We start from the raw sequence: 288,358 nt of genomic DNA, 5'->3' as shown, positions 1-288,358 counted from the left end.
ACCAAAGTCTCTGGGCAATTTGATAACAAATGAGCCACAGTTTGTTTGACCCCCTCTTCACATAGATCACATATACTAGATGGAAAAGCAATAAGGTCTCTGATATGCATAATTTCCCTGGTCCAAACCAAGTTCAATTGAAATCTCAAGAACTCCGATCTAATCCTTGGGTTAATACCTTTTGCCAGATAAGCTGCAATATTTGCTTTAGGCTTATCCAGCTACGACCAGTACGAGGATAATTTTAACTTTCTCATCTTAGATAACGTCCTGATCCAATCCATTCTTTTTATTACCTTTAACCAGATTTTGGATCAGAGTCTCCAAAGGGCAATCAGCTTGCTCCAAGATTTTCCTACAGTTATCAGAGAGAGTCGTCAGAAACAGATTGTTATTCAATTTCATTTGCACAGATACCTCTTCATAGAGTGACTTTTTGGGAGGCTCCAAAATAAGCCTAAATTGACTAAGCCATTTTCACTCAACTGTTTTCACTAGCGAACCTAGGCATAGCTCGAAACGAACACTTACAATGGGAATTGAGGACGGGAGGACCAATACATCTTCCACAGTTTGCCTTCCATTCTATCCCATTTGACATTGAAAGACTGTATATGAGATTCTAGGCCATACGTAAAACTGGGCACCACCTTTCCCACAAAGTACTTTATTAACATCAGCATTGAAAACTGGAAGTGTTTAGAATAAATTCTCTTCATATGCACACCCAGTTTTCCCGAGCCTTCCCTCAACCATGACTACAAAGTGCGTCTCGGTAGAGAAGGCTTCAATCTGGGAGCCCAAATACGTTACTTCCTTTACAACCAGGATTTTCATGTTATTCAATGTCCGTACATAAGGTTTAGTTCATTTTAGCGGACGCTTAAAACTCACAATAAACAATGTGTTTGGATTAATTGACAGATCATTCAAGACTGCATAGTCTGCAAGTGCACTTAGTAGTCTCTGCAAGCTGACCTGAGAGTGGGCCATAACCACAATATCATGGGCATAGGCCGGCCACTTAACTTTTCTGCCTCCTAGTTTAGGGGCTACCAAACCCTTTCATTTTACCTTACTAGAGAATAAATGTGCAAACATTTAAAAACATTAAATCTGAGTACTTGTATAGCTGAACAAAGAAGCAACAGATGTTTAGTTGTCTCCTGCTGGGCCTTATCTTGACAAAACCTAGAAAAAACATGCTACTCTTTTTCCACTCCATACCATAGCAAGATCTCTTTAGTATGAATTAAGTTCCATCAAAACCTAAGAAACAAACAATGTGTGCACCGGTCTGGATAGATTGATAAGAAAGGTGCTACAATACCTTGGCCCTCATTACAAGTCAGGCGTTAAGGGTTTAACGGTGCCGTCGGCGCTGTTAACCCTTAACGCCTGATTCACACTTTAACGCCTGCTTTTTGCTGGCGTTAAAGTCCAAGGCGCTAAGCGACCTTGGTGCTAATTACGGCACCGTAATTTACGGTGCCGTAATTAGCGCCTTCCCCATCCCCATTATGCCCTATGGGGCAAAAATGGGAATGGGGAAGGGCAAATGCTGAATGGGGAATTACCGCCCCACTCACCTTGGAATGGGGCGGTAATTCCCCCATCCCCCATGGCGGAATCCGGCATGGACCATGGTGCTAATAGCACCATGGTCCACTGCCTGAGTTGTAATGAGGGCCCTTGTCTCTTATGATCCCCCCACAGGTGATACAGAGAGGTGTAATGATGGAAGCCACTCACTTTGTGGACCCAATCCAGGACATATAGTGCATATTATACTTTTGGTGGGTTTCCTATCAGTGCAAGACAGTTGAACCACATTCTACTAAAAGAGAGCAGCATAATCCCTCAAGCTCCTGCAGAACCACTGAACAATTTCCCTGCGTTATTTCCCTAAGGTCCATAAATAAAGAACCTTCAATGGGAACCAATTTGTTCCTATATAAAAGAGAGATACCTCCACTGAGCCCTAGCTTTTAGAGAGATTAAACCAAGCTTGTAGCAAATAGCTAAAAGTGGTATTGAGCCAGGAACACACAAGACCTTTCTCCAAAATAGGGCTTCTAGAGCAGACAAATAATCAACTGTTGAAAGAGCACAAACTTCTATACCATAAAGAATCTTTGTCACTATTTTCCCCTCGTGAAAACGGATAAAGGGTAGAAGGGAGAATCTACCATAACGAGAATTCACTCTGCACAGCTGGTTTGAGAGGGCAATTGCTCATGAGCATAATCAAAGCCGAATCTCAGTTTTATTATTTTTAGCACTCATAAAGAAGCCCAGATAAATGAGGGAGTCAATGGTGGTAACTGCCTCTGATTGTATCCGCCACCGAAAAGTCACTTTCTTTCTAGAGCTAGTCAAGTGCATTGCTTTATTTTTATTGGGATTGATTGATAAAGAGTGAACCTCAACAAAGTTAGAGAAACCCTCCAGCAGGCGTTGCAGACCTATAGGAGTTGAGTCAAAGATCAAAAATTGTCCGCGTAAGCGAGCCATAGGGTTCTCAGGTTATGAGGTTTCAGGGTTACTAGTGCTTTAGACTTTAGGTACCCTCCAAGTTTGGCCATATACAAGTTACATAAGCAAGGGGCCAAAGCACAGCCCTGCCTGACCTCCCCCTTAGAGTGGAAATCGGGCGGTATAGCAGGCCTTGTTGGTTTAGATGAACTTGTATTGTAGAGTGATCATATAGACCAATTCACCTCAGGAGACCAAGCGGAATACCCCAATTATGAAGTTTACACCACAATACTTCACAGTCTACCGCATCAAAGGCAGATCTGAGGTCAACGGAAGCAAAGCAGATGGAATTGCTTCCCTTCTCCCAATCCAGACTTTGTAATCATTTTATCAACAGACCATTCATTGAGGTGCACATGATCTTCCCGCAACCAATTTGCCACTTCTCAATTCTTCCCTGGCCCACAGACCACAATTCTAGATATTGCATCAAGAAACCAGCAAATGCAATACTATCAGAATCCAGAATTGCATTAGGCCTATAGTTGGTAGGGTCTGATCGTGCTCCCTTCTTATAGATAGGGACAACATGCGCCAAAGACCACGAAGGTGGAAAAGATTCCAACCATATTAAGTTGGTAAATGGATAAGTTAAGATACATTCTCAGGTAGTCGGATCAGATGTAAACAAATAATTCAAGAGTGTGTTCGGTCCTGGAGCCCGGGAAGCACTAATACTATTAATTATCTCCAAAACGACTTCATAATTAATATCAATTTTATATGTCATGTCAGCAGGATCGGAGAGATCAGGCAAACTTGGAGAAGGACTAACTGGATGGGCATATAAAGACTGGAAGTGTGAAACCAAATCCTCCTCAGATGCACTATTCAGTTGGCTACCTGTCAGAAATTAATCTGTATCACCCATAAACTTCCAAAAAACCTGGGAGTTTTTATTGCTCAATGCTGTCATCATTGCCTCAGCATCATCCTGATTTCACTTGCGGCTAGTACCACGTAACCTACTTTTATAAGATTGACAAATGTTCCCAATCTGAGCCTGTTTCTCTAAGTTAGAATACAAATTATTGCTCTGAGTCTGTATAACAAGCTGTCTCATCTCTCTCTACCTAAGGACCAAGTCATTACTGTAGGCATGAGGGTGCTTCTTAATTCTTAGACCTGGAGTCCTTTTCCGCAGTTGAATATCCTCAATTGTGTCGTACACCAAAACATTAAAAATTATCAATGGTGAAGGTGTCAGATTTCCACTCATGTGATGTCAAAGCAATCCATTGATTAAGACTGGCATTGACTCTGACCATGACATTCTGGTGCCACCTTTATTTACAGTTATTTCTGTCAAACCCACCTCATGATCATTCCGAGGACTTCCCAATACCAAATTATCAAAGTTTACCAATAGCAAGGAATGATCACTAAGGTTGGTACTTGTTATTAGCATCCCAGAACGTTTCTCAGAAAGCCAACTGTCAACAAAAACATAATCAATGATGGAGTAGACCAACCAATTAGTCAAGGTTGGACGCGCGGCAATGTATCAAACATCCGTCCCATTTAAAGGAAACAAGCTCAGACCTTTAAGCCTCTTCAGCCAACTTCTCCCATTTGCCAACATCAAATGTGGCTGGCTATTGCCTTCTCCCATCTCCAATAAAGTATTGCATTGGATAGAATCAGAATTCAGATTACCCGCTAATGCAACATGTCCTCCAGAATCAGATTAGACCATTCATTCACAAAAAACATTATGAGGTCAAGTTCATTGTCCAAAGATCTTATTCCTGAATGCCAGTACACATTGAGGATCAGAATGTTTAAACACGTACTCCTCCGAATCTCAAGATGCATTGCCACAATACCAAAACCAACCTCAAAACAGGCCACACCCTGACCTCAGGGCACGATCTCAGCAAGATCAATGAGCCACAAAAAGGGTGCCCGAAGTCTCTTTTCCATGCTTCCTCAAGATACACTGCATACCCATCCAAGGAAGGCAAAGACCTCAGCCATGTTTCCTGATGAATAATGATTGTGTGGTTCTTAAACTCATTACATAGCACAGGATTATTAAAAAGATGATTATGGCCATGCATATTCAAAGAGACAATTGCCAAAGAGGGAAAGCCAACACTTGGAATTGAAGGGGAAGTCTTTGGGTGATCTCAATTCGATGCCCCCAAGAGCCAAGACCAATCTCGACTTTCCTCAGAGGCCAAGATCTTTCTCTTCAAAAAGATAACTTGTTGATCCAACACTGCACCTCCCCCCAGTGTTTTAGCTGGGTTTGTTATACTCAATAACTTCTTATCATTTGTATTGCACTCCCTGAAAGACCTACTGTCACTAAATGACAAAAGGTCAAAATCTAGCATTCAAAGGTTATCAACTTCTTTCAGGATTATATCGTACACAATCTTACTGATCGATCCATTTTAAAGTGGTCTAAGAAATCAATTCTTTCCAAATCCTCAGAGTCAATATGTGCCAAGGAAGGAATCTCTTTCAAGAAGGTTAATATGGCCTTACAATTAAATACAACTGGACGTGTTTCAGTAATAACGCTTTCAATAAGAACCGTACAAATTGGATTAGAAGCAAAGCATACTGGGGATATAAGGTATTTACAGATCCAGATGGACTGAGCCACCATGGACCAACGGGAAATCATTCATGTGTACCACCTGACTGGATACTGTTACCAAAAGGGGAACCTCAATTAGCAGCAGGGGACCCAGTATTACTAGCCAGTAAGCGACTCAGAAGAGCCGTAGGATGGGAGGACTGCAATGAATTCCGCACTATGTCAGTGTAAATAGGTGCATGGATCAATGGTTGATCCTGACGGGGCAGAGTAACCAGTAGATCTGGGCTAGTGAGAAGGCACACAAGTCTTGATTACATCCAATAACAGAGGACAGTCTAATAAATTGACAAATGCCCCCTCCGAGATAATCTGTGATGATTCCACAGCTGGAGCTGATGCTTCAATATTTTTCACTGCGACTTCCATCACAGATACCTTCATGTCAACTGGCCAATTGCTGACACTTGACCCAGCAGAATCTGCTGGACAGCTAAATGCAGAGAACTAGACAAGCCTTCGCTTCTGGCTGTACAAAAATAGAAAAGAAATGGGCGCGAGGTCTGCTTGTTTAGCTGTTTAGATGTGTTATTTTTGGCTTCTTAGCCAGAGTGACCTGCTTCTTGTGGGCAAATTATGGTTTTAAAGAAGTTTCCACCATTGTAGTAGGGTCAGAATCTACGCCTTCTACAACGATTCCACATCTTCACAAATAACAACTGCATATATTGTAGGGTCAACATGATGTGATAAAGAAGGCCCAAGAGACCCAGCTGGCTGCCTTGAAGAGTCAGGCAAGTAAATAGCAGCCTGGAGGGCCGCCAAGTCTATCCAATGTGAAGCAACTGGGGTTAGTAGTTCACTATCAGCATCACAGGCCACTAACACATCATCTTGCAAAGGAGGCCACTCACCCCTCACTGAGGGCCTCATTACGACCCAGGCGGTAAGTTACCGCCTGGGCCGTGACTTTACCACCATGGCGTAAACTACGTTTACGCCATGGTGGTTGGCGGACTTACCGCCCCATTCCGACCTTGGCGGGGCGGTAAGTCCCCAATCCCCATTTACCCTTCCCCATTCCCATTTTTGCCCCATAGGGCATAATGGGAGTGGGGAAGGCGTTAATTACGCCACCGTAAATTACGGTGGCGTAATTAACTCCATGGTCCCTTAGCGCCATGGATTTTAACACCTGCTAAAAGCAGGTGTTAAAAGCGCCATGGCGCTAGGGGACCTCGTAATTGGCGGTAAGGGGTCGGTGCAGCTAACGCTGGCGTAAACCCCTTACCGCCAGGGTCGTAATGAGGCCCTGAGTCTGTAAACCCCACTCCCACCTGATTTTGATTTTCAGATAGATTGTCCTTTCTTTTAGAATTCTTTGTAGAGAGTCCATCTGTAGAGACTTTCATGTGGTGGGAATAAACATCCTTTTGCTGCCACATGGAGATTAATATGATTGAATTTAAATATTAATGACTCTAGCAAAACATAATTAGCTTTGGTTTCTCTTTGTAGGCCCTCATAAAGTGAAACCAATATGCATAGCAATTGATTGGTTTTGGTAAAGAACCCATTCTGATCCTCACTTGGTCCACCTTCAAGATTTCTCAAAGCCATCAAAACCATTGAAGAGGTGGTGAAATGGGCGAGGAATGAGATGAGGATAGAAACGAGTCAGACTCTAGAGAGAGGTTCAGTTTATGAGTAGATAGATTAGACCCCAGTGATAAGACCGGAGGAGTGTCAACGGGACTTAGATCTATAGAGGCCCTGTATGCTGTCTGAGTAGGGGACTAGGTCAAACAACCCAACAGAGCCAGCTTTTCAGCAGGAGCACCAAACAAGCTGCTCACCAAGGTCATGCTGTCAACAGAATTAGATATGAAATGAGAGTCTTTCTGTTGCTCAGAAACAGGAAAATAAATGGCGTTATCATCTTGTTTGTTAATTTAGCCTCCAGTGAGTGAGAGGACAAGGGAGGCTCCATTGCCACTCCCATGGGCAGTATTGATATGCCCTCACCAGGTGACAGGGTGAGGGGTAAATTCACAGTAGCCGCCAGCATCTCAGCATCCGAGATCAGGAGATTAAGGGAGGTCATCACTTTACCACCACTCCTGAGATCATACATTGGCTTGGCAGACGTAAAGGGCATCTGGTCTTTCCATCGAAAGAGTTTCCAACAAATCCCTTTCCATGGAATGTTTTGCAACAAATTTATTTTCATTTAATGTATGTGTGTTGGATAAAGGGTTAATTTTGTTTGGGGTGGGTTTTTAAAGGTAAAAAACGGGGGGTTTGGTGGGTTGACCCTCCCAGAAAAAAATACTAAAAATGCTTTTATCCCAAACACATACAATGCGATGGAAAAAAATGCGTTGCACATCTTTCGATGGAAAGGGCTTTGTTGGAAACTCTTACGATGGAAAGACCATAAACAGACGTACAGACCACAGATGCGACTGATTGGAAGAAAACTGTGCGTTCACCAGAGCAGCAAAAAGGTTCACTACACTGCTCACACAGGCAGGACAGGAGCTTAGGCTGATTACTCCCACTAAAGCACTCACTGTCGTGAAATGTTCGGTGTCCAGCAATGCTGTAGCTGAGGGCTCGGAATAAGACCCCACTGTTCAGGTTCCGAACAACTCCAAATACTCAAAACACACTGCTTCGCACACCGCACCGTGCTCCGCGCTGTAGTCAGATATTAGTAGTGATTGCTCCTCCTCATGATAGACAGTGAAAACACACTCCTGCAAAGGCAATACGGCTCCTGCAACACTGCAAGCTCAAAACGCAGTGCTTCGCATACCACGAAATATTTGGGAAATGCATATGTACTACAGGTTGTGTTTTCAGTTTAAAGCTTTTGTCTGTATTTTGACATACTACACATTCTCCTATTTCTATTTCCATACCTCTATTAAAGCTGGGCCATTGATACTCGGCCTGCAATAACTGTTTTGTCCTAGTGACACAGATGTGTCCTTCATGGGCTAAATGGGTGAACCTCTGCCTTACACTCACAGGCACCACAGCCTTACCCCTTTGGAACAAGAAACCTCCTTCAACACTGAGTTCCTCGTTGACACTCCAATAGTCGCATGGTCTTTCAGTAAGGTTGGTCTTTTCAGGAAAACGCCTTCAACAAATTGATGTACTGCTTGCAGCTCATCACCACGTGCACATTCTGACCTCCAAGTCTACAACTAATTAGAAATGTGTTAAGGCACCAACAACATGACACAGTAAAGTTTAAAAACGTTCTCACAGTACTGCTGTCAGGATTGGCGAATGTGTAGGCAGGTGAGGCTACCTGCACTACTGTAAGGTTTCACCAACCACTGTAAACCCATTAAATGTAAAGTGCTAAACATTCTATAACGAGCCCATTAATTCAAAGGACAATTACCTAGAAACAATCTAACGCCATGGATTAAAAATGCAGATTAAAAGAGATGAAATCCACCTGCTGGTTCCTCCCTTCCATCCACTAGTGCATATGTGGTTCCTCGTATCCTGGCCAGGGAACTGCATTTAGGACCATAGGCTTCTGAATATGCTTTGCCCAGCCTTGCTGCACACCAAACAAACCTAACAAAAAAAGGCATAAAATGATTGCCAAAAAGGCTTAATTCAGCATTAAAATATACAAGCAGGCGAAAAACTAAAATGTGGAAAAATTGGCATAATGGTAATCTTAGTCCCAGAAAGCAGATTTACACTGCTCTGGTAAATGCATTAGAATATATGATGCTTATTATTGCCAAAGTCAGTCAGGAATTCTAGCCTGATGTTTCAGTGCAGCCTAACAACTCTGCTGCCCTCCATAGCATCTGCTCACCAGGAGCTTTGTGTGTCAGATCTTCTTTTGAGCTTTGCTTTATAGACCAAAATCGGGCTTATCTAAGCACCTCTTCATTTCCTAAGCGCCAATGCTGAGCTGGGGCCGTCTGTGTCTCACTCTTAGTTCTGATATTTTGAAATAGCTAGCATGTCCCTTTTCCATTGACTTTCCATCGACTTCAAAAATGAACAGTGAGCACGCTAATCAGGGTGATGTCATTTCTTGTTCATCATCTGAGGGTTGCTTTCTTTTTTGTTGATGTCATCTCTTCTTTCCTTTGTACCTCGGATGCCTTTTTCCCTCTCTCTTCCATTTTCTCAGCTGAATGCACGTTTGACGGCGATGCATGCACAGCTGCTTGTCTTCCGAATGGACCAGATACACTTGGGGCAGATGAGGCTTGTTCTGCACAGAAGAGATCAGAGTCTAATGGCTGATCGGCATAGCCTGCACAGACCCACCGTCCATCTTGGTTTCTCTGACGCGAACAGTCAATCCCCTAACTCGTTTGTGTACTCAAGCAAAACCGGACATTTATTCACCTCTGTACTACAAGAAGCAAACTGCCCACCACTGCTTTGGTGCGCCGATCCACCTGCAATATGTGCCTTTCCCTAAGATTTCTTTGAATACTTTTCCACCTACAGAATTCTCTTGTACCTAAGACTGCAGTCACTCCCACACCTATAATATGTGTGCATTAGACTGCCTTGGCATACTCTCCTGCCTACAAAACGCATGCATCCCAAGATCCCTTTGGCACATTCTCCTGCCTTTAAAACGTATGTCTCCCTAAGACTACTTTAACGTACTCCCCACCTACAAAATGAATGTACACCTAATACTGCTCTGCTCTACTCCTCTGCCTAAAATGTTCATATTGCCTCAGATTGCCTTGGCATACTATCCAACCTACATATTGACATGTACCTAAAACTGGTTTGGCGTACTCTGCCACCTAAACAATGATTGTGGAGCTCTCACTACTATTGCCTTCTCCAGGTTTGATGCACTCCCTCTCCAGACATTAATCATGTGTCCCCAACCTGTGCTAAAGTATTAAACGCATGTCCTAGCTCTACCTAGGCCCTGGTATACATGTAATACTTCTCTACAACTAATCCCAACTACACGATAACTTCCCAATTTCCTTCCACAACTATTCAGAACTTGGCAATATTGCTCCCTCCACTACAAAAGCCAACAACCAAATGTCCTGAGTTTCTGCCCACCTTCCTTTATACCTTTATTTGCATGCAAGTTTAAAGTTGCTAGAACCTCATTGCTCGAACTTCAGGAAAAACCTGAAAGGTTCGACCTCATTGAACCCATGTCATTTCTACAGTTCGCGTGCTGTGTAATCCGTCCCACCTATGTTTAGTCTAGCTCCACCTAAAGTGCCAGTAATGGCACCCGCAGTTTTAGCAATTGTAATGATACCACCAAGCCCTGCTAAAGTCCACAGGATTTAAGAATGGGGAGTGGCCATTACTCCTATTCTGTTAACAACCAGTGGTAACATAAATGCAGTTTGACAGTATGAGCACTTCTAATAACACCAAACTTGCCATTAGGCCCATTAGGTCTAATTAGCAAGAGGAAGCTATTTTGTGGGTACAACTCGGAACCAGGAAAAGTCCAAAAAAGGGAAAGCGTGACTCCAAAGATTTACACTCCAGGTGGAAGTGTCCCATTTTACAAGTAACCAGCAAGCTACTGTTCCACTGAGAGGATTTGCAAGCAGCCCAGGATCTGTAATATTGATCTTTTTACAAACAAAACAGGCCTCTGAGCCTAGGCTTAATATTCCTATGTGACTATTGGTGCACGGGGCCCCTACAATTGCCGCTTCATCATTACTGTTACAAGCGATATCATGGAACCTCATTTGGCTTTAGATTAATGTGGAGGTCAGGAACAGACTAATAACACCTACTATTCACGTTTTTCTTCAAATCCAATTATTTGATAAGGATCCATTAACAAAGATGATAACAATTGTTTGAATGTCTAGAAATTACTTTATATCACCTTGAAAAGCCGCTTCAGTTCAAAACAGTAGCACTATGTTAGGTTTGTTGTGACTTTTTTGCTGACGATAATTCTTGTAATGACACATTTTTATAGTAAATGAAATAGCAATAGAAATAGATTTTGACTGCAATTATACAAAGTAGGAGTTATCGCAAGATGCCTTTCCCTGTTAGGAGGGCACCTTTATTTCTTATAACTAGGAACCCTCCATAGATCAGGGGCCACACCTGTTAGAGTGAGACTGAAAAGAGGCAATGACCATTTCTCGAGAGTGGGACTCAAGCGAAAGGGGAAAAACCTGTCAGAGGGGACATTGAATAGAAAAAAGTAATAAAGAACCCTAAAACAGAGTCCAGGGAACCTGTAATTAGGGTCACAGACCTGCTATCAACTTGTTAGAGGAGAGAGCAGGGTAGTAGTCCTGGGATGAGAGGATGACAGAGAGGGCAGCGATAAGGGGAAGCAGAGGGGTAGACAGAGGGAGAAGGAGAGGCATGGATAGAAATGCATGTAGGGGTCTATATCTCAGACATCGAGAAGGAGGGAAATTCCAAGTGCCTACTGGTGGCTAGTTTCTAGGCACTGGGAATATGCTTGATTCCAAGAAAAGCCAGAGAAAGCCTTGGTCCAAAACAGCAACCTATAACTGGTGGGTTCCAATAACACACTGCCTGACAAAAACCCTAAGCAAGAGGGAGAAATACTTATTGGTGAGAGAGTGTATAATGGTATATCCATTGGCCCGGGGGATGACCTATGGCTAGATGATGAAAAAGCAAAGGGAGAATATTATTTGCTGGTAAGCCAAGATGGAAGCTGGGTGTTATAACCCTGAGACTGTGAAACCAACAAGCAAACTGGGAATTATAATGTTGAGACTGTAAATTGAGCGAAGAAAAGTATGGGGCGCTATAATACTGAGAACTTACTTAGTTGGGAATCTTAGGGAAGATTATCATTCCCCTAGTTATGACCTGGTATCACATATAGCTAGCTAACTCATCTTAGGGGAGAAGGGATAGTGCAGGGGCAAAACATTTGTCTTTGAAGCAAGACAATGCAGCTCAACATAGGTTTGAATCCTGATCCTGTGCTTAGAAACCACTCCCTATTAAGCGTGTTAGAAAAGAACAATTATAATCTGGATGCCTTCAATAGCAGTATCCTCTATTGTTTCTAGTGTCATTCCCCAATAGTCTAGGGGGTCTGCAAACTGTGGCTCCCCAGATGTTTTGAACTATGGCTACCATGATCCCTGATCCTTGACTATGTTGGCTAGGGCTGATGAAGGTTGTAGTGCAAAATATCTGGGGAGTCAAAAGTTGCAGGCCGATTCCCTTGTCCAACTCCAGGCCTCATCGACCAGATCCATGCTGGGTTTTCTGATACCCCATATTAATATTTATGAGATAAATTTGCATACAATGATTCTAAATGTATGCACATGTTTCCTCATGAATATTAATGATGATATCCTGAAAACCTGTCAGGATTCTGGCTCTCGAGACCCGGAGTTGGACATCCTTGCTAGACCTTATACAAGTGGCGCCCATCCAACCTGTTCTTCTTAATAAAACTGTGTGAACATCCCTTGCAACTTGCATCTGTTCTGTTGATTCTTGGTCACAGAATATACATTTCAATGATTGTTGGGGGTAATCTGCTGAGGGCATTTGTGTCATTTTAAATATGGTTGCTGAGAGTAGTTGAGTATTGGTTGGCTATTTGTGGTTGATCTCTAAGGTATATTATCCTTATTTACAGTCATGTTTGTTTACTTTGTAGTAGGTTTGATGTATGTGACGTGTTTGATGATTCAAGTTTGGATAAGAGGAACAGCCAGATGTTATCTCAGTATTCCTGTGGTATGTTTCTTGTGCCCCCTTCTGCCTGAGAGTCACTTATTTTATTTTTTTGCTTTTTTCTTTGTGTGTCAAGGATGTATTCTATTATGCTATTTTTGCATGTAACATGTAGGTATGGTTCATGGATGTGAAGATGGAAATGTTTTCCTGGGTTTTAGTTGAAATCTACCAGTGAGAGTGCAGGGTGGGTGTCTGCATTGCAGGATGTTTTAATCGGGTGACAACTAGTTCGGAGGGATTATCCACTCACCCCAAATCAGGCACACACAATGGGCCTCATTACAACCCAGGCGTTAAGGGTTTAACGGCGCCGTCGGCGCCGTTAACCCTTAACGCCTGATTACCATTTTAACGCCTGCTTTTAGCAGGTGTTAAAATGCAAGGCGCTAACCCGCCTTGGTGCTAATTATTAGCGCCTTCCCCACTCCCATTATGCCCTATGGGGCAAAAATGGGAATTGGGGAGGGTAAATGGGGAATGGGGACTTACCGCCCCACTCACCTTGGAATGGGGCGGTAAATCCGCCATGGTGGTAAAGTTGGGAATTTACCGCCTGGATTGTAATGAGGCCCAATGTTTATTTATTTAACAAAGTTATTTTTAGGAACCTGCGATATTCCAATCGAACAATATCAGTACCCTACAGTCTCCCTCCCCTTTTGGGACAAGAGACACACAGGTTTGCAGAGAAGGTATATTTATTAAAAATATAAATAATTAAATCAATCAAAATATCAATACACTGTACATCTGCGAAATCCTAATGCCAATGGCTACCACAATGATGAATTAGCCATGCACTGGTCATTGTAATGGCAAAATCTGTATTAATGTGAATGTAGACTGTTGAAAACATGCTTAGAAAAAACAAAAATACAAAAAACATATGCATGACGATATACACATTTGTTTTTGCCTAAGTGCACAGTCAGAATGCGCTGAAAAGTGTATGAGTGCTCAAGATAAAGCAGGCATTTGATAAAAAAATCAAAATAAATCAGAAACTCCCTGCCTCTCTATTTCTCAATAATTTCTCATAAATACGCCCCCCTCTAGTCAATAGACATGTGAGAATCTCAAACAGCATTGTAGTTAACTCAATTTACAAAACAGGCTACTTGATGTTCCCACATGTAAAACTCTTGCAAACTGAATAATGCTTGTTTAACCAGTATGTTTGCTAGATTCTCTTCAGTTGTGCTTCTATTCTATTAATGTGTAAACGTGTACATTTGTCATCAATGGGTAACTTAAAGGTGGGAAATTGGATAGCAGTTAATAACCCTTTCCCCTTTGTCTTGAGTAGTTCAGTACTAGTAACAATACTCTGCTTGGTGGTGTAACCAGTGAATGACTTTAATTACATTATTTTTCCAGGTAGGTACACAAAGAGATATAATTTTGACTCCCAAAATAATTCTTCTCTGCTTGTGCATTACACAGAGAACGAGTAAGTGGATCCCCTAATACACACACCATGGGACCTATTTTGTCAAATATATAATTTCAGAAGCATGTACGCTTCTCAAATACTAACTTCCCGGGATATGCAGTCAATTTATATACCCCGGCCCCTCAGACTTTCACAAATGAAAAGGGCTGGAATGTAATCTATTCCCATTTAAGGTATTGTAGAAGAGCAGTTACATGCCTCCCTGGCTCCTATATGTTGGAAGCCTGAGATTGTGCCATGCTTGACACCAGCTGTTGTGACCAAACCACAGTGAATATTCGAAAGAAGATACCCACTGAGAAAACCCTATCAAATGTATCCTGAAGAGATGAAATTCTGAGGGAGGAACTCCCTGAAGGAATATGAAAAAGAGTGAAAGAGAAGCCAGTGACGTCACAAGAAGCGAGCATGATGTCCTGAGGATATTGGCTGAAGAGAATGCATGGAACTTATAGAAATTGATGACGAAGTTAAGATTTGAGTAAACTTTCATATGCGAAAAGAGGATGCACATGTACACATGCTGTAACACAAGTACACTAAGTGATCATAGAAGCTGGCGATATGTAGTGAATAGAATGCAGGCGTAGCTGCCACTGTATAGAAACTGGACATTGGTGTCATGAATTTAGTAAGCCTGGACCCATGGAGAGGAAAGGTTGAGAGATGTGTTGCAGAAAGAATAAGTTGAGGTCGTAGAAATGAATTGCGAAGCCGTCAGTCCTGATGTTAAAGCTGAAGCAAGCCAAGGTTGGTTATCTATTCTTGAAAGCAGTGAACGTGAGAAGCGAAATCATCCCTTGTGAAGTTGCAAAGAAAGATCACCAAGCGTGCCACGTTTTATTCATTTAAGACATTTAAATGCAGCAAAATGGACCAAATCATGGTATCCTGTCACATGAGCCAAGGATGGAAATAGAGTTGAACATAGAGTCGTAGAACAGTGATAGTGAAGGCCTATACTCCCTTATATTCCCAAAGACAAGAACACTTTGCAAGGCCAAGTTCAAAGACAATCTTCATGGCAGAAGAAATAGGTAATGAGAGATGATGGGCTAATTGTGCAGGGAGGTAAAGTCAAGTTGGCCTCATGGCACCAGGGTCTGAGCTTACGTGCTGCTAAGTGAACCGAATGTTCCAGACATGGCACAAGTGTGCCAACCAATTGTAGAGGGCTGCATAACAAAGGGCCTTATAGTTTCAAGACCAATGATATACTGTGTACTTAATAGTGTTGAAGAGGACATGTTTTAGAGGTAGGCATAAGTTGTCTACCTGACAGTAGACAGCCAATCACAATCTCACCCCTTATGGAACGTATACTTAGATGTTCCCCTTGAATGTAGCACAAACCCTCATAGGCTTTTCTTATTTGCCACATAGTATGATGTCACATCTGATGTCGGTTTTGTAAATAAGGTTGTTTTTATGCAAAATTCACTGAGAGCTTGAGCGAACGTCCATTGATGTCCGTTGTAACTCCCTGTTTTAGATAATTGTTATTAAAACAGAAACCTTTGCCATCTTCCTGAGTTGGTTTGATTACTTGGTGTCAGAGTTATTCTGCATCCCCATCCATTTTAACAGATTTTTTTTTAGCCCTATCTCCAATACATATCATGCCCATTAGATCCCTCTCCACTGAGCTAACAATGAGCCAAGAACCAGACCGGTATACAGGAAATATATTGGCATTTATTTAAATCAACAGTGATAGAAATGAGTGCGAAAATTTCAAAACACCACTTTATCCGAGGCACAACACAATCAACTTCTAAAACTTAAAAAGAAGACAATGACAATTCTTAATTTCTGGAAATTTCACTTCACAAAATAATTACACTGATCAATAACAAAGACACTTACATAATGTTGTGCGATTTTGATTTTCCTGCAGGCTTGAAAGGGTAGCAGTAGGGTTTCAAGATTGGTAATTAGGATTTCACCCACACTTAAAAAAAAAATAAACACAGGGTGATTTCTCCGTTTGTTTTTGAGACCCCCCCTTGCTTTGGTCTATGTTGGGAAGTCAGACAGAAAAATCGGAATGCTTTGGGGAATTTTGGATTTCAGACCTCCCTTACTGAAAGGCCTGTGTCGGCGTCAGCTGGACAACAAGGATTACCCAATTAATTTATAGGCTATAGTTTTCAGCACACACTAGGAAGTGAGTTTTGTTAGTTTTTTAATAGAATTCACCCCGTAGTGTTTTACGAAATGGGGAATTAATTTAATTAATATATTTGGTTACATAGGCTAAGGATCTACACAGATTGCGCCCTCTCCACCAACTATAAACAGAAAGGATTCAAGGCAAGCAGACTCCCCCACCTTTTGGTTTCCCAGGGCTCAGTTCTACTTACATAGCAAGCCTCTGTTTAAGGTTCAGGATAGCAAGACGCATCTCTGGACACTCTGGAAAGATAGGGCAGGGGTCTGGTCACTCCACTCTCAAAGATGGCCTTTGAGGACTTCCTAGAAATAGACAGTTCCACCCAGATGCACTCTAAGCAAACTCCTCTGATGTCTCCTTAAAGCTGTCAGATGGGAAGTTTCAGCAGCCTTCTTGATGGTCTGTCTCTTCTCTCTGTCCTCCTGTCTTTCTCCCCTTTTCTGTCTTCCTGTCCTAGTGCAGTCCCCCTTATATAAGAACGATGACACTACCAACTTTACAATATTGGGGCGGTACCCTGTAATAATTCCTGCCACTAGGATTGGACAGTTACCTTTCTCTCCCCTCCCAAATCCACCCTTCAAGTAAGGATTGGTTTAGGGGTCTGGAGCAATCACCCTTTTGCAATCACCCTTTTGTTCTCCTTTCAATTTTTTGCCTAAAACTAGTTATGTATCATAACTTCATAATTTTACTAGCAACTGTCATACTAAACATATTTTCTGTTTCAGCTACTCATGGGGAATTAGTTAAGCTGACCACCAAATCTGTATCATGTAGCAAGGCCATGTGGCACCTTTCTGACCTTTCCATAGAAAGCACAGCAGTTATGAATATGTCAGTTATTCAGCATATCCCTTATTTAATGTTCCACCCGCTCACCAACTCTCACATTTGGAACATGTTCAGATCAGCCAGAAACACATCTTAGATAGGCATTAAAGTTCCATGAGTCGCACGTGGATGAAATAAAAATCCCCCAAATCACCTGGAAATTACTTGAAAAATGGTAGATAGATGAAATCCATCCGCCTTATGATTTCTGAGATAAAGGCCTATATGATTATAGTCCTTTTAAATTAATTGTGAATTTTTAATTGCCCTGACTCTTTCCTTCCGGTAATTTGTTTTCACTGGGTCAGCCTGTGCCTATATCATTCTCCTTTGTGTAGGAATCTCTCATGTGACAGGGACTTCTGCCTCCTCCTTCTTTTGTAAATAAAAATGCTGCTTAACCATTGATAATGACAGGTAGGCCCCTTTCCACATGGTTCTTCAATTTTACTTGAAAAACAAAAACAAATGCCAGGCCATTTTTGTTTCAGAGTTTAAAATCCTGCAATTCATGTGAAAGGGATTTCTATTTGGGGCCCTTAAATGCACCCCACAACTGCGTGTAATCCAAAATGGTTCCAAAGGAAAGCAATGCATTCAATTATCTTTCTCCTGTTGTCAATTCTCTGTTATCTCCCTCTTCCTGTCAGTCAGTCCATCCCAATCAGTGAGTGGGCTTTTAATATTTAGAAATCCCTCCCTTTATAGGTGGGTATTATTTCTCTAACCTAATTGGTGAGTGTGTGTGATTGGCTAATGTTCCAAAAGTGACATCACACTAAACCACCCCCTTTGTACTCATTGGCATATTACTGATGTGAGCAGTCTAATCACAGTAACTTTTCAACCCAATCTCCCTCACATTTGATGTGATGTCATTTTGGATATTTCTACATTAAACAATTGTAGTTTTCTGAAACATCATGCTCCAATGATGCTAGTCTGATTTCTGCATGATGTGATGGGTGTGCCACAGATTTGTGCTTTTCATTTTTTCATTATCTGATACTTTTATACAACAATCCTATTTCCAGCTCAACATAACACCCTTACCGGCACGGAGGCTGGGGTATGTTAACCACTAATGTGCAGCGTTTCTGTGCAAAAATATCTACATTGCACTAATTCGCATATTTAAAGAAATATTTTACAGTCAGCTGATAGAGCTTTTTACTCTGAATAATTATTTAAAGAGTACGCTCCTATGACATTTACCTCAAATTTATAAACAAAATGTGTTCCCATATTTAAAATGTATATAATGCATGTTTTTCTGTACATATAATGGGATGAATCACAATATGAAATGGCAAACCATCCCATGCCTGTCAGCAGAGCATTTGTTGTAATTCTCTTTGAAGCTCAGATCTGCCCTTTTATGACTCCTGAAAATGGTGTTGTCATAGGACTCTTTGGGCCTCATTACGACCCCGGTGCTAAACCATGGTGCTATTAGCACCATGGTCCATGCCGGGGTCCGCATTGGTGAATGGCGTAATTACCGCCCCATTCCAAGGTTGGCGGGGCGGTAATTCCCCATTCACCATGGGCCCTTCCCCATTCCCATTTTTGCCCCATAGGGCTCAATGGGAATGGGGAAGGTGCTAAGTACGGTGCCGCAAATTGTGGCACCGTACTTAGCACCAAGGTCCCGTTGCGTCACCCTACTTTAACGGCTGGTTTTACCAGCCGTTAAGGTCGGGTCCCTCAAAGGGACCTCGTAATCAGGCCTTTTACGGCGCCGTTAAACCCTTAACGCCAGGGTCGTAATGAGGCCCTTTGTTAAAAGGCACTTTGAAATGCGGCTACCATTTAGTGACATAGTTCTGCGGTCTTGAGTGATTCCACCATCTGCTGTCCCATTTGTCAGTCTCCAGGTCTCCAAAGGTGTGAATCGCATCCTCCTGGAACGACCTGGCTGATGGGAAGATTTGATTACAGGGGGGCAGACTACTGCTCAGAATCTATTACTTTTATTGATTGGGCCTTTTTTGTTCCTCTGTAAGATCTGTTCTCAGAACAAAGAGATAATCTGGCCCTTTGCTGACTCCAGGATTGTGTCATAAGGTTTTATAGTTCAGCTTCAAAGGCACTGAATTAATTTCTCCTGAGAAAGCCACTCCCATCCTGTATCTGTTGGGAAAGGAATGTAATTTTACTGTTGTTCGCCAATGTATCATTGCTTTTCCAAATTTCCAACTATAATTGCCACTTTGAACAGGGAATCATTATAGCATTTTCTTTGTAATCAAAGTCCTGCCAAAATAGTACACTTCATGCCTCTGCATGTTTATTTAAACAAACCTGATTTTCCATCCTGTAAAGGAAAACACAATCCAAGCCCCAAATCATTTTTAGTGTTTTACTTTTCTACAAAATGCTGTGCTTTTTATCCCAGATTTGACCTTTCTTCCTTTAATAAAGGTGGTTGGGATTTTTCATGTAACTGAAACGATGTATTTGTGTGCCTTTGTCATTTATTGTCGACAAATACACTCTTGCGTTAAATAAGCTGCTGACATCATAACATTTCCTTGTCTGTGTCTTTTGCAGAATGTAGTTCACATGTTTTAAACCAGGTGTTTGCATCTGCATTCTTGTATATATTTTATTATAGTGTGTATATAACTTCTGTAAGGAATCTATTCCTATAACTCAAGACAGATTTCTTTTTTGCTACAATCCTTTTCTGCTACTCCGGAATATGGAACAATCATTGGGCACAAACTATTTGTGACTGCAACCAATCATCACCAAACCTTCACGAGGTCTTTTTAGTATTGGCTATTAAGAGATGCATTTACACCACTTACAAGCCCAAACTATAGCATTGGACTACTGAAAGGATGGAAATGGGAGGTGAGGAGGGACACATAGCTTGTGAGTGCTGTTTGTAATTTTTCCCACACATTAACAGCCCATGGCCATGCTAATCCCTATGGCCATTCACGCACGCTACCTGTCCCCATCCTCTATCTAAAACACAACTTCCTGGGAACTCATTGAGCTAATTTGATCATGTAGTAAGATCAGACTTCCTGATGTAGGGGGGCTGCTAGTGTTATTTCTAAGCAGTTGTCACAGAGTTGTTGGCTTAAATGCATTCGTAAAGACTTCATTTGGAGATAAAAATATATTAGCCAAGTGTGTCTTTGAACACTTGATTTATAAGCCAAATGTGTCTCCTTGCATCCCTTACTTGCACTGTACTCCTGTTATAAACAAGCATTGTCAAAGACACTCGTTTTGGCTGCTGTCTATGTAGTGAATAAGCATTTTCCAAGCGCTGACGTCATATGCACGGGTAATCACATCTATTTCCATCTGTTGCTTTTGTATGGACAGGTAGTACTCTCCTGGCAGTGCCTTGCGAATGCCTATATCATGGAGACACAAAAGCCAAATGTGTTTGCTTTGTCAGTGCTTGTTATACGTGTGGTCCCTCCAAAAAAAACAGCTGCAATTGCTATACATGCCACGATCTGGAGATGATGCTCCTGTGAAAACCACAGATCCAACAACTCGTATGCATGCATGGGTCTTAATGTTCTGGAAAGTACAGAGAACATCCTCACCGATTGTGGCCTTTACATGGAATTTGGAAAGGGCACCTTGATCTATAGCCCCAACCTACTTGGGGTGAGCACCTGGAACTACTATTCTGACCCTGTCCGCATCTAACCCATAACTGCACAAGCAGCAAAGTGTCTTATAGCTCTTAAATGAGATGAGTTGGACATTTGGAAAATAGAGTTAAGGTGTCCAGTGTTTTCTTGCTTGGTGTATCGGTGGTAGAGCTATTATTCTGTCTGTAATGAAGGGGCGAGGAACAGAGGTACAGAGGTTAAGATGGAGAAGTGAGTGTTTGCGGGTCCTTCACTCCACACCTCAGGCTATTTTCATATGGTCTTGGTGGTCAGTTGAGCATAATGGTTTGTGGAAATGCTGCCTCGGGCGCCACTGCTATCGGGCTGGTACTTGCGGGTTCATACTGTCGACAGCTTCAATGAGCTGGTGGAATGGGCAACAATACTGACACAGAGGTGGACGGTGAATCTGGTTGACTATAAATAAGTCCACATTGCTCACAAAATGAAGGTGTTCCCGCATTTACAAAATATGTAGTTACCCATAAAACCTTGCGGGACTGGTGTCACCATGTCAGACACATGTTGTCCATGCCAGGCAAACACAAGTTAATTCTTAAAGGTATATTTTGCCCCTCAGAATTCTGAAGAATTTCAAAGCTTAAGGCCTCCCATTGTAAGACTGGTGGTTGTGCCTATAGACACACGGTACTTCCTTGGTTGCGTTGTGTCTATCTAGGTTCCTCTGTAATGGGCGCAGGCTAACAATCTTGCGTCATAATTGTATGGAGAAAATAACATTCTGCCTTAGAAGTGCCCTTTTAAAACTGAAAGGATAGAATGTGTACTGAATAAGCTTGGCTCAAACATATCACCCACCCTACGCCCTTCACTCCGTATCTTTGGCCTAATGTTTTGTGTAAAAATAGTGCAGTCGGTGCAGCTGTAATTGGACAAACCCTCTGTAGCCAATAGGCCTCTGGCTGCCCCTGCTCCACCCTGTTTCACCACTTCAACATTAGCCAAGCAAATGCTTTATTTTCGCCCCACTTGGTCACTCCTTATTTCGCCATAATAGATAGCTGCACCCTTTTCCTTGATCTGCTTTACTTGCCACTTGATATTTGAGCAAAGGGCCCACACACGAATCAACGATTTGTCAGGCGTTGCTACAAACCGACAGCGGTTCTTTCAGATTGTCATTTTTTTCATCCACACCCAGGGGTGGACTGGCCTATAGGTAACTCTGCAGATTTCCCAGTAGGCCTCTGCACCCTGGGCCTCTCTTGTGGGGTGTTTCCAAATTTCCCTATAGGAAAAGCGCTGGGCTTGCTGAAAATATGCAATAGGCCACTTTGCAAATTAATTCCAAGGCCTTTTTTGGTTCCCAGTCCACACCTGTTCACACCTGATTGGATGAGGAGAATATCATGGGCCAATGGCACAGACTCGTTCCACAGATGCCTGATAGAAAGCGGAACATATTCCCGACCATGTTTCCCCTGCTGCTGCGCCTCTTCAGGCTGAAGGTGATGCGAATAACGTGGCAATAATTGGGGATTCCTGACAGTGCTAAAATACTGACCATTCGAGAAGGGGAACATATGCTGCAGGTGTATGATCAGCTGTGCAGGGCAGCTACCGTGTCTGCAAAATTACCGTCTGTGGTAAATGCTTCAACAATGGCGGTAATTATGATATGATGATATGATATGGCATTTATACCGCGCCTATACACAAGTGTTTCAAGGCGCGACGAGGCAAGGGAGGGGAACAAACGGAGGACGGACAGGGGAAGGGGGCAGGGAGTGTGCAGTACATAGATAATAACAATAAGTAAGTAACGGCCAGCATGTGGCAAGTGCAAGGGCAAATTGAATACATTCGCACAACCCACAGCCAGAGGCGACAGTCTGGAGCATGAGCACAGCGTGGTCAGCAGTCACTAAACACTCGTAATGATTTAGGGCCTTTTTTGTGATGAGTGGGGCCTATTCCTGTCGCAGACATTGAATTGAAACATATTCTGACAGAGGCGCTGAATTCATATTAAAAATAGCCCCAGCCAGTGGTATTTCATAAATGCAAACCTGCCAGGATTATCGCGTGGAGGAGGGGTGTTGCTAGGTCTGGAAAAGATCTGGGACTAAGCAAATTTCTGGACTGTCGTGACTCGGGGCTAGTTAGACTTTTGATTGAGGTGCCTTTTGGCTTACTGCACAAAAACCCAGACTCATATAAAAGTGGAAAAGGTCGCTTTAATGTGACAGGCCAAAGCTTACAATTCAAAATGCTTAACTGGCTCCAGTGGCCTAACAAACTAAATAAATATTTCAACAAACAATTAAATAATTAAACATTCTCCTTTTTCATTTTCATTTTTCCCAACAATTAAATAAATAACTCAGCTATCTCCTCCCTACTTACCCCTTGGAGCCTACCGTCTCCTTGCCCTTTTCCCAGGCGTCCCGCTTTCTCCCAGGGGCCATGCCCCTCCAGGCTCAATACCTGTTCCCCCGGGGTGACCTGCTTGTGCAAACAGCGCCACCCCATCCTTTCCCGTGTCATTCCCCATTGTGCTTCCCTCCCACCACATCAGAAGGGGCCATGCCCCGGCGCCCAGAACCACTTCAACCCCATTATACTCCCCTCTACACCAATCTCCCCCCTTCCTCTGACCTGCAGCCAGCCTGACCTGCCACATCAGCAACAGAAATTTACATCACATCTTCACAATGCCCCGACCTGTCACAAAAAACTACCACCCCTACCTCTAACAAAAACCCCCACAAAATGTACCCTGGACCCTCTCCCATGCTTGAAACAGACCTATGGCCTAAACCCAAAATGAAGGGGTGGGAGGGCGGGACAATCTTCAAGTCCTAACCGTCGCCTGGCTCCCGAACCTTCCCTGAGCCCCTTAAATACCCCGGGAGGCACTCTGCCTCCCACAGCCAATCGCTGGCCGTGTGCAGCGCCAAAAACTCCCCGGGGGGAAACGCTTCGCGCTCCCCCCGGGTCCCCCCTTTTGGCTTACTGCACAAAAACCCAGACTCATTTAAAAGTGGAAAAGGTCGCTTTAATGTGACAGGCCAAAGCTTACAATTCAAAATGCTTAACTGGCTCCAATGGCCTAACAAACTAAATAAATATTTCAACAAACAATTAAATAATTAAACATTCTCCTTTTTCATTTTCATTTTTCCCAACAATTAAATAAATAACTCAGCTATCTCCTCCCTACTTACCCCTTGGAGCCTACCGTCTCCTTGCCCTTTTCCCAGGCGTCCCGCTTTCTCCCAGGGGCCATGCCCCTCCAGGCTCAATACCTGTTCCCCCGGGGTGACCTGCTTGTGCAAACAGCGCCACCCCATCCTTTCCCGTGTCATTCCCCATTGTGCTTCCCTCCCCCCACATCAAAAGGGGCATGAGATGATGTTATGAATTTTCTCCTGAGGTGTATGGACAGGGGCTGGTCAAAGGCAGAAAAACCCTCCCCTGAGGAGTTCTTTCTGCCCCACTCCCCCCCCCCTCCTCTTTCCTACCTCCAACTTCTTACCCAGTCTCCCAGCCAGGAACTCAAGTCCGCCAGGTAATGATTATTCCCATACATGGACAAGTGTACTCCGTCCTCTCTAAAAATAAGGAGCCCTTCATACGTTATTTCTTTGTGGTCCATCACTTGTACCGCCACCGAGGCACAAAACTTAACCATTTCCCTGTTTATCCCTTTCCTAGTCCTCTCTATTGCTCCCTCATTTCTCGCCCCCCTCCAAACTCTCCGCGGCAACAACTTGGTCCAAACCACCTTTGCTTGAGGCCACATTTCCCTCATCCAAACTAAATCCCTCTTCATTTTCCTTCGCAGAGAGAGCCCCGTATCCTTCACCAGGTCATTCTCTCCTGTGTGAATAATCACCACCTCTGGAACCCCATAGCGTTCCCTCATCCCTGCTAATATAGGAAGCAGCTGATCCCAGCGCAGACCCCCCAAACCGTGCCATCTCACCACCACCTCCTTATAGCTACATCCCAGCTGCCTCCCAAGAACCCTTTTCTCCGCCTCTTTCCCAGCCCACTTAACAATTGAATGGCCAACAATCTTCACTTGCGCCAACTCCCCTTCGTTTCGCGCAGCATCTGAAAAAGAAATTAAAAATCACTGACAAGTCAAAAACATTACAATAAAAGCAGTCGTCCCAAAATCCTTTCCCTCCTTTCTTCAAACATTCCCCTTATCAAAATCCCTGACGTACCCCTTGTATTTCCCAGGCCTCCAACGCCCCAAGCTTTTCACTTTGTCTTCGGAAAATCCCAACCTACTGCCTTCAGATGCTGCGCCCATCCTAAAAGAATGAGTCCCAAAATCCTCTGCCTTTTCACCCACTGCCTCCAACCGCTTCCTCAATACCCCCAGCACATGTGCCGCTGCCACCGGCGATCCATCCTCATGCTGAAACACCAAGCCTGTCCTACCCCCACAACGCTCCTTCCACACCCTTCCTACCTGTACTGGACATAAATCCTTACTCCCCCTACCCAGTAGAACCCAAGAACCCCTCCCCTTCTGGTCAGTCTTGGATCTTCTGATCTTGATGTCCAGACCTTCTTCTGTAATTCGAACATCTTCCCATTGCAGTTCTCCTACCCCCCCTTTTCCCCCTACCAACTCAGAAACCCTGAAAGCCCCAAAAAATAACCAAGTAAAACAAGTCACAAACAATTCCCCTTCCCATACCGACCAGCAAACTCCCCCCACCACCTCGATCAGCCTCTGCAACAATTCCGCCGATATCGGCCTCCTCTTATCCTTGTCCCTCTTACTCTCCCTTGCCCATCCTTCCAACATCCTATTTGCCATTTCCCCCCCACTTGGTTGAAAACCCCAAAACCATTTCCCATAGAAAGCAATCCCTGCTAACTTCCCCGCAATTGTTGCCTTTGACCAGCCCCTGTCCATACACCTCAGGAGAAAATTCATAACATCATCTCTCCTCCTCTCTTCCGCGTCCCATCTACCCTTCCAACTACAAGCTCCCCCTCTAATAAAATCCTCCCAGGCCCTCCTATATGCCTCCTTAGATGCTGAGGCCAATGAACCCTCCACCAATGAAAGCGCTCTCAGCTTCCTATCTTCCACAGCTCCTCCGGAATCTGTTGCCCCTCCTGCTCTGTATCTGGAGCCAAGCCACGGAATTTCTGCCATTGAAAACGAGATAATGCATCAGCGATGCCATTATCCTTCCCCGGCACATGTGTTGCCTTAAACACCACATTCCATTCCATGCAGCGCAGAACAAATTCTCTCATCAGTCTCATCACCCTCTGATCCTTAGCTGACTGCCTGTTCACCACATGAACTACGCATTCATTGTCAACATTGAAATTCACCTTCTTGTTTTGCAAATCTTTCCCCCACAACTGCAATGCAACTAGTAGTGGAAAAAATTCAAGAAATGCTATACTCCTTCCTTCCTTCAACCACCGCAATGGCCATTTCTCCGCACACCACTTTCCTCCCCAGAAAACTCCGAAACCTCCCGCTCCTGCTGCATCAGAAAATATCTGTACTTCCCAAGTCACCGGGTCTCCCTGTAACCACATTGACACTCCGTTGAAACTCTCCAAAAAGCGCAGCCAAATTCTGCAATCCTCCCTCACTGTCCCTGACACTCTTATCCGATGATGTGGGCACTTCGCTCCCGCCATAGCCCTCGCCATGTTCCTGCAAAATGTCCGCCCTGGGGCCACCACCTTGCATGCAAAATTCAGATGCCCCACCAAACTCTGCATTTCAACCAGCATCATTTTCTTGGCCGCCACCGCTTTTTCCAACAAAACCACCAATTTGCTCACCTTGTCGTGCGACAAGCGTGAGGTCATGGCCACTGAATCCAGCTCAATTCCTAGAAATGTCAATACCACTGCCTCTGTTTTTTCTTCCGCTAAGGGCACCCCCAGCTCCTCCATCAGCTCCTGAAACGACTGTTGCATTTTTTCACAATCCTCCACTCTTTCTGCCCTGCTAATGAAAAGAAAATCATCCAAATAGTGCAGCACACTCTCCCAACCCAAACTGAATGAGAAGACCCACTGTAAGAAAGAGCTGAACCGCTCAAACAAAGCACAGGAAATTGCGCACCCCATTGGCAAGGCTTTGTCTATGTATATGCCTTCCTCAAACTGCAAACCCAACAACCAAAAATCCTCCGGGTGCACCGGCAATAACCTGAAAGCCACCTTGATATCACACTTGGCCATGAAGGCCCCTCGCCCCTCCTTCCTTATCAATTCCACCGCCTGGTCAACACCGGCATACACAACTCCACACTCTTCCTGGGCAATAAAATCATTAACTGACATACCCTCCGGCCATGACAAATGATGTATCAGTCTGAACTCCCCCGGAGCTTTCTTCGGCACCACCCCCAATGGGGATATAACTAAATCACCCGGCAGGTCATCAAATGGGCCCACTATCCTTCCTGCCGCTATTTCTTTGGTCAATTTATGTCTCACCACGTCAACATTTTCTCTTGCTGACTTCAAATTTTCAGCCCACCTGCGCACTCTTGGGCCCTGGTACCCTAATCTGAACCCCTGACAGAAACCCTCACTCAAAATCTTCGCCCCTTCCCTGTCCGGATAAAATTGCAACCATTTTTCGAGCACCCCTACTTTAATTGGAGTAAAAGCTTTTCCCCACAACCCCTCCCCTGTCCCCCTGTTGGAAACACTGAGTGAGAGGGTGTTTTCCACCACACTTGCTACACTCGTGCCTGAACCTACACAGGGTCCTTGCGCAGCCGTCCTTATTATACCCCCAGCACGCTGCTGATGACTGCCCCCTACCTCCTCCCCCGCCCCATTCATGGGCGGGGCGACCAAGAAAGGGCCGGAAAAGTACGGGCAGCCCGCTCGCCGTGTGCAGCGTCGGGGCAGGCCTCGTTGGAGCCATCCATTGCAACCAGAGATCCATGTCTATCTCCCCCCAGACCACCTGACTGTCCTCCGCCAATCTCGCTCTGAATTCCTCATCATACCTTACCCATGCAAAGCCCCCAAAACTCGTGAAAGCCTTCCTGATAACATCCATTTATTTGAGCAGGGCCACGCAACGCTCTGGAAATTTTTCACAATAAACACTGGCATAAATGATAAATGCCGACGTCCAATTCTCAATAGTCACCAGGACCCTTGGGCGCGACGCCAGTTCCCTTTCTTCTTCTTTAGACCCCTCTTTTGCTCTCACTTCCCTATGCAGCAATTTGAACACATCTACAAATTCCCCCGCCTGAATCTTCTCCCTTGTCGTTGCCATCAAGTGTGCCCCCAATGGTTTTGTTATCCCCATGTACGGCAATTTTTTCTCCTTTCCTTTCACTTCATTCTCTTTTTTATTTCCAGCTTGCACTTCAAGCACCAATGGCTCCATCGCCTTGTCCGTTTGGACCTCCACTGAGCAAATGCTCTTTTCAACCCCCAAGGCTCCAATGGCCTGCACACTAGCTTCTTTCCTTACCCCATGCAAATTCGCCCCTTCATTCCCCGTCACCCTTCTCGTGACCCCTCTCTGCCATGCAGATGACCATTCCCGTTCCTGCTCACCTCTTTCCACGCCCGCCGTCTGTGGTCTGGCGTCCACCCCGATGCTCCTCATCTCCTTTCTTAGAGGGCTCCTACTGCGGGGACAAAACATGTCAACAGACTCACCCAGCCAATAGTTTCCCCGACCCCCTACCCCCCAACCCCCCTGCACCTGCCTTTCCATATCCCACCTCAAGCTTCTTTTCTCCTCCCCCTTTCCCTTGCCGATCTATAACCTTCTACCTCCCATTGCCCCACATATTCCTCCAATCCAACTTCATCATCCCTTATATACCACTGCTGATGCGAGCTCATGCCCGAGTTGAGATGATCTTCTTCTTGCGAGCCCGGGGCGTACGCCCCATCACTCCTTTGACGTCCTACGGCGGGGCCGGGGGGACCCCTGCCTGGTCCTCTTCTCTCGGGCGAGGCGTTCCGTCCTCCACCCTGTAATCCTCATTGCTAGGGGCCGTGCTGCTCCCTCTAGGCTCTCCTTTTGCTGATCGAGGCGGGGCCGTACTAAAACCCTCAACCTCACTCTGACCAGCGGGGGCTGCGCAGCACCCTCCACCCTCCATCCTCCTACCCATGGGGGCCGTTCCGCGCCCCACTCTAACCTCCTCAATTGATGGGGACCTCTCCCGCCTTCTCCCTTCTGTACTCTTCTGCAAGTATTTACCCCCTCCTCCCCTCTGCCCTGCCATCCCCCTCTGTACCCCCTCACTCGCCCCGCTCGGGTTCCCAAGAGCCCTCTCCATCTGCGCACTCCTATCTTCCCTAGGGCTATTACTCACTCCCTCCCTCACTGGCTCCCCACCCGAAATCATCTCTCCCTCAGACACCCTCCTGTCTATCTCCCTTCTCAACCTCCTTCCCCTGGATTCCCATACCTCCCCTCTCCCCGCCGCGGGGGTGCAAGCCACCACTGCCGCGAGAGCCCCATCAGCCGCGGCTCTACGCTGCGGCCTGCCCCCCCCTACCTCCCTCACATCTGTGACCTCCCCCACCGCTCCCTCCAGCTGGGCCTTAGACGCCCGGCTTATAATTTCAAGGGCCTCCCTCAAAGCCCTAGCATCGAGCATACCCTTCTCACTAGCTCCCTGTCCCACCATGGTGCACTACTCCTCTTAGAGTGCACTAATATTCCGCCCTATGAAGCTAACTAGCTAAGCCCCCGAGCCAGAACCTACCCTTGGAATGTCCTTGTAAACTAGCAACCAATAAAATAAATTGCTATAAAGAAATAATAAAGAATTAAAAATACCTTATAATACTAAATAAGGATAATAAATAATTATTACCCCAAATATTTTTTTTTTTTTTTTTTTTTTAATAAACCCCTAATAACAATTGTCTAAATAGCACCACTTCACAAAAGGAACCACTGTACAAAGTTTGAACCAAAAATAAAACACCCAGATAAAATATACTTAGATATAAAATTTTTCACACTGCCCCCTGCTTGATACACAACCCTAAAGCACCCTATTAAAATTAAGACACGGTCCCTTTAAGGAAAGACCGTGCCTCTCGCTCAGGAGAACGCAACGCGTGCCGCTCCAGGCGAAGAAGCCGACGGCCCGAACCACAGCCGAACGCTGGGTCCCGAAGACAGACAAGCCCGCGAGAAATCCCGCTCCCCCCCAACACAGAGAAAAAGAAAATACGAATTCCTCCACCCACCCCCAAGCCATGCAGAGACGCTCGCCGGGCCCCCGAACACACAGAAAACGCTCCCGACCGTGACCCGCCCCAACACGCAGGTAAGAAACAGGGGTGTCTTATTTACGGCACCCCTGAATGAAAATAAATAATTTCTCTTTTTTTTTTTTTTTATAACTAAACCTAACCTACTAAACCCACTAAACCCTACCCTACCTCACCTGCACTATACTCGCCCACACAACTAGGCCTGGCTATCTCAGGGAAGGCTCGGGAGCAGGCGACCCGGACTGACAGCAATCTTCAAGTCCTAACCGTCGCCTGGCTCCCGAACCTTCCCTGAGCCCCTTAAATACCCCGGGAGGCGCTCTGCCTCCCACGGCCACTCGCTGGCCGTGTGCAGCGCCCCCGGGCCCTCCCTTTACCGGTCAGATAGCACATCGAGTAGAGGTTCACTTAGACATCCGCCGCAGGTTCGAATCCCGGCAGGGCTAAACTCAACCTTTCATCCTTCTGAGGTCGATAAAGGAGCACCACACACCGTGGGTAAATAATAAACAGCGCTCAGATGCCTGAGGGTTCGTAGTGGTATATAAATGCTAAATTATTATTATTGAAGCCCTTGAGCTTTTATCCGGGGCTACAACCAAAAGACCCAGGGCTATAGCCACCTCGGCCACCCCTAGCAACGGAGAACCATTTGTTTTACCCACTGTTTTTTTTTTCTCATTCTAGAGAATTTGCCGCGCGCGCTCACAATCTGAGTTGTCCCATATTAGCGGGTCAGCTCATCAAGTTATTTGGCGTGATAAATGGCAGCCCTCTGTCCTGCATCTTCAGTCTGGTGACTGGTGCCACTTATCCCTGTCAGCTCTCTGTCCCTCTGCCTCCAGCCTCTGATGTCTAATTGTCTCTCTGGCCCTCCTCTCCTCTCGTCTCGTCCCGTTTTCCTAATCTCGTTAGCGCGAGGCGTTCAGGCCTTGTTGACTGGGGAGAAAGGGACTCTGTATTCGGTTCAAGAGCCATTACTGTGCGCCTGTAATGCGGCGAGATCCTGTCCTTACGCTTGCTCACTGGATGATGCTGTCACAGCGCTGCCCTTGTCTTTTTCACTTCACATTTTGCACTGCGTAGAACACGTCCACGTGTGTTCTTCCATGAGCAATATCAAAAGCACACAGTGTTTGATTTGATACAGTACCCCACCGAGATACGCTAAATAATTAAACAAAGACTTGATAGAAGCAAAGGCCTCTGTTGTTTGGCACATTAGAGGCAAAGGGCCTGATTTACAAAAGTGTTTTCCAGTGAGAAAATCCCCCACCCGCAACCCCGTCGGGAAATTCTTTTAAAATCAAGCCCGAAACTTGGCTCCCTAAAATACAAAACGTGTTTTCTTTGCACAGTGTACTCATTGAAATGTAAGCCCAAATACTTCGATGTACTGCGAGTCAATTCTGCTCATGCACAAAATATCAGAGGCATGTGTTGTTTTGGTGTTTACGCTGTTCTTTGCATTTTGCATGTATAGGCACCAGGGTGCAAGGAGGAGAGTGTAACGTTTCAAAAGAGGATGTGCTTAGGGGCGCTGGGGTGCAGGTTAATGAGTAGGACGGAGAATAGAGCAAGGGAGGGAACGATTGAGAGAGGGAGCCATCGATGATGAGCAAGAGGAAAGATGAGCGAGAAAGGTGAAAAGTGAGAGGGAGGATGAGAGAGGGTAGAGAGTGGGGGTAGGGTGAATGGGTGGGTTGTAGAGAGGGTTGGGGGCATGGGGTAGAGAAAGGTGGGTGGGGCTAGAGAGAACGGGGGTAGGGTGGGTGGGGTTCGAGAGAGTGGGGGAAGTGGGTGAGGGGAGGGAGGGTGGGGTACGGTGGGACGTGATGGGTGAGTGGGTAGGGTTGGAGAGAGTGGGGGGGCAGTAGGCTGGTGATGGTAGCTGGTTGGGCCAAAAAATGTTAAGAACAAAGCAGCCTCAGGAGGACTTAGCAAAAGTAACCCAAACTATCCCAAACAAAACCCAACCAGCACACATAATCAGGGTGCAGTTGGTGGGTGGGCTAGAGGGAGTGGGAGTAGGGTGCGTTGGGGGGAAAGAGAGTGGGGGTAGAGAGAGTGGCCATGGGGTGGTGGATGTAAAAAGGCATTTGCAGGTGGACAAAAAACATCTGCTGCCAAACGTAGCCCAAAAATAGCCCAATTGTCCGCCCAATATGAAATCACTGCAGGAAATGGAAAGCCTGCGCCTGACTTGCTTCTTACAAAGCTGCAGATTGGAGCAAATAGTGTTAGCAAGCTTCTCATTGGGTAGTATGGCGGAGGAGTTTGGAAAAAGAGATTTTAGTGATTTGGCAGTTTCATGCCATGGCATTTCCCGTTGTTATGCCGACTGGAGACTGTCCGTTCAGGACCCCTATTCCCACTCTCGCTCTTCTGTAACAATGGCTTCAGCAATTTTGTGACGCAATTCGCAAAACCCAAAAAAGTAGCATGCGTGCACACTAGAGCCGTGACGTCCCTTCCTTTTGCTGGCAATGGCATTCATAATTCATTAACAAAGCCTGTGCTGAGGGAAAAGCGAAACGTATGCACTGCTCATCGTCATGTGATGGCCCCTATGGGCATGCCATCCATGCGCACATATCGTGCAGACCATCTTTGGGCATCAAATGCATCCTGTGAAACATCTCAGGCAGTCCCAAATCTTTTCTTATGTCGAGCCCACCTCCCCTTTGAGTAAAAATACTCTTGCCAACCCCTTCTCCTTCCCTCGCCCACTCCCAACGCCATAACAGCTCATATTTTCTCTTAAGGAACGTTGAAGTGCTCCCATTAGAAAGATCACGCACCCCACCCTGCGCGCGCATCCTGCGGTCCCTCCCATGGGATGCCGTGCAAGCTCCAGCCCCACAGTTTGAAGACTAACATGGGCCAGATTACAGAAACGATGCACCAATGCAAGTGCGAAGTTGCACGGTATTACCACTAGGGCAAAATTTGCCGTATTTCTAAAAACACTGGGACAGATTAGCAAACTATTGCACCATGACAAGTGCAGTTTGGCATGACATAAGCGCAAGGGCAAAAATTGCTTCCGGGCAAAAAAGATACAGTTTCACAGCATTATTGCAATATGACAAAGTTTGCCCTAGTGCTAATACGGAATGGTATTGGCACATGGGCAAACTTTGCCGTGGTGAAGAAAACACATAAAAAATGTATCTTTCTTGCACTACGGGAATTTTTTGCCCAGGTCCTTATGCCAAAGTGCACTTGTCATGGTGCAATGGTTTCTAATATGTCCGACTGTTTTTAAAAACGGGGCAAACTTTGCCCTATTGCTAATACCGTGCAATTTTGCACTTGCACATGTGCAAAGTTTCTGTAATCTGGCCTCAGAAGTTGCATTTCCGTATTTCGTGAGGCAAAGCTGCACACACGGTGGCAAGAGGAAGCACACTGGGTAAAGCTATACATAGACCAGTGCCTGCATCCAGTGCAGCGGCTGCACAGAGACCTCTAGCGCGTGCTTCATCACAGTCACCCCTGTGCGCACGCGCGCTTGGCGGACGTCTTTCAGACGCTGCCCTGTCAGCCTTGATGCGTGATATATCGAGTCTATCTTTTTAATGTAATTGTTTGAATGGGATGTCAGCGTTAACAAGTCATCTGTTACATTTAGCAGCAACACAGCTGTTCAGCATGCCGCGGATATCATATCGCCGTGATTTGCTGGGTGCTGCGTGATATGTAATAGGTGATAAATCTGCCTCACTAGCTGGTCCTTGTAATCCGAGGGGGATCCCGTCTGATTCATAGGTGGCGACTTTGATGCACTAAGTGGGGCCGCTGATTCAGGAGGCGATGCGTCTGGCACAGTAACAATTCATTAAAATCACTGCAGGGCTTTCTGGACACGTCGACGCGTGTGATGCTCGCGTGTGAGCGGCAGGGCGGGCCGGCGCGCGCTCTGTCAATAACAGGGGTTATGCGCACCTCTGCACAAATGGCGCATGTCTTTTGCCCCGCAAAGGACACACATGTGCATTCACCTCACAGCCATTTCTGTAATTCCCAACACCACTGTGCTGTGTTTGTGGGTGTGTATTCTGAAGTGCGCACTGTGCAAATAAGGGAAACTGATTGCACATGCGCATGCTTTGAATGAAGCGCACAGACAGTCAGGCACTGTGCTGTGCTGTGTTATGTCAGGCTTGACATTTACTCCGCTCGTTCTTGCTTGATGGTCCCTTGACGTTTAAGCTGCGTGGTGGCGGGGTGGAGCGGAGAGTCACGGGAGAGCGGAGGACAGCTAGGATTTGGTACCTCTGTCGCCCTTATAGAAATGGCACTTTGGACCATTTGCGCAGCAGCGGTTGCACATTTGCATTATTATTAATTGATGTGGGCCTGCATTTTTGTAGATGGCATTCCCTCACGTGCATGAGGGCACTGTGCAAACAAGAATCTGCACATTCTTTGAAATGTGAAAGCATGCGCATGGACAGTCAGGCACTGTGCTATGCAACATTAAAGCAATAGAACCCGAGGGGGGGCATTACCAGTTGGATAATGCCCCTGGAGTGATAGTTATTAGCCCAAGCTTTAACAGAGCTCGGGAGCATTATCTGACCGGTAATGCCCCCCACCCTCCTCGGATTCTATTGCTATTATTACCCTGGCAGGTTGTACCGGGGCGCTAGTATTTTCACTCCAGTTGGGAAACGGCGTGTCAACCGTTTCTCGACTCAAGCAAATAAAAACTATAAAAAAGGAAAGGAACTTCGCATGATTCAGTGCTCTGATCACAACGCAGCAGGTGAGTCCTTGTCAGCTGAGTAACGACCGTGCAACGGCCAATCAGATCGTTTGTAACAATCTGATTGTCCCTCGGCAGGTACTAATATGTTTGACTTTCTGCACAGCGAAGTTGCCCTGGCAGTCCGTTGGTGCTGATATTGTAAGGAGGCCAGGGAGTCAAGGGGAGGAAAGACTCATGGGAGAGCCGACAACAACCAGGTTTTTGATAAATCTTTTAAAAGAAAGATGTTCTGAGAGAGCACAGATGCAGACTGGGGGGTATTTCAGATGTGGGTGAGGACCAAAAAGAAGGATCTCCCTGGGATCTTGTATTTTTGACCTACAAACCTTCAACAGGAGAAGATTTAGGCGGGTGGAGCATACAGAGATGGAAAGAGAACCTTTTTAGAGCCCGCAATGTGCAAATTGATCTCATGCAACTGAGGATGAAATATTTTGAGATTTTCCAGAAAGGGAAAACCAGAGCTACAGCAGGCTCAGAGAGCCAAGCATACATATTTGACGAGAATCTGGTCTGCACCTTAATCTCAGTGAAATCTACCACCATGAGCCAGGAAGTGACCACACCCATAACCCTGCCCCTCTCCACCACCCTCATTTCTCAACTAACTCCTCACTACTAAAATCTTGCTTCCTTACACCTCCCACTCCTTCAGATGACCTCCTAGGTCTAGTGTACTTAACAGATTCAGACCCTGTCCATCGTTTATCAACAGCCATGCTGTAATGTTTGCACTCCACAATCCCAGGGCTGCCCATACGGCTAACCTGCTCAGCCGGTACCAACCACAAACAACACAGAGATGTTCATATCGACACACAGGCAACAGGTACTTCTGACCAGCAGCCATCAACACCAGAGGTTTCTGCATCCGCCTTCCCGCTATCTTACTAACTGGCCCTGCCCTTCTCTCTTACAGAGCCATGTGCAGCAAGGCCAACATTATTGTCAGAATGCGCCATCTAAGTCCACTTTATATTACATTACATTAAAACCAGTAACCAGTCGTTAACGGTTCTGAAATCCCCTGGTAAAAGATAGTGGTTCCCCATAAAGTGTATCCAGAGTGTCAGGCTGAGGTCAAGCTCTTGTGTGCAAGAAGATTGGAATATTTTTTTTATTTTTTTTTGTTTTTGGTTGGCTGAAATGAATCAACCTTTCAAAATTTCATATAACACATACTGATATTTCACTTTAATAAACATATATCACTTATACAATTAAAAAACAAATTACAATAAAATGAACTAAAATGAGACTAGAATGAAGCCAACATGAATATTGGAATATGCCTCACAGCCCAAGGAACCAGAAGACAAGAGATCCTTGAAGCGGAAAGTGCCAAACCTCCGGGGACTTTCCCTCCGGCCTATTTCAGGAAAAGCCTGTGCATGCATACAACTAATAACTCTAAACCCCTCTGATCTGGTGCCTATGACATATTGTTTGAATAGTAATAATGTTATCGCTACATCCTTCACTCAAATATATTTATAAACATGTACATAGACTTCCAATCCTCCTCAAAAAACCCTTAGCCAAAGATACCATGCTTCACCAAAGATACCATACTTCACCAAAGATACCATGCTTCACCAAAGATACCATACTTCACCAAAGATACCATACTTCACCAAAGATACCATGCTTCACCAAAGATACCATACTTCACCAAAGATACCATACTTCACCAAAGATACCATGCTTCACCAAAGATACCATGCTTCACCAAAGATACCATGCTTCACCAAAGATACCATACTTCACCAAAGATACCATGCTTCACCAAAGATACCATGCTTCACCAAAGATACCATACTTCACCAAAGATACCATGCTTCACCAAAGATACCATACTTCACCACTGTACACGAAGTGCAAACCCAATGAGTGGCAGTTTGCTTCTAAAAGCCTCGGAATCGATGCATTATTCACATTTCTTGCATGTTGTATAGTGTGGATTTGAGTCCATTTCTAACTGTATAGGTGACATGTATGTGAGATACAAATGTGGAATAGTGTCTTTTCAAAATGGTGTCACTTCGTTTGGACTGGCGGAGATACAGTTTGGAAAAGGCTTTTTTTCATGCGGTGCCAGACAATAAAAGTCAAAATATATGTTTAGAAAAAAGATATGCATTGAGGTGAATCTTGTAATGAACACATTATATAACTATTTGCATAATGAGGCATATAGCCTCCAAACCCTGGGGTTTTAGAGTTCCTAGTGGGGATACCGCTGCTCTTTTTTCCAGGCCCCACTCAAGGGTTGGTACTGCTGCAGCCATGCCTCATGGACATTTGCATGCATTTGAATCTAAAGCCGGGCCCGGGCCCAATCTCCTACATGGCAACCAGGTAGCAGGCCTGGACGGATACAGTGCAAAACAGGTAAACCTGAGCCCCATTCACCAAACAAACCAGATTTTTTAACTTACCAGTTCAGCTCGAGACATATGTAAAATAATGTATGCATTTGTGTAAAACATGGTTTGGCGGTTCTGATCTAAACAAGGGAGACTCGGCTTTCAATCGTTCACATGCCACTCTAAGGGTGTTGGTATTTGGTAGTCAAAAGGAGAGGATAAAATAAGCAAGGTATTTGCCAAGCGACCTGAAATGATATTAATGAGCGCTTCAATGGTCGAAGTAAATTATCAGAGAAAATCGAGGCAATCCTAGTCGCCTATCTCTTTTTCTTGCCTTCGTTCCTGTGGATGATTTCCCTTGAATAAAAACGGGAGAGAAAAGGTTAAACAAAGAACCCTGGGCGCGCGCGTCTTTCACACCAATGCGCCTTTCTGGCGCGAGAAGTCCCTGTGCAAATTGAGACCTTTGGTTTCCATGCGTGTGCCTGCCCTGTGACTCGGGGGGCTGTGTTTTCGCAGTGTGTCAATCAGAATAACACGTTTGACACTTTTAGCTACTACAAGAAAATATGACCCAGCTGTCATGTAGTTGAGGCATATGTTCGATCCGCGCCGCGAGGACTCAAGTTTGATAAGCAGCAGTTCCGCACAACTTGCTGCAAAATGGAAATGCATGGCAGGCCCCTGTCCACTAAGTGCGCGCATCCTTGAAATGCATCCGGGTGGCGTCTGAGGCATTGATTTGTACATTTTACCACTCGTCAGAGGCCAAAATATTCAAGTACGCATCATTAATGCGTTTATGGATAGTTTTTGCCTGGCAAAGGGGAGCAGGAGATGCCTGCACGCGCTTTGGCAAACTGACAGATTCGTTTCATATGCTCGGCAGGTTGCGTATCTGCTCAGTCAAACTCCAGCTACGCAGTTGAACTCACGCATGAAACATATATTTTCTAATTTAACTGACTTCTTTCTCTAGTCGCCTCTGCTTTAAGATGGAAAAAGGAAGTGCAAATTATAATGAACTCACGCATGCTGCCTTCAAGGAGGTCACAGCATGGTCCCGTCAGAAACAGGGTAGTACCAGCAGGCCAGTTTCTGGAAAAAGGCAAACCACCAGAATACGCGACCCTGCCCCCGCGTTGCTCCTGTACTGCTACCCCACACTGCAACCCTCTCCAAAATAATGTAATCAATGCCATTTAAATCCCGTTGTATTGACTTACACTTAAAATGAATAAGTAGATATTGTATACAGTAATATTTTAAACAGGAATTCATTTTCCATAATGTTTTTGTTCCTTGACTAAAGAAAGGCACTATGATGCTTCCGAAAAAAGCGTGTATTGATACTGGTGTAATCTGTTTTTTCCAACAGTTTCGCTCTCAATTGAAAGTTAGCAGAAGCCAATAGCTCTCTTCATTTGGTCAACACAGGGCTCAGAGGCCGTTCCAAATGCTCCGACCGGAAAATATATAATGGTTGTGAAATAAAGGGAAAGAGTTAGGCACCGGTGAAAACCAAGGCAGTTCCCAGCTATATTAAGTGAGCTTAGGTTATAAATAATTCCTTGGAACTACTTTCAAGCGCAATAGGGAAAGACCAGAAAATAGAATGGCTATGCAGTGAGTCATGCTACAATATGATCTGCGTATTTAGACAAAATATAACAATACTTGCCAAATAGTGCGACTGCTTGAGCATTTAAGGGAAAAAACGAGTATATGGTGATTATAGGTAGGCCAGATATGCAATAATACGCCATTTGGTAAATTAAGATCTTGGATTTGGCACTACTTTGAAACTCCTTAACAACATGATGTGTCTAAATGTTAGACCAGTAATTTGCACCATCTGCAAAGCAAACTTAAATAGGGGTAAACCTCAAAAATATAATTTTGGAAATTCAGCAATGTTAGCACATATGTGAAATAAACATGAGCAAATATGTTTAAAAAATGCTTATAAAAATAAAACAACCGAATAAAATTCAACAAAAAAAGCTAGTTCCATGACACTTAGTAAGACTAAAAAACAAAATAATAAAAGAAAACATATAGAAAGTGTAACTGTACAAAAAGGACATGTGCCTGTACCTTATAGAGTTCCCAAAACATAATGGGCCTGATTTCCAAAGTTTTCTGCGCGCTGAATAGTGACTTTGAGCACTAATCAGCGATTTATGGAACCGACGTTGGGTGTTTTTCCCGTCCTTTGCGGGGACTTCCCACAGGCCTGTCAAGTCATTGCATGCAGTCGAATCCCTTTGCGATAGACTCCACGCAAAGTGTGGTAAAGGCCTACGCAAGGAAATAAATAGGGGGCAGAACATGCATATTCCCCATTCTCCAGGCAGAATGAGGAAGAACAAGGCATTACATGGGTGTGTCGAGGGACGTCCAGCGTGAGGAAATTGCACACCCATAAATGCACGAAACTAAAGTATTCATGGATCTGACCGCGCAGCATCACATCAGGCAAATCAGCACACAAAGCTTGCGATCTCACTGCCACATGCATGCGTAAAGTCCCAATCGCATAGAAATCAACGCACAAAGGTAAGGTCTGATTGGGAATATAGGGGTGCAGGCACGCAGTTGGGGTGCCGATTGCAGTTAGGCGTGCACATATGCAGATTAGCGGGGTGCAGCCATAGTTTACAGTGGTTCACATGCAAATTTACTGGGGACCAATTTGAGTTACGTGCCATGCAATGCATATTGTCGGGTGCAGTTATGGGTTAGGGGGACCCTACGCAGTGTCGCCTGGGTGCTGCCTTAATTTTCGAGGAGACGGCACACAGTATTGCTGGGGTTCATGACTTTGTGGAGTACGACGTCCTTTCATCACGGTATGTTTTTTTCGCAGAGTTCTTTACCACACATTTTTTAATGAAAAAACCCATCACAATTTTTAGGGGGGGCTAGAAAATTATATATATGGGGTGTGGGTGTTTAGGAATACATAAACAATTAAAGTGAATGGGGGTTGGAGGGAACCCCCCAAAAATAATAAAAAAGAAATTGGTTGGGTTTTTTCATTAAAAAAAGCCCACAGTAAATAACCCAGTAAAAAAACATCCCGCAATGACATTACATGGAACCCTTTGTGGACGGGCATGGACATAGGTTGGTATATGTGGCAAAATCTGCAGGGGCATGTCCTGAGAGTGCCTAGAGTTACTTTGCGCTTAACTTTTCATGAATACACGGATCACACATAACCTGCCATGGCGCAGCCACACGCAGACTAGTGATACCTTGCAAGTGCTTTGTGGGGTCTATGCGCTTATTCTTATTCCCATCAAGTTGCTGATTTTGTGTCAGTTGCAAATTGGCCAGGTCTTGATCCAGAGTATGATTATTGTTTTTTAGGCTGCTTAAGATGTGGGACAAAAATTGCAGTTGGAGAAACAAATGCTGCTACTGAGCTGCAAAATTAAAGTATCATCAGTTAAGACATATTTTCAAAAGTAAATATTTATTCAAACTAGGTGTTTATTACAAAATAGTATTAATATAAAATATGTTTTTCAATGTTAAATTAATATTTTTTTGCATATTCATAAATGCCAGCCATTGATTTTTAATAAGAATAGATGTATTACAATAACATATGTGTATATTAATAATAATAAATATATTACAATACATGTGTGTATACACAAAGTGAAGAAAAATAAATAAATAATGAATACATTTCTAAAAATCATGATATTTGTAAGTTCTGTTTCAAAGAGAATCAACCAGAAACTATACAGCATTTGCTGATGGAATGCTCTGGGTTGATGAATCAATGGAACACGTACCTCAAACCTCATTTTCAAGAATACAGGAACTTGCCAGCGCCATGTCTGTGGTTGAAATTATTTCATACGAAGTCGACAAGGGTACAAATTGCAATGGTCAAATTTATTCACCGTTTACAACTTGAATAATTTCTAAGCTTGTAGTAAAAGAGAGCATTATCTTCAATCATTTGTGATGTTGAATCATCTGTGATACATTCAAAAACTGTAGAACATTGCGCTGATATTGTGTCTTCTTCTTTTATTGTACCCAAGATTATTGGATGAATGAAACATTTTAATTTGTACTCAGAATTGTTAAATTGTTAAATTGTTTAACTGTTCATTTCTCTTTTCTGTATTTTATGGAATATCTCAATCTTTAATTTCTCTTTTTTACTATTGTATACGTTTCTTTCCTTTTATACTATGTTATATCATGTTAAATATTGAAAGGTTGATGTATTCAGCTGTAACAATAAAAAAAAGAAAAATAAAAGAATTATAAAATAATATTTTTTTAAAATAAATATAAAACATGCATAAAGAAATTATATTTCAAAACTCTTGAAAAATACCTATTAGTTTTTAATAAAAATGTATATTAATACATAATTAAAATGATCTTCCATTCATATTTACTACATAAAATCATGCAATTAAATTTAGAAAATCATACAAACAAAACACATTTATATATTTTAATAAAAATATAACACAAACATATGCAGCTTTTCCATATAATTACTTATACTACATAAGTAAAATAATGTTCATTTATGCAATTAAAATGTAGTACATAATTGATGTATAATTTTAAACATTAATAAAAAATATACAACAAACACAAATACACTACATTTTTTCAAAACTATAAATATTACAAATTTATACAACTTATAGTACAACTTAAAATGTTTCTTTATACTGTATAAAACATACTAAAATGAAAAATTGTTTTTACTAATTAAAACAATTGAAATTTAAATACCAACACCAATAAAGCAAATACAAATTCAAAATATGTATTATTTTACTATTAATTATATGTAAGTCTACTTTTACATACTTCCTTAATTTCTTGGGATTTTTCATAATGATATCCAGAAAAAATTGAACAAGCATATACAATTATTCATATTGGAAAACCTTTCAATGGTATTTTTTTAATACGTGCTATACAGAAATTAAATCTAATTGGAATTGTTCCATTTGTTTTTTTATTTGACTCTTTTTCAAAAGTTCCAATTAACATTGGAACTAAGGGACACTTTAAGGGGTGATGTGGAGGTCATCACCAACATTGTATTTACATTTTCACAAGCATAAATAAGTACAATTTTACACAAACTACATACAAACCACAGTTGCAACACACATTCATATACTTTGATAAAATACACTATAACACATAATAGTTATCAAAATTAAATAATACTTTAAAACATTTTACATATAGCTTCACAATCTATATTATTTTATTATTAATTCCATGTAAGTTTACTTTTACATGCTTCCTCAATTTCTGGTGATTTTCGTAATGCTATTCAGACAAGATTAGACAAGCACATTGGTATTTTCATGAAGCTATTAAACATATATAAAATCTAAATAGAAGTTTTCAAATTTCAAATTTGGTATTTTTAATTTGAATTTTTGTCAAAGGTTTGTATTAGCATTGGAGACAAGGGATGGCTTTAAGGGGTGATATGGAGTATGTCACAAAAATGATATATACATTTTCACAAAAAATAATAATTAATTGCTCAGAACTGCCCAAAATCCATCCTGGAACCCATGATAGTACTGCACTCCCAGACCAGCATGAGTGTACGGCTAAACCGATCGGGTCTCCTATCAAACAAAATTTCAAAAGCAAGTGGAGTAAAACAAGGACGCCCAATGGCTCCGGCCCTGTTCAACTTCTTCCTGGCAAACATTAAGCAGCCACAGGCCTTGCTCAGATGTTTTCCAATAACTATAGCGGGGCGTCTTCCTAAACCGATTACTGTACGCCAACAACTTGGTCTTAATAGACCAAACTCCAGTGGGTCTTCAGTGACAGTCATACAGCCTCCAAAACTACATCGATATGAACGCCCTGGAAATAAATAAAGGAAACATTAAAATAAAATGCTTTGAAAGAACTAATCGGCATAAAGAAAACTTGAAATGGTTCCTCGGCCACACTTCTATCGAACAAGTCAAATCGTTCAAGTACCTCGGAATATGGTTTAATAATAGTGCAGTCGGAACCCCGATGGTGGACCATCTTCGAGAGAGAACTAAGACTCTGGCCAGCCAAGCAGTGGCACTGAACAGTAAATTTGGTCGATTATCAATACTGACAGTGGTAAACTATTACAAATCAAAGGTGGCCCCGTAGTTGACTTACGGTGCAGAGGTGATGCTAAATATTCCAAATAAAGTATGGGCTCAGCTAGAAGGACTCTTTTGGAAGTGAGTCCTGGGAGTCCTCATGTCAACACCCATCCAGATCATACACCAAGAGCTCGGCCTTCACTCGCTAAAAGCCACGGTAGAATGGAACAGCCTAGCTTTGCACCTAAAGGGCCTCTTACCCTCTTGGACCCTTATTGTGGACATCATCAATAAAGAACTGATGGTAGAGTTCAAGGTAGCTTTAAAAAATTGGACAAGAAACAACAGAGATAAACTAAGTGAAGTTGCGTATACCAAAGATGACCTAAAACTAAACCTGACAAGAGTAAAAAAAGCTAGGTGATAGTGACTGAGTAACTACCCTTGCAAGTGCCGCTTGCTACCAATCAACTGCACACCTGGCAGTGGAGACACGAAAACTAAATGCACTTCCAAGCTTCCTAGAATAGTTTCTGAATAGATTCTATCGTGACCAATTACTTAGAACATGTCTAAACCTCCTACCAACAAACAAAGTCCTTGCAATCAGCACTCAATTGAACTGGAACCAGTGCCGATTCTGTAGAGGAGAAGACAGTGTTGAAACATTGAAACACCTCTTGCTACACTGCCCCAGTTTAACCAGGGAGAGGACGAAACTACTCAGCCATCTGATGTCTAAGTTCCCCTCAATTGATGCAGAGGACTGGTGGGCTGTTCTGATTAGTGGAGAAAAGACACTTGTGATAGCAGTTGTCTCGTTTATGGACAAAATACTCCAACAAAAACTGAGGGACTAGACTTTTTACCTTGTTGTAGTTTTAAGCACTTTGCATTGTTTGTATTTTATTTCAAAATCGGATGGAAAGAATTTTGATACATTTTGCAAAAAAATTGTAATCAATTAAAGGAAATAAAAAAATATATACATTTATACATAAAATATTCAAATTTTACACTACATAAAAAACACAATTACAACAAACATTCAAATACTTCAATTGATATGATATATGATCGTTTATTTATATAGCGCCTATACACAATGTGTTTCAAAGCGCTTCAAGGCAAGGGAGGGAACAAGGGAAAATTCAACCACATTCTTACAGGCCATGAACAGTAAGGATGTGAAATTAACTATCGTACTCGGCCTGACGACATTTCAGATAGTGCAAGAGCTAAAATATAGATAAGGAAGGGAGGGGGAAAGTGGGAAGGAAATGGAAACAGACAGGCGACTACCGTACTAGGCCTGAAGACATTTCTGGTAGAGCCGGAGAAAAACAAAAGGTGAGGGAGAGGGGTGCAGAAAGGGAGGAGAGGAACAAAACAAGTGACTAACATACTAGGCCTGACGACATTTCAGATAGTGCTGGAGGGGTGGTGGGGAGGAAAAAAACAGTAAAGGGAGGGTGGAAGAAACAGACAAGGTTACTATCATATTAGGTCCAGGGACCATTATGATAGAGTAAGTGCATAGACGAAAGTAAGGGGAGGAGATAGGAAAAGGGAGAAGGGAAAGGAGGAGAGAAAAGAGAGTACGCAGTCAAAAAGAGTGGAGAAGCAAGAGTGGAGAGCGAATACAATTGCAGAAGTCAGTAGTAACACATGATGTTGCAAGCCAGGATACAAGATGAAGATGGGAACAGCATGATTCAGGGCCACCATGAGTACAAGATGCAAAGGAAGTCCAGCATGAGAGTTGAGAAAGAGTGACGCACCGTGAATGAAGTCCATAAAAGTCAAATCCAGCATTGGCCGCAATACAGTGATGGTGAAGGAAGGCACCAGGTGGGTGGGGCTTGCTAAGTGGTAAAAAAGAGCGCAGGCAGGAAGGAAGGCACCAGGTGGGCGGGGCTTAGGCCAGGTGACCTAGATCCACTTGCACCTGCTCCCCATTTGCAACGGAAAAGAAGTTGGAGGGCTCTGTAAGTAGGGAAACATAGCAGCAAGCAGGAAGGCACCAGCTGGGCGTGGCTTGCTAAGTGGTGAAAAAGAGAGGGAAGCAGGAAGGCACCAGGTGGGCGGGGCATGCTAAGTGGTGAAAAAGAATGGCAAGCACGAAGGCACCAGTTGGGCAGGGCTTGCTAAGTGGTGAAAAAGAGCGGCAGGCAGGAAGGCACCAGGTGGGCGGGGCTTAGGCCAGGTGACCTAGATCCACTTGCACCTGCTCCCCATCTGCAAAGGAAAAGAAGCTGGAGGGCTCCTTAAGTAGGGAACAGAGCGGCAAGCAGGAAGGCAACAGGTGGGCGTGGCTTGCTAAGCGGTGAAAAAGAGCGGGAAACAGGAAGGCACCAGGTGCGCGGGGCTTGCTATGTGGTGAAAAAGAGCGGCAGGCAGGAAGGTACCAGGTGGGCGGGGCTTAGGCCAGGTGACCTGGATCCACTTGCACCTGCTCCCCATCTGCAAAGGCACCAGGTGGAAGCTGGAGGGCTCCTTAAGTAGGGAAACAGATTAAATACATTAAATACATTATAACAATTAATAATTAATAAAATGACATAGTACTAAAACATTTTACATACAATTACAAAACCTTGAAAATCACAGGAGATTATCTGAAAAAATCATTTTTTACAAAAGAGTTCAAGTTAAACCAATACAAATAAAGTCTACAACCAAAATAATTCATAACATTAAGGTAACAACATAAAAATATATTATAAATATATATAAAAATATTAAGTTGAAATTAAATATCATGGTATCCTTGACTCTCCCATAAGCCTAAAACATAAATTATTATTATATGACAAATATCATTATATCCATACAAACTAATCATATTTTTAATTACGTGACAGTATTGAAAACTGAATTAAATGTACACCCGTTATACATCATCAAAGAAACAATTACATACTTTTATGATATAAAAATACTTCTTAATTAAAAACATATTACCCATATCATTTATATATACAACAATTCTTTAAAAAATGAAATACTCAGCACATATTTAAAAGCAAAATGTATGTTTAATATTAAAATAAACAAACTTGTAATACATCATCAAAGAAGCCATTACATACTTTTATAATATAAAAATACTACTTAATTAAAAACATATTACGCATATCATTTATATATACTGCAATTCTATTAAAACACATGAAAAAGTCAGCACATATTTAAAAGCAAAAAAGTATGTTTAATATTAAAATAAAAATGTATTATATACATAAACATTTACATTTTATAATTTGCATTACAAAATATAAATTACATTTTACAATTACAAATATATAATTCATTAACAATAAACATAAAATAAAATACAATATACAGTACACATAAACACAAAGCATGCACTATAGTAGACACTATTTAGTAACATTCATTTCAACAAATAACATCCATCTCCTATAGGCAAACACAAGGAAATACCATTAGGAGACATGACGTGCATGCAATGAAGAGAAAGCTCCATTATGGAATAACTGTTGTAGTACAACTGCAAAAATGCCTGTATCATACAGTCGCCATGGATGGGCACCAGAAGGCGATCTCACTAGAAGAAGCAATGACTGACAAAGTGTTAGAGGCATAGCCAGGATGTTTCTCCGCCAGATCAAACATGCATTCATGAGGTAAGGCACAAGACAACAGCACTTGGCTGAACTCCATTAAACCTTGGAGCATTCATGCAACCTATAGAAAACTGTGTCTAAGGCAGACACATCCCTCAAAACACTGCACACTTACCTATATTAAATGCTCAGAGAACTCAATACAAAATAGAGTTGTTTATTTAATTTGAAAAGATGCAACATGTGAGCCCACGTGTATTACACAGATGATGAATTTCATCCACAAGGGGCATTTTCAGATCAAGTGCACATAACATAAAGAAATATGTAAAATACAACCAATTGTGCCCTCATCCTACTTTTTCATCATAAGCTCAGCAACCTAAGCATGTGAACATAAAAGCAACTAGATGCATACAATGGAGGTTCCCTCATTTAGAAATGTTGCAATCTATGGAGAATGTAACTCTGTCAACCTTTTGGATCCATTGCATGCTTATAACAACTAACCCTATATTTGAAAGTTCCTGCCATATGCAGCAATCTATATATATAAAATGCATAGGTATGTTTCCCTGCTCAGCTGATGCAATCTTTCAGTGTTAGGTTGCCCTTTGCTGTCCAAATGGCAAAATGCACCCACTTCAACAACAGCTATCATTTCAACATACAGATGCAATTTATCACTGTTAGGTTGTCCTCTGCGGTCCAAATGGCAAAGTGCAATGACTTCCACAACAGCTTCCATTAAAAAAAACAGAATGAGCACGGTTCTACTCAACTTCACTTTCCACTATTACAAACATTCTGAAGTTACTTCTTTTCACACCCACTACTCTTCACACAGAGCACAGTGGTTCCAATGTCAATGAACAGTTAATTACCGGCTCAATGTTTCAGTCTCTAAAGAGCAAAATGCTGTGGATGAATGCCTCCTCATGAGCTAAAACTGAAAGTAAGTGTTGTAAATATGCTACTACGCAATCTTATGTCATCACGGGGACTCTGCAATCGAACAAGGTTTCCAATTACATGTCTACAAAGACACATCATAGATGCCCATGTGATTGATGGAACTTAGATACTGTTCTTATACCACCCATACCACTCATTCCATCTGATAGGTTTAGCCTTTTCAATGACCATTAGTAAGTCACAGGGACCTTTGCCCCCTTCCTAGAAGCGATCAGTGGTAATTCTGATATTTAAGAAGGGGGACAGAAGTGACCCTATGAATTACTGACTGATGTTGACCTTTAAGCTATGCTAGAACAGCGTATGTTACACCGGGAACAGCTAGTACAACAAGAACATCTCAATGCAAATAAATGATTTGATAAATAGGCTATGACTTCTAAGAAATGTACAGCCTTATGATATATATTCCAAGAACCTTTCAAGCAAAGTCTTTCTAAAGTGACAAGTAAAACACCATCCAAATGAAAATTGTGAATACATGTTTAACAATATCTCAAATGATTCATGATTTCTTACATAGATATTAATATTCTATATCCATAAATCATATCAAAACAATTTCAAATTCATCCTGCTTTACATGTATAAAGCAATAGTCACATATAATAATAACAAACGGACTGCCAAACATTAAAGATTAATTTTATATCTTTTTGGTCCTTAATTGGTAATTAATTAAAAATCCCGGGAGGATAGCTCAGCGGCAACATGCTCGCCTTGGAAGCAAGACGACACAAAGCAACACAGGGTCAATCCCCAGATCCGTGCTTAGAAACCTCTGGGTATTTAAGCACATTATAAATACGCAACTAAGACAAAAAAAACAATTACGCAACTAAAAATCAAACAAATCCTGTAACAGCACCTCGATGCCCGCGGGCTTTGTGAGCGCTTTAAACATGCAAAATAAATAAATAAATAAATAAAAATAAATATTGAATATAACTCAGAGGGCTAAATGATGATACTCAAATGACCAATGATAGCAGCATATCCATATTACTTTTGTTTGTAAACCTGATGATAAAACAGACCTATAAGATTCATATTAATGTGCAGATGTCACATAAATCATGACATGAAAAATCATTATTTCTTTGCAGCAACTGAATATCATGTAATTGTTACAAAATCAACAGAAATTGTAAACATATCTACAGCACGTTATCTTTATCATTTGTCAATAAAGTGGATGTAATGCTGATTTTCTAATCCATTTTTCACCCAAAAATATATGAAGCTCCTTGTCCAAATTTGCGACAATTCGGGAATTCAGTATTAAATTTCACAATTAATCTTGCCTTTCTTTGACTACGCAATAGTTCTGCATTTCCATCTATGATGTTTTCAAGTACCTGGTCATTTGTAAAAAAAAGAAAAATGCCATTTCTGTGGTCCCGATGATGTACTTCATTTAAGCGTTTTTTTAATGGGATAACTAAAATCGGAATTCCTGATTGCCCTTCTATGCTGCAATATTCTTGACTTCAAAGTGCACATGGTGCTTCCCGTATACCACCTTGATCAACATATATAATTTCACATGTAATCTGCTATGGGATTTTACATTTCTTAAAATTCAACCTGTCAATATATTCTGTAGTATTCACCTCTTTCTTATATGCTTTACATCTTGATGACTTAAACCTGTTTTACTAGTGTTCTTGGTGAGCCAATTCACCCCACACATGTAAGCCTTTGGTCTAGCCAAAGTCAAACTATCTGTCAGTAAGTAGGTCTTTAAATGACTTGTTTTCATGATAAGTAACATTCACATGTTTGCCTACTCTAACTGCCAGATCGCAATCAACTACCAACACATTCCACAATTTATTCAGAGAATTGTTAATCTCTTTGCATTCACTGTTAAAGGTAGTAATACAGCTAACATGATATGATATGATATTTTATTTGCACCTCACTCATACACAGGAGTTTCAGAGCGCGACGAGGCACGAGAGGGGAACAACGGAGGACACACCTGTGCTCTTACTAGGCCCAGGGACATTTTGCAGGGGAGAGGGAACGGGAAAGTGCAAGGGAAAGGGGCGAAATGGAAAGTGCATAGCATGGGATAAAACAACACCAAAGGCAGTGCAGAGCCAGCAAGGCGGCAAGTGCAGGTTTTGAGCACAGACAGGGGTGCCTGGTAAGTGCAGGTAAGGGGACTGTAGGGTAACAGATACAAACCCAAGTGCAAGGGTTGCCAGGGGCAGTGCGGCGAAGTGGCTGGGTGGGCATGGACCTGGGTCAGAAATCAGAGGGTAACCAGGTGCACTGTGCTGAAGCAGAACAGATCAGTAGGGGAGAGAGAAAGCGAAGGCAGAAGCAAAGAGGAGGGTCTTGAGGTGCTTTCGGAAACCAGAGATGGTTCTCCTCAAGTTTCAGAGTGGCAGGGAGGCAGTTCTAGAGGGAGGACCCTGCCAAGGAGAGAGATATTCCACCAACGTGTTGCTTGGGGAACGACTGACCCTGAGGGAGTTGGAGGTGGAGGAGCGAAGAGCTCTAGTAGGAAGGTATTTACGGAGGGAAAGTTGAAGGTATTTTGGACCCAGGCCCCAGAACGCCCTGTGGATAATGCAAAGGCTCTTGAATGTAATCCTTGCAGCCACTGGGAGCCAATGAGGTGATTTCACGGCTGAAGAGAAATGATCCCAGGGCTTGAGACCAAGGATAATCTTGCAGTCCTGTTCTGGATGAGTTAGAGAGGGCAGAGAGTAGAAGCAGGCAGATTTAGAAAGAGGTTGTTGCAGTAGTCCCGCCTGGAGAGAACCATAGATCTAGAAACAGTAAGATTCTGGGGGAATGAGAGGAAAGGAAGAATACCTCTGAGGAGGTGCAGTTGGTAGTTTGACTTCTTAGAGACGTCAGAGATGTGAGGAGAAAGGGAGAGTGTGGAGTCAAAGATGACCTCCCGGTTCTTCGCTTCGCAGGTGGACTCAGGAAGAGGGCCAAGGGGGGCCAGTCAGAGAGTGACAGAGAAGGAGGGTGCAGGTGTGCCGATGAGGAGAATCTCTGTCTTAACAGTGAATGTTTGTGATGTTCCTGCTTTCACCGATTTTTCCTTCAATTTCCAGAGCTCTGTTCTAAAACACGGTAAAGTCTGATTAAAGGCCTCCTCAATATCATTAGATGGTTATTTTCCAGCTTTGAACCTTAGTGTTAGTTTAGTTCTTTTATTAAGGACATCCCATCAGTCAAACCACATTTCCTACATCTAGTAAATTCTCCCTAGGGTATGCTCCATTTTAGTTAGGCAGGATTACTACTATTATCATGTAGCATGGAGACCTTACTGGTGCTTTGTCTATACAATGTGCTGTGAAAAACATTATCTTTGACCTATAGGTAAAGGTCAAAGTAATCAATTTCAAATTTATTATGTCTACTTGCTGGCCTCAGGTTCAATGCATTGTTTTTAAACATCTGGAAGTATGGATGAAGTTCTTGATCACTACGTTTCCATATAACAAAAAAAGGCTAGTCATGGAACAGACCTAAACAGCAATTCTATAAGTATTTGACTGTTCCTAAAGGTACAAACATAACCTTCCTCCCACTCAATAGTAAGGGTATCATAAGAGGGGGCACATGTAGTGCTTATTGTATTTTCTCTAGTTTGCAAAAACATCTCATTACCAAAGAAAAGTAGATTCTTATGCAGGCAGAGTCTTATTATTTTAAGTATCATGGCTGAATGCTGTAGCATGTTGAGATGGCTATTTGTAAGACAAATTTCTGCTGCCTTGATACCACACACATGCCTAATACTAGTATGAAGAGACACCACATGCATGGTAACTACCACATACTCTTTTTTCAATGGGATACTCTTTATTTTCATGAGAAGATCTTGGGAATTCCTAACATATGAGTTTGTGCCTGTCACAAATTGATTTAGAAGAACATCAAACAAGTTAGAGATCTTTTGAACCAAGGGGCCAGTACAAGAAACTGCTAGTCTACCAATACTTCTTAATGGTCTTATGAATCTTAAGAGGAAAATATATGATAGGTGTTATGGGGTATTTTGTTGTCAAGAATTCTAATTCATCAACATCAATCAATCCCATCGCATGCCATTCGGACAGCAAACGAATCTAAACAAAGCTTGGCATTAGGTGTGGGGTTCTCACTGATGGATGCATGTTAGAATATGTGATCCTAAGTTGCTATCCTCAATTACCACATTTTACAAAACATCAATGTTATTATTAATAAGCAATTGAGGAGTGAATTAAGACCTTTTATATGCATTCCACTAGTAGATATAGATACTAGTTGAGACTCCAAATGCTGTGTGGATGCTGCCCCCAATAGTTAATGTCAGTTCTGTAACATCTTGTTCAGGACTGTCAGGAGTCATATTTGAAAATGACACATGCGGTTGTGTTTTATACATACACGGTACTACAAGATTAGGTAAAGTTACGAATGCAGGGGTGTCTAAATATATGTTTAAAGGGCAACACAAAGTAATCAAATTTTCTAAAATGCTTCTCAACAGTTGAAGTTTTCAGTATATAAATGTAGATCTATCTGGGCTTGGGCATACATTGAAATTAGGCAGCACTCATGCCCTTTTCAATTCTGTCTATTTCTGCAGGAGTGAACTCATGTCTGAAATATTAATAATGTGTAGTTTCTCCTCAATGCTTTCCATCAATGCCACTGATTTGTCTGTTTGCTAGATTTGTCTTTCAGTCCGTGAATCAACTTTATTTCGGGACGACGCATAAAAGTAAAAGGAGCAATTTATCAAAAATGTGAAACAACACAATCACAAACTGTGAAAATGAACGATCGTGGTTATCAACATTGTACAGCCATAGAGGAATTACGTAAATGAGGAGTACAAAGATGAAGTGGCACATTTTCAGTCCGTGTCATTGCATTTAAGCGGATCTGCTGGAGCCTTCTTCTAGAAACTAAATACTACAAAGCTGGATTTGGTTTAGCATCCTTTCGGTGTCTGATCTATTTATAACATTTTTGCCTCCTTTGCCTTGTCTCGTCAGTCTATTGTTCAACTTGGCTGTCCTTGTCCTATGCCTTGAAGCTTTTCTCTTCCATCTTGATGCAACATCCTCATCTCTTCTTAAATATGTAATTTCCTTCCACCATCACCATCTGAGGACTCAACACCACTTCTGCGCACTATTTCTGTCTTCCTGTCTATGTCATTAACTATATTTACTATCTCAGTCTTCTTCCACACATTTTGTCATCTTGTAACTAATATGTATACTCTGCCGATCTGATAATCTTATTGATCACATAAAAATGTATGTTGATTTTTGGGCCTTGAGTTTTTGTTCATGCTGTGTGAGATCAACTTTCGTATCATCATTCAGCATCTCTGCTTCAACTGCACTCCGCCCATTGAAAACTTCATTTTACAGAGTTTGAATTTGCTCTAGAAGTCTCTCAGGATCAGCTTTGGCATACCTCACCAACACACTAAGCAATTGAAAACACAGGAAGTAGTTGTTGATGCTGCTCCACATTGTGCAAGCATGTTCTGGTCCAGATCTTGATACAAATGTTCTTTAAGAAAGTGGTTTCCCACCACTTATTCACGTCTCTTAACTTTGGACTTGCACTGGGCTTGTTTGTCTCTTTATAATATATGTGTGATGTTGGTGGTATCATTCTGGCACTTTGGAAAGCCTCTGTGGCACTAGCGTTGAGTACCCTCTGCAGTTTAGCATCCACTGGAAAAGGCTGATGTTGGTGTTGGGAGTTTGTCAATGTGATCCAACAGAGCAGCTGTCTTTTGTCGCCTGGTCTGGAGGATGCATGTAAATGAAGTGGGCCTTTTATTAACTGTTTGGATATAAGCCTAGGAGTGTACTGTGTGGCTTTGGTGTGCTTGAAATTACTCGCCTTGAGGAAAGGCTCAATTTTCCCGGATGTCAATTGGACAACATTTTCAAATCCCATCCTGAAAATGTCCCTGGAGACTTCAATTGTTGTTCTTATTGCTATGCCCTGTAAAACACGAGGCTCCATCTATTTAGAGAAGGATATAATACCTTACATGCAAATGTATCCTCCTCACAGGCTAAATATCCTATGCTGTATCCTTGCTGTAATGCACATATTTATGTAAATCTCAATTGTATCCTCTGCACAAGCCAAGTATCCATGTAACAGCGCCACAATGCCTCTGGGCCGCTGGCGCTTTATAAATCCGAATAAATAAAGAAGTACTCTACCAAGTCTCGTCTATATCTGCTATCCAATGGCATGTCATATATTGGACCAATGAAGCCTAAACCTAATTTCTCCAGTACCACATTCAGACATTCCAGGTTGTTAGCAATGAGTTGCTTGTACTTTCCAAGCACTCGTGGCAGTTTTGAACTACATTTTCTACGTCCACATCCATTTCTGGCCACTAGCAGATTTCTCTTATCGTTCTCTTGTAAGCGCTGTTCCCAGATGCCAGTCATACTCTGCCGAGACAATGAGGGCCTGGAGGCACTAGGTGTAATGATGTAACAACACTTTCAATGGAACGAGAGCTCATTCTGGGAAATTTAACAACACATCCCCAAACAAAATTCACACAATTCATAATTTGTATCCCTTTGTATGGACACAGGTAACCTCATTCTAATGGTCTCACACACCACCATCTCACGCCTACACTCCGGTATGAGAAAAGTGGTATTGTAACAATAATTCAATTTATTTGAAATAGTTCATTTGAATGAATTGCTGGTGGCACCCTACTATTAATATGAGGGAACCACCTGAAACACTGTGGAAAAAGACAAAAAGGATAGATGCTATCCTTAACAAATACAGTATGCCTGGTTCTAACTTTCTCTAACCAATTTGCAATGCAGTACTATTTGCAGTTTTTATTCTATCCAAACATACACGGTTCTTTAGATAGGTGGACTTTTTTTGTATGAGTCCAAACAAGATTACATGTAAAAAGACAAATTGGCAGCCCCATTTTCCATCAGTTTGTATCCAAAATGTATAGAAGCAAAGATACACATCACTTTGTAGATTTTACACCATCACAAGATAAGGTAATCAAAAACTGTCAAGGAATCAACAAGTTGGTCGCTTAGTGGTCTCAGATATTCAGCATTGGCAACACAACTTAACGTGTGTGCTGTTTTAAATTTAAATGCAATTAAAATGGGTCATTTGGGGGGGGGGCGGTGAAGGGGAGAAACCAACCCATCCCCAGATGTCTATTGGGATTCTGTTCCCCTTTCACAATCCCCTTTTCTAGTCCCTTTAAAAACCAGCAAATTCTTTCTGGATTTTTATTTCGTCTATGGTCATCACAGGGCAACATGTCTTTCAATCACTGTTAATCTGTAAGATTTGTTGGTCACCGTAACTCCCAGATATAATTTTACTTCTGCAAAAACCCCGGGCATTAATTAATTTCTATTTATCATAGGCACATGTGCCTAGAGCTATAGTAGATTCTATGGAAATATAAATGTAAATATTCTTTCATGGTATATATAAATTTACTTAATGGTGTATTTAGTGGACACAAGACAGCAGGACTCTGCTCAGACTGGACATGCTAATAGCTCCCTCTTACAAACCTCTCCTCACTGCCTGCACACCAGCAGGCCTTTCTGCGATCCCTCGGGACCAATGTCTGCTGCATGCAGTCTGGAATGGACCTCTACAAAATGGTTTAATGGCCCTATTTCCATGATGCTCCCTCCTCACTCCTACTCCTGTTGGAATCAGTCTCTATCCTTATCGGATCCCCAGCATTGTTCCTGGACCCTCTGTATGTCTACTCTGGATGGTTCCCAAATCTCTTTCTTCCTTTATGCCTCTTCATATGGTCGTGCCTTACACAGAGAATCACTGCTTACCCTATGATACCCTATGATACATTTACAATGATATTACTTTCTATTTTGATTGGATGCTCAGATTGTATGACACATAAAAACTCCGATTTGCCAAGAGAACAATACTATGTTGGGATGAGAAGGTTGTCCGCACATTGCAACCTGCCTTTTACTGGAGAGGAAATCAAATGTTCTATTTCGTCCGTCTTCTCAGCAAAATGGCTCCCCCAAGTAGATAATTTGGCAGAATAAGTATGAGGTTATTAGAATGGCATTCGCAACAACTCCACCATCTAAAAAATAACAGCATTGTACTTATCAAAGGGAGCTGTTTCCTGACAGCAATGCAACATGTTCTAGGACACACAGAAATGTATTTACATAGTAAGACATGGATGAATCACTATTCAACTAGCATATTCCTAAAGACCGCCTCTTGCAGATTATATGTACATCTTCAGTGTTCTTCTGTATCCCATGGCTCGGTAGTTATGCACCCTTTTTATATATGAACAAAACTGAATTTGTAATGTGCCTGTTTCAAATACCTTTTGCATCTTTAGAGTAGACCGGCAATCTGCTTGTACATTTGGCTTCCCTGGAATATGGTGCATATCAAATAACAACTCCTGGAGCTTGGCTGCAAGTCTGGCTAGGAAGGGGAGGCACATCCTTTCTCCCCTTAGGCTTAAAATGTGCACAAGAGGTTTTTGATCCATGTACAAGCTGAAATGACTGCCCCACATTTATACGATTTTGACACGAGAAGAACACACGTTGGCGGACATTGCTTCCTTCAATCCTTGAATACTGCTTTTCTGACTGAGATGGTGATTTAGAGGCAAAGGCAACTGTTTGTTGGCAGGATTGCTATTTTTCAGTAGAGTTGTGCCTATTCCGTAAACGCTGGCATCAGGGAGGGATGATCTTGATCACAAGGTTTCATGCAAAAAGCATGAATGATGTCATGTTTAATGGTTTTGAAGGCCCATTGGGCATCTTCTTCCCGTGTAAATTCTACTTCTGAAGTGTACACAACACCTTATCAAGTGTTATAGTATGCTCTTCTGTGGTCTCGCATTACAGCAAAATATCATCTTGAAAGTGTGCAACATTGGTGATGCCTGCCATCATGTAAACCCTCATCCTATGCAAAACAGATGACACTCGGTAAGGTCTAAATGGCTTTCTACTGTTCTCACACACTCTGAACAGAGTGATAAAGGATGTAAGAGACTTGAAATCGGCATGCAATCACATCAGATGGTAGGCGTGTCTGATGTGTTAAGAATTACAATTGGGCGTCACGCACTGGACCAGGACACTTGGTCTTAGCCTGGGATATGGTGCTCAGTAGGAATGCTTTTCTTTAATATCAATAAATTCAAATTGAGCCGGTACCCACCCCGTCTCACACCCCCTTTCACAAATACCCCGGGTCACAATGGACGATGAACCAGGCCGGTTGGTGAAAGTACAATATTTATTTATTTTTAAAATTCACAAAAATAACCTTCTAGTAGAACATATCCAAAGCACAAATGAATAGGAGCACTCTTTGAATTAGGATAGATAGCACCCTGGTTAAGGTTTCCCCTCCAATGTTCCCTCAGCCCACAAATAATCAAATTCTGAGTGTATAGAAAGAAGTAGCAGGTAGTCAGGAATAAGAGGCAGCAAACTGAATCAAAATCCGATCTAAACCCTTTGCAAAGGCCTAAAATGATACTCGAATTTTGTAAAATAATAATTATATGTGTGTTAAATAATGATATACATATGTTTTATCACCGTATTAGGGATGTTTTCTCACTATCAACCATCAGGCAAGGTATCACAAAAGCACACAGTTCACAAAACAGATTGAAATTGAAAACCCAGTGCAGCCTAATTCACACATGGAAAAGTAGAATTTTTTCTGGTTTGCAGTTTTAAATGCAAAAATGTTTTTAAAAAAAATAAACAGGTGAAAAACACTGCATCGGAATGTGGTTTTTGGCAGGGGAATAGATGCACAGCACAGGGACAATATAGAAGTGAAAGGAGAACTATAGCTGGAGAATTGAGAGAGATTTGGAAGGTAGAATAAGGTTCGTTTTTAGGAAACTAGAGCAGTGAAAAAGAGAAAATCGGTTAAAGTGAAAGGTAAATTTTACTTAAACTAAATTATTTAGACTATATTGTTAAAGAAAGCCATGGTCCGTTCAAAGATTGATTTGCGACGTCAAGCTTTTCCCGCCGTATTCTGATCAATGTGGGAATTAATTTAAATTACTCCAAATATTACGAATGAGTTACAATACGAGATGAAGGAAAAATTGCCCTAACACTAGGAAACAAGAACAGGGGCACAGAAAATTGGAACAGTCTATGTAATGGATAGGGTTGCTTAGAGAATGGCACAATGGCAAAAGTAAAGATGGGGTAGACTATGTGTAATGGGATTGGGGATACTCACAGTCCGCTCTTAAATTGGGGATTAGGAACAGTCAACCGGGTTCTGGACTACAGGGCTTGGGTCACCAGGTAGCGGCAGACTCTCCTAGCTGAACAACAGCTGGGCCTGTCTGGTCACCGGATAATCAGGACAGCTGGATGGCAGGGTTGCAGTGGGCATGCAGTTAGTGGGCAAAACGCCAGTCTGGTTTCAGGGTGCTTCACAAAAGAACACCACAGCGTTTCCCTTCGGTTATTGGGATTTGTTTAGTGGGATCTCTGGATTGAGGCCTTGCTAGGATGTTCAGCACTGCTTTGGCCTTGCGGTGGAGTCTGGAATCAGCTGTGCTTTGGCTCTGCAGTGGGACCTGGAATCAGCTATGCTTTGGCTTTGCAGTTGGATCTGGAATCTGGCAAGATGAATGTAGAAGATCAGGAACGCAGGCGCAGGAAATTCAGGAAAGAGTCTGTCTAGAGTTTTGTCAGCCACCCTTTTTATAGAGCATGGTGACATCATAGAATTATACGGCAGGGCAGGTTTAGCTAAGCATGCCTCTGAACAACTGGATTGGTCAAGGGAAATAGTTACCGCCTTCATCTGAGCTGGTTGGGTAATTCAGTTTTGTTAAAAATGGCACATTTGTACAGTTGAGGCCTTCTAACAAATGACCTAAGCAGGTTACATATTTTATGCAGAACGTGCCAGTCCAACTCTACAATTTGTAAGACATTGTTTTGCCCTTTTAATAACTTTTAGTCATTTTTAGTGTGAAATATTTGGCCTAAAATTCTATAACTTTACATGTGTGTATGGATTATCATCAGGAATGTCAGTATTGAATTTTACATTGCCATCATGTACACATTCCTTGCAATACCCCATCCTCTGCCATTTCTGTTCCCTATATGGCAGTGAAGGCTGCAACTTCTTAAATAAAAACCCACAAAATTACATTAAAACTGTGAACTTTTTACATTCCTGCAAATTTCTGTTGCAAAAATAACTGTCATCAAAGTTTCTTGATAAAATAGTCTTTTGAAACAAATGAGCATCCTTTGTCCTTCACTGGGACCATTTGTCTCTCTTCAGCTACCTCCAACTGTAGGGAGGGGTTTTCCCAGTTTGATTGAAGGTTTATGGCCGCTTCCACTTCACAGATTGGTGTCCTGGAACTTCCATTCTAATAGGCCTCAGCCCAGACGAAAGTCTACCAAATGTGTTCTAGCATCTACTGTGAGGGGCCTTCTGTTGCTGGCAACACCCAAGCAGAAACCTGTTTGGTCTGATTCCCGCCACTGCAACCAAGGCAATTGAATTCCTTATTTTATTTATTTTTGATATAAATCAGAATAAAGCCTGTTGAATAAAATCTGTTTCACCACACAAATCCCCTTCACATAGCTAGATACGGGCAGGGCCTTATCCAACATACACCTACAAACAAGTATTTTTCTTAGTTTGCAAAAGTACATTTTAAGCGTGTGGTGACTACATTGTCCTTGCAAAGTCGATTTTTCTCTTCCATCTGAATTCACACATTGTTTTGTAGCCCTAGTTAGCTTCTGGTATGCAGTAATGGGTTAAAACACAGATGCACTGAAATTGACATAGGCCCAGAAAGCCAGGGCCTTTTCGACACATTGATCCTTGACATTTTCTAGCCAAAAAGTAAAGAGTTTCCCGTGTAGCTGAAGTAAAGCTGCTTTTGATTTCTTCAGATCTGAACAACAGCCTGTCTTTCAGGAATACTGCTCTTGTCTGCTTAGAGCACAATGTGAATGTTGAGGGGCATGGCAAGGTCTCATTAATAAAAGTATTGTGATGAGGAACAGAGGGAAAAGAGCATCAAAGCGGCATCATTTTTCAATGTAAATATTTCCCCTTTTCAATGGGAACTTTGGGCTTGCAGCAAAGCAGTGCAGCTTTTTCACTCCCCTTCCTTTGTACATGTAAGAACACAGTGGCAAGCTTTCTCAGTGTGCCCCCTTGTTCCAGTCTGCCCAATATGTGCTTGACAAGATGGTGCAGCCATCTTTTTGTAGCTGAAAACGCAGTTGGGCAGTGAGGCAGTGGTGCTCCCAGGAGCCAGCGCAGCCATTTTTCTGCTTCTGCTGAAGTGCAATGGTTATGGAAGGGAGTGCAGCTGAGTGGGTAAATATATCCCACAAATTCCCCCCCCGACACTTCTGAGATTCCTCATCGAGGGAGAGTAGGACAAAGTGGGATTCATCGGTAGGGCAAAACGGGGTTCATCAGGTGGAAAAAACAGGGTTGATCAGCTGGGCAAAACGGTGTTCGTCAGGTGAAGTCCTTCCATTGTCTCTCGTTGTCGAGTGAAGCAACATCCGCAGCTTCCCCTTAGGTCTTTCTTTATGGTGTGGAGCGACAACCAGGGCTTTTCCATTGCTCTTTCCTTTCCCGGTCCCTGGGGAGGTCCTCCTTGGTGATGAATGGTCAGGACCAGTACGACGCTATTAAATAAAATAGAACCGGTTACTACATTTTCCCACTGACTACCCTCCAGGTGGTTGACAGCCGTGGGACACACATACATTTAATAATGACAGTACTTTGGTAATAATGGTAATTGATCAGTCCCAATCCACAGATAACAATGGATTTGGCTAGAATTTTGGGGAATCCCTTTTCCTAACAATGAAGAAACATATTCCCTATTAAAGAATTATACCTTTAAACCTATCTTTGCCCTTCTGGTTCTTCTTTGTCTGGTTCTCATTCTCCAGATGCCTCCTCTATTTGCTGCAAAGTATGCCTACGGTGACAACTTTTTTAATGGATTAATATGGACCCATTTTTATTCTGTCAATTCTCCTTTGAGGATGCGGATTCTGTAGGCAACAGGTGAAATTTTATCTACAATTTATAAAAGGTCTACACCAGCTAGGGAGAAACTTCCTCTCCTTGGTCTGGTTCCTTTGGAAATTGTACAAGTAGACCCTGTCTCCTACTTGGTATTCTTTTTGGTGGTTTTTAGGTCATATTGAGTCTTTATCCCCTCTGCAGATTTTTCCAGATTCCGCTGAGCATATGCAAAAGCATGTTGAAGGTGTTTTCTTAGATTCTCAACATATTCATGTGTTGTAGAGGTGTTTATCAGTGTCTGCTCTTGTGTTCTGTAGAGCAGATGCTGAGGTAGCACCATCCTTCATCCAATCATCAGCTCAAATGGAGACATCTTGGTCACAGAAGAAGGTGTGATCTGATGGTCATCAGGAAAAGCAGTAATCGAATGTACCAATTTGGCCCAGAATCTGCCACAATCATTTTTAGAATGCTCACAATTGTTTTATTGCACCTCTTAATTCGCCCACTAGATTGCATGGTATGCAATGTGAAGTTTCCTTTTTACCCCAAGTATCTCCCACATCTTTGTCATCACTTCGCTGGTGAAGCGACTACCTCGGTCTGACTCAATCCTTTGGGGTAGGCCAAAATGAGAGAAGATGTGGTTGATCATCATGGCAGCTGCTGTTTCTGCCTTGCAATCTTGGGGCGGGAAACATTCCACCCATTTGGTAAACAAGCATGTTACAGTTAACATGTACTTGTTCCCCCTAAAGGAGCGAATCACGGGCCCAATGAAATTTACTTGTAAATCTGACCAAGGCAGTGTCAACCCCCGTCTTCTGGAGGGGAGCTCGGTCTGTGAGTGAAGTTGGTCCTCAATGTATTCATAAAATATCCCAATAATTGGATCCCCTTTTTGTGCCATGATTAGATCAGAATCTGGGGTTTCCTTACTCCACTGGGCAGTTGAGAGTTCATTGTGAGCATTTGTTTGGGACCTAGTGATATCATTGACCTGGATTTCCCCCAACAAGGATTCAATCTCGAGGAGATCCCCCTGGATGGCTCCAGTTTTGGCCAACTGATCAGCTAGGTCGTTTCCGGTTTTGTCTGGCCCCTCTATTCTGGAAAGACCCTTGATCTTCTTCCAATAGATGGTCATCCCACTAGAGGAGACCAGATCATCAATATTTTGGATTAGCTTGCCATGTTCAAGAGGTTTGTTATTAGCACATAGCATGCTTCTGGTTTTCCAATTAACCAGGTGCTCCACGAACCCGTTCCAGACATAATCTGAATCTGTGAGTATGACAAGTTTGTGGAGTTGGTGTTGGACGGCAGTGAGGATGGCCTGATGAACTGCCATCAACTCCGCCACCTGACTACTCCGTGACCGATTTTGTAACCGGCGGAGGGTTCCATGGCATCATTCACCCAGGCATTCTCAACGCCGGCCACCAGTTACTTTTCCCCTTTTTTGTCAACATGGTAGGAACACCCGTCCACATAAACTGTGGGAACTCCCTCGCACTTGTCTTCTTCATAGACTTTGTGCGAGGAATTCCAGTACGCCTCCATGTGGTCCTGGGTTTTAAGACTTTCATCCTCGAGACAGTTTTCTCTGGCACAATCATGCAAGTCAGACAGACCTTGCACGAGGGGACTCTTCTTGTTTTGGCCATATCTGACCTCCACAGGAAAGCCTTGCATTGACAGAATCCTGGAAGCAATTCCGGAATTACTCACATTTCCGGCCCGGATTCTGTCACTTTGGAGGTATTGCAAATGCTGGTGTGGAGTCTCCACTATGATGTGTTCCCCCTGGATAAACGGGCGGTAATTCTTCAATGCCCACACTCTTGCCAGGAGTGCCTTCTCACAATCATTACATTTTTCCTCCACAGAGGATAAAGTCTTGCTTGCATAGGAGATGACTTTATTGACCTTGTCGTGCTTTTGATATACTACTGCTGTCAAGCATATATTCGGGAACCCTGTCTCCAAGAAGAACTCTTTGTTTTTGACAAGGTAAGTTAGACAAGGTGCTTGTGAGAAGCTTTGTTTGAGTTGCGTTACTGCCTTGGTTTGTTCTGAACCTCACTCCCACTTGACCCCCCTTCAACAGATGGATCAGGGGTCTTGTGATCTCTGCGTAATCCTCAAAGAACTTCCTGCTGTAATTAGTCAGTCCAAGGAGGTTTTTTAGCTCACGCAGAGTTGTGGGGTCTTTACGTTTTAGGAGTGCTTCCACTTTCTTCTCCTGGGGAAAGAGACCCTCAGGAGTTATTTCACGCCCCAAGAAGTTGACATGGGTTCTGCACCACTGCACCTTTTGAAAGGACAGTTTTGCTCCGGCAACCCTCAACTGGGTCAGAACATAACAGATTTCTGCTATGTGTTCCTCCACAGTTCAGCTTTTTATCAGGACATCATCCACATAGGCTAGGTTACCCTTTCACCCAGGTCAGGCATGGCCATATGTAGGAAGATGTTGAATTTGTTGCCGGAGTTTATGTATCCAAAGGGAGTCCGGGTCCAGGTGTACTGCTGCCCCCCGAAGGTAAAGTCTAGCTTGTATTGGTCCTCCCGACTGACGCGCATGGTCCAGTACCCATTGTTCAAGTCAATGGCAGTGTATACATTTGACCCCTGGATCTGGGCCAGCCCCTGGTCAATATAGGGAACAGGCCATCGGCACATGTGGACCTGTTTGTTTAGCTCCCTAAGGTCTGCGCAGAGTCTCCATTTGGTTTTAAAATCCCCAGCACCAGATTATTAAAGGTGCTGTGGACTGGACGAATTATCTCACGGGACTCAAGGTTTTTGATGATTTCCGTCAGGGACTCCATGGTTGCTAGAGGCAAGCGATATTGCTTCACAAAATCAGGAGTCATTCCAGGGCCCATGGGAATTGTTGTTGTATGGATTTAGGTGCGACCACAATCGTACGAGTCCACCGGAAAGAGATTTTGAAAATCTAAGAACACCTGTCTCAACTTTTGCTTTTGCTCCGGAGTCTCACAGGAATCAGCTAGGTTGACCCACTCTTCAACCATTTGCCTGAAGCCTGGAAAGACTTCCGGTTTTGCTATCTCCGTGGCCTCCTCCAGCTGGGTGGAGAGCTCTCTGGTTAGAGTATTGAGCTGGACAGATGGTTTCAGGTAGGTGAGGCAGTAATTGTGGACCTGGAATAAAACCTCATCTTGCCTGATGTCACAGGTCACCTCTTCCTCCCATAAGGGCAGGAAGAGTAAACCAGGAAATTCCCCTCTTGCCAGGAGAAGATCCTGTCTTGGTATGTCATTGTCACTGTCATTGTCCAAACAGTCATTGGGGATTGGTCCTATCAGTTAATTTCCTAGATCCATGGAAAAATGTCAGTCATCAACCGCCATTCCAATAATGGTGACTGCGCCCAGAGTGATACTCCTGAGATCGCTGTTATCCATCAATATTGGAATGGTTTTGTGTTCTACATTGCCTAATGGTGATGGGTTTAACCCGAACCCCTGCTTTTGGAGATGGGCATTGAGGTGCACACATGCATCAGGATTTTGCAGTTTCTGTCCTCTTTTAATTTTTTATTCAAGTGGGAATAGTCGTGTCCATCCTGGCAGCAATTGGGCTGACCAAAATGCTTTTTTTGAATCATCAAAGTCCTTGGGATTTCCCCCTAGTCATGACCAGGCTTTGTAATTGATCGGGTCCAAATTAATGGCAAACCAATTAAGAATGTCACTGCCTAAATAAAATGCAGAAGGGACATCTCGCACGACCCAACAATTATGTTCTATGTGCTATGCTTTTGTTACCTATAGAAATGCTTCCAGGCCCATTTCCCACTTATTGATCAATTTAAATGTGGGAATGGCTGGATCTTTTGGGAGCTGTCTCAACGTGGCTTCTCTGATGAAGCTCTTACCGTTTTTCACACACACTCGGACGAGAACAGACTCCTTCCCCTCATTTAACTGAACAGAGATGAACAACTGTTCTCTAATTTTCTGAATATCAGCTAAACTTTGAGCTGGTTTCACATCACTTTTGACTATCGGATTGGGGTTTTCAGATTGTGAATCGGTGTAAAATGTCAAAGTATTTCCTTCCAGTGTGGAATGCCACTTAAAACTGGAAGGAAGGTTGATTTTCAGGAATGGAGAGGAGTTCCCATCACCAGTTTGTTGTCCTACAGCAATTACTGTCATATCAGGTATTTGATTGTTTTGAAGATGAAACTCAATATGAACATGTTTTTGTCCAACCATTTGGCATGTGCCATTTAAACTAACATGGTTGACACTGTTATTGGCCTATTAGTCTGAGTCCAGAGGACCTTGTTCACACAGTCTATTAGGGGGGACACCCTGCACAGGATGTCATTCCCTAGTGGACAGGGTGTGCCCTTTGGAGTCACGACTATGACCGAGTGGTTCATCTTGTGTCGCCCTATTTTAATTTCCAGCTCTGCAGTCCCCTCGGCAGGAATTTCATTCCTGTCAAAATTCTGGAGTTGTCCAGGACGACAGGTGAGAGGGATCTGGTATATCTCCCCCTTCCTGAATCTAGCTGATCAAAGGCCCTTTTTGACAGAAGAGTGGCTTGGGATCCAGTGTCCACCAGTGCTGAAAATGTACATTGCCCTTGCACCTGGACAGGGGCATAACATCTACGGTCCTTCTCCTCAAGTGGGCAAAGGTAATGTGCATTTTGGGCAAGCTGGGTGGTCATTTTCTTTATTTTGGACTCTGACACAGAATTATGTCCAAAATACCCCTGTGTCGGGAATCTGAAAGCAAAATTTGGCATTCTGATATTTGGGGAGTTTCGGACTCCCCTTACTCTCTGGGTTCTGTGCTGTCCCCCCCTTTTCAGAGACAGTCCCCAGAATTGATCTGGACAGTTTGGGAATTCTCTTTTTCTGATTCTGGGCTGCCCGCCCTTCTTGGAGGCAGTCACCAGAATTGGTTTGGGACGTTTGGGAATCCTCTTGTGCTGGTTCTGGGCTGCTCCCCCTTTCTTGGAGGCAGTCACTAGAATTGATTTGAGAAGTTTGGGGATCCTCTTTTTCTGATTCTGGGCTGTCCCCCACCTTCTTGGGGACAGTCACCTGAATCGGTGTGTGAGGTTTGGGATCCCTCCTTTAATATTTGATTCTCTAAATACTAATTCTGGGGTTGAGGGATGGCCGATTGTGAATCAGTCCCCACACCCACCCCATCTTCATTTACATCTCTTAGGACCCATTTTTCTTTGGGAGGAGTTCCCCGTCCCTGAAGGAGAAGATTTTTTTTCACAGAATCCTCTGAGGATTCTTCCCCTTCAAACTGGAGGGCACTAGTTTCCTCCACAAAGTGGGTCTTTTTACTGGCTTTGTTGCTCCTACCCACCCTCTGTTCCCTGGGTTGCATATTTTCAGGGGCAGGAGATTTTTGTTCCGGTTCTGGGGTGTCCAGGGGCTTTTTACAGGTGAGGAAGGAAGCTTCCTCTAGGGTTTTACACCGCCTTACCCTGTGCCTCCTCCTCTGGAACCAGTGAATTGTTGGGGTTCTCTCCCCGTCATTGTTCTGGGGTGGCAGACTCTTGGTTTGTGGGGTTATGAGCAGCCATGTTCATCAGAGGGTTTTGTTGAGCCCTCAACATGTGACCCAGTGTCACGGGATGACACCCTGTAAAGAGAGGCACAGGACACCCAGTAAGGGTTTCGGGTGGTTGTGCCGAAGTAAGGTGGACAGATAAATACACACACAGCTGAAAGTAATGAGAACGAAGAGTAATCAAGTGTAGCAAGGAATAAAGTACTGCAGAATGGATTCCCTCTAGGGGTGTATGCAGATATAGGAAAAGAGTGTTCCACGGACCTTAGGAAAAACTCTAGCCTTCTGCACAGTTTGCTATAACAGAGGCCCACGCTGTTTGCTCATGGCTTGGAACAACAGCTATGGGTGTCTGTAACGTAGAAAAGAGACAAGGGAAGGGGCAGAGGTTGCCTGGTGGAAACCAACCAACAAGCTCTGTACAAAAGAGTCTGCAAACAGTACAAGAGAAGATACTTACAGACAAATCCAGGAAAAGGAAGTTGATAGCAAACTAGCAGAAGGAAATGAAGGGAAAGTCGTGTAACAGGATTGGATAGCAGAGGACAGTAAGGAACAAGGGTGAGAGCTCAGAGGAGCAGGAAAGCAATGAGCAAGCCCACAGGAGCAGGGCTGTAAGGTAGAGAGCCCAGAGGGAAAGGGCTTAGGGCAGCAGAGTAAAGCAGGCTGCACGGCAAGGAGCCCAGAAGGGCCGGGCAGCAAGGAGTGAGCCCTGGGGGGCAGGGCCGCTGACCGTAGAATGTTGCAGAGGACTGTAGAGGGCTGCTATGCTGAGAACCCAGCGTACAAAGGCTGTAGGTAGCAAGAAGCGGAGCGTGATCGGCTGCAGGGTAAGAAGCCCCGAGGTCAAGGGCTGTTGGCAGTGGAGAGAAGCGGGCTGCGCGGCAAGGAGCCAGAAGGACGGGCAGCAAGTAGTATGCCCAGAGGAGCAGGGCCGCTGACTGTATAAGGCTGCAGAGGACTGTAAGATGCAAGGTAGGAAGCCCAGAGGACAAGGGCTGTAGGCAGCCGGAGTGAGGCAGGCTGCAGAGCAGGGAGCCCGGAGGACAAGGCTGTAGGCAGCCGGAGTGGGGCAGGCTGCAGAGCAGGGAGCCCAGAGCAGAGGACAAGGGCTGTGGGCAGCCAGAGTGAGGCAGGCTGCAGGGCAGGAGCCTGGAAGACCAGCGCGGAAGGTAGCAGCTGATCATGATCGGCTGCAAGGCAGAAACCCGGCAGGGCAAGGGCGGAGGCTGGAAAACAGCAGAGCATGAATCAGCTGCAATGTAGAGAGCCCAGCAGGGCAAATCCGGAGGCTGGAAAACAGCAGAGCGTGAGCAGCTGCAATGTAGAGAGTCCGGCAGGGCACTGGATCCAAAGCCGGAGTAAGGAGGAACCGCATACAAGATCCGTAGCTCGAAGCAAAAAGGTGCCTGAAGGACTCTTAATGCAAGAGACTGAGCCCCTGCAGGCAGCAGCTTTTATACCGCCCTGCCCAGCACAGAGGCAGGCTAATTGGTTGCACCTGGCTCAGCACACTTGCAGACAATCGGCCACCTCCCTCTCTGTTCCTGAGCTGGTGGAAGCACAGCAAATCCCTACGGCTTCTGGGGATTGTAGTTCCGAAGATGACGAATAGGAATGGCCAGGAATAGATTGTTATAGCCAAGTGCATTGTGGTAAGTGTAGTTTGTTGGGAAAAATAGAAAAGCACCAAAGTCTCGCAAATGGAAAATAAAGTCCATATTGATCGTAAATCTATGTGCCCAGGGCGCAGGCATGACACCCAGATCCTGGGTAAGGTTCTGGACCTGGTGCTCCAGTTGGGACACCCGTGGTACGGGGGTCTCTGCTCATACCTTGGTTGTTCACAGGAAGGGTAACTATCCCTTCTTCCGTAGTACCCTGGAGATGGTGGATTTTGGTAGCCCTCCCCCCCTTGGCCTCCCCTCTCCTCCCCTGGATTGGCTTGTCTGGGCCCCTGAAAACGGGGTAAGAAAGGAGAGTTGCCCTGCAGGTTGGAGTTTTGAGGGTATTGGGGAAAGAAACTTAACCCAGGATTTGGGGGATTACTGTCCTCCTGAGGGAAGCAAGGAGGGAAGTTTCCTGGGGGAGTACTTACCTGTTGGGGATCCCCCCTTGGGCGGGAGGAGTCCATACATACCCCAATATGGGAAAGTTGCCCTTGTACCTGGGACTTATATAGTCAGGAGAATTAGGGGTCCCATTAGTGGAATTACCTCCCTGATTGCCACCTGTTTGTGATTGGCTCCCCCATTTCTAGATCTAAAATGGGGGCAACCTTCACCTCTGCTACCTTAGCAGCTGCAGGGGTGTTGGCGGCTTTGGGGTTTTTGGTCTGATTTTTATCTTCTGCAGGTTTTTGGACTTCATAAATGTGGGTTGCCGGCTCTATTACCCAGTTCAGAGGAGGTCTCTTATCGTGGAAATCCCTCACCAGCTGGGTCATAATATACTTTGGGAGCGCATAAAAGAAAGTAGTTATAAACTCCCTGCTGTCTGTGTGCACCCTCCAAGTGGTTTGTGCAAAGGCGCATTTTAGCAAATACACAAATTCTCGTGGAGCCTGATCTTCCCCGCATTGCAAATTGTAGGCCGCTTTGCGAGCCTCTTGGGGGTTTCTGTGGGCCGAAAAATGTTTCAAGATGGCTGCCCTGTAGGTGGAGCATCTTGAATGGTCCTCCAGCCCAGCAAAGAAGCTGGAGTACTCTGGAGAGAACATCCACTTAGCATATTCTGTGCAGTTCTGGTTGTCTTTAAGGTGAAAAGTGTCCATCATTTGCTCATAGAGTTCGAAATGTTCCCAGACAGAACATGTGGCTTTTTGGGGTATGAGGTTATGAAACTCCTAATTGCCTTAATCTGCCTAATGGGGTCTTTCGCCATAACTCTCTTTAGTTTATTTACAATCTTTGGCCTTGTCACCCAAGTCCATTCGCCCTCAGACTCAGAGGCACTACTGTTGGAGGACCCCTCCTGATCTTCTAGGTGCTCCCTGATTCTTTGAGCTCGAGAGGGGCTTGCAGAATGGTGGGGCCTAGTTTTTACTCCCCTGTGGCGCACAGGAGAGTAGTCTTCTGAGTCCTCGCTGCTTCGAGGGTTTGCGGAGGATCCCACCACTGCCCTGATTGGGTGGAGGTCTTCAAAATGCTCTTTTTGGGCCCCATTTAATTCGTTTTTTCTACAAATTGAATCAACTGGTCCCTTGGAAGGTAATATTTCTGTAGATCTAATTCCCTGACTTTCCTCTCGTAGGAGACTTCCTTGTCAGAGAAATCAGCTTTCATGTTTTGGTATCTATACTGGGACGCCCATCCATCAATTTCTGGGGGGCACTGACCTGTCATATCCATCATTCTAAACCTATTTAATCCTGCCGGCCTCATGGTTTCTGGTTCATTTGAACCAGCAGACAGGAAGTCAGCAGTGTCCAATGTATTAAATGGGTTTGAGTCCCTTAGTACAGAGGCCATCATACTATGATCAGGGGTTGCCCTGTCCCTGTCCCTCTCCACCTGTTAGGGGTCCCTCCAGTTCGTATAAGATCTAGAATACTCCTCCATCCTTGCCAGTTTTTCCTTCTTAGCCGCTATCTCTTGATAGTAGGCAAAGATCTCAGCCTTTTGCTTGTCTCTTAGGGTTTTACTGGCCTCTATGCCCGCTCTTGAGCTGCCACTTGTTTGTGGAGCCCGTCATTCTCTTCACAGAGGGCCACATTATCTGTTTGTGCTGCCTGTATTGTTTGGGCACCCTGAGCCAATTTTTGTTGTAGGAGGTGAGCTTCCCTTTCCTGCACATTTAGAGCCTCTATGGCCTGCTCTAGCTCAAGTTCCATTTGTCTCCTGTGTCCCATTAATTTATCATATTCTTCTTTTAGGCCAGTCAGTCCCTGAAGGTCTGACTCCCTTCTCTCCAGATTGGTTTTAAATTACACATTTCCTGGTGGAGGGCCTCTTTCTCCTGATACAGAGTGTGCCTTTGTTTTGCCAGGTCATCCCTTTGTTGTGTTATGGCGTCTAATTTCTGGCACTCTTCATCAAATTCTGCTTGGGGGTAGAGGTCTCTCATAATTAATGTATTATTTTCCTCTTCCAATTTTTTTATCTGATCTTGTAGAGTAACTATCTGCTCTGCACAGGCTCTATAATAGTTTATGTGTTGATTTAACCTCTGTTGACTCTCTTACAGAGTCAGCCTTTTCCTGACACTCTATTCTTAATGCATCTAATTGGGCCTCTTGGTCTACATTATTCTGCTGTTGGAGAACCAAGTCCTCTTTTAGCTTTTTAATGCATTCTCCAGATTCTGCCTCAGAATCTTGGCTCTTTTGCAATTTTCGTTCCGCTAATTTCAGTTCCGTCTGGATTTGAGCTAAAAGTTTGGATTGATTTTATGCAACAGTTCTATTTTCCTCATGCTTTTTCCACATCACTCCCATATGCAGATACATATAGGCCACAATTCTGTCAATTCTACTCTGCTCCTCTTTAATTTTTGGAGTCATGTATAACTCGCTCAAAGCTTGGTGTAATAGGCCACTGTCCTGCCATGTATCTATGTCTATGGCAGTGACCTGTTGCGTTATTTCTTCTAGCCAAACCTTTTCATTTAGTTCTGGCCATTCCCCCCTGACAAATAATTTGTGCAGAAGGTGTTCCCAAGCTATGTTGATCTCTACCGGGGCCCTTTTGGAGGGTGTTCTTTCTTTATTAATTAATTTATAGAAGGGTAATCAGTATTCTATTGCTTTTTGTCTATTTTTGGGGTTGATTTCACTTTAATTTTATACGCAGGCCTGGTACTTAGGATTTTTGTTTTGGGCAGGAGCTTCTACAGCATAACACTGTGTGCCAGCCACACAAAGTATCCCTACCTTGGAGTTTAGTCTGCTGTGTTAGGCTGTTATGGGTAAATCAACAAACTCAATCCCAGACGAGCCCCAAATTTGTTAAGGATTCCAATCGGGCATCACACACTGGACCAGGACACTTGGTCTTAGCCTGGGATGTAGTGCTCAATAGGAATGCTTTTTCTTTAAACAAATTCAAATTGAGCCGGTACCCAACCCGTCTCATACCCCCTTTTACAAATATCCCGGGTCACAATGGACCATGAACTAGGCCAGTTGGTGAAATTACAATACTTATTTTAAAAAATCACAAAAAATCACAAACATTTTAATATGGGGCAGCAATCACCAATGGGGTGATAATGACAATGGAAATGGAAGCAATGCACTTGGTTAAACTTCTGGTAGAACATATCCAAAGGAAAAATTGTGCTAGCACTAGGAAACAAAAACAGGGGCACAGGAAATTGGAACATTCTGTATAAGTTATCAAGGTATGGATAGGGTTGCTTAGAGAGTGGTACAATGGCAAAAGTCAAGATGGGGTATACTATGGCTTATGGGATGGGGGATACTCACAGTCTGCTCTTAAATTGGGGATCAGGAACAGTCAACCAGGTTCTGGGCTCCAGGACTCAGGTCACCAGGTAGCGGCAGACTCTCCTAGCAGAACAACAGCTGGGCCTGTCTGGTCACCAGAAAATAAGGACCGCTGGATGGCAGGGTTGCAGTGGGCATGCAGTTAGTGGGAAAAACACCAGTCTGGTTTCAGGATGCTTCCCAAAAGAACACCACGGCTTTTCCCTTTGCTTATTGGGATTTTATTAGTGGGATCTCTGGATTGAAGCCTTGCTGGGATGGTCAGCACTGCTTTGGCCTTGCAGTAGAGTCTGGAATCAGCTATACTTTGGCTTTGTAGTGGGATCTGGAATCAGCTATGCTTTGGCTTTGTAGTGGGATCTGAAATCTGGCAAGATGAATGTAGAAGATCGGGAACGCAGGCGCAGGAAATTCAGGAAAGAGTCTGTCTAGAATTTTGTCAGCCACCCTATTTATAGAGCATGGTGACATCATAGAATTAGACAGCATGGCAGGCTTAGCTGATCACGTCTCTAAACAACTGGATTGGTCAGGGGAGATAGTTACTGCCTTCCTCTGAGCTGGATGGGTTACAAGGGAATGATGTCAGATTTATTATGTGAGTTTTACAATGTCCAGAACCTCCCACAGTTACTTTAGCTACAATTCAGTTTTGCCATAAATGGCATATTTGTACAGTTCGGCCCTTCTAACAAATTACATAAGTAGGTTACATATGTTATGCAGAGCATGCCAGTCCAACTCTACAATGTATAAGACATTGTTTTGCCCTTCTAATAATTTATAGTCATTTTTAGTGTGAAATATTCAGCTTAACATTCTATAACTTTACACATGTGCATGGATTATCATCAGGCATGTCTGTATTGAATTTTACATTGGCATCATGTACACTTTCCTTGGAATATCCCATTCTCTGCCATTTCTGTTAGCTATATGGCAGTGAAGGCTACAATGTCTTAAATTAAAACCCACAAAATTACATTAAACTTTTTACATTCCTGCCAATTTCTGTTACAAAAATAACCATCATCAAAGTTTCTTAATAAAATATTTTTTTTAAACAAATGGGCATCCTTTGTCCTTCACTGGGACCATTTTTCTCTCCTGAGCTACCTCCAACTGTCACTTCATCCCAGTGTGGGGAAGGGTTATCCCAGTTTGATTGAAGGTTTATGACCACTTCCACTTCACAGATTGGGTGTCCTGGAACTTCTATTGTAATAGGCTTCAGCCCAAACGAAAGTCTGCCAAAGTAGCAATTATCACTTATGTGTTCTAGCATCTACTTTGAGGGGCCTTCTGTTGCTGGCAACCCCCAAGCAGAAACCTGTTTGGGCTGATTTCCCCCAATGCAACCAATGCAATTTAATTCCTTATTTTATTTATTTTTGTTATAAGTCTGAATAAAGCCTGTTGAATAAGATCTCCCATGTATGTTTCACAGCACAAAACCCCTTTCACATTGCTAGATAAGGGCAGGGCCTTATCCAACATACACCTTTAAACAAGTATTTTTCTTAGTTTGCAAACGTACATTTTAAACGTGTGGTGACTTCATTTTCCTTGCAAGTTCGATTTTTCTCTTCCATCTGAATTCCCACATTGTTTTGCAGCCCTAGTTAGCTTCTTGTTTGCAGTAATGGGTTAAAACACAGATGCACTGAAATTGACATAGGCCCAGAAAGCCAAGGCCTTTTTGACGCATTGACTCTTGACATTTTGTAGCCAAAAAGTAAAGCATTTCCTGTGTAGCTGAAATAAAGCTTCTTTTAATTTCTTCAGATCTGAACAACAGCCTGTCATTCAGGAATACTGCTCTTGTCTGCCTAGAGCACAATGCGAATGTGGAGGGGCATGGCAAGGTCTCATTAATAAAAGTATTGTGATGAGGAACAGAGGTAAAAGAGCATCAAAGTGGCATCATTTCTAAATGTAAATATTTCCCTTTTTCAATGGGATCTTTGGGCGTCCAGCAAAGCAGCGCATCTTTTTCACTCCCATTCCTTTGTACATGTAAGAACATACTGGCAAGCTTTCTCAATGTGCCCCCTTGTTCGATCCTGCCCAATATGTGCTTGGCAAGATGGTGCAGCCATCTTTTTGTAGCTGAAAACACAGTTTGGCCGTGAGGCAGTGGTGCTCCCAGGAGCCAGCACAGTCATTTTGCTGCTTCTGCAGAGTGCAGTTTGGCTATGGAAGGAAGGGAGCACAGCTGAGTGGGTAAATATATCCCACAGATGTCTAATTTAGTGAAGTGTGCTTTGATCAGCATCACGATGAGCTCAGCTATCCTTAGCAACAGGCAGTTATCCATTACTATCTCACTGTTGAGACTTGGAAGGTCTACAGATAATCTCAATGTGTTGGTGTATTACTTTTGTATCAAAACTACAAGGCTTAGCTTCCCTAGCGTCAACAGGTTCAATTGTAGACTCTTTGTGGAGATCGTCCAGGAGTTCCATTAAGCTTGTATTTGTTGTTATATGAACTGGATATACTTTATGCGATATGGGCATGGCATGTTTTTGCAACAGTATTTTGTGAGTGCATCTTTTCACATGGTGTAAAGTCTCATTGAGTAAGGAATTGCTTCTGTTGAGGATGTCTGCCCAAAATGAGCTTGTAAGAGCCATGACTTGCTTGTCTGGACATGGATCTAGCTTTACTTGGAGGTTCACCTGATCCTCCCAATTTAGCATTGGGGTGCCAGTTTTTCACACTTACACTTTTACATTTACAGACCTACCATTGAATGAGATGAGACTCTACTTTATCCAGGCAAGTCCACTTTCACTCCCCAATAAACTCCCAGACAGACATGCCCTTGCTTGAGTGGAACAGGGCTCCCATCATAGCATCTGCCTACAGTCATCATCTAGGATTATAGTGTAACCTGGCCATGAATGTGAAAGTCCTTTCATTGATTTGCATCTATTAAAACGGAAACTGTGAGGTTCTCTTCTTCTTACCCTAGTGCGTGGACTTTACATTAAAAAGGAAAAGTACTCCTTCATGACCTTCTCCTTCGCTGGATGTGTCGCTGCCCTGAGGTGCATCATCGACCAAGGTCATCTGTCAGGGACATCATTTGGGGGTTGCAAAGGGTTGCAGCGGTGACCCCTGCAACCTCAGCTGTGACCCCTGGGGTCCCCCTTGTGACCCCTATTTTAAATTTCTTTTTTTTAAAAAAAATAATATATAAATCTTTTTTAAAACAGAAGCTCCTGGGCTGCGGGCGCCACTGTGCCTGATAAAGCGGTTGTGTTCAATGCACACCTTGAAGTTTGCCAGCGAGTTCATGGGTGAGGTGCAAGGGATTTTTTCTACGTTTAAAAAACGGATTTTTTTTCTGAACTTAAGCTAGTTGCTAGAGACGAAGGTCTGAGGTGAATGCTTGCAAGAACTACATGTATACACACTATCTACCAGTTTTATAAGGAACAGCTTCACAGTGTCTTGCATACACATAGCTCAATGCTTACGAGAAGAGACACTGTTGTTGTGCAGAGGAAACGCTTTAGCTGTAGCAGGGACTTACTTATGAAGCAGGATAGCTGTGCAATAATGGAACTTGATTGTTAACGTGGAAGAACGGCATGTAAGCGTGCTCTAATGTGTTTGGAAATAACAAAGGATATCTTCTCGCGGGGGCGTTCATGTCACATATTTAACATGCTGACTGTCCATTTGCGTTTATCAACGTGCGTTCTTTCAAAATGTTAAAGAAAGAAAATGTTATGTTGCACAATAACATTCAATTAAATAAATGAAAGTGAATACTGTATTTTGGAAACAGTGACTGGCCTGTGTTCTAATTTCATGTTTTGCCATTGGGATTTCAGAAAATACCTAGGTGTAGAAAATCTCCCTACCTTTGTTGGCAGATTGGCTTAAAATTAAGTAAAAAAGGAAAGTTGAAGGGGAAACATTTTATAATCACAAATAAATACATCCAATCAAATAGATTAAAAAAGATATAATTCCCCTCTTAAACCACCCTGAATTGGTGTATATTTGTAGCGTGCAGGCCTGGTGTACTGTTTATAATTGATGTGGTTTGGGTACTATTGCCCATAATTCAATAGGTGCACCTTGATGCCCTGCATCGGGGTTCACATTAACAGAAGCACTTTTCATACACCTAAGTGCCCTGCACCGGGGTTCACTTTAACAGAAACACTTTTCTTACACCTGGGTGCCCTCCGCAGGGGTTCTAACTAGCCAAAGCACTTTTCATACACCTAAGGGTCCTCCACCGGGATCACATTAACGGAAGCACTTTTCATACACCTAAGTGCCCTCCACCGGGATAACATTAACGGAAGCACTTTTCATACACCTAAGTGCCCTCCACCGGGATCACATTAACGGAAGCACTTTTCATACACCTAAGTGCCCTCCACCGGGATCACATTAACGGAAGCACTTTTCATACACCTAAGTGCCCTCCACCGGGATCACATTAACGGAAGCACTTTTCATACACCTAAGTGCCCTCCACCGGGATCACATTAACGGAAGCACTTTTCATACACCTTAGAGCCCTCCACCGGGGTCACATTAACGGAAGCACTTTTCATACACCTAAGTGCCCTCCACCGGGATCACATTTCATACACCTAAGTGCCCTCCACCGGGGTAACATTAACGGAAGCACTTTTCATACACCTAAGTGCCCTCCACCGGGGTCACATTAACGGAAGCACTTTTCATACACCTAAGTGCCCTCCACCGGGGTCACATTAACGGAAGCACTTTTCATACACCTAAGTGCCCTCCACCGGGATCACATTTCATACACCTAAGTGCCCTCCACCGGGATCACATTAACGGAGGCACTTTTCATACACCTAAGTGCCCTCCACCGGGGTCACATTAACAGAAGCACTTTTCATACACCTAAGTGCCCTCCACCGGGATCACATTTCATACACCTAAGTGCCCTCCACCGGGATCACATTAACGGAAGCACTTTTCATACACCTAAGTGCCCTCCACCGGGGTCACATTAACGGAAGCACTTTTCATACACCTAAGTGCCCTCCACCGGGATCACATTTCATACACCTAAGTGCCCTCCACCGGGATCACATTAACGGAAGCACTTTTCATACACCTAAGTGCCCTCCACCGGGGTCACATTAACGGAAGCACTTTTCATACACCTAAGTGCCCTCCACCGGGGTTCACATTAGTGATCTGGCTGGGGTGTGATGGTATTGGACTCAGTCAACCCAAACCTCTTGTGTATCAGGTAGCGCCAATAAGGGAGAGCACACTACAAGGTGGTTGCAAGTAGAATTAATTTCTGTTTCTTGGTAGCGGCCACAAATCTAGTATTAGCGAAAAAGATTCCCTCATTTGTATGTCTGTAGCCTGTTTGCCCCTGTTTATTAATAATGGTGAACAGAAGAAACATTATTTTAAAATGAGGAGGCTATGAAGATGGACACTTGCCTCCTCCAGAAAATGGAAACCCACCTATTCCAGGCAACAACATGTGCCCCTGTGGCATGCACGGGAGACCCAATGTGATGGGTAAAGACCACACAGAAGAGAACAGCGTGTTCAATGTATAAGGGTATTACACATAAGAAGTAACGAAGAAGGTACATAAGATTCCTCCGCAGCCTTCGACAAAGTGAACCAATACATTGAATGGAAATAAACTATCAGTACTGGGAAACGATTGTGAATGGAATTATATTTCTGTAGTCTGACTGCGAGAATGCATGCCCGCTTGGATCGGAAAGGCACAGAAGCAATAATCACGTGATATAGATTCAGACAGGGCTGCGTACTAGTGAACCTTCTTGAGAATCCGTAGTAACAGATTTAAAAGAACCAGTAGTTGCCGTAAGGAATGTTTGTGATTAATTGGGGAGAATAATCATAGACTGCATTTTGCTTAGCGGGTGACGTTGCAGTGTTTTACGTGACAAGAGTGGTCTTTCAAATAAGTTCGATTGTCATTTGGCAATATTCAAAAAATGTAAATCTGTAATTAAGTACAGTTAACTCCAAAGTGATGTGCTTTATGTCCACGAGAAGAATGCAGCCTATGACTTGGTATACAGGCCTGCATCCAGGTGAGCCATTGGTCAGGTTCTTTTACTCAAAATAAAGATTATTCTCCATCTCAGAAAGCGTGACGCTCATAAATAAATGCCGGATTTTGTTTATTACTGATTAAAGTATACACCCTAAAATGAGTTAGACAGTCTCTTATATGTTTTGAGATGCTTCATTTCACTATAGAATAATACGCTTGACCGCCTAGAAGGCAAAGTATGACACTGTACATTGGGTTTGCCTATGGGTCCAATGGTACAGCCCATTACAGCAGAATTAGGCGTAACATCTCTACAAACAATCTTAAATATAGAGAGATTTCCCTTGTACTTCAACTAACCTGTAAGACCCAGGACCCATACACCAGACACCTCTGGTAAGAAACACACTATGTGCCTGAACTTTCTTTCTGCAAAGCCCATCCCCACTCTCATCAGACAACACAAACGACACACAACTCTGTCACCCTCATGGTCTCCACATCGCAGCAACCTCACCACCATTCCCGCCAGGCCAACACACACAGCATCATCTACAAACACATAGGTAAAAGGTGGGAAATGTGAAATTCCGCCATGAGATTGCCACACGCGCACTAGCATGTGGGAGTTGAAGGTGTGATTAAGATATGAAGTCCTCCTTGACCTCTCAGCTACAATCAACACTGTTGACCACTGCATCCTCCTCCCTCCCTCCTTGCCGATAGGATGGGATTCTCTGGAACTGTCCTGAATTGGTTTACCTCTTACCTTTCGGGCAGACACCAGGCTGTCCAACTGACCGTGTGTTCTAACCCACTCCAGGACTCCTAAGGAGTCCCCCAAGGCTGCCTCCCCTGACCAATTAAACCTGTACATGGAGCCTCTGGGCACTCTGCTCAAAGATCCCAACATAGCCGTCCACCAATACACGGATGATACTCAGTCGTACATGAAAGTAAATAGCACACAGGACATCATTCATTTCCGTGATTACCTGGCCATCATCCAGTCCTGGATGTCGACTGCCTACCTCAAACAAAACCTATCCAAGACTGAATCTGTCCTGATCAGTCTGCCTGCTAGAAACAACTTGTCCAACAATGGCTCAATGTTTATGGTACACCACTGTCATCCCTTCTGTGGATTCCTTGACGTTCCACAGTACAGCCAAACCAATTAAGGCTACAATGTAGTCATCAATTGGTTGAAGATTGTTCTGCTTCCTTGGTTAAGACTGCAGCCTCGGAATAGCTAACTTGGACTTCATATAACATCCTTTTCTGATCCTTTTAATGGCTTTAATGTAAATATATCTTTCACCCACTTGCAAGTATATGGTGTTATACCATCCAGCGCATCAATGTATGTGTCAGACAACGCCTTCCACTGGTGCTGGTAAATCTGTGGGTTCCCTTGAGTTTGCAAGAATGGTGGTGGTGGAGGACCTCCTTGCATCCTGCTCAGGCATAATCTGAGATCCTGACGCGTTGCCACTGATATGTTCTTTCCCCACAAATACAGCTCAGAATTAGGTAGGAAATATGTGCAAGTAGCGTCTGACTCAAATGGCAGAGTGCAAAAGTGCAGGGCAAAAGGTGTCGTACATGCTTGTATGCTAAATTTTACCCAGCACTACTGCACTCCACCAAGCAAGTGACCAGAATTCGGTGGCGGGGACCTGTGCACACCAAAATGCAAGCGTGAAGGTGCCACAGCCGAATTACACAAGGAATTGAAAATGTGCCCCATTGAGTTTTTGCACCAGAACAATGTTTACCCCACTGCGAATACAATGCAAACCAGCACTGCGCCAGTGCAGAACTTCTGTAATGGTGCCTGAGGTATACTTGTAATTTCTCGGCAGCTGCTCTGTTCACTTTTTTAATCTTGCCTTTTCACAGTTTTCTTTCACTCTAATTGACTGCCACTTAGAATGATCTTCCACACTTTGGTACCTGCCTTTGTAACTTCTAGGAAGAACTAGCCGATGTGGCCTTTCTTACCAAAGCATGCCTGCATCATCACGCGTCATACCTCTTCCTCTTCCCACCATTTCATTTCCTCGAGTGTCTCTCCTGACCAAGTCCTTCAAGGCACACGCATTGTCTCAGTCTTCACAGAAAACTGCTCTTTAACGAACTTTCCCATAGCCACCCCCAGTAGCGTATTTAGGCTTTCTGCTGTCCTAGGCCCAACTAAGTGTATACACCCTTCCCCTCTCCCCAACTATACTCCTCTGCCAGATTCTGCATCTTCACCCATGACTCTGTCCTTGGCCAAACTACACCCCTTCACCACCATCTTATACCATTTTGGCTCCATAGTAACATAAGGATGTTTTTAAGGCTGAACAAATCATAAAGTTATTGTTTCCACTCTTTTTAGTCAAGCCTATAATCAACTATGTCATGTTAGTTGAAAGTGTGTTTTCAAGTCCCTGCTGGCCAGGAATTGGAGAAGGCAGTCTGTTCTACAGCTGAGTATTGTATGGTATTGTATTCATCATTTATATAGCGACCTTCCCCCATTTGCATGGCCTCAATGCGCTTTTTGGTTGGAATGCCCTTGGTGACCGTAGTCCGTGTGCACAAGGTTCTAAGAGTTTAAATTAAACATGCTTGTGTACATTTGATGGTTTAGGACTTAGGTGGGCTGCCTGGGCTCCAGTGAGTATCCTGGAGGTCAGGCACGTGGGTGGGTGCTATTGGTGGTTTAGGATAGAATTCTAGTGCTGTAGATTCAATTTGTGCCCAGCTAGACCGAATTTGTTCATCGGTTGTCAATGTATATTAATGGTAGAGGTGTTGAGGTATGTCAGGGGTTTCAGTGTGGATGACTATGTGTGCTATTAGACCGGAAAAGCATAGCCATAGCTGCATTCTAGGGTGCATGGATGGGTGGCCGTGCCTGTGGCCTGTGTCCATAGATGTGTTGTGAGGTTTACGTACTTTAGGCTTGGCTGGAGATAGACTGCAGTGTTTGCTTTTTCTTTGTCCAGTGTGACTGGCGGTCCCGCTATTTGTGGTCTCCCTACAACAATAGTATGAGTAATAGGAGAGGGAGAGGGATGACGGGCTGGGCGTTGAGTAGAGGCTGTTAGTTTGTCATGGTGTTGCTGCTGCAAACGCTTCCAGCATCCGTGGGGTATTGGTGGCTAGGAGTGTGGTTGTGTATGGGTCAGTGTTTCTGTGCGCCTATTGAGGGTATAGAGAGGGGGACGGTTTCAAGTGGAGGGATGGAAGAGACAGGTTTTGGGGGCCTTTCTGAATGCCCGGTGAGCATCAATATTGCAGATGCACTGGGGTAGAGAGTTCCAGATGATCAGCGCTTGGACAGAGAAAGAGAATCCGCCGAGTCTGAAACAGTTGTACTGCGGGATTAGTAGGAGAGATGCTGTGCCAGATCTGAGACTTCTTAAGGGGTGTTAGTGGGTGACTTTCTCTTGACGGAATTCTGGCCCTGTGTTGTGGATGGCTCTGTGGGTGAGACACATGAATTTAAAGGCAGTGCGACGACCAATAAGGAGCCAATGGAGGACTCTCAGTGTAGGGCTAATGTGTTCTCTGGGAGGTGAATTAATGTGAAGGTGGGCTGCAGCATTTTGGATTCTTTCCAGTTTCCTTAGCTGAAATGCTGGTTTATTTATTTATGTATTTATTGTTCGCTTGTTAGGCGCTTAACAGCAAGAAAATTCTGGTTCAAAGCACCCACAGGGCAACAGGGAGGGGACATGGGAATGAGACACATTAAAATACATAAAACATTAAACACAGTGGAGGGGGAAAAAAGGACAAACCTACTATGCCTTGTGAGTATTCAGAACATGCAATTACAGGAGGGAGGTGGCAGTGGTGGGTAGGTGCTGGGGTGACCATGCTCCTGGGTGAGTAAGAGAAGAAGTGCATTGTAACATAAGTGTGAGCCTCTGGGGTGAAGGGTGCACCAAGGCAAGTGCTGTGGATAGGCAGAACCTGTGGGGTGATTCAGTGTGGGAGGTCAGAGTGTTAGAACTAATATAATATTGTTTCCTCCTCATTGTATATGTTGGCCTATGCCCAGTCGCTTTGCGAGGAAATTCGTATTACAAGGTCGTGACCTCAAGTGAATCAAGCCTCCATTTTAGGTTAGAGCCGCCATTTTAGTTTATTGTACAAAGTCACCCTGTAGTCTAAAATGGCCATCTCGTGTGCTCTTGTTCTTGCCTTAACCTCTTCAACCTCTGTAGGAGAGTTAATGTCCAACCTGCCTTCAGGCTACATGTTAGGGTCATGTAGACCTTGCCCTTTGTTGACCTCGGGATCAGGGGATTACTTGAATCAACGATGTTAACCTACAAGTATACAAGAACAATAATGCTATCCAAATACGACATGCGAAACATTTGTTTGATCTGTATTAAAGCAATGTGTAAAGAGTGTAACATTAAACTAGAGAATAATAGTGTTTGTTAGTGAATGTATTAAAAAGTAAACCGCATGCACGAGATATGTAAAGTAGGAACGAACCTGGCGTGACCCTAGCCCAGTACATGATTAACTTGAAAGAGGCTGGACATCGTTATAACGAAAATGTATAAATGCGCCGATGTCCAGCTAGCAAATCCTGCTCACTGCTCACATTGAACCCTGCTGGTGGTCTCTGTGATGTATTGACAGCAAAATAGCTATTTGTGTACTTTGTTTTATAACTGTTCAGTTTTGTAATAAAGATTCTGTGAATCTTTACAAGCCCATGTCGGTGTATTTTCCTTTTGCATGGTGTAAAAGCCATAATATTGTATTTTTCTGATTCCACAGATGGCGCCTGAATAGGGACCCTCAAGATCGACTTCGTCTCGTTGAAGGTTGGCTCGGCTATCGGACCGGGATTGGACGGTGCCAACAGAAATGGCCACTCTGGACGAGAAGCAAATTCCTCGACAAAACTGCACGATCCGATCCCTGAACGGTGAGCTGTAGCCTGAGACGACGTCTTGACGAGGGTCCATATATCGAGGTGGGTAAATTTGCCGAGAATCACCAGACACGTGGGTCCTTATCATTGTCCTTAGTAACCCGATCGGGCCTCCGAGTCCTTTGGTCAGGTGAATCATGACCCGATTCTTAATTTAACCCTGACAATTTGAATTTGGCGCATTGTACTCACGGGCACAATTACTTGACCAGGTAACACCAGAACTTTGATATGCCTGGGAAATTGTCTGCCTGCTTTAGGGCATTATTCCGCAGCGACAGACAATCTATGGAAGATAGCCATCCCGCACCACAGGAGGGGTCACCGGCATTTACTATGTACTGTAAGAAAGGCTTTGGTAGTATAGCATTTAATGACATTTGGCACAGACAGACCAGACATAATTCTAATCTTCGGTGGCCAACTAATGTTAGTTTTGAAATCCCTCGTATAGAATATCTAGAGTCTGTATCAGTAAAGAAAAAGGCTAGACCTGCAGCATTTGATGCATTGCATAGTTGGAAAACAGAAGCTTTGCAGAAACAAAAGAGTAGAGAGAAACATATGCGTCGACATATGACAAGTGTCGAAAAAGCACGGTTATTCGATCAAAATAAACAATTAGAGTCAGTTAGGAACACGGACAGGGCGTTTCAATTAGGCATTCAGAAAATCTACCCTTCAAAAGATTTTCATACGTCAGATGAATTGATTAATAAACTTTTGCATGAACGAAGACCCGGTGCCTCCGCGCCACCTCCATACGTCCCTCCTCCTGGCGTTTTGCGCCTTCCCATTGTTGTTCCCCCTCCTATAGTTCCTCCGGTCCTCCCTGCTGTTCTTCCTGTTGTTCTTCCAGCCATCGCTCCTTTGCCTGCCCCCTTGCCTCCACCTGTTGATATTCAGAATGTGCCTACTCTTCCTCTTCCAAGTAATTCTGCATCGCTTGTAGTAGACCAGGGAGCGAGACCAAGGGTTGTGACTCGTAATACTGTGTCCCCAGAAGAAAATAATGAATTGATCGCTTGGGCTAAACGTTGTATGGAGAAGGGTGAACAAGATGATGTTTTTTCCACACTCGAAAACTTAAGAGATATTCCTGAGAAAAATGTTTTTATTGAAGGATTAGGGACTCATTTGAGTATAATGTGGAATAGATTAAACGATGTAGATTTCCCACAAGGGTTAAGGGATTTGAACGCCTTAGCGTTGTCCAGAGATACTGCGGAGAAGGTATATGAGCATGTTGAGAGGATTTTTGAGTATAGGAAGGAGTTGGAAGGGTTACAGAATAAGGAAGCAGATGGTGGTAGTTTAGGTATTATGTACTTACAGAAACGGTTTTCTCCTCGCCGTGAATTAAAAGGTGAGGAAGCGCGAATTTGTAGAAAGGATGCGATAAGATGGATTTCGGATATGTCGATAACTCCAGATGAAGTATATGACACATACAGTCAATATACTTTAGAAATGCAAAAAAAAGGTGATACAGGTGATGGTAGAGTACCTGCAGAATGAGTGTGTAAAAAGAAAGATTTGTTGTCCCGCAGAATTGTTGAGTGTTTATAAGAGAGCCTTTTCGATTGATACTTCTTCGACTGCCTTAGCACTTGATTTGGCTCCGTTGCTTAGTAAGCGTTCGGAGCTGCCTTCTTCTCAGTTGCCTATGAGAGAGGTCCCTCTGACATTTGTCCCGAAAGTTGAGATTGCGGCCGATGCTGAGCGAGGAATACTCGCGGGGGAAATTCCTGCACATTACGTATCACAGTTTGTTCACGTCCCGTTTTCAAGACAGGAAGTGAACACCAAAAAGCAATCTATTCCCGATGTAAGAAAGAATCCAACCGGGTTCTATAAAGAAATAGAGTCGGTCTTACAGTCGTCGGTATTCACCTTAAGTGATATTGATTTTTATTTCCTGTACTCCTGCCAGTTGATTTATGGAAACAGATTAGGACTGTAGATGATGTACCTGGGTTAGGAGATACATGGGATAACATGGTTAGGCTAGATAGAGAAAGACCAGCTGGCGAGTGACCGCCTCAAGTGATATTAACCTTGCCTGATAGGATTATTGTAAAATTGAAAACCATAGTTCCTGAAAAAAGCATCATTTGGGACAAGCTTACGGCCTGTGTCCAAGGAAAGTCTGAGGGTGCTACCGATTTCTTCAATCGGTTTGAACAGGTATTTTCAGATTTCAGTGAACAAGACTTAGGCACAGAGTCAGGGAAAAGGCTGTTTGTCGACAAATTTGTACGTGGATTGCTGCCTGACATCCAGTCACAGATTATGTCTTCCGAAAGCGCTTGGCAGGCGAAGTCTCAATCAGAAGTACTGCATATAGCTCAGTACTATGAAAATCGTGTAAATAATGAAAAGGAAAAACTTGAGAAAAAAAAGGGTGACCTGAAAACAAAAGTCCTATTACAACAGATTGTTAGAAACCCTAGAGGGGGTAATCAATTTAGAGGTCAGTAATTTCCACAGGGAAGTACGCCCCTGGCTCCGGTAACCATTAACCAGTGTGCCTATTGTCGACAGGAAGGCCACTGGTGCGCACAATGTCCGACCTTGCAGCAAAGGTCATTTGGGAACATGGGTAGATGATCCAGAGGTCGCCCAGGTGCAGGGGGCCCTGGCAGAGGTCAGTTTGCACCAGAATCTCAGCAACCTCCTTCACAAGATAAGCAATTTTCGATTGTGGATAATAGAAACAATTTTGATCACCCTTCTGCTGCGTACCTCTCTGAAGAGCTTCCTCTTGATAATATTCTGTTTTGCTAGGATTGGCTGAAGCAGGATTTGGAACCGACGCCTATTCCCGTTCATCAGAATGGCCCCTACGTTGAGATGGCGGTGGGAAATAGGAAGCATCTATTTCTAGTAGATACGGGAGCACAGAAATGTTCCAATGATCATTCACGGGTTCCAAATATTCCCCTGTCAGGGCAGTCCAACGTTTCCGTAGGGTTTTCCGGCACACCTGTAGTTTGTCCCGTCTCTTTGCCGGTACCGATAACACTGGGTCCCTTCACGGAACAGTGTCCATTTCTACTTACCACAAACTGTGGGGTGAACTTGCTGGGGTTAAATTTGTTGAAGGCATTGCATGCAGTAATACATTGTTCTCTGGACGGAGTTCGGTTAACAATTTCACCTCAGCAACCACTCGCCTCTCAGTTTTTGACTCGACCTTTACCGCCAGAATTTGTAATGTTCCAGAATGCTTATGGGCAATTGATGATAATGATGTGGGCATTCTTCAAATTGAACCTGTTAACATTATTTTGAAACATGGAGTAAAATTGCCTCGCATCCCGCAATATAAGATCTCAGTTGAAGGCGAGCAGGCTTTGAAATGTATAGTTTCTGATTTTGTACATCGTGGAGTAATTGAGGAAATTACGGGTAGCCTATGTAACAGCCCCATTTTGCCAGTATACATAAAAGGTGATAATGCGATTCCCTTTCGGTTCATAATTGATTTACGCGCTATTAACAATATTGTGGCTCCTCAATTTCCTATTGTACCTGATGTTACAACGATACTAACCATGATTCCGGCTTCTGCCACTCATTTTAGCTTTGTTGATCTTAAAAACGCGTTTTTCAGTATTCCTATACACAAGGATAGCAGATATTTGTTCGCGTTTACCCTGGGCGGACGCTCGTTCACATTCACTCGTGCACCACAAGGGTACACTGAGAGCCCAAGTATTTATAGTAGGGTATTGAAAGAGCAGCTCGATACTCTCGAGTTGCCTACTACTTGCACGTTACTACAGTATGTAGATGATCTCCTCTTGGCTGCTGATTCTGAGAGCGCCTGTAAAGAAGGCACCATGTTGTTGCTTTGTCATCTAGCGAAACATGGCCACAAAGCTTCACTCAAAAAATTCCAATATTGTTGTCAGGAGGTCGCCTATTTAGGCTATCTCCTGTCAAAGGAGGGAAGACGGTTGACACCTGAACGAATAAAGACTATTTCTGGCCTGTCTGTCCCAAATACGCAGAAGGAAGTTCGAGCCCTGATAGGTATGGCTTCTTACTGTAGATTGTGGATCCCTAACTATTCGTTAACGATTAAACTAATGCTGGCTTTGATAAAGAAGGGCATTTCTTTGCCATTGCCATGGACTTTGGAACACCAGACATCATTTGATTTGCTCAAATCCGCGCTGTGTTCAGCGCCGGTTTTAGGAACTCCGAATTATGACAAGGCCTTTGTGTTGTATGTGCATGAACGTGATGGATGTGCTTTGGCTGTGTTAACGCAGGAACATGGAGGGAAGAATAGGCCGTGCAGCTATTTCTCATCCGCCCTTGATCCTGTTGCATGCGCTTTGCCGAGATGTTTGAGAGCTGTTGCTGCTGCTGCTGCGTCTGTAAAACAGAGTGAGGGAATGGTCCTGGGTCATGCGTTAACCCTAATGGTACCTCACTCTGTAGATATTTTATTGAATAGAACTCAAACGCAACACCTCACATCCGCACGATTGACAAGATATGAACTAATCTTGTTTGCCCCCCACATTCAAATTCAGAGGTGTTGTGTATTAAATCCGGCAGAACTTTTACCTGTCCCGCAAGATACTGTTGAAAGTGACGAAAGTCACACGATTGCCTTTATGCGACAGAACAAGAGACTAAAGGTAGAATTGATCTGAAAGACACGCCTTTGAATAGCCCACAAGGAGAGCTATTTTGTGATGGCTCTTGTTTTAAACGTCCGAATGGTACATCCACGGCTGTTTATGCCGTTACTACTTTAAGCACTATTGTGGAAACCAAAAGAATTATGCATAATTCCGAGCAGGCCGCAGAAATTATAGCGTTAACCCGAGCTTGTGAACTTTCTGAAGGGCTTACAGTAAATATATATACCGATAGTCAGTATGCTTTTGGGGTGGTCCACAACTTCGGTAGACTTTGGAAAGAACGAGGGTTCTTGACCTCGCATGGCGCGAAAATTCAGCATGGCACTTTAATAGTACGATTACTTGCGGCACTCGCACTCCCTGTTCAGCTAGCTATCATGAAATGTGAAGCACATCAAAAGGTTACAGATGATGTAGGAAAAGGGAATGCTTTCGCTGATCAGATAGCTAAACAAACTGCCAATGATTTTAGTTCAGAAATGTATACTGTAAGAGAAACTGTAAATATTTGCACTTTGGGTGAAAGTATCGATTCTGTAAAAGACATTCAAGCAGATGCTATCATAGAGGAAAGTAAGAGATGGATCGAGGGTGCAGGGAGACTGGATGATGATGGCTGTTAGGTGGACAATGTTGAAGGAAAATGGTTACTCCCTGACGCCCACATTACAATGATGGTTATTATGGCTCATGGTCTGACACATGTTTGTGTACGTAAATTGACTAAAATGCTACACAGTGTATGGGCCAATAATAAGATTTTCAAAACTGCGGAGCGCTTTGTCCAAGGGTGCACGGTCTGCTTGCAGCACAATGTAGGAAAAGGTTCCTCGACTCCTAGAGGAAGTTTCGCTCCACCTTCTGTTCCGTTTGAGGTTATTCACTTTAATTTTATTGAAATGGAATGTTGCAACAATCTTAAATATGAGTTGGTTGTCATTTGTGCCTTTAGTAAGTGGGTTGAGGCCTTCCCGGTTAGAGATGCAAGGGCCATACCCACGGCAAAAAACTCTGTCGAAAGAGTTTTTTCCTAGGTTCGGGCTGCCGAGAGTCATCTGGTCGGATAATGGGCCACACTTTATCGCTGATGTAATCCTTCAAATATGCAAAGGATTACAGATTGATAAACAGTTCCATTCGGCCAGACATGCCCAAAGTGCCGGATTAGTGGAAAGGCATAACGGCATTATAAAGAACAAGCTCGCTAAGACGTGTGCTGGCACCAAGTTAAAATGGCCGGACGCCTTACCGATCGTGTTGCTATCGATGAGAACAACCCCTCAAACTAAGACTGGGCTCTCTCCCTTTGAGGTGGTAATGGGGAGACCTGCTAATATTTGGGGTTTGCCAAAAAGCAGTTCGTTGCGGGATACAGAAAATGTGCTTCTTTCAGATTACTGTAACCAGTTGACTAAAAATCTGTTTTCAATTCATCACCAGGTGCGAGAGGCATTACCTGTACGGTACGAGGGTCATGGTCACAGTCTACGACCAGGGGACTGGATCCTCACAAAGGTTTTTGAGAGGTCGTCTTGCCTTGCACCTCGGTGGAGGGGTCCCTACCAAGTCCTGCTAGTCACTCAGACTGCTGTGCGGGTAGCGGGTCGTAAGAACTGGAACCATGCGACGCACACCAAACGGATCCCGCAGCCCGTGCCATACGATACAGAAGACACAGAATCCCTTCCCACTGCTGTAACTAATGTGCCTGAAACAGCAACAACCGACAAGAGAGTATCGGAAACCGTTCCAGAAGTCGCAAGGCCAGACAAAACGGCCATCTTGTCTTCGCACTCTCCAACAGTGGAACTTCTGGATCAATCCTTTTCTGATCCCATTTCCGTTCACTCGCCACCTCCAGGAGGAAGTGATGATACTTTGTTCTCACCAGAAACTATGAAATATAATTTACGTCCAAGGAAATTGACGTACAGCACGGTCTGACTGTGCGATTGAGAAAATCATTTTAGGGCTTGTCTTTTGGCCTGACTGTACGGGAGGATTCTGTTGGCTAAGGGTTGTGGGAAAGACATTAAGAAGACGCGCGACTGGAGTTGGCAGCAAACAAACAATTGGTGTTTTTTCGATGTGACTAGCAGAGACAATGATCAAATATGCAATGGGACCCCCAAAGTGTATTGTTGCCTTTTTGTGATAATAACTGGATTTTTAGTAACTGTTGGTTTTGGGTTATGTTATCTGGAGGAAGCATATCCATTAGAGGACTTTTTACCTATTGAAAATGTATCTGTTATCCCCACTCCTTCTGTGCAATTGCATACTTTATCGCCTAGAGATTCTTCGCATAGACGGAACTATCAGAATAATACCCTTTTGTTAATCATGAATGCCACTCATGCAATTTTAAATAGAACCAATTGCTGGATCTGTTCAAATCTACCGCAACATGGGGATAAGGGGCTAGGTTGGTATATTCATCCTTCACCTTTGACAACTGCCTGTTACGCTTCTCTTAGAGCACTATTCTTTGGCCGACGGAATGACAGCATCTCAGGGAACTTTGATGGTACAAATTTGAATAGTTTTGAAAAACGTGTTTTGGTGCCCCTGGGATGCTCGCTTTTTGCAAATAGGAGTAAACCGAACGTTGCTTCTGTTAAACCCTCTGATAGATTGTCTCGTCCTTTTCAGTCTTTGATCTCTTCCAAAATGGCTCCTATAGGCAATAAGGATGCCACGCCTCCATCTTATTCTGTTAATCATAGCCCCGATTCAGTATCCTTCTGCATACAGAGGAATGGAACACGGTCAATGGGTAATTTTAGAAAGTGCGCCAACGTTGCAAATTTGACTAGTTAGAACAGACCTCTGTACGTAGGCGAACCTATTTTGTTTGCGGTAATGTGGCATTTCCATGGTTGCCCAGGGATTGGCAAGGAACCTGTTATTTAGGGATTCTATTACCTGGGGTATTTATTGCCAGTACTGCAGAAATTTCGAAGACTCGTCCATGACAAGGTGTGAAAGGGGGTACTCCAGCGCAAACTCTAGGGGACATCATGAAATCCTTTGTGCCATTTTTTGGGCAAATTACGAATTCAGAAGATATCAGGGGACTAGCGAGAGTATTGGAGAGAACCATCAACCGGACAACTGACATACTCTATAATATGACGTTAGAACAGAAAGCGATAATATTAGTGGCTCTTCAGAACCGGATGGCATTAGATGTCATTCTGGCAGAGCGTGGAGGAGTATGTAAATTAGTGGGGTCCGCTTGCTGCGTTTACGCACCAGACTCCTCTCCAATGATCTTTAGGGCTATCCAAAATCTACATGTTCTTAGTTCAGAGTGCATGTTCCTGAGGGAAACTGGGAACTTAGTGCATGGTTTTGGGACCTCCTACGGTCGTGGGGATGGAAGTTGTTTTCGGCCCTGCTAATTATCTTGGGAAGTTTTCTATTCCTTTGTTGTTGTATACAGTCTCTCCCTGGTATATGTTCAGTATTAGGGGGGTGTTGCGCGCAAGCAACAAGTGTGTTAGGGCATAAAATATACGCCCCAGATAAGGCTTCCAAAGAGTATGTGTTGAAAGAAACTCTAGTGTCTGATCTAATGGCAATAGATATGTCCGACAATGATTCAGGATGTATAGACATTGAAATGTGGAGTTAATCGCAAAAGCGATTGAAGGTAGTTTATCGCTTGGCATAGGCCAAAAGGAGGGTTTGTTAGAACTTTTATAATATTGTTTCGTCCTCATTGTATATGTTGGCCTATGCCCAGTCGCTTTGCGAGGAAATTCGTATTACAAGGTCGTGACCTTAAGTGAATCAAGCCTCCATTTTCGGTTAGAGCCGCCATTTTAGTTTATTGTACAAAGTCACTCTGTAGTCTAAAATGGCCGTCTCGTGTGCTCTTGTTCTTGCCTTAACCTCTTCAACCTCTGTAGGAGAGTTAATGTCCAACCTGCCTTCAGGCTACATGTTAGGGTCATGTAGACCTTGTCCTTTGTTGACCTCGGGACCAGGGGATTACTTGAATCAGTGATGTTAACCTACAAGTATACAAGAACAATAACGCTATCCAAATACGACATGCAAAACATTTGTTTGATCTGTGTTAAAGCAATGTGTAAAGAGTGTAACGTTAAACTAGAGAATAATAATGTTTGTTAGTGAATGTATTAAAAAGTAAACCGCATGCACGAGATATGTAAATTAGGACCGAACCTGGTGTGACCCTAGCCCAGTACATGATTAACTTGAAAGAGGCTGGACATCGTTATAACGAAAATTTATAAATGCGCCGATGTCCAGCTAGCAAATCTTGCTCACTGCTCACATTGAACCCTGCTGGTGGTCTCTGTGATGTATTGACAGCCAAATAGCTATTTGTGTACTTTGTTTTATAGCTGTTCAGTTTTGTAATAAAGATTCTGGGAATCTTTACAAGCCCGTGTCGGTGTATTTTCCTTTTGCATGCTGTAAAAGCCTTAATATTGTATTTTTCTGATTCCACAACAGCCCCAAGGATGCATAAGGGCGATGGTACCCAATCAAAGCAACTGAGAGATTAGCATAGGAGAGAAGGGGAGAAGGAGGAGGTAAAGAGGAATGTCTTGAGGAGCTTTTAGAATTTAAGAAAGTCCTGCTCAAGATGCAGAGGGCGGGGGAGCCTGTTCCATAGAAGGGAGACAGCTGGGGAAGCGATCTAACTCGTGCCCTCTGTTTAGCAAAGTGTTTTACACACAAAGAGTTGGTGCCATTGAAACACAGAGGTCTAGAGGGAGAATATTTAGTAAGAGCGAGTTGCAGATAGTGTGGCCCCTGGCCCCAGAAAGCCTTGTGGATGATACAGAGGGATTTGAATTTAATCCGTGAAGCAACGGGGGAGCCAGTGAAGACTTTTTAGGGCATGAGAGATGCGGTCCCTGGGCTTGAGGCCAAGGATATGCCTCTCTGCCATGTGCTGGATTACCCAGAGGGGTCGCAGAGTGGAAAAAGGTAGATTCAGGAGCAGGCTATTGCAATAGTCAAGGCTGGGGAGAACCAGGCTTGGGTAACATTGAGCTTCTGGGGGAAAGTGAGAAAAGGAAGAATTCCTTTGAGAAGGAAGAGCTGAAAGTGGGACTACTTGGCAATGTCCTGAGTGTGAGGGAGGAAGGAGAGAGGAGTTGAAGATGACTCCAAGGTTTCTGGCTTCAGAAGAAGTAGCAGGAGAGAGCCCATGGAGGAAGGCCAGAATGAAGGGAAGAAGGCGGGAGCGTACCAATGGGAAGGATCTCAGTTTTGCTGGCACTGAGGCAGAGATCATTGGAAGTACACCAGTCCTGGATGGCAGATAGGCAGTCAGGGATGATGGAAGGTGCAAGAAGTGGAAGTTCAGCAGGAACTTTGAAAAAGAGTTGTGTGTAATCTGCGTAACACTGGAAGTTGGGGGAGAAGGAGGAGATGAGGAGCGCCAGCTGTGTCTAGGTAATGGCAGTTTGCATAGTCTACACGGGAGAGGATGATGGAGATGGTAGCTGAGAAATGGTGAGGAAAGGTGAGGGAAGGGAAGATATGCCTTAGAATGCGTAGGTGGAAAAAACAGGTTCTGGAGACGGAGTTGACTTGTTGGGAGAGGGATAGATCTGTATCCAGTGTGCATCCAAGGTTATTCACTGAGGTTGACGTTGCTGGTGGCGGGCCTAGGGATTGCGGCCATGGAATCAGTTGAGTGAGGAGCAATGTTTTCCCGCAGACAAGGATTTCCATTTTCCCAGTATTGAGGATGAGATGGTTGGTAGTCATCTGGTAGTCAATGCCTGTGAGGCATGATGACAGATCTGGACGGTTGGGGCCTAGCAAATTTGGGATGTTAAGGACGATCTGTGTGTCCTCTGTGTAGTTGTAGTAGGTGAGATTGTGGGAGCGGATGAGTGCAGGCACAGGGTACTTGTTGAGGCCAACTTGAGATACTTTTTGAAGCCAACTGCCTATTTATGATTAGGTCAGAGAACAATATTTTACAAGATGCAATCAGAACATAAGCTGCATGCTAACTAGATACAAGTGTGGGAGGGTTGGAACGAGGAATTTTGGTTTTAATGTCAATATTTATTTTCTCAGAGTTGCCTGCTGTTACTCCTTAAAAAGAACCTAGACAGGTGTGTAATGTGAATGCTTCAGGCACCTTAACTACATTTCTACATGTGGTCTTGTGAAATAGTATAGTTTACACATAAAATATAAGCAGGTGGTTCAGGCTCATCTTAAAATAATGTTGATTAAAAAGAACTAAACCTCCTTGTCATGGTCAGAGCTCTGGTGTTGGCAGGGGGCATAACCGAGATAAGCAAGTTACCACCAGATATGACCCTGTTCCCTTGGGCTGGAGCACCACTAAAAGATGGCCAAAATTACAAGAGAAATGTGTAAACTCTGCCTGGCTATAAACACCCATGTGGGGCATAGACATTTGGAGAAGGTTCTTGGAACCTTTGGCTGAGCATTCGCAGTGTGGAGTCATGGATAAGGGAGACGCTGAACATCCATGGGTGGGAAACAGCAGCATTCCTCATATCTGTGCAGTGCAGGCAGAACTTATAACAAGTCCAGTGGTACATACTGTTTAAATCATTGCTGTTTGTGCCATTGTCCAAAATACCCAACACACTAGGAGTAAACCGGAGTAATGTGTTGAGCTTTCAAGCACAGCATTACCTTTGTGGGTGTGGTTTGAGCTATGGTTCTTGCCAGCTTGCGTTTGTGAAAATGTAAAGTGTTTGTTAACTCCTCAGAGCGGGTTAAACTGCACAATAAGATGTGTGGTTTATAGATATAGATAGCCTAGTGTTGTTTGAGGTTCTGTTCCACATTCAATCTAATTCGTGTAAAGGTTACTTACAAACGCAACTGTTATACATTGTGTGGCATTCTTTGCATTTGTTCTCCCGGTAGCACTGAGAGTTCAGTTGAATGTCATCAAATAGACATGATGAACCCAGCAGGTATGCCATTAGCCTGCTTAACACAGTACAGCTTCTCTAAGGATGGCTAAATGAATATCTTGACGGGGCACCTCAGACCTTTTATCCTTACAGCTCTGAAACAGTGTGCAATTTTGGCACACTGTTTTTTTTTTTTCTTTCACCCTTCTTGGGTTTGGCTATCATTTCATAGGCTTCTTGATGCACTTCTACATTTAGATGTACTATTTGCCATTATAACTTCTGTACAATCCAGTTCATGCGTTCCCCTTTAAGGTGGCTACAGACCTCCGAAATGTGGGGCAGTGGAGGGAAAGTAGTGTTTTATACTGAGAATCGTTTAAGTGCATACCTGTGAGATCTCAGTGCTTGACTTAAGCATAGGCATGTGTTTAATATTGTAAAATGATGTATCATTTTTAACCTTTACTTTTCAGGAGGGAAAACACAAATGTTTGCAATGGTTTAAAAATGCATGTCATATGTATTTGAATACGCAAATGATTGCTTAACACAGTGAATATGTGTGTTGATTAGAGCACACTCCAATGATAATGTAATTGGGTGTTGCACCAATAAAACTAATGAGGTTCTGACTATTTTGCATATTAAGAAGAATTCTGGGAACATAAGAATAACCAAAGAAGTTCATATTTGTCACATATATCCTTGAGAGTCGCATGACTGAGTCAGTAAATAACTAATGCATGCTGGGTTTGGTATACATTTCCTTATTCTTAATTTTTCTAAAGTCACCCTAACAATACATCTTTTGTAATTATCACGCATACATGCAAGTTTGGCAAGCAAATACTATAGCTGTCAGAGTGCAATGACTGCTTAAAGCTCCAAATCACACACATTGTTGTGGATGAGCCCTGCTCCCAGAAACCAAACTAGCTTTAGTTTAAAACATGATAAGGGGCCTCATTGCAAAACCGGCAGGCTGCTGCCGGAGTTGTGATTTTTTCCGATGCCTGGCTCCACGGAAACACTGTGGGATTATGACCCCGGTGTTCCTGGAAGTCAGGCGGCAGAAAAATGTAAATCCCCATTCCCACTTCTTGTGGCGTGGGTAGGCCAGGGAATGCTGGTGTCGCAGCACAAACGAAACGGACGCAAGGCGTCAACAATACGTCTTGCTTTATTCACATCTAACATTACTCTGCCCCTTCCCCATCACTTCCCCTCTCAACGTCATTTCCCTTTTTCAACACCCGCCTCCCGCTCCCATGGCAACGTCAACATGACACCACTTGAGTCCAATAGGACTCAATGGGAATGCGGATGACGGAAGCACCGGCACTGTTAATAACGGTGCTGGTGCTTCCCGGAAAGTCTGGGGTCGGCAGCCGCCCACAGACTCGGAGTGTGCCGGTCCGTCAATAACAGTGCTGTTAGGCTTACCGGCACGGTTGTTACCGGACCGGCATGCTCGTAATGAGGCCCAAGGAGTACATTCAAATAAACTGCTATAACAATGTTTCTGGAGTCTGTCGGCCTAGTTGGCCTTATTGTAAATACAGTTACTCGCATCAGAGACACCCTTATGAAACATATGTAACACCACATCATCAATCACAGAGCAAGATGTGTGCCTGTCAGGCTATCCCCATGCCTACCGCATTGGCCAACATCATGCATAGGGTGGTGTTGTGTCTGGCTGCTGAAGCGTGGGCCCGATGTGGAGAGATGCCAAACCCGTGGCTTACGAAGGCAGCTGATCCCCGATTGAAAGAGAAATGTCATGTGAAGATAACTATTTGCCTAGAGATTAGCACAGCCCTGTAGCCTGCGCTGCTACTATTGCCTGCTCACTTTGAGTACATACCGAGTTTTAGCCTTTAGGATTTGGCCGAAATCCCAACGGATTGCTTACGATTCCGCAAGAATGTTGACAGCATCTAAAGGACCACGTTGAAAATAATTCTGCGTCAGTGCATTGCGGCTCTAAATACACGGCTCACACCGAAGACAATGCTTAAACCGAGGTTACATTCCGGGCAGTCAATGGCATGTGGGGGCAAGACATGCGCGCGAGGAAGTTTTTCATAGCATCATCATAGAGTTCACTAGAAATACATGCCTCAGATTCTGTGGCCTGGACAAGCACTGAGTACAAATGAAGGATCTCTCTCATAAAAACAAACTCTATGGGCCTGTTTTTCACTTGGAAAATCCCATCGAAAAACGCGTTGACAATCAGGCCTTGTCACTCTTTCAATTAAACCTTGACTCACACCAGACCACAACTGCGCAACACTGACTTTAGTTTGCATCAAAACTATAGTTAAATCGAGTCTTGCGAAGCAGTGGCGTAGTGTGCATTAAGATTTTAATTAGTAGTTTGAAAGAGTTTTTTTGTATTAGGGAAATATGTCTTTTGAAGTGAGAGTTTGTAACTTTATGCGGGCAGTCCCAACCTTTGCAGGCTAAACGTTGTGTAATCCTATGACATGTTTGTGACTTGAACATTGCCGCTCCCAACGTTTGCAGACTTGACTTTTAGTTGTTAACCCATTTTTTTTTTCAAAGTCTTTTTAAATAAGCGAAATATTTATTATATTGGAACCATTTAATTCTTTGTGTGTCTAACTTTTCCAGGTTCTGCATGCTCCCACCTTTAATTGGCCTTGTTTCTCTTTCCCCACTCGTTTTTTTTAATTTCCAGTCCTTATTTTTGATTCACTTTCTAGTTTTGTTTTTGGCCGATTTTGGTGATGCAGCCAACAAAATATCACCAACACCATTACTAAAGAGAGTGCATAAAGGGGTTCCAGAAAGTTGACTTTGTCATTGGCATGACAAATGGAAATTCTTTGGCATAATCGGCCGACACACTAAGGGCGCGATTCATGGAAAAGTGTGCATTTTCCCCGCAAAGGCTGCGTGTCAAGAAAAGCACTGTGCGGGCCTCCGTGCAGAACAAAAAAAGTGCGCCCTGCATAGTCATGGAATTTACTGCGCAAAGCATCTGTACATGCAAGTCATTCCTGGAACACCCCTGACACGCCACCACACAAAGCAAAAATAGCCAGAGCAGCCACCTTTAAGTGCTTCCCCGGGTGAAAATAGATGCATGTTTCAAACAGTGCGTCGGGTCCACCGCAAGCGAGCCTGCATCTCAAGGACCCTGCGCGGGGTCACCCATAACTGTTACCGGCACCCCGACAACATGCGTACGATGTATCGTAACTCGGGTAAAACTCAGAAAATCTGCATGCGAACCCCTGTAAACCATTCCTGCACCACACTACACTGCATACGTGCAGAGGCGTAGACAGGATAGGGCCTGAGCAGGCAAGGCCCACCCAAAATCTGTAAATGTCCACATAGCAGCACTGTGTGGGAATTTACTGATGCTGATGTTACTGTCACTGTGGTCGGCCCAACTACATTATCCTCAGGCTCCACTAGTTAGACAATCCTGGATACGCCTCTCTGTACGCGCAGCCCTAAGTCTGATTGGATCCCCGGCTTCATACATGCACCCCTAAATTAGACATGCAAGACCACCTCTGCACTGCGATTCCAATGCGCAAGTGTACTTACGCCTGCCTTTGGGTGGTGGAGAAATGGAGGGATTTGTCTGGGCATTTCGCAGGCGAGAGGGTGCACGGTGACACCCATGACTATACATTGTTGTGAGCATTTGTGGGCATGGAGCCTGTCCCTCGAAATGCAGACTTTTTCCCTTGTTCTTCCTTATTTCCCGAGTTCTGCCACCTAATCCGCTCTCTGCGCAGGCCTTGCCCACGCTCTGTGGGATGTCTCGTGCAAGGCACGCAAACACTTGCACACACATGCCGAACCTTCGTGAAGTCCCCACAAGTAACGAAAACGTGCTTCACAGTCTATTCCATGAATCGACCAACGGGGTTTCGCATGCAGAACGGCGCGCAAATCCAGTATTTTACATGCAAATAATTCCATGAATCGGCCCTTAAATGTTATTTATTGTTCCATTTTGCCGATGTAATCCAATAGTGGCTTCTTTAATTTACTCCATTCAGGAGTTCTGTACCATGTCATGTGACTGTGAAGTACCATTTGTTGCTCCTTTCCCCCTTGTGCTGCCTCTCCTGTCCCCCCTTGTGCTGTTCTTCTTCCCCATTGCGCTGTTCTCCCTTGTGCTTTCCCTCTTCTCCCTTGTGCTTTCCCTCCTCGACCCTTGCATGAACCTCTCCCCTTGTGCTGTCCCCCTTCTCTCCTTGTGCTTTCATTCGTTCCTCCTTGGGGTGTTTCTCCCCCCTGCACTGTCACGCCTCTGCAATGCCCTTTCGCTCCTTTATCCTCTAGCGGTGTCGATCATCACCCCCTTTGCACTCTCACTCCTTCCTTCAAAGGTTGTACAATGCTTTTGTGTACTGTTGCTGGCCTACCGTTCATCTATTGGATTTTTTGGTTTTGGTGCAACCACCAGAATATTGCCAACACCATTGCTACAGAGAGGAGAAAGAGCAAACTGACTTTGTGGCTAGCATGGCAACTGGAAATGCTGTGGCATTATCTACCGGCACACTAAATGTTATTTCTTGTTACATTATGCGATGTAATCTAATAGTGGCTTGTTTAATAAATGTTCTCCTAATTAGGAGTTCTGTACCATGCCATGTGACCATGTCATTTTCAAAGCTCTATGATGTGATCTTTTTTTTCTCAGCTGGAGGGAGTTGGGCTATATTTTCATTACCTTCCTGGCCCTGTTGGGCAACATGCAGGTTTCTCTTTCGGGATTCTGGTAGCATACCTTCAATTATATTTGGAGGTTACCCTTGACAATATACAGATGGGTACACCCCCTTTTGGCGTGGCCGTTTCGCCGCGGGCCGGTTTGGCGCGAGGGACGTTTGGACGTGGCTGACATTGCAGCCACATCTAAACTCCCTCACGCCAAATTTAAAAGCATAATTATTTTCAAATACAGCACGTTGACAGGAACTGTGCCTGACAACGTGTTGCATTTGAAAATAATTTGGGGTCAAGTGACTGGCGTGAAGTGTAGAATTTTTCATTGTGATTTTCCCAAATGCTTTATTATTATTTTTTTTTATTGGACTATTCAATTGTGCGAGTTAAATATGCAACTTTTGCTGCCTCAGGCACAAGGCCAGTTTGGTCTTGTGGTTAAGTTCCAAGCCTCACAATCTTGCAGGCCCTGGTTCGTGGCTGGGATAAAGCTTTTAATTTATTCTATTTGAAAAAAAAATAATGTGATATTTTGCAAATAGAATAAAATTAAAAGCTTTAGCCCAGCCACGAACCATGTTCTGCAAGATTGTGAGGCTTGGAACTTATCCACAAGACCAAACTGGCCTTCTGCCTGGGGGAGCAAAAGTTGCATATTTAACCCCCATGATTGAACAGTCTAATAAAAAAAAATAATAATAAAGCATTTGGGCAATTCACAATAAAAAAGAACCCTCTGCCCACTACCACCCTCCTCTTCCCACCACCTGCCCACTACCACCTCCCACCACCTGCCAGCTACCACCTCTCTCCTCCACCCCCTGCCCACTACCACCTCCCCCATCCAACTCCTTCCAGCTACCACCTCTAACCCCCTGCCAGCTACCACCTCTCTCCTCCACCCCCTGCCCACTACCACCTCCCACCACCTGCCAGCTACTACCTCGCTCCTCCACCCCCTGCCCACTACCACCTCCCCCTTCCCACCCCCTGCCCACTACCACCTCCCCCTCCAACTCCTGCCAGCTACCACCTCTAACCCCCTGCCAGCTACCACCTCTCTCCTCCACCCCCTGCCCACTACCACCTCCCCCTTCCCACCCACTGCCCACTACCACCTCCCCCCTCCAACTCCTGCCAGCTACCACCTCTAACCCCTTGCCAGCTACCACCTCGCTCCTCCACCCCCTGCCCACTACCACCTCCCTCCTTCCACCACCTGCCAGCTACTACCTCTAACCCCCTGCCCACTACCACCCCTCTCCTCCCAAATTTGCTGGAGGTAGTGGCCTTGCGTTAAGTTCTCTACCCCAGAGTCTTGCAGGCCATGGTTTGTGGATAAACTGAAACTTTCGTTAATTTCCCCTTTTAAATAAAAATAATGTGATATTTTGCAAATAGAATAAAATTAAAAGCTTTAGCCCAGCCACGAACCAGGGCCGGCAAGATTGTGGGTCTTGGAACTTAACCACAAGACCAAACTGGCCTTGTCCCTGGGAAGCAAAAGTTGTATATTTAACTCTCATGATTGAAGAATTGATAAAAAATAATAATAATAATAATAAAGCATTTATATTAAATTCACAATACATTTAAAAATACCGAACCGGCAGAATCTCCCCAAACCCCTATGATAATCTCCCCAAAGCCCCCCCACTCCGCGCCTAAACAGAATCTCCCCAAACCCCTATGCGAATCTTCCCCAACACCCCCACCCCGTGCCAAAACATCCCTGCGGCCAAACGTCGCAGCGCCGAATTGGGCGTGCCCAATTGGCTCCTGCGCCTAATCGTCCTGTTCCGTATACAGATGTCCTCATGTGGACAAGCGCAGGTGTGGAGTGACATCTGTTGGTTGTATGAATAATTGCAGCCTATGATCATGGTTGTCCTATATAGTAGTTTTGATCTCAATGTGATTTCTTAAAAGGACACCTGTATGATATGATATGATTGGTTATTTATAACATGCTTAATACCCAGAGGTTTCTAAGCGCGGACCCAGGGATCGAACCTGTGTTGTTCCATGTCATCTTGCTTCCAAGACGAGCACCTTGCCGCTGAGCTATCTTCCAGAGACCCCTTGTGCTATCCTCCCGAGACGTACGTTGTCTGGTGTACTGCACTTCTCCTATCTCAATGTGATTTCTTATGAGAACATCTGTAGATTGTTAGCGGTACTGCACCTTGCCAATAAAATAAGTTTTGAGGTCTGGAAGTTGTGGTTTATCTGAAAGGTGCAGTACCACTGACACGTTTTCTTCTGCTCACAACCTGTTTTCATTTCTATTTAAAGTTTCCCTGGTTCTTCCATATGTTATTTTATTACCAATCTCCATGTGATTTCTTATGAGGACATCTGTATGTTGTCAGTGGCACTGCGCCTGTGCTTGTGCGTGTGACCATCGAGGAGTGGAAGATAGTGTAAAACAGGGAGGCAACGTGTCCTATTCAGGCTTTATACCTCTGCCACCCCATTACTTTAGTACAAAGGACCTACTTGTACTCTTACAATCTTGAAATTAATTGAACAGGGCAGCATGTGCGGGAGTGGTCCGTCATCTTCTGCAGGCCTGGGCTGTGTGCCAAGAGCAGCCCGTGAACTCACGTGGGCGATCAGTCCATCGGGGGGGAAAATCGGATGGACCCTGCCAGTAGAGTGCCCGGAACATGTGCAGGGGCTGGTCCTGGTAGAAGAAGAGTCACCCAGCCCGGAAAGCATGTGAGGGGCCAGGCAGGGCAGGCCCAGAAGATGAGTCCTCCCAGGCCAAGTATGGTAGGTGTGGCACTGGAGTTGAAAAGTAGGACAAAGAGCAGTAAAGTAAAGCCTCTGGTTACCCCTGCCCTGGAATCCCAGGTGGAGAGGGGACCCTAGCCCACTGGCAGGAGCCTCAGGGAGTGCTCAGCTAACCCCCCAGAACCAGTCCAGACCAAAGAAGAGATAGGGCTGGGAACAGCAGTTAATTATGGCAATGTCCCCACGACAACAGGGACACTGCCAGAAAAAACATTAAAAATGTGCTTGCTGACAACTGAACCATGAGGAATATAATAACCTAATTTAGTACCTGGCGAGGTCGCAATCAGAATGAAAGAAGCATTCTGATTGGCCCTCGCCGGGGCTTTACTCAGCTGATAATCCCTCGATTCTTGGCCGGGATTCCAGCCGCCTTTTCCACGGCGGGGGGCAGGGCAGCCCCTCAGCCAATGAGGAGGCTCGAAGCGGGGCCATCCGCGCTTCGAGCTTCCCCACGGCTGAGAAGCTGCCTTCTCTCCCCGCCGGGGACTCAGGTATATTTTTTTTGTATTCCTCCCTTCCCTTCCCACCTCCCCGACCTCCCCACCCCACCCACCCCACTTACCCAATGCCTGCTTTGTCCCCAGCGTGGGACAATGGCAGCCTCCATCCGTGTGGAGACTCGAAGCGGGGCCCCGCTCCGAGCCTCCACACGGCTGGAGGCTTCCATCGTCCCCCACCGGGTACCCAGGTACGTTTTTTTTTTTTTTTTACTGCCCCTGCCGCACGGATCATATTGCTTAAATAATTTTAAAGGAACAAGACTGGTGCAGGGCCAGATTAAGGAAACAGACACGAGTCAACCTCCCATATTAAAGGGTCAAAGTTGAATCAAAATTACTTCAATCCTGCCCCGTCAGTGGGGGAAACTCTTGTAAAGCTGGTGTGTGTCCTGCCATGCACTGTGGTTTGAATGGACCCGCAGACCAAACTGCAATAACAGGTCACCCTATAGCCACAAATGTACATGGCATGAACAGTGCAGATCATATAGGTAACACCCTGCACTTTGCCCTGAATGTATGAAAATGATTCAAAGTTTGAGTAATTCACTAGGGCACATGTGCAATCTGGGATAATGTTCTCGATATTTCTGAAGAGCAATGGTGAGGAATTAGTTGCAATGTTGCTCAATAGCCAAATCTCAAAACCGTAACCAGATTTCTCTTATGATATCAGTGCATCGATGCTGGAGTGCATGTTTGTATCTGTTCATATATACATAGACACACTGTTCAGTGAGGCAAAGAGCCACGTCATTCAGTATCGGAAGACAATACAGGATCAATGATCAGTCCCCAGGTGCTTAGTGACGGAATTGATTCTCCCATCCTGGCAGAAGGATGGTCACGGATCTGGCATTTTTTTTCTTCTTTTTTTAGATTCATTTTCCATAATATTTGTACTCTATGTTGTCTCGTCAGATGGATTAAAAGCATATCAAATTTGACCGTAGCCGTCCCCATGAAATAGATACGTTATTGTAGGATCAATATGTGACTGCGGTGCTTTGGGACGGCCTTGCCAGTAGAAGGACATGGGTCCTGCGTTGTGTGTGCAGTCAGTGGCTGCAGCGTGTACTCGCTGTGTGGATATTTTCCTCATTCACAGAAGGATCTCAGAAGCTGAGCGTGATGTTTTAACATTTAAAAGCATTTCATGCAATTTAAGGGTAATAATTCCCCCAAACCCATGGATACATTTCCAGGAAAGTTCATCAAAGGTTAGGATTTCGGCTGATCCCTTTTTATTGGAGGAGTGCTGCTTGGAGATGCAAAGATGCAGCCATCTCAACTAAGGAATGGCATCCTATCAGCTCAGACTGCAACCGTTTTGAAGACACAATAGCAAGCAAATATTATACTCTTTGGCGACGAGCACATTTACTCCACATCAGCAAAGTACAGAATTAAATGGCAGGAGTGCATGAAATCAAATCCTTTGTGAATTACACTGTTTTATCATACATTAACTGTTGCAACCAGTAAATGTGGCAAACATTGTTTCAGGGTTTTAGTGAAAAAACAATCACTTTGTTTTTCGTTGTTTTGTGGGAACTCATACGCAGCAGTGTTTCAAAAGATTCTGATGATGATCAGGCTAGCGGATAGCTTTCTTTTTTTAAAAAAAGGTTTGTTTTTGGGAGGTTCTGAGTAGGATTGTTTTGCATTGAAACAAAGAAGCAGGATGTTTTGGAGTCTACCCTCAAGTAGTTTGCCCCGCTTTCTAAATGAATGGCATGGAGTCAGACAGCCTCCTTCTGAATCACGTGGACGCAAGAAATATCTGCACATTTTGATTGGGCGGCCTTTGTCTGGGTTTCCCCCAATCCAATGCTAGCAGCCTGGGGAGTCCATGTGCAGTGCAGGAAACCTGCAAGTAAACCCTGTACTGGAGTATGCACAGTGGGTTTCTGCACTATGCAGGTGCTCCTCATGCCGGTGAGGATCAGCATTCTGTAGTGAAGAAGCCAAGTACCCCCAACTCAACCACCTCGCCCATATTGCCTATATGTTGGGAACCAGAGTGTGAGACACAAGCAAAACCATTGACCATACAGATACCAAGGAGAATCCTGGAAGCAAGGTTCCCATTGAGAAAACCATACCTGCATACAAGACAGTATGATGGCCATTTGAATGAAATCCCAGAAGAAACAGGACAGTTGAGTGGAAGAGAAGAATGGTGATGTCACCGTCACAAAAAGCAAGCTTACATACATAGAAGAGATGCAGAAACAAGAGAATGAAGATATTCTATAAGGCATCAAGAAAGTATCAAAGATGAGTGACATCTTGGGATCAAGATGAAGAAATGTATACTTCAGAATTGATGAAGATATCAAGTCATTTTACACATTTGCATATGCAAAGAAACACAAGCAAAGTATTCTTGAGGCTAGCTTTATAGTGAATAGATTGTGGCATGCACCAACGTATACATATATAGTAGCAATTGAAGAATGTATGTTTCCACTACTTATTTTAGCAGAGCTGGACTAAAAAGGAAGGCCTCTTTTCCAGTGTGTCGCAGTTAAAAACAATTGAATGAATTAACATGATTGAAACTCAGAAAGGCGAGGCTGGGTGAGCCCAAAGAAGCCAAGGTCTTATCAGGTTGGGGTGAGCAGACATTGGATACAAATCATGTGAAAGAACGAAACTCCTGTTCAGAAGACATGGACAAAAACAAGGTATACTTCAGAGGTCTATTAAAAAATTGTATTTTAAATGCAGTAGAGATCGATTTTGTGGTCTTCAGTCATGAGGAAGAATGAAGTTGGACAAACATAAAGACCACACCTACGCATGAGGGCAGAGCGTGCCTTCGCTCCCCTGAATTCTCCAGAGCAAAAGATCACTCCCAAGTTCAAAGCCTTAATTGACAGCAGACCACTGAGGTATTGACAGATGATATGCAAATTGGTGGGAAGCTATGGTTAAAGACTAGCTCACCAGCACCTGGAAGACCAGCCTGTGTGCTGCTAACGTAGGTGGAAAAGTACTGACGGAGGCTAGAGTGCCAAGCAATTGTAGGGGGCTGCATGATTAAGGGTCCTATTGTTTGTGTAACCAATGGGACGTTGTGTATTTAGTGACGTTCATAGTGACCTGTTTTGGGGGAGGACTTAGTTGCCCCACCTGATGTTAAGAAACCTATAACTTTTCTTCACTCTCTTAGACTACTATGGATCATATACTTAGAGGTACCTTTAGAACCAATCACAATAGCCACTAGGTTTTTGAAGTTTGCCACATAGGATGACGTTAGTAAATACATAGGTTGACGTCATCAATGATGAGTTTTTGTTATAAAAGAAAGCTTTTTTTTAAGATGCATTGAGAAGCAATGTGTTGAGACGTCAGTTGATGTCCGTTGTAGTCCCTGTTTTAGATAATTGATATGAAAACCCTTTTGCCAACTACCTGAGTCATTTCGATTATTGATGTTGGAGTAACTTCTGCATCCCCATTCATCTCAATGGTATTGCAACCTCGTCTTAAAGGGCTAGAGTCTTCCAGTTCAATTCCATCTCTGCATATCATCATGATTTCAAGAGACAGGAGTCAGTTTTCCTGCAGAGGGCAGAAATAAACCATTAAATCAATGGAGCAGTGATGGCAGCCATATTTGCTAAGGATCCACCATTGCAATTGTATGCAATGCGAATGCACACGTTTCAAGTCACCTCCCGATTCATGGAATTTTTGCACGGTTCAACGTGACTTTGTACTGCAAAAATACACTTTTGCACAGTTCCATGAATCATGGTTTGTGTCGGCCGTAAAAAGTAACTTTTCAGTAGTGCAAAGTCACTTTGAACCGTGCAAAAAATTACACCTAATAAGGTCCTTAAAGTATGTATGCAGTGAAAGACATGAGCTCACTCCTTCATATGTCTTTGCCAGAGTGTGAAGGTATGGGGCACTACTGGCCACGCTCTTTCCAGCAATTCTACGAGACTCATCAAAATAAGCCCAAGACTGAGCATGCAAATAGTCATGTTTTATCATTTTATATGTTATGAAGCATAGCACTTGGACATTTTAAGCAGACTCTTGAGCTCACTGATTTACCTGTACCTTGATATTTCCTTAGCATCCAGGACTTTGCAAAACTGTTTCTGTTGGGATCTCACCTTTCTTTTTCTATGATGTCAATTGTGATGTCACGTGGCATGTGCAATCAGAATATTAGCATTTTCCAGATGGGTGGCAGATGTGTGTAAAGCTGAGATTGAAGTGCAAGTGAAGCCTTAAAACATTGCATTTATTTCTGAAGTGGGCCAGTTTCACTTCCAGAAAAGAAACACGTTTCATTCACAAAAGTTAAACTGTTCAGTATGTAAACACTTTTCTTTACTAATCCTTACTTTCATGAGAATATTAAAATGCACAGATCCGATCAGGCTCTTCAAATCTGCCCTTGCAATGTTAAATAAATGGAAGCAGGACTTATGTCTCCAATAGGTACCTTCATGCAGCTGAGAGGTTATGTGGGATGCCTAACATACCACCAATAATTAAATAAACAAATAACCCCCTTCCTGTGGCCACTTCAACTCATTACACACACGTCTCACACATCTGCTCATTAGGCAACCAGCTAGGTCGAACTGGGACAAAAAATAATTCCTGGCAGCAAAAACAAAAGTAGCTCACTTTCACAAATTACAATGGGCCTCATTACGACCCAGGCGTTAAGTTACCGCCTGGGCCGTGACTTTACCACCATGGCGTAAACTACGTTTACGCCATGGTGGTTGGCGGACTTACCGCCCCATTCCGACCTTGGCGGGGCGGTAAGTCCCCAATCCCCATTTACCCTTCCCCATTCCCATTTTTGCCCCATAGGGCATAATGGGAGTGGGGAAGGCGTTAATTACGCCACCGTAAATTACGGTGGCGTAATTAACTCCATGGTCCCTTAGCGCCATGGATTTTAACACCTGCTAAAAGCAGGTGTTAAATCCGCCATGGCGCTAAGGGACATCGTACTCAGGCGGTAAGGGTCGGCGCTGTTTACGCTGCCGTAAACCCCTTACCGCCTGGGTCGTAATGAGGCCCAATGACTTTTTACGGCAAACAAACTGAGTAGTATCAGGAGTGAAGTTTTGTGTAAATTATTTTTCTCAAATTTTTCATTTTTAAGCATATTGGTACAGATTGCACTAAAAACTTAAAGTGGCCCATATTGCCCAGAAAAGTGGCCCACACTGACTTTTCATGCCAGACCTTCAGACAGTGCCCTTTTGCCCTATAGGCCAGTTGGAGACTGCAACCGGCACATTCCTGATTTCACCTCTTCATTTGATGTCTTAAACAATCGCTCTGGTCTTTGCAGTTGTCATGCCCCAATTCAATTACTCCTACAGTCTCTTTGCCAGGCTCCCACGAAAATGAAAAAATACTGAACAATATGAAGAGCACCCAGAACAACACCCCCTACTTGCCTTGGGTCCGCTCCTCTTTAAACTCTACACCTCTGCACTTGGAGCACTAATCTCCTCCTTTGGGTTCTTGTACTAACTCTTTAAGAACGACACGCACATCTTCTTCTCTTTTCCTGAACTCTCCCCTGATCTCTTTACCAAGATTTCCAACTGTCTCTCTGCTATTAAATATTGGATGGGTTTGCAGTTTCTCATGGTAACCTCTACCAAAACAGAGGTGCTATTCTTCGCTGACAAATACTATCTCTCATCTTCTCCCCTGCCTATCCAGTTCCGACCTGACACTGTCCACTACTACTTTCCAGCTAGAAACCTCAGTGTAATCTATGGCTTTTCTCACACCTTCTCGACTTTTATCTACAAATCTGCAACAGCGGCCCGCCTGTAACTCCTAAATATTAGGAAAATCAGGCACCTCCTTCCTTTCTACGCTGCCAAACATCTCTTAACCACTCTTGTCTTCCCTGAACTGGGCTACTGTGCCAGCATCTTCTTTAGTCTCCCCAACTATGCTGTCTGTCCTCTCAACAAGATTATTAACTATGTTACCTGTACTCTCCTTGAACTCCCTTACTTCACACCTACTTCCTCATAATGTCACAAGGCTGAATAGCTCAAGATTCAGATTTTTAGATTTCTTCTCCTGGTTTACAAATCTATCCATGGTAAGGCACCACTGTACCTAACCTCCTCTATAAAGCTCTACAAGCCTTCTCATAATCTCTGCCCTGCCTCCTCGACTACCCTTGTGGCATCTAGGCTACCATGTGCTTCCTCTCACTTCTAGTCCTTCTCTCTTCTTGCTCCACTTTCATGGAATTGTCTTCCCCCAGAAATCCAAGAAACAGTCCACAAAATGTTTTTCAAAACCAAACTAAAATCCTACCTCCTCGCCTCCATGTTAACCCTTTTAACCTAACTCTCACCTTCCTACTAGCTAACATTTTTCCCTTCCCTCTCACATGCCTCTGTCATTTCAAATTGGCCCTTGTCTAGTGTGAGATGTTCAGTTTGTCCTGGCCTTTAGGACCCCATCATATTGTATTCTGATACCTTTAGTCGTGTGATCAGAGTGCTATAAAGCCTACACATTATGTACATTTGTATGGGATGTATAAAGCTCAAACATAGCTTGGAAGCAACAGGAGGTTGTACAAAGAGGGTACACATAGCTGCTACAAGTATTAAGTGGTAGCAGTGGAGGTGGATGGTTAAAGGAAGCAGGGGAGGGGGAAATTCCAGAGGGGAGAAAGTGTTGAGTGGAGCGATCAGTGATTAGCGAAATGTTCTTTGAAGAGTAGGGTCTTCAGGTCTTCCTGAAGTGTAGGACAGAGGGTCACCATCTTATCTGGGTTTTGAATGTATTCCAGAGCCAGGGTGGATAGCAGGAAACATACTGTGTCCTGTTTTTCCCCTCTTGCAGTTGTTTGCTTGCAGTTTGCCGATTTTGTGGCTTCTTGTGATTTGCTGCCTTCTGGAGACTGTGAGTTTCTCGCCCGGGTAACACAGTGTGTTGGCTGTGACTGCTTTATAGGTAATGCTGGCCATCTTGAACATGATGCATGCTTGAAGGGTTAGTCAGTGAAACTCCTTCAAAATTGTGGTGATGTGGTGGGAATTTCTTATTTATTTTATTAGGTGTGGTATAGCATGCTGGCCAGCTTTCAGAGCGGCCAAGATGACATATAGCACTCCTGCAAATAGGCTGTTATCAATGTCCAGACAGTATGACCAGAGCTTGGACAACTGTTCTGAAACCTGTGGACTGGAGGAAAAGCTTGCCTTTGCAGAGCAGCACCAGCTGGTACCATGCTGCTTGGGTCATCTTGACAATAGGTGTTTCATGTCAGTCAGCCAATTCTAGACTTGGGTATGCTTGGTGGGGTTTCTAGTAGAATTATATGGTTGAGCTTCAAGTAGGTGAATGACATCCAGGCTTGGATGATGAACAGACAGTGTTTGAGTCCATTGATGTTGTTCAGGCGATCAATCTTTAAGTAAGGTTATGTGCCATCTGCATATTGGTGCAACATGATGTTGGTGCTGGCGAGGAACTCAAGAGGTTACATGTAGAGGTTGAAGATGACAGTGGACAGGATGGAGCCTTCGAGAACTCTGCAGGTTAGTGGGCAATGCTGGGGACTGTTTGGGCCCATCTGGATGAGTTGGTTTCTGTTGGATAGGTATGAGGCGAACCACTGCAGGACTCTTGCATCAAAACCCAGGTTTGTGGCAAGGATGTTGAGGTGGGCTTGATGGTCAATAGAATTGAAGGCAGCTGAAAAGTCGAGGAGGATGACTTAGCAGGGTGTCCCTTTGTTCAGGATGCATAGAGCATCATCAATAACTTGGATGATGATGGTCTCTATGCTGCATCGCAGTCGTAACCCGATTGGTCATCCTGTAATTGATTGTGCTGAATGATCCTTTTGTGAAAAGAATGGCAACACTTTGCTGAGGGAAGATAGATATTTGATGGGGTGTAGTTTTCCAGGTCATCTGGGTTGAGTGTGGGTTTCCTCAGTAAGGGAAAAGTCTGTCCCATTTTTAGTGCACCTGGGAAGGTGAATTGTGTGAGTGAATTGTTGAGGAAATTGAGTAGTGGTGTGGGCGCTTCACCTTTTATGAAGTTCACAATCGTGGAGAGGAGAATTACATCTTTGTAGTTGGTGGGTTTGAGGGCTCAAGTGTTGGTCAGGTCTCTAGGAGTAATTGTTGTGAATTCTGTCTATATTGATATGTTCCCGGCTGGTGTGGGTGGTAAGCTTGTTGTGCATTTGGAGCTGTAAACGTTTTGCCTTAGCTTGCTATCTTGTCAGTAAAGTGCTGTTGATTTTGTTGTGCTTGCATTTGGATTTGCAAACTGTGCAACCATGAAACCTGGGCTTACAGACAGCCCAGCTTCCCCACTTGACCGATCTGTGAGCCTGGGCAAATCACTCTACCTACATGGGTCTTATTTTCTCTGGTTGCCAAAATGAAGATAGCCTAGAATTGATTCTGTAAACTGTGCCCTACTAAAAAAGCGACACTCACACCTGGTTTAATACACTTTGCTCGCTTAATAATAATAATAATAATAATAATAATAATAATAATAATAATAATAATAATAATATTGATAATGTATATAGAACACACTAGGAAATGAATTGGCCTTAGCACGTTCATGGCACTGCCACTTGCCTGCCAGGGTTTTCTTGTCATTGAAAAGTAAAATAAATTATGAATAACAATGTTTTTTTTCTCTCTCTGAGGCTTGCCAGGGACATGGCCTTTGTCTGTGTAATGAGTCCACCAGAATGATCTGCCCCCTGGCCTGGGAACTGTGGTCATGGAGTCTCCACCCAATACACTGTTGGTGAGTGGGGTTTTGGGGGGCACACTGATCTGTGGGGGATGTTAGCCACCTGGCACATATTGCTTTAGTTGTTCCTCTCCTTTCTCGCATCCTCAACATGCAGGACATGCGGGGGACGCCTGCTGCTCCCACCTGTGCCTGCTGGGTGACTGGGGCTGCCCTAGGGCTTTGCCAGCGTCCCCACCATCCACCTACTACCCAGAGACCAGGGCGTGAGCCATCTAAAGTGTACGCATTGTACCGGCCCCATAAGGAATACATGCTTTGCCGAACCATCCATGACATAACTTGGGACTTGTAACATACACACAGATCTCAGCAGCTAGTATATCAACCAGCTGAGCAACCTCACACATTATAGATGGGATAAATGACTGTCATCTGTTGTAAGAATGAGGCCGAACGCGGGGTACCTTTATAAGGACTCTGAGGTGACTTGCAGTAACTTTTTTATGTGTGCTGGGGAATATGTTATTCCATATAATATATACATGGCCAAACGCTGTCATGCCCTTGAATATCTGTCCTCTTGATGAATGCATTGTCCGAGATCTTCCAGTTGCTGATACATGTCACCAATTTAGAATCTGCTCGGATTTAACAAATACTGTGCAGCTTCTAATGTGTTGCAGAAAAATAGCTTAAGTAGTTGAATAAAATGCATGCAAAAGCGCTTCAGCTTTATGCTTTACATTAAGCAATACTATGCAGATTCTTACTCTCTTGTGTTAAACTTTAACAGTGCACAAAGTAAACATACTGCCGTAAACAAACAGCTCCTTACCAGTTGCGGTCTGTAAAGTATCACAGAAAGCGATTTTACAAGAGAGAAAGGTGTGAAGCGTGTCACAGCGTTGGCTAAGCACTGCAGAGGTAGCAGGAATTCTGATCTCTGCTGGCCCGAGCAGCAGGCACTGTGATGGCACAACTCAAGAGAAATAACAGATTAAAAAGCAGTAGTGATGTCATTTTCTTCTTTCCAGTCAGTGGGGATGTCACAACTAGCCTGTAAAAAGTAAAAGATTTCCAAGCTTTTTACACCTATTGCATGCTGCCCTGTATATTATAAAATGTATCTATTATATACATTTGCTTTAAAATCTGAGAAAACTAAGATAAATAAAAAAGTGATGATTGCTTTAAATTAATCATAACCACTATTGCTGCTCTTGTGAGTCTTTAATACCACCATTTTGTAACTTGCTTGTGGAAATACGGAAAGTAACCAGTCCTATGCTAATCAGTCTTGGTCTTGCCACCAATAGGAGTAGTCCCGACCAATAATGCTAGTCCATGTCCCCATTGCATCGGATGAGATCCAATCCCAGACATGTTTTGGCTGTTTGTTCTAACAGTTAGGCTGGAGTTAGACTGGCCTACTCACACTGGTGGCAAGACGAAGAATGATTTGCATACAATGTTATAGAAGGCTGCCCAGAGCAATGCCATTGGTTAAACATTGATTCAAAGCATTTTTGTTTATAGATTGTCTCCTTAAGAGAGAGGGTGTTCGCCCAGATGCAGGTGCCATCCTTACAATACCCAGGGAATCAAACTAAACCTCACTGTTTACATTCAACAAGACCAAAATAAGTCTTGGGTCTTTTGGGTTCCCATTAAGATGGGACATGAACTAGCATTTTGACTCCACTGCTACCATTGATGGCAGGACCAAAACTGGGTTTGCAAATTCTTGGTCGGTGCCCTTCTGTAATGGCGCAGACCAGATGCAATCATTATGATATGGCTGGAGGTCCAGAGCAATGGCAGTGGTTCCATCCATTAATTAACCTTGGCATAAAAGAGTTTGCCATTAAAACAGCAGACCTGGGCAGTGCATCACCCACAGGCCGCTCCCCATCATATCACTTCCCACGACATCATCTGCGTCAAGGATTGCCATATAAGACGCGGCTTCTCCACTCCCAGTGAATTTTCCAACCCAGTACAGAAGAGTACTATAGACGCATCTGTTCATCACTGCCCACAGATCACAAGCAGCCCTCTCTGCTTCTCCCCACTGCCTTTCTTAATTAATATTTTTCAACATTCCATTTTTTATTAGTATTTTAAGTGAAACATAGCTTAAGCAAGTAAGCCGTCTGTCAAGTCATGTGAAAACCTCATAGGGAAAAACAGAAATACGGATCATGGCATGAACACATGACTTTTGTAAAATGTTTGCCATATAGAGAGTGACAGTTACAGTTTGGAGGCAGACTGTTGAAAAGGGCTGCTTTCCCCTGGTGTTTGACTGCAGACCTGTATTCCCTTTATTCTACCGTAGAGTTGCTACAAGCTCTTAAGATTATAGACCTGTGACCCTTAACCTGTTGATATATGCAAGTGAAAATATAAAACACGCGAGAGCCTTAACAGTATAGAAAGGAAGAGGAAGAAGAGAGAAACAGTGGAGCTAGAGCCTGTCGAGCGTTATGGATAAAGCATGTTGATACCAGCTTAGAGGTTTGTAGAAAGAGGTTGGCTTCAGAAGAACTGTACTGTAGAGTGGTGATTGATACGAATTGGGGAGAGGGCTCCACCACACAGCACAGGGGAAAGATCTGCGCTTTCTTCTGTATAGTGCTTGACTAGAGGATATCGAGGGGTGCAGGCGTTTGTGTTTGTTATATCTTCTCTCGTCAAGAACCTGTCCTCAGAGTTCCAGGTGGTGGATCTGCTGTTCGTGTGAGGCTACTTTGGCCACTTCTTGCATTCATTCCTCCAGAGTTGGTACACTTGGTTTTCTGCAACATCTAAGAATGCACTGCTTAGCCACCATGAGGACTGAACTCAGCCATCTGCCTGTATGACTGTTGAGTGTGCCCAGGTCAAGGAAATCATGTTAAAGCAATCCTCTGTTTTTTAGTTGCAATTGGTGTATCCAGTGAATGATTTATCGTTGAGAAACATTCCAGACCAATATCCTTGCAGGTGTGTGCGTGACCAGAGAATGTGAGTTATTTCGGCTCCTGTTACCTTAGATTTCCAGTATGTGTCTGTTTCATGTGGGTTGATCGCCCGTGATTTTGCCGGGAACCAGTGTCAATGATGAAGTATTTTAAATTGGGAAAATGTCTCGCTTCTCTTAGACTGGTGGTATTCTGTGATAGGGTTTTCTGACGATGTGCATTGCAACTCTTTTCTACACCTTTGTTTCAATATTGATGAAGTATGTGTGTGATGGGCTGCACTGGCAAGTGTTGCATAACAAGCTGATTTAATTCCACTCTGACCCTCCATTTCCTAAGGAGCACTGCCAGTGGAGAACTGACTAGGCCTGATAAATGATGCAGTACTGCTGCCGGGATGCAGCCTTTTAACTGGAGTTATTGCCATTGGTGTCTATCTCTGAGGTTGAACCTGGTCCGTAGCCGTGGGAATGCCATAATCCGTTGTGTGTTAGCATCCCAAAGGTCCCCAATAGATTTGATACTGTTATCTGCCCATTCTTGGCAGTAGAAGATTTTGCCTGCCATGTTGAGGCCATGGTAACCTGATAGAGGTGCTCATAGATGGATATAGGGTCTAGACGCATTTGTTTATGACCTACATCCATGCTGTATGTGGTGCATGTCATAATAGGGTTCTTGGTATGTTTTGTCTTCCCATATAGAAGTATGTTGATCCGGCTAGGATCAGAAAGGTTGTTTCCAAGGCACTCCATACAAGTTTAAATTTGGCTCTGGGGAAGGTTTTGTAGGGTGCAATGTGAAGGTCTATGTTGATAATTCCACATTTGGTACTGCCAGGCCTTTTGAGATTGTTGCTGAAACGAGTCTAGTTGTTCTGATTCCATGGTGCAGTGGACCCTAGATAAAGGATTTTATATGGTTCAATACTGATTTTAGCCACACTCGCTCGGATTTTAATGTTAGCATCCCAAAGAGGTCATTTAATTTGGGCATTATCAGCATTTGTATTGTTTGAATTTTACTCCAAAAGAACACATTTGGTCCTTTTTAAAATTCTATTTCCCGTGTGCATATGTTCCCACAAGTGTTGTAGGTTGTCTGGAATGGTGTCTTGCAGGCAAGGGTTGAATTTAATGCCTAATAATTTCAATCCTTGGGGAACTGAGAGGAAGGGATATCGATATGTGTCTGCTTTGTCATGCTTCTAGATGCTGGCATTGCTTCACACGTTTGCCAATTGATTTTATAACCAAAGGATGTGGAGAATGTATTTATAATGGTCAATGCTTGAACGGATTCTCTTCGATCTGTCAGTATCGCCATGATGTCAGTTGCATGTAGTTTTCGTTTATTTTCCTCTATGGTGAGGTCTACACCCTTGAGCAGTTTCCTTTGCTGTATTGCTGCAGAGAGTGGTTCCAACACTGAAAAGACCCTGGAGGGATCATAGGAGGCAACCTTGTCGCCTTCCCATTCCAATGCTAAACCCGCTGGATAAGTGCCCATTAATATTAATATTTAATATTTAACCTGCCACTGTGCCAGTGTGTCATGAATAAAGCAGCTTCACTTTTTTATAAATTGTTCCCCCAGGCAAAATCTGGAGATACTTCTGAATATGTAACCCGACTCTACCCTGTCAAAGGCTTTTTTGGCATCCAGGCCAGTGCCAGCATGTAGCCTTGTGCCACATGCCCCTTACATTCTTTAGTGCATCTCATGGGCATGCCAGTCCAGTTAGCTGATCAGTGACACTAGTGTTCCTGTCAATTTTACAAAAAGGTATTCAAAGCAGGAGTGCCAGCCGCCTGGGATCCCCACCGTGGCAATCAAAAGATATGCGCTAGGGGCGAGTGTCTGGTGCACTCGAGGATCACAGGGCTATTTAGCTCTGCGGGGTGTACTGGATTCCCTCTGCGAGTGTAGAGCAGGTCACCTCACCCTGGAGCATTGCCTGAGCATGGCTTCTGGCAGCCGGCAGGATGGTTCTTTGGTTTGTGCTTGTCCCTGTTTCAACAGCTGGCCCTCTTGAGGCTGGTAGGCGAGAAGAAGCATGTGTTACACAACAGGGCTGGGCTAAAGAGTGATGCCGCACTTAAGATGGCTGACAATTTCTTACAGTTCCTGCAGCAACTCCGTAGCTGCAGTTCTAGCTAACCTTTCTAACCCAAATCCAATGAATGGCAGTTTTAATGGTCTAGCCATATAAAAACTACCCAAAGATAACTGCTGGAAGACGATGGTGTTGTGAATTTGGTAGGGAAGTCCTGTATCTTCATATCACCAGCAAAGGCCCTGAGAGTACTTCTACCCCCAGGACTCACTCCCAAACTGGGCTTTGCTGGATAATGCTCATGGACAGTGGATATACGCTTAGGAGCATGCACATGGCATCCCAGATCCGGTTCTTCGCCTGCTACAGCCATGCAATCTATGAAGTACCATATGGTGCCACATGCCTTTTTAGACTCTAGGATTTGCCTTACTTCATATTCAGATTCACCCGTTACCAAGACAGGCGACAGGGGACTGACTGTGTGCCCAAAATGTGTGTGATTGCACCCGAAAGTACCATAACTACTGCTCTAGCCACTGACTGACCTTTTCAGTTTGGCCATTGTTGTGAGGGTGTTAAGTGGATGAAAGCTTCACCTCGACACCCAAGGTTTTACAGAAGGCACGACAAAACCATGAAGTGAATTACAAACCCCTATCTGATATGACTACATGGAGAACCTTCGGAAGACAAACTACATATTGTGGAAACATATTTTCTAAGTGGCTTCCCAAAGGTACTCCACAGCTTGAAGCCAAGTGCGCCATTTTTGTCAACTAGTCCACCACTACGAAGAGTACCTTACATCCTGTTTAGTGGCCTGGGTCTACTATAAAATCCACGGATATATTTTGTCACGGAGCAGTTGTAAAGAGAGTAGACATCCAGCTGTTTTGGAAGGACTGACCATGGCATGGTAAAAGACTTTACAAGCTTCTGTGTACTTTGCCACGTCTTTAGTCAGGCCTGGCCTCCAGAAGTGTCTTTTAATGCAGGAGAGTGTCTTGAAATGTCCCAGTGAGAGCCCCAATGATGAGCTGAGGCATCACTACAAGCCCTTTGTGGTGTAATGGTGCATTAGGCATGAATGAAGGATGACCCCGATAAGGTAACGCACCTGTACTGGCCCTGTCCTTAGCACTATTGGACCATGCTTCTAAGTCCTGAGCTGCGCAGACTTATTCTCTGCTTCCATTAAGACATACAGATGTGATTGGCACATTCACCCCTAAATTGAATATGACTGTCAGAAACTGATGAGGGGGTACTGATTTGGATGCCTTTTTGCTGAATACATACTGGAACTCAAAGTACTCTTTGGGTAACTTTCGGGTTGCCAGGGAACCTGTCAAATGAGATCCCACAGATGATCAAAAATGGTGGTGCAGCAATAATGTCAAATCTAATGATTTGATGAACATGCTGGCACACTAACGTTAATTCAGCAGTTTGCGGGGTCATGGGGCTAGAAATCAGGACACAACCATCAATAGAATGCACTACCTACAGTGTGGTCTTGAGTTCTACTGGGGAGCTCGGCATGGCAGCAAAATCGATATCAATAACTTTGCTTTCGGAACCCAATTCTGTCATCAAAGATACCTTAAATTGTTGGCCTTAAAATTTCAATTCAGCATGAATAGTCAGTTAGGGCATCACACTTGGCAGAGTGTTCGTTACTTGATGGGGTAAGGCCTCTTTCTCCTGGCTTGACATAAAGACCCCGGCTAGTGTTGAGGCAACTCATGTCCCTGTGGTGTTGATGGGCCTAATGGTTTCAATGGACAGTCTGGACTTTCTTTCTCATCTGTGGTCAAGGGTCACTGGGAGCCTCCTCTCTGCATGGGTTCTTCTTCTGGTCAGACAGCTGCCTTACTTTGGTCCAATCTGTCAAAGGTTCTTTAGTTCTACCATGTGTTCATGTCATCCCTTCTTTCAGTTTGTCAGTGGCCCACCCTCCGAACCAGATCGATCATGTCTGTGCATGTGATTGATTTGGGATCCACCGGCACCACTGATTATTTTAAATCATGCTTCAGACCCTGAAAAAAAACAGCCTCTCCTTCAAAGCTTCAATTAGGAACTGTGTTACGCAGGTGATCACATCTTTGTTTCTCTATCTCAAAGCTAAGAATTCTCCATCTCCCAACAATATGGTTCTCCAATGAATAAAGTCCTAGAGACACTAATGAGGGTGTGGCGAGAGAAGCCTAGCAAGAGGTGGCAAAGAAGCAAGCACAATTGGAGTCTAGGAAAGAGGCATTTTAGGAGGAGATGGTTAATAGGAAAGGTGAGAACGTGGCAGTGAAGAGCAGGGCTGGGGATTAGGAGGTGGACTAAAGGCATCGTGGAGAAGGCGTTTGAGGGAGCCATGGGCCCCATGCTAATAGGGTGTGTACATAAAGTTAGTGGAGAAAGAAACCTGTGGCAGAACAGTGAGGAGGTGTATGCCAGCTTAAGGATGAAGGAGACAAGTTATGAAAGAGACAGTAGGGTACACACTTAGATACAACCTCTGGGTGTAATGGCAAGGAGTAGGTGCAGCTTGGATTGGGGAGCCATAGATCTAGAACTGTGAGGGAGGCAGCAGGCAGTGAGAGACCGAGGAGAAGCCCCTATAGACAGCCTAAGGCGGCCTGCTGTTTTCCCATGGCTCCAGGTCTAAGGCCAGGGCCAGTGTGAGTACAGATACATAAGCGCCATCAAGTCCCAGTGCAGACCTGAGACTCAGGAGGAGGAGGCTTCCTTGCCACCCCCTGGCTACAGTGGAACATTGCCAAAGCTGCTACCAACACAGGAGAGACTTTGATTTGCAATTCTATTGGGGTCATTTTGTAAAAAGTGTTAATTGCATGAAGAGGGGACCACCAACCTTAGATCGAACGTGCATACAATTGTCAACCTTTGCAAAATGGAGAGCAAAAGTAAAGAGTACAAACAGACATAATCGCCTGTACTCCTTGCTTTTAATCTCTGTTTTGTAAAAAAAATAAAAAAAATGTAAATTCCGCCTGCAATTATGTTTTGCACGCAACCCTTACAACGGATTTCGTGGCATCCACCTGCTTTTAGCCAATGCTAAAACAGACGGATTCCACTGGAGTCCATTCCTTCTATGCCTGCATGAAAACCGCCTGCAAGCGTAAACACACGTGCCCTTTGACGTCGGAGGAGGAATGCACAGCAGCAAAGTTGATCCTGCTCCTTGCTCCCTCTCCACCTCCCCATGGCTCTAGAATGCACTGGAGCGTAAAGTAAGGCATAAATGCCTAGGGCAGCTTTTTGCTTTATTTGGGCATATGGCACCTGCACCACATTTGGTTCTGTTTGTTAAGTCTTCCAGGAAGGGGCAGTGCCCGGACCTAACGAGAACGGAAGGAACTGTGGATCTGTTTAACCTTTCAGAAGGACCTTTGCATACAGTGCACGTCCATCTGAACTATATTTGAGTTGTTTTTATGCACATTTATATCCTGGGGGGAATGCTTAATCCTTGTACAAAAAAACAAAAAAAACGTAATGCAGGTTTTGGGAAACGGGTCACATCTGGCCCATGTCTGTTCCCTGGGCATTGCAAGACATCTGGAAAAATCAGGCCCCTGAAGGACATCAAACTGGATGTGCTCCTGGATAAATGAGGACACCTCAGAATCCCAAACCCGCACCCATGCAACCCCAAATGAAGAATTCAACAATGCTCACATATCATGAACTCTTGACACAATGGCCAAACAGAATCCCTCAATTACACACTAAAGATCCAGGTCACTAAATGGATATCAGGTAATAATATCCCTATATATATGGCTGCTGTATATATAATGTCACCCGGAAAAGGTTGTGGCGACATTATATATGGTGACCTTATTTATGGGGACAGGGGGAGTGGGGGTTGCAGGGTGTCCCCCGCTCCCCTTGAAAAAAAAGGTTTGGGGGAGTTGCAGGGGGTTCCCCCGCATTTTCCATGTAATAATGGCCCTGCAAAAACAGCCATTTTTCTGCGATTTATTTGTATGGCGATATTTTTGAGGGGGCATTATTATATGGAACCACTAAAGGGGGTTACCCCAACTCAACCAGCTCAAGAGAAAAAACGGGAAACCAGCAAATCTGGAGTAAAAACTACTCTCCATCAGACACAATGATGTACTACCAACTACTCTGTTTGAATGGAGCAGTGACAGCATAAAGAGGAAAACATCACCAGACAAACTGCAGAGTCTAGCACACCGGGAAGGAAACCTAGGATAAAATAAGAAGAGAAATGATTTATTAGATTTTAGGAAGGACCTTTTGTAATTTAAATCTACACTTAATACTTTCTATGATATACTATTCTAAATGTAGCACTGTGCGTAGCATCAAGCAAACCACAAATGCTGCCATTGGGAGCTTTCTTAATTTCTTATTGCAGGAATTCATAACCAAAGTCAATGTCAGCAACCCGACAGGATCACTCAAAGACTGATGCCACCCCAACATCTGCAAAGCCATATTCCAACAGCCCAGGCTCACCCCTACATACCAGTCCCCCCTCTGCGCATCTGTAGAAAAAGCCATCGAATCGTGAGCAGTAAAAACTTCTTTTGTTAAGCCCCTGCCGCAGAAACCAACAGTTGCCCCAGCATCCCGGCAAACTAGCACCCAGTCTCTAGCACACACTCCTCTGCTTTCTTACTGGAGAAATCACATATCACCACCTCTGAATCACTTGGAAACCCACAATGTCTTAAAATAATCACAAATCAGATGGAAGCAGACGAGAGGAATGAAATCTACCTCTCCTCCATTTGTGACTCACAAAAGACAACACTGAGACAAAAATGCCAAGTGCACTCCTATTTCTGCAGCCTTTGACACTGTCAGCCAGACAGTCCTGCTGAAGACCCTTCGATTAGAGGGAACTGGGCAGTGCAAGATTACTGAATTCCTTGTGGAGAACACATAGATCCCAATCGTGGACTATTTCAGGGGAGACCTCTGCACCCTTACTTGTGGAGTAATCCCAGTATCCAGTCTTTTTACCATTTCCCTTCAGCATTAACATGACCCCCTTTTTGGAACACTGTCACAATGCAGATGATACCAAATCTTCTACATATGTACCAACATTATAAAGCACTCATGTATGATGAGAAAGTGACACAAATGTAACCTAACCAAAACAGGAATGATAATTAGCGGCATCCTAAGAAATGACCCATCTCAACCCCCGATCTGAAGAAATGAGAACCTGCCTGAAGCCGACTGCAACAATCCGAAAAGCTCAGACTCTTTATGGATTTTGCCCTCACACTGAAACCCCATGTGAAATCATCTTAGGTATGTGTTTATTTCAACTCTGAACCATCAATTGCAGCACATCATATCCAACCTTTCCCACAAAGAACAATGATAGACTCACATTAGTACTATCAAGACTCGACTATGCCAACAGCCTCTACCTGGGCCTCCCAGAACACCCACTAAGTTGACAATAAAGGGGTCAAAAGAATGCAGATTGATTCCCCCTGACACTACAAAGCTTGGCAAGCATCCAGGGTTGGACTGGGGCATAAAATGGTCTCAGGCACGAATGAAAAAGTGTTCCACAGTTGCAAATGGCAATTTGTTTCTTTTGTGACAGATTGTTTGAGTAATGCCCAAGGGGGATGTTTTTGATAAAATGTGATGTAAACTGTGCATTTTAAAGTATATTTATTCAGTAGCACTGGTCAAACCTGCTAGCCACATGGTGAAGTAACTTATCAAACTGGTCCACATGAGCCAAAAAAGTGTCCCACCTCGAGCAGAAAACTGGCCCACGCTAGTATTTTGTGTTTTTTGTTCGGGCATTGCCCTGTTGCCCTATAGGCCAGTCCGAGCCTGAAAGCAACCATCTGCCCATTAAGCGCTCCTCTGGCTCCTGGACCAACATTGGATATAATTCAAAACCCACCAAGCCTTTCCATGGCAGAGGCACTGAAGCCACACAGGGGAAAGCCAGCCACAAAGCATTACTCCTTCAATCCAGCCTTAGTAGCAGTGCCAAGTTTCAACCAGAAATGTTACAGTGGATCCTCCTTCTCATTTCTGTCGACAAAGGTCTCAAGTTCAATCTTAAGGCATCTGTTCACTTATACTTCAGGAAACTCCTTAAAAACTGGCTATTCAGAAAACCGTGATGCGTCTCGGGAGGATAGCTCAGGGGCAACGTGCTCACCGTGGAATCAAGACGACACAGAGCAACACTGGTTCGATCCCCGGGTCCGCGCTTAGAAACCTCTGGGTATTAAGCGCGTTATAAATAACCTATCATATCATATCATATCAATGGCATACTAACATGACACCCTTAAAGACCAGACATTACCAATCCCAACATATGGCCATCCCAGACTCAGACCCAAGGCACCTGAAATTATTCGGACACACAGGCAAGCATTTCAAAGGCATATCTCTTCAGGGTTCTTACAACATAAACAAGCATCAGGGTGCTGCACCCAAAGATGCACCGCAATGAACAACAGGAACAACAACCTGGAAAACCTGGCAAAAAAAGACATGACCCTGTAGGGTAAGTCCCACCACCACATGCCATTCACCTGCTCACAACACCTCTCAATCTCCTACAATCGTACCCTAGACACACAAACCACTTCACCAATGGCAGCTTTATGCCTCAAAACGACGAGGCTATGCCAAAGATCACATTCTTAGCACTATCCCAGATAATCCTGAAACCAGTTGCGGATCCGGTCTCTCAGCGCTGTCATCTATCAGCCCTTGTACTCTCTTCCCCAGATAAAACACTTATGCAAGTGTAACCCCTACAAATCACAGAGAAGCATCAGGGCTTTTGCACTTCAAGCCTGCACTTGCATCTGCCTCCCCTAAACCCTCCTCTTTTCTTGAAGAGCCACATGCAATAAGGCTAACTAAAAGGCAATGCCACACAGAACACTACATTACATTACATCACTCCTATCCTACTTCCGGTTGAAAGCGGCCAGCAACACATACAAGGCTGTGGCGACAAGGCTGAAGCCTACCCTGCCGTAGAATGCATCATCTGCAGAGGGCAAACAAAGCACCAGAAGCCATGACGCTGCCACACTTGAATCAAAGAACTGCAAGGAGAAAACCAGAAAACTGGCATTTTCCTATTATATCCTATATAAACTTTTTTTTTTTTTAAACACAACAGACTGGTGCCCCTCTCATAGATCGCAACAAGCAAGCAACGTCCCTGCTCTTCAAAAGACCACCTACTCACCCACTGATTAATACAGGGATTAATGCTCTATAAATCCCATACATTCATTCACAAACACATACCTACAATGAATAATAGAATTACTTCCGGTCACACCAAATGATAGTGGGAACAGGTGTGCCCCCTGCAGAAGGACAAAGCAGGGGTTGGAGGGGTTGGAGTGGTGATTGATAACAGGTATCCCCAAAAGCAAAGAAAGCTGAATACCCTGTCTCTTGAACCCCACTGCAGATGCAATAGGTTGTGGGTACAGGTTAAGAAAGAAATGTTGCAGATAACAACCGAGCTCAATTCCATGTAAAGGTAAGTAGACTGGATGGCGCATACCACATGAACAGAAATAGTAACCATAATGCTGCCTCACCACACGCATAATGCACATGTCCACCACGCACCTTCACACATGGACGAACCTGCCTGAAGAACAGGGATCAAAAGGACACCCACAAAAGAGAAGCAGCTGACAGTCTACCATCCGCTGGCACGCAGAGGCATGTGGGAACACCACTCTAGCAGCCCCAGGCCTTCACCCCAGAAGCACACACAGCTTTGGATGAAGTCAAGCAGAAGTGTACTGGTTGAGGGTGGGCCCAGAAGGGACAAACGCTAAAATGTCATGAGAGGTTGAGGGTGGTCCCAACAAGGACACACAGGTGTGATTGCTAAAATGTCATGAGAGGTTGAGGGTGTTCCCAGCAAGGACACACAGGTGTGAACGCTAAAATGTCATAACATTGTAGAAGGCCTGAGGAACCGGCCATACAGGGGTTGCGGCTTCCTCGGCTCCAACCTCTCCTGCTTTCCCCAGGAAGCTCCTCCCCTCCCACTTCCTGCTAGGGCTTGATAGCATGCTCGGGCATTTGCTGTCCCTCCACAACACTCAGTGCTGGATTATCTATTAGGCCAAGTAGGCACCAGTCTATGGACCCCGCTCATTTTACGGGCGCCACGGCAACAGATCAAAATAAACCGGTGCAGAAAATTAAAAACGTATTAGGAGATAATTTGCGAGGGGTTGGGGTGCACATTTGCATTCCCTAGCGGCCTCCACAGGGTTTATCCAGCACTGACAACACTGGTGCAAATACCTTCCTAGTGCTTCCATGTGCACGAGTAACTGGAAAATGTGTGTGCTTTAGTCCTCTAGTGTGCATTGTGACCCCTGCCCTGTGACTTTAGTTTGTGTCTGTCTGTCAGAAGGGATGTACCGAAAAGCAAAAGCACGATTCCACCAGAGATCAAATGGTTGGACGCGATTCATCCCGAGCAGGAGCCGAGTAGCTGTTCTCATTTTTTTCGTCATCAAACTTCCAAAGTTGTAAAAGCATCAACACAAGTGATTTTTATGCTGCACAGAATGACCCTGTTGTCGCACAGGGCCAGAATAAACACCAGGCGTGCCCATATTTTGAAGCAATGTATTTGTATTCCTCATAATTTTATCAGCACTCCTGATGCAATTAAAGCCATGAAACAGCATGCTAATATAAAACAGTTTATAGTTGTTCAGTTTATAAAAAGGACAATTTCTCATCAAAAGAATTGTTTATATATGTAGGAGCATTTGACAATTGCGTGCTTCTACCACACAAGCAGTTGACCCAAGCGAAATATCTATATATTGTGCAGACTTTGGATAGATTACTGCATAATACCCCTATTCGTCAGTATGTTTACAATATTATCTGGTTCTATACGTTCCGTTAATTATTTTGGTGGGACTTTATTAAAGAAGGCATCCCTGTTTGCAACCATATGCAAATGTCACTCTGTATGACTGATACGACTGATAATATAACAATAGTATCTGTTTATCTTTGCATCAAAAGAGCCTGTATTCACACAACAAAGTATTAAAAGTAACAGAAACACTGAACTGTAAAAGTCCCAGCACAATAAAACGTATGAAATGCAATCATCTCGGGTGTGTCATGAACCCTGGGAAAGAGACAGCTGTCAACAGAGGCTGAGGAAAGTAGCAAATACACAAGATCCAACACATTCTCCAAGCAATGGGCAGATGTGTGAAGGGACAGCTGGATAGAAGGGGAACTGTGAGAAGAGGCATATCCAAGAACACCAAGAATCCAAGGTGGGAAACAGTAAAGGTTAGGTAAATATTGAGCAAGCTGAGAGCACACATGCATGGAGGTGGCACCCACTCAAGGTAATAAAGGAAAGCCTTGGAGAATGGCACTGGGAGAGACGGCATTCACCTGTGTCTACAGCACTGGCACACGCAACCAGACATTGGGCACAGCAAGCAAGCCCCGCTCTGTGTGTGTTTGCGCGGGGGTGTGTGTTTGTGTGTGTGTGTGTCTGTGTGTGTGCACATGTGGGTGTGTGTGTGTGTTTGCTATGTTATCGAGTCAAACGATCATTAGCTAGAATGCTAGAGGTCTAGCCTAGCCTTGTTCAGCCAGACTTCCCTCGGCTCATTGGTTAGATATTCAGCAAAGAGGAGGCACTTTGCCCGAATGTTGGACATGTTTATCATTTTTATTTACTTATTATTTGATGCATGGAAGAATGCAGGTAAATTAATTGGTTGCATATGCATTCGTTAAATACAATGATATAAAGACGAAATTCAATGGAGAGAGTTACATTTAAAAACAATATCCAGCATAGGAACAAGTCATTGGCAACAGACCAAATGTGCAAAGCTGTGCTTCCACAATAAGGTGCTTAGCTACCAAAGCTGACACTGCTCAGACTCTAACAACGTGTTCACCAAGCTGCTGCCCAACACTGATGTCTTCTGGAGTTGGGCAGCTGGGTTAATTCAATTTCAAGTAACGTCTGCCAATCACTGACAATCTTTCGATATTTATTTTGCCTGTCCCGCCTCTTTTTTCCCTTTCCTTCTTAAGCTTCGTTGCAGGCTTCTTTTCCTTTGCATTTGATCAGTGGGTGCAAGTGGATCTAGGTCACGTGGCTCTCTGTACTACATAAGACATCAGAGATATGCATTTTTCAGTAGCACTACACACCTATATCCATGGAACTCTCCACCTGCTACTTGCCATTCACCCATGCTCATACAAGAACTTTCCATTTGTTATACCAACCACCTCAAACCAACAAGGCCTTTCTTGAGAAAATCACGACCTCATTGCAACAGCATCCATCAACAAGACAGCTAACATCTTTCTCTACCACCTCAATCGTCCAGAGCTAAGCCACCAAGAAAACCAGAAATGCCCCAGTCAAACTGCTTGGAGTAATGGGCATCAAGCAACACGCCACAGAGCAAATCCTCAACCAGGACAACATATGTGACTTAGGATTCACCACCTCCCCAGCCATTTTAAGCCTTTAACCCCTAACTTTGGAATGGATAGAACACACAGCCAGACTTCTCTTGCTCCACCACACACCTCTCCTCCAATGGGGCCAATCCAGACCAGCCAAGGCACACCATCGCTCCTTCAAAAACGTGCCCATGATTGCACTGGAAGGAAACCTCTTCACTATGGCCTCCAAGTCTGACCCTTCCTAGAATGTCAATGGCCAACTCAGTGCACTCACCGACACTCCAACTGAGTTCACCAACACCCAAGCATCACTGTAACTTTGACTCAACAAACATGCCTTCCAGATCTTAGTACACACAGTTACTCATCAACAGAAAATTCGGGAGATAATCCCACCAGGAAAAATACCTCGTCTTCCTTAAAACTCTCCAATCAGTATGCATGAAACTCCTCACAGGCGAAGCAAACCATTGACTTAGGTATGCCAGAGGTCTGGGGTTTACTACGATCATACCCGTTCAGCTCCTAGGGACCAACAACCCTCCCTCAGTAAACAAATGTAGGACGAAGCCAAGGGCAAGTTAGAATTGTCGTTTATTACACAAACCGACAGGGATCATACAGAACATTCGAAAATTCCCAGAATCACGGCTCCTGAGCCCGTGTCAGGCTATTTTGTTGCATCCCTGCATCACAACATGTTCCCTTACCCAAAAAACATATGGTTTCTTCTGGTTGGGTGATTGTAATGGTATTCCTTATGGATAGCACCTATAGATCCTGGCTGATTGGCCCTCACATGTGAGGTGGATGGCCTGCCCCTTCCCCAAGAAACTATCTATTACATTGTTGCAGGGTCACAAGATTACCATTGGCCCTTGTCCTCTAGCATCCACCTATGGATTCCTGCCCATTGATTGGCTGGAACTGGTCTCCACAGGCCTGAGACCGAGCTCTGTTCTCAGCACTCTGTGCACCTTCTCAAGGTGATGAGAATGACTATGTGTTCCCAATGTAACTGTTAGCAGTACCACTTTTGCCTGGGAGAGTGCCCTCTGCGTTGCAACGTTGTTAACAATTCCATGTTTCACTTCATGTCTGTGTTGCTGAGAACCAATCACCTTCCCACCACGGGTGAATGACCATTGTCTAGCTCGGCTTCATCACGTGATTGAGGACCACGAAATCAAGCTCTTCTGGTCTGCAATTTATGAGGATTTATTCTGTTTTTCTGCAGATGGCTCTTTGTCATTTTAGGTTTGGAATGGAATGTGCTGTTTGTCTCTGACCTTGTCTGCGAGCCCTGGATTGCTGTTCTGTGCAGCCTGGTTCTGCTTTCCTTCGTCTCTACACCTGCAGCGTGTGGCCTTATGTAATCCCCATCATAATTATACTATGATTTCTACATGTCTATACCGTGCTATGTTTCCCATAGATTAGTTGTATTTGTTGCTTCCAGGCTCCTTACATGATCCTGTAGTTCCATAGGGTTAGTTGCAATCAGCGGCTGCAAGCTTGCTCTGCATCTCTCTGTGTGCCTTGCAATCAGCATTTATGCACTTGCCTAATGGGAAAAATAATTAAAGCTTTTGACAGTAGGTATATGTATCTGTCCTCTATCTACAGAACTGTGTAAGCATGTTCTTCGTGTGCGCGCATGTGTGTTTGTGTAACTTTCTGCATGGCTGCAAATTTACTTCATGACTAACGTGGCTATGTTGTGGTATCACTAATGACGTCAGTACAATGGTTTCTCTGAATTAGTCAACGTCATCCATCCAGGCATGTTGGTCCAAGACCACTAATGAAGCACCTGTATCAATAAAAGCATTGATTGGATAAGGTTTGAATGGCTGTCTAAGAGAATATATGTGAGCATATGTAGATATCACTGGCCCTCCTGGGGGCTGGCCGAATAGTGAGTTGTTTCATACATTTTTAACTCTTCGGGCTGTCATGTTCATGGGAGCGAGGAGGGGCACTGCAGGGACCCTCTCTTCAGTCCCTCAATGGTAGACTTGTCAACCAAACCACCATACTTCGTCACCCTTGCTTTTGGTAGCCATATCTTTGTTACTCCTCTCAGATGTCATTAGTAATTTGCATGGTCATCGAAACTCCAGGTCATAAAGCTGTAGTCCCCTTGCGGGTTGCACCACACCAATTGTACCCACTATCTGTTGTTGTCAAGAGGATTGTCGAATGTTATCACCCCAGTCGGGAACAGTGGGCACTCCTTTATCTTCACTCTCAGGTTATTTCTTTCTTCCGCTATCTTGTCTTTCTCTTCTTCAACGTTCACATCTACCAACACTTTCATCCCTATTGTCATCTCAATATGTTTGCAACATTGTATAATGCAGATCTTGATCACACACAGTCCTACTAGTACTAATATTAGTTACCCTAGTAATACCTTCAGTCCGTCCGCCAACCATGTTGGCATCCATGACCATATGTATGACAACCAGCTCTGGTCTTTTCCTGTTCCTTTGGCTTCCTCCTCTATTTTGGCATCCATTTTCGATAATCTTGTCACTGCTTCTGTTAATGTGCCATTCTCTCTGTCATTTCCAGGCATGAACATGCAAAAGGAACTACCTATCTTTGCACAAACTCCCCCTTCCATTGCTATGAGACGGTCTAGAACATATCTGTTCTGGAGAGCCATCAACCTTACTGCTCGGAGCTCTTCTTTTATCGCGTTGAAGCGATTTACTGTAGAGTTTATTGTCTGCATCAACTCCCATCTTGTTATCTGCAACCATTTTGCATTTGTATATGTCTGTACAGCTGGAATTACTGGCGCGAAAAACATCTCTGCCCTGCTGAACAATCTTATCTCAGGTGGTGCATCGTCTAGTGATGCTTCAGATTTTGATAAGAAATAGTTGTCTCTTTTCACTCCACTCACTTCTACTGACAGTTTCTTTCTTCCCTTTTTGTCCAATACTATCGATCTCCTCTTTCTCTTGTTAGTATCCATCTTGGGGAATTCGTATAGCTTGATGTTCTTCTGTGGAACCACCAGTGCTGGCATATTGATGTGTACCAACAAGCAAACTCCTCCCCAGTTCGGTGGCAGCTTCTCGTATGCCTTGGATCTGCATGAGAGAGGAGATGGAATGTATAGAGGCATCAGTATGGTCCCCACCACATGAAGGTGACTGTGTTGAAATAAGAGCCACGCTTGTAGAAAATACAAATGCTTGTGCATTTCCTTTTTTGCAGCACTCTGTGGATAAATAATATTAACCATGTGTTGTAGATGAAACACGCAGTTTGTGAGGTTGCACTGCAAACAACATAGTGCAGTTGGTGAAGACACTCATTAGGTTAAGCTGAGTATGCAGCTCATTTTTTGAGCTTGAATGCAAATGTATTGAAGAAATGAAAACTGTGTTGTGACCTGTGAATGTATGCATGCGCACTATGGTTTTGTTTCCCCCATAGTTGGGAGAGGACCGCAACCAAGTGCTGCCATTGAGAATAACTAGAATACTGAACTGGGCATTGAACTTGTTTAAGAGGAGATCCCATTTTGAATAATGCCTCCTTGATAATAAGTAAGTGGATACTTACCATCTACTGGGGTATGTTAGTGACTTATACTCTGACATAAAATTGATAGAACAGGGAGACTGAACTTAAGGTGTTATCTGTATTGGTTTGCAGGCTGCCCGTAACAGATTGTACTGGAAGGCTTGCTGGAAAAAATCCCTCGTTGATACTACCCCAAATATACACACGTGGGAGGTGAGTGTCAACATCTATGGTCATTGCTTGACTGATACACACAATTTGTTTGTGTCGTTGAAAACAAGGGGCTAGAAACTAATATGTTGTTATTGTTTATTCTAGATATGTACCAGAAGACACTGCTCACCCGTACATTGTTTAGACCAAACCAGAGTGGAAGTCTGTGTTGATCCTGAAGAAGGTTGTTAAATTAGGCGTCCATCATGCAAGGGCCGGTTAGACAACTGAAACATGGTTTATAGTGATAATGTCGAAAAAAAAATATCGAACTACAAAAATGTCGAAAAAATAATGTCAAAAATCGGAATATCGAAAACATATACATATAATTAAAAGAGTCAATTTTTTGAAAAAAAAATGTCGGAAAAAGGTCAATTAACAATATCAATAACCCGAAATAAAGAAACAAGAAGAGTATCATTTACTAGGGGGGGTTTCCCCCCAACCCCCCTCACCCAACACCCTGCGGCCCCCTCTCCTCCCCACCCCCGACCACCCTAAATAAACACAGACATTTGTTAAAGAAACATTATTTGTTATATTTTATTTATGTAACTTACCTTACATAATGCTAAATTCGAAATAATACAGAAATAATTCGACATTATTGTTTTTCGACATTATTTTTTTCTAACAAATTTTTTCGACATTTTGACTTTCTACATTATTGTATTCTAAATTATGACTGACCACCCTGAAACATATGTAGATCTAAGCAAATAAGCTGAGGAGCTATTTGTTATATATATATACACACAAAGAATGGTCACTGATCCAAATTGTACAATGTCAGAGATTTTTTTGATAGGAAAATGTTTCCTTGACATGTTTTGTTAGAATTAATCAGTAATGACATGGAATGAAAGAGTATATGACTGGTGAAGAGATTGAAAAGTTGTCAAAAATTGTGATATGTTGATATGATTAACGAGTAAACAATAAACAAAGTGGTATCCTGAAAAGAATAAAATATATTTTTTGATATAAAGATTGTTTATTAATTAGATATTGAACTGTTTTAGTCCCACCACCAGGGTCCATGTTCTTCTATAGCCATATATATCTTACCTAGAGGTCTCTGGGTGTACAGGTACCCTTTTTTTACTCATTGACTGCCTTATCTACAGTGTCTTTCCGCTTCCAAAAATGTACGATGTGGGTTTGTATATCTGGCCACCCTTTTGCCTCAATCCTAAACACCTTTTCTAAGGATGCTTTCACGTCCGTAGGGAGACCCCTCAATAATATGTGGTAAAATATTTGTATGTTCACTTTCCATGATTTTCATGTCTCCAATGTCCACATCTCCCGTATCTGTTGTATATATTGTGCGGGGTCTTCACATGGTTTCATTTTGCATGCCATAATGGCCTGCATGTCTGAGGTGCCTGGGTACATTGTCCTCAATACTTTTCACATGTGTGTGCCTCAGGTATTGAATGGAGTTGTGAACGTTAGTACTCAATCTAACCCAGTCATATCCTTCCATTTCCCATATTCGTCTTAACTGCTCGCCCAATATGGCTGCGAATAGGCTCTTCATGCCGCCGATCACCAGGGTAATCCCTGCAGTCTCTTTCTCGAGAGTATATATCCATTTGCCTGCCCCGCCGCAAGAGATGTCAAGCTATATAATCAAAATGTTGCAGTCTGTGCTCTGCCTTGGTATGTGCTGCGCTCCTCCCGCAGACCCGCCCCTTGCTGCATTAGCCACTGTTACGTCTGAGGGTCTGGGACCAGTCCCTACTGGTCGCCCATTCTTTCTCCCTGCCCTTCTCCTTGCTCTCTTCCCCTCCTCCTCCTTCTTTCCTCCTCTCTTCCTTTTTCTCTGTCCTCATTTGATTCCCCTTAATCCCACATCCTCCCTTTCTTACCGCCTGCTTCTACGTCTTCATCAGTATCATCAGGGTCCACTTTAGACCCTGCAGAGACCTCTTCCTCCTCCTCCACGGTCTTTTTGTCTGATTTAAACATTATCTTCCTGGAAATCCAGACACTTGATGTTCATGCCGATCCTCGCTCCTCCTCCTTTTTTCAGACTGCCCTCTTTATCTTAACCTCTGCTGCCTTGAACAGGTTTTCTAATTGCTTGTGCATGCTTTTTTCTATGTCAGATAAGTACTTTTTGTTACTTACTGCTGTTCTCTCAGTAGTAGTGGTCCTAGCCTCTGGCTTTTCCTTCCCTATTTCAGTTTTGTCCCTACTTCGGGCACCCGTCCTGGATTCATGTACCCCGCTGCATGCTTCAACATTGGGTATTGCCCATAGGGACTGGGCGTTATGGTGGGCAACACTGCTGTGTCACTACCTTTCCCCACCTCTTTGGTGGGTTCCCCTTTTTTCTCTTCATATAGCTTCCATTGGCCTAAAATGTTTTGTCTGCTCTTTAGTTTGGTGACTTTATATATCGCCAATATATATGGGAACATATTTTCTATTATATCACTATCGAAGGTTCCTTCTCGTGGCCATTCTTGGCAACACTGCCTTGCTGTGTCCTACACCCATTGGAAATGGTATTTCGGTATTCTATCTCAATATTAGGGCAATTTAATACAAAGATGCTCCAAGAGTGTGCCTCCCTCTTGCCCTCATGCAATTTAGCTTCCCTCTCAATTGAGAATAATGCCAATCATAATTGCTTCACTTGTGCAAGTGTCCAAATTATTAACAGAAATAAAGCATTACATGCAACCACATATGTTTAATCAACACCCACTCCTGACAACACAGACACCACACTACCCCACTTACCTCATATCCCCTCCACCTCTCCCCATATCCACACCTTCAACCTCAACCTCAATCACATAAATAAAAACTCAGTGGTCCACTCCAGAGGCTCACACAATTCTTCCTAACAAAACTTAATGTCCCTCTCCATGGGCCCACATCTACCTTCCTATATAAAAACATAGCTCCTCCTGTTTGGGCCACCAAACTACTTAAACAATCACTAAGCACTACTATTAACAGCAACAATCTTGTTCCAGCCCCTCCACCTTGACCAACACGATTTACCACAAAATTTCTAATCTATTGCACACACTCTTCATCAATCAATAATCTCTTACCCCAATCCCCATAATAAAAGAAAGAATTATGCAACTATACAATCGCCTGCACTACGCACCTCTCCATCTAACGGGAGTCTGCCACTGACTACGCAATCATCTATTCTGCTGTAGATGTGCCTGCCACACACTCTCTCCCTATCAGAGGGGTGGAACTAATATCTACGACTATTACGGTTGATCATCCTCCCCCTGTAGGATGTGACCTATACACCATAAGAAAACCTGCCACATGCGCAGAGGCATGGAGCTGCATGTTCATGCAAGGGTACACTCATGTGCTCTAGAGATCCTCAAGTCCTCTCAACGCTGAGTCTTTCGCAATGGCCTACATATTCCTTTGAGTGTGGATGGTGCTCGGAACCATGCAGACCTTTATCAACTCTGTCTTTAAGGCCTCCTCATTGGTGCACTTCCAACTGGTCTCAGCCTGCCTTCCTCATGTCCCCAAGAATGGAAGAATACCCTCAGCTCGCCAAGAGAACTGAGGATCTCGCTGGGGCCTCACTTGTACCAGGGGACCACTGCCATATAGTAATCCCAGGGCATAAAAAATAATCAAAAGGAGCATACACCAAGCAATAAGTAACGCAGATTTATTGGATCCACACAGCTGGGAGATACGGTTCAGACAGCACCATGGAACTGAAATGAAATTGAAGCCGTCCGCTATGGCTATACTTTTTATACATGAATTACAAAATGACCATACAACATTTTAGTTACATTTTGGGGAAGGTCACAGGAGCTGATTGGTGGAACAACATCAGAGCCCTATAGCGAGATATACCTTAATTAACCCTCATTAGATAAAACATTTCTTGGACTAAAATCACATTGACATCCCTTCTGTTGTCACAAACCTTCCGATACTGCCCCGAAATTACAGGATTGTGCTGATCAGTTGAAAAATAATTATTTGCCATTAGGTGGCACTGCCCAATATACAAATGGATAACCTGCTGCTTACTAATTTGACATAGTATCTTGAGATGGAATGGGGCGAGACCTTCTCAATGAGTCTGACCAATGAAGTGCCCTGCGGACATCTGCGGGGACACTTTTACAATGTTGCACCCTAGGAACACAGAAACCTCTCACAACTGATTGTCTCCCTGCCACACGCCCCACAAGCCCTACCCCATTGCTCTAGCCCCCCAGCTCCCGTGTCATGCATTGCTGCCAGGCGTGCTCATTAAAATGTATCCGACATCATTAATATATTTTAATTAGCTCTTTTTGACTCCCTTTTCCCTGCCAATTCATCTCAGACACCAAGGGGCCTAGTTTGGTGGCCTCAAAAGTATTTCATGGAGAGACTTTGATTGGGATGTGTTCTCCTGGGAAACTTCAGTCTTAAACATTTCTGCACACTGTTTCTGCAGAATATTCAAGAAATGGCCATTGCTGTCACAAAAGCCTGCAGCCCTTTATTATGACCTGTCTGCAAAATGCTGTCCTATCTTGGGCCTACAAAATATGGCTTCTCTAATGCTCCCATAATGCCCAAACAACCCCTTTCCACGATACCCCATAAAACACCTTGCACCCCACTGCCCGCGCTGCACCAGTTACCCTATCCTTAAGCAAGTTACACACACACTTTTCCGTTCCCCTGTGTGTCTTTCTGTGCTGTACCAGCAACTGTGTCTTAACAACTATATCTATTTTACCTGCGTCCTGTGGAGTAATGTCACCACTCCCGAAGTCACCTACCATGTCACTTTTCACGTCATCAAATTACTTGCGTAACTGATACATGTGCCCCCCTTGACAGCACTGGACCCTTACAACACAGTGCAATCTTTACTATCATCTATGACCTCTCATTCAAAACACACATTGCCAAGAAGACCCAGCCATGTATCGCTACATAGTGGGCCCAGATGCACTCTTCAGGGAACGGTAGTCCCAATTGTAGCTTACTAATTCAAATTCTTAAGCCTCACTGAAGCGAGGAGCACATAAGATTAATTCTTTCATTTGGTTTATCTATCCATAGATAGAATAGTACACATAAAGCACATAAAGAACATAGAGAAACCATGTATCTTCACTAGAATTCTATTAATGTTCAAGTTAAAATGTACACACACTGGTGTTTATTAATAATCAAATAAGATTCGCAATAATCTTTTTCAACATAAAATTCATCCCAATATATTTGTAACACATGTATATCATAACACCACAACTGACTTGGTTGGGTATGAAGTACACAAGAATTCACAAATAGCAGGAAGTATAGGTACAGACTTGGGTGTTTACAAATCTTCACACAATGAGTCTGTGATATTGACTCATATATCCAAATCACTCTTTCTAGATGTTATTACAACTAACGCATTTCGGATAAAAGATCCATCTTCAGGGTTAGAGCTTCAATGTTCCTAACGCGTTTCGGATCAATGATCCATCTTCAGGGTTAGAGCTTCAATGTTCCTATTTCAACCGGTTCCCTTGAGGTGGCCCTACAGGGTAATGAGAATGAACATTTATGTAGAGGCTAATTAGCAGCATATCTAATAAGATTTAGCTAGTCATCAAAAGTACTAACCTCAGTGTTGCTGTAATGGGGACCAGAGGTGGACCTAATGAAAATAAATAGTAATAAGTATTGGAGTACATCGTACCCATGTGCAAGCAAATGTATATCAGTGTCCCTAAAGTGATAACAAGTTAAAAGGAAACTCACTCAGTCCTCCGGGTAAATTCCTTAGTGACTGGGCACCAGCAGATTGCGGTCACAGAGTGTTCTGTGGATGGCAAGTTAACGTATGCGACACAAAGCTAACATAGAGATTCTTATCTGTTGACAGGGGACCCCCCCCTCCACTCTCTCAGGATAACTGTATCGAGATATATGTGTGACCCAAGCATCCTACTCCAAATTGTTAAAGACAGTCAGCGCTGTCCAGTAATTTGTAGCTTAAATAACATAGAATGTTTATATCTCACAGAAGAGGATCTCAACAATCCATCCTCTAATCGTACTGTGCACATAATCATACAAACGGCTGATGCATAGCCTTGTTCTTTATGTGCTTTATGTGTACTATCCTATCACCATGATTCTCTCTTGTCTTAATTACTGCTCTGCTCTCTTGATTGGCCTCCCCACCTATCATCTTGTTCCTCTATGCTCTATCTTCAATTCTTCTCCCTCTCTTTTCTTGCGCATCCATCTCTAGCTCGCTTTGTTCTATATCCTGGATTGCCTTTGAATCATGTCTAATCTTTCACTTCATCTGCACTGTCATTACATGCACACATGATCTTGCTCCCACTACCTCACTTCTCTTGTCTCCTTCTATTTTCCTGCATGGTCACTATGCTCTCATTCCAATGTTCTTCTGACATTCCCCAATAACCCCTTTTTGTCTTCTCGTTTTCACTCCTTTTTTTTACTGGCTACTGGAACACCTTACCTCTCGCTATCCGGCAGCTCCGTCCTTGACCTCATTTCGTTTTTTTCTCATTTTTTCATTGTATTTTTCGCTTGTTAATTTATCCTCTCTTTTTTCTTTAGTAATTTGGCAAAAGTGCTATATAAATACAATAAATACAAATTCAAACACACAAAAACATCGCCAGCCCAGAAACAAAGAAAAGCAGCCTGATTCTAGAACAAGTTCTGCAGACGGGCGGAGAACAAAAGGGCAATTCCTGTTTGGGCCTGTTTGGACCAGGAGAACCCAGGGCGCAAATGCCTGCTCAGACAAAAGGTAAGCATACGCTGACATGTGTATTCTCCCTCTGCCCCCACAGGCTATCCCAGCCATCATCAGGCAATGGCAAATTCTCCTGTGCTGGGTGAGGACAGATGCTATGGGGCACAGTAAGTTGTACATTTGTAACAGTTTTATTCTCGTGCCGGAGCATGTGTGTGCCCGCTCCACCCTCCCTTTGTCCCAGATGCTTCCTTGGTTTTGGCCTTCCCCCCTCTGCCCTTTAAATCGGCCACCCAAGGCACCCCCAGCCGTGGCCGCCCTCTCGGCTAAGGGCCAGAGGCTAAGGACAACTCCAGTGGTGTCTGCGGGTGTCTGGCGTCATAGCACGTACCCTGAAGCCATCGACCCACTGCGACTGATCAGGTAAGTCAAATCTGGGTGTGTTGTATTGTGCTGTGCTCACAAACTTGCCCTTTTCCCCTTCTACAAATGTCAAATCTGGGTGTTTTGTGTTGTGCTGTGCTCAAAAATGTGCCTTTTTTCTCCCCTTCTGGGAAAGTTGAATCTAGGTATTTCACATTCCGGTAACAGTGGCATTGTTGCTGGTTCTCTCCAGGCTCCAACCTAGACCCCCGCGCAAGACATGTTGTTCGTTGTTGTGAGTTACTTATTCCTCTCATGTGTCTTACTTTGTTGTGACCCTGACCTCTCTACTCCTTTTCCCCCAACGCCTTCTGAGTTGTGTGCCACAGGGCTGTGCATCGCTCTCTCTTCTCTCACCCCCTTATACTACACCCACCTCCTTCGCCCCCCCTCTGGTGCTCTCTGTCACTCCAATCTTCTCTGACTGCTACTATATCTCTTAGCCTATCCCTCTCACTAAGTCTGGCAGGAATAAGTTCAAGAGGGGCATCCTAGTCTCCAACCCAGTAATCCCTATCACTGATACCTACACCAGTGCCTCCTCCAGACAGACTCTCCCTGACATCCTCTTTGTCTTCCTCTCTCCAGACCTATGGACACTTCGTATAGTCTCTGTTCTCTCTCCTTTCTTCTTCTCTCCGATTAACGGTGGAACTAGGTGGGAGGTCCTTTTAGCCCCCTTCCACTCCTTCAAGACCATCATTAATTTCTATCTGAATAGCACCCTCTTGGTTCAGGCCCCTCAGCCCAATCGCCTCTTTTCTGATAGGTGTTTCCCACGTCCTCTCAACTTCCTCCCTTTTCCTCCTACTCCTTCTGCCACCTCTCTGGCACCTTCATCTTCGTCCTCTGCCCGCCTCCGGGCCCCTCTACCACCTCCGCAGTGTACCGCAAGCCTCGACCCCTCCACGGAAGTCTTTCAAATGTGGTGACCTGCTCCACATTGCTACTTTCAACTCTCATTCTACTGTCAACACTCCTGTGACATCTGTCACCTCCTCGAAGAACTCTATCTAGATGTCCTTGCTCTCACCGAGACATGGTTTATGGCCAGCTCGGTCAGAAGTTTTGACACTCTCCTCCCTGTGGGCTACAATATCCTCTCTGAACCCAGAATCAATCGTCCTGGAGGTGGAGTAGCCCTGGTCTTTCTGAAGTGGTTCCCGGCCTCTGTCATTCCTATTGCGGGCCTACTCGTCCTTTGAATGCGTGGCCTGCAGGCTCTATATTTCTCCGGGTCTCTCTCTAACTGTGGCAACCATCTACAGGTCACCTGGCCAGGTTGCCCTTTTCCTCTCTGAATGGGCCAACCTCTCCTCTTCTCTCCTTGCCTCTACGTCTCAACTTCTCCTCAGATATCTCAACATCCACCTGGATGCTTCTAATCCCTCCTCTGGGCTTTTTTGTAACCTCTGCAACACTCTCCCTTTCTCTTTCCATTGTGCCGGCTGGCACGACACACTCTGTTGGACATACTTTGGATGTTCTCATCACCTAAGACATCCCCCTCTATAACCCTCTCATCACTCCTCTCTCTTGGACTGACCACTTTCTACTCTCCTCTCATCTGAAACTCTCTATCACTCTGGCAAAGCCCCCCCAAATCCCCAGCACTGCCACCTACCTTCTCGGGCATTCGGCCCATGAAGCGTGTGTCAGTGGATGCCTTTGCCTCTACTTTCTCTGCTATCCTACTCCTGCAGCTGACTAACATCCTGACACAGCCCTTTCTAATCTGCTTCTTTCTATTTTCAGCAGTCTGGACATCCTTGCCCCTGTCATGAGAATGTGGCTGAAGCCTACCTCCAAGTGTAACTCTTGGTAAGATTCCAACCTCGCCATCCTGAAACGCAAGTGCAGGGTGGCTGAGAGGAAGTGGAGGGCATCGGGCGCATCCTCTGGCAAACCGGCCTGTCGGCTGCTCCAAAGGCAATACAGACTCTCTGTCCAGTCCAAGAACAGAACACACATTCAGGCCCGCGTCTGTGCGGCCTCTAACAACATTGCCAAACTCTTTCAAATCTGCAGGGATCTGGCTAATCCTGTTGCAGTCTATACCTCTCCTGTTCCCTCACAGGCCCTCTGTATGACTCTGGCATCTCACCTCTCCACTAAAACTCAGGACATCCTGTCCTCTATCTCCTCTTCCTCTCTCGGCCCCCCTTTGACCATCCCTCCCTCCCCTGCTCCTTTCCCCTCTTTCTCTCTAACAACACCTGACAAGGTTTCTAGATGACACCAAGGTTTTTTGCCTCGCAGGAAGGAAGAGGGCCCAAGGTGGGCAGCCAGGGTGAGAGAGGGAAAGCAAGCCCAGGGAGCATATCCCTCCAGCCGTGAAATCGCTCCACTCACTCCCGGTGGCTGCAAGGATCAAGTTCAAGACCCTTTCCATTGTCCACAAGGCTTTCTGGAGTTGGGATCCACACTAAATCCAATGCTCTGCTCCAAAATACCTTCTTTCTCGAGCCCTTCGCTCAGCTACCTCCAACTCTCTAAGGTTTAGACGCTTCTCCAGGCAGAGAGTGGGGGGACCTCTGTCCTCTGCAGGTGCCTGCATCTGGAATGGCCTCCCTGACCCGCTCAAACTTGAGACAGTCCACCTGAAGTTCTGGGAGCAGCTCAAAACATTCCTCTTCTCTGCTTTCTCCCTCTGCCTCCCCTGCTGACCTACCTGACCTACGCGTCTGCTGTACCAACTGGTTGCTTGGCTACCCTCAGAGTCTGCCTCTTTCTTGATCAGTCACCCTTGCACTGCCGCCTCTGGGCCTACCATGCACTTATGGGCTGTAACTGTAACCCTACAGTCCTTGTTCTCCTTGCACTACCCAGAGCCGCGCTGCCCTGGCTGAACTTACTCAGAGCTTTGCTGTCCTGTTTTCCCCTCCCCTCTTACTTGCACTTCCACCATCCCTTTCCAAGTAAGATTGTTTGTCTTGTCCTCCCTCTGTCTTCCCTCACTGGTCTTGTCACGGCTAGAAACACTTGTGTACAGGCGCGTTATAAATGACTTATCATAACATATCATATCAGTCTGGCCCTCTCCATCCTCCATCCAACACTTCTGGAAGGACCTGAAACCCCACACTCCAAAGAACATTTCCCCAATCACTGATCGGCCCACTAAACCCTAGTTCCCCCCCTCCAGCGTGCCCCTTCCAGCACGTCACCCTCCAGCGCGCCCCCTTATCCGATCCCCCACCCTATCGCAGTTCCTCTGCAACCCCTGCATCTTACCAGTAGCCCTGGAGGTGCATCCACTGTGTGCAGCGCTGCATTTCTTCGAATTTAGGTTCATGCTTTATCAATACCATACATACATATGCACATATATGAATACTTACCCCACACACCATATAAGAGTTCAACAAGAACAATCATTTTTGCTAGATTATCACATAGTTCGTTCAGCTTGCAAAGGCTTGAGTAGAAATATGGGAATTTCCTTGGTTTCCGATAATTCTAAAATCAAATAAATGTGGTGAATAAGTACCAAGGTCACACAGCAGGCCAGGGGGTGAATCCTTGTTTGCTCTGTGTGTATATGGCCCGGGAGGCGGCTACTGGTGGTTGCTATCAGGCTGCTCATTTCCGGATTAAATCTAAAAACCCAATCAATCCCCTGCTTTTTCTGCCCCACATTCTCTCGTTCCATCTCATACTATATGATGCAAATGCCTGCACCCGACCCCCCTGCTTTCTGAAATTGGTGGGCTTATTATTTTTGCAAACTGAGACATGTTTTCTTACATATGTTCATTAACACTTCCCTTGCCCTCGGCTTTCAATCCGTTGTTTTCTTCCCCTACATGTGCAGGCCTGTTTCCAACACCTTTTCTGTGGTGTCTGCCTAGGGTAAGAGGACACGGCTTCTCTTCGGCAGGTTTCAGTAGGCATGCAAATATGGAAGGGGGGAGGAACTAATCTGTTATTTTATCACATTTTAGGTTAGTCTGCTGTGCAACCTGTACTCCTTTTGAAATGTTATTTTAGTGTTCTTTGTAAATCATATCTGTATTACATGTGTCATTCTACCAAGAGAAAACCAGATACACCCTCACTTATGTCCAATGATGAAACAGCATAACGACAAACATTAAAACAATGAAGCAGATCTAAGTATCAAAGCAAGCAAGCTAAGCTCTAACTTGCTTAGCTGTGTTTAAAGTCTGCGATTTCAAAGTCCAAACTAAATGCCCTCTCGTTATGTTGTTATGTTATGTCAGGTACACACATCCCTTGCCGCTAGTCTGGAGCGGGTAGAGGGAGAAGCCGAAACAAAAGCATATTTATTAGTTAGTGAACAAATGGTATTTGGGCATGTGTCTAAGCGCAAGGGGTGTCTATGATAGAGCGCATTTAGGGAGGAGACTGATTTTTCTGGTCTCTGGGGTCAGCATTGAGAATGCTCTTCCTCCTTGTTTCTTCCTACTAACGCGGGGGCACCTTTAGCAAGAGGGTGGTGCACTAATGTTGCACCTCAGAGAATATGAAAGGGGACCAGCGCAGTAGAAGGCTTTCTTGACCATCCATAGCACCTTAAATTGGATGAAACAGTGTTCTGGCAGGTGATGCAGCTGGCATAGTGTCATGCACGACACCAGTTCCCCCATTAGTTCCCCGGTCTCACCTTCCCCTCCTTCAGGTAGACATTCTGCTAGGGTTTCCCCATCAGCCGTTAGCGGCAATCCACTTGTGCTGCAGAGGTCGCGTGAACAGTTTCAGCCCCAAAATAAAGGCCGTTTTCGGCTTCGTTTATCTTCTTACCGTTGTTGGCAGCTGCCGTGGAGACTACGGTCAGGCAGAGTCAGGCTGTTACGCCGACTTCCGGATCACGTGACGCTATCTTGATCACGTGATTCCATTCCTGCTCGTCTGATTGGAAAACAAGCCGGATAAAAGCTACGACGGCACGAGCGGTCTTTGCTTCACAGCTGTGGCAGTAACACTGTTCGGCATTTTCAATTCATTTGACTCATCTTGACTTCACGGATTCACGGATCACGGCTTACGGACTTTTGGACTTCTATTTGGATACTCCCTGGTATTGTTGTTCTTTCCCACGTCCTCCCGACATCATCGGACCTCGGCTTGTTTCACGGACTTCTTTGCTCAGTCCTATTGACTCTCCTTGTATTATGCATCCATCAGAACTACAATACCTAAGAACCAATCAGGTGTGTGCAGTCAACACTTACCTTTCCTCAGTTCGACTGCAGTTGCTGTTCGCGCACCCTCCCCGCAAGTATCCCAGGCCCAGGTTACAGCTTTGGGTAGCCCTCTTTTAGGTAAGACATTTTCCTTGTGTTTATACGCCTGTTGATACTTACTGTGCTTGTCTGTGCTAATACCTGGTTTCTTTACAGCGGCCTTGGGGTTATCGGCGTAGTGTGGTTCCAGCATCTCTTCATCCACACCTGTGGCCTCAAGGACCGCAAAGAGAGTATATTTTACACCTCTCTGTGGGGAACTTGGGGACGGAGGCCCCTATACTCTTCACGACAGATCAAGACTTGACACATAGCAGCAGAGAGCAGTCCGCATGCCTATGTATGCTAGAGAGGCTATGTGCACAGCAGCATTCAGAACCATCTGTACACTATTGACCAGGTAAGCAGCGCAGGCTACATAGATTGAGTTGCAGTAATCTAGCCTGAAATGGCGGCAGTCACCACCGATACCAGGTGAACTAATCAGATGGCTGGACTCACGTCCTCCCCCAGATCATTATGCAAGGCAGGTGAGGGTCCAAGTCTCAAAGCTAGGGACCAGAAGAAAGAATCGCAGAGGTCTACATCCCTAGACTAGGAGACCTTGGTGTTGAACGAATTGAACGTCAACCTGTTGCCATGGGCACACTTTTAAGGGGTGCCAAGAGTGTTTGTCCCCCACCCCAAACTTTTGTGGCACACCATTGTGTACCACTCACTTGGCAGGGACAACTTTTATTTAGATGTCATGTCCCCTCGGAACATTTTCAGCTAAGTTTCTCCACTGCCTGTGGCTGCCACTCCACTGGTCAATGGCAATCTGGCAACTCTGAAAGCTGGACTCTACTGACATGTCCTCCGCATCCTTCTGAGTTGGAACTGGGAGTCATTGGCATAGGACGCCACACAAGTGGTTGAGCCTCGTCAGCTGCCAAATATAAGGGGGAAAAATGGGATAGTGGTGAAACCTGTGGTAACTCGCACTTAAAGTCCAGTGTCAGAAACAAATGCGGTCATCCTCGCTCCTCTGTCACTCCTTCTCTGCTATCTAAGCTCTTCTCCCTTTTGATTCCCAAATACTCTTTCATTTTCTGCCGTTGGTCTACAAATGCACCGCTGGTCAACAAATGCACCCATGGTCTCGCCCCTTTCTACCTCTATATCCCTCTATCCGCCCCCTTGCTTCCTGTGCTCTCAGAACCAGCTCCGACCCTCTGTCCCTAAACCTCCCTGTACTTTCTCTCATTTCTGTTTCTTTATTTGTTCACTCCCAAACACTGGACTACTCTTTGTTCCTCTGTTCGCTCATCCTCCCCCTTACCCAACTTGCAACTTAATTTAAAAACTGAGTTTCTTTCTCCTCTCTCGAACAACTGATTTCGCCATTTACCTCTCTTCTGCTGACTGGGCCCAACAACATTGTACCAATTTAAATGTACATTTTTGTGTTTAATTTGTTCAGCACTTTGGCGAAAGCGCTATAGACATCTGAATAAATACAAAATAGGGTGTAGGTTTGCTGGATTCTCTGGGTCTAGCGTAGGAAGCTTCAGCCAGAGGCACCTGAACTGTGGCAAGGGAGGGATTCATCACTCTGGTGATATAAGGAAACAGATAGTCAAATTGTTCCTTCATGGTCTTCATTGGGTAGGGCACAAGTGGTGAGCTGTCTTAGTTTCAGCAATGAGAATATCCATCTCGGGTAGGGTGAGGACAGTAAACCTCCACAGTAATGAAATTATTTTAGCAGACAATGTTACCATCGGAACAACAAGATGGCCGCTCCAACTAGGCTCAACATTGTCCCAGAGCGTTTGGATTTTATGATTGAAAAGGGTTGCTGTGTGATTGCACATATTAAGAGAAGATGAAATGGTGGCCGAAGACAGATTCACCACAATATCAAATTCCTCCTTGTAGCTATTATCTTCCATGGAGACTCTGAAGGAATCTCTTGTGGCTGAGAAAATGGCGTTTTTACAAAAGAAAAATCATTTTGTGCAGACTCTCATCTTCTGGATTATAATGATATCTCCATTTACATATCAATTTTAGTGTTTCTTATTTGTGGCATTAACCACTTTGCTATTTACCACTGCTACCATTTTTCAATGTTATCATTGTTTTGATTGAACGTGGCTGCTACGCCAAAATGTTGTATTTGTAATTGTATTCTACAGTGTTCTACTACCTTCTGGTTAGGAGGAGTTTTATACATTTTATAAATAACAATACAAATATTGTACAGGCCTGGAGTATATAAAGGACCACATCAGGGCCATTCATGTCAGTTAAAAGGTCAGCATCTAGCCCTGGATGAGATCTGTGAACTTGTGCATATGTTCTACTAGTGAACAGACACTGAGGAGAAGGCTTATATGATCACTATTAGTAAGGCGAGTGATGTGGAGGAACATCAGAGGATCTGAGACAGAAGTGGACGATTTGCTAAATGTCCATCTTCTGGACGTTGCGTATATTTATTTATTTATTTATTGGACATTTGTTAGGTGTCTATAAAACATTAGTGTTTCAAGGCACCAAGTGGTGGCGTGTAGTGGTAGGAGAAGAGTTTAGGCCCCCGAGGCATGGCAATGGCACTTAAGGAGCACATGATCTACAATTTGGGGCACCCTCTGTGTAGATAATATGCTGTCCTTCACATAGGACTGAGCATACAGTCAGGGGACCCTCGCCCCTCTGGCAGAGAAAATAGCAATTCGTCCGTATGATCTACGGGCACCATCTGAGAAGAGGGTCAAATGCACATAGGTACAGTGATCCAAGGTAAACTAGTGGCCAGATAGTCCTAGGAGGAAGCAAAAATAGATCAAATGTCGGAAAGCATGGCCTGGCAACCCCAGGACTCGCCAATACATACAAGGTACCAAGAATGTAAAAGGATCAATGAAAGGGGAACTATACAGTGCCACATGAAATCCTTTCTGCAGTGCTGCAAATAGAGTGTGCACCCACCCCCACTGTTTGGGCTCCATGCACTGTTGTATTTGTGCAGCCGCGGTGCTCATTGTGTTTCCCACCTGCGTTTCATGCTCAATGGCATACATATTGTGTTTTCCCCACTGTTGCATGAATTTCTTTTATTGTCAGTTGTATAGTTCATTTTGCTTTGGAGGGTTATTTTCTTTGTGTGGAGCCTGCGTGTTCCTCCTTTCTCTCATGTGTCTGATTAATCTATATTCCCTACAATATATTTCTTTCAAAATGTAAGGGTCACCTTTGAACCATGTGTGTTGGTGCTGGCTCAAGTGGTGTGTCTTTATGGTTCACTGTAGCATCACCTCTTCTAGATGATTGGCGGTAGTAGGTCATCTGACATGATTGTTTACTCAGAAAGCCACAGGCTGGTGTTGCCGCAGTGTAAGGGCAGCTTTAGTTAGGTGGCTTTCTTTTGAATACCCATGCAAGCAACGCTATCGGACGCAAATTCCAGTGGTGCAGCTACTGGAGTAAAGAGACAGTGGTAGATCTTCCACTGCCCTCTTGTTTCACTTACCAGTATCAACTCTGCACGTGCTTTACGTGCGCAGGCCGTCATCAGAGACAGAAGGACAAGCCTGTCAGCCGAAATGCAGCAATCCTAGCCATGCTGAAGATGAACCAGCACTTCCGGACCTTGACATGCCCTGTTCCAGATGAGAAGCAGGTTGAGCAAGCGCGCCGGGGAGACTTTGAACCTGTCCCGGCTGATACGGCGGACAGCGGACTCAGATGATGATGATTCAGAGGGCGGCACCGTTATCCACCAGTGCTGCTTGGGTTTGCTGCAGCACTCTGCACTGGAGAGACCATGGCACGGAAAGCAAAGTAGGACTTGTAACATCTACATTCTTTCAAGCCAGGTGTGAGTTATTCCCCAATAATCCTAGTTGTTATGCATAGAGCAGTTACTTTTTAGGAAATGCTTGAGTCATGCATGGGAGTGCAGAAGTTACTCCTGACTGTACACATCACACAAGCCAACTATAAAAGAAGGTTAACTAGCTGAAGTGAAGTGTATGTCTTCCTTCCACGGGAAGATTCCAGAAGGACCCAGTCATGTACTGTACTGAGAACAGCTATATTTTCTATATGAAATATGTGCCTCTATATGTTGTATATATTTTATTTAATGCACATTCCACTGTACCCAAAGCAAAGTATTTCCCATAATGTACTCAGTTGTGTTGTGTGGAAAAGGAAATGTAATGTAAGTACCCACCTCACAAATGGGAAATGTCACCATTGATGAGGTATAGAAGAAGACACCGGGCCTCATTACAAGTTTGCCGGTCCGGTAACTACGGTACCGGTAAGCGCGCCGGTGCTGTAGTTACCGGACCAGCAAAATACGAGTTCTGCTCGAGGGTGCCTTTTCGCCCGCCAGGTCGGACCTGGTGGGCGGACCGGCACTCGCGAACAGGGCATGTTGGATGCACCTCTGGGGCTCAAAGGGAATGGGGAGCATTTTTGACCGGCGCACCGGGAATGGACAAATATTGGGTCCAGCGGGGCCATAATGACCTGGTAATTTCCCATTCCCAGGCGCCGGTAAAATGTGCAAGTTCGGCGGCAGCCTGCCGGCTTAACCAGCAAGGCTACTGCCGAACTTGTAATGAGGCCCACCAACAACTACCACCTACAAGCCCATGTAACATAGGCCCTGATTCACCCATACCTCCTTCCACCACTCACCGTGGCACAGTGACACTGGTCTAGTGGCTCCAATGAATTCAAAAACATAAAATGGCCAATGTCTCAGAGGAGTGCAAACACATTGTTATTACGAACAAATAAATAAAAGCTGTTACAGCAGCAACATAAAGTTTAAATCAAAAGGAAAAAGTGTGGCACCATCCACTCACAAATAAATACTCATGAACAAATACATACAAATGGGGGGAAATGGAGCACGGTAAATGGACATTATAAAAGGCCACTTCTGAGAAAAGCTCTTCCAAAACGCCCAATCATGGCCTCCATTTGGTCCTGCTGCTTTTGGTGTTCCTGGATATTCCCATGTATTCTCTTGCCCAGCTCTGAAGAGTGTGCCAGTGATGGGCATAGCATTCTGGTGCCATGCCACTAGGGTATGGGCCAGTGCAGACCTTTGCTTTTGGTAAGGTACAGTTACGACACCGGTGCAAACTTCTCTTTGTGCAGTGACCTTCCCCCACCACTGTAAGGTCGCAGATCTGGCTCCTGAAATTCATTACGAAGAGCAACCATCTTTATTAGATAGAGCCACTGAAACACAACAACAAACAGCAATGTGACTTGCCGACCAGAGGACAAGAGCAACTTTCTCCAGGGCAAATGAGATGCCAGAGCAAACTGAAGCAAGCCTTGCTGATATGAGGACAAGAACAACATCCTCCATGGCACATGAGACACCACTCGATCAGGACACGGGCAACGCCGGGTACCCCAGCTAGTATCTAATATAGCACTGTTTATGATATAGTATACTAAAGTTGAAAGTTTACCAATAGTTTAGAGTGTTTAGAATTTCGAGTTTGGCAAATTAGTGTTTAGCATTTGAGTTTTGTTATTAAAGTTTAGTTTGTAAAAGTAAGTTAAAAGTTAAATGAGACATAGATTTCTCATTTAACTTGGTCTCGCTTGCTGCCAGTGGGGACTTTTTCCAATTGCGATGCATTGTAATCCAGCTCTGCTACTATTTTTTCTGCTCTTGAAAACTCTTTTGTTGATCATCGTTCCTGTTCATGTAGCTTTGTGCGGCAACAAGCGATTTGATTTGAAGAATTTGCTTCTAGGACGGTTCCCTCAACTGTAGGCTGACACGTATAGGCGGGTAACGGTTCCGCCCTCGGTTCTCATCACCTTCATTCTGATAAAGAAGGAGCAGAATAAAAGAGTGAGGTGAACAAAGTCCAAGAAAACTACCCACGAAATGCTTTGAAAAGATTCAAGTCTGTTTGTGGGTTTTGCTGTAAATCTGTACTTCGATGGAACAGAAATCTTTAACAATCTCTATAACTTTTCGCGTTACCATTGAGACTCATAATGCGCAGTGGGTAATTGGTATTAAGGCTCCTTGCTGAGGTGACATCCGTTAAATCCAGCTATTCACAGTGTCAGATTTACCCGCTACAGAATTTCTTTCAATTACGCGCCCTCGTAGATCATCCTCCTAATGTGCTTCCATTAATGAGGAAATCCCCATCAAGATGACGCACAGCTGCCGCTTTATCTCAATACTCTCTGCATGAGGAAACCTACTTTATTCACATCGTGTGGAACTTGGAATTCATTTCATCGGTGGTCTGATCATGATCATACGGCTGAAAAATAGGAGCTCTCTCTTCGGACATCTAGCCAAGCGTAGTCATGTGTCGCATGCGACAAATTGGCTTTTGTAAGCGTGTACAGGAAAGGATAGAGAAATGTTGCTCCTAAATATTCAAGTTTCATTAAATCAATTTAAAAATCTCATTGATAATGAATTAGCACCAATATTACGTTATATTAATTGGAAAAGTGCATCCTCTTTAATATTTCTAGACGGGTCTTTATTATCCTCTGGGTGACAAATTATTGTGTATAACATGTCAATCAAATAAAATACGTTCCCAGTTGTTATCAATTGTAAAAGTTAAAATGCCAAGTGCTGTTTTATCATGCAGAAGGATTCCTAGTACTGCTGTTTGGAGTAAATTGATTACAATTGTAATTGTTGCTTTTCCCAATAGAAGAAATGTGTTGAACACTACAGATAGGCTCATCCTCGGGTGTAATAATTCACCGAAACAAAAGAAAAGAAAACACATTCTAAAAACATACAAGTAACACTGTAATGCATTACAGACAAAGGACTTCAATACTTAGGAACATTGACAATAGAGTGTGAACCATGAATTGGGGAAGCTAATAATGGCCGAAATAGTACACAAAAAGAGAAACATATTTATAAAAGTATGCATTTATACCCACATAATACCATTATGTGTAAGGAAATCATAGTGGATAACTACATCTAGGGTGTCAAATGTGCACTCGCCATTAGCCGTTGGCTAGCGATAATTGACTGCTGGTGAGTGAGAAATGTATGGATTTGTATGGCTAGCGTGTAGCTTACAACTTGACGTTTTACCCCTGACTACATCTATGTACATTTCAGCAAAGATCAAGAACTAGGTCGCAATGGTTTTGAAATATGTTATCGAAATTGTGACAAAAAATGATTAAAAATGTATATGGCTGGCTTGAGGGTCACTTGGTGTCCACTTAGAGTGTCAGTTCTTCTCAGATAAACCATCACCCGAATCTCTAGCATCCATAAAAGTGGGGGTACAGATGCATGTTCCGTTGCTCATTACAGTGCCCAAAAGTGCATTTTCAAAGCGACATAGCGGAAGAAGGGATGGGGGATAAAAGAAAAGGAGTTAAGGGGAGAGGAAATCTGTAGGATAGGGTTCTTGCATGATGCCCGCTAAAGCTCTGAGGCGACTTCACAGCACTGCAGAGGAAGAGGAAGGAGGTGGATAGGCTAGGAGTGATGGCAGAGGGATATCAAGAAGAGTAGAGGATGAGGGTGGAAAGGAGAAATACAGCCACATGATTAGCCTTGCTGTGAGGAGAAAGGGCGCAGTACAGGCCAGGGCTTTAAGTCAGCTGTTGTGTTGTTGTGGAGTGAACTGCAAGAGATAAGGTTCGTAGCTAGCCCAGGAGAATGTACTGATCCAACTTCAGAAACACCTGAATATTGAGTGTCTCACTGCAACTGAGCTATCCAGCCTTTATCTGGGGTTTGGCCAAGGGGTTTTGGCAAGGTTGGGATAAAATGCAATTTAATACGGCATGCACTGTTGGCCGAGGTAGAGGCATGAGCTTGCTGGAGCATTTGGGGGAATAGGGATTAGTACAGGAAGAGTATAAGTAAACGGTAAAATAGCATAGCAGGTTGAGCACTCGTTGCTATGACCTATGTGTGATCTGCAGGGCACAGGTTCAAATCCTGGCAAGGCCAACTTGCCTTTCATCCTTCCAAGGATGATAAATGAGTACCAATCTCGCTTTGGTATGATATATATATTCTATGTACAGTGCTTAGGCGTAAGCGCTTCATAAATAAATCAGCAGTATAAAATGGTTTGGATTTATTTGAGAGATAAATGTATGCGTTGCATTTTATTAAAGGAAAGTTAGAAAATGTAAATAGGATAGGACATATTTGTGTAACTACTATAATACTAGGGGAGGAGAGAATCCCAGAGGCCACCTTAATGGACATACACATATTTGATATTTCTTGTCAAAGACAAGGGTTTGAGGAGAAATCCCAGAATTTCTTGGAGGCAGGTAGATTACATTCATTGGCTGTAACTGAGCATGCATTTTTTGTAATGAGACAAAATACTTGTTGCAGAGAAACATTCTTAATATAATTTTCATGGTGGAGGAGCTTTGAGTCAGTGGCTGGAAGTGAGTGTGCCATCTTTTTGTTGAGAGAAAATGCTAGTTGTCAAGAAAAAGTCTTACAATGTTTTGGATGAAGTACGATATTATTTTCAGTTGTTCTAAATGAATGTGCCATCTTTTTGTAATGGATGAGAGAAACTACTATTTGAACAGCCGATGTTTAAGAAGATTTGGGTGGCAGAAGCGGGTTCTAATCAGTGTTTGTAATTGAGTGTGTCATCTTTGTGTGATGGATGAGATAAAATGCTTGTTGTTCAGAACACATGTTTTAGAATTCTTGGGAGACAGGAGTGTACGCTGTGGTGTTGGTCTGGTTATGCCATCATTTTGTGATAGAGAGAAAATGATTCCATGAAGAAAATATCTCAGAGTTCTTTGGTGACTGTAAGGGATTGCATTTAGTGGCTGCAAATGAATTTGCAACACATTTGCTATCTTCAAGTGGATAGGGAGGAAAAGGAACTGTTAAGATCAATTTCTAGAATCTGGCCTGGTGGACAGATTTTAGGAACCCACCCTAGTTTTAGTGAACAGGGAACTATGAGAGATTAGCTAAAACCCGATCAAGGTAAACTTGGAGAGCAGTGTTCTCAGGAGAGTGTGGGCCACAGGGTGAAGCACACAATAATTATATTTTGACTGGAATCTCTACAAAATATTTATTCTAGGCCTTTACACACACTAAGAAATGAAACTACAAGGTGATATTATTACACAATACTCAATAGTAAACATAAATACATTCACCAAAGGTTCGTAAAATGCATTCATAAAACATATTCAACACAGGAGGTACTGTAACTAATTTGTAATTATTGATTTATTTAAAGTGATGCAGCAAAGATGGAACCAAGTCACAAGTGAATTTCCCTAACTCCAGGAGTCCAATTCCAAAGAAGAAGGGCCTGTGTCCAGAAATCACAGGAGCCACAAGGCTTCCCCACAGAATGTAGTCTCTGTAGATAAGTGATAGCTGTAGTTGTGTTGGTGAGTTCAAAGAAGATATTAAACAAGGTAAGTTGTGTTCTTATCTTTCAGCAAATACTACCCAGGTTTAATGACCAAAAGGCAATGGAATGGAATGTTAGGATACAAGGGGACTGGTTCCCAATGTTATCCTATGGAGGACAGGGGGAGACAAATGCTTTGCATTTACTTACCTCATGACTAAGAGTTTCCCAGCTGACTTGATGGGTCGATTGGCGTTTGCTGGAGGTTAGATTTCCCACTGTTGGTTCCAGTGAGAGGTGCTGAGGAGATATGGGTGCAGGTACAGTTGCAAGATACAACCCCTGATGATAAAGAAATGCAAGATTCACCAATGCCGGCCTCTTCAGGACACTTGCGAGGATGGGGGAAGGTGAGTTCCAGTGGCGGCCACTGCACACATGACAGCAGGTGTCCATCCGGTCACGCTATAAGAAGCTTCTCTAGGACAGGATCCCTTAAGGATAGGACGCTGACATTCGTAAGGAAGATGACTTGTGCCACAAGCTGGTGACCACCAAAGGTCTCGGTGTGAGTGCAGAGCTGCAACGCTTCTGGTGAGGTTTCCTACGGGAGAGCTGGTCAGTCCACCGGGTGGTCCAGGGACACTTCCAAAGGCTCAGGATGGCTGGGTCTTCTGGAAGGCATTGAAACCAGATGGTACTACTAGTACAAGGGCTGAAGCAACGCTCAGGGTCTTCGGAGATCAGGTAGTCCAACAGCGCTCCACTTGGCTAGACACAGGAAGGGATGCCAGGCCTCTTCAGGAGTCTTCTTTGGATCATCAGTCGGCTGTTCATCTAGGAGGGATTCTTGGCTCCACTGCTGATCTGAATAAATGGCTGCATGAGCCCTCTTCTCATCCAAAATCTAGCCTGGAAGGAAGTCCCAGCCCATCAATGGCAAGGATCTGCACCATTCAAACAGCAAGTAGTTATCCAATCAGATTATCTGGCACCACATATGTGGAATGGGACTTGACAGTGTCACCCACCTTCTGGGCTACACACACACAAAGTCAGAACTAGCCTGCGAAAGCAGCAGCTTTCCTAGGCAAGCTCATGACTTATAAGATATTTTTTGACCTGGCAAAGCAGGAAGAAGGCTAAACTACAATTTGGCCAAAGAACAAGCAGAAATCCTGTGGCACAGCCATTTTAGGGCACTCGCCACTTGCATTATGCGGTAAACGCAAATGTGAACACTAGAAATGATGCACAAACGGTAATACATATATCTGTTGCCCCGGCTTGTCTTCAGGTACATATACAAGGAACCAAAAATCCCAAGTGTAAAAAGCTAGGGTGATAAAAAGTATCCCCATCGTACTGAATTGTAGGATGCTTTGTGCAATGTTAAAAAGTTACAAAAATGTGAAAGATAAAAGGGAAACATAGTTTCCCAGTACTGATAGTCTGAAGGACTGATCCGGTTCTCCATATCAAATGAGTAAAAGGAAGGGTAAGTGAAGCTGAAGGCTTTACTTCCCCTCAAAAAGTCAGAAGAGGTTCAAAAACAAAGCAAATATATAAGGGTGCTGTAGAAACCTTCGAGGGAAAGTTGCCAAAAGAGAAATCTTTCCTAACAGTGAACATTTAGTGTATCAGCATGCTCAGAGCACCTAATAACTCCAGGGGAGAGAAATGCGTTCAGCTAGAGGGGGAGGAAGGATAGCTTAGGGGCAACGCGTTTGTTTTGGAAGCAAGACAACACTGCGCAACACAGGATTGAATACCGATCCCTCACTTAGAAACCACTCGCTGGTATTAAGCACGTTATAAAAGAACAATTGGATGCCAGAAATGTTAACTTGAAGACACCAATTTCACATTCAACAGCAGCCCCATTAACCATACATCAATCTGGTATGCGAGATGAAGTAGTACATACTCTGATATTGCAGCTGGAGAGGTAGGAGGAGGAGAGTGATTCCACTGTGTGTAAGGTACAAGGAAGAAAGGAGTTATAGATTGTGTCTACTAAAAGCTGGGACATATGACACACAGTGCAGAGGTTCAGTATATGAGGTGTTGCTGGTATCCACTCTCCACCACTATCCATATCCTCTAATGAGCCTGAGAATAATGATAAGTCTGAGCAAGGTAAATGTGAGTGACATAGCCATGGTCACTAATGACATGATTTTGTAAAGCAGTAATACAAAGGAGTCAAAGGAGGAGGAAAATAACACAGATACAATGCCAGAGTCGCACACATCTGAAAGTGCAAACCATCCACATGTGGCAGCCACACCATCAACTCCACCATCCCTGCCAACTTTGCCACCAGGTGAGTGTATTAGAGCACATTTTCTTCGTACAAAAAGAAAATCTAATGTGCGGAATTTCTTCATAAAAGATAATTAATGAAAGCATCTCTCAGCCTACACTCTCTGCAAGCAAGAACGCTGTGTGCTGGGAAAGGCTGGGGCCAAGATGGGTACAAACTCTTTCTGGTGTTGTACAATCAGACACCATGCTCATAACTAGGATGACAAGATAAGACCTCTACTGGAGCCAGCAGCGCCCAATCACCAAACCATAACCAACCTGTTATGTCACTCCAGGAAACAACTTTGCTGCTGCACCATAGCTCAAGTGACCGATTGCATCACTCACTGGCGGCTCTAGTAGTATGAGACAACGTTATGTTTTGTTTTAATACTGATCTCTTCTCGGATCTTGTTTGTTTTATTTTACAATAAGAGTAATGAACAAAGAGTCACATTTCAACAGGACAGACAGCACCCCAGGACATTTTCGGGGGTTTCCCTGTTAAATGGGAGCTGCAAACATGAGCATTATTTGGGTATATTCTACCACCAATTGCACAACAGCCACAGCCATGCAAGTTCAAGTGCACACCAAACTTACGCCAGTACTGAAGAGGATGTGATTTTTAGGTGATGTGTCTGCCCCCTGCTCTCGCTATTTAGGTTCAGCACAATGCAACCAATCTGTGTTGGATGAGAGCTTTAAAAGAAGACCTAGACCTAGTGGTGACTTGATGACGTTTCCATACGTTTAGACCATTTCAAATATGCATTGTATTGAAAGAAACTTCCATCCATCAAAGAATAATAACACAATGGGTGTTTTCCTAGTAGGCAGTTATTTGCATGCAGTGGATGATAACTGCAAACATGTCAGAACAGGTGGAATATTATTTATTGGATGTCTGCTTTCTGAGGATATTACACAGGAAGGTAAATTGCAAGTTCACAAACAAGTGCTATCACAGGCCGACCATATGGTTAAGTGAAATGCAGTCCATGAAGTTGATTCTGGAGTAGAACTTTTAACTTTAATTAAAGCCTTAACACCTTTTTTAACTTTATTAACTCATTTTTCAACTAGTGTTGGGTATGGGTGCATTTCTTCCACAAAACAATAGGCTGCTAAAGGAGCTTTCACAATTGATTTACATTGTTACCCTCTCACACAACCGAAGAGCTGCTCCTGCAATATTTTGGAAATATCTAATTTTCCGTCACTGCACCATTATATGATATGATATGATATGATATGATATGATATGATATGATCCGATATATCATTTATAACGCGCCTGCACACAAGTGTTTCTAGGCGTGACAAGACAAGGGAGGGAAGAAAGAGGGAGGACAAGATGAACGATCTTACTAGGCCTTGTGTCATTCGGATCATGCAAGTGCAACAACGCAAAGAGCAGAGGGGAAGGCAGAGGGGAAAGTTCCATTGAGAGGGAGTGGGGAGTGAAATCAGGGCAGCATTGCTCTGAGTAAGTGCACCCAGGGAAGCGTGGCTCTGGGTAAGTGCAGGGAGGCAGAGGACTATAGGGTTTACAGTTACAGCCCTGATGTGCGCGGTAGGCCCGGAGGCAGTGCAGAGGAGACTGGTCATGGCGGAGCCTGGTACCCAGTGAGACTCTGAGGGTAGCCATGCAACCAGTCGGTGCAGCAGGAAGGAAGGTCAGCAGGGGAGGGAGAGAGAGAAAGCAGAGGAGTAAAAAAGAAGGTCATGAGCTGCTTCCGGAACTTCTGGTCATCCGGCTCAAGTTCGAGAGGGGCAGGGAGGCCATTCCATAGGGAGGCATCTGCAGAGGAGAGAGATCTACCCCCCAATCTCTCCCTGGAGAAACGTCTGAACCTCAAAGCGTTGGAGGTAGCTGAGCTCAGGAAAGAAGGTATTTAGGAAGAGAGAGTTGGATGTAGTGTGGGCCCCCAGCCCCGGAAAGCCCTGTGGACAAACCAAAGGGTCTTGAACATGATCCTTGTAGCCACCAGGAGCCAGTGGAGAGATTTTAGGGCTGGAGAGATATGGTCCCTGGGCTTGAGGGCAAGGATAAGTCTTGCCGTCCTGTTCTGGATTAGTTGCAGAGGGCAGAGAGTAGCAGAAGGCAGATTGGGAAGAGGCTGTTGCAGTAGTTCAGTCTAGAAAGAACCAGGGCTCTGGAGACAGTGACCTTCTGAGGGAAAGTGAGAAAAGATGGAGTCGAAGATGACACCAAGGTTCTTTGCTCTACAGGAAGTCGAAGGAAGAGGGCCCAAGGAGGGCGCCCAGAGTGAGAGAGGGAAAGTGTGAGCACGGTTCCCAATGAGAAGGATCTCCGTCTTATTGGCATTAAGGCAGAGATTGTTGGAGGTGCACACATCCTAAATCGCAGATAGACAACAGGAATGAATGAAAGAGAAGAGAAGGCTGAGTGGAGCCTGAAAGAGTGCTGAGTGTCCTCTGCATAACAATGAACATTAGAGGAGAAGGTAGAGATCAATTGGGCCAAAGGGGCCAAGTAGACATTGAAGAGCCAGGTTGAGAGGATAGAGCCATGGGGAACACCACGTGTGGAGAGAGTGGTGGTGGAGAGAAAGGACCGAATTTGGACCTGGGAGTGTTGGTCCAAGAGGAAGGAGGTCAACCACTCGAGGGCCTGACCCGTGATGCCCAGTTTCTCACAGAGTCGATTGATCAGGATGGCCTGATTGACCATATCAAAAGCAGAGGAAAGGTCAAGGAAGATGAGGACAGAAGGAAGGCTGGAGTCATGATTTGAGAGCAGATCTTCACGGGTGTTCAGGAGACCATGCCTACACTTTTCCTATCCTCTTGCTCAGCAACCAGTTACCTACAAGCTTGTAGGGTGGGGTTGCAGCATGTGCCTCCCCACTTCATCCTTGACTGTCTTGCGATGTATCTCCACCGACTGATGGTCATCTGGCAACACAGGCATTATATGCCTGCATGTCTTATAAATCTATCCCTCCATGACTGTCAAAATACCATCATATCCACAAGGCTACAACATCCACGAACCGCAAGCTGCGGTGGTGGTGGTGGAGACCAGGCCCTGCTGGTGCATGGTACCACTGGCACATTATACACAGAGGGCAGAGGTGCTTTGGCAGGCACATTGGGGAAGAGACTAACGGTTGCTTGTGCCACTGTGTTCAGCTTAAAGCTGGCCTCATGTGAGGATACTGCAGGTGCCCCCTCATTGACATCACCACCACATGTGTGTGCCGTGAAAGAGGGGTCAGTGGAAGATGGCATCTTCACTCTAGGACTAATCAGAACATGCCACAGTTTAATGTCCCTGTGAAATGCCATGGGTCCCAATGTGCAACACTTCCTTATTATATCTGCTTGATTAGCCTCTTGCATAGGTTTAATTTCACATTGCCATCATCCTCCTTGACAATCTTCCCCTCTGTAAAACTAAAGAACTGCCAATCCCACTGCAAGAGGTAGAATTTCATGGGTAGGTGGGATTACCATTGTCCTGCCGGAAAGTTTCCCAGGCATATCTGTGCTTGCCTTGTCCGTCCCTAAGAGAAGGTACAGGTACAGATGTCTCACTCCTCTACTCCTCCTCCTCTTCTTGAGCAATTTTCTAGTGGACAGGATCTGTCTCCTCCACCTGTTGCTCTTCTGTCGCAAACAAAACCACCACCTGCACACCCTCCTCAAATTTCTCTGTGGTACGAAACTCCTTCCACACCTCTGCTACACCCTCTTGCAGAGTTAGCAACGCCTCCTCCCCAAGTGTAGGATTGGTAAGATACATTGATCAGAAAGACTGTGGATCAGAGCTACCGTATCCTCCCACATTGCCTTCATATTAGCTAGAGCACCCAGTCCGATTTCCTATACATCTTGCCAGCTCATCCCACCAACTCTGGCACAATGACTCACTGCATAGGCATAGCAACCTCTGACAGCCCGGCCTCCTCCAATTTCTCCTCCTGCGAACGTGGAAACGTCTCCATTGTCAGCCATGTCTCCTCTCCGTTCCCTATGCCTTCCCTAATGGCTCTCCTGAACTCAAGCAACACCTGCTCTAGCTTTCGTTGATTGGCTCCTACCCCCATGCACCAGAGGCTCATCATTATCCTCCATTATCTTCCACCTCTTCCTCTTAGTGAAATGCCCAGTCCTGTTTCATAAATTAATTTCCTTTCTAAGCACACAAACTGGACGGATATAGCAATGACAAATGACTGATCTTATGCAGCACTTACAGTGACAATTGGAAAGGGTATTTGGACACATTAATGCAGTCCTGCATATCCAATGCTTAACTGAAGCTCAACCCCTCCAAGACCGAATTCCTACTGTTGACTCCTGCACTGCTCCAAAAATTCAAACAGACTGTGATGCTGAGAATGAGGCACTGCATGGGTAGGAACCAGGAAGTGCTATTTGCTTCCTCGTTCATGTTTTTGCTGCACTGGAGCCATAGGATTCAACACAGCGGAGCAGAGTAAAATGCATATTTTATTCATTATATTTGTGTAATGTTTATATGACTGAATGAGTGTGTGATGATCGTGTGAATGAGTGAGTGAATGCTGTATGTGAATAAGCGAATTAATGTTGTGTGATTATGTGTGTGAGTTTGTTTGTCCTGGTGCTGGGAGCTGATTTTCTTTGAGGGGTGCAGCAACAACATCATTTTACTAATCATCTATAAAAGATGCCCAGTACAAAATGCTGTTGGTAAAGCAAGGATGATATGTGTTATTACATGGCTTTTTAGAGAAGCCAGTCTAGCCATTTCTTACTGTCGCATGGTATTTTTTACTGGGCATCTACGATAAAGCAAGCATGAAAAGTCTTATTACCTGAAAAGACTGGCATTTTGACCTACACTGTGCAGCCAGTTTGGACATGTTTTCTTATTGTGGCATGGCATTTTTAAAGGTGAAGCCAGCAGGACTATGTTCTTATGTAGGGATACACCCATTTATTGGCAGAGCTAATGAGAACATGTTTTCATATAGTATAATTATTTGCATTATCCACAAAGCAAACATGATTATGTTTTATATGGGAAACTGTCATATTTTGGTGCAGCCAGCATGCACATGTATAGGCATGGCTAGCATGAAACATTTTTTATACTGGCTTATTGGCAGCAAAGGCATCATGAAAAAGCTTTTGTAAATGCTCCTATCCACTGTTGGTGACTTGCATCTAATTTTTGGATTGGCTTACCCAACAAAACCAATTGCAAACTGTCTGGCAGAAAGCATGCTGTATAATGTACCATTTTAGTTAATTTTTCAAAACATTTTCTCAGGAGTGGAATCACCCCTTAAACCCTGCATGGTTGGTTATGTTATGTTATGTTATATTACTGGGGTTTTAGTAAAGCGGTGACTTTCGCCGGTAAGTATCTTGGCGCTGTCTTCATTGTATGGAGGAATACAACATCATTCAAATCAAAGCTTATACCAGGTTAAAGAGAAAATGTTAAGACGTTTCCTGAATGAGAGTGGATTCATTTCATCATATAGAAATAATGGTAAAGAAGTCCAGCTCTTAAATGCCTGGACCGTGAAGGATCACTTGCCTTTCCTATCCCCCAAATGAGGAGAAATATTTAGCAGGTTGATCTGATTGAATGAATCTGAGAGGGCGATTTTAAATATGGAATCTAATTTTCTTGGAGAAAGGGGTCGAATTGGCCCAATGAAGGCTTTTGAACACAATACACATGCTTTTAAAAATAATACGCCTCTAAGCTAGAAGTCAGTGCAAAGAGCTCAGACCCCGAGTGATATGTTTATCACATTTCAGTTTTAATAAAGTTCTGGCTGACACATTTTGAATCTTTTGGTGACGTTGAAGTAAAAACTCAGCTAATCCTAAACACAGGCTATTGTTAAAATCCAGCAGAGATGTTATTAATGTGTTTATAACTGTAATTTCTTGAGGAAATGAAAGAAATGGAGTAACATTTTATTTTTTATAGGAAAGTAGCAGGATTTAGACAATGCACTGATTTGATTCTTTAGAGAGACAGTATTGTCTAGGATAATCCCCAAATTTCTGATCTCTTCTTTGGGTTTTGGCCAGTTTCCAAAACTTTCCGGTCAGAACGACTGGGTGATAGGATTTAGATTAAGATTTATGAACAATATTTCATTCTTGTCCAGATTAATTTTTAGTTGGCATCCATCCAATGCTTAGTTGCCACTAACAATGGTTGGCTGATTGGAGTTGAGAATTCTCCTCGTGATCCAATTCTATCAGGATTATCGTATCATCAGGATAGTTGAAGAAGATTAGACCATGCTGATAAATAATCAACATTAAGGGGCGCATGTATAAATTGAACATATTGGGTGACATTGCGCAGCCCTGTGGCACACCACACGTCAAAGCTGTAAATTGGGAGTTAAATTGACCTAGGTGGATTTGTTGATATCTATCTGCAAAAATAGGAATGTATCCACTTCAACACTGTACCACTGAAGCCAGAGTCTGCTATCCTAGAGAGCAAGATGCTATGGTCAGTTGTATCGAATGCAAGCCAACCGGTCAAATACAATTACAATGGCTGAGCAATTTGTATCTGTTTATTCTCTAAGAAAATATAGGATTGAAGGATTAATGTACGCAGTACTTCGCAGCGTTCAAAATCCGAGTTAGCTTGGATCTAAAATTCCAGCATCTTCTATGATGATCTGTATTTGAGGAACTATTACTATTTCCAGCTGTTTTGCTTAAAATGGCATTTGGGAGATAGGACAGAAATGTCCTGGTTAACCTATGTCCAAGGATATTTTTTTGAGAAGGGTTTTTAAAATGGTCTCAACCAACTTAAGAGAGCAATTCCTGTACCTAAGAAGACGTTGAATAAATTGAGAATGCCGTTAAGGAACAGAGGATATATTTCAAGAGCTATTTTGGGTTGCATAGTATCTAATGGGAGTCCTGAGCATTTCAATGATAATAAAATTTGATTTGGTGACTTCCCATCAAGAGATATAAAGGGATCAAGTGACAATGCAATTTTGAGTCCTGTATCAGGACAAGATATGTTCTTGAGGATCTGTTCTCCAATTCACTCTTGATTTTCTCAATCTTAAGTGTGAAGTAAGAGGCTAGATGGTCCACCATCAATTCAGATGGTAATACATTAGAGATTTCAGGTCCATCATGCAATTCATTCACTAATGTGAAAACATTTGCTTTTTCGGATTTAGAAGCTGATTCAATTTCTTGCCCATAGAAGAGCTTCTTTGACTTAAACATTTATTTTGTGTACCATGTTGTTGTTTCAAATCTCTAAGAGCCGCTGTGTCATATAAATGACACCAGAGTCTTTCCAGGTTTCTAACTTTATGTTGCAAATGATTTAAGTTAGACAAAAATGATTTCCTGACGGCTCTCTGCTTTCTTCATTTTTTTCAGGTCGTTAAAGGAGTGACCATATCTAAGATTTCAATTGTACAAAAGCTTCAATTAGATCATTTAGATCATTATTAGGATCTGATTTCTTCGAGACAGCATCAAGTACTAGAATTTGATGCTGACATCTTGAGAGTAAATGATTTTTTACTGATTCTTTCATATCTAATTTCCACGCTCTTGAGGAAATGGGTAGAAAGGGTGATGATTTGTCAGATTTTAATGGATCGACTAAAAGATGAAAGGGACTACCCAAATGGTCTAACCAAGAGAGGGAGAGAGGGGTATCTATGGTTACAGTGAAATCTGAGATAAAAAGCTGATCTACCGTGTGCCCAGCTATGTGAGTATGATATTTTACCATTGTCTCAAGACCAGGGTCTGCTAGAGATTCTAGAAGAATAGCTGCTGCTGGATCTGTTACAGATTCTGTCCAATAACTAAAATCACCAAGCAAAAGTGTCTTAGAATTATGCCTTAGAAGGTCAAACAAAGTTTGTGCGATGTAGTGTACAAAATTGTTGTTGTCAACTGGAGGTCTATAAAGAAGTACAATGGTAACAATTCTGTAGATTCAGTTTGAACATTTACCTTAGGTATTTCTATTGACAAGAAGTCAGTATTAGGTAGCAATTAGATATTTAAGACTAAATTATAAATTATGGTCAGGCCATCACCTGTTTTAGTCGATCAACATTTTCGTATAAATCTGTGTGAAGATGGGGTGAAGTTGGCTAATAGGCTAGGATTATCATCAGGTATTCAAGTCTGTGTAAGCAACAGGATATCCAGTTTAAATTCTTAAATTAACTTATACAATTAAAAATAAAAATCTATTACTAGCTCCAGACCTGGAATTCAACCGAAGCCAATGAAGACCCTTTGAATTAATGAGGAAGGGGTTTATGAGAAGTTTGTTATTCTAGAGTATTTTAAAACAGAAGCCTTAGTAAGAGGAATCAAGTGATATAGGTTATCTGCTTTGAGTTTAGAAATTATCTCCTGATTTAAATTTAGAGAAGGTGAGAACTTGTTCAGAATTGCTTTTACAGTCTGCAGCGAGCACTGGTCTAAAGGATCCAGAGAAAATTATCTCAATAGAGAGCGGAATATGCCGACTGAGAAGATTTGCTCTATTGCAGTTGTTGGCAATAACATTACTTATCTGGCATTCTAGACCTCGCACCCAAAGGCTGGCACTTCCCTTCCCTAATCAGTTTTTAAAATAATGAAAATACAAACACAGAATATTATAAACAATGAAGAGCTTAAAAGTACAGTCAGTACAACAACAATAAAATGTATGTATTTAACCTGAGGTAAGTGTTTAACCCACTCTCAGACTGAACGAGGGAGCAGCCTTCTTCAATAATAGTGCAGACTCACCATCATGTGCTTATATAGAGCTACAGAGAAAGCAATAGAGAGCGGAGTATGCCGACTGAGAAGAGTTGCTCTATAGCTGTTGTTAGAAATAAAATTACTTATTTATTTATTGTTTTCTTTTATTTATTGTTTGTTTGTTAGGTGCTTATACAGCAAGTACATTCTGTTTCAAAGCACCCACAGGGCAACCTGAGGATGCATAAGGGCCCAGAACACCAATCACAGCAACTGTGAGATTAGCAGAGGAGAGAAGATGGGAAGGAGGACGAAACGAGGAAAGTCTTGCGGAGCTTTCGGAATTTAAGAAAGTCCTCTTCACACACGCAGAGGGAGGTGGAGGCTGTTCAATAGGAGGAAGCCAGCTCAGGAAAGTGAACAGCCACATGCCCTCTGTTTAGCAAAACTTTATACACACAAAGAGTTGATGCCAGAGGAACATAGAGGTCTAGAAGGAGAGTATTTATTAAGAGAGAGTTGAAGATAGTGTGTTCCCCGATCCCAGACAGCCTTGTGGATGATGCAGAGGGATTTGAATTTCACCTGCGCAGCAACCGGGAGCCATTGAAGACATTTTAGGGCCTAAGGCTCAGGATAGTCTTTCTGCCCTATTCTGTATTAGCTGGAGGTGTCTCATAGTGGAAGAATGTAGATTCAGGAGGAGGCTATTCTAATAGTCAAGCTGAGAGAGAACCAGGGCTTAGGTAACATTGAGCTTCTGGGGGAAAGTGAGAAAAGTGAGAATTCCTTTGAGAAGGAAGAGCTGAAAGTGGTGCTTCTTGGCAATGTCCTGATTGTGAGGGAGGAAGGAGAGAGAGGAGTTGAAGATGACTTCAAGATGTCTGGCTTCAGAAGAAGGAGCATGGGTAAACCCCATGGAGGAAGGCCAGAGTGAAGGGAAGAAGTAGGGATCAGGGGGCCCAATGTGAAGGATGTCAGTTATACCTGCATTGAGGCAGAGATCGTTGGAGGTGCAACAGGACTGGGTGGCAGATAGGCAGTCAGGGAGGATGGAAGATGCAAGAGGTCAGCAGGAAGTTTGAAAAGAGTTGTGTGTCATCTGCATAACGCTGGAAGTTTGGGGAGAGGGGGGAGATGAGGAGTGCCAGCTGAGCAAGATAGATGTTAAAGAGCCAAGGGTAGAGGAAAGAACCCTAGGGGGCACCACAGGTGGAGAAGGAAGTAGGAGAGGAGAAGGTGCCCAGGATGACTTGGGAAGACCAGTCAATTAGTAAAGAGGTTAGCCAGTCCAGTGCCCGTTCCAGGATAACAAGGGTATCATGGAGCCTTTGTATGAGGATGGAATGGCTGACTGTGTGTCTAAGGCAGAGGAAAAATCGAGTAGGATGAGGACAGCTGGGATGTTGGAGTCCAGAGATGCTAACAGTTCTTCACAGGTGTTCAGAAGAGCATTTTGTGTGCCTCTGGATGCTCGAATCCGGATTGATGGTCGTGGAGACCACCAACAAGTTCAGTGTGTGAGTTGAGTTGGGGCAAGGCCAGCTTCTCCAGCAGTTTCCCCAGGAAGGGGGTGATGGAAATAGGGCAGTAGTTGGCTGGACAGGTAGGGTCTGCTGAAGTTTTTTTCAGGAGGGAGAACACAAGGGAGTGCTTGAGGGAGGAGGGGAAAGATCCAGTGGCAAATGAGAGGTTGCAGAAATCAGTGAGGGGGTAAGTGAGACAATTTTGTCCTTGATGGGTCTTGATGAGCAAGTGGAAACCTGTTTGGAAGAGTCCTTCATGGAGCGGACAACTCTGGTAACTTATTCAGGTGTGACAGGGGGGAATGAGGAGAGGGAGGAAGGTGGAGGGGCCCGGGCCAAGGGAGGCAAAGGGGTGTGGCTGTGTTGAGTGTGTGAGTAACAAGGATGTTCAGGATATCCTGATTTTTTATGGCAAAGTGTGTGGCCAGTGAGTTGCAGAGGGCCTGGGATGGAAGAGCGGAGGAGGAGACTGCAGACGGGTTTTCAGCGTTCTAACCCTCGCACCCAAAATCAGCACTGTCTTTCCCTAATCTGTTCTAATAATCAAAAGCTTAAAAAGAACAGTCGGTACAACAACAATAAAATGTGTGTATTTAACCTGAGGTAAATGTTAATTCTGCTCCCAAACTGAAGAAGGGAGCAGCTTCACTATGTTTGGTTGTTGTGGCAGATTTGTGGGAAATATTTACAACGCTCCAATTAAACATTTCACCACCCGTCACTGGCAAATAAGGACCAACATTCAAGCTTTTTCTGGGCTATCACCAAATCTCACAAGATCTAACAAGTCCATTGAATCCTACCCATGGGATTCAATAAGACCCAAAAGACTGGGCAGGAGGAAGTTCACACAGCCTAAGGACCCCACACATGCATACATTGAAAGACACCCAGCTATAAAAGCCCATTTGAACGGGCCTAGCAAATATTCTATCCGTGTGATAAAAGCAATAATGAAGGTATTCCCTGCCTTTTGTGTGACACCCTCAGGAAAACACACGCATATTCACCTCGACCTACAGCCAGTGTGAGTTCACTGTAGTGGTGAGAGGTCAGCATGTAAGACAACCAAGCCTATAATATATATTTTGCAATGGCAAGAGAAAGATATACTATGTTTGTGTTTTTGCATGTTCTCCATAGCTCTGAAAGGTCTATTTCAGCTTGCCTTTGGACACCACTCCAACCCACGGGAAACAGGAAGGGGCACAAAGAAGGTATTCTGTGACAGAGTAACCATGGGTTTGGTGAACTGGCATCAGCAGAGACCTGGCAGCCAGTAGAAGCTGAACGCCACTTGAAAGTGAAGAAGGTAATTGTTTAATATTAAACTGTTCCTACCTAAGCTAGATGAAAATGCAGTGAATCCTTTAAAATTGAAATTGGAGAAAAAACTTTGGAAGGTAAATCCAAGCCACTATTCCAAAATATGAAGCTACGTTTACCCCTGGGAATTCTGCAGTCTTTTTTTAATTTTTTCAAGTTACAGAACGTTTAAAATTCTCTTGGAAAATATCCATCCCCTTTGGCATTTTCTTAGTGGACTTCCAATATGGGCTGCTAAACGTGCTTATACTCATTTTTATTGTCAAAGGACATGGTCACACAGATAAGCATTAACAAAACTGCCCTCTAGTTATCCTGTACATTGCAAATGGTGTCATAAGAAGTGCCACAATGGAAAACTTCTGTGGCGGGAATTAGGAATTCATATCAGGAGAAGATTTGCGATGAATAGAGATGTCAGGAGTGCTGGAACAATGATGCAGAATAAGATTGATAAAGCAATCAACAAACAGTTACTGCAATATCACAAACACAATATGAATGGGCAGAATAAACGTCCGACAGTGTGTTGGCTCTATGTAAAATGACTGGGCCATCCAGGGGATTTAGGCTAGTGCAAGGCCATCACAATACCAACCAATCAGGGAGCTGCCGGTCTCTTTAACCAACTTACTTTCCATCAATCCTTTTACTGATTATCAGAGGGATCTCGATATTATGATTAAACCATGTTATAAGTGATTCTGTGCTTTAAATTAAAGAGTTATACTAACATCTGGGAACTCTAGCTAGTTAGTGAAAGTGTCTTTGGAGTGCCATTATTGCCTCAGTCCTGTGTATTGCTGCAGTGCAGGAGCAGGCACAGCGCATTAGGAAGCCATCCATAAAGTGCATTCTAATTATCGAGTTTGCCATTTATTTTGGTGGACAGTTGATTCAAGATCGATCTATCTGCCATTTATCCACCTATCCCTCGGTATAAAATGTTTAAAAATCTTCAAGGAAGCTTTTAGAATGTGTACCTTCACCTCTAGAGTAAAAACATACAGTTGACTTCACAATACAGCAGTAAATTCACCAGGCCCATGATCAAATGAGAGATTAAAATAAAAAAACAGACAAACAGCTAGTGTGCCCATACACTGCCTGTATTACCATTGTTGCCATAGACATAATGATTGTGCAAGACTAGATGTAAACACTGTGTCCGGGCTGTGCATAGGAGGCCATCACCTTTGTTACTGGTGCTTTGCTACATGTTGATCCTTCTACACTAAAAAAAAGATTCGGCTAAAAGCCCAGACCAGTACCATGGTGAGGCTTTTGCATACAGCAGATAATGTAGATGGATGTTCTGATGCCTATTTATGTGGCACTAGGAAGCACATCCTTAATCAAGGATAAAGTACATTTTTTAAATTAGTAAAGTGTTTGTCATAAGATCAGTCATGAATGATGAGTGATGAAGACCTGCTGCTAGTACGTTCCCAAGGATCTTGATTTTGGTTCAACATTCACTTGTCTCTAAATCCGTTACTTTTAGCTTGGTGTTACAGGTGTACTGAATTTAGGGGGTAATTCATAGAATTCAGCGCACAAGGGGCGCACGCGGCTGGCGCACTGAGTGCGCGTGCAGCAGTCTGCGCCAGCCGCGTGCGCCAAAACCCATTTTAGCGCATAGCGTATTCCTGGATACTCACATGCATAATCAGCCATGGCGCAGGGTGACGTAGCGGCCCTGCAGCAGTGCCAGTTACGCCCCAACCCCGCCCCGTGCGCCAAAAACATTGCACAAATCCAGTACATGGCGCAAAGGCCAGTGGTCCAGCATACAGCCCCCAACCACGAAATTGCGTGTAAAACTCCACGTGCGCTCCTCGGAATACACGTACCCCGCTCGCGCCAGCGAAATCGCGTGTAAAACTCCATGCGCACCCCTCAGAATACACGTACCCTGCTCACATCACGCCAATCGCGTGTAAAACTCCACGCGCACCCCTAAGAATACACGTACCCCGCTCGTGACCGCAAAAACGTGTGTGAAATTCCACACGCACCCTTCGGAATACACGTACCCCGCTCGTGCCAGGCCAATCGCGTGTAAAACTCCACACGCACCCCTCGGAATACATGTACCCCGCTCACGCCAGCGAAATCGCGTGTAAAATTCAACGCGCACACCTGGAATGCACGTATCCCCCTTGCGCCAGTGAAATCGTGTGTAAAACTAAACACGCACCCCTCGGAATACACATACCCCTCTCGCGCCAGCAAAATCATGTGTAAAACTCCACATGCACCCCGGAATACACGTACCCCGCTCGCACCAAAAAAATTGCGTGTAAAACTCCATGCGCACCCCCGGAATACAAGTACCCCGCTCGCGCCAGTGAAATCGCGTGGAGAAACTACCCCTGTGGTGTGGGCTGCCTGCGGGGCATGCCCAGGGGTGGTTGGGCTGCCTGCGGGCCATGGGGCGGGGGGATGGGCTGCATGCGTGTATTCCGGGGGTGCGCATGGATTTCTACATGCGATTGGACTGGCGTGAGCGGGGTACGTGTATTCTGAGGGGTGCGCATGGAATGCTACACGCGATTTGATTGGCGCGAGCAGGGTACGTATATTTCGAGGGGTGCACATGCATTTCTACACGCCATTGGACTGGCGCAAGCGGGGTACGTATATTACGAGGGTGCGTGTGGAGATTTACAAGCGATTTGGCAGTGTGGGCCCTCCCAGGTGTGCCCCTCCCTCCTCCCCATGCCCTCCAGGCAGCCCACTCCACAGGGGACCACCCTACACCCCTAGGCATGCCCCACTGGCAGCCCATCACCCCAGACCATGACCTGCAGGCAGGCTAAATGGCACCATGCACGTGCTCTGCCCGATGATGTCGGCACATCCTCCATCCGCTGGGGTCCAGTTGGTGGGGTGGCCACCCCTGCTGGACCTCCGACTCCAGATTGCAGAAGGGATGGGGCATCCCTGCTGGTGCATGGTGATGCAGTCGCAGTGTCAGGGACAATGACATGCACAGGCCCCTCTGCGGCGACCTGTGCTGCCTCCTGCCCCTGCACCTGGACTGCACCAGTGGTACCACCCCCACCAGGCCCCATGTGCAGCTCTGTAGTGGCCTCCTCCTCCTCTGTACACACCACCAACCTGGATGGCTCTGCACCGTCTTCCGCCGTCGCAGGCCCCTGTGGGGGCTCACCCACCCCTTCCGCTGCAGCCATAGTGGCGGACGCGGCACCAGTCCCCTCGCTCCCGATGATGGAATTTCCTGGGAGGGTGACTGGGCCTTGCGTCGCCGGCCGGTGGAGGCATCCCTGCCGCTTTCCTCCACAGCGCCGTCTCCGCCCTCTTCTTCACTCGCCGATGTGTAAAGGGAGACATTGAACACAAGCATCAGGGTACTGTACAATGGTCCCCCTAGACAGAAAGCAATAGCACATGAGTGGCACTGTCAAACGTCACTTCCATCATGTCTCCCAACAACACATGGGTCAGTGTAGGCAACACACATGCAGGAACCGGCATGGCACATGCAACAAACATTTGCATCCAAGTCCATGGCACAAGGATGACTAGGCTGTATCAGTGAATCAACACATCATCACGGACATGTGTCATGCATCCATGGCGCACACACTACTCAGTGACACGGACATGTACATCATGCATGTCCATGACAGCAGCACACATCTCTCATACCCCAAACATGTCAAAGTACAGACACAGACATGCATACATGTGTGCATTCCGCATGCTGCTCCGCATGATGCATTTTAACACATACACCATCCATGTGAGTCACGCCTGACTGGACTCACATGCAGCACCATCATGTCCCTGCACACACACATCCAAACATGACCCATGTCACACATGCAGCCAAGTAGCTAACTACCAGCACACTGCAACATGCACCGTTTTAAACGTGAATGCATGGCCACTTACTGCTCGACTCCAGACGGGCCTGCATCCTGAGGATCTGGTGGTGAAGCACTGGGCAAATGCGCTCCAGGACCCTCATCTGCTGGGTGGTAAGCTGGACCGGGCGCCACACTGCTTCCACTGCTTCCAAGAGGCCTTCTTGAGGGTCCTGGACTTCTAGTCGTCCCAGCACTTCTGGACGCGTTTGATGTCGCAGGGTGCCACCCCCTTCGCGTTGATGGCACCCACTATGTCCTTCCAGATCCTCTTCCGTCCTTCCTTGTCGGTGCGCAATGGTTTGAAGAGGGCATCATAATGCCCCAGAATTTGCTCCACCAGGATACCAACTTCCTTTTCACTGAAGCTGGTAGCCCCCTGCCTCTCTGCTGGGGGGGTTGCCACTGGTGCCGGAAGGTGTTGTGTCGGACATGGCAACCCCCGAAGCAGGTGTGGGTGGGCAACTGGGTCCTGGGGCTGGGCTCTGGAGTGATGGAACACCAGTCGGGAGTCTTCTGTTCCAGCAGGGGTGGTCACAGCAACTGGACCCCTGCAGATGGCAGATGTGCAGGCACCAAATGGCAGCGCACGGTGGCAGCAGGCAGGCAGGCAGCAGCAGATGGCTCGTGGGAGGCTGCTCGGGGCTCTGGGGGCAGTAATTCGGCCTTCTGGGCAGGAGCTTGGTCTTCCGTGTGTTGTCGCGTGGCCAGCTTGATACGGAGTGATTTGGCACGTGAAAAACAGCACGTGAAAAACATCACGTTTGCGTGAATTCTGAGGAAAGGCCCTTAGTGTGTTAGTGTGTAGGTGACGTAACGTGTGTGCGGGCATTTCCCTTGGCACGGGTTGAAGGTCCCACGTGGGTTTCCATCGCTCTGTACATGCTTTTCGTGGAAAGCGGTGCGTGTGTATTCCAGACGTTGGGGTTCACACGCGATTACTTCACAGCGGCTACAGTGCGTACTTCTTCTTTTGGCGTGGGTGTTGGCTACGCATTCTTCTTCTACACGCAAGGCGGACGGTGAGTCGAACATGCTATGTTTCCGACTGCGGGTGTCCCTGTTAGTTGCGTATCCCTTTTTTTCGGGCATACTAGCCTGCGTGTTGATCATGTACACATTTTTTGTGTTCTGGCTGCCACAGAGTACTGCGTATGTTTCTTTACACGCACGTGGGCTACAGGGGTCGCGTATCTCTTTTTCTTGCTTTTTTGGGATGCCTGAGCGTTGCGTGACACGTCATTTCTCCTAAGGGGCCACAGAATGGGACATTCATCGTAGCTGTATATACGTGTTTGTAGTTTGTGCGCCCTTTTATACTGCGCAGGGACGCTTCCGTCTGCCTTTGTGTGGCGGACGTGTTTAGGCCTGTGTGCGTCTTTTGGCGTGTGTGTGTTTCCCCTAATCGATTCCATGAATACGTGTAGTTCGCGTGCGTGTGGGCGTTCCGTGTATTTCCCAGCAGTACTTCCCCAGTTAAGCCCTCATTTTCACATGTTGTTCCCCATTCTGCGTGTTCCGCCCCGTGTTCCTCCCCCTTTTCGTGTGTGCGCTACATGTTGTGCACATTCACTGCGCACAGCGTTCGGGATGTTGCAGTGACTTGTGCGCTCGTGTGCGCCACCCGCGGATTTGGCGCACATCCCGGGGAAAACACACGCAGGGCCTTCCATGAATTGCACGCATGCGATTCGCACGTGTGCACCGGCTTTTTCATGCATTTCGGCGCACATTTATTCCATGAATTACCCCCTTAGACTTTGAGTAAGCATTCGGCCAAATTCCAGCTGGGAAAAAAAAGCTATTTGGATCCAGCTGACTCATCTCTTGCTATTCGTCTGCGCCACTCGAATAGAATATAACAGCTCAGAGAGGAAACTATGGTCTGAAAGATATGCAGGCATCACTATAAGAACACTGAAGCTTAGAATCCTTGGACACATTGGGAACATCAGAATCAGAAATCGAGGACATTGATTGTCAACCTATTTAACAACAAGCAAATGAGGACTACGAACTAACGTGCTTTTTAGGACTACAACACATTGAGCAGGAAGAGAGAGGAGGAAACAAGGAACTGAAGCTCAGAAAAATGCAAGCAATGTAAACGTTGGACCTAATTCTTCAAATGAGCTAAACGTGTTCCTGTAAGATCAATTGCCATAAAAACTTGCATCAAAAATCACTTTTAGTGAAATTAAAATTTGTAAGACGACTCTCTTTCCACCAATATGATTGCCTACTGATTTTATATGCTTTTTTGCCATACTATTGCTGTTATTGTTTGGGGTCCATAATAATGTTTCAAAACAATAATTATTTATTCTTTTTAAACAGCTATATAAAAATGTAATGATCCAGTTAGGGTCATCATGCACATTGAAATATCAATATAATTTACCAAATACTGGGAGTGTATTTTTCACAAATGGTATTCAAATGGTTATGAGCAAGGCTGAGCTCACAACCAATTTTATAACAATCTCAATGGTTGGTATTAAGAAGACATATTTTCATTTCGATAACCGAATAGAAGGACGCAGATTGAGTGATTCTTTAATTTACCCTAATGGACATGTACTTCTTATGATTTTTCGTTCTAAGTTCCCATTTGAACAAGTTCATCCAAATGTTGTTATACATTTCCATATGACTCCCGAATCCACCACTGTTGATATGTATATAATATGGTTGTCCCTCACATGTCTGTGGTCAATTCAAATCAATAGTTGGTAACAAGAGGATATATCACGCATATGATCAGTGATCAGAATGAATCAAATCATATGTTAAGTATTACATAATGATATTTTAGCTATCCTTCATGTGCCTATACTCATTACAATTCTCAATCATGTGTTTCTATTTGAATGAGCTCTATTGAATGTTTCATAAACATCTCAAAATGGACCCCGATTTCACAATTGCAGATATGTACATCATCTGGTTACCTCTCATCAAGTTCCTTTCTATTAAAAATAATTCAAAACGGCGCCACCTCGGGGACATCTCATGGCGGACACAAACATGTGAGATAATCTAGAACATCTATACGGAGTAAGCACACACAATAGCCATATCTTTTCCACAACAGAAGATTTTAATAACTATTATTGTTTTCACGTATGGGTTGATTTTTGTATACAGCTATCTGAAGCCCAAAATTGAAACAAACTACAATGGGGAAAAACTAAGAAACTTTGGCAGGGCGTGAAATATGCCTTTCTCTGTGAGACAATTTACACACTAATATTCAGATGAGTAAGCATTCATTTGTACTTTCACACTAGCAAATCTGGTCTGATACTGCACTTTTAAGTAATTGGATCTGACCATGCCTCTTGTTAGTAGAAAAACCTTGATTAAAAATCCCAAACAAGCAAATAGCAAAGCACAAAAAACGTGTAAACCTTACTTATAAATTGCTATCCTGGCATACTGTCAATTAGACCACTCATTAGCGTTTAGGTATGATTGACACTTTTTATTTCCAGGTCTAATTGACTTCTTGGCTCACTTTTAATAATACTGCATGTTACATGAAACAACTGAGGTTGATACGCTTATCTTCAATTATATCACTTTATCTCCTTGTGCAGATAATCATCTTTCACTTTATCATGGTCTTGATGGTCCCCTTTGTGCCAGGCTCTTTGCCCACAAAATAATATAGTACATACATATTTAATAATAATAAGAACTATTTTAATTCCTAAATTAAGAGTATTACTTTCGGTCATAGCAATTCATATTAAGAATGTCACTATTGGTACCTAAACGTACAACTGTAGTTTTATTTTATTAACATTATTCTTTCAATTGTTTTCTTGTTTAAATTCTTTAGCTTACCTTTTCTTGTAATCATGGACTTACTGGACATTTTAAACCCAGCCTTGAAACATTGCAGGGCGCAAAACATGGGACATGTGTTGACTCACTCCAAAAACCCTTTATTCTGTTGAGCAGATCAATTATTTGTCTTTGATTGTTTATTCTTTATGGCATACATTCTATTATTCTGTTCAAGCAGATTAATTCTGGGTCATTCATTTTTAATTTTGAATCAAAGCATGATAAATGAATACTATAACTTTCATTTTGTATTATTCTTTTATATTACTTTCTCGTAAAATATAAGCATGAGATGCTCAAAGTGTCAATTTTGACAAATCAATATGTACATATATATAATGAAAAAATCAAATAGGAATATTTCGAGTAATCATTTGATTTTTATTAATACACACCTATAACACTTAGGATCAGTTGGCGCATGAAGACAATAGGGTTGAACTGTATCCTTCATTTCTTCAAATATAGAGTGTAGACTGCAAAAGGCAATGGAATTAAACATTTTCTGACAGCGTACCCAATTAAACATAAGACTAAAGGGTTATGTTTGTGTATTGACAAAAAGGAGTCGTGTGGCGGAGTGAAGGGTGAGCATGTTTGTTTTGCATGGAAAATGGCTAGGTGAAACCTAAAGAAGTCACAACCAATAGTGGAGACCAGTAGTGGGGACCAGTAAGGCTGAGGTAATCTGTTATATATTAGGCAGAGTGATAAGCCCCACCTAAGACACCTCTCAGAGGAACTTCATTTTGGGAGTTCATTAGTGGTCTTAACATTCTCTCTTGAATGTTAAAGGCCTCAGTACCCATTTGAATCGGAACAAAAATCATATTTCAATTCTATGGACTGAGATATTGCATTGTTGCAGGAGAGTCAGGTCAAACATTAGTATTCAAAGAACCTGGCAAGGGACACGGAGGACCAAACAGGTTCTCTTCAAACAAATCTAAATCAGGCAAGATATGGATTTTAATACATTCTACATTTCATACTTCATACATGTCATACTTCTAGATTAGGGAGGCAGGCGATCACTGGCAGAACCTTGGATGATTTCCAGACTTTCAGATGTGTGGAGACTGGAAGATCCAGTTTGGGTGGACTTTTCTTTCCATTTAACAGAACTGGTTTCTTGTTTTAGAATAAACGTTATTCTTACGTCAGTCAGGGTGAATTCAAATGCCCCAGACAAAGAAAGTCAAAACATTGTACAAACTGACCATGTTCCCACATCATTATTTCTGTACAATTTGTTCTAGTAAATATTTTTGTTGGAGTCTAAATCCCATCAGAATAATAAAATCACAAAGAACAGTTTTTACGCAATGAGTGCCTCTGAGGAAATGAATAAAAACTTTGCCGTCTCCTCACAGAACTATTTGGGAGACATTTAAAGTTTGAATGAGGGTCATCTGTTGATCAACCCCAACATTAGAGGGAGGTGCAAAGTAACAAAATCTGGAACAGGAACTTGAAAATGTGAACAATTAGAGACCTCATCAAGGAAAATGGCTGTTCCACAATATTGACTACACTTTCTTTAGATTCAAACAAAGCTACTGACATTTAAACAAAGTGTCACTGTACTTGGAGAAAAGTTCAGTAAATTACTTCTTGAGTAAGGTCAATGTCAGCATTTTGATCTCTGAGTCGGAGGATAACTTGAGCTTCCTAAATTGACAACAAGAAAGAGCTAAAAGATAAATGTTTCATTTCACCAAAGCGGAAATATAAAATGCTAAAATCCTACTTGATAAAGCAATCATTCTAATTCATGCGATGCTAAAGAAATTACAAAATACTGCAATACTCCCTTGAACTATTACTGGAATACTCCCTAGAACTAATACTGAAATAATGTTACGCTCACCTGATCTCTGTGGAGGTGTTGGGGCATGGTTGCAGCCCTCCCAGGAATTAGATCTCCCCCTTCAGGTCTCTCCCCCTGTGGATAAACTATGGGCTGTGACAATTGGTGGCACTGCTCTTGCGTGGATATGAGAAAACGTGAGTGCTCTGATTGGTGACTGTTTTACCTCTCAAACCCTTCTACCCAAGGTTCGATTTCTGTGTGCACGTACCTGCCCATAAGGCTCACTTGGTAAGTATGGATGATGAGCTCTCCGTCCTGCTACTTCTGGCACGGACGCTTGTTGATTGGATCTTGTTCCTTCACTGATCCCTGGTAAGTAATGGTCCAGTCCAGCTGTGACTATGCTGCGACCATGCTTCTCCTATGCTTCTCCTGGTTGGTGGTAAGTGTCTCTCAATGTCGCTTGCCTTTTCCCCTTTCTGTTTTCTCTCAATGTCTCTTGCCTTTTCCCCTTTCTGTTCATATGGAAGAAACATTTTTCCAGCTTGGCATACAACTGGTGTTGTCAAAGTTTCTCTAGGACTGCTTGGACATGACCGACATGTTCTTCCTTGGAATTCGAGTAGATGAGAATGTCATCTATGTAGACAAGAGCACAGACGTCCAATAGCTCATGGAGCACGTCGTTCATAAAGAACTGGAACGCCGCATGGGCATTACATAACCCAAAAGACATGACCTGGTATTCAAAGAGGCCATACTTCGTGCGAAGTGCCGTCTTCCACTCGTCTCTTTTTTTGACTCTCACAAGATAGTAGGCCCCTCTCAAATCCAACTTTGTGTAAATCTGAGTGTGTTTCACCTGATCCAGGAGCTCTGGTATAAGTGGTAAGGGGTATCGGTTTTTTACTGTGATCTGATTGATTTCTCTGTAGTCAATACAGGTTCTTAAATCCCCTTCCTTTTTAGGCACGAAGAAGAGGGGTGACGAAATACGGGACTTGGAAGGGCCAATAAAACTGTTTGCCAAATACTGATCCAGGTAAGTTTTAAGATGTTGGCTTTCTTGCTCCGTTAGAGCATAAATCCGGCTGCATGGAATTTGGGCTCCAGCCACAAGGTCTTTTTGGCAGTTGTAGGGTCTATGCAGGGGCAAAACGTTGTCTTGTTCTTTTTGGAAGACATCTTGGTAATCCAGATATTCAGGTGGTAGAGAGCCAGTGAGGCCCAGCACGATACCTTTCTTGGGTTTCAGGTTAATGACGTCTTTGTTGTAACAGGTGTCGGCACAATCTTGAGGAAAGGTCAGAACTCGTTTTCGCCAGTCGATCCTAGGATTATGGGTCTCAAGCCAAGGCATTCCCAATATCATCTGAAACTGAGGAGCGCCGATGAGATCGAAGGTAATGTCCTGCAACAGAAGCTTGACTTTTTCGGTGGATTGTGTCACAGGGCCGGATGATAGCTGAGATCCATCCACTGCAGTAACGTTTTCTGATTTCTGCTTTTGTTGAAGAGAAAGGCCTATTCGGATCGCCAGATCTTGGTCAATGTAGTTTCCTACTGCTCCACTGTCAATGTATGCTTCCAAGGCATGTATCTTTGACGGCTGCTTGTTATTCACCAAAAGTACTGGAAAGACTAGATGTGAGGTCTGTACGCATTCCTTTTTCTCGCTCGACAAGTAGACCCCTACGCTTGCCGGGCATTGGAGTTTCCCGTGTCCTGTACTTCTTCTGCTTTGTTATTTTTGTCAGTTGATCCAACCATTTTTCTGGGAGGTTTCACTGGGCATTCATTCTGGAAATGACCTGCTTTACCGCAATATACGCAGAGTTGTCCTGTCTTCTTTTCTCTCTTTCTGCCTTGGTTAGAGGACTCTGTAATCTACCGATTTGCATTGGTGCTGGTTGTTCATGTGGTTTGGCCTGGGTCTCGTGCGGTCGCACATAAACTGTCCTTTCTTCTGTTCTGGCTCGGTCCATTTTCCTATTCTGCAACCTATGATCGAGTTGCACTGTTAGGGCTATGTAGTCTGCACACCCCTCAGTTGGGTTCACAACTTGAGCCAACACATCCTTGAATTCCCCACGTAACCCATGATAAAAGAGCGTAGTTCTTTTCTCTTCTGGCCAGTTGGTTTGTGCTACGAGACGATTGAAGGTTGCAATGTAGGTTAATAGGTCTTGATTCCCCTGTCTGAGTGACAATAACTCATTGTCCAGAGCTTGTCCTTGAGTATGTCGGGCAAACAATTTCTCCATCTCGTGTTGGAAATCCCCAAAATTCCAAAGCAAAGGTTCATCTAGAGTTACTAATAGTATTGACCAGTGTGCTGCGTTGCTTCCTAGGTATGAGAGTATGAATGCAAATTTGGCTTGATCATTAGGAAAGGCTCCTGGCCTGGTAAGAAATGTAGACGACATTAGTTCATGAATATGGCAAACTTATTTGGATCATTGTTGAAGCGTTCGGGCGGGGCTAGGGGCACTGCCCCTGGAAGAACCACCTGAACCGTTGTTGATTGCTGTGGCGTAGAAGCTTGGGTTGCCCCAGGCAAGGGAACCTGTCCTGCTTGTGCCTGTAGCATCTGTCTTGCCAAGTCATAAGGTTCTTTCTCGAGTTACAATAAGATCCCTCCTTAATGCACTAGTCCCCTGCCTTGAAGCATGTACTTCAGCTGTAATTCTCCCGGTAGTTGAGCTAATAGATCTGTCGCTGACGTTTCCATAACGCCCAGGCAGAGAGTTGTATAGGCTTCGCATTCTGTTATGCTCACCTGGTCTCTGCGGAGGCATTTGGGCACAGTTGCAGCCTTCCCATGAATTAGATCTCCCCCTTCAGGTCTCTCCCCCTGCGGATAAGCTGTGGGTGGTGACAATTGGTGGCACTGCTCCTGTATGGATATGAGAAAACGTGAGTGTGCTGATTGGTGACTGTTGTACCTCTCAAACCCTTCTACCCAAGGTTCAGTTTCTGTGGGCACGTACTGGCCCATAAGGCTCACCTGTTAAGTATGGATGATGAGCTCTCCATCCTGCTACTTCTGGCAAGGGTGCTTGTTGATGGGATCTAGTTCCTTCACTGATCCCTGGTAAGTAATAGTCCAGTCCAGCTGTGACTATGCTTCTCCTGGTTGGTGGTAAGTGTCTCTCTATGTCTCTTGCCTTTTCCCCTTTCTGTTTTCTCTCAATGCCTCTTGCCTTTTCCCCTTTCTGTTTTCTGTCTTGATATTTTTGCTCTTGATGCTGTTGTTAATTCCTGAATAATGTTTTCTCTTCGGTTTTATTACCAATAGCTGGAAATGTGGCCCAAAGCAACTTTGGAGTCGCAGAACGCGGCTGGGAGGAAGATGACTGAAACCACAATGTCTGACAACAGGTGAGTGATGGTTTACCCTTGGCTACCTTGCCCTCTCTCTCCTCCTCCTCCTCTGCCCTTCCTAGGGCTCTTTCTCCTCCGCAGGGAGTACCTCTGATCTGTACCCCTCCCTGGAAGGTCTTTAAGGCTGGCAACCTTCTTCATATTACCACTCTCAACTCTCGCTCTGCTGTCAAACACTCCTCTGACATCTGCCACCTCCTTGAAGAACTAGACCTTGGTCTTACTGAGACATGGTTCACGGCCAGCTCTGTCACAAGCTTTGACACTCTCCTCCCTGATGGCTACAAGATCCTCTCAGCACCCAGATCCTCCCGGTCCGGTGGGGGGGGGGGGGGGTAGCCCTGATCTTTTCTGAGTGGATTCCTGCCTCTATCACTCCCACTCAGACCTACTCCTCTTTTGAATGCCTTGTCTGTTGGCTTTCTCTCTCGCCTACCCATTCTCTTACTGTGGTTACCATCTACTGGCCTCCTGGTCAAATCACCTCATTTCTCTCTGAGTGGGCAGACCTCTCCTCCTCCCTCCTGGCCTCTACCACTCAACTCCTCCTCCTCAGTGACCTCAATATACATTTAGACTCTCCTTGCTCCTACTCGGTACTCGTCCTTGACCTCTGTGATTCCCTCTCCCTGACCATCCTCCCCTCTGGCCCGACTCACTCTGCAGGGCACACACTCGATGTCTTGATCTCCTCTGACCTCCCCCTCTCCATCCCTCTGACCACTCCTCTCTCCTGGAGTGATCACTCCCTCCTCTCCTCTCCCCAAGCCAAGCCTACCCCAACACTGCCACCAACCTTCTCGGACATCCGGCCCATGAAGCGTGTGTCAGTTGAGGCTTTTGCTGCCACTTTCTCTCCCCCCCTCTACCTTTGGCTGTCTCACATCCTGACACACCCCTTTCTCAGCTCTACTCTTCAATTTCTGATACGCTTAATGCTCTTGCTCCTGTCATGAGGATCTGTTTGAAGTCCAAAGCCAAGTGCAATTCCTGTTAATTCCTGTTATTAAACGTAAGTGTAGGGTGGCTGAGAGGAAATGGAGGGCTTCCTGTTCATATTCTGACAAACTGGCCTGTCGCCTGCTACAAAGGCAATACTGACTCTCTGTCCTCACCAAGAAGAGAGTCCACATTCAAGCTCGTGTCTCTGCAGCATCTAACAACTCAGCCAAACTCTTTAAAATCTGCAAGGAGCTGGCCAACCCTGCTGCAGTCTCTACCCCGCCTGTTGCCTCCCAGGCTCTTTGCAATGCCCTTGCCTCTCACTTCATTTAAAAAACCCAGCACATCCGGTCCACCCTCTTCACCCAGACCCCTCCTCTCCCCTCCCCATCTGTGCTTGCTGACCCTCCTTTAGCCACCCCCCACAACCCTTCTCGTCCTTTCCTCTTTTCTCCCCTGACAAGGGCGCTAGACAAGTCCGATCTATCAAAGCCTGGTCAAAACAGGTTCATCCCTGTTCCTCTAAAATCATCAAGGACTACATTGACACCCTCGCTCCTGCCCTTGTTGATTTTTGCAACCACTCCTTTGCCTCGGGATCCTTCCCCTCCTCTCTGAAGCACTCCTTTGTGCATCATCTTCTCAAGAAACAAGAAACCCACAGCTGATCCTTCTTGTCCAGCTAACTATTGCCCAATTTCCATTACTCCCTTTCTTGGCAAACTCCTGGAAAAGTTGGCCATCTCTAAGCTTAACCTTCATTCTAATTCTGTTGGCTGTCTCCATGACCACCAGTCTGGCTTCAGAGCTGCCAGAAGCACGGAAACTGCTCTCCTGAACATTCGTGAAGATCTGCTCTCCTATCTTGACTCTAACATTCCCTCTGTCCTCATCCTCCTCGATCTCTCTTCTGCCTTCGACACGGTCAACCATACCATCCTGCTCAACCTTCTCTGTGAAAACCTGGGTATCACTGATCAGGCTCTGGCCTGGCTGACCTCTTTCCTCTCAAATCGACCCTCCCAAGTCCAACTTGGGTCCATCCTTTCATCTATCTACCTCTCTACCTGTGGTGTTGCCCAGGGGTCTAACCTCTCGCCCTGGCTTCTCAACCAATACCTGGCAACTGTCGCCCACTGCATTGCCACTTTCTGCTCAGATTTCCAGTGCTACGCTGATGACACTCAACTTATTTTCAGGCTGCCCTCTGCCACCTCCTCTCCCTCTCTCATCTCTGATTGCCTAACTGCCATTCAAGATTGGTTTGCCGCCAATGATCTTTGTCTGAATGCCAGCAAGACGGAGATCCTTCTCATCGGCACACCTTCACCATCCTTTCCCCTGACTCTCTGGCCGGCCTCCCTTGGCCCTCCTCCTACCCCCACCTGCGAGGCTAAGAACCTCGGGGTCATCTTTGACTCCACCCTTTCCTCCCCCGCCCACATCTCTGAGGTCTCTAAAAAGTCAAATTTACGACTGCACCTCCTCAGAGGTACTTTGCCTTTCCTCTCCTTCGCCCAGAAGCTCATGGTATCCCAAGCTCTGGTTCTCTCTAACTTGGACTATTGTAAGAGCCTCTTTCTAAATCTACCTGCCTCTACTGTCCGCCCTCTTCAACTATCCAGAGCAGGACTGCGAGACTTGTCCTTGGCCTCAAGCCCTGGGATCGTATCTCTCCAGCTCTGAAATCTCTCCATTAGCTCCCAGTGGATGCAAGGATTAAATTCAAAACCCTCTGCATTGTCCACAAGGCTTTCTGGGGCCTGGGTCCAAAATACCTTCAGCTATCCCTTCGCAAATACCTCCCCTCTCAAGCTCTTCGCTCCTCTACCTCCAACTCCCTCAGGGTCAGTCGTTTTTCAAAGAAACGAGCTGGGGTTAGATCTCTGTCTTCGGCTGGGGCCTCAATCTGGAACAGCCTCCCTGCCACTCTAAAACTTGAGGAGAACCATCTCCGGTTCTGGAAGCACCTCAAGACCTTCCTCTTTTCTTCTGCCTTCGCTCCCCCTCTTCCCTGCTGATCTTTTCTCTCTTGGCACCGTGCACCTGGCAACCCTCTGTCCTCCAGGCCCAGGTACTTGCTCACCCTGCCACCCTCCCGCACTGCCTCCGGGCCATCCCTTGCACTGTGGTCTATATCTTTACCCATACAGCCCCCCCCTTTTTCTTCCTGCACTTATCAGACCTACCCTGTCTGCTGCCTTAAACCTAGCACTTGCAAATTGCTGGCTGCTCTAAAACTGTTTGTTGCCTTTATTATTTATGTATTGTTATTTATCTGTTTCTCCTCTGCTTCGCACTTTCCACTTCTCCCCCCTTCCATGCACTTTTCTCTCCCCCTCTCCCATGCACTTACGCATTCTCAATGTCACTGGGCCTAGTAAGATCGCTGTTTTGTTCTACCCTGTTCCTCTCCCGTGCCTTGTCGCGCTCTGAAACACTTGTGTACGAGCGCGATAGAAATAAAATATCAATATCAATATCAAAGCATGAGGTTCGGTGGTAGTGCAACCTTAAACTTAATGTCTGTTTAGTTTCTAACCTTGCCTTTTGTTTTTATTTGCAGGTGAATGGTCGCGGGCGAAGCACGTCGTTCTGTGGTGTCCAGATGAAGATTTTAGCGTCCCGGAAGATTTGGAGGTGAGCCACGGTGCCAAGATGAAGATGTCTGCACTCCGGAAGATTTGGAGGTGAGCCGTGGTGCCAAGGTGAAGGCGCACACAGATGAGAACAGGATCCCCTAGGTGAGTATAGAGGCAGGAGACAAGGTTACCTAAGGTACGTTGAATCCCAGGCGGCGGTGAGCGTTACGCTACATGGATCAGAGCAGCTTTTATAGCTGTGATCATGGGCACGCCCACTAGGCTTGGCTTGCCTACCACACCCTGCCACTCCTAGTGAGTCAGCACGTGCAAGGCAATCCAATAGCAGTAGCCCCACCCAAGAATACACTGCTGCTTTAAAGATGAAAGGTCCATGTTAAATACACTATGCACCCGAAATGAAAGTGCCATGTCCATAATAAAAGTATTTCTTCCCCAAATGAATGTCTTGTTTATTGTTCTTTATGAGCCTTGTGCCAAAGGCGCCAGGGCTGTGTCCATCCAGGCCCCCTGTGTGTGTGACCCTGTAACGTCTGCGTCCTTGGCCCGATGACCATGACAAATACTCCCTAGCACTAATACTGGAATACTTCCTAGAAATAATACAGGAATACTTCCTAGAACAAATACCTTTAATACTCCCTAGACCTAATACTGGAATACTCCCTAGAACTAATACTGGGATACTACCTAGAACCAATACTGGAAAACTCCCAAGAACTAATATTGGAATGCTTCCTAGAACTAATACTGGAATACTCCCTAGAACTAATACTGGAATACTTCCTAGAAATAATACTGGAATACTTACTAGAACGAATACTGTATTTCTCCTTTGAACTATGATACGGTAGAACTAAGCTCTCTGCCCCTCAAAAACAACAAACACTCGACTAATACAGAGGCTCCACATTCAAATCATTACTCAATATAGATCTCATCACCTTGATGAATATTCTCGCCAAACTATCAGTGAGACGTATCCCCCACTGTACAGTAGCATATAATGTTAACACATTATTACCTATTGATTTGCACATCTCAACTGTCACAAATTGTCTTACTCTTTTGCCTTTCAGAGTAAAATGTGGGCATCACCTGTATGTCAGTAACTGCCAAGATTTGCTATCACTGGAATGGAGCACCTGACTATTTCCATAGGACAGGGGTTCCATAATGGAACAATGGAGGAGATGAACAACAATCTTGCTCTCTTTGTCTAATTGGATATTGTTGCTCAAGGAACCCCAAATCTCCATAAGCTCATAATTAGCTGCAATAGGCAGGGTTCCAATGGCAGTGGACTGTAAAGCAAAATGGGCTTTGTACCAGAGGCTGGTGATTGTAGCCTACAGAGAAAAAAACCCTTACTTGGGACCTCTTCTTTTATATAAGGGACAATGAAAAGATTAGATATCTGGGCATTTGACTTATATGAGGTATTGTAAATATGATGGATAGGATATGATGTTGTGTTTCAACAGATGTCATCTTTATCCAGCCAGCTACCGTGTTCTCAGAAAGCCCTCCTTAAGTACCGCAAGAACTCAAGACGCTCTAGGAGCAGTGCACATTTCCTCCTCCTTTGTACATTCAGGTTACTCTTATGCACATCTATACTTGCCGGTGGAGCTGAGTTGCAGTCTATTCCCACAGAATCCCAAGGCACCTATCTAGCCTTCCGCTAGGGTTACGCACCAAGCACCCATTAAAGATCTAACCATAATGCTACCTATGAAATGGGCTTGACATCGAAATAGAGTCAATTAAATAAGGTGCTCCTTCATCTTAAATTGTGCTCTCATTCTTGTTTTAAAGTTAGTGTGGATGTAGGGGGATGACATACAAGGAGGCAGCCATAGCCTGCCGTGTTGTTTGGCTACATACCAAGCCAATGGATGCCCATGGGCATCCCAATGTGTATAAGCCCACAAACACCTGTTACCGCACAAACTATGCCCACAGGGGGCGATATTACCAGCATTATTCTAAAGCTTCTTGTACTAAAGATGCTGCAAGCTTATGGCACCAGGAGAGAGCAGGTGGGTTCCCTGGTGCTGCTGCTCCAATAATGGCTCATTGTCTGACCTGCCTGACCCCGTGGCCTACATCCCACCATCCCTGGAACTTTCCAAGCAGCTCACAACCTCCACTATGAAGTCTGCTCGCCACATTACAATAACTCTCCAGGGAGATGGTCTACAGCAGGGCCGATTAAATTGCTCTGGTTTAATAATAAAGATGGCGACATCTAGCGAAAACAAAAGAAGGACTATCGCATAGCATGATGTGTCAATTTAAGGTCATTAAGTGCAATAGTCATTCCTTCGATTCGACTAGAGCCTGCTTAATCTTTTCGTCATAAACCCCACATCAACAACATCAAAGGAGCCTAGGAGGCATTTTGTAAAGTTTGGCAGATATGCAGTGGCCCAGCTGGTAGTTGCCCAACTAGCAAGACGCCATTCTTAAGACTGTGTTGCAGGTTCCTGTTTTTTCAGTCATCAATTAAACTCTTTTATATTGGGGAAATTAGTTCTAGTGGATGTCAATTGTTAAACTATTTTATTGGTGCCACCTGTTTGCATATTTGTTAGCGGTGTGTGTGTGCTTTAGCCATAATCACGCGTTTATCACGCAGTACAGCCCTCGGAATGTGTGAGTGTGTCTATTAATAGACCAAGGATGCAGGGAGAGGGGGGAAGCTTGCGGGCACAAGCAGCAGTGTGTTTGCTTGAAACTGGGTCTTATACCGTGAGGTGCAGCGCACATTCCGAGCTATCTGATTCGCTGCGGCACCCAGCATGGCTGCTGATGTCTGTTTACTTTACAGATGCCAAGTATCTTCTGACCGTTTTGCTAGCCCTAGTGCAGTATGATCATTTGGTTTGCTTCCCCTCATTACCAGGCATATGTAGCCCCTCTTCTCATCCGTTTGCTACCCTTTCCCCGTGCACAGGGTTCAAGTATTCTCTTCACCCAGCACGCAGGGCTAACAGGAAGTAGCCTCAGCTATCCGTTACCGCACATCTCCAGCAATCGCTGGCCAGTGCACTCCACAATGTGACTTGTGAGCTACAAACTCTTTGCCCATCAACTAGAATCAAGTGGCAGAGAGAGGAAGTACACCTTCCCTATATCTGGAGAATTGTTCAGTCCGAATAGTACTGCCATCTTGTTTGACTGGGTTCATTTCAGGTGCCATCAAATGTACGGGCTAAAGAAAGGTCTACAACCACAATGGTGCAGCACATGGATAAGAGGTCTTCATGCTTATTCCTGTGCAGTGCGGGAGTGTTGACACTACCACAGCATTCTAGTTATATCCCTTGCTTCCCCCGGACGTCAGAGGTCGCAGAAGGAAAGGATGCATCCACATCGACTACACAAGAGGGAGGCATTATTCTACGTAACCAAGAATGTCCCCCGCCCCTGCTTCCGAATTATCTGGAGCAGGGTTTCCAAGTGGAAGGAGAGTATGCAGATGCAACCTGCAGACTCTGCAGCTAACCACATTCAGCAGGCACCCCCTGGTACGTCTATGCCCTCAAGCATGTGTCCCTGGTGTGATTGATGTGAATGCATCAATGTACGAGTTTCATTTCACTGGCCTATAGTTGGCCATGTCATGCCTGATCTTCTGTGTTAGCTTTCTCACCGAAGCAAAGGTATGCCTTTACTTACTTTAAACATTCTCTATTGACTTACTCTTTGAAAACTACTTATGTGGCTCCAACTTGAGGTTTGTAGGCAGCTCCAAAGAGCTGACCTTTTGAAGTTTTGGCTTACCGCTAGCCGCGTTGCACCACCACTGGGTGAACCAAAATACAATGTCATGGAGTTAGAGAGAGGTTGGTGCATTTGTGGATGTATCCAGTGCATTGGCAATTTCTCTGCCCTCTCTACACTCATAGCAGTCATGTATAGGTTGTGCACGTCATAAATTAACATTCTCAAAACCTGCTATTGACTCTTTCATTTTTTTCCATCGTGATCTTTCACTTGAATGCTATGTGGTATCTAAACTCACACTGCATTCAGGTCAAGCCCCTGAATGACAGCACTGCATCCATACCACCAACTGCCCTTGCTGTCATGTCTCTCCACCCAACCCCTTATGTCATGTCCTGCCCCACTTGTATCTTAAGAATCCCCAACAGCTACCCCCACAATTAAGGCAGAACACATGCTGTGTCACCACAGGAAGAGCATCGAAGAGGTGCCCAAGAGCAAACAGTAGGAGAGCTAGGGAAGAGCAGGAGAGATGGAAGATGCTGGGTTAGAGATTTGGCTAGTATGCATAGTCACTTTTTCTAAATTATTTGGAGAATCCTGAAGGGAAAGGATGCTTCTACAAGGACGGCCAGAATTTATTTTTATTTTTTTAATGGACCGCCTCAGGCTCACTAGATATATGAAAATGGGGCTCATTACAACTATGGCAATGTGGATGAATATTGGCAATAACGTATTTACTGCCACTTGTCCCACACCACCATGCTACGAGTATGGCCCTGGAGTGTGGGATTTACCTCCAGCACTGTGGTGGAGGTAAATCCTCCCACTGTCTGACGAAAAATCACAAAATCGGTGGAATTCCGCCAGCAGTAATTCTGCCGAAAAAAGGCCCATAGAGTCCAATGGACTCTCAAAAATGGGAATTTACTCCGCCCTAGCACTTGTAATCTGGTGGTAATTACGCTGGGCTAAGTGGCTGTAACAGTAATTCAGTTCAGCGGTATTCCGGCACATACCACCCAGCTTGTAATAAGGCTATGTTTAATGGCACCGGGGAGGTCCTGCAAAAAAGGAAACTAATTAGTAGAGACCTGCAATGGACTTGAATTGCTGATCAACATTATTTTTTAGATTTGGCGTGTGAGAATAGAAAATAGTATTATTTCTACTTCTATGCACATCTCCTGGTGTGATCACTTTCTCCTTTCTTACCATCTCACCCTCTCTTCCCCCCAGGCTAAGCCAACTCCAGCACTGCCACCTACCTTCTTGGTTATCCAACCCATGAAGCGTGCGTCAGTTGAGGCTTTCCCTGCCACTTTCTCAACCCCCACTACCCCTCTGGCTGACGCACACCCTGACACTGCCCTTTCCATGCTCCACTTTGCTGAATCTGATACCCTCATTGTTCTTGCCCCTGTCATGAGGATCCGCTTGAAGCCCAAAGCCAAGTGCAATTCCTGGTACGACTCAGACCTCGTCACCCTCAAAAGCAAGTGCAGGGTTGCTGAGTGGAAACGGCGTGCATCTGGTGTATCCTCTGACAAACTGGCCTGCCGCCTGCTCCAAAGGCAGTACCGGCTCTCTGTATGCACCAAGAAGAGAGCTCACATCCAAGCTCGCGTCTCTGTGGCATCTAACAACTCGGCCGAACTCTTTAAAATCTGCAAGGAACTGGCCAATCCTGCTGCAGTCTATACCTCTCCTGTCCCCTCGCAGGCCCTCTGCACAGCTCTGGCTTGTCATTTCATCTCTAAAATGCAGGACATCCTGTCCTCTCTCTCTTCCTCTCCCATCTACCGCCTGCTGTTCCTCTGGCCCCTCTTCGGCCACCTCCCCTACCTCCTTCTCTGCCTTTCTCCTGTTCTCCCCAGACAAGGTTTCTGGAAAAGTCCGATCTATGAAAGTCTCATCAAAACAGGTTCATCCCTATTCCTCCAAAACCATCAAGGACCACATCGACTCCCGGGATCCTGTTCTGGCCAGCTTCGGCAACCACTCCTTCGCCACTGGAGTCTTCCCATTACCCCTGAAGCACTCCCTTGTGCACCCTCTTCTTAAGAAACCCTCTGCCAACCCGTCCTGTCCGGCTAACTATCGCCCAATCTCCATTACTCCCTTCTTGGGAAAACTACTGAAAAAGCTGGCCATCTCCCAGCTTAATCTTCACACTGGATCTGTTGGTTGTCTTCATGACCATCAGTCTGGCTTCAGAGCTGCCAGAAGCACAGAGACTGCTCTCCTGAACATCTGTGAAAACCTGCTCTCAAACCTTGATTCCAAACCCTGGTGTCCTCATCTTGCTTGATCTCTCTTCTGCCTTTGACACAGTCAACCATGCTATCCTGCTCAACGGTCTCTGTGATAACCTGGGTATCACCGGTCAGGCCCTGGCGTGACTGACTTCTTTCCTCTCTGATCGACCAACTCAGGTCCAACTTGGGTCTTTCCTCTCCTCTATCTTTATCTCTACCTGTGGTGTCCCCCAGGGGTCTAACCTCTCTCCGTGGCTGTTCAACCAATACCTGGTACTTCTTGCCCACCGCATTGCCGTTCTCTGCCCCAACTTTCAGTGCTATGCGGATGACACTAAGCTCATTTTCAGGCTACCTTCGGCCACCTCTTCTTTGTCTCTCATCTCTGACTGTCTATCTGCTCTCCAGGAGTGGTGTGCCACCAACGATCTCTGCCTTAATGCCAGTAAGACTGAAATTCTCCTCATTGGCACACCCGCTGCCTCCTTTCCGGTCTCTCTCTGGCCAGCCTCTCTTGGCCCTCTTCCTGCCGCCACTTGCGAGGCTAAATACCTCAGGGTCATCTTCAACTCCACACTCTCCCTTTCTCCTCACATCTCTGACATCTCTAGGAAGTCACACTACCAGCTGCACCTCCTTAGAGGTATTCTTCCTTTCCTCTCCTTCCCCCAGAAGCTCACTGTCTCTAGAGCTCTGGTTCTCTCTAAGCTGGAGTACTGCAACAGCCTCCTTCTAAATCTGTCTGCTTCTACTCTATGCCCTCTGCATCTCATCCAGAACAGGACTGCAAGACTTGTCCTTGGCCTCAAGCCCAGAGATCGTATCTCTCCAGGACTGAAATCTCTGCACTGGCTCCCGGTGGCTGTGAGGATTAAGTTCAAAATCCTCTGCATTGTCCACAAGGCCCTCTGGGGCCTGGGGCCTCAATACCTTCAACTCTCTCTTCCTAAATATCTTCCTTCTCGAGCTCTTCGCTCAACCGCCTCCAACTCCCTCAGGGTCAGTCACTTCTCCAAGCAATGAGTTGGTGGTAGATCTCTTTCCCCAGGTGGGCCTCCCTCTGGAACAGCCTCCCTGCCTCCCTGAAACTTGAGAAGAACCATCTCCGGTTCCGGAAGCACCTCAAAACCTTCCTCTTTGCTTCTGCTTTCTCTCCTCCTCTCTCCTGCTGAATTTCTGGCTGATACTGTACTGGTTACCTGGCCACCCTCTGATCTCGGGCCAGGTCCCCTCCCACGCCACTTACACACTTGCACTGCCTCACTGGCAACCCCGGCACTTGGGGACTGTTTTCTGTATCCCTACAGTCCCCCACCAGCACTTGTCACCTCCTGATGTCTGTACTTACCCTTGCACTTGCCACCGGCTGGCCCTACTTCTCTTACTGTTATTTATTGTATTACCCCTTGTACTGCACTGTCCCCTTGCCACCTCCCACTCCGCTTTTTTCCTCTTCCCCCTTCTCCTGCACTTGCGCGATCTGAATGAAACTCGGCCTATTACGATCTCTGTCTCTGTCTTCCCTCTGTTCCCCCTCCCTTGCCGCTTCGCACCTTGAAACACTTGTGTATAGGCGTGTTATAAATGCCATATCATATCATATCATATTATGAGTCAAATTAAAAACAAATGTTTTTCAGCCCTCCTAAAATGGTATGCTGCCTGCTGAATACAAAGGGACGCTCCAACATACATTCATAATCTTTTAACTTTTTTAAAGGGACCTATGTTTTCCCAATAAGCAGCGCTCATAATTTGCACTTGCCACCAGTCATTATCTAATGATAATTGACTCTTGTCGAGTAAGAAATGGTGTGCTGTGGCAGTGGTGTACCGAGTGGGGGGCAAAGTGGGTGGCTTGCCTGCGCAGTGGCTGTTTCAAGAGTCAGATGGGGACATTTGCAAAGAGACACCTCTCCCGTTCTGCACCCTCATTGACATGACAATGAAGGTGCCCAAGAAGGAGCACACAGCAAAAAGGTGTCTGTGTCCCACCCTGCTCTGCGCCACTGCAACAGCTGCAGCCTGGAGCAGTGCGGGACACGGACATCAGACAGTCCTGTGTGCTCCAGTGGCACAACAGCATTGAGCTGATCGGGTTCTAGCCCCCCAAAATATTTTGTGCTATGTTGCCTCGACCTGGCTGACCTACAGAACAGTGGCTTGACAGAACAGGAAACAGCACCTGGACTTCGCTGTTTCCAAAGACCCTGCAATTACTAACATAAAGAATTTCACTGTTAGCAGCTGCATTTATATCCATACATTTTTAGTCAATTGAAATCGTGATGGGGGTTAGTTCTTGCATGTCAGAGGAGTGATTGGAAAGGTAGGAGGGGACAGGAGACAGCTCATTCTCACAGCATTCTTTAAGTGTGTGGTTACAAACATGAAGGAGAAAGTTAATTGCTTGTAACATTAAAGCGATCCCCAGAATAGGCTCATTAGAATGCGTAAAGAAGTTAGAAGCCCCCCACAAGTAGGTTTGCCCTTCCTCCACAGTACCTGAAGTTGAACATTTGAAGGGTTAGCCCACCCCCAACCCCTGTCGAAATTTTAGTCTAGGTGCACCACTGGTGTGCTTTGCCTTCAGTTCCAGTCCTGTGCACATTCACTAGTCTGACTTCAGAATGAAGTCAGGTCATTTCTTTCTTGAGTTGGCGTGCATCCTTCTTCAGAAAGAAAAGATATGACTTCTTTCTGAAGTCAGACTAGTGAAGGTGCACAGGGACTGAATGCGCACTGCCCTGCAACTAGAGCATTATTTTCTGTCCGTATCCGGCGCCACTACGCATGACAGGAAACCAGGAAGCTTCTCTCCTGCTTCCCTGTCTGTGTATTGGAAGCGGAGGCAGGCTGGTAGGCTGCATTGTGGAGGCTGGTGCTGTGCTGTGTGTTTATGATGTATGTCTAGTGGGTGACTATTGTGTGACTGGGTGGGTGTGAGGTGGAGGAGCAGATTTGTCAGGTCGGGGCGAGGGTCGGAGTGCCATAATGGCACAGCCACTTTTTTAATGAGCATCCAGGATAAAAACAAGCATTGCATGTGTTATTACTTGACTAGACTGGCATTTGGGGAAGCCAGTCAAGCCCTTTCTTACTGTAGCATGATGACACTTCACGGTAAGAAAGGATTAGAATGGCTGCCCCCAAATGCCAGTCTAGTCAAGTTTTAACGCATATGGCATGCGTTATTACTTGGCTAAACTGGCATTTGGGGACACCAAGTCTAGCCCTTTCTTACTGTGGCATTACTTTTTTCTGGGCATCCTGTCCAGGTCAGCAATTTTGCTGTCTGCTCCTGCTTGGCCTGGCTGCCTGCAGAACAGCGTTCTGGAGTAGAACACGGACAGCAGTGTGGCTATATGCTCCTGCTCTGCATCCTCCATGCACAATGGGGGCATAGCAGGAGCACACTCTGTGTCCCTCTTCAGGCCGTTGACTGTACTGTAGTCCCATTAAGGGGCAGAGCCAGATGCAGAACAGGAGCACACAGCTCCATGTCCCACTCTTCTACGAATGTTGCAGGGAGAGGGCACGGCATCAAGTCATCATATGGGAGCAGGAACAATTGTGTGTCAGTTTAGCTTTAATTTTCCAAGGTGCATCTGTGGGGAAAAGTAGCAGGACTTTTTTCGTAGCTCGCCCCCACTCTTGCAATGCGGAATACTCCCCTGCGCTGTGGGTGTAGAATTGAGAGTGTGAGTGATGTGGGAAGTGGTGCAGGCTGTTGTCATTGTGTAAGGCAGGGGCTGCAGGGTGGACGAGGCGGACCCTGTGTGCTCTATGCTGGGGGTTTAGTTTGGCGTTAAAAGATCCTTGCATTGGAGTGGAGTGGGCCGTGGCTTGGGCTGTTCCTGCTCTATGAGCCTGTGAGGCTGTGGCTGCGTGGTGGGGGAGGTGGACTCTGTTTCCTCTACGCTCTAGTCTGGGGGTTTAGTTTGGTGTTAAAAGATCCACTGAGCGGGCAGTGGCACTGGCTATTGCCACTGATCCCCGTGGGTTCCTACGGGCTCCCATGGGTTTCTGATCACACCTTGGTCCAGACTACATCCGGACTGCTCAGGGATCCTCCCATCCACCGACAATGCCTACTTTGAACTTGCATGACTGATGGATTGAGAAGATATTGGCTAGAGAGATCACAAAGGCTGGTGATCATGCCGATTCACACTGTAGTTGTTTATATTGTTGACATTGCGACTGCTGAGGTTGACCATGCACAGCTGTGGATACTGCATTTAAAGCTGGAAATACACTTGACTTGCATTTGCACTTGACTGGCGGCACCTATTAAACACCTGGCAAACAAGTACTTTTTCAAATGCTTTGCTTGGGGAGGTGTGGATGCACCCTGCATGGCTTACAACTTTGGGTTTGCCATCTTTGACTAGACACCGCTGCCTTACGTCCTGCCTCTTTGGTCTTTTCCACTTCAGCATGGTCACACCGGCTCACTGTGAAGGGCTGTGAATGGAGCTATGTGGTGTTTTAAAAACAGCTACTGTGAGGTGTGTGGTGGGAGGCAAGACAGGCTTTAATTGACCACCAAGCTGTCATGGCGTGCCCCACCAACCCTATAATTAATTAAGCCACAACATTTATTGTTATCATCTCCACCACCATACAGACCCTGCAGCTGCAGCAACGATATTCATTAGATATTAATCAGTCCTTTTTTCTGCCTGCGGATATCAGCATATTATCCAACCTAATTGGACAAACAGAAACCATACAAGGCTAATTGGCAGTGATTAGAGTTTGAAACCCAAAGACCAATATGGTAAAATGGAAGGCAAATTCAAAATTAAAGGAAGCCAGAGACTGAAATGCCAAGAAGAGCCTTGCACCTAGGCAATATAAGCGAATCCAATTGATCTTAGATATATACCTCAAATAGATTTCAGGAAAATTATTGGAGAAAATTATGTACGTGGAGAAAGAACTGAAGGCTACCAAGCAGTGTTTGTCTACTTTACCTTGTCAAGTGTATGTATTTTATCATGCACAGGCAGATTTAGAACATGTGGAAAGGCCTCTTAATTTTCTGCAGAGGGGATATCATTGATTGAGGAAGGTAGCCCGCTTATACAACAGGTGTCCCTTGTGAGGCCGAAACCCAAAATAAATCTTGCTGTGGGGTAAACATCATTGGCATAGCCCAAATGGCCAAGTCTCAACCCAACATGGACAATGTTGCTGACAGTTCATTAAGTTCTGCTAGTAGAATTCAAAATGGGTCTGATGAGCATTTGAACAGGAACAATGGCCCAGAGGGAGATGGTTCTCCTCTATTGGAGCCAGACCAGAAGGATAGCATGGATTTTATACATCATTTGGTTGATTATTTCAATGAGTGTTTGGGCAAAATTCTGAAAGAACAACTACAGCCCACTTCTCCAACCCTGCCACCTCCTGGATCACATCCTTCTTAGAATGCAGAGCAATGAAAGTCTTCTCAGACCTGGCTAACGCTGCTCCGACCACCATCCATTGCGGTGTGCCACAGGGCTCGTGCACTGCCCCCACACTCTAGAACCTGTTTACCAAGCCCCTTTTTGACAAACTTGACTCCTTCGGCATAGCTTACACAAACTATGCCGATGACACTCAAGTCCTCCTCCCCCTCACAGGCTCTTACGACCATGACTCGGCAGCCCTTCTCCAAATCTACTCCACCATCCAGGCTTGGATGGCAACCAATGGATTATGACTCAATGGAGACAAAACCGAGATTATCATCATAGGCCCTAAAGAAATACTGAACAATCTTAACCCCAAATATGATAACTTCATCATTGAAAAAACCACCATCCCTGTCTGCCCATCAGTAAAGACCCCAGGCGTATATCTAGACGCTACCTTATCCATGATCAGACAGGTCAGTGCCATTGCCTCTGCCTCTGCTCACGCCACCAAACTTATAAATGTTGTCAAACCATTCCTGAACAACCAAAACTGCCTCACCATCGCCAGAGCCACCATCGGTGCCAAGCAAGATTATTGTAACGTTCTCCTAGCAGGCACCTCTGCTAAAAATTGAAACCATCTTCAGACGGTACAAAACAATGCGGTCGGAGCGGCCCTCAACATCCCCAAGAGAGATCACATCCCCCATGCCAGGAGAGATGCCCACTGGCTCCCAGTTAAGGAAAGAATAACTTTTAAGACTCTCACATTAACCCACAAATGCCTCAGCCTCTCTGCCCACTCCTACCTCTCTGAAACCATTAACAGTGATACCTTCACACGCCCCAGAAGGACACTGCACAATAACCAACTACGCATAGCCCCCATCAAAAGGGCCAAAACAGGAGGTATAGGCTTCCCCTACCTAGCTCCCAAACTTTGGAATGCCATGCCCAACGTCCATCGAGCTGAAACCTCCCTCACCACATTCCGCAAAGGCCTCAAAACCACCCTTTTCAAGTGACCCCTCCGATGTTTCAAGCTGTATTCCCCTGACATTGACGACTGTAACTAAGTATGCATAAATAGACTGTTACTGTACCTGCATATCATGATTCCTGCCTGTAACAGCTTTTGCTCCACTGTAATCAGAGATGATTTTTCTGTTACCTGTAACATATTTTCTTGTAACAGCGCCACAATGCCTCAGGACTGCTGTGCGCTATAAAAATGTTAATAAATAAAGAAAGAAATAAACCTATATGGGACATTTTGAAAAGTTTTAAAACAACGCTTTTTAATTTTTTAAATGGGATGGATGATGTGGTTAAGCAAACAAAAACAGAAGCTAATATAGGGAAAGAGATGGTTAGCGCTATTGTTCTTAATAAATCTGATTCTACCGCTAGTTCCAACGTAAAGGAAGCCATGTTGCAACCATAGTTGGTGCAAGGGCGGAATTTGGTAGTTTCCACCCAATGCCTACAAGAAGTTAAACCATTAACTGAAATCCTCAAGGTGGGAATGAAGATAGAACATTTAGAAAGAAATCAGACCTAGTTAACCCTCCTTTCACAGAAAGAACCAATGGGCCATTGAAAAACACAGGAAAGCCTATTATATTCAATTTACCACCTGCGGAAGCCCCCTTAGTAGGCATATACGTAGGCGTGAAACCGCTATCCAAAAGAATACCAGAATTAACATTGATTAATAAGTCAGCCCATTGGGTAAATACCCATCTGAACGACCCCTGTATTAATCCTACTTCTATTCTTATGGCTAGGAGAGGAAAAACGGGTGGGGAAGACGGATACATCTAATGAGGGAGCCGTATAGTCCTGTCTTTTGCAACATGGCAAGTAGCTTTGTATGTTTTACAGTCTAATCTGACATACCGTCAGTGGCACTCAAGAATTAGATGGTTCCTGTCTCTTTTTTTTACCCTATGAAAGTTCATAAGAGGGAAGCTTATGTTCCTGGAAACATATCTGACAGTGGTTTACTTTGCCCAATCCAATAAATTGAGCTATTTCCAAAGGAGGGTAAATAAGTCTACAACAGCTATATAGGCCAGGTGGGAGGTTTCTCGTGCATTACGCCAGGATGGCAATCAAGAACTAGCCCCGGAATCACACTGGAAGGTCTTGAGGGATAGGCAGGTATTACGCATGTATGAACTATAGGAAGGGCCACCCATGGTAAAGGCAACAATTGAGAACGTTCAGTAAGCGCTCAATATCTGGGTAGACTCACTACGCTGTCTGCCTAAAAGAACCTGCAATCACACCCCGTGATCCTCTAGTTGCAAATAGTTGGAGCATAGACTGTTGTGTTGCTAACTATTTTATCTCAGCTACAAGAATTGACAGGAGAGCCAATACCTGATTGGGTGCAAAAACAACAAATCACCTACGATGCAAGGTACATATAGCAGACCACTCCGGTGGACACTGGTCGCAGGAATGGCTACCCGCACACATGAGTATACAGCAAGGACTATGACAAAATTTGTTTGCGCCGTTCACATAACCCTCTGCTACTCACGCCAGACTATGCCTCAACACGTCTGACTTAAGAATGCAGCTAATACCTATGACAAATTTGGGCACGCTCAACACATAATGAGTCTCTAGCAATCACAACATCTCCTAACTTGTCTCAGCACCCATTCACATGCCTGACGGCATGGGTTAGTCTCTACCAAAGCCTGGCCAGACCTGCTAAGCCTTATTTGGCCAAATGCACACACTCATTCTAATCTTACTCCATGACTTCCAACACTCTGGACTTCGGTCCACTCATGGCATTCCAACTACCAGAACATTGAGACTATAATAATAGTAAAAGGTGCTATATAAATGACAAGTACAGTACAATACAATACAATGGGCCTCATTACAAGGTTGGAGGTAGCTTTGCCGGTAGAATCGGCAAGGCTACCTCCAAACTTGCAAGAAAGTCTGGCACCCGTGAATGGGCAATTACCGGGGTATTCCGGCCCCGCCGGACCCGGTAATTGCCCTTTCACGGGTGCCAGAATCAGGTGATCCCCATTCCCATTTCAGCCCCATAGGGGCTAGCTAGCTAGCACCAGCATTGGAATGCTCTCCGAACAACAAAGTAATACGTGCAGTGTACAGTGGACAGGGGCGGCGGAACTCACATTTTTGCTAGGCCAGTAAAGGTGTTTGGCTTTTAGGGCCTTCTTGCTCTTTTTCCAATTTCTGTGCTGTGACGTTTTCGTTTTAAAGGGGAATCAGTTTAGTGAGGGACCTAAATGCTGAATGTCTTGAAAAAAAGTGGTAATGAATGAGAACATAACGAAGTTGTATAAACAAACCTATTTGCATAACTATTACATAGATTCCATTGGAGATGTATGCTATAAAGTCTGAAGCGATAATTAACACAATGGAAACATGGTCTTCAAACGGTCATAGAGTCTTGTGTTAAAACTAAATAAAATTAGAACTTGATCATGTGGCACCAATGGGGATCCAAAGATGCTGGATAATCCAATATGCAGGATAATGGAATATCAGTTGTACGGGTGGGTTAGGGCCATGGAGAGAGAACAACGGGACAGGCCAATAAAGCTCCCTGGACTTCTGCTCCATTGGACAGCCCTCTGCTATCAAGAGCCCATTTTCCTGGCCCCCAAAATGTGTTTTTCAGACTTTGGTTGACCTGAGTGGTACTATTACTGACAATGGCAGGTGTAGGTTAATAACACTTGCAGGGAGATAGGGTGCCTGATAACATAACCCGTAATGTATTTTGTTTTTTTTAAGGTATCAAAACTATAATAAAAGTACAAAGAAACATAATAACTTGAACCCTTCAAATCCTTTAAATGTTGAGATGTTTCCCAAAATGGACAGGTGGCTGGTTGAGCAAATAACCCACACCAAAGCCCAACACCCCAGGGCCCCATTGTTGACTTCTTGATTATCTGTTCCTCTTGCGAGCCTGCTCACCATTCTACGTTCCACCTCAAACTATACTGCTCCAATATGCCACACAGTATTTCCTCTTCTAGGTGTCCACTCTAAAATTGCCCTGCTCTGACAATGCTCCTACATGTCCTACTGTAACTTTTCACTGTTCCGAAAATTCCTCCATTATCCCACCTCAATTCTGCTCGTAGGCGTTTCTACAGAGGTTTTCCCCTAGAGTGATTTCACTTCACTGTTGATTTGGCACCCACTAATGTCTGCTCCTACATTTCTTCGCCATCTTTCGCCGGTGTGATTCAGGGCAAGGAAATGAACTCTGTTTGCTGTTAAGGACACCAGCACTTTCCGGGGTGTCTCAGGATTTCTCCTCACAATTACTCTATCCGGGATAAATAACTTCCAGGATGTTGGTGGCATGACCCCAGATTAATGATGTAAATGCCAATGAAGGTCTTTACTGACTGACTGGTCCATGCACTAACGCGCTCAACCTCTACTTTAAAAAATGTAATAAATATACAGACTAAGCCACCCACTCATGATAATGGAACATCACTTCCCCGGGACATCAAACATCAGAACTTCGCCATACACCATATACACTACAGTCGACAGCAATGCATGCTTGTAGTACTGGCACATGAAGCTTCCATGCCAACACTGATACCACACAGGCTCACAACACAAATCACCCAGAAACCAACACAACAGCAAAGCTATTTTTAATTGTCCTTCTTTCCCCACTAACAAAACGCAATGCTGTAAAATGCACAAGACATCTTTATGAAATAAATAAGTAGGCTACTGTCCAGACTCAGTTACTGTATTCATGCCATTGGATGGGGACTTGTCTACACAGCTTTGAAAGTGAACTGTTGTGTCCTATAAAATGTGCTTCTTTTTTTAGAAAAAACGTGTGGATGTGATACTGTTATTGTGATTTAATGATCTTTTCTCCTTGCAAAATGCCCCTTGCTCAATCGGTGTGCCAACTGAATGGGCTCATGTGTTATGTGCTCACATGAGCTTTGTTTCACCATGTTTCTTAATGGTACTTATTTGCTTTATACAGAATCGGCTGGATACAGATTCTTTCTGAGAAATGTTAGCCTCAGCTAATGAAGTTCTCCTGATAATCAAAGTGGTTAAATTGCTGAAACAGCTGAAGTTGCCTGGACTATATTCCTGATAAAGATCTAAATCGTAATGTGATGGGCTGGAAGTCATACTGCTTGTTTGGAACCCGTACTGAGGTAAGTGACTCTGTTGCTTGTGAAATGACTGCAGCAACTATCAAGGAGGATATATGCATTTTGGCTGATGCTTCTAATGTCCTTCCGTCTTCGTTTTTCTTCGTTTCTTGTCTCTTGTACATATTCTCTTCCTTTCTTGCTAACATTTTTATTCCTGGCTGATATTTCTATGTTTTATATAAATTACTGATGCTTTTATATAGGTTTTATTGTATTTTATTCAATGATTTGAGGTTGGAATATAGATTGTTTTTGTTTTGTAAAAAGTCGATTTTTTTCTTACTAAAACACAATAAAGGAAAAAAAAGTTATTTTCTATAAAATATGTTTTTGCTTAAATTTGTCCATTGGAAATCAGTACATTTTGGACAACTGATACATTCTTTATTCGATGTTTGGTAGTTGTGTTGTTTTCTTTCATTATAAATGTAAGGAGTTCCGCTCAGTACATGGCAATGTGGAAACTCAGCCATGATGACGAAGGGAAATGTCTGAGCAAAGTTGCCATTGGGCTTGGCCATGATCAGTGGCCTCTTTGTTTCACTTGAGCATGTACAGAGCATTGATAGGGGGGATTAGGGAGGCACTACTGAGTAATTATATATGCTGTTGTGTAAAGTAGTATATTTAACTGTGTGTTCAGAAACGTAAAGATATATTTCAGGTGCAAATAGGCCGTACAGTCTTAAGGCCACCCAAGACTGTGGGAAGAAAAAAAGGCAAACTAAACCTGTTAAACCCTAACAGGTGACCCAATGATGCACTCCTGTGGGGAAAATACCCCAATATAATTTTGTCACAAGTGTTTTGAATATTAGATACAAGATCGAAAACTTTTAGTACAAAAAACATACCATAGGTAAATATTACTTAGTGAACAAAATGAGGCTAATCTAATGCCTTAATACTACTCAGGTTCGTGAGGTTATTCACAATACAAGTACATTTATAAAAGAATATTCAATTTTAATAAACAAAAAGACCGGTACATGATTTCACGTATGTACATGGGTATTCACAAGTGTGATTATACAAATGAATGTAAGAAAAGACAATAACAATGATTGTGTACCTCACGTTGGAGCCGTTTTCTGTTGAGTTAACCTCATCCTCTTGTGACACCCTTTCTGTGTTATGGATTATATAACCCCTGCATGTGTTTCTAAACCTGCGTTAAAGCTCGCGACTCTCACATCCTCGGAGTCACCTCTACCCCGTTGCTGTATCCTGTGTTTGTTACGGCTCAGGCAACTCATAACTCCTGCACGTGGGCACGTCTTTAATATTTCACCCACTAGCTACATCTTTTCGGACTCACGGTTCAGATACCTGATAATCCCAATATGTGGGATTGTTCTTACTATCTCACCCATACATAGCCTATATTAAACCTTACCCCACTTAGATTGGGAAATCCGACACAGGTGACCCTCTGTGGGGATATTGTCTCATTATGTCTTTGGATATTAGATCCACAGTACGCCAACTATGGTGCTTACATAATTTCTATGATTTATGTTTCCTATAGATCGCTGCCTCCTCATAGTAGGGAGTTGGGACCTATACCAAGTCGGTACTTTTCCTCATCGGACTCCTTGTGGTCTGCTAAGACTATACAACCCTGAGAAGCGCATTTACCCACTTTGGCGACCTTGAGGTTTGTCATATCCTTCACCTCTATTTACCCATGATCTACATTGTTACATTTAAACTGCAGGTCCATGCCCTGACATTAAGCTTTCTATATATTACCGCTAGGTCCTTTCTTCGGGCCGCATCATGGAAACCTGGACCTCTATAATTTTTGAAATAATAGGCATCCAAGCCCTGAAGACGGATCCTTGTAAATCCAAAACGCGTCGGCCAAACATTTTCTCATCCAAGGAGCCTATTAGATGTGTATTAAGTCAGGTTTTTGACATAACAACTCTGTAAATTTTGTCCTGGATTGGAAAAGGATTGTGGAGTGTGAAATGTTAACACAACCATTGTTATTGTCTTTTTTTACATTCATTTGTATAATCACACTTGTGAATACCCATGTACATACGTGAAATCATGTAGCTGTCTTTTTGTTTATTAAAATTGAATATTCTTTTATAAATGTACTTGTATTGTGAATAACCTCACGAACCTAAGTAGTATTAAGGCATTAGATTAGCCTCATTTGGTTCACTAAGTAATATTTACCTATGGTATGTTTTTTGTACTAAGAGTTTTCGATCTTGTATCTAATATTCAAAACACTTGTGACAAAATTATATTGGGGTATTTTCCCCACAGGAGTGCATCATTGGGTCACCTGTTAGGGTCTAACAGGTTTAGTTTGCCATGTACAGAGCATTGCCACATCGGGTGACTTGAGTGTGTCTGGGGCATGACTGCAAGTAGGTGGCTTGGGAGTTCTGGGGCATTGCCAAAGGCCATGATCAAAGCAAAGTAGCCATTGTGGATGGCTGCAGGCCATCATCAGTGGCCACCTCGGGTGACTCTGGGGTGCACAGGGCAGGGCAAATCCAATTCCCAGTGCAAAGTGGACACACTTCATGGACACAGACCCTGCTCAAGCAGATTTGATACGCCTCAAGCCAGTAGGCAACAATTTTCTCAAAACATACTAAACTGGCCCAAGCTTTTTAAGTTTAATATTAAGATTTTCAAGATTCATGTTCCCTGATCAAATTATACTATCCTAGAATATTTAATGATTAAAGTAAAAGTTTGAATCAGTTTGAATTGCTCACACCACAATGAGCTACCTTAAGAGAAGATTCACAATGAGCATTCAAATACCTAGTTTATCTCTGAAAATGGTTTGCACCAGTTTGAACCATAAGCAAATATAAGTTACAAATCAGATTTTAATCATATATGAATTGATTTCATCTGAACAAGACATTTATATCGGAACATTATATGTAAACAAATAAAACAATAATAAAAATGAGATCAATTCAAAAATGGTTAGAAAAGAGATGTTACACCTCCACATTGATTTGAGACAATCTTGAGTAGATTTGGGCCAACAAGTAACTTGAATTGAGGTTTGAATCGTTATCTCATTCAGATCTTCAGATCCAAATGGTTCAAAATGTTCATGCTGATTTTAAACTCAATTTTTCACATAGGTTTGAATTTCATTCAAATCAACTCAACCACTAGTGCACATGACCGAAGTATCAATAACTTTCCCCATATCCATTTAGTTGTATTTCTTAGCATCGACCAACCCAAACTTCAATCATTATACTGTGAACCATTTCAGGGGAAGGACTGCATTTTGTGGAAACCTTTGAAAGTTGCTGCAGCTGATTTTGAGAAATATGTCCTGAATGACATTTCAATGCACTTGATACAAGAAGAACATTTTTTATTTCGGGAACACTGATCCCATAAAAGACGCTACAACAAAACAATAGTACATTCGTAATAAATTATCCAGATATTACAATATCAGACATAAATACCAAATGAAATCCAACATCGACTAATATCAAGTTAAATACAAAAAATACAACAAATACTAGAAATACAAAAAGATTAAAACTGTTTATGCTGCATCATAAATACTCTTAATTACAAGGTACGTTCAATAAAAATATATATATTGCATGCACATTTCGCATCATGGAGCGATAAAATGCTATTAATAGCAGCAGACAAATGTCTCGTACCCCAACCTCTTAGCATCTTAAGAAGGAATTTCCATCTCAGTTCTGCATTAAGAGGACACATTTTTATAAAAGCATTAAATCATCATTGCCATGCCATTCACAAAAGCACCTGCTCTCTCCCTTACTTCCGTTATCTAATGTGAGAGCAGTGCCTTTCGTGAACGGCAGGTTTGTTCTTAGAAGAAGCAGAATAGCCCTTTTCCTTGGATCATTAAACCAATAAATGTAACTTGAAGCACTCATCAATGACCTGTTTCTAACGTGGCATTGCACACTCCCTTTTTTACACTCTCTTCTCTATATCTTTGTTTAAAAGAGAAGAAGGCCTTTGTCAATATTCTACCATCTTCCTTATTCCTTGCCTTTTTCAAATCACTGTAATCAGCCAGACCAAGACATGGTAATGTTACCTTTACATAATTCAGCCACGTAGAGCTGTATTGGACGTCTGAGACCATAATGTCCTCTATTAACATCCTGTTTAAAATCAGGTGTGGGTTCCCCATATTCGCAACCAATAGGCTACAGACAGAAACTGCATAAAATCCTGAATGTATGTAGGCTGCATTAATCATGAAACAGGTAACCAGGAAAACCCTGATGTACTCCCATTATGGTTCTAAGGAATTGGTTCTCTTGCCTTTGTAATAGATCAGAACATTGATGGCCCCAGACACCTGCACCGTAGGTATAAAATAAATACCTACGTATAAAAAAACATTCTAACAAATACATTAAAACATTTTAAACCCTTCACAATTGTTAACCAAAAATCACATGTCACAAAATATGCAATACATTTACTTCACTTTGAAGTCTAGTGAAAACTGGTTCAAGTTTACAAAAGGCATGGGGATATATCTTGCAATGAACTTTAAGTAAAGTCAGTCACATATATACATTATTTCCATTCGTCACATTTTAGTTCCAATCTATGTGGTATAAATTGTGTTTATTTCTTATGCTAGCCTCTGCAAAGTGTAATGTCATATAGAATTCAAACCTTTAATAAAATAAAATGTACAGTGGGCAGATTTTTAAATTCGTTGAATAGTGTAGACAAAGACAATGGGTATTGATAACAAACAAAATTAACAGAGGAGTTATTTTCAAAAACGCTGACAGTGAGTTGTTAAACCAGAGCGCTCTAGCTGACTGAGTTTTCCCTTTTGTTCTCTACGCTTTATAGTTGCATGAAATTTAAGACAAGAAGACTGCCATTGATTATCGGATATTTAAAGAACAATTGAAGCCAACTGCCACTTGCATCAATCCCAGAACCAACGACAGCGAATAATCTGTTCTTCCATGCATGATGTCATTATATGCAAGAGGCCAAGAACTGCTTTGGTATCCTCATACAGTAACTTCTCAGAAATCGGATATCCCCCGGGATCCACTGTATCCATTTCATGTACTACCTGGTTCTGATATACAAGATTCCACTGTGGGTCCCCTTTCCTGACAAGTTAGATCATCTTAATAACTGACTATAATACCTTGGACTGTACATTTCCAAGGCCAAACTTCCAGTCTCGTTCCCATCCAATGTTATTGGACCATTTGCAGGAGAAGCGTACAACATAATGTACACATGTTGAAATGTAAGTACTGTGTGTTGCCATGTGATTAACAGGCATTATGTACAAGAGTAAAAAGGAAGCAGCGAAGAAGTGACTTCTGGAAGTGTATTACTAACAGAGGGCAGCAGCACAGAAAGTGGGGGAGGGAGCAGGTCTCCAATTGCAGTAGCACAAAGCGAGCATGAAAGGTGCTGATAAAGTTTGTTCAATATAAATTCCTCCTTCCTCCCAGTGGGTGTCAAGTTGAGGAAATCTGAGCGTAACCAATTTGAATGCAATCCATACATGTTCTTAAATGCAGAAATACTGCATGCAGCATTACCACATTTGTGTGGTCTGATGAGGTCACCTATCCATGGCCCTCAACAGAAAGCTGGGAAACTCTATGCCCAGGAGGGACCGCCCACTCCATGATGCAACCCCTAAAGGAGATTGACAGAAGACCATCTGCCAATTCTCATCGATAGGTAGTGTGAGGGTAGTGCTTAGCCTGAAGGGGGGTCCTTGTAGTGAAAGAGGAGAATATCTGCTTTATGAAGGGCCATAAGGGGACAGTAGCTGATACCAAAAGACCCAAACATAGCCTCCCTGCGAGATGATCCAAAGAGAATAGGCCACAGCAAGAGAATATGCCCTTTACATCATCCGCGGGTTGTTTTTTTTTACAACTTGCAAACCCTGTCCATGAGTCCATGCATGGAGCAGAGCTGTGGAGCCAGAGCACACCGACTGCACAATCTTTGCCCTAGAGTCCAGACAGGGGTTCATCAGGAATCCTTTTGCACACCCATGCGCCGAACCCTTGGACATTGCACAGCAACACCAGTGAGGAACAAACACACTTACAGTGACATAAAGTAGGTCAAGCTCCGGGTCCACAGGTACCTATGATTATGCCACCTGTCTCCAACATGGCAAGTATTGATCACCTTTGGCCAAGGGAGCCAGAGCACTGGCCATTGCTTATTAAAGCTGCATGCACGACACTGGCAGAAAATCAGTACCACCAGCCATGAGGGTAAGGTGGATTTATTGAGCAAGGACCAATCATGGAACACAAAGCCAGCAGGGAAGCAAACCCACGATTCAGAGACTGCACTTTGTCAATCACATTATCAGCATGTATATACAAGTATAATGGCACTCCTGAGTGAGAGTGGTAGGAGGTTAAGGGGAGTTGACCTGATCCTGATAGAAGGAGAGAAACAGCTTTCACTGGTCAAAACAAAATGGCCGAACAGATAGAGAGAGTGAGAAATGCTGGCTGCGGCAGTATAGCCTAATTTTGAAGTAAGTGAGGGGTAGAGTGAAGATTAGCTGAAAAGGACCCTTTTACCTGATTTCAGAGACTGGTAGAGAAGCACACACCCAGATCATGGAAGTGGTGAAGCAAAACCTAGATGGGAGTGATAGTCCAGATGCTGGTGGGAATAGAATGACCACAAGTCCAGGTATAGAAACCTTGATGAAACCTGGCGGGGTAAGCAAGGACACCATATTAAATAAAGAGCCATAGGTAAGAGGCTATAAATCTTACCCTTAAGCATCCAGTGCGGAGGTTACCTACCAGCGTTGAGTACGAAGAAACACCTTAACATGAGGGGTGCCTTACAGGTCTGGCCCAATGTAGCTGCTTGGAGCCTTTGCCTCATTCTTTGACGATCAAGACATCAGCTCAGACTAATCCAAGCATTAGGTCCCAGTCAAGACAACAGCCAAGGCGGGATGTCCAGCCTCATGAAAGAAGTGCGCAGGGACACTTAAAGCTATAGGTGACTTGTTAATTACTATCTTGGGCGGACGCCAGTTGCTGTTGTGTTTTGAGATTGGGGCCCTGATTCATGAAATTATTTGCGTGTAAAACAGGTATTTGCGTGCCATTCTGTGCGCAAATCCCTGTTTGAATGGCACGCAAATCCATGTTTTACATGCAAATAATTCCATGAGTCGTGTACTTAGGCATTTTCACTGGTTTGCTGTTTAGGCCGCATGGTGGGTTCATCGTGCAGTGTGCCGCTTCTCCCTCCCTCTCTCTCTCCCCCTTCCATCTCTCTGCTTGCTCCCTCCATGGTGCTTTCCTTCTCCCCTGTGTTTTCTAACTGCTACTCTATCACCTATCATATCTCTCTTTCAAAGTCTGGAAGCAAAAGGTTCAAGAAAGATCTCCTGGTCTCCAATCCAGGCCTGCCCATCACTAACACCTATGTCAACACTTCTTCCAGAAAGACTGTTCCTGACATCCTCTTTGTCGTTTCCTCTCTGGACCTTTGGATTTCCCATATGTTCTCAGTTTTCTCCCCTTTTTCTTCGTCACCCGTTAATGGTGGTACCCGATAGGAAGTTCTCTTGGCATATTTCCCATCCTCAAGGGGCATCACTAATGTTTACCAGAATGGCACTGTCATGGTACAGGGTCCTCAGCCCAACATCCTCCTTCTTGATAGGCATCTTCAGTCTCTCATCAACTTCCTCCCTTCTCCTGCAACTCTTCCTTCTGCCACCCCTCTGGCCCCTTCGCCGCCACCGACAGGCGTACCACATTCCTATACCCCTCCTCGGAAGACCTTTGAAGGTGGCAACAAGTTCCATTTACCTATCCTCATTTCTCTCTCTGCTGTCAAACACTCCTCTGACATGTGCCACCAACTTGAAGACTTCGACCTTGACGTCCTCGCTCTCACCAAGACATGTGATTCATGGCCAACTCTGTCACTACGTTTGACACACTCCTCCCAGAGGGCTACAAGATCCTCTCTAAGCCCACTCAGTCCTACTCTTCCTTTGATGCCTCATCTGCAGGCTTGGTGTCTCTCCAATCCTTTTGTGCTGACTCTTGCCACCATCTACAGGACCCCTGGTCCAGTCTCCCTCTTCCTCTCAGAGTGGTGTGACCCCATCTCTTCTCTCCTGGCCTCCACCTCCAAGCTGCTCTTCCTCAGAGACTTTGGTTTTCACCTTGACTCCCCTGGTGCAGCCTCTGGACTCTTCCACAGCCTCTGTGACTCTCTTTCCCTCACCATTCTTCCCTCCGGTCCAGCGCACTCAGCTGGACACACCTTGGAGGCTCTCATCTCAGCAGACATCCCCATCTCCAACCTTCTCACTAAACCTCTCTCTTGGTCTGATCAGGCTCTCCTGTCCTCTCACGTTGACCTCCTGGGTCCCCCGGCTAAGCCTCTGCCCTCATTGTCAGTCTCCTTTTCTGTCATTTGGCCGATGAAGTGAGTGTCAGTTGCTGCTTTTGCCGCCACTTTCATTCCCCCTCTCACTCCGGCCACTGATTCTCACACTGACACAGCCCTTGCTAACCTTCACCTCTCCATCTTCAACACTCTGGAAATTGTTGCCCCTATCATGAGGATCCGCTTGAAGCCGGCTTTCAAGCACAACACCTGGTATGATTCCGACCTAGCCTCTAGGAAAAGCAAGTGCAGAGCTGCTGAGCGGAAGTGGCAGGCTAGAGCATATCCTCTGACAAACTGGCCTGCCGCCTGCTCCAAAGGCAATACAGAGAAGAAGGCCTGTATCCAAGCCTGCATCTCTGGGGCCACTAACAACAGAGATGAACTGTTCAAAATCTACAAGGAACTCACCAATCCTACTTTAATCTCCACTTCTCCTCTGCCATCCTGGACCCTCTGCACTGTACTGGCCTCCCACTTCATAACCAAAACTCAGGACATCCTGTCCTCACTCTTCACTTGACCCCTCCCTTCTCCCTCACCTGCTCTCAGGCCCCCCTTGCGCCCCCTCTCCCCTTCCCTCCTACTCTCCTCTTTCTTGCCCATATCACCAGATGGGGTCTCTGGACAAGTCCTCTATATGAAAGTCTCTTCCAAACAGGTGGTCCCCTACTCCTCCAGTACTATCAAGGGTAACATTGCCTCCCATGCTCCAGCCTTGGTGATTTCTGCAATCACTCCTTTGCCACTGGCTCATTCCCGCATCTCCTCAAGCACTCCCTTGTGCACCCTCTCCTCAAAACGCCTTCTGCCGATCCCTCCTACCTGGCTAACTACCACCCTATCATCTCCATTACCTCCTTCCTGGGCAAAATCTTGGAGAGGTTGGTCATCTCCCAGCTGATCCACCACAATTAATCTGTTGGTTGGCTCCACAACCACCAGTCTGGGTTCAGAGCAGCCAAAGGCACAGAAACTGCACTCCTGAACACCCGTGAAGTCTTGCTCTCAAATCTCGATTCCAAATCTCCCTCAGTTCTCATCCTTCTTGACCTTTCCTCTGCCTTTGATACGGTCAATCATGCCACCGTTATAACCCGGCTACATGATATTCTTAGCATCACAGACCTGGCACTGAACTGGTTGACCTCTTTCCTCTCTGACTGACCATCCCATTTTCAACTGGGCCCTTTTCTCTCCTCCATCAAATTTTCCACCTGCGGAAATCCCTCAGGGCTCAACATCTACCATGGCCCTCTAGCCTATTTTGTCTCCACCTTCTCTCCTCACTTCCAGTGTTATGCGGATGACACACAGCTCTCCTTCAAGCTTCCCTCCACTGACTCCTCTTCTTCCTCGCTCATTCCTGACTGGCTGACTGCTATTCAGGCATGGTGTGCTGCTAATGATCTCTGCCTTAATGCCAGTAAGACACAAGATCCTTCTCATTGGGACCACAGCTCCCTCCTTCCCTCCTACTCTCTGGCTTCCCTCCATGGGCCCCCTCCCTTTCATCTTCAAGTCCTCTCCTTCTCTGTTCACATCACGGACCTTGGCAAGAAGGCCCACTTCCAGCTGCACCTCCTCAGAGGCATTCTCTCTCTCTCATCACCTTACCCAAGAAACTTGATGTCTCCAGTGTTCTGGTCCTGTCTAGGCAGGGCTAATGCAACAGGAGCCTCTTCCTCAATCTGCCGAAATCGTCTCTTCGCCCCCTTCAACTAATCCAGAATAGGACTGCAAGACTTATCCTTGGCCTCAAGCCCCGGGACTAAATCTCTCCAGCCTTAACATCTCTCCACTGGCTCCCAGTTGCTGTGAGGATTAGGTTCAAGACCATCTGCATCATCCACAAGGCTTTCTGGGGCCTGGGACCCCGCTACATCCAACTCCCTCTGCCTAAATACCTCCTTTTAGTGCCCTTCGGTCTTGGAGCTCCAACTCTCTGCAGATCAGATGCTTTTCCAAGTAAAGAATAGAGGGTAGATCTCTCTCTTCCACAGGTGCCTCCCTCTGGAATGGCCTCCCTGCCCCCTCAGATGTGAGCCGGATCTCCTTAAGTTCTGGAAACTTCCCTCTCCCCTGCTAATGTCCCCCATTGCCACTTTGTCTGGCTTCCTTGTTCCTTCTGATTCATACAGGGCACCAGGCCCTCCTCGACCAGTCCACCCTTGCACTTGGTCTCCCATGACCCCTTCCTAACCTGCGCTTGCCCTACCAGGCCCTTCCCACTGTACTAGCCTGGCTGGGCCTGAACCCCTTGAGCCCATCCAGTCCTATCCCTCGCACTTAACACATGGACTTTCTCCCCTGCACTCTCTGCTTCCCCTGGCACTTGTCCACCCGTCCTCCCCTTAGCACCCGCCTAACCCCTGGGCCATTTCTCCCCGCTGCCCCCTCGCAATTGCACGCTCGCTGCGCTGACCTGCACTTCCTTTCCCTCCTTAGCATTAGTGCACTCCGCTCTGACAGGCACTTCTCTCCCTGCCCTCTTCCCCACACGTCTTGTTACTGCACTTGCACGAGCCGAATGACACAAGGTCTAGTAGGACTGTTTTTGGTTTTCTTCATCCCTGATCCCCCCCCCCTGTTTTGCCATGTTGCGCCTTGAAACACCATTTGCTGTATAGGTGCATTATAAATAACCATTAAATAAATTAAATAAATAAAAAAATGCCAGGAATATCTTTGTTTGACATTATACTAGGGATGGACTTTGGACCTAGGTCCCTATAGTCTATGTACCTTTTCACAGACTCTGTGTTGAACCTCTTCCCTTGCACTGGTGTGTACGGTGTGTACAGAGTTATCTCCGCCTGAGAGGCACACTTCCTGTAGGCCATGGTCCAAACCAGTCTCCTGAAACCCTAAATTAATTTGTTGAATTGTCACACCTGTCGTGTGTTATGTGGTCCCCACTTGTTACAGCGATAAACTGCATACATGCGGCAAGACCGCATATGTGCAGTTATTCTCATACATCCAGAATCACATGAGGTTTCTGAGTAGTCGAGAACCAATCCAAAGTTCTTGATTTTGCACACATTTTCTGAAGCACCTCAGAACATGGGCAACCCCATACAGCACCCAATTCACCTCCATGAAACTGTATCCCTTGGGAAAGAACAGTGGCTTAAACCCCATCTTTGGCAGGGTAATGGGTAACATTGATCTACCCTGTTGCCCCTAGAGACATAGCACTGACAGTATATATGTGGACAATTATTCTATGCATGTAGTGAAACAATGGCACAATTCTCAGTAATCCAGACTTGGGCAAGCATGCATTATTTGCTCAAGTTGCTCTCCAGGACCTCCTGCCTGCAAATGCAATGGTCCAGAAATAGCTCAAACTTCAAGTGCAATAATGGTTCGGCTTTTTTGAAAGCAAACACTTAAATCATTAAAAATAATGAAACAATAAGGCCTCATTTCTATCTACACTGAAATGTGTTATGTACAGTGCAAACACGTATTTTTGGAACCCCTAATGGTTCTCCTGGTATGGGAAGGAAGACTGCCAGGCCGGGGACCTGCTGAAAAGCCATGGTCAATGCAAGCGCAAAGCTTCACTGAAGTAAAAAGCAGGTATCAGAGCATCAAAAGTACTTCGCTGCTCCTAAAATGATCCAGCAGGTTCATTTTCTTAGCACCTACCTGCAAGGTAAGACATCCTTATTCACCCTCAAGGGAGTGCTCACAATACCTCAGTCCAGACAGCTGTCCCACTGGTGAGTCTTGCACATTGCAGTGTGTTTCTGTCCAGCACCACCCTCTGCTTTTCAACTTCAGTCTCTAATCTGAATAACCACAGGAGGGCCTGTGCCACTTTCTCGTTTGTGATCCAATGATCGTACACACCAGCGCAGCCTCTGATGTCCAATACCAAATGCATGCTCTCACACACCACTGACCAGCACAAACTTCCCTCTTCCACTCTGTACCATGGTCTGCTGCCACACACTGTGACCGGCGCAGGCTCTTCACACTTTTGAGTGAGAACTGCTAACATGCACAATGCTGCTCCACGCATGGTGCCCCATCAGCTTCCTTCCCAAGGCCTGAGGGTTCAACGTGCGAACACAACCACACAGCACTCAGTCGATACTTTAGGGCAGTTGCCGGACCACACGGTCCACCCATTACAGGTCACGCAACCGATACCCCTCCTTGACTGCTTTTCCATTGACACCAGTGCACTGCTTCTCTTTAGCAGTAAGGCTTGCTACATTCACATGCGTCACACTCTCCTGACACTGTATGGTGGTTTGATTAGCAACCATGCACTAGTTACACTTTCTTGTGTTCCATTGGCTCTTGCCAATGCTTGTTCCTTTATAACATACAGTTCCTTGACTTTTATTGGCTTTTGCCAATGCTGGATTTCTCATATCACGCATATTGATATTGATATTTTATTTCTATCGCGCTCGTACACAAATGTTTCAGAGCGCGACAAGGCAAGGGAGGGGAACAGGAGAGAACAAAACGTCAATCTTACTAGGCCCAGTGACATTGAGAACGTGCAAGTGCATGGGAGAGGGGGAGGGGAAAAGTGCATGGAAGGGGGAGAAGTGGAAAGTGCAAAGCAGGGGTGAAACAGATAAATAACAATAAACAAATAATAAAGGCAACATATCACTGCCTGTTACGCATGTCACACACCTTGATTCCAGACCCTCATAGAGCCTTTACACCCATGATTATACGGTAGTTTGTTCAATTCGAAAGATGTCATCTTAGCCAATGTTCTTTTATTTCACTTTATTTATTTTATTTTATTGCTGTCTTACGATTTACCATGTTTATATGAATGAAACCAAATAAAGAGAGTTTGAAAAAAAAAAACTATTTTTCCATCATCTACAGCTGCCAATGTCTTTTACTCTCTAAGTATTTGATAAGATATGATGTGGTATTTATCATTGGTCGTTTCACTTGATGTTGCATGGGGGCTGCATTTGATTTCTATTAACACCCCATGGACGGCCCGGCTAGCTTTTATGATTCGTTTTTAGTACATTCCTGAGATGTGATCATTCTTCCTTTATCTGGAAATTGCCGGCATTTGCCTTGCAACGCTGTTACCATGTCACTTAAAGCTGTGATGAAAGCACCAGGCCGAGTCTCGAACGAGCCCCTCTTAATCGCCACTCTTTCCCACCTCTAGCTCAGCCTAGTTGCCAAACCGGGCTCCCATCCCAGGGGCGCCTCAACGCTTTCGTAATGCCCGTTTTGGAGCAGTTTCACAGGCTTTCAAGAGGTCTGCTCACTTCACTTTACTATCCACCCCTCCCCACGATCTGACTGACTAGTCTTCTTCAGTCATTGCTTGCACGTGCAGACCAACTGCTTTCCAAAGCACTTGGTCAAGCCGAACGACCTGGAGCTGTAAGTACTCTTTGGACTGCCAATCTCATATTGTTCGGAACAAAAGTCGGGGATCAATAATTAGGATCCTCGGGGATCTCTTTTGCACATATTTCTTTTCAAATCTCTATTGCTGGTTACCCCCATCAGTCAATCATTCCTTTTCCAAATGCACCTCCCTGTCAATTTTCCTCGATGGCATCTTGATCCTAGGAAATACGGGGCCTTTTTCTTTTACTGTGTGTGATCTTCCCATTGCCTTCAATTACTAGTTTAACATGGACATTTAAAATGAATCTTTGAAGCCATAATTATGAAGTGCTGTATTTTGGTGCTCCTTCCAGATGTGCGGTGATGCTCCGGCTATCAAGGAGCAGGATAGAGAGACTTGAAGAACATATTGATCCATGGAACATGCCTTTTTATTTGTTCGAATGTGTTTTGTTAAACCATGTTTCTTAATTGGGTGTATGTGTTTTGCAACTGTTGTTCTTATTTGGATCCATTTTTTTAATGTGATATGTATTCTGCAAACTGTTTTCCAAGCCATTGTTAAATATGCGGCTTTATTGATTAGCTATAAGGAGCCAACTGTGAATGCAGTCGCTTCTTAGCGCCCCACCAGTGCATGGGTGAGGGGCTAGAACTGATCTTCACAGCCTTGGACGTTTCAGGTCAGGCAAGTGTAAAAAGGGCAGATAGCGTGCAAGATAAGCGCAAAAGGCTACATACAATGATATTATACACACTGAATAATTCCAAACATGTGGGAGCATCAGCAGGGGTTAGGACCCTGTTTTAACTCACTGTACCTTTCAAGGATGAGAAAAGAACCATTTGCATATCAGTCTGTTCCCACCCACGAGGACACCAAAGCACTGCATTTCTAAACAGTTCTCCCCTGAACAAGAAAACCAAAAGGAACTCCAGACGCATGTGTCTGCTATGTTGGGTGGGCATCATTAGTGAGGTTAAGCTGTGCCTCTTTAAGCACAGTGACCGAGGAGTGCACACCTGGATTACCTTTAGCAATTTAGGGTAAAGGCCCACGTTTTTCAAAATATGCAAACATGTGGGAGTCTCTACTGAGAACAAACATAGTTGAAAACCCTGTGGGGTGGTTCCCATTAAGGAGGGCCTGGACCATGTTTTTAAAATCACTGAACCTTTTACAGAGGAGAATTATTGATTTGAATATCAGTCTGGCCCCACCCATAAAGACAGTCTAGCACTGAGATATTCGGCAATTTGCCTCTGAACAAGAGAGTCAACAGTAACTCCAGACATGTGCTTCAGTCTTGCTGGGCATCACCAGTGAGCTGAAACTGTGCCTCTCTAAGCACAGAAGGCAAGGGCTCTATACCTGGATTACCCTGGGTAACTTAATACAAAACCCAAAGATTTCCAAATTTTTCAAAAATAAGAGCGCCCCGACTGAGAACGAACATGGCCAAATAAACTGTTTTATGGTAAGATTTCAAGAGATCTCAAGAGATCTTGGGACAAATCGAGGGAACTTATCACTTCTTCCCAAGTAAGGCTAGGGAGGTGAGCCCACTTCACAACACCCTCCCTAGGGGTGGAGGGAAATGGGAGATTCCCCCTTTTGGGACAAGAATTCCCAGTCCTGTGAAGAACTCCCTGAGTCCCCCCACATGATGGCTTATAAGGACTTGTATAATACAACAGAGTTTTAGCAGTTTCATGAAGATAAAGTGAACCAATACCACCAGTAACAAGAAACTGAGGATATCCCTTTAAATCTGATGCTCCAATGGACTGTGCTGATGTGGCTGATAACGGATGAAATGCCAGAGAACTAGCGACAGAGGGTGGAGAGCAGACGGAGGGTGGAGAGCCGAGGGAGAGCGGAACGGCAAGAAAAAAGCAGGGCTCTCGTAGAAAGTGGAGCCCGTGTGAGGCAGAGCAGATCCGACGCAAAGCTTGAAACTCTGGGAGACTGGCAGGTCAGAGTGAAGAAAATCCAAGTCCAGTGGAAGAGAGAGCATGGTAGTGGCGTGACCACAAAGCAGTTGTGGTGGGAAGTTCGCCCGTATAACAACGCTGACACCAACAGTGGGAGAAAATCACTCCTGATCGGAGTCACGGCAGAAGTGACATTTAGAAGACGAGAGCGTGGCACAGAAGAAAGAGACGTCGTGGGAAGTAAGCTACAAAGCAGACGAAAGAAAATCTGATGCTCACCAGCTACCGTTGCCCCTGAATACAGAAGGTAATATGGGGGATAGGAATACCAGAAGGGCAATAGTGACTGAATGTAAATCAAACAAAACTCATCCCACTACCGGTGTGAAGGAAATTGGAATTGAAGTAAGAAACCACAACTGTGTTCATGAAATAGAAAGAAACACAAATACTACAAAGTGGAAGGGAGGAAAAATTGGAAACTTCTCACGTTGGGAAAAGGCAAACGACAACCCATATCCTTTGGTAAAAAGGAGAATACAGGAGGAAAAGACAATTGGGAATACAGTCTTCTAACAGCAATAAGGTAAACTACATACATGAGACAGCAATCTGGGAAAGGTTGAATTGTAATTGGAAATTGAGTATTCAAAGAAGTATACAATAGAAGAACCAGATACAAGGGGACCCGGAACCCTACAAGAGAGAGAGAACGAACTTGAATCGGACTAAGATAATTAGAGAGAAAGAGAAAACAGAACCTACCAATCCCCTTAAAGGAACGACAGAACGTAAGTAAAAAGATAACAAAAGACTATTTGCGGTTGGTCTACTGAGAGGAATAGAAGAATAAAAACAGAATCCATGTGAAGAACACAGTAACCAGGAGAAAGGAGTCATTCTCCTGTTCAGATAGGTTAAATTTGGACAGAGGACGGACTTGTTTTGAACATTTACACTAACTGACGAGCACCTTACTATAATAGGTAGGGAACACCCCATAGTCTTAGGGAAAGATAGGCCTTATTTTACTTTAAATAAACCTCACAGTAAACAAGTCTTTTCCGCCTCTGAGTCCTTCTTCTGGTCCGCCACAGTCTACAACCACATTTTAGCACACTGCATCTTTCAGAGAGGAGAAAAAATACATTTGCATATTAGTGTGTGTACAATCGAAAGTGATTTGTGTGGTCTTGTGTATTCAATAAAATGACTACAAAAATCCTCAATCAGGGGGTATTTGGTCACACACATAAACAACGAGCAATCACAGCCACCCTCCAAACAATTTGTTTTTCCTCATAATTAATGGGTAAGTGAGCACAACTTGTATCCAATTAAGCATCTGGTGCAAAATGCTAAGCTAGGCATTCTTATGTTACACATTGAACATCCTGTCAGTGTCACTGCCTCCCCCAAATGACATTATCCTGTAAACAATGCATTGCCCCAGTGGAGTAACTTTGCTGAAAATGTGTGTGGGGGGAGGTGGGGGCCTATGACATCAAAATAAAAGGGACACCTGCCAAATGAGTGGGACAAAATGAAGTACCACAAATGTGGGGGTTAAACACCCTAGCCCCTGCCCTAAAATTACACCCATGCCTTGGCCTCCAAAGTAGTGGCCAAATCAAGTGTGGCTCCAATCGACAGTTGTTCACCAATAATGTTGTTTATTCAATAAAGGCGATGGTTCCAAATCCTCAAGGAGAGGGTTGCACATCCTCCACCAGAATGCTAGTTCAGTTGCATTGCCTAGGACCCTCCAAACAAGTCAAGATTCGATAAAATTGAGAGGAAAGCCCAAGTGCTGGTATAATTGTGAGTGTTCTTTATACAGCTGCCCTGTATTCAATAGATCTTATAAATGTCTTTTTTATGTTTTTCTATTTCTGGTCATGCATCCAAATGTTGGGTTCATACATTATTGTCAAATAATGTATCAAATATGTATACATGTTTTGGTATGAAAGCCCTGAGGAAGACCTTTTGTAATAAGGTTGAAACACGTGCTGGCTGTCTAGTACAGTTATCATGTGTTGACCATTTCGAAAATTGACTGGTGCTTGTTACTGGGTCAATGTGACATTGAAGTTGATATCTTTAATTTAAATGTAGCGTGGCACAAGGGATCATTACAATATCACCTATTCAATAGAACACCTGGTTCAACATCCTACAGAGCGCGTTGTTGTGGCACGCACAGAATATTCTCTCTAGGCCACTGCCTACCGCCTCTATCCTCCAAACAATGCAACGCTGCTCAAATGAAGAGGCTACATCAAATGTGGCCAGACTTGAGATTCCTCTCTGTTGTGTTGTTGCATAGTCAGTAAAGCACCTAGTACAAACTCCTTATGCAAACAGCGTTATGTCACACATCAAAACATCCCTGGAGAGCCAGTAACATGTGACGTTCCATAAAAATAACAGCATAATCGCAAGCAAGCAAACATGTAGTGATCTCTGCAGTATGTAACCATTGAAGCGCCTTGAAAATCTGCAGAAAGCTAGTGGGGGAGGCCTGACCCCTGATATCGGAGGTAAAATCTGTCCAAAATTGTATCCAATGACCAACCCTCAGCTTGAGTCTGTTAAATGTGCATACAAATCCATTGCAACTAATGGTTCCTTCTCTTTCTTAATAAGATCTGCATTGCTACAGCCTGAATAGGCTGCTGCTTCCCGACAATAACCCCTTCTTCTCGCCTTTAAATGAAACATTCCATTCAAACATTGTGCAACCAGTGTAAGAATGACACATAACTGACTGCTTGGTTAAAGCCTTGTCTAAAATGCCCCTTTAAGGAAATCACTAAACTCTCTGGTCACAAAATAAGTTCTAAAACAGCAAAACCCCACACCCATGCCCTCATTTGCTGACTGCTGAGAAGCTGCAGACGTGGGGGCCTTTAGATCAAGGCACTCACAAACTCCATTGGCCAAACTTCTGAAAAGTTTGCCATGGTCAGAATAACATGGAAGCCAAGCAAAAGAATTTCCAAAGCCTAGTCTGGGTGTGCTGGCTTAGCTCATGTGTTTAATCATATCTATAGAGGTGAAGGACTGCATATGTCACTAATGTTTTGTCATGTTGATTTATACCGTGCACCTACTCACCCTGCCACCCTCCTGCACTGCCTCCAGGCCACCCTCTGCACTAGGGTTCTGTATCTGTACCCATACAGTCCCCCTCCCACTTGTCTTCTGCACTTATCAGATATACCTTATCTGACTAACTTTCACCTGCCACTTGCTGGCTGCCCTACCATGGTTTTCTTGTCCTTATTTATTTATTTCTGTTTTCTCTCCTCTGCTCCGCACTTTCCACTCCCTCCCCCCCTTCCATGGACTTCCCCCTTTTCACTTTTCCATGCACTTGCGCTTTCTTAAATATCACTGGGCCTAGTAAGATCGCTGGTTTCTTTTTTTTTTGTTCCTCCCTTTTTGTCTGGTCACGCTCTGAAACACTTGTGTAAGAATGCGATATAAATAAAATATCATTTCATTTCATTTCACTGATACGACCCAAGATCAGTCTCCACGTGTTCCTTAAAGCATTATCTCCGGGCAACTCAAGGAATGGTCCATATGCTGCGCATGCTAATAACACAAAAACGGTCCTCAGTGCCTGAAACACGACTCGAAAAGCATGTAATTCAGTTAAGAACCCTAAAAGAAGAAAAAAGGAGGCTGGTCATTTTCTGCGCTAGATGACCGCACACGGAATAAACTCCCAATCAACACAACCTGCAAGAAAATGTCAGCGCGTTTCTGAAGAGATCTGAATCCTTGTCTGTTCGGCTTGTTTTCTTTTCTGTTGCATCAAAAATAACTGTTTCCTATCCGCGGGAAGCCCTGTCGTGGTTTTCTGTTAAGCCTTACAAAAAAGCACTCCTTAACATAACGCAAACCAAACATATATCAAGAAATTCACCAGGGTGACAAACAGCAAATTGGGTACGCGAGTTAACGTACTGATTCTCTCGTCCAATATAACTGATGGGAAAAGACAACTACGCAAGTTTTGACCGGTCCTTGGCGTCCTAGTCAGCTGAAGGAAGGACAGTATTTCAAAGTCAGCCTGTTTAGCAATACCAAATAAGGAGGCATTTTCATTTTTTCCTCACAATAAAGCTTCCTTTAAGATTACGAAGAGCCTTATTTCGTGTATATAGGATTGGCATAATGGTCTTATTCAATTTGCGGCACTGTTTGTATCTGCTATGATTTCCCAAACATTCGTCCATGACCATTTTTATTTTGTGTTCTTTGAATGGGAGCCCATATGCACTTTGGGTTTGAGTCTCAGAGAGTTAACAAGCAGTATGTTTAACTTACTTTTGGCTTACACATGACAAGGGCTATCCAATTCCTAAAGAAGTCACCAGGAGAAATCTCATCCTTCTCCTGCATATGGAGAGGATTATTCGATTCAAAAAGAAGTTACCAGGAATAAGTTTGACTTACCCTTGACGTACACCTGCAGAGGCCTGTTTTATTCATGAAACAAAGTACTCACCAGGAGTAAATCTCACCCTTCTCCTGCATATGGAGAGGATTATTCGATTCAAAAAGAAGTTACCAGGAATAAGTTTGACTTACCCTTGACGTACACCTGCAGAGGCCTGTTTTATTCATGAAACAAAGTACTCACCAGGAGTAAATCTCACCCTTCTCCTGCATATGGAGAGGACTATTCGATTCACAAAGAAGTTACCAGGAATAAGTTTGACTTACCCTTGACTTACCCCTGCAGAGGCCTGTTTTATTCACAAACCGAAGTACTCACCAGGAGTAAATCTCACCTTTCTCCTGCATATGGAGAGGACTATTCAATTCACAAAGAAGTTACCGGGAATAAGTCTGACTTACACCTGGACAGGCCTGTTTCATTCACGAAACAAAGTACTCACCAGGAGTAAATCTCACCCTTCTCCTGAATATGGAGAGGACTATTCGATTCACAAAGAGGTTAGCAGGAATAAGTTTGATTTACCCTCGACTTACACCTGGACAGGCCTGTTTTATTCACAAAACAAAGTACTCACCAGGAGTAAATCTCACCCTTCTCCTGCATATGGAGAGGACTATTCGAATCACAAAGAAGTTACCAGGAATAAGTTTGATTTACCCTTGTCTTAGACCTGCAGAGGCCTGTTTTATTCAAAAAACAAAGTACTCACTAGGAGTAAATCTCACCCTTCTCCTGCATATGGAGAGGATTATTCGATTCAAAAAGAAGTTACCAGGAATAAGTTTGACTTACCCCTGACGTACACCTGCAGAGGCCTGTTTTATTCACAATACAAAGTACTCACCAGAAGTAAATCTCACCCTTCTCATGCATATGGAGAGGACGATTCGATTCACAAAGAAGTTACCAGGAATAAGTTTGATTTACCCTTGTCTTACACCTGCAGAGGCCTGTTTTATTCAAAAAACAAAGTACTCACCAGGAGTAAATCTCACCCTTCTCCTGCATATGGAGAGGATTATTCGATTCAAAAAGAAGTTACCAGGAATAAGTTTGACTTACCCTTGACGTACACCTGCAGAGGCCTGTTTTATTCATGAAACAAAGTACTCACCAGGAGTAAATCTCACCCTTCTCCTGCATATGGAGAGGACTATTCGATTCACAAAAAAGTTACCGGGAATATATCTGATTTACAGCTGGACAACCCTGTTTCATTCACAAAACAAAGTACTCACCAGGAGTAAATCTCGCCCTTCTCATGCATATGGAGAGGAGTATTCGATTCACAAAGAAGTTACCAGGAAAAAGTTTGACTTACCCTTGTCTTACACCTGCAGAGGCCTGTTTTATTCAAAAAACAAAGTACTCACCAGGAGTAAATATCACCCTCCTCCTGCATATGGAGAGGACTATTCGATTCACAAAGAAGTTACCGGGAATAAGTCTGATTTACACCTGGACAGGCCTGTTTCATTCACGCAAACAAAATACTCACCAGGAGTAAATCTCACCCTTCTCCTGCATATGGAGAGGACTATTCGATTCGCAAAGGAGTTAACAGGAATAAGTTTGACTTACCCTTGAATTACACCTGGACAGGCATGTTTTATTCATGAAACAAAGTACTCACCAGGAGTAAATCAACCTTTCTTCTGCATATGGAGAGGATTATTCGATTCAAAAACAAGTTACCAGGAATAAGTTTGACTTACCCTTGACGTACACCTGCAGAGGCCTGTTTTATTCACAAAACAAAGTACTCACCAGAAGTAAATCTCATCCTTTTCCTGCATATGGAGAGGACCATTCGATTCACAAAGAAGTTAGCAGGAACAAGTTTGACTTACCCTTGACTTACACCTGGACAGGCATGTTTTATTCACGAAACAAAGTACTCACCAGGAGTAAATCTCACCCTTCTCCTGCATATGGAGAGTACTATTCAATTCACAAAGAAGTTAGCAGGAATAAGTTTGACTTACCCTTGACTTACACCTGGACAGGCCTGTTTTATTCACGAAACAAAGTACTCACCAGGAGTAAATCTCACCCTTCTCCTGCATATGGAGAGGACTATTCGATTCACAAAGAAGTTAGCAGGAATTTGTTTGACTTACCCTTGACTTACACCTGGACAGGCCTGTTTCATTCATGAAACAAAGTACTCACAAGGAGTAAATCTCACCCTTCTCTTGCATATGGAGAGTACTATTCAATTCACAAAGAAGTTAGCAGGAATAAGTTTGACTTACCCTTGACTTACACCTGGACAGGCCTGTTTTATTCACGAAACAAAGTACTCACGAGGAGTAAATCTCACCCTTCTCCTGCATATGGAGAGGACTATTCGATTCACAAAGAAGTTAGCAGGAATTTGTTTGACTTACCCTTGACTTACACCTGGACAGGCCTGTTTCATTCACGAAACAAAGTACTCACAAGGAGTAAATCTCACCCTTCTCTTGCATATGGAGAGGACTATTCAATTCACAAAGAAGTTACCGGGAATAAGGCTGACTTACACCTGGACAGGCCTGTTTCATTCATGAAACGAAGTACCCACCAGGAGTAAATCTCACCCTTCTCCTGCATATGGAGAGGACTATTCAATTCACAAAGAAGTTACCGGGAATAAGGCTGACTTACACCTGGACAGGCCTGTTTCATTCACGAAACGAAGTACCCACCAGGAGTAAATCTCACCCTTCTCCTGCATATGGAGAGGACTATTCGATTCACAAAGAAGTTAGCAGGAATAAGTTTGACTTACCCTTGACTTACACCTGGACAGGCCTATTTCATTCACGAAACAAAGTACTCACCAGGAGTAAATCTCACCCTTCTCCTGCATATGGAGAGGACTATTCGATTCACAAAGAAGTTACCAGGAAAAAGTTTGACTTACCCTTGACTTACACCTGGACAGGCCTGTTTCATTCACGAAACAAAGTACTCACAAGGAGTAAATCTCACCCTTCTCTTGCATATGGAGAGGACTATTCAATTCACAAAGAAGTTACCGGGAATAAGGCTGACTTACACCTGGACAGGCCTGTTTCATTCACGAAACAAAGTACTCACAAGGAGTAAATCTCACCCTTCTCTTGCATATGGAGAGGACTATTCAATTCACAAAGAAGTTACCGGGAATAAGGCTGACTTACACCTGGACAGGCCTGTTTCATTCACGAAACGAAGTACCCACCAGGAGTAAATCTCACCCTTCTCCTGCATATGGAGAGGACTATTCGATTCACAAAGAAGTTAGCAGGAATAAGTTTGACTTACCCTTGACTTACACCTAGACAGGCCTATTTCATTCACGAAACAAAGTACTCACCAGGAGTAAATCTCACCCTTCTCCTGCATATGGAGAGGACTATTCGATTCACAAAGAAGTTACCAGGAAAAAGTTTGATTTACCCTTGACTTACACCTGCAGAGGCATGTTTTATTCACAAAACAAAGTACTCACCAGGAGTAAATCTCACCCTTCTCCTGAATATGGAGAGGACTATTCGATTCACAAAGAAGTTACCGGGAATAAATCTGACTTACACCTGGACAGGGCTGTTTCATTCACGCAAACAAAGTACTCACCAGGAGTAAATCTCACCCTTCTCCTGCATATGGAGAGGACTATTCGATTCACAAAGAAGTTACCGGGAATAAGTCTGACTTACAACTGGACAGGCCTGTTTCATTCACGCAAACAAAATACTCACCAGAAGTAAATTTCACCCTTCTCCTGCATATGGAGAGGACTATTCGATTCACAAAGAAGTTACCAGGAATAAGTTTGACTTACCCTTGACTTACACCTGCAGAGGCCTGTTTTATTCACAAAACAAAGTACTCACCAGGAGTAAATCTCACCCTTCTCCTGCATATGGAGAGGACTATTCAATTCACAAAGAAGTTACCGGGAATAAGGCTGACTTACACCTGGGCAGGCCTGTATCATTCACGAAACAAAGTACTCACCAGGAGTAAATCTCATGCTTCTCCTGCATATGGAGAGGACTATTCGATTCACAAAGAAGTTACCGGGAATAAGTCTGACTTACAACTGGACAGGCCTGTTTCATTCACGCAAACAAAATTCTCACCAGGAGTAAATCTCACCCTTCTCCTGCATATGGAGAGGACTATTAGATTCACAAAGAGAAGTTACCAGGAATAAGTTTGACTTACCCTTGACTTACACCTGCAGAGGCCTGTTTTATTCACAAAACAAAGTACTCACCAGGAGTAAATCTCACCCTTCTCCTGCATATGGAGAGGACTATTCAATTCACAAAGAAGTTACCGGGAATAAGGCTGACTTACACCTGGGCAGGCCTGTATCATTCACGAAACAAAGTACTCACCAGGAGTAAATCTCACCCTTCTCCTCCATATGGAGAGGACTATTCGATTCACAAAGAAGTTACCAGGAATAAGTCTAACTTACACCTGGACAGGCCCGTTTCATTCATGCAAACAAAGTACTCACCAGGAGTAAATCTCACCCTTCTCCTGCATGTGGAGAGGACTATTCGATTCACAAAGAAGTTACCGGGAATAAGTCTGACTTACACCTGGACAGGCCTGTTTCATTCACGAAACAAAGTACTCATCAGGAGTAAATCTCACCCTTCTCCTGCATATGGAGAGGACTATTCGATTCACAAAGAAGTTAGCAGGAATAGGTTTGACTTACACTTGACTTACACCTGGACAGGCCTGTTTCATTCACAAAACAAAGTACTCACCAGGAGTAAATCTCACCCTTCTCCTCATATGGAGAGGACTATTCTATTCACAAAGAAGTTACCAAGAATAATTTTGACTTACCCTTGATTTACACCTGCAGAGGCTTGTTTCATTCGCAAAACAGAGTACTCACCATGAGTAAATCTCACCCTTCTCCTGCATATGGAGAGGACTATTCGATTCACAAAGAAGTTACCGGGAATAAGTTTGACTTACCCTTGACGTACACCTGCAGAGGCCTGTTTTATTCACAAAACAAAGTACTCACCAGGAGTAAATCTCACCCTTCTCCTGCATATGGAGAGGACTATTCAATTCACAAAGAAGTTACCGGAAATAAGGCTGACTTACACCTGGACAGGCCTGTTTCATTCACGAAACAAAGTACTCACCAGGAGTAAATCTCACCCTTCTCCTGCATGTGGAGAGGGCTATTCGATTCACAAAGAAGTTAGCAGGAATAAGTTTGACTTACCCTTGACTTACACATGGACAGGCCTGTTTTATTAACAAAACAAAGTACTCACCAGGAGTAAGTCTCACCCTTTTCCTGCATATGGAGAGCACTATTCGATTCACAAAGAAGTTAGCAGGAATAAGTTTGACTTACCCTTTACTTACACCTGGACAGGCCTGTTTTATTCACAAAACAAAGTACTCACCAGGAGTAAATCTCAACCTTCTCCTGCATATGGAGAGGACTATTCGATTCACAAAGAAGTTACCAGGAATAAATTTGCCTTACCCTTAAGTTACACCTGGATAGGCCTGTTTCATTCACGAAACAAAGTTCTCACCAGGAGTAAATCTCACCCTTCTCCTGCATATGAAGAGGACTATTCGATTCACAAAGAAGTTACCAGGAATAAGTTTGACTTACACTTGACTTACACCTGCAGAGGCCTGTTTTATTCACAAAACAAAGTACTCACCAGGAGTAAATCTCACCCTTCTCCTGCATATGGAGAGGACTATTCAATTCACAAAGAATTTACCGGGAATAAGGCTGACTTACCCTTGACAGGCCTGTTTTATTCAAGAAACAAAGTACTCACCAGGAGTAAATCTCACCCTTCTCCTGCATATGGAGAGGATTATTCGATTCAAAAAGAAGTTACCAGGAATAAGTTTGACTTACCCCTGACGTACACCTGCAGAGGCCTGTTTTATTCACAATACAAATTACTCACCAGAAGTAAATCTCACCCTTCTCCTGCATATGGAGAGGACGATTCGATTCACAAAGAAGTTACCAGGAATAAGTTTGATTTACCCTTGTCTTACACCTGCAGAGGCCTGTTTTATTCAAAAAACAAAGTACTCACCAGGAGTAAATCTCACCCTTCTCCTGCATATGGAGAGGATTATTCGATTCAAAAAGAAGTTACCAGGAATAAGTTTGACTTACCCTTGACGTACACCTGCAGAGGCCTGTTTTATTCACGAAACAAAGTACTCACCAGGAGTAAATCTCACCCTTCTCCTGCATATGGAGAGGACTATTCGATTCACAAAAAAGTTACCGGGAATATATCTGATTTACAGCTGGACAACCCTGTTTCATTCACAAAACAAAGTACTCACCAGGAGTAAATCTCGCCCTTCTCATGCATATGGAGAGGAGTATTCGATTCACAAAGAAGTTACCAGGAAAAAGTTTGACTTACCCTTGTCTTACACCTGCAGAGGCCTGTTTTATTCAAAAAACAAAGTACTCATCAAGAGTAAATATCACCCTTCTCCTGCATATGGAGAGGACTATTCGATTCACAAAGAAGTTACCGGGAATAAGTCTGACTTACACCTGGACAGGCCTGTTTCATTCACGCAAACAAAATACTCACCAGGAGTAAATCTCACCCTTCTCCTGCATATGGAGAGGACTATTCGATTCTCAAAGGAGTTAACAGGAATAAGTTTGACTTACCCTTGAATTACACCTGGACAGGCATGTTTTATTCATGAAACAAAGTACTCACCAGGAGTAAATCAACCTTTCTTCTGCATATGGAGAGGATTATTCGATTCAAAAAGAAGTTACCAGGAATAAGTTTGACTTACCCTTGACGTACACCTGCAGAGGCCTGTTTTATTCACAAAACAAAGTACTCACCAGAAGTAAATCTCATCCTTCTCCTGCATATGGAGAGGACCATTCGATTCACAAAGAAGTTAGCAGGAATAAGTTTGACTTACCCTTGACTTACACCTGGACAGGCATGTTTTATTCACGAAACAAAGTACTCACCAGGAGTAAATCTCACCCTTCTCCTGCATATGGAGAGTACTATTCAATTCACAAAGAAGTTAGCAGGAATAAGTTTGACTTACCCTTGACTTACACCTGGACAGGCCTGTTTTATTCACGAAACAAAGTACTCACCAGGAGTAAATCTCACCCTTCTCCTGCATATGGAGAGGACTATTCGATTCACAAAGAAGTTAGCAGGAATTTGTTTGACTTACCCTTGACTTACACCTGGACAGGCCTGTTTCATTCACGAAACAAAGTACTCACAAGGAGTAAATCTCACCCTTCTCTTGCATATGGAGAGTACTATTCAATTCACAAAGAAGTTAGCAGGAATAAGTTTGAATTACCCTTGACTTACACCTGGACAGGCCTGTTTTATTCACGAAACAAAGTACTCACCAGGAGTAAATCTCACCCTTCTCCTGCATATGGAGAGGACTATTCGATTCACAAAGAAGTTAGCAGGAATTTGTTTGACTTACCCTTGACTTACACCTGGACAGGCCTGTTTCATTCACGAAACAAAGTACTCACAAGGAGTAAATCTCACCCTTCTCTTGCATATGGAGAGGACTATTCAATTCACAAAGAAGTTACCGGGAATAAGGCTGACTTACACCTGGACAGGCCTGTTTCATTCACGAAACGAAGTACCCACCAGGAGTAAATCTCACCCTTCTCCTGCATATGGAGAGGACTATTCGATTCACAAAGAGGTTAGCAGGAATAAGTTTGACTTACCCTTGACTTACACCTGGACAGGCCTATTTCATTCACGAAACAAAGTACTCACCAGGAGTAAATCTCACCCTTCTCCTGCATATGGAGAGGACTATTCGATTCACAAAGAAGTTACCAGGAAAAAGTTTGATTTACCCTTGACTTACACCTGCAGAGGCATGTTTTATTCACAAAACAAAGTACTCACCAGGAGTAAATCTCACCCTTCTCCTGAATATGGAGAGGACTATTCGATTCACAAAGAAGTTACTGGGAATAAATCTGACTTACACCTGGACAGGGCTGTTTCATTCACGCAAACAAAGTACTCACCAGGAGTAAATCTCACCCTTCTCCTGCATATGGAGAGGACTATTCAATTCACAAAGAAGTTACCGGGAATAAGTCTGACTTACAACTGGACAGGCCTGTTTCATTCACGCAAACAAAATACTCACCAGGAGTAAATTTCACCCTTCTCCTGCATATGGAGAGGACTATTCGATTCACAAAGAAGTTACCAGGAATAAGTTTGACTTACCCTTGACTTACACCTGCAGAGGCCTGTTTTATTCACAAAACAAAGTACTCACCAGGAGTAAATCTCACCCTTCTCCTGCATATGGAGAGGACTATTCAATTCACAAAGAAGTTACCGGGAATAAGGCTGACTTACACCTGGGCAGGCCTGTATCATTCACGAAACAAAGTACTCACCAGGAGTAAATCTCATGCTTCTCCTGCATATGGAGAGGACTATTCGATTCACAAAGAAGTTACCGGGAATAAGTCTGACTTACAACTGGACAGGCCTGTTTCATTCACGCAAACAAAATTCTCACCAGGAGTAAATCTCACCCTTCTCCTGCATATGGAGAGGACTATTAGATTCACAAAGAAGTTACCAGGAATAAGTTTGACTTACCCTTGACTTACACCTGCAGAGGCCTGTTTTATTCACAAAACAAAGTACTCACCAGGAGTAAATCTCACCCTTCTCCTGCATATGGAGAGGACTATTCAATTCACAAAGAAGTTACCGGGAATAAGGCTGACTTACACCTGGGCAGGCCTGTATCATTCACGAAACAAAGTACTCACCAGGAGTAAATCTCACCCTTCTCCAGCATATGGAGAGGACTATTCGATTCACAAAGAAGTTACCAGGAATGCGTTTGACGTACCCTTGACTTACACCTGCAGAGGCCTGTTTTATTCACAAAACAAAGTACTCACCAGGAGTAAATCTCACCCTTCTCCTCCATATGGAGAGGACTATTCGATTCACAAAGAATTTACCAGGAATAAGTCTAACTTACACCTGGACAGGCCCGTTTCATTCATGCAAACAAAGTACTCACCAGGAGTAAATCTCACCCTTCTCCTGCATGTGGAGAGGACTATTCGATTCACAAAGAAGTTACCGGGAATAAGTCTGACTTACACCTGGACAGGCCTGTTTCATTCACGAAACAAAGTACTCATCAGGAGTAAATCTCACCCTTCTCCTGCATATGGAGAGGACTATTCGATTCACAAAGAAGTTAGCAGGAATAGGTTTGACTTACACTTGACTTACACCTGGACAGGCCTGTTTCATTCACAAAACAAAGTACTCACCAGGAGTAAATCTCACCCTTCTCCTCATATGGAGAGGACTATTCTATTCACAAAGAAGTTATCAAGAATAATTTTGACTTACCCTTGATTTACACCTGCAGAGGCTTGTTTCATTCGCAAAACAGAGTACTCACCATGAGTAAATCTCACCCTTCTCCTGCATATGGAGAGGATTATTCGATTCAAAAAGAAGTTACCAGGAATAAGTTTGACTTACCCTTGACGTACACCTGCAGAGGCCTGTTTTATTCATGAAACAAAGTACTCACCAGGAGTAAATCTCACCCTTCTCCTGCATATGGAGAGGACTATTCGATTCACAAAGAAGTTACCAGGAATAAGTTTGACTTACCCTTGACTTACCCCTGCAGAGGCCTGTTTTATTCACAAACCGAAGTACTCACCAGGAGTAAATCTCACCTTTCTCCTGCATATGGAGAGGACTATTCAATTCACAAAGAAGTTACCGGGAATAAGTCTGACTTACACCTGGACAGGCCTGTTTCATTCACGAAACAAAGTACTCACCAGGAGTAAATCTCACCCTTCTCCTGAATATGGAGAGGACTATTCGATTCACAAAGAGGTTAGCAGGAATAAGTTTGATTTACCCTCGACTTACACCTGGACAGGCCTGTTTTATTCACAAAACAAAGTACTCACCAGGAGTAAATCTCACCCTTCTCCTGCATATGGAGAGGACTATTCGAATCACAAAGAAGTTACCAGGAATAAGTTTGATTTACCCTTGTCTTAGACCTGCAGAGGCCTGTTTTATTCAAAAAACAAAGTACTCACTAGGAGTAAATCTCACCCTTCTCCTGCATATGGAGAGGATTATTCGATTCAAAAAGAAGTTACCAGGAATAAGTTTGACTTACCCCTGACGTACACCTGCAGAGGCCTGTTTTATTCACAATACAAAGTACTCACCAGAAGTAAATCTCACCCTTCTCATGCATATGGAGAGGACGATTCGATTCACAAAGAAGTTACCAGGAATAAGTTTGATTTACCCTTGTCTTACACCTGCAGAGGCCTGTTTTATTCAAAAAACAAAGTACTCACCAGGAGTAAATCTCACCCTTCTCCTGCATATGGAGAGGATTATTCGATTCAAAAAGAAGTTACCAGGAATAAGTTTGACTTACCCTTGACGTACACCTGCAGAGGCCTGTTTTATTCATGAAACAAAGTACTCACCAGGAGTAAATCTCACCCTTCTCCTGCATATGGAGAGGACTATTCGATTCACAAAAAAGTTACCGGGAATATATCTGATTTACAGCTGGACAACCCTGTTTCATTCACAAAACAAAGTACTCACCAGGAGTAAATCTCGCCCTTCTCATGCATATGGAGAGGAGTATTCGATTCACAAAGAAGTTACCAGGAAAAAGTTTGACTTACCCTTGTCTTACACCTGCAGAGGCCTGTTTTATTCAAAAAACAAAGTACTCACCAGGAGTAAATATCACCCTCCTCCTGCATATGGAGAGGACTATTCGATTCACAAAGAAGTTACCGGGAATAAGTCTGATTTACACCTGGACAGGCCTGTTTCATTCACGCAAACAAAATACTCACCAGGAGTAAATCAACCTTTCTTCTGCATATGGAGAGGATTATTCGATTCAAAAACAAGTTACCAGGAATAAGTTTGACTTACCCTTGACGTACACCTGCAGAGGCCTGTTTTATTCACAAAACAAAGTACTCACCAGAAGTAAATCTCATCCTTTTCCTGCATATGGAGAGGACCATTCGATTCACAAAGAAGTTAGCAGGAACAAGTTTGACTTACCCTTGACTTACACCTGGACAGGCATGTTTTATTCACGAAACAAAGTACTCACCAGGAGTAAATCTCACCCTTCTCCTGCATATGGAGAGTACTATTCAATTCACAAAGAAGTTAGCAGGAATAAGTTTGACTTACCCTTGACTTACACCTGGACAGGCCTGTTTTATTCACGAAACAAAGTACTCACCAGGAGTAAATCTCACCCTTCTCCTGCATATGGAGAGGACTATTCGATTCACAAAGAAGTTAGCAGGAATTTGTTTGACTTACCCTTGACTTACACCTGGACAGGCCTGTTTCATTCATGAAACAAAGTACTCACAAGGAGTAAATCTCACCCTTCTCTTGCATATGGAGAGTACTATTCAATTCACAAAGAAGTTAGCAGGAATAAGTTTGACTTACCCTTGACTTACACCTGGACAGGCCTGTTTTATTCACGAAACAAAGTACTCACGAGGAGTAAATCTCACCCTTCTCCTGCATATGGAGAGGACTATTCGATTCACAAAGAAGTTAGCAGGAATTTGTTTGACTTACCCTTGACTTACACCTGGACAGGCCTGTTTCATTCACGAAACAAAGTACTCACAAGGAGTAAATCTCACCCTTCTCTTGCATATGGAGAGGACTATTCAATTCACAAAGAAGTTACCGGGAATAAGGCTGACTTACACCTGGACAGGCCTGTTTCATTCATGAAACGAAGTACCCACCAGGAGTAAATCTCACCCTTCTCCTGCATATGGAGAGGACTATTCAATTCACAAAGAAGTTACCGGGAATAAGGCTGACTTACACCTGGACAGGCCTGTTTCATTCACGAAACGAAGTACCCACCAGGAGTAAATCTCACCCTTCTCCTGCATATGGAGAGGACTATTCGATTCACAAAGAAGTTAGCAGGAATAAGTTTGACTTACCCTTGACTTACACCTGGACAGGCCTATTTCATTCACGAAACAAAGTACTCACCAGGAGTAAATCTCACCCTTCTCCTGCATATGGAGAGGACTATTCGATTCACAAAGAAGTTACCAGGAAAAAGTTTGACTTACCCTTGACTTACACCTGGACAGGCCTGTTTCATTCACGAAACAAAGTACTCACAAGGAGTAAATCTCACCCTTCTCTTGCATATGGAGAGGACTATTCAATTCACAAAGAAGTTACCGGGAATAAGGCTGACTTACACCTGGACAGGCCTGTTTCATTCACGAAACAAAGTACTCACAAGGAGTAAATCTCACCCTTCTCTTGCATATGGAGAGGACTATTCAATTCACAAAGAAGTTACCGGGAATAAGGCTGACTTACACCTGGACAGGCCTGTTTCATTCACGAAACGAAGTACCCACCAGGAGTAAATCTCACCCTTCTCCTGCATATGGAGAGGACTATTCGATTCACAAAGAAGTTAGCAGGAATAAGTTTGACTTACCCTTGACTTACACCTGGACAGGCCTATTTCATTCACGAAACAAAGTACTCACCAGGAGTAAATCTCACCCTTCTCCTGCATATGGAGAGGACTATTCGATTCACAAAGAAGTTACCAGGAAAAAGTTTGATTTACCCTTGACTTACACCTGCAGAGGCATGTTTTATTCACAAAACAAAGTACTCACCAGGAGTAAATCTCACCCTTCTCCTGAATATGGAGAGGACTATTCGATTCACAAAGAAGTTACCGGGAATAAATCTGACTTACACCTGGACAGGGCTGTTTCATTCACGCAAACAAAGTACTCACCAGGAGTAAATCTCACCCTTCTCCTGCATATGGAGAGGACTATTCGATTCACAAAGAAGTTACCGGGAATAAGTCTGACTTACAACTGGACAGGCCTGTTTCATTCACGCAAACAAAATACTCACCAGAAGTAAATTTCACCCTTCTCCTGCATATGGAGAGGACTATTCGATTCACAAAGAAGTTACCAGGAATAAGTTTGACTTACCCTTGACTTACACCTGCAGAGGCCTGTTTTATTCACAAAACAAAGTACTCACCAGGAGTAAATCTCACCCTTCTCCTGCATATGGAGAGGACTATTCAATTCACAAAGAAGTTACCGGGAATAAGGCTGACTTACACCTGGGCAGGCCTGTATCATTCACGAAACAAAGTACTCACCAGGAGTAAATCTCATGCTTCTCCTGCATATGGAGAGGACTATTCGATTCACAAAGAAGTTACCGGGAATAAGTCTGACTTACAACTGGACAGGCCTGTTTCATTCACGCAAACAAAATTCTCACCAGGAGTAAATCTCACCCTTCTCCTGCATATGGAGAGGACTATTAGATTCACAAAGAGAAGTTACCAGGAATAAGTTTGACTTACCCTTGACTTACACCTGCAGAGGCCTGTTTTATTCACAAAACAAAGTACTCACCAGGAGTAAATCTCACCCTTCTCCTGCATATGGAGAGGACTATTCAATTCACAAAGAAGTTACCGGGAATAAGGCTGACTTACACCTGGGCAGGCCTGTATCATTCACGAAACAAAGTACTCACCAGGAGTAAATCTCACCCTTCTCCTCCATATGGAGAGGACTATTCGATTCACAAAGAAGTTACCAGGAATAAGTCTAACTTACACCTGGACAGGCCCGTTTCATTCATGCAAACAAAGTACTCACCAGGAGTAAATCTCACCCTTCTCCTGCATGTGGAGAGGACTATTCGATTCACAAAGAAGTTACCGGGAATAAGTCTGACTTACACCTGGACAGGCCTGTTTCATTCACGAAACAAAGTACTCATCAGGAGTAAATCTCACCCTTCTCCTGCATATGGAGAGGACTATTCGATTCACAAAGAAGTTAGCAGGAATAGGTTTGACTTACACTTGACTTACACCTGGACAGGCCTGTTTCATTCACAAAACAAAGTACTCACCAGGAGTAAATCTCACCCTTCTCCTCATATGGAGAGGACTATTCTATTCACAAAGAAGTTACCAAGAATAATTTTGACTTACCCTTGATTTACACCTGCAGAGGCTTGTTTCATTCGCAAAACAGAGTACTCACCATGAGTAAATCTCACCCTTCTCCTGCATATGGAGAGGACTATTCGATTCACAAAGAAGTTACCGGGAATAAGTTTGACTTACCCTTGACGTACACCTGCAGAGGCCTGTTTTATTCACAAAACAAAGTACTCACCAGGAGTAAATCTCACCCTTCTCCTGCATATGGAGAGGACTATTCAATTCACAAAGAAGTTACCGGAAATAAGGCTGACTTACACCTGGACAGGCCTGTTTCATTCACGAAACAAAGTACTCACCAGGAGTAAATCTCACCCTTCTCCTGCATGTGGAGAGGGCTATTCGATTCACAAAGAAGTTAGCAGGAATAAGTTTGACTTACCCTTGACTTACACATGGACAGGCCTGTTTTATTAACAAAACAAAGTACTCACCAGGAGTAAGTCTCACCCTTTTCCTGCATATGGAGAGCACTATTCGATTCACAAAGAAGTTAGCAGGAATAAGTTTGACTTACCCTTTACTTACACCTGGACAGGCCTGTTTTATTCACAAAACAAAGTACTCACCAGGAGTAAATCTCAACCTTCTCCTGCATATGGAGAGGACTATTCGATTCACAAAGAAGTTACCAGGAATAAATTTGCCTTACCCTTAAGTTACACCTGGATAGGCCTGTTTCATTCACGAAACAAAGTTCTCACCAGGAGTAAATCTCACCCTTCTCCTGCATATGAAGAGGACTATTCGATTCACAAAGAAGTTACCAGGAATAAGTTTGACTTACACTTGACTTACACCTGCAGAGGCCTGTTTTATTCACAAAACAAAGTACTCACCAGGAGTAAATCTCACCCTTCTCCTGCATATGGAGAGGACTATTCAATTCACAAAGAATTTACCGGGAATAAGGCTGACTTACCCTTGACAGGCCTGTTTTATTCAAGAAACAAAGTACTCACCAGGAGTAAATCTCACCCTTCTCCTGCATATGGAGAGGATTATTCGATTCAAAAAGAAGTTACCAGGAATAAGTTTGACTTACCCCTGACGTACACCTGCAGAGGCCTGTTTTATTCACAATACAAATTACTCACCAGAAGTAAATCTCACCCTTCTCCTGCATATGGAGAGGACGATTCGATTCACAAAGAAGTTACCAGGAATAAGTTTGATTTACCCTTGTCTTACACCTGCAGAGGCCTGTTTTATTCAAAAAACAAAGTACTCACCAGGAGTAAATCTCACCCTTCTCCTGCATATGGAGAGGATTATTCGATTCAAAAAGAAGTTACCAGGAATAAGTTTGACTTACCCTTGACGTACACCTGCAGAGGCCTGTTTTATTCACGAAACAAAGTACTCACCAGGAGTAAATCTCACCCTTCTCCTGCATATGGAGAGGACTATTCGATTCACAAAAAAGTTACCGGGAATATATCTGATTTACAGCTGGACAACCCTGTTTCATTCACAAAACAAAGTACTCACCAGGAGTAAATCTCGCCCTTCTCATGCATATGGAGAGGAGTATTCGATTCACAAAGAAGTTACCAGGAAAAAGTTTGACTTACCCTTGTCTTACACCTGCAGAGGCCTGTTTTATTCAAAAAACAAAGTACTCATCAAGAGTAAATATCACCCTTCTCCTGCATATGGAGAGGACTATTCGATTCACAAAGAAGTTACCGGGAATAAGTCTGACTTACACCTGGACAGGCCTGTTTCATTCACGCAAACAAAATACTCACCAGGAGTAAATCTCACCCTTCTCCTGCATATGGAGAGGACTATTCGATTCTCAAAGGAGTTAACAGGAATAAGTTTGACTTACCCTTGAATTACACCTGGACAGGCATGTTTTATTCATGAAACAAAGTACTCACCAGGAGTAAATCAACCTTTCTTCTGCATATGGAGAGGATTATTCGATTCAAAAAGAAGTTACCAGGAATAAGTTTGACTTACCCTTGACGTACACCTGCAGAGGCCTGTTTTATTCACAAAACAAAGTACTCACCAGAAGTAAATCTCATCCTTCTCCTGCATATGGAGAGGACCATTCGATTCACAAAGAAGTTAGCAGGAATAAGTTTGACTTACCCTTGACTTACACCTGGACAGGCATGTTTTATTCACGAAACAAAGTACTCACCAGGAGTAAATCTCACCCTTCTCCTGCATATGGAGAGTACTATTCAATTCACAAAGAAGTTAGCAGGAATAAGTTTGACTTACCCTTGACTTACACCTGGACAGGCCTGTTTTATTCACGAAACAAAGTACTCACCAGGAGTAAATCTCACCCTTCTCCTGCATATGGAGAGGACTATTCGATTCACAAAGAAGTTAGCAGGAATTTGTTTGACTTACCCTTGACTTACACCTGGACAGGCCTGTTTCATTCACGAAACAAAGTACTCACAAGGAGTAAATCTCACCCTTCTCTTGCATATGGAGAGTACTATTCAATTCACAAAGAAGTTAGCAGGAATAAGTTTGAATTACCCTTGACTTACACCTGGACAGGCCTGTTTTATTCACGAAACAAAGTACTCACCAGGAGTAAATCTCACCCTTCTCCTGCATATGGAGAGGACTATTCGATTCACAAAGAAGTTAGCAGGAATTTGTTTGACTTACCCTTGACTTACACCTGGACAGGCCTGTTTCATTCACGAAACAAAGTACTCACAAGGAGTAAATCTCACCCTTCTCTTGCATATGGAGAGGACTATTCAATTCACAAAGAAGTTACCGGGAATAAGGCTGACTTACACCTGGACAGGCCTGTTTCATTCACGAAACGAAGTACCCACCAGGAGTAAATCTCACCCTTCTCCTGCATATGGAGAGGACTATTCGATTCACAAAGAGGTTAGCAGGAATAAGTTTGACTTACCCTTGACTTACACCTGGACAGGCCTATTTCATTCACGAAACAAAGTACTCACCAGGAGTAAATCTCACCCTTCTCCTGCATATGGAGAGGACTATTCGATTCACAAAGAAGTTACCAGGAAAAAGTTTGATTTACCCTTGACTTACACCTGCAGAGGCATGTTTTATTCACAAAACAAAGTACTCACCAGGAGTAAATCTCACCCTTCTCCTGAATATGGAGAGGACTATTCGATTCACAAAGAAGTTACTGGGAATAAATCTGACTTACACCTGGACAGGGCTGTTTCATTCACGCAAACAAAGTACTCACCAGGAGTAAATCTCACCCTTCTCCTGCATATGGAGAGGACTATTCAATTCACAAAGAAGTTACCGGGAATAAGTCTGACTTACAACTGGACAGGCCTGTTTCATTCACGCAAACAAAATACTCACCAGGAGTAAATTTCACCCTTCTCCTGCATATGGAGAGGACTATTCGATTCACAAAGAAGTTACCAGGAATAAGTTTGACTTACCCTTGACTTACACCTGCAGAGGCCTGTTTTATTCACAAAACAAAGTACTCACCAGGAGTAAATCTCACCCTTCTCCTGCATATGGAGAGGACTATTCAATTCACAAAGAAGTTACCGGGAATAAGGCTGACTTACACCTGGGCAGGCCTGTATCATTCACGAAACAAAGTACTCACCAGGAGTAAATCTCATGCTTCTCCTGCATATGGAGAGGACTATTCGATTCACAAAGAAGTTACCGGGAATAAGTCTGACTTACAACTGGACAGGCCTGTTTCATTCACGCAAACAAAATTCTCACCAGGAGTAAATCTCACCCTTCTCCTGCATATGGAGAGGACTATTAGATTCACAAAGAAGTTACCAGGAATAAGTTTGACTTACCCTTGACTTACACCTGCAGAGGCCTGTTTTATTCACAAAACAAAGTACTCACCAGGAGTAAATCTCACCCTTCTCCTGCATATGGAGAGGACTATTCAATTCACAAAGAAGTTACCGGGAATAAGGCTGACTTACACCTGGGCAGGCCTGTATCATTCACGAAACAAAGTACTCACCAGGAGTAAATCTCACCCTTCTCCAGCATATGGAGAGGACTATTCGATTCACAAAGAAGTTACCAGGAATGCGTTTGACGTACCCTTGACTTACACCTGCAGAGGCCTGTTTTATTCACAAAACAAAGTACTCACCAGGAGTAAATCTCACCCTTCTCCTCCATATGGAGAGGACTATTCGATTCACAAAGAATTTACCAGGAATAAGTCTAACTTACACCTGGACAGGCCCGTTTCATTCATGCAAACAAAGTACTCACCAGGAGTAAATCTCACCCTTCTCCTGCATGTGGAGAGGACTATTCGATTCACAAAGAAGTTACCGGGAATAAGTCTGACTTACACCTGGACAGGCCTGTTTCATTCACGAAACAAAGTACTCATCAGGAGTAAATCTCACCCTTCTCCTGCATATGGAGAGGACTATTCGATTCACAAAGAAATTAGCAGGAATAGGTTTGACTTACACTTGACTTACACCTGGACAGGCCTGTTTCATTCACAAAACAAAGTACTCACCAGGAGTAAATCTCACCCTTCTCCTCATATGGAGAGGACTATTCTATTCACAAAGAAGTTATCAAGAATAATTTTGACTTACCCTTGATTTACACCTGCAGAGGCTTGTTTCATTCGCAAAACAGAGTACTCACCATGAGTAAATCTCACCCTTCTCCTGCATATGGAGAGGACTATTCGATTCACAAAGAAGTTACCGGGAATAAGTTTGACTTACCCTTGACGTACACCTGCAGAGGCCTGTTTTATTCACAAAACAAAGTACTCACCAGGAGTAAATCTCACCCTTCTCCTGCATATGGAGAGGACTATTCAATTCACAAAGAAGTTACCGGGAATAAGGCTGGTTTACACCTGGACAGGCCTGTTTCATTCACGAAACAAAGTACTCACCAGGAGTAAATCTCACCCTTCTCCTGCATATGGAGAGGGCTATTCGATTCACAAAGAAGTTAGCAGGAATAAGTTTGACTTACCCTTGACTTACACATGGACAGGCCTGTTTTATTAACAAAACAAAGTACTCACCAGGAGTAAGTCTCACCCTTTTCCTGCATATGGAGAGCACTATTCGATTCACAAAGAAGTTAGCAGGAATAAGTTTGACTTACCCTTTACTTACACCTGGACAGGCCTGTTTTATTCACAAAACAAAGTACTCACCAGGAGTAAATCTCACCCTTCTCCTGCATATGGAGAGGACTATTCGATTCACAAAGAAGTTACCAGGAATAAGTTTGCCTTACCCTTAACCTACACCTGGATAGGCCTGTTTCATTCACGAAACAAAGTTCTCACCAGGAGTAAATCTCACCCTTCTCCTGCATATGAAGAGGACTATTCGATTCACAAAGAAGTTACCAGGAATAAGTTTGACTTACACTTGACTTACACCTGCAGAGGCCTGTTTTATTCACAAAACAAAGTACTCACCAGGAGTAAATTTCACCCTTCTCCTGCATATGGAGAGGACTATTCAATTCACAAAGAAGTTACCGGGAATAAGGCTGACTTACCCTTGACAGGCCTGTTTTATTCAAGAAACAAAGTACTCACCAGGAGTAAATCTCTCCCTTCTCCTGCATATGGAGAGGACTATTCGATTCACAAAGAAGTTAGCAGGAATAAGTTTGACTTACCCTTGACTTACACCTGGACAGGCCTGTTTCATTCACGCAAAGTACTCACCAGGAGTAAATCTCACCCTTCTCCTGCATATGGAGAGGACTATTCGATTCACAAAGAAGTTAGCAGGAATTTGTTTGACTTACCCTTGACTTACACCTGGACAGGCCTGTTTCATTCACGAAACAAAGTACTCACAAGGAGTAAATCTCACCCTTCTCTTGCATATGGAGAGGACTATTCAATTCACAAAGAAGTTACCGGGAATAAGGCTGACTTACACCTGGACAGGCCTGTTTCATTCACGAAACGAAGTACCCACCAGGAGTAAATCTCACCTTTCTCCTGCATATGGAGAGGACTATTCGATTCACAAAGAAGTTAGCAGGAATAAGTTTGACTTACCCTTGACTTACACCTGGACAGGCCTATTTCATACGAAACAAAGTACTCACCATGAGTAAATCTCACCCTTCTCCTGCATATGGAGAGGACTATTCGATTCACAAAGAAGTTACCGGGAATAAGTTTGATTTACCCTTGACGTACACCTGCAGAGGCCTGTTTTATTCACAAAACAAAGTACTCACCAGGAGTAAATCTCACCCTTCTCCTGCATATGGAGAGGACTATTCAATTCACAAAGAAGTTACCGGGAATAAGGCTGACTTACAACGGGACAGGCCTGTTTCATTCACGAAACAAAGTACTCACCAGGAGTAAATCTCACCCTTCTCCTGCATATGGAGAGGGCTATTCGATTCACAAAGAAGTTAGCAGGAATAAGTTTGACTTACCCTTGACTTACACATGGACAGGCCTGTTTTATTAACAAAACAAAGTACTCACCAGGAGTAAGTCTCACCCTTTTCCTGCATATGGAGAGCACTATTCGATTCACAAAGAAGTTAGCAGGAATAAGTTTGACTTACCCTTTACTTACACCTGGACAGGCCTGTTTTATTCACAAAACAAAGTACTCACCAGGAGTAAATCTCACCCTTCTCCTGCATATGGAGAGGACTATTCGATTCACAAAGAAGTTACCAGGAATAAGTTTGCCTTACCCTTAACTTACACCTGGATAGGCCTGTTTCATTCACGAAACAAAGTTCTCACCAGGAGTAAATCTCACCCTTCTCCTGCATATGAAGAGGACTATTCGATTCACAAAGAAGTTACCAGGAATAAGTTTGACTTACACTTGACTTACACCTGCAGAGGCCTGTTTTATTCACAAAACAAAGTACTCACCAGGAGTAAATCTCACCCTTCTCCTGCATATGGAGAGGACTATTCAATTCACAAAGAAGTTACCGGGAATAAGGCTGACTTACCCTTGACAGGCCTGTTTTATTCAAGAAACAAAGTACTCACCAGGAGTAAATCTCTCCCTTCTCCTGCATATGGAGAGGACTATTCGATTCACAAAGAAGTTAGCAGGAATAAGTTTGACTTACCCTTGACTTACACCTGGACAAGCCTGTTTCATTCACGCAAAGTACTCACCAGGAGTAAATCTCACCCTTCTCCTGCATATGGAGAGGACTATTCGATTCACAAAGAAGTTACCGGGAATAAACCTGACTTACACCTAGACAGGCCTGTTTTATTCAAGAAACAAAGTACTCACCAGGAGTAAATCTCTCCCTTCTCCTGCATATGGAGAGGACTATTCGATTCACAAAGAAGTTAGCAGGAATAAGTTTGACTTACCCTTGACTTACACCTGGACAAGCCTGTTTCATTCACGCAAAGTACTCACCAGGAGTAAATCTCACCCTTTTCCTGCATATGGAGAGGACTATTTGATTCACAAAGAAGTTACCAGGAATAAGTTTGACTTACCCTTGACTTACACCTTCAGAGGCCTGTTTTATTCACAAAACAAAGTACTTACCAGGAGTAAATCTCACCCTTCTCCTGCATATGTAGAGGACTATTCGATTCACAAAGAAGTTACCAGGAATAAGTTTGACTTACCCTTGACTTACACCTGCAGAGGCCTGTTTTATTCACAAAACAAAGTACTCACCAGGAGTAAATCTCACCCTCCTCCTGCATATGGAGAGGACTATTCGATTCACAAAGAAGTTAGCAGGAATAAGTTTGACTTACCCTTGACTTACACCTGGACAGGCCTGATTCATTCACGAAACAAAGCACTCACCAGGAGTAAATCTCACCCCTCTCCTTCATATGAAGAGGACTATTCGATTCACAAAGAAGTTACCAGGAATAAGTTTGTCTTACCCTTAACTTACTCCTGCAGAGGCCTTTTTTATTCACAAAACAAAGTACTCACCAGGAGTAAATCTCACCCTTCTCCTGCATATGGAGAGGACTATTCGATTCACAAAGAAGTTACCGGGAATAAGTTTGACTTACCCTTGACTTACACCTGGACAGGCCTGTTTCATTCACGAAACAAAGCACTCAGAGTAACTCTGATTTACTCCCAAGTTCTTAAGAGTAACTCTGAGACACAAAGGAAGCTATTCTACACGCTCTCTCCAGGTGTAAGTTAAGGGTCAGTCGGACAAACTCTTAATAACAACTCCTCGACCACTGCTTGGGGCACACATACAGAAGTGGTTTCCCTCCAGCACAGAACCTGGTGGCAGGATGAAAGTGTTAAATAAAAAAGTCAGTGTTTTCCAGTGTATATCATTTCAAAACTTTGAATGGGTCGGCAGGGGGAACTGGGCAGAGAAGCAGGAGTACATTCCCCCCCCCCTAGGGTGGTAGGGCTTGAGCTCCTAGTGCCAGCAGGGCTGGTCTTCTGGTCCCCCTCCCATTTTTAATCTTAAAACTAACAGTTTGCCTCTGCCTGCCCTGCAAGGTAAGTCATGACGCTCTTCAGTGAAATCATGGACTCTTGCTGATAGCATAGGCAAGAAATGTTTAAAACCTGACTGGCCGTTCACTCACATGCGCACTAACGTACACCAGAAAAGAACGGTAACAATCAGCAACCGTTTAATTGACTCTGTTCCTGCAGCTAGCTTTTCTACAGATGCTTCTTACAGCAGGTGTTTGTTTTGGTAACACTATCTCTAGTTCTTCTACACGCCGAGCTTCTTCCTCCTCCTGCCTCCTCCTCTTTTTGTGTTGTTCATATGGCCCGGGCCACTGGTGGGCCTGCTTAGACCTTCAGAGGTCAGTGTAGAGATATGTCTGGAATGCTGCAAATCATATTACTTTCAGTAGGAGTGGTATATATAACTCATTCAGAAAAAATAGGTTTCGATTTCTAATGTAACACGTGAAAAGACGTAAAGGGAGCCTCACAGTGAAACAGACGTAACCACACTCTGTTAACCCATAAGGTCCAGAGACTGCTTTCCTCGCAGCATTGCTAGTGGGACTATTTTAGAATGAATAACTTGCTTCACCACCAGAGGCAAACTGCGTCCTAGGAAAGGAGACACAGTGCTTTCCAGTCAATCACAGAGGGGCATGTATGCCAACTCTCGCCTTGCCGAACTGACGCAACCTTTGAGAGACAACAGCTTTAACCTTAGAAGTGCACCTGGACTAACTTTCTTTCTAAGACAAAGGTGTTTTAAAATCATAATAAAACAAATGTGGCAGCAAATTAGTGGAGCTCAGCCTATATCTCTTTCAACTCCTGTCCCTATTTTCCCTTAGCTTTAATCACTCGTGCTGTTCATCAATACTTGTTTCATCTCCTTCACCATCTGGCCTTCTCTCCTTCCTAAGACTTTCCATTGTGACCTTGCTCTCTTCATATTCAGTCCTTCCACCACTCCACCACTTTTTTTAGTTCTGCATGCAACTACTTGCCTGATTATCCCCCTCCAACTATCTGCTGCCTTCGCCATCCATTACATTGTTGACTCCTTTCTGTGACGTGTGAATGGCATGACTCCTCTCTTGAGGCCAGAGTTTGCTTTGAAAAGATTCTATAAGACCAAGGAAAGTGCTGCACCTTGAGGAACCCCATAGCTGACTAAAATCGGTTCGGCTTCTGCTTGTTTACTGCATACACGCATGGTTCTCAACCCCAAAAAGGACTGCATCCAGTCCTTTGCTAAAGTACTAAAATTAGCTAGATTTTGTAGTGTGTTGTGGAGAAGAGGATGGTCCACTAAATCGAACGCCAATGATAGATCCATCGACATCAATAACATTGTTTTTCCCTCATTAATGTTGGTCATCATGTTTGATTTTAGTTCTAACAGGGATGATTCAGTTCTGAAACCTGGCTGAAATCCTGATTGTGCTTCGCTCAGGATAGGTTGATCTTTTATGTGCCGTAAAAGTTGATCATAGGCTACTCTGTCCATAATCTTTAAAATGAGCAGTGAATTAGAAATGGGTTTATGGTTAGTTGCATTTTTTGGGTCCAGGTTACATTTTGTCAACAATGGGGTAACTCAAGATTCCTTCAATCTCGTGGGTACCTTGCCCTCCTTAAATGAGGCATTACGATCTGTGTTATAGAACTAATGAGGAGCTGCGAGCAGGCTTTAATGGCATTGGCTGGGAACTGATCTCCTTTACAAACAGAGGGCTTGAGTTTAGCCAGAGTGATATGCATTTCGTCCTCTGATATACTCCTAAAGTGAAACTTAGGTATGACGGGCAGAGTAATGGATGGTTGATCTTGGACCTTCTTACGAGGGTCTATAGTTCGTGAGTTTATAATTTGGGCGCTACACTTTTTTATTTTAGTAGTTTTAGCAATCATAGCATCTTATATTTGCTTACACCACTCCTGATCTTTAACAATGTATTCCTGATCATTAATATCAGTTTTTTCCAATTCCCTGAGAATAGTGAATATTTCCTTCGAGTCATGTTGAGCAGTTTGGATACGTCCTTCGCATGAATCCTTTTTGGCTTTTGTAACTGCCATTTTGAATTTATTAGTTGTACCTAAATATCTAAGTCTGTCCCCTTCTTTCTTCGTATGTTTCCATTGGTAGAAGGTTTTTTCTTTTCTACTCTAAGTTTTTTTAATTCCTCAGAAAACCAGGGATTTTTGACATGGTTGCTAACCTTCTTATTTTTCAGAAGGGCTATCTCATCGATGGCTTTTGCTAAGGTGATTAGAAGAGATTCAGTCAGTCCATCCACATTCTCAGGAGAGGATGTGACTGGTTGATCTAAAGGTGTAATACAAATGTTCAGGGATTCTTGGCTCATCCTCTTCAGATTTCTTGATTTGACCCATTTTTGATTGGGCGAAATCGATTTCCGCAAGGGTATGCTATCAACCTCAAATTCTCTGAAGGTGTGGTCCGACCAGGGCCATAATGGAAAATTCGGGGTATTAATTTTTTTATTGGATGAGAAATCCCAATCCAATATGCGGACCTTGGCATGTATAGGTGTATGTATATGTTGTAAGAAGCCAATGCATTTCATTAATCTATCTAACTCCTTAGCTATTAGGTCTTTTGGGACATTCCTCCAAAGGTTAAAACCAGCCTAATTATCCATTTTGCCCCTTGTTTAAATTGAGATAAAACAAGGCTATTGAGTTGTGCGATAAAATCTGGCATAGTTTTAGGGGGACGATACATTAATAATACATTGATAGTCGTGGATGTGTCAATTCTAATTTTAAAAGACAACGATTCACAAGCATCAGGGTCTCGGATGTCATTATTTCAAATCTCCAAGGAGTTTTTGTAAATAATTGCATCCCCACCCCCGGCCTGGTTCACCCTATTGACACATAAAGCTGTATAGCCATTGGGAACCACCAGGGCCAGTGATGGGCCTGAGACCCCATGTTTCAGTTAGAGCGCAGACATCAAAGTCCTTCTCCAATATTTAGTCTGCTACTTCTACTGCATGCTTCATTATGGACCTGGTGTTAGGAAAGTGGAAACAAAGGTGCTTAGAATCAATCGTTTTGATGTTAGAGTTGGTCCTAGAATAATTCCGCTGGTGATTTCTGGCTTTATCATTAACCAGTATGTGGGTGGTCACGTCTGGTATCGGTAGTGAAACTATCTGAGTTTCTTCCAAATCTTATACTGTGACTAGGGGTATATTCATGTCGGTACACGCAACGGCTTCCTTGGTGTTCACCCCTTCTGGGGGCCCTTCAAGGATGTCTCCTTTCCCCGGTCGGACATTATGTTGAGAAATCCCATTAAGAGTTTCCTTAGTAGATAAAGTTACTGTATTTCTGGAAGCCGGAACAGTTTTGTACTTGTCAAATAGGGTTCTGGTGGCGGCTTTAGCCGCTAGTATGTCCCCAATGCCATTGTGGACAACTGCAAAAAGATTCCTGGCTCTTCCTCTTCCGGTCCTTCACGGGCCGCAACAGACCCCTTGGTGGTCTGCTCTCGCACCTAGTATGCAAATAAAAAGGCGCAAGACTCGCCAACCGGCCTGGGCAATGTAGTCTACTAATCAAAGAGTGTCGGCTGTTTTAAACCCCACTAAACGGGATGCAGACCCAGACTCTGACCGAAGTAAATGACAAGGACGGAGGAGCAACGTATAACGGGATGTGGAGCCACTGGAGAGCAGCTTACTAAAAGCAAGGAATACGCACAATAGGAACACAGGCTTAACAACAGGCTAAAAGCAAAGGGTGGCGCAGCAAAAGAGTTAAAAGCAAATTAGCACAAATTAAAAGATAGTGCAACCTAACACTAATATGCAGGGAGCGAAGTAAAATGAAGTGGAGAATACAAATATGTGTATATATATATTCAGAATAGATTAAAGACCAAAAAAGGTCTATGTCAATACACATTGTATATCTTTCATTGTACTTTTGTAGTTAAGAGAGAACATGGGAGACAAATGATGGTTCGACACTCAAGCTAAGGGACAATTCGGCCAATGCTGAACTACACAAATAATCAATATCATTTGTGTTACATATGGATTCACACTGCAGTATACTCAGTGAAAGAAATTGAGGGGGGGGGCTCGTTTTGGGGCGTGGCTTCCATTGTGGGTGTGGCCTAAAACGTGCACAAATCATTGTAAGGTGCGCAAACAAATATATAAATGTATGTGAGCATTTATATATTTGTATGCGCACTATTATGGTTTGTGTACCTTTCAAGCCTTATAAACATACCAATGTTACGTATTTCTAGGTTTATAAAAAAGGTGGCTTGAAAAGTGCACAAACCATAGTAATTTGCTTACCTTACTATGGTTTGTGCACTTTTCAAGCCACCTTTTATAAGCATAGACATTTATAACATATTTCTATGTTTATAAAAGACGGCTTGAAACGTAAACAATTCAAGGCATCTTTTATAAAGCGTTGAGGACTGACAAAACCCGAGGTGGCTTTGTCCATCGACAAAGCTTTATTAAAGATGCCTTGAATTGTGCACGTTTCAAGCGGTCTTTTATAAACATAGAAATATTTCTACGTTTATTAAAGATGGCTTGAAACGTATACAATTCAAGGCACCTTTTATAAAGCTTTGCCGATGGAGAAAGACACCTCGGGCTCTGTGATCGCTGCTCAGAGCAGATAGATCACTGAGCCCGAGGCGCCTTTCACCCTCTGCAAACCCGCGGGCTCCGTGATCTAATCTGCATATTAGATCATGGAGCCCGCAGGTTCGCGGAGGGTCTGTGACCTGGCGAGGGCAAACAAAGGAACTGTAACTTCCCTGATGACCCCTCAGATGAGGGGTCATCGTGGAAGTTACAGTGACTGACAGAAGTGCCAGCCAGCCTCAGCGACGCTGTGCCTGGCTGGCACTTCTGTCAGCTCGCCTGAAATTAAACAATGTTGTTTGGGATGGGGGGCCCCGGCTCAGTCCCACTTTTTGGAGACTGCCAGGGCCCGGCCCCGGCAGGCCCCGGCCCACTTTAAGCACTGAGTATACTAAATCACGTATGTGCCAGGCTTTTTGCTTAATGCACACAGAACTGAGTACTTGGGCTCCAAAGTTTTCCCTTTGTAGTCCTGTACATAAATTGCATAAATAAGCAGCAGTCGGTTAGTTCCTTAGTTTATTATCTTTGCTGTTCCTCCACGGAATCATGTGGCGGGTCAAAAATTGTCACCCGAACTTCAAGGGGGCAACAGCAAGAGGTGAAGCAAATTATTATAGTCATTCACGCGACATTTGATTAGGGTAGTTGCTGATAGATTCCCCCAGAGGACTGCAAGTTATGGCAAGTTGTGTTTTTATCTGTTGTCTGTCTGTGATATTTACATTACAAATACATTTCCGGGTTACCCAGCGCTTAATTATTTTTTCCTATGTGCTGTACGTCACAAGTATTTTTGAATATCAAATACACACTATGAATGGTGGTTTTGAGACGCTGCAGCATGGGTCGGGGTTGTCATGCCATGGCCCTGTATGTTGTGCTTTGCTTTCCCCCAGGGCAAAAGATGCCAGTCCTCCCCTGTGGGTGGGCCTTATGCCTTGAGCACTATTTTAGAGATGTGTACCAGGACTTCTCCTGTGCCGGTCGCTGCCCGTACAGTTTTGTGAGACTATGGGGGTCATTACAAGGTTGGCGGTAAGGGGTTAACGGCACCGGTAAAGGTGCCGGTGCTGTTAACACCTTACCGCCGCATTATGAGGTCCTTTAGAGTGTCCCACTAAGGGCGGCTGGTTTTACCAGGCGCCCTTAGTGGGAGCCGCTAAAGGACCAGCATGCTAACAACGGGCCCGTTATTAACAGGCCCGTTGTTAGCATGGTCGCCCTTCCCATTGAGCCCAATGGGGGCTCGAATGGGAATGGGGATGGGTTCCCTGAATGGGGAAATACCGGTTCCTCCAAGGTTGGAATGGCCTGGTATTTCCCCATTCAGGGAACCCGGACCTGGTATGCGGTAAGGGGGCAGCCATGGTGCAAATAGCGCCATAGCTACCTCGTAATGACCCCCTATGTAATTGCTGTACATTGTACATTTTCAGTAGTGCCTTCAGCTATCTCAGAGCTTTGAAGTGGCCTAATGGCAGCATTAAGAGTTTTACAAAATCCCTAAAATAAATAAATAATTGCAACCATGCTTTCAGGCGCTCCTCAAAGAAATGGCTGAAAAGATTGCGACTGCAATGAGTTAAATTGGCTTTTTTTTTCTTTTTTTCTTGCTTCAGGATTTAAGTTTGCGGTAGACCCTTGTGGGCAATAGCCCACAAGATAAATTTGACACATCCACACTGGCTGGCATTAATGCGGGCCTTTGTTCCAGGATATAATGAGTGTCGGGGGACGAAAATGGCGGTCTCTCCGGGTCATGGTTGAGGTGAATCTGCCGACAGCTCCCGTATTAGGATAGCTGGCATTACGCTGGCAAGCGCGTTTACCGCTTAATAACGGACCCCGGGTCTCCTGTGGTATCCGTCTCTTTCTCTAGAAAAAAATGTTTAATTCAGAGCTAAATATCTTCCTTTTTCTATTTTTTTTTTCTAACCGAAGCAGTGCGCGACACGGGCTGTAATGAAAACCCCCTGATTTGGCCGCGCATTCATAATTATTTTATAAATAAATGGCTTCTGGAGAGCCGCGTCGCTCTCTTGCTGGAGAGCATATGCCTTTCAGTAATGTATCAGCGTCCAAACGAGGCCTGCCCTGAGTGCTTGCCTTGCAACTTCCGGGTTCCCTCCATCATTGTCCACGGTTGGGGGCGGGGGTTGTGGTTCAGGAAGAGCTGCAAGGCCCACACTTCTCCGCAAGACTGATGGCTCGTCAATAACATTAGCCAGCATTACGGGCCGCCTCGCTGTAGAGCCGGATCAATACGGCCGAGTAAAAAGTCTAATAAGTTGACACGGGCACCCTCGCCAGGGCTCGCCTTACAAGAAATGAGCTTTTTTTTAAGGAGCACGAGTCAGCGCTGCTTACTGGCCCCACACCCTGATGGCCTGACTATGATTTATTGCTGCTGGCCCGGCGGGCAGAGCAGAGTGAGCTGGTGAAGGTGAAAATATCATTTAGATGAGCCGGACACGTTCACCGCACTCTATGTGTGCAGGGAGGCAGCCCGAACCAAGACTGGGCACTGGTATTATCAGTTAACCTAATGTTTTTCAGTATTATACGCATACACAGTGGTGGGTGTGGGGAAAAGCAACTAGTGGTACTCGGGCTGCATCCAAAAAACTGGATGAAGGGGGGACGGGAAGGGTAAGTGATGAGTCGTGGCCTTTGGTTTACAGTCTTAATTGGCTCTTGTTGCATTGCGGCCCACTAGACAGTCCCTGGAATAATAAAAAGCAAGCATGGTCAATGCCAGCAGTTTGGGCTTTTGTGCAGGCACGGGAAAGGCATTTGCCAGGCAGTGCCATGGTGTTATTAACTGGCTATCAATGATAGGAGCTGCAGAATGTTGTTTGTAACTGGGTATATTATAGCAGTGCCTGACAAATGCCTACTAGTTATACACAAAGCAAAACTGTTGGCTTTGCCAGTGCTCGTTTATTAACAGGACTTCAGTGAAGGACATGCAATGTGCTTATTAATTGAGTGGCTGAAGACATACCTGGTTAAGACATTTGTATGGCACCAGTAGGAGTTTACACCTCCATTTAAGTGAATACATCTCAGAAGACTGCTATGAAAAAACACTGGCAGGCAGGTTGAGCCCTCAGTGTGATCGTAAGGCTTGATAACGCTAGCTCAACGTGATCACAGGAGGATGTGTTTTGGGCCTGGAGGGAAAGGAAGTGCATGGGAATGGCCATAGCAATTAGCATGCCCATGGGCAGTCAATGGGTGGGTAAATAGCTAAACACTCCTAAAAGCTTTGTGTCCCTCCTCAAATGCCATTTCTCCCCAGCTGTGCTCTTAATCGTTAGTTTCCCCGTATTGGTGGTGCTAATAGCCAAAACTAAAAATGGTACTAAATTCATCCCCACCAGAAATATCTAAACAATATATTAATAAATAGACATCTTTGAACCAACTCTGTATGCACAGTAAACAAGACAGGACATGTTTATTAGTGTTATCTGTGAGTCATCCTTTACACTAAACCACACAATTACAAACATAGCTTAAACATATTGTTCTTGCCATTAAATTAGAACAGTATGAGTAGATACAAATGTAATCTTCCTATATGCGTAGTAGAGGTGGCTGATCCAGCTATGACATGACATAGCTTCGGAAAGCAATAGAGCACTTTCCAGTTATAGGGGGAAGTATACAGCAAGGGAAGTAGATTACAGGGGAGCAGGGAGCAAACAGTGGGGGCGCAGCAGGGAAGGCAATTTGGCAGCAAGGGATCCACAAAAAACCAATGGAGGAAACAGAGGGGATCAGATCCCCCAGTCTCAGGTTAGGTGGGGAGTGCGCAGAGTGTGGACCTAGATGTTAAGGAGAAGCCAGGCTTTTGTTTTGACGTGGAGGAAGTTCCAGGGTCTTGGGTCATACACAGAGAAGGTCTGTCTTCTGTTGTTTTTCTTTCATCACTGGTGAAGTTCAACTCTGTGCATAGCCCGGCTCCTGTTTGTTCGTAGGCCTTCAGAGATGCTGAGTTTCTCAGTGACACAGCTTGCGGTCTTCAGAGCAACAACCATGCTGATGGTGAAGTAGGATTTGAAGGCAAGATGTTTTTTAAGTGTGAGCCAGTGCAGTTTGAGGAGGTTCTCTGTGATGCAGTCGAATTTGTGGCGTCCTTTGAGTTATGTGGATGACACTTTAATGTTCATTTTACATAATAACTGCATCATTTTCTCCTATTAAAATATCTTTTTCGAATTTTTTTTCAAGCCACCTCCAAACAACACACTGTGAACAAAGCGAACAAACCAGACCCATTGCCATCACCCTCCACCAATACAACATCCGCTCTCCCACTTAAAGTAGCATTAATACATTCTAGGTCCTTGGTGGCACATGGCACAGACATTGCCGACCTAATATTGGCCAACAACCTTGACCTTTTAGCCATTACCAAGTCCTGGCTGCACAAAGCAGCAGGGACCCTGCTCTCTTTAACGGTCCCAGATGGTTATACCATAATCAGACAGGATAGAGATAAAGCACGAGGTCGGAAGCATTGCCATCATTTTTAAATATAGCCTCTCTATGAGACTAGTTCCCGCCCAAAATACCCCTTCTTGTGAAATCCTCATAGCTAAACTCCCTCTAGTTAATTCCCAGATATTAACCATTCATCTTATTTACAGGCCCCCTGGCCCTATAGGAACTTTTGAGGAGGACATTCATACTCTTCTGTCCAATAACCTTAAAACCACATCTCAAGTATTAGTCTTGGGAGACTTCAACTTGGGCTTCAATGACCCCTTAGACAAGCATGCCATGGCCATTGCTAATACTCTATCCGAATTAGGCCTATCCCAAAAAATCACTGAACCCACCCACATTAAAGGGAGAACCCTCGACTGGCTGTCGGAACACAATTGTACTTCCAATATCACATCCATTACTATTCTTGGACAGACCACTTTCTCGTCGCCTTTTCACTTCTTACCACCAGACCACTCCTGCTAACCACTCCCAATTCCCCACCTTGTCTAACAAGAAACAAAAAAAATATAACAAGGGATAAAGTGATCCCAGTGATCCTCCCTACCCCCAACCTGCTTGAAGACAACCTTGACCCAGGCACACTTGCCAAGCAGTATAAGAAAATCATGCTAACTACACTTGATACCATTGCTCCTAGCAAATTCAGACCTAGTAAGCCTAAAGCACATCTGAACAAATGGTTCTCACCTTAACTCAAAGACCTTAGAAGTTGTGAAACTACTTGGAGACTACTCCTATCCACAGCTAACAAAACTCAACTCACTGAAATCTCTTCCAACTACAAAAAGGAAATCTTCCGAGCCAAACGCAACTCCTACAATAAACATATCTCTAGCGCTAACTCTAGCACTAAAGAATTGTTCTCCATCATTAAGGAACTTGAATCCGCTATCAGCACCCCTGATATCTGTACCAAGGACAAAACATGGTGCACTGATATACAACACGCCCTCTCCAATAAAATAATCACCCTTCAAAACAAAATTTCCCCAACAAAAACAATCCCTTAACCACCATCCTAGCCACATTATTCCAAATGTTCCTTCGAAAGAAATATTGGCTAACCTGACCCCCTGACTTAATTTTACCAAAATCTCTATCCTTGAGACAGAGAAAGTTATTCTCTCACTCAAGCCCTCAAACTGCCAGGGAGATCTCTGCCCTGCTCAGCTTATAAAAGACGCTGCAAGTGACCTTGCCCCTTTCATAGCCAAACTCATAAATGCCTCATTTGCATCTGGCACCGTCCCCTCTAATCTCAAGCAATCATGGGTGCTCCCCCTACTAAAGAAACAAACCTTAGATCCACTCATACCCACTAACTACCACCCTATTACAACTGTCCCCTTTCTGCTTAAGATCCTCAATAAAGTTGCATATCTCCAAATTCAAAAATGTCTGGAACAACATAAACCCCTAGGAGCAAGTCAATCAGGCTTCCACCCCCAACACGGAACTGAGTCTGCCCTTATTGACCTGAAGGCACAGGTTGACGAGCTGAGAGACAAAGGGGAAACAGCCCTCCTCCTACTTCTTGACCTCTCAGCTGCATTCGACCTTGTGGATCACAAGGTCCTATGCAGACACCAGGATTCAGCTGCCCACTTTTCTAAAGATGCTATAACATGGATTGAGTCCTTTTTAAGCGACAGAACCATGAGGGTTTTCTCTCCTTCAGCAGCAGCAAACCCCATGCCCTGCGGTGTGCCCCAGGTGTCCTGTATCACCCCCACTTTATACAACATATTTACCAAGCCCCTCTTTGATGATCTGGACCTTCTCGGTATCACGTACATTAACTATGCAGATGATACCCAGATTCTCCACCCTCTTTCTGGGGATTATGAGAAGGATTTGGCCTTGGTGAATAGGGTGTATCTCATCATCCAGGCATAGATGGCTACTCACGGTCTATGCCTGAATGATGACAAAACTGAGTTTATCATTCTGGGTACCTCCACTAACCTGAAGAAGCTAGGACATGATTACTCATGTTTCATCATTGATGGTAATCTTATTAAGGTGGCCAAGGAGGTAAAAACGCTTGGTTTCTACCTCGATTCCACCATCTCCCTAGCTAAACAAGTAGGCACCATGGCCTCAGCCACAGCCTACACTTGTAAGCTGATCAGAACCGGTAAAACCTTCCTTTGGGATGATAATTGCATCACACTGGCAAGAGCCCTGATACTTTCAAGGCTCGACTATTGCAATTCATTGTGCATTGGGGCTAACAAATCTATCATCCCAAAGATTAAAATCCTTCAAAACAACACCTTAAGAGCAGCCCTTAGTGTGCCCAAAAGATCATATATCTCGGTGATAATGCGCCAAAACAACTGGCTCTCTACCCTTAATAACATTCAATTAAAAACAGCCTCTCTGACACACAAGGCATTGAACAACGCTGCCCCCAGTTATCTCACGAACAGATTTCACAGAAGAATCTCCACTAGACCCACAAGACTTATTAATGCCAACTGCATCACCATCCCTAGATTCAAGCTATCTAAGGTCGGCGGAAACAGCTTCCACGTCAAAGCTGCCCAACTGTGGAATTCCTTACCACACCACATTAGAGAAGACCAATCCTATCCAAAGTTCAGACTAAGTTACATCAACTGGCTTAAGTCGAACGACATCTAATGTCCGCATATACATATCCCCTAGCCCTGATGACACTCTTGCACCTCTGCACCTCTCCTTGCATATTTACCTGTACACCCCTGTATCCTAGGTATATGAACTATGCTTCTGTACTTTGTCTAAACTGTATTTACCTGTTTACGTATATTCCACTGCGCTTTCTTTTCTCTTTTTGTGATCCTCAATTGCACTTCTTTTGACTGCACTGCCAATTCTGTAATCTGTTAACCAAGCTTCAAATTACCTGTAACTGCTGCGCCCTGATACCCCTGGGTCTGGTGTGCATTATAAATGAATAAAGTAAACTAAACTAAACTAAACTAAATAACCTATTTGAGCAAAACAGAAAAACTTTGGGCAAGCCCTTACTGGCAGTAATCATCTGGCTGCAGTCATTTCAATTGAATACATGCATTGGCAAAGGCAACACTCTTGTCTTTTGTGTAGGCATGACATAGGCATTTGCCAGGCATTGTGAAGTATGAAGTAATGGGGTTCTTCTCTCAGTCACGGCGCTGGAGTCAAGATGTAAGTTATGAGGTATGTTTATTAGATAAGAGAAATACTGCGACCTCCACCCCAGCCAGTACAGCAACTCCAAATGTCACTGTGGAACCTTTCCCATAACACTCACACACCAACACTCCATGGCCCTCATTACGACCCTGGCGGAAATCAACAGACATCACCGCCATAGAGTAAATAGCGTTTCCGCCACTGCACGATGGAGGAAAGTGCGGCTAATTCTGACCCATCGGGCACGAGCATTACGCCATAGCGGAAGTGCAAAGTCCGCGATGGCGGAAATGACCCCAAAACGCCCCTTACCGCCGTCGTACGTCGCCCTAGGTGCAATTCCGCCACCCATCTTAGCGGTCACCGTAATGAGCGGTCAGCGCTAAATACGGTCACCGTAAATATACGGAAACGGAAGTAAAAACATGGGGCCGGAACGGGAAACAGCACGCCGTACACCTATAAAATCAGAATCCCAACACAACCATTAAAAATCCGACCCTGAGACACATCCCAACCCGTAAGCCACCCCAGTAAAAAAAATAAACATGGGAAAAGTTGCTAAAAAAGCGTGCGACCGCAAGCGGCAGGTCCACTTCTCCCACGAGGAACTCACCGTGCTCACAGAGACCCTCCAGGAGAACGCTGCCGTCGTCTTCTCGACGCAAATGACCAGGACGGCACTTGCGAACAAGAAGGCCATATGGGCGCTGGTGGCACAGCGGGTAAGTGCGGTGGGGACCGCACCCCGCAACCCACAGCAATGCAGAAAGCAATGGGACGACCTACGGATACGCATCCGGAGCATACTCTCTGCCAACCGGAACATTGCCACAGCTACCGGGGGAGGATCGGAATCACCCATCAAGTTGACCCCCTGGGAAGAAATCTGTGCCTCCACCATTGGAATGGAGAGCATAGAGGGAGTCGGAGGGATGGAGAAAGGAGTGCCGACATCAGAAGAATCAGGTAGGTGGCCCAAATAAAACCATGCCAAATCCACAATTACCAACCATGTGAAGTACCATGTGTCCCCATAGTGCACAAGAAACACATGTCCAGGAGAACGACCACATACATTGCCATGACAGCGCCCCTTAAAAGTCAGATTAAATAAATAAATATTAAAAAATCCAAAAAACACACTCCACATGTGCAGCATGCACACCCTAACTGCAGACTGCAAAACAACTGCATCCCCAATGCACACAAAAATGAGACCACCTCCAAGGCCCTGACCCAAATGACCCCAAGGAACCACCCCAATGCATGTGATACAATTGCCATTACAATTACCACAGACCCATGAATAACGCTCGCCCTCCTTTACTCCACCACAGGGTCAGATTCCAACGACGAGCTTCAGGACACCCCTACCAGCACACCTGCAAAGAGGGCCAAGACCAACGGCCAAAGACCCTCCACCTCAGCTGCACGGATCAAGACACGGCAGCAGCACGAATCGAGTGGCAGCACACTGGAGGGGACATCAACAGGCACCCCAGCAGCCAGCATGTCCACAACAGCAGCACCACAGGTCCCCCCAATGGATGCCACAGAAGGCACTGCTTCTGGTGGCAGCAGCACCATAGGTGACACTGCTTTCATGCCAGCATGCTCCGACACAGAAAACGGTGCTGTAGATGTAGGATCCATCCATGACCTGTCCCAATCCCCCTGTATGTTTCATCCCATACACCATGAGGACACCACGCAGGGGCACCCACAAGACGACGACTGGCCAACCCCCACAAGGCCTGTTGCAAGGCAACATGAGGCGTCCAGCCCCTCTGTGACACCACCGCAAATGGGCATGGCCCAGCAGAGGCAACAGTCCCTCGAGCAGATGATAGTGCAACAGCAGCAAATGGCCACGCTCCTCAAGGAGCATGCTGATGAATGTGGGGGTTCTAAGGCAGCCATTGAAACATCTACTGAGACACTAAGGGCACAAATGGAGAGAAGCACCGAGAGCCTGAGGGGACAAATGGAGAGAAGCACTGAGAGCCTGAGGGGGGAACTGCATGCGACGTCCAAAGACGTATGTGGTGAACTTGCCGCTGTGCGCCGTGTGCTCACTGAGCTCTCACAAACCCTTAGGGACATGCATGGACGTGAGCAGGCAGAGACATCATCCGTTGCAAGTTCCGTCCAGGGCAGCCCCCAACGTAGATCTGGGAGGAACCGGCGCTCCACAGGCAGGGGTGCCCCTGATACCCGGAGAGGGGGCTTGCAATAGCGTCTGCCCACTGACGATGAGCGTCTTCGGACACTGGTGTTCGGGGGGGAGGTGGGAGGGTGTAGGGGGTGTGTTGGGCTTCATTGGGTGGCGGATCGATTGGGTGTGTAATGTCATTTCACATATGCAATACAACTCTTCACAGTAATCCAATGAGATGTGTGGACATTGATCATTGTGTACGAGGCCTATCTTTGCGTACAGTCCACATTGTGCATGTCCCAGACACACACAGTGCCACAAGTCCCGTGTCCATGTAACAGCCACCAGGCGTGAGTGCTAGAAGCATGCATCTATGAGATTCTGACGTAATTCACGGGCCTCCTGTGCCTCGCGGACCCCTTCAGGTGCTGCCACATCCCCACCCTCATCATGACCATCATCAGGTGCTAGCAGTTCTGCGTCGGGGGGCATGGCCACATTCCTACGTACGCACATGTTGTGTAGCATGACACATGCCATGACCATCTTTGCCACCTTCTCATGGTGGTACAGGAGTGCCCCGCCAGACCTGCTGAGGCAGCGGAAACGAGCCTTCAGTAGGCCGAATGCCTGTTCTATGAAAACACGGGTACGTGAGTGGGCATGGTTGTAGTCCTCCTCATGCTGGTCCTGTGGGTTCCGGATTGGTGTGAGGAGCCATCTCTTCAGTGGATACCCGCAATCACCTGTATGTGGACAAGAAAGGATGTTTGTGCAATGTCATTGCTACGTACGCACCCCCACCCCCTTCCTGCCAGGTCATTCACGCATCACCTACCCCACATACTCATGCATTAAATGATACTCACCGAGTAGCCAGGATCGGCGCCCTGCGTGTCGCTCCATGTAGCGTGGTATTCTAGAGTTCCGCAAGACCATAGAATCATGTGTTGATCCTGGAAATCGGGCAGAACAATGTGTAAAGATCCTGTTGGAGTCACACACCATTTGTACATTGATAGAATGATATTGTTTCCGGTTGCGGTACTGGGCCTCCATGGCATGTGGGACAACCAATTCCACATGGGTGCAGTCGATGGCACCAATGCAACCCGGTATGCGGGCAAGTGCATGGAATCCCACTTTTGTGTTTGTAAGCTCCTGCTCCGAGCGTGGTAAAGTGATGTAGTCGTCTGAGTGCTTCAGGAGGGCATCAAGCACTTGGAATAGTGTCCGTGAGAATAGGGGCTGTGAAATGCCATGCAACTGTCCGACTGTGTGCTGGTAGGTGCCTGTGGCCAGGAAGTGGAGTACAGACACCACCTTCAGTAGGGGTGGGATGGCGGTTGGGCTATCTATCATGCTGACAAGGTCAGCGTGTGTCATGTCGACAATGGCGGTTATGGTGTCCCGGTCCAAACGGTAGAGGGTGTGGATCTGCTCAGCTGTGAGGTTGAACGGATTAGCTCGGAGGCGTGGGATTGCGGGCTGCCTGCGTGGTGGTAGTGGCTGTGCTGGTGGGGCTTGCTGGCCATGCCTTGCCCTCCTCCTCCTCCTCCTGCGTCTCCTCTGTGCGGCCGGTTGTTGCAGTCGTTGGCGTTCGTCTTCTTCTTGAAGTTGGAGTACTTGCAGTGCAATCAGGTCCCCCAGGCCCAACATCGCTAGTCCTGCCGGTAGCATTCTGGAGTGGGTGTGGTTGTGGGAGGGGTTTGGGTATGCAATTTATGTGTTTTCAGGCTGTATAGCCGTCACCTGTGGTGATTCATTCCACCTGTGTCAGCTGCAATGCCTTTCGTGCGAGCACGTCCCGCACACGACGCTGCAAATCGACGCATGGCATCTTGCATTCGCATTCATGTCCTTAATCCCGAAGGCTGTGGAATATTGGTTTACATGTTGATTCTGCTATGGTCCCATTGTTGCACATACGATATTTGCATTCGCGAGCAGACTTGTGAAGGGTCAGCGGAATGTAGTGCTGGATCAACGGTGGACCCTCATGCAGCACTTTACCGAGGTTCACCGACGGCGGGGAGTCCCATCAGTGATTGAGGGCAGTTACCATTTTCACACACAGACGCACTGCATAGATGTTTTTGTGAATACTAGCGTTCACAGATGCCTTTTCAACGTGATGTTGCATATTAGGAATTCGAAGGACAGCGCTTTCGGTTTTCAAGTAGCGGCGTGGAGACGCCCACAGGTCTGACTGGAAATGTAACGTTCTATTGTTGAATGTCCTTGGGACAGGGCCCATGACGAGAATGCAATGTATGATATGATTTGAATGGGATGCGCTATAGCGTAGTGGACGATAAGGTAGGACGTTCCCTAATACATGTGACTTCACTACACAAGGGATCCGGGCAGGAGCACAGTGGATTTTGAAGGCTGCATTACGCACAGACTCAATGGAAATTTCGAATGTGATGTGAGTGAATATTCAGGCGTTTTCATTACGGGATGAGGGAATGATGAATGGATGCATGGGAAGATGTTTTAATTGGGAGTCGGCCATGTACATGGCTATTTGGAATGTATCCCCTTCCCCTGCGCTATGTGATGCAAGGCTGCCATAGTGGGACCATCGTCTGTCTGCCCTTGTTGAACCCTCCCTGTCTCGGCGCGCCTTCAATCACTTGTGTCTATGCACGTTGATGATCCCATCTGATGGATCCTGTTCTGACAGGCGCATGCACACAGACACTCGTTTGTAATAGTGTATTCACCTCGATTTGTGTCGTAATGATTCGGAAGTGATTTTTGAGTGCAATTGATCCTTATGAGTGGGCTAGCATGCATATGGTTGTAGGTTTGGTGTGTTGAATGTAGTGAGTAATACATATGGAGTTCGGATGCCCATACTATCTTTTTTTTCATTTGGGTGACAGGTATCTCCACCCCTTCTGCCGCTGCCATCTGTACGCCACTCCTGCAGATGGCTTCTACAGTCGACACCTGCAGCTTTGAGTTAATCAGTGGAGCACCATTACGATCTTATGGGACGATCGCCAATGGCCCACATGCCCTTACGCAGTACTAGTGGCTAGGTGCAGCATACCTAGCTTCCAGCTGGACTAGTGCCTACTTCATGGGACAGGCCTGCGGTCCTAGGCGCTTCCATGTTGCCTTTTTGGACGTGGATGTAGCCCCTGTGTGCCATGGAGGTACAGGGCGTCACACATGGGGAAGCTGGTCATTTATTGCGGATGCAGCCCACAGTAATGCTGATCATTTGTGAGTTTATGCTCAAATGGCTGTATGGCCTTGGTGATTTTGATGTGCATTAAATTTATATTCAGATATTAACCGTGTAGCGTTATTCTTTGCTAGTAATGTGGCATTTTCCGATTTGTGGCGCGATGTATAGAGAGGTGTTCTGCATTGGGTTCTGGCTTCTGGGTACAGTTGGGTGGTACGTGCTTATGCTGATGGTTGTTTTGACTACTGCCATGTGTACAGGGCTGGTGCAGTCTCCCTCAGGTTACTGCTTTGACTGTTGGTTTACACTGGTGGCAAGCGATGGGGGGCTGTTGTTGTTTTGTGTCATGGAATTTTCAGTTCATTTTGATGTACTTGCACCTTCAGATGCCTGTGCTGCATCAGTACGGCAATGGTGTGTTGCCAATTGTGTATGGCCACTCACAGGGCACTTGGGGCCCCTGCATGCATTTGTTCGTTGGCATGCATGGGTGACTTGTACATTTCACTGGTTGCATGGTGTGACTGCATTGCGCCTACGAGGAGTTGTGCAATGTGGCCAGGGAGTGGAGTACAGGCACTCAGTAGGGCCATTACGGTTGGTTCGCGATGCCGTAGTTCTCGCCATGGCGGAATGGTACTTTCCGCCATGCTTGATGGCGTTAGGTGAATGTCCGCTGGGGTCAGCATTCGCGTACCGTTGCGCCATGGCGGATATTGCGGTTATGCAAGGCGCGCGTGCACGTACTTGGTGCAGTTACCGTTGGCGTTCATTACGGTGTCGCTAATCGCATCGTACTTTACGGTGACGGGTCATAATCGCAACGGGCGGTATTCGATGGCGGTATTACATTTCCGCCATCGTTTTTCGTATTCCGCAAGGGTCGTAATGAGGGCCCATGTTCCATATGACCTCACAAACCTTGCCTCATACACACACAGGTGCCCACAAAACATCCCATCACCAAAAAAACTGCATCTAACACCAGATGCCATTATTACACTTCTCCCTTCCTACTAAACAACACAAGGAGATAATCCCCCACACTACCACTAACATCTTGCAACCATCCACATGTGGCCAGCAAGCAGACCCATTAAAAGCAACATACACAACCTCCACCTTGTGCACGCCAATTAACACCACCCCAATATTGACACCGTAAAAAGTCACAGCCACACACCAGATGTTCGCCCGAAACCCTGGAGTGACATGACCTAGATAACACAATACAAAACCCAGCAATAGGAATAACAGAACCAACCTGAGCAAAACAACCTAAACATGCCCAAGCTCCGCAGGGAAAACACTTGAAACTGAACTAGCATGCCTAGATAGAAAACCAAAATCACAGCAAAGCAAACCTGCAAAAATGCACAAGCTCCACGGGGAAAAGGAAATATCAACATGAAACAAAACCAAACTCCAGCTAATACCGTTTGGAAAACGTGAAGCCCAAAATCCTGGTCCAACACCAACCGCAACATGTCCAAACCACACCATTGAAAACCAACACTCCCCAATGGGACCAACAACTCACCAAAGGAAGCACCCGGCAGCACCGCACTGCAACCCTGCAGCGCATCATTGCCCAAGACCCAGGACCCAACCGGACATCCTGCACCCTGCAGCACCTGACTGCAAAAAACACACAGGACCCACCCAGCCATCATGCACCCCGCAGCGCCTCACTGCAAAAATACCCAGGACCCACCCGGCCATCCTGCACCGTGCAGCGCCTCACTGAAAAAATACCCAGGGCTCACCCAGCCATCCTGCACCCTGCAGCACCTCAATGCAAAAATACCCAGGATCCACCCGGCCATCCTGACCCAACAGCACCTAACTTCAAAACCACATAAAACCAAACACCAAACTAGCAGCCCCACTGCTAAAACACACAGTGAATACCCACAACAACCTGGCGGCCCCTCACACCGCCCCCAGCACTCACGACCCACCCGGCCATCCACAGACACACACCACCAGAGGAAAATACCCTACAAACAACAAAAAACATCACAACATGAAAACATGAAACTACATATTGTGCTTAACCCAAATATGGAATTGAAACTCAACCACAAGTTTCAGCACCAGAGTCACTGCGCTTGAGTCCCTGCGCTTGCCCCGCACCCTTATGTCCAATGATTAAAAAAATAATTTCGAAGACTGAAACTGGACCCACAGGGCTTAAGTCCCATTGCTGGCCCACACCAAATGACCCCCTGCAAAGGAAAACAATGTCACAGTAAAATAACACAAACAACCCCAGCACCCACGAGTCCACTAAACCTGAAACCATGTCCTAAACAGGAAAAGGCCATAACATGAACACAACATAATTCCAGTGACATGCCTTACACATTCCAACAAAACCTGCTCACCCACTAACATTAAGGTTCCCGAGGCCACAACACTCAAAACAACAATATCATAACAGGCCTCCGACAACTGCCACCTACCCCTAACTGAGACCTTTCAATAGCATGTAAAAATCCCACAAATCAGGGTCAAACTCCTTGAGATTCCCTATGAAAGACTTGCAAGGTGAACAGACTTGCCCCCCGTGCAGTGCCCCCGCCGCACAAACAGCACACTTCTGACCTGTGTCCCGTTGGCCCTCCACACGGCGAGCCTTTGCTGTGCATGAACAGCCCATTTTGGGACAACTCCTCTTGCCCCTCACTGTCAGCGACACCACACCTTCTGCAGACATCTGGGAACTAAAGCAAACTTCTGTGGGCGCAGCGATCGACAGAGGCGCAAAACAAACCTCTGTACCGACAATGGTCTCCTCTCTCATGGTGCACAGCACACTCCTTGGCACCTTAGCCTGCCCTGAAAGCTCCTCCGTAGTGCCTGTGAAACGCCCTCCGAGCTGCTCCAGATCCCGTTGGTAGTCTGCAACCCGTATCGCATCCAGCTCACTGCAGCTGGTCACCAGACCAGAACATCGGCTGAGTGCAGCGGTTAACGCAGCAGCCAACATCATCATTTTGTCTCCACCCACGGCCCGGCAACACCTCCAGGGTCGTACAAATCCGCCTCACTGGCCACCAGCTCCTGCAGAGGTACGGACCCAGCCACACTCAGCAAATTGTCCACAGTCACCATGGCAGCCCCCAGACTCTCCGCCACCCCTTCAATGAGACTTGCAAACTTCGCCTTCACTCCAGTACTCACCCCCGCTGGGGATTTCAAATTAAACTGGCACAGACCCTCCATGGTCCTGCGCAGCCCAGCGCCCATCCTGCAATCCCACTGGCTTCCGCACCGACCGGTGCACCACCTGGCTGTATGTCCTGTCCCCCAAATGCAGCCTGCCAGCCGGGAAACACTCCTCCTAGCGCACAGTGCCCTCCAAAATCTTGGAGGCCAACCACACTTCCAGCTGCACTGCCTAGCCAGACAGAAGCTCCAACAGCCACCTCCTGGGCCACCGCTGTATACACCTTCTAGCCTGGACCGCCAGCAGTGACAGTCCCTCACAGATCCTCAGGGCCACCCAGCTTGGGCCCTTACCCTGGACAGCTGCGGCTCCTGCACCACCCGGCCTGCAGGATCCTCCTCAGGGCCGCGCAGCCTGGGCCCTGACCCTGGACAGCTAATGCTCCTGCACCACCAGGCCTGCAGGATCCGCTGAATCAACTCATTCTGGCCGACAAGGAACTGGTACCTTACTGGATGGATGCCACCAATGGAAGGCAGTACTTCATCCCCTGCTGCCCCTTCCCAGCAGCCAAAACATCATTGTTGCCAGTGAAGTAATGGAGATCGTCTCTCACTCACCACGCTGGAGTCAAGAGGTAAGTTATAAGGTACATTTATTAGATTAGAGAACTACTGGGACATCCACCCCAACCAGTGCAGCAACTCCAACTGTCACTGTGGAACCTTCCCCAGAACACTCACACACCAACACTCCATGTTCCCTATGACCTCACCACCTTGCCTCACACACACCCAGGTGCCCACAAAACACCCAATCACCAAACAAACTGCATCTACCACCAGATGCCATGTTAACACAGTAGTTCCTAGCCATAATATGACAACAGCTGGACAATGCTGAGAATACCTTGGCACAGGAGTGCCTATCAAATGCCTATCTAACACCTATACACAAGCCAGAACCGTTGGCTTTATCAATGCTTCCTAAGACAGGACTTAATTGCAAGGAACAGATATAAATCAAGTGGCTTAAGAGACACTAGGATGAAACATTTTTATTACACCACTTTTTATAGCCACAATGAAGCCATGAACTCTCAGCAAATGGGGGTGTGGCCATCAGCAGAGCTATAAAGATGTCAGCCTGCAGAGCTTCGTAGCTGGCCTGACATTATCCTGTAAAAATCCTACCCAGAATGTACATTTTTGGAAGAACTTGGGGCTGTAGTGAAGGAGGACCGGATCACCACTTTGAATTTGTGAGAACGGTACGGAGCAGTGAGGGGGAGCCGGCATGGTGTGCAGGCCTCCTCAGAGGTGTCAGCCATCTTGCAGGGGAGCACCGTGAGTGGCCCGCTTCAGCGGTGAATGATGGCACTTGAGAGTCAGGAAGCTACAGATGGAAGAGGCAATCACCCGCATGCAACCAAAGAGAGGCACGGGCGGTGGCCCGAAAGCACCAGAAAGCAGGGAAGTGAGCCAGTGGGTGAGACAGCTGCTGACAGATAGAGGGCTCTGCATGATGTGCCCCGCCGGAGGTGAGGTGGAGGAGCAGCGCAGGGACACCTGGCACAGCACAGCCTGCAGCCGTGGAGAAGGGGGACCGGGGCCTGATCAATGAGACATAGAGAAGACTTCTGCAAATCTGAACAGCAGCAGCAGGGCAGGAAGGCAAACCAAGAGCAGGGCCTGAATTGAGGGCAGCAGAGGAGGCAACTCTGGTTGAAAATCAACCAGAAACAGAGAGCTCCCTTCCCAATATCTGAGCATAAAGTGGAACAGTGCATGAGTAAAGGTAATCACATAATCAGGGCGAGAAGTCGCAACATAGCACGGAATTTACAGAGGGAGATAATGGCTCATTGGTGCGTAGAGCTGCTAGGAGTATAAAGTCTGGCCTTGGCATGGGGGGACTTTACATTGGACAGGCCCTGTACTGCCAGGTTGGACCAGATTGACGTATCAACACTGTGGGCAAGGCACCCCAGAGTCGCCATTTGGAAGTGGGGTTAAATCCAAGAGAAAGAGAGATGGTGAAGGGGCAACAAAGGATGGAAGTATATGTGGGGGCAAAACCCAAACAACACAAGAAGGCCACGGACTGGTCCAAGGATAATATAGGGATTGAACCGGTAGCAGGAGCGGTTACAATGGAAAGTCCGATGGCAGCGATACAGGACTCGAGAAAGGCACTGAAGAGAAAATATCGAAGAGGTGGGAGCGGATGTGTCCTTGGTACACGCAGACTTGAAGAAGGTCACTGACAAGGTATCAGAGGCAGAACAATGGGTCAGTGGCCTAGAAGATGGGCTGGCACAACTGCAGACACAGGTTAAAGGCTGGGTGCTACGAGAGTTCTCAAGGACTGGGAAGAGGATGCGGAGGGCCACTCCTGAATGTGTAATATTCAACTGGTGAGTGTGCCTGAAAGGGAGGATAACAATTGTACAGAATTATTTGTGGAAAAACTGGTGTTGGACACTTTACACAAAGAGGGCCTTTCGATATTCTTCACCAGTGGGCACACATCGAGTGCCAGGGCGGCCACCACCGCTGGGAGCACCCCCCAGAGCAACTGTGGCCAAACTGATCCTACAAGAGGTGAGACGAGTCGGCAGTAGCTACAAAGCGCTCCATGTAATAATGTCCCTGCAAAAATGTCTCCTGACAAAGACAATTTAAGATGCAAGTTACCATCATTGACTGCAGGGGCTGGGAAGTGGATATATGAGCTAGAGAGACTGACAGCAGGGACGACATTAGCTGTGGGTGACATGATCGTTTTGCTCTCAGCAATTCTCTAGTAGGTTGCAGACGATGTATGGAAAAGAGCAGGTTACCCCGGAGTAACAGTACAGAAGACGGCGCACAATGGTTTGCCATTCAATAATTGTTGAGCGGCCGTGTGGTACGCTCTGAGGATACAGTGCCCAGACACCTTGGACATTAGTGTGATCATGGCACGCAAAATGAGGGAGGATGAGGTTCCGCTTCAATATATTCAAGACAAATGGAGGCCGGAGACGTGTGAAACGTGGGACAAAACAGTGAGATTATTTTATCATATTTTATGTCAGGGGTTACCAGAACAAGTACAAAAGCAGCTTAAGAGACTAGTGGGAATGGAGGCCATACCTTGGTCAGAAATTCAGCTTACTACAGTACACTATTGTAGGCTAATGCAAGAGAACGCAAAACAAAAGCTTAAGGACAGAAAACAGGAGGAAGCAAAACTAGTGCAGAGAAATGTATTAAAATGTACAATGGAAGGAGCAGTGTTAACCAGTGCAAGAGGAGCAGGTGCGCCACATGTGCAGTACAGACCACCAACCACAGGGCGAGGCTTTGCGGGGAGGGGAGACATGCACCAAGGGTTTAGAGGGAGTGGAGGAGCACCAAGAGGAGGAGGGTATGGAAATCAATTGCAGCAAGGACCAAAGGAGCACCAGGGGGGCTATTAGAGACCAATGGGGGGACCCCCACATTGTTGGGTGTGCAGACAGATGTGGCATATTTCTCGAGTGTGCAGAAGCAGAGGGGGATGCCACAGAATGGGGGAATGCCACACCAACACACATACCAAGAAGAACAGACTGAACATTATGCCCAGGACCAAACACAGTGTTACACTCACCTGGTATCCATGGGGGCACCACATGATACTGGATGGAGGTCTACGCACTATCCTGGACCCCTCTCTGCTTGGTTATGTGCTAGAATTTGGGTAGCGCCTATAACAGGAGAATAGCGGGTTAAGATACTAGTTCTGTGATGGGTGTAGTCCCACCTCCCTCTGGTCCAAATCCCCTCCTTTGGGTTTATTGCTCACCTTAGGTTTTTGTGCGTTGAACTCTCCATCATGCGTCCCTGTGCAGGGACGTGTGGTTGGTGCGGGCGTTCCATGGACCTAGTTGCTTCACTGGTCCGTGTGCCCTTATGTCGGGTCCAGACCGGCTGTGACTCTGACTCTGCTTGCTGTCTTCCAGGTGAGTTATAATGTCTTTTCCGTCTTTATTCTGTCTCTTTTTTTCCCTCTGTTTTCTCTGTCTTCTCGGCGTCTTGCTTCACTATGCTATTCCCTAACAATGTCTCTTTTTGTTTTCACAGGGATGGTTGCGATCTCGGAGTTACCGTGCTGATGGCAAAGACCACGGTGAGCTATTGATGCGCGGAGCGCTGCGCTGTTTATTGGTGAAAATTGCTAACCTGTGTTCTCTTCTCTTTATACAGGTTGCGTTGATGTTCCGGAGTGATGAACAATCGAAGCGTTGCTTTCCCAGGTAAGTGATTTGTTAATTCTGACCTTGTTCCTTCTCCCTTGCAGGTTGCGGTGAAACCCGGAGAAAGGGGCGAGGTAAGAGAAGCGCAGGGTGCTCCCAGGACTCGCTTCTTGCCCAGGCAAGAATTGTTATTAATGCTGTCCTTGTTTCTTTACCTTTGCAGGTTGTGGCGAACTCTGGAGATGAGCGAGGTAAGCGAAGCGCAGGATGGATTAAAGACCGGTTACTTCACAGGTAAGTGTTCTTGCTCGTTAATGCTGTTCTTGTTCTTCCAGATTATTAATGGAATCTGGATCTAGGGCTTCAGGATCAGGCCGCCGGAAGGCAGATGAGCAGGAGCTGGACACGATGAGCATTACGCTGCAGGAGTGGAGAATAACGCGAAGCATGTTCTGCTGTTTGGGTGTGGTTTAAATAGCCCAGGTGAAGTAGTTGCAGGCCCAGCCACACCCAAAACACTAGACTGCATGGCTTGGTTCTAAAGAACTGAGCTGTGTAATAGGCCTCCATGTTGGATTAAGGTCCAAAACTGGTATTGCTTTATTCCTGATAGTGAACCTGGCGCCAAAGGCGCTAGGACTGACTCCATGTATGTTTCTGATGGAGTTTTAAGGCCCTGGGGGCCAGTGTGAAAGGCTTTAGCCCCACTGCTGCCAGGGGGCTGTTATACCTGAGGGGTCAGGGGCACGGATCATGACAGCACTCCCCCCGAAGGCCCCTCTCAAGGTATTTCCTCCGTCCGGCCCTGGTTTGGTTGGATGGTTCCGATGAAATCGTCTTACCCGGCGTGGTGCATGGACGTGCTCACTAGGCTCCCATGTCCTGTCCTGAGGGCCGTATCCCGTCCAGTCCACTAAGTAATATAACTTGGACCTGGTGAGTTTAGAATCTAGGATGTCCTTGACTTCAAATTCGGTTTTTCTTCAGTGTTGATCAGAGAATCCTTTGTCTTTCTTTGGCTTGGATGAAGTGTTCTGCTGCCTTTTTGAAGGCTTGAGTGATGGTCGTATGTAAAGTCTTCTCCGCAGGCATTTCCAAGGCCATGGCGGTATCTAATTCAGAAGTACGTGGGTGCCTTCCATATACGGTATAGAATGGACTCTGTCCGTTACTGGTGTGTAGCGAGTTGTTGTAGGCATATCCGGCTATCCTTAGCACATCCTTCCAGCTTTCTTCCACTTGATGTAACATGCACCGTAGGTATTGATCTAGTATCTGATTCGTCCGCTCCTTTTAGCCATCAGTGACTGCCTCGGTCAGAAATCAGGACAGAGAGGAAACCATGTAATCCTATAATTTGCTCTAAAAAAAACACCTTTGCCACACTGGATGCGTTTGGTAGACCCTTAAGCGGAATGAGATGGGCCATTTTAGAGAATAGGTCAGCAACCACTAGGATAGTGTTGAACCCTTGACAGGGAAGAAGATATGTGATGAAATCGAGGGAGAATGTGTGCCAAGGTGCAGGTGGAATTTCCAGGGGTTGAAAAAGGCCCGCAGGTCTTTGTTTCTGGGATTTATTCTGTGCACAAATGCCACATGACAAAATAAACTGCGTAATGTCCTTTCACCGGGTCGGCCACCAATAATTTCTTTTCACCTTGGCTAGGGTCTTGGAAATTCCTGGATGTCCTTCTATCAGGGGGTCGCGATAACCAGAAATTACTTGTTCTTGTAGTGCCTTATTCGGTAGATATAAACACCCTCTGAAATACGGGAGTTGGCTGTTTGTTGTGTAATGTTCACCTTGAGTGGTCCAGTCTTGTAGAGCCTCAGTGTTCATTAGGAGCTGAATTTCCTTTTGGAGTTTGTCCAGAGATAACGTTGTTGTAAATTCTAGTAGTTTGTCACCTGGAATAATGGCCACCGGGTCTGGGGTTGAATATGCGTTCTCATCAATACCCATGCGGGATAGGGCGTCGGCTTTTCCGTTCTGGACTCCAGGTCGGTATGTGATTATGTAATCATATTCTGCGAAGAATAAAGCCCATCGGAGTTGACGGGATGATTGAGCCTTTGCTGTCTTGAGGTATTGTAGGTTGCGATGGTCGGTGATTACTGTGATGGTATGTCTGGCGCCTAGGAGGTAATGCCGCAAAGCCTTAAAGGCTGCCTTGATCGCTAGGAGTTCCTTGTCTGTTATTGCATAGTTAAGTTCAGGTGTAGTACATTTTTGCGACCAAAAGGCCACGGGATGTAACTGGCCTGTTTCGGGATCCCTTTGGGAAAGAACAGCCCCAATTGCCATGCTGGAGGCATCTGTTTCCACTACATATGGAAGATCTGATTCCGGGTGGCGTAGCACCGGGGCTGAGGTAAATCTTTTCTTGAGTTCCTGGAAGGCCTTCTATGCCTCTTCTGTCCATTGGAACAGTTTGTTGTTTTTTCGTAAAAAGAAGTGATCGGGTGCACAATCTGGGAGAAACCCGGGATGAATCAGTGATAAAAGTTTGCAAAGCCGAGCATACTTTGGACACCTTTGACTGAAGACGGTGATGGCCAGCAAAAGATGGCGTCTACTTTGTGCATATCCATCCAGACGCCTCTGGGAGTGAGGAAAAAACCAAGGAACTCGACTTGGAAGGAGCATTTTTCAAGTTTGGCGTATAGCTGGTGCTGTCGGAATTTTGCAAGGGGCGAACGTGCCTGACATGGTCCTGTTTAGAATAGGAGTACACCAAGATGTTGTCAATATGAACTAGGGCACATACTTCGATCAATTCCCAAAGTACATGGTTCATGAAGTACGGGAACGCGGCAGAAGCATTGAAAAGCCCAAAGGGCATCACTAGATATTCGTACAGCCCATACTTAGCATGAAAGGTGTCATGATGCCTACCCCCAGGCATCCGGATCAAGGCCATCATCCCTGGGAGCAGGCATCTAGACATTTAGTAAGACCTCAGCAGCCCCGGCTAGGGGCTATCTGGGTTCAGTCCTGGAGCCTTAGGCGCCAGGCTCATAGTAGGAATCAGTCCTGGCAACTAAGCGCCAGGCTCATAGTCATTACTAACTTCAGGCAGACCATGCTGCAAATGACTCCAATCCAACATGAAGCCTGAAAGGGACTATTTTTCTACAGGGACTATTTTTTACTCGGGTGTGGTTCTAGGGACTTCTTACCTGGGACTACCTTTGAGGCTATTTAAACCACGCCCATCCAGCAACACACACTTCACATTATTCTGCATCCAGCAGCGTAACACTCACTGTGCCTGCAGCCTGCATCCAGTCTTCTGCCACGCCCGCCTCGAATCCGGAGCTCCTAAAACAAAGAGGAAAGAAAGGGACAAGGTTAGAAAACAAACTTATTTCTATTCCACACCTGATTCTGGATCCATCTTGTCTCCGGCCCTGTAAAGAACATCATTTCTGCACGCGCCGCATCTCCAGCTGCAGCGCCGCGCCATACTCACCAGTCTTCACAGCATCCTTCGGGTCGGCGCTGCCTCCATCATTTCTTCGCCGAACTTCGGCACCTAGGAGACAACCACAAGGTGAGCCGAGGGAACCAAGAAATATAATTCTTACCACCATAGACTTACCTGATTTACCACCGGAGGCATCCTTTTGTGACTCTCCATATTTTCACGTGCCGCATCTGTAAAGAGAGACACAACAACACGTTTTCCTCGTGCATAATTTACCGGACAGCGCCGGGTAATACAGACTCTTAGCTGAGCGCCACCAGCTGCCACAAGAGCATCTTTTCACGAGCCAGCTGCAAGACAAGAAAGGAAGGGGGGAACAAGAGTGAACATCGGACATATTGAACTCTATGTACTTAATACTTACTGGTCCTCACCAGGAACCTCAGAGTCAATACTCTCCGGAACTCTCCCGAGCCTTCAAATCAGTGAAGTAACTGGAATCGACGCGCCCCTGCAAATCCACGCAGGATGGAGAGCTCATCTTTCAAGAATATAAGGAGAATATTTCTACGGGTTAAGCAGACAAGATTAGGAGGGCAGATCCAGTCAGTCATCGCTGCACTACGCATCACGTGGGTGGAGACCGCAGCTGTCCGGGTCCGACCGACACCCCTGTGGGAGCCAGGTGAGCGTAACAGAACGCAAAGCCTATCTACAAATCCCCACCCGGGAATTAGGGAAACCTCAGAAACCGACCAACTAGCCCTATTGTTAGGGGAACTTAGGGCAGAAGTGCACTCCGCGCGCCAAGAGACTAATACCCCCAGAAGAGAACTGATTGTGTCAAAGGAGCGCACTGATGATCTTGCTAGACAATTACTGCAAAACCAAGCTGGGCAAACACCATTACCTGGACTCAGGGGGAATCCAACTCCTGTTTCATTGAGCAATCCTGTGCAAGTGGTTCTACCAGGGAGCATTCCTTTAGCTCCACCCGAACGTTTTGCTGGGGACCCAAAAAAGTTTGCCGTGTTTATGAACCAATGCCGCTTGCACTTTTTATGCAGACCTGGAGCTTTTCCGAACGACCAAACCAAAGTAGCCTTTGTACTATCATATCTTAGTGGCAGCGCAGCGGATTGGTCAATTCCATTAGTTAACCAGGATGACCCTCTTCTTCGGAATTTTCAAGGTTTTCTATTGAGCACGGAAAGACTATTTGCCAGACATTCACAGGGACAGGCCCTGGATAACAAACTTTTATCATTACGACAAGGTAACCAGGATCTACTAACCTATATCGCCACTTTCAATAGGTTAGTGGTGGAAACCGGATGGCCAGAGGTAAACCGAATTACATTATTTCATCGTGGACTTCGGGGTGAACTCAAAGATGTTTTGGCCCAAGTTGTGAACCCACCTCAGGATTGTGCAGAATATATAGACTTAGTGGTCCAGTTAGACCACCGACTTCAGAATAGAAAGGCTGATCGAGCTAAGTTCGAGAATCAGGTATTGGTTAAACCCAATGTTACCCTCAAAGGAACAGATGTATCAGAACCGATGCAGATCGGGGGGGTCAAGGGACCCTTAACTCAAAAGGAAAGAGAAAGAAGACGGCAGATGCAATTGTGTCTGTACTGTGGGGCCTCAGGACATTTTCTACGGGATTGCCCTATAAAAACATCTAAAAAAGTAGTGGAGTTGCTGATAAAAATCAAACAGAGCCTGATTCGGGAAACGACCACACCCGACAAGCGTAGAAGTCCGCTTGCCGAGCTTGAAGATGGATACTCAGACCTTGCACTTCATCATACCAATGGTCCTTATAGATCCAAGGCAGCCATCACGTATGCACGCAGTGAGGGCATACATTGATAGCGGGGCCATAGGAAACTATGTGGACCACAAGTTGGCTTCTAGGATGAATCTATCCCTCTGCAAAAAGACCACTTCAGATGTCATCACCACAGTCGATGGAACTGAAATTGCCTCTGGGCCTGTAACTCATTCCACCGCAGAGATGACACTATTGGGTCAGGATGGGCATTGAGAGACTATTGTGTTTGATTTAATCAAAGCCCTGCAGTTCCAAATAATACTGGGGATACCTTGGTTGGAAACACGTAATCCTTGTATTGATTGGCGAGAGAAGAGAATAACCTTCCCGGATTGTGCACATACTTGTTACCCAAAAAAACCCTTGAACCAAGGCCTGGCCACAGTCGCTACTCCAGCCGTGCAGTTACCTCAGGAATATCAAGAATTCCAGGATGTTTTTCAAAAGGAACAGGCAAACACCCTACCACCTCACAGATCATACGATTGTCAAATCGATCACATACCCGGTGCACAACCTCCATGTAGTAGGATCTACGCCCTTACGGAACCCGAAAACCTTCACCTACGAAAATACTTGGACCAATACCTTGCTAATGGCTTCATTCGTCCATCACAGTCCCCTGCATCTTCAGCTTTGTTCTTCGTGCCTAAAAAGGAAGGTGACCTCAGAACGTGCATAGACTACCACGCATTAAATCAGATCACGGTTAAGAACTGATACCCATTGCCTCTGATCCCTGAATTACTAGACGAAGTAAAGGACGCTTGCATCTACACTAAATTATATCTCCGAGGGGCATATCATCTGGTACGTGTAAAGAAAGGCGACGAATGGAAGACTGCTTTTCGCACTAAGTACGGGTTATTCGAATACCTGGTGATGCCCTTCAAGTTGTGCAATGCACCAGCAGCCTTCCAGTATTTTATGAACGAGTTCCTTCGTGAACTCATTAACGTCTGTGTTGTTGTATACATAGACGATATTCTAGTGTACTCCTCTTCAGAATCAGACCATGTGAAGCACGTTCGTGCAGTCCTTGAGAAACTACGCCAGCACAAGTTATATGCAAAATTGGAAAAATGCGTTTTTCATGCTACGGAAGTTGAATTCCTTGGATTTATCCTGACTCCAAAAGTAGTCCGAATGGACTCTCGAAAGGTGGACGCAATCCTCAAGTGGCCATCACCCAGTTCAGTTAAAGGGGTACAAAGCATGCTCGGATTTGCTAATTTCTTCCGCAGATTCATTCCGGATTTCTCACATGTTGTACACCCTATCACAGCACTTTTGCGAAAAAACAAACGCTTCTTGGGGACCGAAGAAGCTGAAAAGGCCTTCCAAGAGCTGAAAGCGAAATTCACGTCTGCACCTGTCTTAAAGCATCCACGCCCGAACTTCCATACATAGTTGAAACTGATGCATCCAGTTTAGCCATGGGAGCTGTCCAGTCCCAGAAGGATCCTGAAACCGATCAACTTCACCCAGTAGCATTTTGGTCCAGAAAGTTCTCGGCACCCGAGTTAAACTATGTGGTTACCGATAAAGAATTATTAGCCATCAAATCCGCCTTCAAGGCTTGGCGGCATTATCTTCTCGGTGCCAGGCATACCATTACAGTAATCACCGATCACCAGAACTTGCAGTATTTAAAAACAGCCAAGGCCCAATCGTCGCGTCAACTTCGATGGGCATTGTTCTTTGCCAAGTTCGATTTCGTGATCACTTATCAACCAGGTTGTAAAAATGGCAAGGCAGATGCCTTATCCTGAATAGGGATGGGAGAAGCATATGCGAACCCGGAACCGGTGCCTATAATTTCAGAACAAAGAATTCTTGGCATAACCACTCTACAGACACTAGAGGATATTCAAGTAAAGATCCAACAACTCTTCGATCCAACAGCCCTGCAGGATTGGGTGAAGAAAGGCCCGGACTACTCAGTCATCAATGACCTACCTTATTATCAAGGGCAACTATTTCTACCACACAAGGAACTACAAGAACTAGTCATCTCCAATTATCATGACACCTTGATGGAAGGACACCCAGGTATCGCAAAAACTGAAGCTAAAATTAAGAGACAATTCTGGTGGCCCACCTGGCGAAAAGACGTAAAGTCATTTGTAATGTCTTGTGGCATTTGCTCCCAAAACAAAAGTCAGAAGATAAAACCAGCTGGCCTCTTACAACCTTTGGATATTCCACCTACACCATGGCACACCTTATCGTTAGACTGTATTACAGATCTACCTTCATGTAATGGATTTAACACTATTCGAGTTATTTTGGATCTTTTTTCCAAGATGGCCCACTTTATTCCTCTAAAGGGATTACCTTCTGCTTCAATTCTGGCCAAGGAGTTCCTCGAAAACATTGTTCGAATACACGGATTTCCTTCCGTATTGGTCTCTGACCGAGGTAGTCAATTCATTTCACATTTTTGGAAGAAATGTTGTAAACTGGCGCAAATCGACGTGAGGTTATCAACCAGTCACCATCCCCAGACCGATGGTCAGACGGAGTGGACCAACCAGACCCTTGAACAGTACCTATGTTGCATGCTACACCAGACCGAAAGTAATTGGAAAGATATTTTATGGATTTCCAAGTATGCATACAATAACTCTGTACATCCAGGAACCGGACAAAGCCCCTTTTATACCATACATGGACATCACCCTCGAACCTCAGAACTAGATTCGCCTCAGCATTTAGAAATGTCTGCAGTAAGTCATTTGCATTCTACTATTACACAAGCCTTTAAAGAGGCAACAGAACATTTGAAACAAGCAAAAGAGAAATATAAGAAAAATGCTGATCAACATAGAAGTGAAACTCCACAATACCAGATTGGGGATCAAGTTTGGCTGGCTACAAAACACATACCTCTGAAGGGAACTCGACTTTTAACCCTAGATATTTGGGCCCTTACACTATTAAGGCCTTTATCAAACTGGTAGCCGTCAAATTGAAATTACCCTCTAATATGCGCATTCATCCTGTCTTTCATGTTTCACTTTTAAAACCAGTTCAACCAGGAACAAGATTAACCAAACCACCCGACCCCATCTTGATAGATGGAGAACCTGAATTCGAGGTAAAAAATATCCTGGACTCCAAGATGGTTAAATCAAAACTTTTTAATTTAATCGATTGGAAGGGCTACGGACCACAAGAAAGGTCATGGGAACCTAGTGACCACGTCCATGCACCTCGGTTGGTGAAAAGATTCCATCGGAACTTCCCAGACAAACCAGGGCCCAGGGGAAGAACAACTTTAGGAGGGGCCTTGGGGGGGAGTGCTGTCATGATGCCTACCCACAGGCATCCGGACCAAGCCAATCAGCCCCGGGAGCAGGCATCTAGACATTTAGTAAAACCTCAGCAACCCCGGTTAGGGGCTATCTGGGTTCAGTCCTGGCGCCTTAGGTGCCAGGCTCGTAGTAGGAATCAGTCCTGTCGCCTAAGCGCCAGGCTCATAGTCATTACTTACCTCAGGCAGACCATGCTGCAAATGACTCCAATCCTACATGAAGCCTGAAAGGGACTATTTTTCTACAGGTACTATTTTTTACTCAGGTGTGGTTCTAGGGACTTCTTACCTGGGACTACTTTTGAGGCTATTTAAACCACGCCCGACCAGCAACACACGCTTCGCGTTATTCTGCATCCAGCAGCGTAACACTCACCGTGCCTGCAGCCTGCAGTCAGTCTTCTGCCACGCCCGCCTCAAATCCGTAGCTCCTAAAACAAAGAGGAAAGAAAGGGACAAGGTTAGAAAACAAACTTATTTCTATTCCACACCTGATTCTGGATCCATCTTGTCTCCGGACCTGTAAAGAACATCATTTCTGCACGCGCCGCACCTCCAGCTGCAGCGCCGCACCATACTCACCAGTCTTCACAGCATCCTTCGGGTCGGCGCTGCCTCCATCATTTCTTCGCCGAACTTCGGCACCTAGGAGACAAAAGAAAACAACAAGGTGAGCCGAGGGAACCAACAAATATAATTCTTACCACCATAGACTTACCTGATTTACCACCGGAGGCATCCTTTTGTGACTCTCCATATTTTCACGTGCCACATCTGTAAAGAGAGACAAAACAACACGTTTTCCTTGTGCAACATTTACTGGACAGCGCCGGGTAATACAGACTCTTACCTGAGCGCCACCAGCTGCCACAAGAGCATCTTTTCACGAGCCAGCTGCAAGACAAGAAAGGAAGGGGGGAACAAGAGTGAACATCGGACATATTGAACTCTATAAACTTAATACTTACCGGTCCTCACCAGGAACCTCAGAGTCAATACAATCCGGAACTCTCCCGAGCCTTCAAACCAGTGAAGTAACTGGAATCGAGGCGCCCCTGCAAATCCACGCAGGATGGCGAGCTCATCTTTCAAAAATATAAGGAGAATATTTCTACGGGTTAAGCAGACAAGATTAGGAGGGCAGATCCAGTCAGTCATCGCTGCACTACGCATCACGTGGGTGGAGACCGCAGCTGTCCAGGTCCGACCGAAGCGCCTGTGGGAGCCAGGTGAGCGTAACAAAAGGTGGTCTTTCATTCGTCTCCTTTCTTTACACGCATGAGATGGTATGCCCCCCTGAGGTCCAATTTGGTGTAAATTTGGGCATCCTTGACTTGGTCCAGCAGTTCTGGGATAAGGGGTAGAGGATAACGGTTTTTAACTGTTACCTGGTTTAGTGTGTGGTAGTCGATGCACGTTCTCAAGTCCCCCTCCTTCTTGGGTACAAAGAATAGGGGCGAGGCTGCCGGGGATTTGGACCGGCAGATAAAAATGTTTGCAAGGTATTGGTCCAGATATGATTTCAAGTGGAGATTTTCAAGGTTCAGTGAGTGCATAAATTCGACTACACGGGATTTGTGCACCAGGTACAAGATCGATTTGACAGTCATATGGCCTGTGAGTGGGTAAGGTATTAGCTTGTTCTTTTTGGAAAATGTCTTGGCAATCATGGAATTCGCTTGGTAGTGTACTTGTTACACCTAGTACCAATGCCTCTTTATCTTGGACAGGTGTCTCTGGGTCAGACAATGGGCATTTCCACTTGGTAGCACGCATGAGCACACTCATTGGAGAAGGCTCATTTCTTGGCTCGCCAGTCGATGTTAGGATTGTGAGCCACCAACCACAGCATCCCTAGAATCACTTGAAACTGAGGGGCATTGATAAGGTCAAAGCCAATGGCTTCCCGATGTCCGTCTTGGCACAGAAGTGTCAATTCTGCTGTGCGTTGAGTTACAGGACCAGAAGCTATCTCCGTGCCGTCGACAGTGGTGACCTTCTCAGGTGTCATTTTCTGACAGAGAGGAAGCCCCATCCATGTTGCCAGGCCTTGGTCTATGTAGTTACCAACAGCTCCACTGTCTATGTATGCCTCCACAGCACGCATCCGAGATGGATGTTGGTGACTGATCAAAATCACAGGCAGGGCAAGGTGTGAGGTCTGTGGCTCTTTTCCTTTGCTCGACAAACGGACCTCTACGCTTGCCGGGTCTGGAAGTTTTCCGACTCTTGTTCTCCTGCTTCTTTCTCTGTAGCTCCAACTGTTCTTCTAGGGGGTTTTATGGGACATTCCCTGAGGAAGTGACCTGATTTCCCGCAGTACAGGCATAATTGCTGTTGTTTCCTTTTGTCTCTTTCGGCCTTGGTTAATGGGCTCTGTACCCCCCCAATTTGCATGTGTTCCGAAGTGTTTTCTGATGAACGCGGACTGTTCTCCTTTGAGCATACATACAGAGCCCGATTCTTGATTCTGGCTTGATCTGTCCTTTGATCTTGCAGCCTGTGGTCTAGCACCACTAGGTTGATGAACTCTGCACAGTCCTTTGGCTGGTTTACCACCTGAGCTAGGACGTCTTTCAATTCCCCCTGTAATCCTTGATGGAATAACGTTATTCGTTTCTCCTCAGGCCACCCAGTTTCAATGACAAGTCTGTTAAAAGTGGCGATATATGTTAACAAATCTTGGTGCCTTGGCGGAGGGTTCATTATCCAGAGCTTGGCCCTTGGTATGTCGCACGAACAGCTTCTCCATCTCCTGTTGAAACTCCCTGAAATCCCGCAGGAGTGGGTGATCCTGGCTTACTAACGGGTTGGACCAATCCGCGGCACTGACGCTCATAAATGACAGAATGAAGGCAACTCGCGACTGATCGTTAGGAAAGGCTCCGGGTCTACAAAGAAAACAGAGGCGGCACTGGTTTATGAATACTGCATATTTTCTTGGGTCCCCCGTAAAACGTTCCGGTGAGGCCAAAGGAACTGCCCCAGGGAGGACCACCTGCAATGAATTGACGGATGTGGCTGGAGCCAACGGAATACTTCCTGGCAACGGAGCCTGCCCAGCCTGTGGTTGGAGCAATTGTCTGGTTAATTCATCGGTGCGATCCTTGGTGACAATCAACTCCCTCCTAAGGGTGTTGGTTTCTTGCCGGGCGGAGTGCACCTCGGCCCGTAATTCTCCCAGTAACTGGGCTAGTTGGTCAGTCTCTGATGTTTCCATGATGCCCAGGTGGATGTTTTAATTGAGGCTTTGCGTTCTGTTACGCTCACCTGGTATCCACAGGGGCACCACAAGATACTGGATGGAGGTCTAAGCACTATCCCGGACGCCTCTTTGCTTGGTTATGTGCCAGACGTTGGGTAGCACCCATAACAGGAGAATGGAGGGTTAAGATACTGGTTCTGTGATGGGGGACTCCCACCTCCCTCTGGTCCAAATCCCCTCCCTTGGGGTTATTGCTCACCTTAGGTGTTTGCGCATTGAACTCTCCGTCCTGCGTCTCTGTGCAGGGGCGCATGGTTGGTGCGGGCATTCCGTGGACCTAGTTGCTTCACTGGTCCGTGTGTCCTTATGTCGGGTCCAGACCGGCTGTGACTCCAACTCTGCTTGCTGTCTTCCAGGTGAGTTATAATGTCTTTTCCGTCTTTATTCTGTCTCTTTCTTTCCCTCCGTTTTCTCTGCCTTCTAGGGCATCTTGCTCCACTATGCTGTTCCCTAACAATGTCTCTTTTTGTTTTCACAGGGATGGGTGCAATCTCAGAGTTGCCGCGTCAATGGCAAAAACCACGGTGAGTTATTACTGTGCGGAGCACTGCGCTGTTTATTGGTGTTAATTGCTAACCTGTGTTCTCTTCTCTTTGTACAGGTTGCAGTGATGTTCCGGAGTTATGAACAATCGAAGCGCTGCTTGCCCAGGTAAGTGCTTTGTTAATGCTGACCTTGTTTCTTCTCCCTTGCAGGTTGTGGTGAAACCGGGAGATGGGTGAGGTAAGAGAAGTGCAGGGTGCTGCCAGGACTCGCTGCTTGCCCAGGTAAGAATTGTTATTAATGTTGTCCTTGTTTCTTTACCTTTGCAGGTTGTGGCGAACTCCGGAGATGGGCGAAGTAAGCGAATCGCAAGATGGATTGAAGACCGGTTACTTCACAGGCAAGTGTTCTTGCTCGTTAATGCTGTTCTTGTTCTTCCAGGTTATTAAGGGAATCCGGATCTAGGGCTTCAGGATCGGTCCGCCGGAGAAGCAGATGAGCAGGAGCTGGACACGCTGAGCGTTACGCTGCAGGAGTGCAGAATAACGCGAAGCTTGTTCTGCTGTTTGGGTGTGGTTTAAATAGCCCAGGTAAAGTAGTTCCAGGCCAAGTAGTTCTAGGCCCAGCCACGCCCAAAACACTAGACTGTATAGCTTGGTTCTGTGTAATAGGCCTCCATGTTGGATTAAGGTCCAAAACTGGTATTGCTTTATTCCTGATAATGAGCCTTTCGCCAAAGGTGCCAGGACTGACTCCATGTATATTTCTGATGGAGTTTTAAGGCCCTTGGGGCAAGTGTGAAGGGCTTTAGCCCCACTGCTGCCAGGGGGCTGTTATACCTGAGGGGGTCAGGGGCATGGATCATGACACACAGTGACAGGCACAAACCCAAGACATGTACATGCAAGCATATCAACCTATGACACGGGCACCACAAATACAGGGACCCATACAGCCATATCCATATGCACAACCTGGACCGCATATGCAGAGGCAGATGCAGCCACCACAAGCAGCACAACAGGATGCTGGGACACCAACACTCACAGACTCCATGGGATCGACTCCCATTCAAAAATTGGGAGGTAACTGTTGTGGGGGGCAACCCATTCACGGGGACAGGGATGTCATTATACCCACAATAGGACAGCCCACAGATGGAACCACGTATAAGGCTGATGATAGGTGACAAGACGTTTTTCTTTCTCGTGGACAGTAAGCTTAACATGGCCATCTCATTTACAGACCAGGGGATAGTGTGTTCAACACCACCAATTCACTACATGAATGTAAGGGTGATTATCCAGGCATATTGTGGGCACACGGTACAGAGGGGGGTGCCAGCAGATATTTAACTGTTCTAATACAGGGTGGAGATATTGATAGCATGGCTTGCAGGGATCCAAGGAAGCTATATTCAGGCCATAAGTTCCATTAGATGAGCCTGAGGGGAAATTGAGGGGAAAGGGGTCCCAATAGAACTTGAGGCAGTGATAGTAGGGGAAGTCAGGATAACATTGCATGGGACAGATGACATATGAAGATCCTGGAGGACAAGGAAGGGTACAGGTTGATTGAAATGACTGATTTAGAACTGTTTCAGGATGAACAATCAGATCACAAGATAGTGTTTGACATTAGCATTACATATTGGGTGAGAATACACTACAGGGAAGTACCACAGAGAATGGCTATGTTGCAGACAGCACCATCACCATTTCTCGATGAAGACTTGGGAAAGGTACCCAGTGTCTTATGGACCACAAGTCCCTATGACATGGGGCTACTGAAAGGGATAGAGGCAGTACAGATAAAGCTTAAACCAGGTGCAATTCTACGAAGAGCAAAACAGTATCCCTTGTCACAAGAGGCAGATTATGGCATCTATGAGACAATCACAGCATTAGTGAAACAGGGAATTTAGGTACCATCCGAATCACAGTGCAATACTGCAGTGTACCCTGTGAAAAAGGCAACAGGGGATCTTGGCGTTTTGTACAGGATTTGCACCCTTTGAACCAGATTGTAAAAGCAGAGTTCCCTTTAGTTCCAAATCCAGCGACCATTTTGTGTAGCATTCCTATGGAAGCTACCCACTTCACGGTAATAGACTTCCTTTCTATACAGAATCCCGGAAGTGAAAACATACTCGGGTCCGACAAGGGTACTGTGAGTCGCCTTCCATATTCAATAGGATCCTCCAGATGGATCTAGGCAATGTACAATTAGAAAGCACCATCATACAGTACGTTGATGACATTTTGATCTGCAGCAAGTCAGAAATACAGTGTAGAAATGACTCAGTACACATGTTGACAGTATTAGCAGAGAAAGGGTACAAGGTAGATAAGGCAAAATTAGTATTACCAGGAGAATGTGCTGTACATTGGATAGCTGATCTCGCAGGAGGGGCCTAAAGCGACACCAGAAAGGGCGGAGGCAAGCCGTAGGATGCCGAAACCTATAACAGTGAGACAGATGCAACAGTTTTTAGGTCTCTAACTATTGCAGAGCACGGGTATTTGACTACAGCACATACACAAGACCTTTGCTAAGTGCACTCAAAGAAGCACAAAAAGGGGAGGGCACACTACAATGGACAGCAGAAATGACAAATGCATTTTAGGAGCTGAAGAAAGCGATATACACAGCTCCCGTGTTAGGGATCCCAAATTATCATGATGAATTGTATTTGCTCTCACACTCCATTTGAGTAGTGATGACTGCGGCACTCACACAGAAGACTACTTTAGGACACAAACCATTGGCATACTATAGTGGGAAATTAGATCCAGTGATGAGAGGACATTAGCCTTGTGAGCAAGCACTGGCTGCTGCTGTGTTCGCAGTAGAGAAGTCAGCGAGTATTACAATGGGGTGCAGTGCCACCCTTTTCTTGGAGCATGCTCTCTTTACAATACTTGAACAGCCCAACAGTACCTTGACCACACAGAGGGCTTCAGGGTACAAGGTGATACTATCGAATCCAGCCATAAAGGTAGTCAGGACTGTAAACCCACCGACATTTGTAGCAGAACCAATAGAGGATGGAGACTATATGCACGACTTCACCACATACACCTGGGAGGATAGCTCAACGGCAACGTGCTTGCCTTGGAAGCAAGACGACATGAAGCAACACAGGTTCAATCCCCGGGTCTGTGCTTAGAAACCTCTGGGTATTTAAGCGCTTTATAAATACGCAACTAAGACAAACAATTATGCAACTATAACAAACAATTCCTGTAACAGCGCCTCGATGCCCGCAGGCTGTGTGAGCGTTTTAAAAATGTTAAATAAAAAATAATAAAAAAATACTTGGAGCAGTATGACAATCTCCCAAAAGTAAGAGAAAAGCTACTTGAGGGGGGAGAAGTGCTTTACATTTACGGCTCTTCAACAATAGACCAGACCATAGGGGAGAGACACACTGGGACGATGGTAGCGAAAATAAACACAGACAGGACAGCTAAAGTAGTAGCAAGCGCACGGTTACCGTCATATTATACCGCGCAGGCAGCCGAATGAGTGCCTTTTATATTGGCATTAGAGCAAAGCAAGGGCTAGGAAGTGACAGTATATTCGGATTCTGCATATGTGATGCCTACAGTAGAGTCTGTACTGTCACAATGGCAGAGGAGCGGCTTCCGGTGTGCTGACTGGGCAGACTCATAGAGGCACTTCAACTCCCAGGAAACATAGTGGTTGTGAAGTGCCAAGCTCACACGAGGGGGGAGGGCCCCTTCTCCAGGGGCAATGAAGCAGCAGACGCAAAAGCGAAGCGCGGAGCATATTTTGTTGACATTTCAGATTTTGATACGCCATCCCAAACATGTATTTGTGTGCGGGAAGAGTACAGTGCATTACCAGTGACACAGATAATGGAGTTACAGGGAAGTCACACCAAGGGAAGAAAAAGAATTATGGGTAAGAGGGGATGCTCCATATGTCCATCAGACTCTCTATGGAGACAGGAAAGTACAGGCAAGCTAGTGATGCCACTGTTGTTATTACAGACTGCACTCACACAACTGCACCATCCTACCCACATTGGAAAGGATGTACTTGCTGCTCATATTGGGGAAGAGTGTTTTTGTCTCAATTTAGTGGAACATGTGATTGCCGTTGTAGATAATTTTGTTACCTGTAAGAGTTTCCCTACAGGGCATACCCTGAGGTAGTGAGAGGAGCCATACCTCGTCCACTCAGTCCTTTCAACTTCTCCACATAGATTACATAGACATGCTCCAAGTATGTCAGGGCTGCCGTTATATGATAGTAGTTGTGTGCCCATTTTCCCCATGGATCGAGGCCGGTCTCTGTGCAAAAATACAAAAACGGTAGCAAGCGCCTCTCCCTAGAAAGAACATGGCATGATAACCTGTTCTGTGTTTTTTCCCCATTTTGGGTTTTTTCAAACCCTGATTCCCTTAAAGCGGCAAGATCCCTGTTTAGAGAGTTAGAGAGGTTTTCCCATGATGGGGCATGTGTGAGGTCTTGCGGTCTGACAATGGCCCTCACTTTGCTAATTAAGTATTTCAGCAGGTAACAACTTTACTGGGAATACAGCATACGTTCTCCTGTGCTTATCACCCACAAGTGAATGGGGTTTGACCGCCTTAACAGCTTAATAAAGGAGAAAATTGTGAAAATAAACACATGTCTAAATAAGAGTTGGTTGCCCTGTCTGCCCTTAGCCCTGTTCGCATTGCGCAACCAGCCTGGGTTCGTCCACCATTTAATGCCACATGAGGTGGTAACCGGATGGTGCATGGAACTCCCCCTGGCTCCTTCCACTAGGGCATTGACCGATGCCAATTCTGTGTCAAGTGTTTTCAGTACTAAGTACGGAATATATAGCTTCTTTGATGACTAGTGCATCTTTTATTTCTCTCCAACTGCAGGCACAGCAGGAGAGGTCAAAGAAAAACAAAGAGGACGACATCCCAGAGACAAACGAAAATCGCTTATCACCACCACCGCTCTACCCTGGGGATTGAGTGCTCTTAAGGAATTTTGTGCGTGCCTGGTATAAACCCAAGTTTAGTGGCCCCTATACCGTGGAAGAAGCAACTGATCGAGCAGTAAAGATATGAGGGCAGTGGGCCTGGAACTACATTGGAGATGTGAAACCCTGTCTGGCAGAGACCTCTCCCAACCACAAAGAAGAAGGGGCAATTTGAGGCAAGGGGAAGAACCAAATATGAAACCAAGAGAAAGAATCAGATGATTTCCAGCAAAGACTTACGCACGCTAGAGCAAGAAAGCTAGGGAAAGGGCTTTTCATACATCCAGATTAGGCACAATACATTTTCCTTACAGATAGCAATTCATTGTGAAAGTAGCTATTGTTATTTTTTGAGTTCCATGATTTCCGAAACGCCCCTAAAGTTCCAGGATTATTTTGTGCAATATGTTATACAGTCAAAATCAGACAGAAGAGCACCTCCTGGTCTATTTTTCATTCCTTTCTGCTCTATTTGGCCCAAACCTATCCACAACTTAATCACGGAAATCCATCTTTCAGTGAAGTGCTCAGTGACACCATAATCTGTATTGTATAGGAGCGACTGGTCTTCATTGCACTTGCACAATACTACACTGATAGAGCTTTATCTAACATCTAACACCATAATCACACTTTTACGAGGAATTTCAGGTGGGTTTTCTTCATCACACTTGGAGTAACACAAGATTCCGAAGAAGAGTAAGTAATTGGTGCCATTATTAAAAGTGTGATTGTAATATGTTGTGCCTTCTGTTGTCTCTACCTCTTTACCCTCATCCTCGTCAAAAGATATTGTTTTGTAGATGCACGAGCTGTGACCCATATTAATGTAACCCCAACCCCCGGCAGGCATGGCCACCATTTCAGGTAAGGCGATAAGCACTGCCAAACAAGTAAAGAGAAGTAGGCACAGGGCAGACTTAGATATAAGTCAGGTTGATTCATATCTAACTGATTCAGTCCTGGGTATCTAATAACATGCGGTATAAGCACATGACCAAAGTAGGTAAATAAACCACTTGAGAGAGCTGTTTTGTCTGCTCTCTCATACACTACTCCATGGGTGCCTCCAGAACAACTGAAATCCAAGCAGTAAGAGCACAATGCATTATGCACTTATTGTTGTGCACCACATGAGGAAGATTTCAAGGGAAAAGAGCTACCTTTGGCTGACTCCCACCCTGACACAGCCCTCTCCACGCTCCACTCCGCTATATCTGATACTCTTGATATCCTTGCCCCTGTCATGAGAATCCGCCTAAAGCCCAAAGCCAAGTGCAACTCCTGGTACGACTCTGACCTCGTCACCCTCAAACGCAAATGCAAGGTGGCCGAGAGGAAATGGCGTGCTTCAAGTACATCCTCTGACAAACTGGCCTGCCGCCTGCTCCAGAGGCAATACCGGCTCTCTGTCCTAACGAAGAAGAGAGCTCATATCCAAGCCCGCGTCTCTTCGGTGTCAAACAACCCGGCTGAACTCTTTAAAATCTTCAAGGGACTGGCCAATCCTGCTGCAGTCTCTACCTCTCCTGTCCCTTCCCAGGCCCTCTGCACGGCCCTGGCTTCTCACTTCATCTCTAAAACTCAGGTCTTCCTATCCTCACTCTCCTCCTTTCCACTCCCTCCCCCTCTCCCCTGCTCTTCCTCCGACCTTTCCACAGCCTCCTCTCCTCCCTCCTTCTCTGCCTTTCCCCTGTTCTCCGCTGATGAGGTTTCTAGACAAGTCCGATTCATGAAAGTCTCGTCAAAACAGGTTCACCCCTTTTCCTCCAAAACCATAAAGGACCACATTGACTCCCTGGCTCCTGCCCTTGCTGACTTCTGCAATCACTCCTTTGCCACTGGAGTCTTCCCACCCACCCTTAAGCACTCCCTTGTGTACCCCTTCTTATGAAACCCTCTGTTGACACCTCCTGCCCGGCTAATTATCGCCCCATCTCCATCACTCCCTTCCTGGACAAGCTCCTGGAGAAACTGGCCATCTCCCAGCTAAATCTCCACACTGAATCTGTTGGCTGTCTTCATGACCATCAGTCTGGCTTCAGAGCTGCCAGAAGCACGGAAACTGCTCTTCTGAACATCTGTGAAGACCTGCTCTCCAACCTTGACTCAAACACCCCTTGTGTCCTCATCCTGCTCGATCTCTCTTCTGCCTTCGACACTGTCAACCATGCACTCCTGCTTAACCGCCTTGCTATCACCGGTCAGGCTCTGGCGTGGCTGACCTCTTTCCTCTCTGACCGACCCGCCCAGGTTCAACTTGGGTCTTTCCTCTCTGCTATCTTTTTCTCTACTTCTGGTGTCCCCCAGGGGTCTAACCTCTCTCCCTGGCTTTTCAACCAATACCTGGCACTCCTGGCCCACCGTATAGCTGCTCTCTGCCCCATCTTTCAGTGCTACGCGGATGACACTCAGCTCATTTTCAGGCTACCCTCGGCCTCCTCCTCTACTTCCCTCATCTCCGACTGTCTGTTTGCTATCCAAGAGTGGTGCGCCGCCAATGACCTCTGCCTTAATGCCAGTAAGACTGAGATTCTCCTCATCGGCACACCCACTCCCTCCTTTCCTGTATCTCTCTGGCCGGCCTCTCTTGTCCCCCTCCCTGCTCCCACCTGCAAGGCTAAAAATCTTGGGGTCAACTTCGACTCTACACTCTCCTTCTCTCCTCATATCTCTGACATCTCTAAGAAGTCACACTACAAGCTACACCTCCTCAGAGGTATTCTGCCTTTCCTCTCCTTCGCCCAGAAGCTCACTGTCTCTAGAGCTCTGGTTCTCTCCATGCTGGACTATTGTAACAGCCTCTTTCTAAATCTGCCCGCTTCTACTCTCTGCCCTTTGCAACTTATCAAAAACAGAACTGCGAGACTTGTCCTTGGCCTCAAGCCCAAGGATCGTATCTCTCCAGAACTGAAATCTCTGCACTGGCTCCCAGTGGCTGCAAGGATACAGTTCAAAACCCTCTGCATCGTCCACAAGGCCTTCTGGGGCCTGGGGCCTCAATACCTTCAACTATCTCTTCCTAAATATCTTCCTTCTCGAGCTCTTCGCTCATCTGCCTCCAATTCCCTCAGGGTCAGTCGCTTCTCCAAACAACGAGCTGGTGGTAGATCTCTCTCTTCGGCAGGGGCCTCCCTCTGGAACAGCCTCCCTGCCTCCCTGAAACTCGAGGAGAATCATCTTCGGTTCCGCAAGCACCTCAAAACATTTATCCTCTCGTCTGCTTTTTCTCCTCTTCTCCCCTGCTGATTGCCTGGCCATCACAGGAACTGCACTGGTTACCTGGCCACCTCCGTTTCTCGGGTCTGATCCCTCCCCAGCTAGTCGGTTCCTGCCCATCCCTGCACTTGGTGAGTGTTTTGTGTATCCCTACGGTCCCACTACCTGCACTTGACACTGACGTTTGCACTTACCTCTTTCACTTGCCACCTGCTGGCAGCACTTCATTATTGTTTACTTATTGTTATTTATTTTTTTTGTTCTCTATCCCATGTACTGCACTTTCCTCTTCCATTTCCCCCGCACTTTTCCTCCTTCCCCTCCCTTGCACTTGCGCGGTCTGAATGACACCTGGCCTA

The sequence above is a fragment of the Ambystoma mexicanum genome, chromosome 6p, assembly GCF_040938575.1.
Source record: "Ambystoma mexicanum isolate Mex_15411 chromosome 6p, UKY_AmexF1_1, whole genome shotgun sequence".
NCBI classification, from domain to species: Eukaryota; Metazoa; Chordata; class Amphibia; order Caudata; family Ambystomatidae; genus Ambystoma; species Ambystoma mexicanum.
Note: the sequence above shows the minus strand (reverse complement) of the source record.